Source organism: Lepisma saccharinum, chromosome 25, assembly GCF_977018435.1.
Source record: "Lepisma saccharinum chromosome 25, izLepSacc3.1, whole genome shotgun sequence".
In the NCBI taxonomy this organism is placed as follows: Eukaryota; Metazoa; Arthropoda; class Insecta; order Zygentoma; family Lepismatidae; genus Lepisma; species Lepisma saccharinum.
In genome coordinates, this window is record NC_139253.1 from 54,348,759 (window position 1) to 54,604,058 (window position 255,300).

General features: G+C 38.3%; 1 protein-coding gene across 2 annotated transcripts; it reads left to right on the forward strand.

Moving 5' to 3' along the window:
- The first annotated feature begins 12,697 nt into the window (after positions 1-12,697).
- On the forward strand, positions 12,698-238,121 carry sdt (MAGUK p55 family member stardust). 2 transcript variants are annotated; one of them, XM_083111502.1, is made up of 14 exons: positions 12,698-13,045; positions 76,075-76,211; positions 80,950-81,395; positions 116,884-117,319; positions 154,864-155,074; positions 190,130-190,344; positions 206,443-206,655; positions 209,762-210,007; positions 212,864-213,063; positions 214,487-214,626; positions 217,647-217,811; positions 223,059-223,372; positions 229,989-230,170; positions 235,859-238,121. In XM_083111502.1, exons 1-13 carry the CDS (start codon positions 13,036-13,038, stop codon positions 230,163-230,165), a joined length of 2,910 nt encoding a protein of 969 aa, XP_082967628.1. In that variant the 5' UTR covers positions 12,698-13,035; the 3' UTR covers positions 230,166-230,170; positions 235,859-238,121. The 2 variants fall into 2 exon arrangements, with proteins under 2 accessions (XP_082967628.1, XP_082967627.1); XM_083111501.1 differs by lacking the exon at positions 12,698-13,045 and adding an exon at positions 67,792-68,166.
- Positions 238,122-255,300: the final 17,179 nt, after the last annotated feature.

Genomic DNA, 255,300 nt, shown 5'->3' on the forward strand with positions numbered 1-255,300 from the left:
AGGCAGGGAATATTCCTTCCGCTGGTAAATTTCAGGTGTTTGAGATCAAAGTGCATCTCTTTCATTTTTGTAAACAAACCAAAAAAAATATTTAAGGAACTTTGTGGCGAAAGATACCTAGAAAAGGAAGTACAATTTGTATTTTTTGTTGACCTTGAGAAAGCATTTGATAGAATGAATTGGATGAAACTTACGGAGATACTGGAAAAAAGATTGGTGTAGATTTGAAAGTATAGAGACTCTTAAACAATCTCTACATGAAACAATGAGTTAAAATAAGAGTTGGTGAAGAAATGAAAAGAGGGAAGTGAAACAGGAAGAGGAGTACGGCAAGAATGTGACACGCACCTTCTGCCTTTAGGGTTTTATGTTAGTCTCGTTACAACCCTTTTATTGGACTTCTCAAGGGCTCCTTAGGGTTAGTAGGACCAAGCCCTTGTGTGGTCTGTGGTGCAGGATTTATTTTTAATTATCCTATTGCAAAGTTAAGCTTGGTTGGCCCACGTTGCCTAGCACACGACACACCGACTCGGTCCCCTCGAAAGACCAAGATCGGGCGTCACTGCCTACCAATTATCTTTCTGTTATAATATATGCCACGACTAATTCTCAGTTCCTGCGGGGTATGAGAGCCCGCATCCCAAAGTTCGGGTAAGGGTCTGCTTTTGAATGATAATAATAAAAATATTTGTTTACTTAACCAACAACCTTAACTCTAAGGTAGGTAACCTTCCTTACGCTTAAACTTCCATCGTGATCGCACCCGCATCCCACTGACCAGTGAGGATACGCATGCGAGTCGCGAGCGAAATCAGCATAACCTAAACTGACTTCTTATGGATTGAAAAAGCCTCCGCCTCACTGACCAGTGACGGCGGGACACCTCATCAAACCAAAAGGAGGTCAGTTAATTTGTACTTATAAACCAAATTTTACTATAAGGAAATACCCATTAACGATTACAAATTTATTTACGTCTCAAATTTCCAATAAACTTTCCAAAATTAACATGAGAGAAGGTTCTCCCTCTAAACCTTAATCAACTTATTCACAAATTCAAACATAGTTAAGTTAAAAGAAAAATATACAAACTTCTGATCAAAAGGAAAACTACAACAATGCCGAGATAAAATTTAGATCATAACGACTTCCATAATATAGTCAAAACTTTCTATTGAGTAAACATAAAACCCAGAGAGCACTTTCTTATATAAAATGTCCATATCCCATCATAGAACTAACACAGCTGTAGCTTGGTTTCAATAAACAGGTGACAAATTATTAACTAAAGGATGACAAAATTTCTATTAACCAAAACCAAAGCAAACATTTGCATAACATCTTTCCGTAAATTTCTATTCGTGCTTCTGTCATATTTTCACATCTGCATTATGTTCTCTAGAACTCATGAGGTAAACTACCATCTTCAGGGTCAACCTCTAAAAACATTCGTAACAAAATATAAGGGGAGCCTTTCTCTACCCAATATCAAAGCCATATCTCGGCCACAAATTACAAATGTCCACGTGGAATTCCTTAACATAATAGGGGACTCTATGTCTACCCTTTTTGGTACTCACATTGCAAAAGCAAAACAATAGACTTTTACATTAAATGAATTTCTATAAAAACATATACTCGACCGGTCACCTATTATAGCTGTTTCAATATTACATCTAATATAAACCTAAATAAGAGAAACCAATAAACTTTCCTTAACGTTCCGGATACTCAGACTTTAAAACGGACATGAAAACTATATAAGCTGTGAGATTTAAAAGGCACCCTCTGACCAGAGGTATGCTCTCGGATTAAAGTAACAAGAAATAAACTTTTATTTAATTGAACCTCCTGACCAGGAGAATTCAGAATGATTTAGAATAAAAATTAACTTGACGAGAAGGATGTATATCTTTGATGAGCCTAATTTATTTAACTTGAATTTACATCGGAGCCACACTGACCAGTGACAACTCCTACAGAATTTATGAATCAAAATTTTAAATTATTAAGATTAAATATATATATATATATATATATATGAATTAATTATTTATAAGCCTGCCAAAATCCCCTTTAAGGATCATGCTGACCAGCACAAATCCTGAAAGGTGGCTTACGGAAAACCTCGGACATTGTGGAAGGGAGAGCTGACCAGCCACTCCCCACACAACACCCGTATTCTCCCAGCCCTAGACCTCGACAAGCGATTTAATCACCTAACGATTTCTGAGTACACTGATCAACTGCTTTTTTAGCCAGCGAAACGACTGGTATTTATACTCGCGGGATTGCGCAATTCTATTCCCTGAACAAAATGATTTAGACACATGGCAAGTTATTTTTAGCCTAAACAATTACCCCGTTGAAAAAGCATTCGAGAAACACAATGCAGCAAAATTTACTTACAGAACCGCGCAGCGCCGAACGAAAAAGAACCCATTGTTGATTAGAAAGTAAAAGAATGCAAGCTTCAACTTGCTTTGCGTTTTTTTTCGCTTGGCAAAAACTACGTTACAAATTTTAACAAGGATAAAATATACATTCAAAAAGATTAGACTACAAAAGAATTTATACGAGGGCTATCGAAAAGTAATTTGAATAATAAAGAAATTTACCAAAATTTATCAATCGTTACACTATATTTGTTAGGAATGAAAGATCATCCAGATCTCTTACTAGGATTTAGGAGATTTATTTGAACTTCCGACGATATACAAACACTTTTCAAAGAGACAATTCACCGATACAACTTGTAGGCCTAAACCTATTAGTTGTACAGTCATGGACACTGCCGGCTTGTAATGAATACATCGACTTTCAATGAAATCATTACAAGCCGGCGTCAGTAGGATTTTTTTCCAGGGAGGGGCAAGGAAGGTATTTTTTCCAGGGGGGGCAAACAAGGAACATTTTCCCCAAGGGCAATAATTAACACACATTATTGTGGCTGAAATTAAATTGTATGTAAAAAATATATAATTTTGGTTGAATTTCATTTTCCAGGGGGGCCATAGCCCCCTTGCCCCCCCTTCTGGACGCCCATGGATAAAATATACATTTTTTTCTTTATTTTTTACATTTAAGACTTTATCTTCCACATTTGGGTAATCATCTCTACTTGCACTCAACCACCGAGCAGCCAAGATGTATATTTAATTGTTCTTTATAAGCTACGTATCAAATTAACTCCCAACAAGTTATAGGGCCTCCTTAAGAGAAACATTGCTATAACGCGTCCGTTGACAAATAGAACGTCTCTGCATCTTGTAGGCTACGTAGATAATTTTATTGTCATAAGTTGGCAACACTGTTATGATACACGTGCTTTTGTTTACAGAAGGTCTTAAGTTCTATGATTCTCACTTTAGGTTTATAACCCTGGTCTTTTTGATGATGCAGGAGAACGCCTTATTCAGAGTTGGGTTTGTGGAATATCTGCCAAATGGAGCACAAGTACACCTGCCAATCCGAAGATTGAAGCAAAATATTACCCAACGTCTCCTGAACCATCAGCCTTTCGGCGACCAGGAGAATGTCCCCTTGGCTTACAAAAGTCTAGCTCTTTTATATCATAATTTTGTTTACAATTTACCATGGCTACTACATAGTTGTTTCATATTTCCATAGTTTCAGCATTTTTTCCTGATTTAAGTTAAACAATTCATTACCTATTGTAACATTAACAATAACATTTTTATGGAAAGAAATCTAACAATGTTTAGAGAAAAGACTCAACACTAATTCCTAACAACATAGATTTTTATAACATAGACTGAATAGTTTAGTGCTTAAAAGGCATGTATTGACAGGGGCGACACAAATGTTTCCGATCACCTACACTATTCAACATCTAATTAAAAGAATTACTAAAGAACTGTTTCCAGAATAAGGATTGATAATAGTAGGAGGAAGAAGAACAAAATGTATAAGATTTGCGGACGACATGACTTTGTTAGCAGAAGACAAGAAGACTGTGAATACTTAAATGTCCACTGTGAGAATTTGGGATGAAGATAAATGTGAACAAGACAAAGGCTATGGTTACAGGGAAGAAACCAAGTAAAATTAAAGCCAGACTTCAAGGCCAAAGTATGGAACAGCTTGAATGTCGACTTTGCTGTTAGGCTAGGGTAAAGAGGTTCACTCCTCACTGGCTCCAATATACACAGTCCGACAATTAAGTAATTAGACTGATTTTATATTGTCCCACGCGTGCATTCTAGCTGTGAAGTAACGCGTTCAGCATGTAGTGTGGTCCATAATCCACAACCTGGCAACATCTCATGAACTTGCTATGGGCATGCTGGGAATTATGCCGCCATTTCGTGAGGGAGGTGTAAGGGTGTCGTCACGTAATAGCTAGTGAGCAGCGAACGAACATCAAGTTTCATTAAATACATTCTGAAAACTGCTTGCGGGAATAAACATGTCTTGAATTATATTGTTGTGAATGACAAAACAGAGCATTTTCACTACGGTTCTTGTACGAACCGACAAATTGCTGAATGGAAGTAACTAAATTTACCAAGAGGCAAGAAATTGTAGCTCCAATAGACAAGAGTGAAGACAATGTTGTGTTTCTTAACGACAGCATTGGCACTATTCATCATGTAATTGTTCCAGAGGGTGAAAGTGTAATTGGTTGTTACTATCGTAGTGCCCTGAATGATTATGGAAGAGAACTGACAGTATCAGACCTCAGTATCCTGAACCGGGCAGTTGGTTCCTGCTCCACGATAATGCACGGTCCAGCACAGCAGTGGTTGTCTATGTATTCCTAGTCCAAACACAAGTGAGAGTGTTGAATCATCGTCTCTACTCCCTAGATTTATCCCCCTGTGATTATTTCCCGTTCCCGGAAGTGAAGCAGCTGCTGAAATTACGCAGTTTTGATGAACACAGGATCCAACAGGTTGCGACGTCCAAACTTCAAGTCATACCGCATGAAGACTTGAAGATGTCGTATCGATCGTTGGCCAACCGTGCGAATTGCTGTATTGATGCAGGAGGGATGTACTTTGAGTAAAAAACAGGCAATGTTAAAATATTTTGTTTCCTTCTCATCTGATAACGACTGTCTCATTACTTAATTGTCGGACTGAGTAGATGAGCTATGCCTCAAGTGAGGGAACCGAGATAGTCATTTTTGCCATAGTTATTGCATATTGAGTCTTTCAAACTATTATTAATGAATTTTCTCCTGCCGTTCAACTGTAAAATTCTACAGTGTACTGCATTAATATTTACAATGCAATGCTTTCCAGTAACCGTTATCTTTATCTTGTCAAGTCAGAAAAATTTCCTGCGGACTTCATCCCAAACGAGTGTGCCACTTTATTTGAACAGAAGTGTACAATGAGTACACTTCGTTGAAATTATCTTTCACTTCAGTCTCTGAAATTTCCCAGCTGAGGGAAAATTCCCACCTTTCAAAATATTTGTCGAAACGGTAATTTTCTTTTTGCTGAAAATTTTGTTTGGTGAGATATTTTTCCCGAGGCATTCGGCGAAACGGGAGTAAATCCCTACAAATATGTCTGTCGAGGAACGTAAACACAATATAGTCATAGCTGTCTGTTTAAAACATTTCCTTCTGGTCGTTGTATAGAGATTATTCAATGAAAGGTAGGAATAATGTAATGCTTGTTGCTTCATTAGTGGAAGCAGGAGTGTTTTCTTTTCTTTTTTTAAAAGGAGCTGGTTCAACATTTCTAAATTTGTTCCAACCGGAGAGAGGAAGTTTCCTTCCCTATGATAATGTATATACTATCATAGTTATATTTTTACTATTCATCAATACTTTTGTGTAATACAACTTATTTATAAGATGAGAAAGACGAAAATGAAAATTAGAAAGTGATTTGTACTACTGGCATAATATTTGTGAAAATAATGGAAGGGACCTTGTACAAAATTTTCAAAGTGATAATGCCCTCTTGTTTTAACATATATATAGCTGATTGCCCAGCGTTGCCCGGGTATTTATTTATCCCAATCTTCTATTAGACAGGAAATTATTAATTCTAACTATAGTGTAAAATGTCATTGGGAGTGTCACTATTCATCTCAGCGACCCCGAAAACTATGGATTCCACACTAATATCGGTCGTTTTCGATTATTTTTACATGTCACCCCCTTTCCACCCCCACCCATACGGGTGTCAAATGTGTATTGGAGTTGAACGGCATTGGGAGCGTCACTATTCATCTTAGAGACCCCGAAAACTATGGATTCCACACTAATATCGGTCGCTTTACATGTCACCCCCTTCCCACTCCCCACCCCCAGGGGTGGCTTGGAGTTGAACGGTATTGGGAGTGTCACAATTCATCTTAGCGACCCAGAAAACTACGGATTCCACACTAATATCGATCGTTTTCGGTTATTTTTACATGTCACCCCTTCCCACCCCCACCCCAAGGAGTGCCAGGGGTGTCTTACCCCCACAGCATTTCTTTCCAGGTTGCAAGTGATATGTGTACCAAGTTTGGTTGAAATCGCTCCAGGCGTTCGAGAGTTATGCCGGAACAAACATACATACACACACACACACAAACATACATCCATTTTTATACAGGGTGGCTCAAAAAGTCACTTATCACCCTCGGTACAAGGCCACTGCAGCTCGCAACATGGAAATGGTGATGACCAATCGTTGCCAGGCCAAGGAGGAACCACATTGACGCCACCCGCACGGTCGGCAGCCATCTTGATGTCCGCCATCTTGAATTCAACTTTAGAATTTTAAATGGGAAGGGGGTGATATGATATATCAAATCAGGCTAGAATTTCACGAGAAATGCAATGGTGAAGGTTTTTTCCATTTATCTTTAACCAGTAAAATGTTATGAATGAATTCTTGTACCAATTTGCTCCTTTTCGAGGTGTTACAAAAATGCCTTAAAATTTGTTTAGCGCGTCGGTAATGCATCGAGATCAAAGTCATGTCTATGGAGAGAAGTTCGCATGCCATTGCACACGATTTTAATCGGATACATCCACGAAGAGCTGCGCATTATGAATGGTTGTCGCGAACAATTACAGTATGACGCTTCCATTAAATGAAGTCCTTCAAAGTGACAAGGCTAATGTTTATGTTCATAAGGAAGTTCATAAACAGAATATTCGATGCTTTTTATCTGTTAACCCATTTTTTCGACAGATCAAAGCTGAATGGTTAGTGCTGGTAAGTTAATGGTGTGGCATGCTGTGTGGAACACGATTGGTTAGTCAATATTCCATCAACGGAACCTTAAATGCTTAGGGCTACTTGGATTTGTTAAATAAATAGATTTTTTTCATCCTTGCTTATGGAAGAAGGTACTTTTACAGAGTTTTTTTTTTTCAATAGGGAGGAACACCAGAACACTATGGGAACGTTGTGAAGCAGTTTCTGTCCAAAGTTAGTTATCAGATGACAAGGGTCGCATATTCTGTTTATCAAATTCCTTATGGACATAAACATTAGCCTTGTCACTGTGAAGGGGTTTTAATTCAATGGAAGCGTCACACTGTATATTGTTCGCGACAACCATTCATAATGCGCAGCTCTTCGTGGATGTATCCGATTAAAATCGTGTGCAATGGCCTGCGAACTTCTCTCCCTAGACAACACTTTGATCTCGATGCATTACCCATGCGCTAAACAAATTCTAAGTCATTTTTGTAACACCTCGAAAAGGAGCAAATTGGTACAAGAATTCAGTCATAACATTTTACTGGTTACAGATACGTCGAAAAAACCTTCACCATTGCATTTCTCGTGAAATTCTAGCCTGATTTGATATATCATATCACCCCCTTCCCATTTATAATTCTGAAGTTGAATTCAAGATGGCTGACATCGAAATGGCCACCGACCGTGCGGGTGGCGTCAATGTGGTTCCCCCTTGGTCTGATAACGATTGGTCATCACCATTTCCATGTTGCGCGCTGCAGTGGCCTGTACCGAGGGTGTTAAGTGACTTTTTGAGCCACCCTGTATATTAGAAGATATAGATAAAACTACACAAATCTAAATTGGCTCAAATTAACTGATCGGCGAAACATACACAGCTTTACCCTCCTCTATAGGGCAATCACTTCCAAAGAACCTGCTCATCTCTCGAGCAGATTTTCAGTGCTTTCTGCCTCCCATAGCCTCGACACCAGATCGCGCGAGAGATCTCAACTACTCATTCTCCTCCATAATTCCAATTTCTACTTAAAATCTTTCACCATTTCCACTTCGCGTCTTTAGAACTCCTTGCCCCCCGAAATCCGAAACGCGCCTTCAGTACATGTTTTCAAGACGCAAGCTATACAATTTTTATAGGCACAAACTGAATTAACTAAATTACAGAAAAGTGCTGAAACCCATAATTCAACACACCATTTCAAATTACATATTATTGTCAGGAATATGTGAGTGTGTGTGTGTGTGTCCGTTAGACCAGGGGTTTTCAAACTTTTTGCTGTCGCGGCTCCCCTGCTCTGCCAAAATCTGTGCGCGCATCCCTTCAATATATAAATACATGTGACAAATATGTTTATTTACGTTGGCATGTATACATATAGAAGTAATTAAAATATTAATACAGGTGATGTACATTTGGTAATATTTATGAGCTGGCGTCAATTCACTCAGCCATACGATATTCACGAGAGAAGGGGATACATGCAGACAGTAAGAAAACCTGGATAATGGAAGTTATTAACAGGCATATTAAAATGTTCAGCCATGTCAGTGGGATGTATGAGCTTGCTTGACGTCACACAGTTCATCGAATGTGGGTGTATATTTGGAAACTGTAAGACGTATTTCATTACTTGATTAGTATTTGGACTTGATCACCCCATGTCTAAAAATCCAGATTCACACAGATAAGTAGCCACAGAAGGAAACAGAATGTGCAAGGCTTTCTTACTTAACCCTGGATACTAATTCCTCATGGAGCTCCAAAATTTAGGTAGTGTTGCAAAAAGAAACACAGTCTTCACTGTTGATTTGATTTAGTTTATTTTACTTTCTTTTTCTGCCACTTTGGGAATCAGGAAGATGAGGATGAATCTTGATGAGATCTCCCCTGCAAAACTTTAGCGCCTCCCCAGGGAGACGCGCCTGACAGTTTGAATACAACTGGGTTACACTTCTATTTTTATTCTTATATGTAATTTTTTCTTTGTATTATTTATTCCTTTGTAATTTTTATATCGTTTTTCTTCTTTTTAATATTTCAATGTAGGACCCTAAATTCTTATTAAAAAATTGTGTAAACATGGTCAAGTGGAAGAAAAGGCTCCACGCCCTTAACTTCACCATGTAAAAGAAGACGAAATAAATAAACTAATATAAAAATATATAAGTGGCAGAAAAGCGACAATAAATAATGAGTATCGTGATTGAATTATTTAACATCGCTAATCAAGGCAATGTGGATGAAATGTTGCAGAGGATTATCCTGGTTGTGAGTACAGACGCCAGATTCTAGTTTTAGAAACAAAATAATTTTGCTCTATCAATATATAATGGCATTATCTGAAAATATGTCAATACCATACACATGTCGCACATTACCTTTTTAATTTTCGAGAAGATTTTATATCTCTGAGCTTCACAATGACAGTGAGAAGTGTGTGTTTGTATTATTTTTCTTTTTAGTGAACATAGATGCTAATGAAGGCTGATTTCCTTCTTACGGGGCGGGGCGTAGAGCTGTTAAGTATACTCAAAATTTTCTGTTCTTCTGTAAGGGGAGATTTCTAACATTTTATATTATCATGCACGGTGAACTGGCAGCTATGGCCAAGTATAATAGTCTGTGCATATGGAACTTGTTTATGTATGTCTTGTGTGTGTTTAAATGTAAATCGCCCTTGATAAGTTAAAATATATTTATTTGTGCAGTTCCACTCTTGACATGTGTATTTCTGTTATATAGTTTCCGCTCCAAGGAACATGAAGGGGCAGGTGTTGCTATTTTGAATCGCTCCGGGATGATGTGGTCAGCGTAAAGGAGCTTTCAGGTCGAAGCGACACATGTTTCTTGGAAACCAACCTACAGAAATAAATGCAATCTTTCGAATCAAAGCGACACTACAAGCTGCAGGTGTCGCTTGCCTCGGTCTGTTGTTCGTGAATGTGCGGTGAGTGTTCTCTTGTACGTACGCTGAAGAGGCCTGTGTCGTTTGTCGCTTCGGTTTGAAACTCCCTCACGCGTCGACTATCGAATCTCGCCACCGAAGTTCCAGGGTTCGAGTCCCGGCGTGGGTGTTCTTTGTGTATGTTCTTTCATTAATTTCCATCTAATCATCTCTCATCCTAATGGCAGAAAAGCGACGTAAAATAATAAAAATACAACGTGATTAAGCCAAGACCTATAAAAGAGACGCAAAATAACCGATATAGAAAAAAAAATGCAATAAGTATAAGAATGGGCAAAGTAGTGCATTAAACTGCTAACATTCACGGCGTTATGTGCGATTGTGTGTAAACGTCAATAACGCACAAATAAAGACAGCGGAAATGTTACGCCCTCATCAGTAGCGGTGATTGGGTTCCAAAACTAAGGGAGCAAGGACAGTTTACTTCCCCTTGTTAGCATGGGTGCCCACAGGGGGGGGGGGGGTCATGACTCGCCTACGTCATGGGAATTTAAGGGAAGGACAACATTTTATACCAATTCTATATATCTTCACACAAAAATGGGGAGATCGTATCGTTTGATTGACTTGTTATTGATTTCTAGTTTTAGTTATTATGTATAGTTTTTCTACCTACCTGTGGGTGATCTCGGCGATAGGGTTTAAATGAGACACCACCTGTTATGACTTTTGAATCGGTTTGGATGGAGGAGGGACGTGGTATTCGCATTAATACAAGGTTAGTCGAGCAGACAAACTGTGCAGAATGAGGTTGACTAACAATGGCAGTATCTAAAGTAAACATATATTGCTTAAATATATCTGTATTATACAGTGACGCAACCACAGGGGTGGCTCCCCGTATTATTATTTGCGCCTTATTAGGGGCAAATAGGGGGGCAAACATTGGGGCCTAGGGCACCTACAGGGGGCAGAGAGGAGCAATTACCCCCTTCGATTTCAAATTTTATGCAAATAAAAATACATTTTGTAAAATTTTCTTGCTTGCTTCGCTCGCATTGTCTGCTTTTCTTGTTTCCGTCAAGTTCAGAGCTTTAGCTAGGGGCGGCGGGAGTTCGGCCATAGGCGCCGAGTAATCTAAAAGAAGTTGTAAAAGAGAGAATGCCATGGCGTCCAGTGAAATTATTTGAGCTCTATTAAATCAATATTGCTTTCAATTGCAAAAATTGGATCTAAAAATTTCCGTGCTCGCTTCGCTCGCATTCTTCTACTTTTCTGTAATGTAATGTATTTATATATGTGTTGTATATTTGTATTGAATAAGCTTTCAATACGTACACAATTTAGTGTTAGCTTGTTGAATATGTATTTTCTATTTTATGTCACTCCACGTTGCATATGTGTAAAGCATATGTTGTACGTGAAAGTTACACATGTATCTTCGGAATGCATTTATCATTCATTTCTGCCATTCAAAAATACAGTTTGTTTACTTGTTTTCCATTATTAGCTAATGTGAAATTGACGGTTTTGAAAATGTTTCATATCGTTTGTTCCAAACAAATAGTGTTCCCCACGGTACGAGACGGGACAGGCTTTTAAAAATTCAAGACGAGACGAGATTGATCATGTGTCCCGAGACAAACGAATATTTTCGAGACGAGAGACGAGACAGGCCAAAGTCTCATCTCGTGGGCAACACTACAAACAAATGCTTTAGCACAGACTTCTACCCCCCTCTTTGCGTAATTTATGAGGATAATAACGTATTTGTTACTACTACTACTACTACTGGTAGTAGTAGTAGTAGTAGTAGTAGTAGTAATAATAATAACAAAGCCATTATTAATGTCATTATTATTATTGGTACGTTTATCCTGGTACTTGCCACCCCCCAGACAAAATTCGTAGTTGCACCTCTGGTATTATATTTTTTCGCAAATTTTGTGACAAAAATAATTTGAGTAATTAATTCCGCATAAACGGGCAGGGGGGGTGTTCTACCTTTTTTGGGGGAGTGCGTCATGGCCCTTGGGGGGGATGGGCACCCCTGCTTGTTAGATAAGATTTAACATAGAGGGGGGGCAGCAAAAGTGGCAAAAAGTGATGGGGCAACTGCCCCCCATGTCCCCTTAATCACCGCCACTGCCTCCTATAAAATATTCTTGTGTCACAACTGCAAACGTTTCTCATCAACCGGCCATCCATCGCCGCGATGGAAGGCTTTTTTTTTGCCGGTACTAGCCCGCATCACAGAAAGAAGTCAACTTTTTCTTTAACTGTTCCGCTGGAGTTTCTTGTAAGAAATTTTCATGCATGGACTACCCAGTCTGGAAACGCAATACCTTTCCGAAGAAGTTTGTTTCACAAATCAGTCTTGGCGGTGGGATTGAAGCTCCTCGTGGAAGCCATCGCCAGCGAGGGAATAATGAAAGAAAACAAAGGACCTTACGTACGCTTGCGTGGGAGTTATTTACCTCCTGTGCGCTGGAAATGTTGAAAATGGACTCGTCCAGCTGAATTGACATTCCAAGCGTGGTTTGCGAGTCGAGTACTCGGCCATTTTCGTGCTCCCTCGGGAATTCTCGTGAGAGACGAAGGGAGGGGTTAGTAGTTGACTGCGTGGTGCAAGGTGCCTGCCTGCCTACCTGCTATGTTGCCGAAGTGAAACAAGTGGTGTGCGTTGGATCGGAGTAACTTCCGACGAGTGTTTCGTAAATGTGAATCAAAGTCAGTGTTCTTCCAGTGTTGTGGTAGATTGGCCCGTTCGATCATAACGTAAACAAGTGTGAGTGTAACAGTCAGAAGCAGTGACAAGTGCAGATCTACCGCGTTCAGTTTATGTATGTGGTTTCCAGCGTGTGAATTCGTATTTCACAGGTGCCGACGGGAACTTGCGGGTAATGGAAAAGTAACCGGGATCACAGGGCAAGTGAATTAGAAGTTGCATGCACGTAGGTACGTAGCTTTTTCCCTATGTTTATGTTTAACATATTTATTACTACAGGTATTTTCTAGTTGGTTTTGAGAAAATGACTCGTTTGTTCTAAATTCACAGATCTGATACACATCTCTCTTGCCAACTTTCCCTTGGTTTCCCCCATGCTCGCATTCCATTCTTTTCAGCTTTTATTTCCGTTTTTCTCTCTTTTACGTTACAAATGTGAAACGAAGTAACTTTTAGAATTGTATATAAGTTCACGAAAGAGCAAGATTTGCAGAGTTTCAGAGTTTTAACCAGTCATAGAAAACTGCACACAAAATACTTCACTGTAGTGCAAGGCCTATGTCGAAATTGTTTTTATTTACTGTTGGATATGTACAAATCTTTATTTTTTGCACTTCACAATTCCTCACGTTCATGTTTTGTCTATGGCTGACACTTTACAAGGAACTATTTTCGAATCTTCCATTTTCAAGAAACAGTAACGTTGTTCAAGATTACAACAGTACAGGCATATTCTGTTTATTATAGACATAGTTATATATTGGAAAAGTTATGTTGTGTTGCATTTTTACTTGAAAAGATTCACGGCAGGGGCAAACACATGACGTGTCTCTCCTGTTTTACTCTTGAGAATTCCTTTGCCTGAGGCCCTGACTGGAACAAGTTGGTTGGCTGTCGTTGAAGGCCTTGCTCGATGGAGACTTGAGACCTTCCCGTCATTGCTGCCAACTGCAAAGAAAACTGTTTATTAACATCAAAATTTCACACGCAAATTAACGACTTTTCATAGAACCAATGACCATACAATTGAAATAGTGTGCGTCGTACACAGATTTCCACATCAAGCATTGCTGTCCGTCTTGTTATTATTTTGATATTTAGTAATGTGATTGTTGTGTATACGTAGTGATAATCGGCAAAATTGAAGTGAATACTGTCTCGAAGTGTAAATTAATTTGTAATAAGAAACGACTGGGATCAGCCTCCTAACGTCACTGCAAATTTTTTGGGATGCAAACTCCAATTGAAGACAATTTTTGTTTTCTAGTTGCTCTATCACTCATCTCCAGTGATTTATCCACGCACACAACAGCCCCCAAAATTTCCTCAGCATCCCTTAAAATTTTACACAAAGGCCTAACTTTTGACCATTTTCGCTCTAAATTTACCATTACACCCCCCCAGATGGAAAATTCTGGATAAACCCCTGCTCCTCCCCCTCTTCTAGTTTGGTAATTCATATACACAGTGTGTTTAAAAAAGAATAACACAATTTCAAATAATTATATTTAATAATGAACATGTGTTACAGGCACAGTGGAATCCATGAGTATTACCGTGCAAATTGTCCATGAGTATTTTCATTAATTTTTCTCTTGCAGCCTATGTGTTTTTAAGCGATGGATTTTTATTTATGCTGGTGCAGAAGTTGTCAACAGCTTGTTTTGAGTTTTCTTTGAATTCTTATAGGACTTATTGGGTCAAATAAAGTGCACAAACATGGTGATGGACAATTTGCACGGTAATACTCATGGATCCCACTGCACCTCATGCTTGTTATGATGGTGGTTCATTAGCAATTGTATGTGTTTATGTATGCACACAGTATGGTATATCAAAATTTCCTGGTGGGAGAAATTCCAGTAATTACTCTTGAAGTAAATATATACAAAGATATATTACGTATACATAGTAAGTATCCCCCTACTCACTGCCAAAAAACTAGAATGGGAAGTCCCCCTCATCCCCCTTCAAATACCACCCTGTGTGTGTATTTGTGTAGGATTGCACTGAACACACTATTTGCGTAGAGCAGGAAGAAAACTCAGAATTTTTTTCATCCTCCCTCCCTGCTTGTTGAAATGTTTTTTTAACGTCATGTTTTATTCAGTCTGAAACTGCTTCATATGCACATTAAATTCATATCACCTTCCACATGTCTTCTTGCTAATTGAGGCTATCGGTTTTTCTAAACGGGCCTTCCCGATTGCGTTGTGGTATCATCACCTTGTAATCAAGGGGTCCTGGGTTAGATGCTCGATGGAGGCACATAGTGGTTCCAGTCCCGATTAGCCTATCTGTGCATAAAGTTGACTTAAAATTTTAAAAAGTTATTCTAATCGAATACTCTTTCTTTGAATATGAGGTTAAAAATTAATTGGTATTTAATTGGGTTGCATAGATAATAGTGGAATTTCCTTGGATCAGTATATTATGTCATTGCACTTCTTTTTGTCATTTCAAATTACTTACGAGTATGTTGTTGAGACTTGACGAGGATGTAATAGTTAACCATTTTGCTTACCACAGCACGTGCGTGCTTTTCCCTGCAAAGTTGCATGTACACAAATTCTCCATTAGAATTCTTTAACGTTATGTTATGTAATGATGTTGAAACTCTGCAACAGCCCTTAAGTGCTCTATTGATCATCGCATTTCGTAATATAATGAACATGCTGTTGGGCATTTTAGGGTAAACATAACCTTTTAGGTAAATGCAAATTACTTGCCATTAAAATAAAAGACACAGGTCGTTTGGTTGGCAACCGTGACTACTTACAAGAGGCGCCACAAACGTTGGTTCAAGGAGAACGAATTCTTCCTTTCCCACCTTTGCAGTTGCTATATATACATCCATATATGAATGCAAGAACCACCTGTTCAATAATATCCTTTGACTAAACATGCGATTAGAAAAATGTCCTGGAGTTCATGTAACGGACTTCCACTATCCGAGGAAGGTTTGTTGAATTGTTGAGTTCTGCAGAGATAGATAAGATCAACTGTTTGTATGTGATTGTTGCCTGATTGTGTTCCAGGAATGATAATATTGCGAGCGTTTTTATTAAACGTTTTATGTCATATAAACATTTATGCTTTAGACTTTAAAAACTTTTGTGGCACATGCCATGATTCTCATTAATGTTTTTAGTCAGATTTAAGATATCATTTTGAATTATGTCCATTGCGAAATTTTTTGATCGCCAAATTTATAAAAGACGTATTTGAAATGGTTTTCCATGGAATTTAGTGCCCCGGGGGTGGAGGTTTCTGATTACAAGGTACCATGCTGGCCCTGTAAATCTATGTTTTATAACTGTGCTGATGCATAATTTAATTTTGACCACAAGTCTTCATCTTCTCCGAAATGCTGTAAACATTCATCAAGAATTTACAGTACAGAAATAAAACTTAATTTTAAGAGTGGAAACTGTGATTGTAGTGCTGGCTGATCATATCTTTTATGATACAGTTATAGTTCTGTAACTATAATTAATTACGAATAGCTTAGGTATTCTGTTGGGAAAAAAGTGGAGTACCATTTATTTTTAAAGATGAGGGTTCGCAACGTGATTTCGATATTTAGACGCAAAAGCTGACAATTTAGTCGCCAAAAATCTTATTCAATATTTTTTTTAAAAAAGATCAGATGTCAAAATTGGTGTAGAAGCAAATGAAATTGTGCATTATGCAATAATAGCCCACGGTCCTGCATGTATATGTAAAATATTCGAGATAACATGAAAATTGTTCATAATCTGTGTTTGGATCAAGTAGTTTGTTAGTCGTCAAACTAATTCTGTGGCGTCTCTTTTTTATTATTTTTCTTATCGTGGCAACAGGGGTCAATGATATTTTTCTTCTTTTATATCGATTTTCTACCTCTTCAGATTGACCATGGAGGAGAGGGTAAGTGATGATTACAAGAAATTGCAGTAGAAATGCATGCTTAAATTTGGACTCGACCACGGAACCTCTGGCACCTGGGCTTAAAGAGCAACGCATTCCCGCTAATATGCATCACTCCATGAGAACATGTGTAAAGGTCAGGTGCTTAAGCCGTTGCATATGTGCGCCGCTTGTTGCGAGGTTGGGTCATTTAGTGATATGTTAATTAAGAACTTGTTGTTACCTATAGTTTAGACGTCTCGAGTTAACTGTATATAAGAAAACTTCAAAAGAGCTGTTATTATCAGGATACCTGTGGTTCTGTGAGGGTTAGACACCCGCTGTGCTGTGCACAAGGGGGAAGGCTGTGAGGGTGATTGACCCTTCCAAGTCCCAACAACTCAGGGTGGCTGAAGTCATTGAGTAACCAACTCGTGATTTCTCCACTGAATGGGGGGGGGGCTGTATTTAGTAATAACAAAAAGTTTTATCCCCGGCAAAATATTATTCTTATTCCTGCCAGGGATGTTTTTATCCCCCTCAAATTAAATGGAATTGAAAGCACATGGTATATGCTAACTATGTGTAACAAACACAATTGAAAAAATCATTGCATCCATAAATGGTGCAGTCATCAAAGATTTCCCTGGGGAAAAGCATGCAGCCTTGTGGATTAAAAAAGGACACCATTCTGCAACTGAACAACCGACAGGCTCTTTTCCACGTTTACATGGGATAGTGGTGATATTTTCAGGTATATTTAAGTGTTCACAAGAAACTTGTAGGCAGGTTAGATGAACATTAAGCTTGAACTTGGAAATTGCAATTTGGTCAAGTTTTCGGTGTTACTAGTTCGATAGCCATAGGCGCCGACTCCATGGGGCTTGGGGGCTCGAGGCCCCCCAATGTTAATGATGAGGGGGCAGAGCCCCTCAAATAATTTTGCTTAAGAGGATCTAATGTATTATTTTGCTTCTCTTGTAAAGTTTACTCTGAATTGTGCAACATGAACTTAACTTTAAATATACATTTGAAATGTTCTAGACCATCAAATTTGGGAGGCTGAGACCGGTAAACCATCAACTTTGGGGGGGCTCCTATGAACGGAGACAGCAAAACACATGACTTATTACTATATACTAAGTATATGAGTATTGATAACATTTTTACTAAAAAGAGTTTCAAAATAACGAGGTGATATGACAATTATACCAGTATGTTGTTTAATGAATTCTGAACAATTTGAGGTCGTAAGCACGACTTTCAGGCAATATTGATATGTACGATATTTAGTTATCCTCCAAATCTCTTCCTCTAGTCCAAAGAATAAGGGGAAAATAATTCTAAAGTCATTGAGTTTATTTAACACTGGCTTGCAGTAAAGTACGCAAGGAAAGCTTATGAAAAGTCTGTATTGCGAATGCGGGAACGGCTATGATCAAAGGCATTATTGCTAAAGCACGGCGTGCTATGTGTTTATTTATTATTGCAAAATTAAATTTAAAAAGTAAAATATTGTAGCAAGAACAAAAAAGTAAAACTATTTGCCTGCGATTTGTGTTAGCATTTATGTAAATAATTAAATAAAACTGTTAAATATTGTAAATATTCACTATTTTTATGGGTACGTCAACACTAAGGTTCTTTGAACCCGTCACATGTCCTTTCTTTACAAGTCTGTTGCCGACATTAAAACACACCCATGCCCTCGCCGGGACTCGAACCCGAGACCTCAGGATCAAAGCGAGTTGAGCCGACCACCCAACACGCTCGGCTACCGAGGCCGGCATAAAACTGGTATGTTGGCCTCTTAATGTAAATACATAGCCTACTTTTAAATAAAAATGTTAATTGTTATATAAAAAACAAATGAGCAGATACACGTTTTTCATGTTACATTTCATTTTCATGAGGAATATAATAGCTGCTTAAAAACTGCTATACGAAGACGTAATTTTTATTTTTTAAAAAGGGAGGGAGTGAGTCATTCATTCAGAGGCCCCCCCCCCAATAATTTTGACAAGTCGGCGCCCCTGTCGATAGCTATTTTTGTGCATGAGTTACTAAATTATGTTTAAATGTTATTATAACATTTAATGGCCTAGCTTAGAACCAGTGTTCTAAGGTAATACGTATACAAATTTGCATACCCCCCAAAATCTACACCCCGAAATTATAATAATAAATACGCCACTGAGTGGGCACCCCACCAAAGTAAAAAGCTTAATTCGCACAGTGCACTAAAGATTCCGGCTTCGAACCAAGATTTCGGGATGAGTGCGTCTTTGTGTCTCTTGGGTTAGCAGTGTACAGTAAAGTTCAAAGATATGTAGACATACACGAGGCAGATTTGTATTTGTGGTTTTAGGCAGGGTAGGATAGTATCTACCTTGTTGACTGTTTTGATTCAATTCTAGAGCCTCATATCGAAAAAAATAGTTGATAAATGATGATGGATAATTTGAGTACACGTATCTTTTATTTTATATATATAGTGTAAACACAACGAATACACGAGAGTAAATCGCTTATAAAAGTGGACGCTACAGATTATTTGAACAACGTCAAATAATTCAGGCTTGAGATAAATATTTTCATCAAATGTAACTGCTACGACTTTCTGTGTACTAAATTTTTAATATAATTATTGACTTACTACAGGGCGCGAAATTTCCGGTCGCCAGGTCGCCATTGGCGACCAAAAGTTTTGAGCTGGCGACTAAGATTTCGTTGTTTCAAATGTGTGTCAAACACGCCTCAAGACTTCACCTCTTGAGAGAAACGGCAGAAGTTATAGAAGAAATTCTAAAACTGAGTGATATCCACACTATTAAGTGGTTAGCCAGCAAAGAACGTGCAAAAAGAGCTCTCTTGCTATCATGGAAAGCTGTTGTGACCCATCTTGAACAGGTGGCCCATAGAAAAGACAATGATGGCGCTAAAGCTACGGATTTGCTGAAAAGTTTGAAGCAATTTAAATTTGTTAAGCTTCTGTACTTCCTTTTGGATTTCTACGGGAAATCAAACCCTTTAAGCGTGGCACTACAAAATAAGATTCTTTTGATTTCATCTCTGAAAATAAGAATTGAACACTGTATTTCAGTTTTGGCTGACCTGGAATCTAATGTTGGACCAAGCGAACAAGATTTCTTGGACCATGTATCCATTTCAGGGAAGATCAGGGATGTGCAAGAGTTTCAGACTGTTAGAGGAAACTTAATTAACAATGCGAAGGTGTATATCACAGAAACATTGCCGTCTATGTCAACAGATGCGATTGCATCTCTGCATGTTTTCGACACCTTGGGTTGGCCTCCCAAAGAAAATATTCTTCAGTTTGGGATAGAAGAAATAAAGAAGATCTACATTACTTTAACCCGATCCTTTATAATGAGAAAATGGATGTTCTGTCAGCAGAGTGGACAGAATACAAACTTTTGTTTCCTTCTCCAGCTTTGAATCAGACGCTGGAGAAGATCCACAGTGCAGAGTGTTCAGCAAGATTCCCCAACTTGCTCCAGATTTTGACATTTTGTGCTGTTCTACCAGTGAGCACAGCCTCATGTGAGGGAGGTTTCAGCTGTCACAACAGACTCAACACTACTTACAGGAACTCTCTGAAGACTGAGACACTGGATGATTTGCTCAGAGTTTCCGTAAATGAACCCCCCGTCAGTGTTTGACCCAGTAGTTGCGATTGATAAGTGGTACTTCAGTGCAGAAAGACAGCGCTACACAAACATTAATTCCTAACTTTTAATAATTACTCATATTTTTATTATTTATCAATATAAAATAGTGGCGACCAAAGATTTTAGTCCGGCGACTGATTTCAAACTTGAAATTTCATGCCCTGACTTACTATATACTCCTTATATAAAACAGTGCTAATATATGTTGGAATTGGTGCTTGGTTCGTTGAGGTGCTGCATTAAAATTCGTCCATCGCAAGCGTCATTTCTGGATCCGCTCGTGGCGTTGTCTGTGGTCTCCCTCCTTGCTGTCGCCCAGTTTTAACGAGACACCATGCTTACTTCAACATTTTCCTTTTCTTCCCACGCTCGTTGTTCAATTAGTCGTATTTCCCAACCGTTACACCTCACCGTGAGCACGTGCGTTGATCTCGACTGTATATATGTATGTAGTTTTCTGGGATGTGTGAATCGCGATGGTCTTGCGTTGAGCCATCTCACTCTCATGGTCTACAAGGATTCTCCTCTACTGTGTACCCAGTCCGCACACTTCCCTGCCTCTGTCCCAGTTTCGTATCAAAAGGATGTCCAAACAATTTTAAGTAGGATTAAAGAAACACACCACTCGGGCGATCATTGCAGATAAAATAAAACTTAAGTTACAAAGCTCTCAGCAAGACTCACTCACGTCATACAGTCGGGTAGGTATGTTGTTTTCTTAAGAATTGTTCAGGAAATGTGAAGACTTTGCCTTTCAATTCCATCTCAGTAGGATGGGGACACCTAGGCCCAAGTGGTTTGTTTTCTAGTGCGTACCAGCCACATCAGTGACTGACACGAACTTGCCTCACAAGGTTCTGGTCGTGACCTGGGCATGATGTTTTTGACACTGTTCATTCATCAACCTACCTCTGCATTCTTAATCGAAGAAAAACAACATATGAAATACTGTTTCTTCTGATAACCTGTACACTCCTTCCCCCAACATTCAAACACAAGCCACAATGGTGTGTGTGTGTTGGGGGGGTTATAACTTGAGTTTGGCTCATATTCCTAAAAATAACCGACTTTAGGAACACAAGGAACTAAAATATAATACTGATACTAACTAACTCCCTAGCCTTCTTAAACCCAAAGGTTCATGGCTGCAGCAACACAGGCCTTCCATCTTTCCCTATCTTGAGCAAGTTCTATATACTCTTTTCCATCCCTACCGATTTCCCTTAGGTCCATCTCAACGTTGTCCCTCCATCTTCGCCTTGGCCTTCCTACAGGTCTCTTACCATCAGGTTTCCCAACAAGAATCCTGTAAACTCCTCTTTCCTCTCCCATTCGTGCCACATGGCCTGCCCATCTAAGTCTTCTTGATTTAATTATTCTAATAATATCTGGACATGAAAACAAATTATGTAGTTCTAAATTATGTAACCTTCTCCATTCACCTGTCTCCTCATCCCTTTTAGGTCCAAAGATTTTCCTAAGTACTGATACTACAATAAGTTATAATACTCTCCTTTCTGAAAGTCTTTCTGAAGCTAAAAGATAACTGAATTGTGAATGGCGTGAATCTCCAATAGACAAGCTGTCTTGTCCATGATGTTTGCTGGCTGTTCTTTGTCCACCAGTTCATGTAGCGGAATATTTATGGCGGTCATTTATACTCATAAGTAGAGAACGGATTTTTATGAAATTTCATATTCTCTATTTTTTACCGGACAGCGAAAAAACTTGAGATCTATACGTTCCGATAGGCATAGACTCTATTGCGCATGAATTTTTTTTTTTCATATTTCATAATATTTTGATAAGAGCTTCATATTTTACCAAATTCTTCATATTTTGTTTTTATTATAATCTGTTTTGTCAAAGTTGTCTTAATTATATTTCAAAAATCTTCGTGGAAATGCCGATAATATGTTTACGGTATATTTGTTCTTATTCCTGTTCTTTGGGGGGTTTTCCAAGCATTTCTGGAGCAAAATGCTGCGAAAACATGTTGCCTTAGGCCATAAATCTATATTTTATCTTCAGCGATTGCTGAGGATGTCTAGTTCTCAAACCCCTGGGGGCGTTTGGGAGGGAGGGGCTAGTGGATGTAATTTCTCTTTCCATCAGTTGCTGTGCGTCGTTGTTTATGACTTCTGGCTGTTTTGAGCAGGACGTGGAGAATTGTATGCTAGAAATAAGTGATACGAAGATGCCGAAAGCTGGAATTCGAGATTGTTGCTCTAAAGTGCTGAATGTCTTCTTTGGAAATTTGATTTATTAATTTTTGCAACTACAGATACAACTCAAGAGGTCATTTTACGTATTTTGAACAACGTGGAGAAACTTGTCGTTATTTAGTGCAATACATAGGAGTTCTGCGTATGATGTGCAGGATATACTGAGGAAGTAATTTTGTGACCAAAGTAGTTTATTCCATTTATATTTGAAACATGTAGAAATACTTCGAAATAAATTTTCATATTTCTTCATATTTTGGCATTTTCAATTTCATATTTTCCTAAAATTTTCTTCATAAAAATCCGTTCTTTACTCATAAGATACAGGAGTATCTTATATTATTTCAAAAGTATCTATCAATACACTGGAACCGTAGAACGGAAGGCCACCATCCTGTGGCCTCTCTGATTGTGTAGTGGTAACGCTGTCGCATTGTAATCAATGAGTTTTGGGTTCAATTCCACATTGCACAGTGGTTTGGATCCCACTTTAAACTGCAGGTTCATTCCCGACTAGCGTTTCGAGCATAAAGTGGACTTACACTTTGGATATATTTGGATTTGTGGGAGCTGTCTTACATTCCAATGCCTGGGAGAGATTGGGTTTATTTTTGCACCAACTCCCACATTAATAGGCTAATATTGTTTCATTTTTAAAATATTCTGGCCAGTCACCATTATTTTTAGGCAGTCGAAGAAATCATATATACTTTAATCCTGCTTTATTTCTTAAGAAACGTGAGATCTGATCTATATGAGGACTATATTACTTTGATTGATTGATTGAGTTGTTGTTTTAAGTCCACTTTATGCACAGGAAAGCTAATTGGGACTGGACCTACAGTTTAAAGTGGAATACGAACAATTTGTGCCCCCACCGGGTATCGAACCTGGAACCCCTTGATTACAAGGCAACGACGTAACTACGCTATCGGGAAGGCCCGACTATATTCGACTCTTCGGTAGTATACGAATTATAAAAGTAGTGAAACGCATTCTGACACCTACAATCCGGTTACAGCTGCAAGGCCCACAGAGCGAATTTCTGGGTACGTGACACCAAACCACGTGGTTCCTCTTGTTCCTTTCCCCAGACGTCTTACGCAAGTAGAGGGCGTGTCTCGATTGGACCAGGCAGCGGTCGCTCACCTCTTTTCCATGCAACCAGTTCTTTCTTTGCGCCTCATACGACGCGCGAGTGGCAGCATCGATAAAATTAGTAACCGTGGTTCGGAGATCGAGGTAACGAATCATGCAGTCTGCTATATTCCTGTATTTTGATGGCCATGTCCGGTCTGTCAGGCTGTAGGTTTATTGACTAGGTTTTTACTTCGCTTTTCTGCCCCTTTTGGCTAATCGCGAGGACTGATATGAGCAATGATATCATATTGATGAAGAGACGCAAAGAACATCCGTGCCCAGGTCGAGATTCGAACCCGAATTCCCTGGCAGTGGCGTTGTAGCGCGCTGTCATAACCACTCCACCACGGAGGTTGGTTCCTATCATTGATATAACAAACGACAAAATGGCACTAGAGCTGCGGGGGCTTCTTTTACCCCTTTACCCTCCTCGGGCACGTATATAGAACTAAATTTCGGGATATATCCGAACCAAGCGTCTCAATGATAAATAAATTTTATAATATGTCAAAATATTAATATTAAATAGGTAAATTAATAATAATAATTATTATTATTACATGAACAGGTAAAAAAAATATAAGAATCGAGATGTAACAGCATGTGTTCCATTACCTAGTTTATCTATAGTTAAGATCACTAAAAGTTCTATAAAATCAGCTGTCCTAGCAAAGAAAATAATGTAAATAAAATAAATGGATTATTTATTGAATATCAGAAACTCTTGTTACATCCAATAGATGAAAAATAAAGTATTCGATCAATATTTTTATGCGTATTATCATTAATAGTAGTACGTATACATTTCTGCAGGCATTGTTAACGCAAAGCTGTATAATCACAGTCTTATCCATACATAAATTCTGCGGATATAAATCAACTTCATATTGTACAACAGTAAACAAATATTTTGCCTATAGCATTTTGGGCTAGCTAAGTCTGTGTGGGAGGGTCTGGGCCCTCTGCCCCCTCCCTCTAAATACGTCCTTGCCCCTTTCTCACAGTAAACAGGGCTCGGCCGCTATTCGATGGATTTTCGCGCGTTTGAACAGAAACCTTCTTGTAACCTCCATTGTGTTTCCATTAGCCAACAAGAAGTCTGCAGTGCTTTTTATATATATTTTTTTATTTGCCTTGAATGTTTTAGTAGTACCGACTGAAAGGGAACCATAATTACGAGAGTTCATTATACTGATGAATTTATGCAACCCTCTTTACATGTCGTGTTAGTAGAGAGAGGCGTTGTGCTGTTCTGTTATAATTATGTCATGTAAGGCTTGTGTTGGGGAGGACGCTGACTTGCCCGAATTGATGATAAAAGTATAATGGAAGCGCGCGGAAATTTACAATTGTCAACGCCTACGCCCACGCGAGGGTCACAAACACAATCTGACGCGACGTTCCTGTTAAGCCTATATTCTCAAACACAAGGCAAGTCACAGAAAGGTCACGTCAGGTTCCAGTATACTTTGGAATCCAAAGGAACGGTCGAAATCAAATGATTCCGTTCACTTTATTTTTGCTAATAATGCTGCAAGAAATAAGAATATTAACGTTTATATATATATAAAAGGAATAATTTCAAAAACTTAGAACACACTAGCGTAAGTAATTGGATAACACTCCGCAACACAACAGTTGCGTATCAATATAATGACTTGCACCTTTTTCACTCGTCGCTATTATAGTTAAACGCGGCGTTTCTAAGATTTAGTCCTGTTGAAGGAAAAACAAGAAAGGAGGTTACCAGGAGCAAGACATATCCTGACTTATTATGCGATAATCTAATTAATCAGAGCAAAAGATTGTTCGCAGATAACTGGGGTAAAAACTTCTAATCAAACAAGTACAATTCAACTTCCTTTTAACAATCTCTTTAATTTCTGTTCTCAATAACTATTATAAAAAGGTCCATCAGGACTCTGGTTAACAATTCAGTCTCGCAAGGAGTAATTACGATCGTAACAAGTGCATTATAAATATACAAAAATATCAACAGCATTAAGAATGGTAACCTGTTTTATCAGTAATAGACTACAATTATTTTTCCTTTCTCTCTTTTTTTGTAATACAATTTTTATTGCATGGCCGTTGATGCTACCGTGTTGGTTATTTGGTGGTACTGGATTGAAATCGGAAAAATGCGGGGAGTGTTGTACGGTTTACCAAAAAAAAGGGGGGGGGGGGTTAAAGCAATTCAGGATAAACTCCCAATAGCTCTTCAACAACACTATTAACTATCCAAATGGTTCCTCAGTCACTTAACACGCGCTCAACCAAGAATAAAAAGAAAGTGGTTGCATTTAAGTGAGCCCTTTTTTTACTACTACCGTCGTTCGCTACGGGCAGCGTGCTCAAAACGAACACTTCACACTAGAAAGCATTTTGTAAGTTTTCGTTTGCGGCGATAATTAGGAGTAATAATCGTGCAGTCACTCAAATTCACAGTACTCGTTATTGCAACAACGAGACAAGTCTAAAACTGAAAGGAGGGATAACATACGTCGATCGCGTGTGCAAAAATTCAAAAAAAAGGGAACAGTTCCATAAGCAAGCAGACAACGGGAATATTCGATAGAAGTCCAATTTACCTTATGTGTATTCCTTCGGAGCTCTAGTCGTAAACCAAGTACACTCAACTGATCTGGTACCAAAAACTGCAGTTAAGTATTTCCACTTGAGACCGTAATTGCAGCTGCTACTAAACGTATTCCATTTTTGTGGTCTCAATAGGTTTCCGAAGGAAGTAAAGTTCAAGGCGAGCTTTCCCCGTGTCACTGCTGCTGGGCTGATAAGGCACAACGCGAAGTCTGAATGCGAACTGCTAACTAACTGTATTCCCGATCGTAATCGACGGGGAAGAAAAAAAAGGGGGGAGGGGGAGAAAAGGAGAGAGTAGTTTTTTGTTATGGCCAATAGACGGAGACACGAGGCAGACGACGAGAAACTACTGTCTATTGGGTTGGAGAGTTTATTTAACAAATGAACTCTATAATCGTACTCAATGGTACGTGTAATATTCACGGATGAGATGACGAGTACGTGAATATTACAAATTCCCGGGTCTTGGGGAAAAGAAAATCCACCTCTCAAAACAAAAAATAAGGAAAAGGCCTAAACGGCTAAGTAGCATCAATAGGCTTGACAACCTAAAACCTGAAACCTGTAAAGTAACAACCCAAAAAAAATTTAAGTAGAACAATTATATCAAGAATACCAAAATATAATGAGCATAATTATAGTACGTTATTCCAATAAAGATAAATACTCAAAAAAATCTCATGAAAAATCAGATACACAGAAATCGCTCTGAAGTGAGCCCCAAACTTGACAGATTAAACATCATATAAGATACGCAGAAAAAATACCACACAAATTACAAGAGCAGTTCATGAAATTGTATGCAAGGAATTAACCCAAAGCATATGTCCACCATACCATCACAAGGCAAAAATCAAGCACATGAAATGAGTAAACTAATACTAATGATATATATATATATATATATCCCTTGTAAGGAAAGATGAGCAGGATATAACATCACACCATACATATATGCATTCTTACTTGCAATCAGATAAAAAAATTGGAACCTAAAAGGTTCAAGACAAACATGCATACCAAATGACACACAACTCCATGTTGGCCATCCCGGCTCCAACATCTGAGGAGAGCAATTATACACACAAAAGTCATTATATGCGCACAACACACAAAACGTGGTACCAAGCCAAACATATAAGCGATATATAGTCAACTTATGCCGCACCATAAGCGTGCAATCTGACGAATGCGAAGCAGAAAAGGGGGGGGGGGTATATGCGTAGTGATGCACAGTAGATCCAATTTGTCGTAGGCGTTTAATGACATGCTCAATACCATGGTCCAAAAGGCATTGATGATGTAAGACTTCCTATGGCGTAACAGGAGCGCAGTAGTCTCGAGAAATATGAAACAAAAAAAAGGAAAGGAATCAACAAAAGAATAAGAAAGTAGGAAATTAGAAAGAGAGATAGAAAAGAGAAGACTATGAACTACAAAAGGAAGGAAGAGAAGGAAAGTAGCATCATTACAAGGCCGCATGCATCACAAATATGTTATTGATCAATAAAGATAGGTATATATATACCCGCACCACATACAAAAAACAATAAGAAAAAACATAGATTATATCACAATGAACTTACATATTGAATGACCAAATAATATACCTGTTTTAAATAAAAAATAACAGGAATATAACAATTACACTTATATCCTAGGCACCTTCATATCACTATAATATAACAATTTTACAATCAAAAAAAAATTCTCAGCCAGAAAAGGTTAGAAAAAACAGTCTACGTGTTAGCGTTTGGATTCTGTAAAGTATGCCCAACCTGGGTAGATCCCAAGTCCACAGGTGACACCGGAGGGTCTAAATTGCGAATGGTATATGGTTTAAGGTGGGTCACGTGAGCTTTTCGGAGCAACTGTTGGGTATCAGGGTCCACCACCAGGGTCAACTCCGGCTGGATTATTTGTTGAGCCAAGGCAAAAAATTCTCGAATAGTCTGAGGGCGAGGAAAATTTAAAATTAAAGCCCGTGCGGGGAAATTCACACCCTCAAGCAAGACCTCGAGTAACTGTTGTTCAGGCCATTCAACGGCCAACACCTGGCTAGCATCATAAGCATCGCGAAGAAAAGAATAAAGAGTTTCCGATGGTTTCTGAACACTGTGTAGGATAGATAGTCGAAACATTTGTAATTCGGAAGGAGGTATGAGTCTGAGCCAGACCATTGATAGAAACAAATGCCATGGTAACTTCTGGCGTAAGCCCTCCATCCAAATATCACGGAGAGGATTTAAAGTAAATGGTAACGCCATTAATAAAATGGATTCGATATCCAATATTTCCAAGGCAACAATCTTATGGATGAGACACAAAAATTTAAATAAAGATAAAGGATCCCCACCCGTAGCGGGTAACATGTCTTTCAAAAGAATGGATACCGTCTGAAAACGTATGGTCTCCCTTATCGGTGACGCATTTTGAGGGAGGATTACCCCTTGAAGAAAATCCAAAACGGAAGGGGAAGGGGGTGGTAGCGGTGATTGTCCGTAGGGAGGTTGCACATCAAAAGTCATTTTTAGGAATCGTGGACCCACACGGGTCAATCACAATCACTCCTTCCAAAAGAGGGGGGGAAAAAAGGGGGAAGGTTTTCCCGGTACGTCGCTGGTAATATAATGTAGGTGGAAAAAATTTAACCTGCTCGGCTTCCAAAACTTTGTACTGCCACTAAACTGGTAACTAATGTAGATCGAAAAAATTTAACCTGCTCTACTAGCAAAACTTTGTTATATAATGTAGGTGGAAAATTTAACCTGCTCTGCTGCCAAAACTTTGTAAGGCTTGTGTTGGGGAGGACGCTGACTTGCCCGAATTGATGATAAAAGTATAATGGAAGCGCGCGGAAATTTACAATTGTCAACGCCTACGCCCACGCGAGGGTCACAAACACAATCTGACGCGACGTTCCTGTTAAGCCTATATTCTCAAACACAAGGCAAGTCACAGAAAGGTCACGTCAGGTTCCAGTATACTTTGGAATCCAAAGGAACGGTCGAAATCAAATGATTCCGTTCACTTTATTTTTGCTAATAATGCTGCAAGAAATAAGAATATTAACGTTTATATATATATAAAAGGAATAATTTCAAAAACTTAGAACACACTAGCGTAAGTAATTGGATAACACTCCGCAACACAACAGTTGCGTATCAATATAATGACTTGCACCTTTTTCACTCGTCGCTATTATAGTTAAACGCGGCGTTTCTAAGATTTAGTCCTGTTGAAGGAAAAACAAGAAAGGAGGTTACCAGGAGCAAGACATATCCTGACTTATTATGCGATAATCTAATTAATCAGAGCAAAAGATTGTTCGCAGATAACTGGGGTAAAAACTTCTAATCAAACAAGTACAATTCAACTTCCTTTTAACAATCTCTTTAATTTCTGTTCTCAATAACTATTATAAAAAGGTCCATCAGGACTCTGGTTAACAATTCAGTCTCGCAAGGAGTAATTACGATCGTAACAAGTGCATTATAAATATACAAAAATATCAACAGCATTAAGAATGGTAACCTGTTTTATCAGTAATAGACTACAATTATTTTTCCTTTCTCTCTTTTTTTGTAATACAATTTTTATTGCATGGCCGTTGATGCTACCGTGTTGGTTATTTGGTGGTACTGGATTGAAATCGGAAAAATGCGGGGAGTGTTGTACGGTTTACCAAAAAAAAGGGGGGGGGGGGTTAAAGCAATTCAGGATAAACTCCCAATAGCTCTTCAACAACACTATTAACTATCCAAATGGTTCCTCAGTCACTTAACACGCGCTCAACCAAGAATAAAAAGAAAGTGGTTGCATTTAAGTGAGCCCTTTTTTTACTACTACCGTCGTTCGCTACGGGCAGCGTGCTCAAAACGAACACTTCACACTAGAAAGCATTTTGTAAGTTTTCGTTTGCGGCGATAATTAGGAGTAATAATCGTGCAGTCACTCAAATTCACAGTACTCGTTATTGCAACAACGAGACAAGTCTAAAACTGAAAGGAGGGATAACATACGTCGATCGCGTGTGCAAAAATTCAAAAAAAAGGGAACAGTTCCATAAGCAAGCAGACAACGGGAATATTCGATAGAAGTCCAATTTACCTTATGTGTATTCCTTCGGAGCTCTAGTCGTAAACCAAGTACACTCAACTGATCTGGTACCAAAAACTGCAGTTAAGTATTTCCACTTGAGACCGTAATTGCAGCTGCTACTAAACGTATTCCATTTTTGTGGTCTCAATAGGTTTCCGAAGGAAGTAAAGTTCAAGGCGAGCTTTCCCCGTGTCACTGCTGCTGGGCTGATAAGGCACAACGCGAAGTCTGAATGCGAACTGCTAACTAACTGTATTCCCGATCGTAATCGACGGGGAAGAAAAAAAAGGGGGGAGGGGGAGAAAAGGAGAGAGTAGTTTTTTGTTATGGCCAATAGACGGAGACACGAGGCAGACGACGAGAAACTACTGTCTATTGGGTTGGAGAGTTTATTTAACAAATGAACTCTATAATCGTACTCAATGGTACGTGTAATATTCACGGATGAGATGACGAGTACGTGAATATTACAGTCATAAAATGTATTTCTTTACGACTTCGATCACATGGCGAAATTAAGGCTATAATACTTTCTCTACCTTTAAATTAACTAGAGTAAGTGTAAAAAGTGTGTGGACACTGCAGTAGTTACGTTAATAATAGATTCTCTTAGCGTTCTGGATGATGGTATGTGAGCGGGATAAGAATGTAATGGTTCTACCTCAATTTATTTCTTTTTTGGCACAACAACGAAATAAAAATATCAAAACATATACAATCCATGAACAATTATAACAAAAATGCCACAAATTATGGGCTCAGAAAGTCTTTGGACACTTAGTAAAAAACATTAAAAAGGACCTCTGTGAAACACGATCAATAAACCTGGACTGCCATACATAGGGTTACCAGATCGCTATGAGGGAAATGTAGGACATTATGTTCCAAAATGTAGGACATTGAGTCAAAATGTAGGACACAAAACATTCACAATAAATAATACATATTTCTATAGAACACGTTAGAGAGTAATTTAAAATTGATACTTTTCAGTAAAAAAAAAGATTTCTTAATGAATTCTTTAATTCAAAATTTCCAAACTTGTAATTATACTAAACAATGCACCTGTTTTAACGGTACTTCTCAGAGGAGCCAATATTTCCCAAAATTTCAGTCAAAATATATTTATGAGAGACTGAACAGTCAAACTCTTTGATATTATATGGACCAGTACCAAACTTCTAACAGACTAGATGAAAAAAAAAAAAAAACATCTCTCGTGAGTCCGTTGTGCTGATGGTAATGAAAGTAGTCTTTGCATTATGACCTGTAATGGCAAACAAATATTCAGCAATTACCATAGAAATGGTTCCAGAAGTTTCATCTTGGGTAGTTTTTAGTTGAATAACAGGGTGTCTACCAAAATAACAAATCCAAAATTCTTGAGTTTTTCAGGATTTTTTTAACATTTATTTTTCGTTTTTGTTTACCTAAGTAGGGGTCGAATAAATAAAGGTTAAGTTTTAAATTAGCAATTAAGAAAATAATATTTAATAAGAAAATCCTACCAAAAGGCTGGTTAAAATGTAAACTGCAGCAGTATAAAACAAGAGATTTAGACCTATTTTATCTATTAATGCATGCTGGACTGCATTTTGCATACTAGCGAGGCTCTGGCGTTTGGACTCACAGCCAGTATAATCTTATGTGGGACTCGTGTTCTCGTCCCTATGTGTTTGTGATTGTCTCATCATCCATCTTATCTTATGGCCATTCAGCCTCATGTTTGCGACTAGCCAAAGGGGCAGAAAAGTTAAGTAAAATAAACTACATTCACTGATCAGTCATTTGGATAGCAAAAATTCTTGACCACAAGTATAATTTCTTGACATTTTATTGACGTCTTGATATACTTTCTTTATTTTTTCTTGATTTTCACGACTTTCTTGACTAGTAGACACCCTAAATAACTTCGTTCTCTAAACACCTGCTTTGCAATCAAGATAATGAATAAGAATGGGAAAAAAAACTTGTTTCATCAGTATAAACCCCAAGGCAAGAAATTACCCTCGGGCATTGAACGGTCGCATCATCAGAATGTGGCCCCAAAACTTTTGTTCATTGATAGCTTCAGTTTTTCCGTTTGTCCTCTAGCAGGACAATATTTTATTTTATTTTTCAGCAATGACTGAATCAAAATAAATGCCACTATTGAGTTTGAGAGTGAAGTCCATAGACATGTAACTTGCATGATTTCTCTTTGTTAAACTGAAACACGTATTTCCCTAATTTTATTATGTGACGCTCAAAATGTAGGACATTTATGACATTTTTCAAATTCCTCCCGGACACAAGGCTAAAATGTAGGACATGTCCGGAAAAATCCGGACGTCTGGTAACCCTAGCCATACACGTACTACTGACTAGGGATGGCCAGATCCGGATTCTCGCGGATCCGAAATCCGGATCCGGTTCCTAAAATTTTTCGGATCCGGATCCGTTTTGCCTTCCCATATGCGCTTCTTTGGAAAGTAAGTATGTGTTTATAACATATTGTTACCTGCTAATATACATATATATATAATATACATACATACACACATATATATATAGTGTGTATGCACGCGTGCGCGATTTGTAATTAAGTAATGCACCTACAAGGGAGGTCTAAGTCTCCCCCTCCGATTTCCATGAAATTTGGCAGGTGTATAGATGCCCCCGCCCCCTCAAATGTCAAGATGATGAGAAATTGAAGTGGGGATCTGACCACGAAACCACGTAAATATGGAGTAGGAAGAAACAGGGGGCATAGGGCCTCTCTCTACACCTGCCAAATTTCATGGAAATCGGAGGGGGACACAGGGGTCAGATGATCCCCACGTCAATTGGTCCTCATCTTGACATTTGAGGGTATTTTGCCCCCTAAAACAGTTTTTAGCTGAAACAAAAAAAACACGTATTTCTTTCTTTGGGCCCCTCTATACACCTGCGAAGTTTCATGGAAAAACTGAGGGGGACACAGGGGTTCAGATCCTTACTTCAATTTGTCCTCATCTTGACATTTGAGGGGATTTTGCCCCCTAAAACAGTTTTTAGCTGAAACAAAAAAAAACGCATTTCTTCCATTGGGCCCCACTATACACCTTCCAAGTTTCATGGAAATCGGAGGGGGACACTTAGATAACCTCCCTTGTTAGTCTTACACTTTGTAATTATGTAACACTGCATATATTATAATGTTTTATTTTAATTTGTAAAACTGTAACTGTAGAACAGTTGTATAATTTTTGTATAACATTTCTATCTTGTTATATGTGTTAAAGGTTTCATCCTGGAATGGAATGTCTCACATTTATGTGAGTTTTCATTTCCAATACATTCGAATGAATACATATTCGTTTCAGTGGCATTTACAAAATCACCTCTGACATTTTATGTTAAACAAGTAAGATTATTTTTGTTCACGAGTGTGTTAGCCGATGCGTGGCAAAGTATTTTAGGAACAACACTTGAAAAATATTCTTGTAGGACTAACTAATGAAAAACTTCTTTGTAATCGAAGATCATAATACCTTTTAAGGTGTGGTAATATTATAATTGGATTGAGATACGAAACTTTCGGATCCGGAACTTTCGGATCCGGATCCAGATCCGAAACTTTCGGACCCGGATCCGGAATTTTCGGACACGGATTTTTCGGATCCGGATCCGAGTGGCCATCCCTACTACTGACCCCTTCAACCTCTGGGCTCGCATCTGTCAGTTCACAAGTCTCAGTACCGGCAGTAGCTGTGCTTCATTGAACACGATAGTGCAACATGGGTCCCGAAAGGAGAGAGTTCACAGTTTTTGAACGTCGGCAGGTTATCTGGCTTCACAATCAGTGCCAATCATTGAGGGAAATATCACGCTTGTCCGGAATTCCTAAATCAACAGTGCATGTGATCATAGATCGCTTTGGCGAAAGAAAAACAGTAGAAAATAAGCCGAGGTGTGGACGACCAAGAGTGCTTTCTGTGCAAGACGAACGGTTCATTTTGCGAACTATCAAAAAGGACCCCAAAACGACGTTGGCTGCAAGCTTTCAAAACTGAGGTAAGCAAGTTTCCTCCAGTACAGTTCGTAATGTATGCCGACGAAATGCCTACCATGGACGAGTGGCAAGGAAGAAATTTTGGGTTAGTGCAATAAACTGAAAGAACCGCCTCGAACTTGCCCTATATCACTGCAATTACGATGCAGACTTCTGGAACAAGATCATTTTTTCGGACGGAAGCAAATATAACTTATTTGGGTCGGGTGGTAGGCATATAGTATGGCGGCAAAGAGTTGGAGCCGCGAAACATAATCCCAACTGTCAAACACGGTGGCAGTTGCATTTCATAGAGGGGACGATGGACCAGTAAATCCGACCTAAAATTAGTATTGCAGGAAGAATGGAACGCCATTTCACCTCAGATTACTGCAGATCTGGTTAAATCTGTATCAGACAAACTCCGGACAGTGATTCGTGCCAAAGGAAATCGAACAAATATTAAATGCTTTTATTTTTGCAGAAGAATGGCAAGTGTCCAAAAACTTTTTGTGTTCAAAATATGTGATATTTTCGTTATTATTGTTTATAGATGGTTTATTTTTTATGTTTTGTATTTTCCTGTTGTATCAGATAAGCAAGTATATGAGGTAGAATAATTTGGTTTTCATTCCATTCGCCTACCTGCACCCAAACCCTGAGCGGATCCCTTGTTTTACGTACCATCAGTGGTGTCCAAACACTTTTTACACTCACTGTAGTTGAAGACTATAAAATTTTAATAGAGAAATATATTTTTCGGATTTTTCAAATTTTATAGTATTCAAGTAGTTAATTTAATGGTTAAGTGGAAGAGAAGGCACTATAGCCTTAACTTCGCCATGTAATCAAAGTCGTAATTAAATAAACGTTATATAATTGAAGGGCTCGGGCTTAAAACCTGGTGACATTTTGTTCATTATTGAGTTACAAAGTAAAAGGAGCCATCTTCTATTTTCGCATGTAATTGCCATGTCGCAATTTGCATTGGACTCATTGAACGCTTCTGAAATTGGTAAAACAACACGAAAACAGTTCATCTACAGTACAGCTTCTAATAACCTTTTAGCTTAAACTCAATAATGGCCAAAATGTTACTTGCCATGCTTTACCCCCGAATCCTTCAATTGAAAACTACTTCTAGTAATAGTCAGAATTGTAACGTTAACATATATACAGGTACAATGCCCGTGAATTATTTTTGTAAAAATATACGACGCAAAATAGCTTTATCAAATCAGGGCTCCAAGTTAAGTCGAGAATTACAATTAAAGAATCTTGTTTGATACATGTCTTGAAATACTGTATAATGTCGCCAATTTTGGCGTTTGCAAATTCTTTATACAAAAGTATATGTTGAAATTCTTGCAAATTATTATGATTGTTTCAACACTAACTACGACCATATTTGTGTTGTGCTTTCTGCTCTTTTGTAACTTGAAATGAACGATACAAATTTCCAGAAGGGGGTCAACGAACCAATTCGACCCCACCTCCCAACGCCCATGCATTTGCAAATATTTGTTTTCTTACTGGTTTTGGTAGCTTTTCCATATTGAGGCCTAGGCGGCAAATTGCACCTAATTATCGCCATTCAGTTTCGCACCTTGTAACAAACCTCGAATGGGACTCGGATTGGGAACCTACCCCCCCTAGAACTACCTGTCGTTCAGAGTGAATGGGTTCCCCGAACCCTACCTGCGGAGGGTCTGTCCCGGAATGTGGAGCGTGCAGGTGGGAGGCATCAACAAGGGGCGCGCTTCCACTGCTTTATCCACGACATAACACAATACTCATCCAAGCGAAGGCAGGAAGTGAGTAACCGCCATGAATGGAAGGTGCAGGAAGAAGAAAAAGCTCTTCTGCTGGTGGTGGCTGGAAATGCGATTAGGAAAGATATGGTGAAGAACTTGAACCATATATGAGATCCTGAAGTACAGTCATGACCCTATGTAGGTGTTTCTTTCAGGGCGGTTGAGGGTATGGGGGTATTCCATTAATTTTATTTACTGTTTTGTAACTTCGTAATCTGTACTAACTATAGAACCTAACAGTAAATTGACACCTCAGCAGGTCCTCCCCGATGGTGTGGTGGTGGTAACGTTGTCACCGTGTAATCAAAGGGTTCCGAGTTCGACACCCGATGGAGGCACATAGTAATTAGAATCCCTCTAAACTGTAGATCCAGTCCAAATTATCCTATCTGTGCATAAAAGTGGACTTACATTTCCATGTCATTATTTAAAATGTAATTTGCATTGACTACAATAATATTGCAATTATTAAGGGAGATTTCAGACCTGTGCGACACGCGACACATACCGTTTGGGAACGAGCCAATCAGCAGGAACGTTTCACACCGTAGCGACATGACAGGCCGCACAAGTCTGCATTCGATTGGTGAAATTCTCAAGCGGCACGTGTCGCCTGTCGCTTCGGTCTGAAATATCCTTAACGGCTACATCCTTGAGTATACGTTTACGTCTTTGCTTTAGTTTTGTCTTGATTGTTGTTTGTCTGTCAGTCACGAACACTTCTGGGTTGTAATGGCTTAATTTACTTTCAATGGAATCGCTACAACGCAGAAGTGTCGGAGACTGTAAGTACACAGAGAAAAATGTTTGTTTGGATTAACCAAAAAAATGGTAGTGGTGAACAAATCGTTTGTTTAAATAGGCATCAACCAAACAATTGTTCACCAGTACCAAAAGATTTGGTCAAGTTCTATTTGTTTGTCGGAAACAATTTTTTGGTTACCAAAACCAAATATTATTTTGGTAAATCTAACAAAATGTAGCCCATTTGTTTAGGAAAACCAAATAATTTAGTCAAAATTACCAAACGATTTGTTAAATAATTTATTCATAATTACTTATGTTGTAACTTAGGTAGGGTGGATAGTTCGTAGAAAACAACTGATCCCAAAATACACATACAGAATAGAAAGTTCACGCGAATTAACAGATTTTGGAGCGTGTTTGTTTTTTCTGCGGCAGACTTACCTTCTACTTATATAGTCTAGAATCAAAAGGTTGCTCATGGGAGATTCACTGCAGTACATTTTCTTCTTTAATTTGTAGCTTTGATGTTCACATATCTTTCGAAGAGTGTTAAAGCACAATTTTTCACTATGATTACAATCAAACGTACCACTATTTGTTGTACAAATACTTATGTTTCTTGTACATATTTTGACAGAACCATCTAGCGGCCAATGTAGGAAACTCAGTATAAAGTAAGTATATTCTGAGCTTTTTTTCAGAATATTAGGTTACACAGCAACATAAAGACTCGCTTCGAGTAATTACCTATCTACATGAGTTTCAATTTTCGACAAGGGACTTTCATACTACATTCGACGAAACTGGACAATCGTTATTTCAAATTCGAAAGCACGCTCACGCACATATAGTAAATTTAACCAAACGTTTTGTTTCTCTTTACTTACATATGTATAATTTTGTTTACGAGTGCCATATTTTGTCTGACCAAATTTTTTGGTATTCTTAAACAAAATTATTTAGTAATTACAAGCAACATTTGGTTACCGGAAACAAAAAGCATAACCAAACAGCTCAACCAAACTTTTTTGCTAATTCCAAACAAACCATTTTTTTCTGTGTACGTTCTTAGCTGTGTCTAATTGCAAGGCTGAACTCCGCCTGTTAAATAAGGTATTATTAACGCGTATTATTGATTGACACTGTACACGCGAATCGTGAATTTATAGAACTAGCCACATCTCAGGCTATTGTGTGTGGCTGTGATTGGCTGCGATTAGCTCGCTGAACACCTGCTGAACATATATTCATGTGAATCATTAATGCGTTTGTCATGTTTGTGGATTCATTTCATTTACCTCAGGATCTTCTGCGCTGTGTGCTTCAAACCCAGATAACATGTACGGATGTCAATTAGTCGAGAAAATACGACAGATTTATCAAGTATCTGCGCAAGAGGTACAAGAAGAACAGGCTATGTGGACACCAGAATAAAGAAGCTGACGATTAAAAATTGCAACACCAGCCGCAGTCTGCTCACCATGCTTCCCCTTGCACAACTGTGATTGTTTTCTCCATTGCCAACGCAAACCGTTAATTAAGACGAACTTTCAGCTTTCAAAACACAATGGCTGCATTAACTAAATTCATTTAGCAGAAGCTTAAGTGCAGAGAAGGAAAGGAGGAGGGCGTCACTTAACACCAATTGGATTTTGCAGGAAGTCAGGCACATGCGTCTTCATGCTTCGAAAGTTAGTTTAAACTTCACTTCATGCAACTAGGTTACTTGAGGCTGCTAAGCCCGCATCACACGGAACTGGATTTCCAGTAGGTATGCTCTAGTTGGCGCTGGACTGGCTACCAATTTGCTAGTTTTCGCCTCACACGATACTTATCAGCGTACTTGTGGATAGACTTTTGTTCCCATACGAGGGAAGTTGTAATGGCGGCCGCTCGAGATGTAAACAATGTATCACTTCACATTTTTAAAAGCCGATAACTACTCAACCGAGAGGAATAACGTTTCGTATAAAACGTTATTAGGTACAAAACAATGGCGCTGCTTAAATACATACTTTACAACGTTTCCTATACAGTAATATTTTGGTTGTTTCAAATGTAAACACCGTGCACTCAGCATAGATGGTGTAACTCATGCTGTATACGTTATACATTGCTGGAGTAACACTCGGAAACCACAGACAAAAGCGCTCCTTTGCACACTCACAGATTATCTTCACATGGCGAAACTTTGCTCTGATTGGCTGTTCCACAGAATCCAGTCGAGGAAAGCAAGTAGCAATTAGAACATGTCATATTCCTCCAAACCAGTCAAGCAGTCAGCCAGGCGGCCATGATTGCTACCTAGAAAGTTAGTTCAACGCCAACTAGGGCATTCCTACTAGAAACCAGTTCCGTGTGATAAGGGCTTTATTTTCGAGTAGTTCGGGATAAGGAGCAAGTTGTTAAGTTGTTCTTAGTATGCCTTGAACACTAGTTGCCAACTACCGTAATTCATTTATAACACGCTGTTTGGCGAGTAATCCTACTCCTTCGTTGTCAAAATGTGCGACATTCTTCAACACATAGTCGTCACTTTTGTTCAGTGCCAAGTGTTTGTTTGCATCATCTTGGGAAAGCAGAGACGTCATATTCAACATTGTTGCAGGGGCGATTCCTCCATGTAGGAAGTGAGGAACTTCCTACAGTTTAATTATACTTTATTTCCAGTTCTCTACTTTTTAGGAGTTTAATGAGCGTTATAAAATTACGATCGCACAATGTAGGTTCGCTACTCAACTGTCAATAGTCAATATACTTTCACTCGCTCTCTCCAGACCGTCTGTCTTTTCCTGCCGCTGAAGGCTGAGGAAACTTTTTCGAAGGGTATGAGGCAGACCAAGGGATGGAGGGGGTTGCCCAGTTATATGTTCCGCGTGGAAGCTCCAGTGGTTTCCTCAATCAGTGATGCCAACCTTAGCATACTAGTTCCAAAACCTAGCAAAATTTGAACTTCGTTGGCACCTATCACTCTGTGTTTGGCATAATAGTAAAATGCATCATCTCAAAAACGAACGTCCCTGGAAAGCAGAGAAATTGAATTCTAATGAAGATATTGTGAGGAAATATATATATTTTTAAAATCTCCAGATCTTGTTTGTACTTCTCCAGCGGACTTGTTTCAAACATAACGAAGTATGGCGAGCAAGGGCCTGATCCATCCTGGAGCATAATTTTGTCGCATTTAGCATAATTTAAGAGTCGAAACAGCACTTTTTCTTATCAGGAGGTTTTTATTGGCAAAGCTGTCCTCAATCCACACACGATAGGCAGGGAGCTAACATTGTAAATGGCTATAATACAGTCAATGAAGTTAGTAATAAGTTGTGTTTTATACAGCGTATATTGATACAATTGTAGGTTGAATTGTATCTTCTGCAAATATGCTGTATAAAGAAGCAAACTGCAGGAGTACTAAGTGAGGTGAGTGTACAAGGTACAAGCGATACGTGCGATTGTAATTGAACGCATTTTCGAAAACTTTCCTCGGTCTGTTCACCATAACTTCCTACAAAAAAAAAAAAAAAAAAAAAAATCCACGAATCGCCACTGCATTGTTGAAGTTTTTGAGAACGAAGCAAGAGAGGGAAGTTGTCCATGGAGTGACTTGCCCAGGATTTTCGAAATTTTCGTATACTTTTTTAGTAGTTGTCAGTCTTCGTTTTGCCATCTTTTCCTACCTATGACGTGTTTTCTTTTTAGGGGTGGGAATTCTGGGCTAAAATTTCCGCGTGTTTGCCATCTCACATTTAGGTTTCGATAGCTGATGTTATTTCCGCAAATGCTTATTAGTTTTTACAGAGTCTAGAAAAAAATATTAACCTGTCTCTAATGGATTGCAGCGTGTCACGATGCCATAAGGCGCTGGGGAGGGTGGGGGGGGGGGGGGAGTAGGGCCCCACAAATTTGCGATCTCAACAACACTGGGATTGATGTCATCACCACTCTCCGGTTAAAAGTACGGTATTCAGTGCATTTAAAGAATATTTTATCGTTTGTATTTAACTTTTAATCGTCATTCTTACATGGAACTTTAAAATTGTATGAATTTTTACATAGTTTTGCATGTTTGCCAGACCAGTAGCCTGAATTTTTATTCTGGGAACTTCATCCATCAACATCAGCTGACATCTAAAGAATACGTGGAGGGGGGGAGTGAGGCCCTTAAGATGAATTTCTTATTATACAATATGTTTAATCGTGATAAGGAAGTCAAATTAATTATCACTATACACTATTTACATCGTAACATTTGTAGGATTTGGGGAAGGACTTCAGGCTCCTGAGCCCACCCCCTGACTACGTGCAAATATCAACCTCTTTGAAGTCAGTTATCAACTAAACCTGTACTTTTGTCAGAATCTAATCGAGTATCTTACGGCGGTTTTCTTTTATAGTTAACTTAATTTCGTAATCATGTTTGTTTTCAGTGAATAATAATTTTCAACTTGTAACGCACCTTGATTGAAGATAATGATAGTGTATATTTTCTGAAATAAATATCGGTAATGAAGTAAATTTTTCTTTACTTTCGAAAATTCCCTACTTGATTGCAACGCTTAGTTTAGGGCTTAATATTTCCGTCACGTTGCATGCTTTTGTGTATTGTATTTGAATTATTTTACACGCCTTTATTATTTATTTAGTTACTACAAAGACAAATTTCTTAATATGGATTTAAATGCAAGACAGGTCGATCTCCATGACGGGAGTGGTTAACACAGCGCGCTACTACGTTTGGGGTCCCGGGTTCGAATCCCGGATAAGACATGGATGTTTGTGTTGGTCCTCAATGATAAAACAGAAAAATTGAGCATAAAACCGAAAATTGTGAGAAACCGAGGAGAAGAGAAAAGACGGGATACTACCGCGCAGTGGTTCTTCTCCTGTTAATAATTTTATAGTAATAATAATAATAATAATGAAAAACAGCTCGCTACGTTCCCAGGCGTCCCGTGTGCGTATTTACAAACCCTATAGTACTGCAGAACCTCCAGCGATATTTGGCTACTGATTGGCTGCCATTCCGGAAGTTAATGCAGCGTCCCTTCAAGTTAACGCTAGATGGCAGGGTTTAAATTAACAGTGTAGATTTCAGATATCCATCCCAACAAGATAAGAAACCCATTTACAATATGGTTAATTTTTTAGCAAAATTATTTGAATTAATGTTTTAGAAGACAGAAATCAGAGCTCTTCTTGAAGTCACATCAGTGCAAACATTGTAACTACCAATGATTATTGAGAAAATTATATATATCCAATGCATAGCATTTTAAACATATTTTATTATATAAACGTATATTTCTTAACATAATTTCGACAATCTGTTTACAAACTTTATATACTATATAATCACAAGTCTAATTTTTCCATACTTTCGCTGTAAATGAAGAAGCAAGGAACAATGGACACGGAACATAAACACTTCCGGTTCACACAGCCAATAAGAAAGCTTTATATACCTCTGGTTCTGCAGCACTATAGGGTTTGTAAATAGGCGTCCCGGGTTAGAATCCCGGCCTACTCATGGGTGTTTTGTGAGTGGCCCTACATCACTTCATCATGCAATCACTCATCCTCATCGTCGCCATTAGCCAAAAGTGCCAGAAAATAAACAAAAATCATATCAAATGCAAGACTCCTGACCTCGCAACATCTACCATTAGGCGCGGTGACTGACTTTTCATGCCTTTTGTGTTTGTCTTTCCATTTATGGATAATCTGAGGGTGAAATACGTTGTTTGCACATTCCCGGCATTTAGGACAGCCACACCGAGGTCGATTCGTAAGGAAATACTTTTTTCTCCCTTGTCGGTTCGTTGCACGCGTTTGCGCTCGCAGGCTCACATGTTGGCAAGCGACCCGTTGAAGGTGGAAAGCTGCCAGAGGGGCGTTGGGCGAAATTGGAGATGCCTCATGGACGGTGGCCTTGACTTCGTGGAAAGCTTTGGCAACCGAATTCTCCAGAGAGTTTTGCGGTGTTTGCTTTTGGTGAAGCTGCACGCATCTTCCTCAGTTCGTTAGTCTGCTGAAATGCATCGAATAGGGAATGAGTACCTGTTGAGATTGTAACACGTACGCGTACAGGAAATGGCGTGAGGCATGTCGGCTGTGTTCGTGCTGTTCTCTTGTATGACCCTAATGAGAGAGAGAGAGAGGCCGCTGCAATCGACGTCTTCTTCACTTTCTGAAGACTTCATATTCCTTATTCCTTCCGCACACGATCAGCCACTCTTGTCTCTTCAACTAAGCTAATTGAATGATGGTTACTGGAAACTTGGGCGTGCCCAGGATTTTCGAAAGGGAGGGGTTACATATACTTCTTTTGGTAGTCAGCTCTCATTTTTGCAATATTTCCTGTCTTTGACGTTCTTTTTTGGGGGGGGGGGGAGGTACTTGGCCAAAAAGGGGGTATGACCTCAACCAACCCCCTTGGGCACACCACTGACTGAAAAAAATAATAATTATGAAATTTCTCATGTTATGTATTGCATTTTTCGAGTTTTTAAGTCCTCTTTATGCACAGATAAGCTAATCGAAACTTGACCTACAGTTTAAAATTCGATCCGAACAACTATGTGCCTCCCCTGGGAGCTCTTAATTACAAGGCAGGGACGTTACCACTACGCCATCTTTCCTACCTTTTTTTCTTTATAAGGGAAAACTCCTAATCGGCAGTTTTCCCCACCTCGACGTCCAACAAGTGTCAACTAAAATAACAAATCCAGAATTCTTGATTTTTCATGACACTGTCTTGACCTTTTTTTTCGTTCTTCTTAACCTTTATATTCGACCCCTATTGGAAATTATCAATTAAGAAAATAAATATATACTTAATGAAAACCCCCTACCAAAAGGCGATTTAAGATGAAAACTGAAGCTCTATTTGACAATAAAATTAGACTTGCTGTGTGTATTAATGTATCCTGGACTGCATTTGGCAGTCTAGCGAGGCTCTGCCGTCTGGACTCTGAGCCGGTATAATCTTACGTGGAGCTCGTGTTGTCCCTACATATTTATGATTGTCCATTCATCCATCTTTCTTACACCACAATTCATCCTCATCTTCGCGATTAGCCAAAGGGGCAGAAAAGTGAAGTACAATAAACTAAATCAATCGGTCATTGTGATAGCAAAAACACACGTAGGTGGTCAAAAATGACTTATTTTTGACTTCTTGACCTACTTGTTTATTTCTTTACTTTTTCTTGGCTTTCATGACTTTCTTCACTGGTAGACACCCTGTCTAATCAATTTAATTGAATTTCTTTACTTTTTCATTCAGGACTTCAGGACAGACAAACATTCATGTCTTAGCCGGGATTCAAATCCGAGACCCTGGCGTCGCAGCGCGCTGTGATAACCACTCCGTCGCGAAGGTCGACACATCTGGGAGGCTCGTATTCTGTAAAGCCTTTGTGTATCTTGCATGTATACACATTGTAAGCAATGGCATTTTGTGTCCCCTGATGTACACAGCTGAGTGTCAGAACATCGGAATGCCACGACATTGTAGTCGAGCAAATACTTATTTAAGCCTTATACATAATGCATAGTTTTCAGATTTACACGCAATTTTACAGCCGCTGTTCAGAGAGACTATGAAAATGTCCACACCTATTATTTAGGTTTTCCTTTCTTATCGTTCCATTCATTCCATTTTTTATTCCTTCCTCGAACTTAACACCGCATTTCATGAAAACTAAATCTATGTAGATATTTATAAGTAACGCAATGTCATTATTCGTTAAATAAGTCAGTTCCATCAGGGGTTAATACTCAAATGACAGGGTTAGAAATCCCAACTGGATAACGTCATCAGAGTTAATGTTTCTCAGCCTTGTTCCACTTTATGCCAAACTTTTATTCTGTCTACATTCAATTCGTGGCTATTACAGAACCCTTCAAAGCTCCATCACCAGAATTGATTTTCTTTTTGGGTCAGAAATTTCAAAGCATTATCGCTTTAATTCCATTATGACTTAATATTGTACAATAGTATATTTCGACTTCCATTCATTCAATAAAAATGATTTATTTAATTAGTCCATTTATTTTTTAAAAATGATAGGTTATATAACATATAACAAATTTAAAGTTAATTTGGAATAGATGATATGATTATCACCATGCAAACTCCACTCTCGATGTACGTTTCATTGGGTTAAAGTAGCGGTAAATGTGGAGAAATACGAGCCAGCCGATATCCACAAGAAAATAAAGGATCCTAAAGAATTCTGGTTGAGCTCTGTATGGAAAGTTGAAACGGTTGTGTACAAATTGCACATAATTGCTTCCACCACAAGGTTAGGGCAAAGGAAAAATCTGGTTTTGGAAATCAGTGTGCTCGCTTTGTGCTTTTCAGTCTCCAGAACTGGATTAATTACAACATTTTGCTTCAATCTATTTCTAAAGTTAATCAGATACATCCAACTCTTACACACTAATGTTATTGACATAGTCTGATATGGTCATTCCTACGACTGCACTTTTGTCAGCATAGGTTTCTGACTATAGGAAAGGGCTTCGGTGTCCGTGTGTGGCTTGACATTACGATCTTTTGATGGAAAGTTTCGGATTCGAGTTCCGGTCTAGGCTAGACTATTATTTCAATTCATTGTCATCACATTGTGTAATACAGACCGAATTAAAATGGTGGTGGACAATTCGCCTTCTGTTTCTTTCGCCGTTGGGTGTACAACTTTTATCCAGTACCGGCGCTGATCAACCTTCTCTCTCTCCCCGATTTTCAGTACGTTTGGCAACATGCTTTTTATCCAACGCTCATTTGTTTCGTCCCGCCAGCAACTTTCGGTGCCTTGTGACTCGAAAATGCCCGATGTCAGTCGAAGAGAATTCAAATGATCGCTGATTCGTTGTTTCCCAGCCGGTAGCTGGAAATGCCAGCGGTATAGAAGCGCTTGCAAGGACTCGCTACTCCAACACAGCAGCTTATGGAACTCGGAGTTACAGTAGAAAGTATAGTTCTCGAAGTGAATATTGTCAGAGGCAAAGTTTGAGAATCCAATTAAGATTAGATGAATACACCGTATTGTAAAATTTAACTGTAAGTAAACTAGGAGCGGCGAGTGAGTTAATAGTGTTTGGCGTTGGCATGCAAATCCAGCGACCCACACACACACGATTCATCTTTCGATTCTGAAACATGCATTTGTGACATTGTTTGTCCAGAGTTCATGACATCCACTGACTGTCGTTTGCTTGCCTTTCACATGCTCAGTCTCTCTCAGTGATTCCTGGATATGCGCATCAGAATTTATTACTCACATTCTGGTAGCGCATGAAGTTCCGTGAGGGATCCTTCAAATAAATGAACGGGATTATTCATTCCATGTGTTATGGTTAGGATGGGTGTCTACCACGCCGCTATTCTTAAATTGCTATATGAGGTGTGGTGTAACTCCATTTGAGACAGTGTTCAGAAAAAGGCACAGTTAGATAACTTTGTTTAGTTGTTGGAGCACAAACATACTGGCCCTCTATGAGCAAGAAGTTGAAACTTAGGAGATACTTACTTCTAGCAATGAAATGTTGATACTTCAATTCTTTTTTTAATGCAACTCAAACGTTCTTTTTTAACTAAGTTTTACATGTAACTCTGAACCCGTCATATCTCATATGTGTTGATTTGGTCTCTCTTACTTAGCTTTTTTGTTACTTTTGGCTAATTGCGAAGATGAGAATGAGTGATGATATGATTAAATTGATGAAGGAACATTCACAAACAACACCCGGAGTAACACTTTCAAATGGATCAGTAACTGGTGATTTAAAGCAGCTACACGAGGGAACTATAGACGTTCTCAATGCCCCATTCGGGATTCTTACCCGAGATCCCTGGAGTCGTGGCGCGCTGTGCTAACCACTCTACCACGAGAGTCAGCTAATATATGTGCTAATTAAAACAACAAAGTGAAATTGATGACCTCATCGACACTCCAAATAACTCAAAATGAACTTTTTACAAATTAAAAACTCCCATTTTAAGTATATTGCGGTCCTTCTCATGTTATCAGATGTTTTGAGTCCTTGCCCGGACTTCGTCGCTTTGTAATCAAGGGGTCCCGGGTTCGATAACCGGTGGAGGCACATTGGGGTTCGGATCTCACTTTATACTGTACGCTTAGTCCCGACTAACCTATCTGTGCATAAAGTCAACTTAAAAGAAACTAAGACTCTTTTGCTCAGACATGTGATATTCTGTATGAGTATCCATTCATCGCTTTGATATAATCATCACTCATCCGCATCGTCGCGATTTGCCAAAAGTGTCAGCTGAGCGGTGATTGTAAATAAATAAATTCAATTCCGGCCCGGGAGAGAAAATCGGCAATCGTAAACGGGTTCTGGACCATAAAGAACTTTTTTATCTTTATTGTATTTCAATTCGGTCTCTGTACCTCTGACAATCTGGGCTAAATAATGAAAATACTAAATAACAAAGAGAAGTGGGTTTAACTTGATCTGGTTGAAGTGAATTTAGACGCGAGGACATGAAACGATGGCACTGAATGATGCGCAACAGAAATCGCGTGATGTTTCCAAATGTTCATGTTTCCATTGTTGGTGAAAGCGGACCAGCCCGTGAATTGCATGATCCACTGTATGTGAAAGTTTCCGATGGAAGCAGAAGATGCAGTCGAGGCTTCTTTTTTTGGACACCGGAATCACGCAAGCTTCTATCTGTCCCTCACTAATGGCCGTCGCTGCCCAACACGAAAATCTGCGATTTGAATGACTGGTTTGAAGTGCCAGGAACCGCTCTCCTAAATACGCGCTATAAATTACCTTCCTAGAAAGTTTTTCGAGCATTGATATTTCGAAGTTAGATTGACAGAGATTCCAGCCTTCGAATTTCCTGCGTCCATAACGGGGTACATCGCACCACCGGTCCTTGAAAGTAGAATTTTCAGTCTAATGGCAAATTTTATGCATGTGGTTTGGCTTAGTTTCGTTAATTCTTAACAAGTTTTGCATTTTTCCAAACTCATGTTTATGTAATGCGAAATATCTGTGGTGTAAGTGATACCCATTCTGAAGATACCCAAGTGTCAATTGTCAACATTTCTTCCCCGCATACACCCTGGACTGCATTTTGCAGGCCAACGAGGCTCTCTCGTTTGGAATCACACAGCCAGTATAATCTTCTGTGGGGCTCGAGTTGTGCCCTGCCCATGTACGGTTATCACTTCACGCTACGACGCCAGGCCTGGCCATGGGTGTTATTTGTGAGTGTCCCTTCATCAATTTCATCACTCGTCCTCATCTTCACGATTAGCCAAAAGTTTCAGAAAAGCGAAGTAAAAATAAGTCAATGAAACAATCGTGAAATATCTATCAATAACTATAAACCCAAGCACTAAAGAACGTTTACCTTGGGTAGGATAAACCCACAGAGCTAGAAAAGTTGCATTACAACTGATAATGGTACAGGGTGTTTCTAAAGAAGGTAACAATATGGTTTGAGTGCTGAGTTTGTTACCTTTTTCAAACACCCTGTATGTTTGGTTGTTGCATTCTTATAGCACAAGCCAATGTCTATTATGGAAATGACCACCACTCGTTGGAGGAGGAGAAAGTGTCAACTTCCTTTCCTCCCGATCGAGCCATTGCTACCTGAAACCTCTTTTGAAAATAATACAGGGAATCTTAAATGCCCTGTGGTTTAAAAGGGAAAGGGGGTTCATGGAAATAATTGGGAGACGTTGAATAGGGAGAATCTAATTCAACTTTTGCCAGCTTTTCCTCACCTTTAAGTTATTCCTCCTTTTTAATCCCTTGCATCAACTTAAGTATTCCAGAGTCTGTCGTGTGGATTGAATTCCTCATCAGAATTCTATGAATGAACTTTGCTAATCTCTTCCTTCGCCTGCAACGTACCTCTCCTCCCTTCCAAAGCCTTCTCCTGATGCCGATTATGGATTTAACCATATCTTAGGATGCAAAGCCTTCAGGGGAGAAGTCCTCTTAGATTGATTTCCTTTAGAATATGAAAAGAATTCGGCATTTAAAAGAAAGAAAAAAAAATAGTTTAATTCTGACCACTCTACTCTTCCTACTCGAACCAAGACGAACGAATGAAAGTAATCTATAAGAATTGTAAAGATTGGCAGGGTAATATGGTATTATGAAGCCTGAACTTACTTATGAAAGTCCAAAGATATTTCTGAAAGAAATAAAGTCCCGAATTTACGAAAGAAGTATTTGTTTCTTAAGAAAATAGAAAAGTTGTGGAAAATTTCAGGAGGTAGGAAGTCAGTAATGTTGAATGAAGTACACGATACTGAAAAAAATTACTTTGAGCGCAACTTTTCTTAAACTTTGCGAAAACAGTTCTAAGTTAATTAGTTCTTACTGCAGATTTGTGTGTATCTTTTGTTTGGCGAATGTATTTCTTCACCTTCAAGAGGCGGGCTAATCAATACTGTAGCAGCAGGTCATCATCATATAAATGTGCTATATTTTAGTATATTATGGAAGTTGTACATTGTTCAGGGAACTGGTTTGGATGTGCCGGGAATTTCCCAGGGCTAAAGGGAAAATTGCACCTTTCCTTGGATTTTTAGTTTTTTAATTTTTATTTTATTTTTTCGTATCCAGTGTTTTGAAGAACAAATGTAGAGGAATTTTGCAGGATTCCATGTAAAACTGTCTATTCAGTTCAATCCAAATTTGTTCCTTTTGCTTGTGTGATTTGGTTTACTTCGCTTTTCTGCCAGTTTTGGCTAATCGCGAAGATGGGGATGATTGATAATATATTGCCCAGGCCGGGATTTGAACCCGGCACCCCCTGTTGTCATGGTGCGCTCTGATCACTCCTTGCGGCTGATCACGTAGGTGGGCGTTTCTGGTTTTTCATCGAGTAAGGATTTATAATTGTAGGATAAACATTAAAACTTTGATTTCTTAAAGATGTGGTAATTTTTAGATGATTATGTATGGTACAGCTGTCCGTCCCCATGTGTTTGCTTCATGTCATTTAATCTGCGAAACTCATATTGAAGATGACTTGGTTCTTCACTGCTGCGCTGATCCTTGAAGTATAGTGACTGTTGTCATTCACATAACATATACAATACATAACCAATATCTTTTGTCAAGTATAACGTTTCAGTCGTCATACTTGCAATATGATTAGATGAACCAAGAAATGCAAAGTAGCTTAAATAACTGAAGGTGAAGGCATTCAGCATCGCTATCTGTGCGAGTGGCGGAAGGCAATGCTATTGGTTGCTTTAACACAAAAGTAATGCGATTTCTCTCGCAAGCAATTGCCTCCTTACCTTTGTCAAAGAAGGAAGAAAATTAAAAAAGAGGCATTCCTTGCAGGAGGACGAAGGCAACATTAATGTCAGCCGAGCAGGAAGTGACGACAGCGCTCCTGCTTCGGGACAATTGTGCTCTTCCACCAGTACAAGGACGTGATGGGGAAAAATACAATGACAAGCAGTAATTCTGAAGCAGGCAATGTATGTCAAGCACTGGAATGAATAAAGTAATCCAAGAGTCGGGAAGGATTTGCGCCTTTGCATCCTTGTCTTGGCAAGAAACATCCTGCCTCTTCAACGGTCCGGAAAGTTATTTTCCTCTCGTTTCCGTGGATGGAAGGCGGCTTCTTTGACCTTCAGGATGGCACTGCGAGTGTGTGACGGAGGAAGGTGGCAACCATGTTTGATTATGAACACTCAAGGCCGTAACTACAAAACCAGCAGAATGGTTCTGCAAAGCTACGTACCTGGATTGAAACATCTAAGAATACCAGTTTCATCAACCGTCTCGTCTAAGATGACCACATTTTTAAAACAACAAAACGTGATATTTTAAATATTTTCCCCTGAAGGAAAATTTACACAGTTTAATATAAAAACTGTTTCGTCATAAATACTTATGTTTGAAAACTAATTAAATATATACTGTGTAAATGACTCGCATAATATTGTAATATGCACTGCACACCAATCAAGCAGTCCTTTAGAGGTAGAAGTCATTAAATTTTGCCGATGAATGGATCTTTTTCAGTCCAGCCTTCTTTTCAAACTACATTTTGTGGAAGTTTACACACGTGGGATTAACGTTCACCTTATTAATCAACATAGCTTTCAAAGTTTGTACTGAAAGAGCATCCTGGCCACTTGTCCACTTGCTATATGCAGGAAGAGTTGAATTTACAGAACTTTTATAAAGTGCTGTATTTGTAGTCTTTCTGTATATAGCACTGTAAATACTGTGTACGAAGTTATGTAGATATATGAAGATCTCTGCTTATAGATATGTAAATATCGTGGTTTGTATACAGATAAATGTTTACATTCCTAAGTATTGTATATACACTCCTCACAAAAGTTTGGAATGTTGTTATATTAGGCAATAGGTGATAGGCAAGATGTTGACATTCAACAACACATGGTATCTGTCTGCTGGACGTTCTCGTGCTTTCGCCTACACATGCCTCCCTGCCTATCATCTATCGCCTAATCGTCGTCACCTTGTAATGAAGGGGCCCCGGGTTCGATTCCCTGTGGAGGCATATAGTGTTCGGATCCCACTTTAAACTGCAGGTTCAGTTCCGATTAGCTTTACTGTGTATCAAGTAGACTTCAAACACCAATCAATCAAAACATATCTCCTAATATGACAATATTCCAAACTTTTGTGCTTAGTATGACAATATTCCAAACTTTTTTTGAGGAGTGTATTAACGTGACCTGTTTCAATAGTTTGCTTTTTATAGAATGTCTAGCTAATGTGTTGAATTTTCAAAGAAAAAAAAAGTTCGCCCCTCTTAGGAATCTACTAATATCGAAAGTACTGAGCTTCCGGTGAGCGTACGAGGGTGCACTTCGTGACTTCCGGACATTCGCTGGTCCATGAGGAGAGACCGAGAGAGCTGGAAAGCATGGCGTTCGGCATCAGAGAATATCCCGCTTTCCGCGTAGGAAACGTGCTGCAACAAATTGAGGAACTGTACATCACTCTGTGCCTTGCATGTATCATTAAGCGACAAGCATGGAAGTGAACCCAACTAATATGAGTTCTGTGTCAGAAGATACAACAAACGAGGTGGCTTCCACTGATTGGCATGATTTAATTCAAACGCGCCCGCTCATCAGTAGCCTATGCATTATTTCTCCACTGTAACAACTTATGGTCTGTCAAATGTCATCAGTAAGGCCCAGTTATTTAGGATTTCTATCTGAAAGCAAGAATTCGCAACATTGTTGACAGTGAAATGATGGCACGGCATGGCATGACATGCATCCATTCATTCATTCATTGTTTTCTGCTCAGGGGCAGGTCTTTCCTTGCCTCCATGCTGTTCGATCTTGAGTCCTTCGCTTTGTAGCAACGTAGGACCCATTTATTTTGACGTCGTCAGTCATTTGGTATCTTCTTCTTCGCCGGATTTTCTTTCCCTCGGCCATTCATTCCTTCAATAGCATCCCTTAGGACAGTGCTCGAAAGATTTTCTTCAAAGCTAGGCGCCAGGAGACTACCTACTAGCAAAAGCAAATACATTATTTTTTAAAAAAATATTGTTAATTTGCTGAAAACATCTGAGAATTGATTTTCAACAATATATACCAACGTAGAAATTTTCAGCGAAAAATGCAGGTTCGACCAGGACTCGAACACGGGGGTCTGATATACCGTGCCATTGCTCTAACCACTGAGCCGGCCTGGCCTCGCCTGATTTTTCGCTGTCGCTGTTTGACCTGCGTGGAATCTTCTCTGCCACTGCTACCGCAATGGAATCTGTATGGAGAAAACTGATAATTTTAAGCATTGAAAAATATATCAATGGATGAGACTTTATAATGCAGAAAATATCTCTTACGGTTTTCATGATATACATTTTCAAAGCTTGGGTTGTGCAACTTTTGAAACACGCTGTATAAGAAGCTGAGCATCGCGGTATTCAAAACATCACTAAATCATTCGAGGAAATGGGGTGTTGGGGGACAAAGAGTAAGAAATTATTACTGACTCTCTGGAATGTTCACAATGTTGATTTAAGAAAATAAATCATTTGCTAATTTACGCTGTACTGCAATTTGAACTTAGAATCATCAAAATTTCGTACATATTACAGCATGAGATCACAGTCGCCAGGCTGAAATTTTTAGTCGCCAGGATTTTTCGAGCCCTGCCTTAGGATCCAGTTTCTTCTCATCCAGTGGCCCAACAAATTTCTTTTTCTCTTCATGGTTATCTCCAGCATTGATCTCTTTTCCCCAACTCTTTCTATCACTGTTTCATTTCGTACCCGTTCCATTCGTCTCCATAATCACATTTCCAGAGCTTCCAGTCGCTTTTTCTCACTTGTTCTCAGTGTCCATGTTTCTGCACCATATAGAGCTACACTCCATATTTCATTAGTCCTTTCCTCAGTTCTTTGCTCATAGATCCACAGAAAAGATTTTTCTTTGTATTGAAGGCTTCCTTCGCCATTGAAATTCTTACTTTTATTTCTTGACTGCATTTCATGGCATTGCTTATGATGCAACCAAGATATTTAAAGCTGTCTACTAACAGTAATATGTATATAAAACAAAAGTAGAGGTAATAAGTACAGTATTTCCCTTCATGTAAGACGCATTTTTTCCCTTTGAAAATATGTCTCAAAAACAGGATGCGTCTTATACGCCGATACTAAAGTTACACCATCAGCAAGAAGGAAGAGGCGTAGCATTTCACAAGTTTCATGGGATACTGTCAAAACTAAGGCAGTGGTTAAATCATTTAAGAAATGTGGCGTTAGTAATGCACTGGATGGTACAGAGGACAATTTGTTGTAGGAGGACTCAGATTCTGATTTAGAAGAGGTTTCAAGCGACTTTATTTAGCTGAGTTTTAACGAAAAAGATTAAAATGTATTCTTTCCTAGTTAGATTAGTTAAGTTATTTGTTCAAAGTAGATCTACACATCACTTTATATTTGAAATTTTGTAAATTAATTATAATATTCAGTGATATAGCTTTTTTTCCAAAAATGTGTACAAATAAGGGGGCGCGTCTTATACAAATTCGTGCATTTTGCGTTAATTAGGAAATTGGTGAAATTCTGTGTCCATGGACTGTATGAAATAATGAAATGAGAAGGGATTATTCTTAAGGAAATCCTCTTTGTCATCATCAAAACAATGAGCACCAAAGTATTACACGTAGAAAAGAATAGTTGATTGGAAATTAAACGAAGAGCCATGTGCTGAACAAACTTACCATTATGACAGTGGCATATTAGAAATGTTTCGTTTAATTTAATGGCCACGGCGGTGGGAGCAAATGGGCTTTGGTTTCCGGGATGCGTATTTCACATGTGCACATTGAAATAAAGATTGGGAACATGGTTTCTAATGGAGAAATTTCTGGTTGGCTGGTGACTATTTTTTACTTTGTTGAGTATTTCTATGACGTGCCTTACAATTTAACTATAGTCTTGAACTTGTTGAAAGCTAAAAACCACTTATATTTTCCTTTCCCATCTATCATCTACTTCTAGTACATTGCTTTCATCTTTTTTACATATTTCTATTACAGCTTCACTTTCACTAAATCGATACTTATCCTCCAACGATTTATTTACATTCTATCACCTTGTGCTGCCATCTACATATCTTTATCGAAACTACTTTCTTTTCATTTTGTGTTGTTATATTGGTTTGTAACAACTCTTTTTAAAACAAATAGGCGCGCGCTTATACAGTCAAAATTAAGGTTTTGGCGCTAAACAAGGGTTTGATAATTTATTTAAGTAATAATTCAAAGTGTTTCTTGCTTGCATCTCACGAAAACCGGAAAATGACCCAATATATTTAGTAATTGTATAAGAATTTTCATCAAACGCAACATTTTTAAAATTATTACCTTTATTATTTCCAATAAGAAAGTCTATTCGCTTTCCGAGTATTGATTACTATTCGAGTGCGTTGTCTTTCCCGAGCAGATGGTTCTGCTTGTGCTGGGGTATAGTAGTCTGTGGTTTACAAAAAGTGTTCGGCCTTAGTCAATGAAAAAAATGCCATTTTCCTATCATATAATAGATTATCATTGAGACAGTCTGCTAGCCAATAGGGAACATTCATGCACAAACCCCCCCCCCCCCAATCTCTATTTCAATGTGCACATGTGAAATACGCTTCCGGGATACGTTTCACGTATCGCCTCTTTGGCCTGAAGAGCACTCAAAATGGGCGGCCGTACCAAGAAGAACGGAAAAATTCGTTCTTGGAGGGAATTCTGGAAAGAGACGAACCAGGAATTTTCTTTAGATGCAAGAATTATCCATCGAAAGAGCTTAATTAGTATTAAGACTCTTATCTTATGGCCCCTGAATGGGATTAAAGCGGGAAATTTAGTGGCTGGACATGGTGGAATGACATCAGCGCCACGTTACAATTATGGGAGAAAGTTCTTATCTCCAAGGGCCGGAGTTTGATGGCGTCATATTCTTTTCCTTATGTAGTATATGCATTGCTCTTAAGTATTAAAATCCCGAATATGAACCTCTGATTATAAAAACGTGAATTTTATTGTGCATTTTTCATATTTTCTATTTTTTAAGTTTTAGGTAATTTTGCAAGTTTTATGTCATTTTACGCGTTTTACTTATTTTTCTATTCTTTTTTTGGCCTAGTTGCAAAAAAGTAATGTAATTGCATTACGTTTCACTCACTCATTTTTAGCCAGGAACCGACATTCATCGCCTTGATGTCTGTAACAATGAAAACATAAATTGTATCGCCACGTAATTGTAGGAACAGACCAACATGCCGCTCCACATTACCTACTACAATAATTTTGAATAAGTTGAGATTTTTATACTTAAAATTCACATATGCCTTGAAATTTCAGTTCTAACGTAATAAATAAGAATTATACCCTGAAATAAAGACAACATTTTAAAGTCATTTTTAGGTCATTTTATAAATCATTTTTAGATATTTTTAGGTCATCAAAATCCGGGCCCTGGACTTATCACAGAACCCAAGTGCTCGACGTAGTTGGGTGGGAGGTAACATTGCAAATAAAGCTTCTGGACTAACAATTCGCACTTCAGATTCACAACGCAAATTCTGCCTCACCCTCAATTCATGATAACAGTGAAGTTATCATGCAAGAGGCACTGTTTGGAATAGCATATTGCTATTTTTTCAACACACAAATTGAAGCACCACGCTCCGGCTACCTTAGCCTAAGGTACCCATTGATTTGAGGCTGGGTGAGCCCCAGATGCGTTTTATGCGGGGACAAAGCCGGAAAAATTCCAATCTTAGGTCAGCCACCACAGGAATCGAACCCGGGTCTCCCGCGTGGCAGTTAGATGCATTACCAATTAGACCAATTTTTTTTCTTTTATTACGTACATATAATGCATAATTTTTTTTAAAAAATAGCGAATTTGCATAAGTGGAACTTCTAGGGTAGCACAAATGTCTGATAGCTCTCGTTAAATACACAACTGATATATATATATATATATATATATATATATATATATATATATATTACTTCGTGGCTGAGTGGTTATCACAATGCGCTACGGTACCAGGCGTCCCGGGTTCGAATCCCGGCCTGCGTGTTTTTGTGAGTACCTCTTGGATAAATTTCATCATATGATCACTTATCCTCATCGTTGCGATTAGATAAAAGTGGCAGAAAAGCGACGCTAGATATGAAAAGTCAAATCGAATCTCTTTCCAATAATTCCTTTACCTCACAGACACTATTGTAATGATTTGGGAAATCACCAAAATTCCCCCGCTCTCATTTTTTCAACTACCTCACTTTGTTTGGGGAGGTTCGTTTTGGAGGGGAACTGTGAAGAAGGAATCTGAGTTCCAGTTTCAGTAGTCTTATTGTTTGCTGCTTGGGCATCGACCTGGCATTATGAAAGTCGGAAGGAAAACGGCTTGGACTGCATTTGTTCGAGAATGCGCTTGAGTTGCACTTTCGTGACGCGTGCTCATTTTCTCGCCGTGAGCGTTCATTGACACCTGCATCTCCGTACGCGCATAACATTACCGAGAACGGGGTTATGGTTAGTTTGCAGGCGATAGATAGTGAGTATCGAGTGAAAGCAGGGGTTTCTTCAGCAGACGTGTTCCAGAAGAGGCTCCACCTCGTGAAAAGGAGGCCGACCGTTCAACTGTTTTTTCAGGCGCTGCCCCTGCCTGTTCGTCCGAACCGGATTCAATTGGGACGAGCTTCTTTCTCCTCAAGAAACCTCAGGGCTTTCATAGCACTCGTCTTAATTTTTTTCCACAGGTGTTATTAGTCCTGGTGGAATATGTCGGTCACGGACACTTGCAGCGCACGAAACTCTTGTTATGGATAATTCCTCGGTGCACTCACTGACTCGTAGCAATAGCGGTGAAAAAAAGGCGTTGTGAGAGATTACTGAGAAACACGCGGATATTTATACAAATTACCCCCTATCCTGAAAACAATTCATCGTGCATTGCGACTCTATCTTTACCATTACCTGACTTGTCTGCCGAAAAAAAAGGTAGACATTTTAGTGTGTTTTTAGCAGCGGCAAATGTATCTTGACCGTACGAGGATATTGGGTATCCTTCTAATATCAGTGCGATGGATAGTCTGTCCGGATATACAAACATATATATGAACGCAGGGTAAAGCCTCCCTGATGGTATAGCGGTAACGTCGTCGCCTTGTAATCAAGGGATCCGGGGTTTGATACCTGGTGGAGGCACATAGTGGTACGGATCCTGCTCATTCCCCGATTAACCCTACTGTGCATAAAGTGGACGTACAACCAAAACTAAAAAAAACATGGATACAGGGTTCCCATTACCATGTAGAATTAGGGAAATCAACTTAGGATTAAAAACCCTGAAGAAAGTCAAGAAAATAATAGGTATGCCTTTTCTTCTTGCCAAGATTGGAAACTGAAAACACATTTCACTCCTCCGCCCCAGTTTATCGTTCGGGAATATATCCTGTAAAACCTTTTGTTTTTGACACGCAAGAATAGGCCAAGTTGTTGTTGTTATTATTATTATGCTGGGGTCTCACTAACCCTTAATTATTCCTTAAGACATTTTTGCATCTCTCGGAATGAAATAGAAGCGGGCTGCTACAGGAGAATCTTGCATCACGTCGTTATACGCTTCACTTGTTTATTTTTGTAAAATAAAGTTGTTTTGTATATAACACTTCTCCTTGGTCGGACACTGAAGAAACAACTTTGGGTACAATAACCTCATGTCTTGAAGCCCACCGACTCGTCAGACGGCTTTCATTGTGTTACTAGTGTGCACCACTCGGGATCATTTTGTAGTTTTCCTACATATATAGGGAATAGCTTGCAGTAGTGGGCTAATCGTTAAGCTACATCGAGCCTAGTTTACTAAAGGTCTCGCAGTAAGTTGTGAGCCCCCAGTCGTATTTGTGTGTGTGTGTGCGCACGAGGTGACTCTGTAACTTTGTAACAAGTTAATAGTTTCGAAACTGGTAATAAGTTAAATTGCAACGTCACTTCACTAAGACGCCTGAACACTAGTAGAGGGTTGGTGATGTGGATGTAATATGTCCGTACAACACGTTTTACATCGAGTATAGGATATGAAGAGGAACAACTTTTCTTACTAATGTTTTGTTCGTTGAGGCATCTTTTTCTCTTCAGTATGTATGCAACTACGCGCCACACATTCACAGTAGCCACTTATACATTCAGTGACTATGCCCAATCCGTTTTTCTGCAGAAACGACATCACGTGGTACAATAGACAGTCGTTGCCACATTTTGTTCCTCTTTGTTATCTCAGTTAAGATGATAAACCCTTTTCCCGCCTCGTCGCTTATGGGAACAAAGGACACGTGTCAATCCGTGCCACACTCGTTCTGTCCCTCCTTGGATGCGAAAGAGGCTTGACAACTCCCCTTCTTTGTCGGTAGTCGCGGAAGCTCAAGATTTATAACTGTGGTCTCCGATGAAGAATGGGGGATGAAGATCGATCTATGGGCAATCCTTTGGAGTAACACGTGGTTGCATCCTTTGTTCTTTATTATATTTCATTTAAAGTTGGATTAGGTGTACGGTTAATCAAGTGTCCCATATGCGTGGTTCAAAACCTGGCCTATCTCACAGTAGTACTGTAATGTTCGAATGGACAAATAATGTGATGAGGATGGAGGAGTTTTGAAACAATGCCAAACAATTCCTTTTTCGACTTTAAAATTCACTGTTTTTCATCTGTTTACTCAACTGTTCCAAAAGCTGGTCTCTTCCTATTCAATCTGGAAACAAACTATGACAGCTGGACACACTGTTGATGGGGAGATGCACTTTTTTAAAAAATTTTTTAACAAGTTTCTTTTTCCCTTTCTTGCAATTTTTTTGCCTCCAAAAATTTCCCGTTACTTCGAAAAAAACAACACTGCTTTCAAGGTGAAGGTTAGCCGGGGGACTTGTGGTATTTCGCATATTCTTCAAGAAACCCAGACAGGTTGCCAACTCTTAAGAACCATCTTATTGAAATAAACAATTTTGAGTCCGTGTTGCTTGCGCCGAGGGTTCTTATCGGTTCATTTCCGCCGCGACATATGTCAATACCTTCTTTGATGGGTTTTCCCACAATCCGGAGTGTCATTACCGCCGCGCGCACGTATGTTTATGACGTTGCCCAGCTGCAGCTGTGTTTATGTTCGATTGAAAAGGAAGGTGAGTGGTAAATGAATGTAAGATGAAAGTATATATGAGGGATCTGCATACATTGGGAAAATAGTATTTATGTAAAACTGAGACTTGAGAGAGACAAGATGGCTGAAAATATGGAAATGATAGAAACAACGCGTGGAAAGATTTCAAATAACGTTTGTATTGTTGTTGTGCAAGTGTATCGAAATATTGTGTCTATATATATACGTAGCTATTAATTATATAATGTTTGCAAGAAATAACATTGTATTTATAATGTTTTTGACGATTTTATGTTGTGTATAATAATTAAGTGTAATAGACTGGCACATTTATGTTGCTTCCAAAGTGTACATTTACGTAGTACTTGTAGAATGCTTGCAATCTTTTAAGAATACTGTATTTACAATGTTTTTTTTTTTGACGATTAACGATAAATGATTAGTAGTTAAGAGGCTGATGCTGATTTATGTTTTTGTATTGTGGAATAAAATTGATACAAGTAATCCTGTGCAACGTCTTTTGAAATAAGCAAAGAAAAGTCATATTTGACTCTCTGGATAGGTTTAACATTTCAGTGTAAACACAGCTGTGCAACGTCATAAACACACGTTTGATTTTATGTTTTAAGTCCACTTTATGCACTATGCACCATGTGCCCATAAACACACGTGCGCGCGGCGGTGATGACACTCTGGATTGTGGGAAAACCAGTCAAGGAAGGTTTTGACATATGTCACGGCGGAAATGAACCGATAAGAACCCTCGGCGCAAACGACACGTTTCTCTAATCGGTGTTTCTTCTGTAATTTAGTCTCTGGCCCTCGGACTTCGCAGATAGCGTAGCTAACCAAGAATATACGCCCCTGGGTTAATCAAATTTGTGTGTGTTTGATGGTGTTTGTGTGTGTGTGCGTGCGTACTCTCTTTGATTATCTTTTATTCTGCATGAGATTTCCTATGCTCAAGCAGCACAGTCGAAGGATCACTTGTTTTGAAAAGTGTTGTTGGAATGGAGAATTTTTAAGACCTACGAGGGAGGATTTTCGTTTAGAATCGGGCTCCTGTAAAAAGAGGCAATTTAAATTGCCACGAGACCAGGTTTTATGAGGACAAGATACAGACAGAAGGATCTTTCAGGAACGACAAGGTTTAGACCGCCGATGTCGAACCAAACTAATTGATTTGGTTTATTTTACTTCGCTGTTCTGCTACTTTTGACTAATCGCAGAGATGAGGATGAGTGATATGGTGAAATTGATGAACGGGCACTCACAAAGAACAGCCATGCGAAGACCAGGATTCGAACCCGGGACCCCTGGCGTCGTAGCGTGCTGTGTTCACTACTCCGCCACAGAGGTAGGTAGAGCAATCTAATAAATACCGGGAATACAGAATAGCTTGCTTTTTTTTTTTTGAGTGATTCCAGTTTTCCCTTAAATGATGAACTGTACGAAGATAGAATATGACGTACCGAGAGAGTATCGTAGAGGATTCTGGAAAAAACACACAAAAAAACGCATTACTGGCACGCAGGGGTAGTTGAGTTATTTCTGTTCAATGATAGTGGCAAAGGTGCAGGTCATAGGTGGGCATTTTTGTAATTAAGAGTGAATGAAATGATTGATCGATTGAATTAAAATTGTGTTTGGTGCGTCGGCACATCAGGCCATTTTGCACCCTTCAATGAATGCGGGGAAGATCTTCTTATCTAAAACCCTTACCTCAAATAAAAAATATAAACAAAGGGGTGTAAGAAGTCCTTCAAGAAAGGTTAAAAATGCAGGTTGTAAATAGACCTGCATTGGACAAACACAACGCGTTAGAAAAGTTAAAACAAAGCTTAAAACTACCTCAGAAACAGTGGAGAGACCTGCTCTTCTCAAAAACCTAAAAACATTGGTTAAAACACTGACATTGGGAAGGTTAAAACTGCCTGATGTTATTAAAATCGGCACAACGGAGGGTCCAGTCCTAGCAGCAAATGGCGATGCGTTAGACGGCAGAGTCCGATTCGGAGCCGCGTTGAGGTCACTTCTCGGCGCGAGGGGCGAGACGAGGAACGCCAAGCACCAGTGACGGGCTTGATAGTACGATGCTTGTTTCCCCTTGTCTCATCCCACTCGACACGTTTGAAGAATGCAACAACGAAACACATTCTGAGGGTCCCTAGTTGGCAGAAGGTGTGATAGAAATGAATAATGTACCTGTGGAGCACTATGCAAAAACGGGATGTATTTAACCAGGTGATGCATTTGAATTAACGATGTACTCCGTACTTCTACCAGGAACTTCCTTTCAATATTTGTTTACTCTATATGGGGCTGATCCGATACCACTTTTCAAACGATGCAGATTCTCTTCCCGATTTCCACCCATACCAATGTTGAAAACTATAATTAACAGTCCCAATTGCTAGCATCAATTTAGCAGTGTTTTGCTTTTAAAAAATCAAAAACTACATCTGAATATTAAAATACCTATTATGCAATCACAAAAACAGATTTCTTAAACGTAATATTGGTGCAAAAATCAATGGAAATCTGAAAATTTGCATACCTTCCCAGGACAATTAGACTCGGCGAAAGTATCGCGCGGCATTTTTGCGGGCCGCGTGAGCGATCCAATGCCGGGAAAGTATCGGCCAGTATCGGTAAATATAACCCAACCGATACTTTCCGATACCGATACATCGGCGCCATACAAATTATAACAAAGTGGCAGAATATTGCACTGAATAATAAAATATTTATAGATGTATCGAATCGGTAATTTTACCGATAAACCGGATCACCGATAAGCCTACATCGGCCATCCTTAGCAAGCAGTAAAGCAGCAAACACATATTTTCTACTTTAGAGGGTCTCTTTGATGTCGCAGTGGTAGCGTAGTCGCCTTGTAATCAAGGGCTTCCGGATTCGATACCCGGTGGAGGTACATAGTGTTTCGGATCCCACTCTAAACTGTAGGTCCATTCCCGATTACACTTTCTGTGCATAAAAGTGCATTTAAGGCGAGTAGGGACAATTTCCCATAGGTCTTTCTCGCTGGGACAGCTGTTGATCGCTGTTGCCAACTTCGCTCTTTTGGAGCCAGATCTGGCTCTTTCGTGCACTCGTTACTGTAAACTGTGGCACCCGCCCTCTACCCCACCATGATGCCTCCACTGGCTCCGGCCCATAAGGACCAACCTTTGCCATGAGTGTACATTTTGCACGTGACGTGATATTCATATATAGGCTGCGTCACCCACCCCCTCTTTCCTCCCCAGGTATTTTTATATATAGAGCTGTGGCTTAAGGTGAAGATGTCAATATTATTATCCGGGAATCCTTTATTTTCGATTTCATATGAACATCATAAAATTATTGAGATAGGTAATGCCGCCAAATCTAGGCGGTGAAAACTAAGAATACATTTCCATCACTTTAAAGATAACGGTAATAGCAGCGCCCCCATCCCTCTGACACCTAAATTACCCTAGGAGACACTTTATGCAGCCTTCGTTAATCTAGATCCTCGAAAGTCATCTTTAGCTCTTGCTGAAATGTAACTCTTTTATGCACATCAGGTTTGGCAACACTGCCAGGATGTCTGTAGGAGGCAAGGAGAAATACATTACGCTTATAGGAGAATTATTTTAGTCGTTTTCTTGGAGATATCAAACGTCCGATGGCGGAAAAAAATATATGATCGGGTAAAGGATCCATTGAAGATGATATTTGCGCTAGAAATAGTCGAAACTCCCATTTGTTTAGCCGTAACTTCAATTTGAAGTTGTCTCTCCATAAGGAATACATGGGATTCTGTAAGTACGTATTCATCACATTTTTCAAACATGGTATCTAGCTTAATAATCAACTTTAAAAACCGCTTCCACTTGCAACATGGGGAGAAATTCATACTCTCAAATTATGCGTGGATTTTCTTTAGTAGCAGTGCCAATTCCGACGATATTTAAATAAATACATTCCTGGTGCGAAATGGTCCATCCTCACCTTAAAACAACAAATCAATATGAAATCTACTTTAGAGACCAGTGGAAAACAGTTAACCATAACGAATCCCCAGTTCTCTGGGTCGTTGTTAATCTAGAGCTAGAAATGTGTGACGTCAATTAATCAAAGTGAGCAACAACTTATTTGCTTTCATGTGCAACCATGTTCAGTGCGTGTAAGATAATTTTCCGAAACCGCGTTCTCTTCCTCGTCGCCAGAAGACGCCGCTAGGTCAGACGGCTTTCCATGCCTTGCAGCGACCGATGCACCAGATCTGGCGGCCAAGTCCGTTCATTGGTTCCTGCAACATATAACAGTAAACTTGAAACGCCAGGACAAAGAACAAGACGAAGAGAAACCAGAAAAATGTTTATTGGACATCGTTAGTTTGAACTAGGTCGCCCTTGGAAATATAGTTAGGTGAACAAGTTCGTAATTAGCATATTAACATTACACTCTTATTGAGACAAGCCTGACTTAAAGGAGCTTTATTACCTTTTCCTACTAAGAAACTTGTTACGTCTAAATATACGTATTTTATGGTCTAATTTCTCGACAAAATAAATCCCGGCCTGGGCATAGATGATCTTTTTTATCATCAATTTCATCATATCATCAATCATCCTCATCTTTGCGATTAGCCAAAAGTGGCAGCGAAATGAAATAAACAAAAGTGGACTTAACAATAAAAACTCAAACAAATAGCTCAAAACATGGTGCGAAATCATTGAAGATTGGTGGGGGGAGGAAGATCTAAATCTACACACACACACATACACAAATATATAAATAATTATACATATAATACATATTTATAATAATAATTATTAAGTATATACATATACTTTTATATATATATATCAGATATTTAAAAGTAACAAACTAATTCCTTTACTGACTGGTTAAAGATGTCAATAAATGACAGAATAGTTGAAATATTTGTATATTGTTTTAAGTTTTTGTTTAGTTTTTGCTTTTTATTAGTATAAATCAATCAGATTTCATAGTTATTTTTGTAGTGCATTGTTATTTTACCTTTATTATGAATATATTATATCAATATAACAGTCTTTATTGGTGTAAGATCTGTAAGTGGTCTCTTTAATGAGAGAGAGAGAAAAAGTATGCAAAACTCACAAACATACGATACTATCCTTAGTAAAATATATTTGAAGTAAAAAATAATTGCTCGCCTTTTGTTTTTATAACAAACACTCTCCTCCCGGAAATTTTTGCTGGGGGAAATTTTTGCTTGGCTTTGAAGCCAAGATTGTTGGTGGGGGGATACCCCCCCTCCCTGGCTCAAAATATTTGACCTTAACTGGTATCGACCCTATAGACGGGTTTCATGTGACGTTAGGATGCGCACAGCCGCCATGTTTGCCACCAATTTTATTTGTAGTTTGCAAGGAAATAAATCACGAATGTCTGCGTTAGTATTTCCCGCCCGCCCGCCCGCTTGAATTCTGTATGCTTACAAGAACTGGCCTCAATCATGGCTGCTCGAAGCCATAATGCAACGGTTTGTGACGCAGGGCAAACACACTGTAGATGATTTTAGTAATTACCATAACTATGTAGTGTGCGATATCAAACTAAGCCATATTTCATCTATGCTGTTTCCCCCCTTGATTTTTCAATTTCCATTGCAGAACAAGGCATTAGCTGTTTTGCAGCCAATTGAATAGTGTTTTGTATTATATTAAATCGGGCCAAACATGACCTGACAATAGGTTTAGTGTGGCAAAACCACAATAGCAGTTGTCATTCATGAGCTACGATTAACCTTTCATGTGATTTTCATGAGATGCATTAAAAACTACATTTCAAAGGAGTTCCTTGCTCTGTAGCTGTATAATTGATGATTCGAACGTCATTTTACTTCAAAGAAAGTTCCCAAAGATCAGTTTTCCTCAGACAACCACAAGTCACATCCACGTGGAGCCCAGTATATCCTCCCGTCAAACCTCTCCCACCGATAGCCTTTTTTAAGGAACTGACTGTACTTGTCGAGTCCACGTGGAGTAAATGAGATGTTGCCAATTCAGTTTCTTTGGAGATTTCATAACGTGAGGTTGCGGTTATCTTTTCTAAGTTGTGTTGTGCTATTTTTTTTTATCCAATGTGTATACCTTGGGAGTATAACGTCGTTGCAGTTCGTGTTGGATGTCTAAACACTACAGGTAAAAGTGACAACAGAGCTTCTCAGGTACCGAAATGGCGTTCGAATCAGGACTTCAACAATACACTTAGCCCTGTCCAATTTATGTCAGCTTATTTCATCATCAAGTTTTTCCCTTGAAAAGTCTGATTTTTTCTAAGGTCTTAATATGTGCATCCAAGAAATCAATTGAAATAAAAAAAATATAAATATTGGTCTAATGCAAGTATTAGATGTGGCAAAATATTCTCCCACCCCATTAAAGTTTTGGAATATCGTTTAAGGCTGACACACGTCGTTGCTTATAATTTTACTGTAGAAGCAAGGTACTGGGAGAACGGAAATAGGACGTTGAGCTCTCGCCTCGAGCAGTTTGTAGGCAGCGAACGCAATGCTTTTCTGCGAGCACAAAACACAGATTACAGTTAGATTTTTTGTTGCAAAAGATGTACATGCAAATGAACTGTAAATGCCAGCATGGATTTTTTTTTTTTTTTTTTTTTTTGTAATCACAAGGAAGTCATTATGCCTTCTTGGCAGTGACGGCGCGAGAGGGTTGCAGATAGACAGAAACCTCCAGGAAGACCATACCGCCCCCAGCAAACAAGAAAAACTAGGCAAATAAATATTATTTTAGCTCAGGTATGCTTGCTTGATTTTTAAATTTTAGTTCGCTTTTCTGGCACTTTTGGGTTATCGCAAGGATGGGGATGGATGATAAGGACAATCACAAACTCATAATATGGACAGGATTTAACACAAGCCGACTGCGAGTACAAACGCTAGATTTTGAGTCTTTAACTTCAGTTTATGCACAGAAAGGCTAATCGGGTCTGGACCTACAGTTTAAAGTGGGATCCGAACCATTATGTGCCTCTCTACTGGGATCTCCAAACACGAGAGCCTCGTTAGTCCGCAAGAATGAAATCCAGAGTGTACTACGTGAAAGAGATGACCTCAAATATACATCCTGCTCAACTCGGACAATTAAATTGACAGGGGCGTGCCCAGGATTTTCTAAACAAAAGGTTTATTAAATTTTTTTACTAGTCCGCCATCTTTTCCTGACTGACTTTTTTTAGGAATGCTGGGCCAAAGGGAATGGAGTTATTACCATCATCAGCCGTGCTTGGGCACGCCGCTATACAATGCTATAGAATCAGGCTCGTAGCCAGAATTTATCTCCGGCAGGTCATGGGTTATGTGGTTTCTTAAAAACCATGTCCTGTTTCAATATATGAAGGTAAACTATGTGTGTGTGTGTATGGCGGGGGAGTCATTAAATTAATATAGGACACAGAAAATCTAGAAATATCGTTCAAATACATAACAGTTTATTTTCAATATCTTATTTGCAATATCTTCCCTCTCAAACCTGAAGCCGAGAGAAAATATTCTAATTACTTCCTCCTACTTTGACTTCGGGTCGTAAATCAGATGAACGAATCTTTAGCTGTTCTTTGCATTCTGTGAATGTAACCTTCATCAAGTTTGGAGCAAAATAATATCCGCTGTCTACATTTTCACTCGTCACTGCAAACTCAGTTTACAAAGTAGTTTTACCAAATTTCAGAGGGGCTCTAAGCCACCCTGGTCCCTACCTGGTTACGGCCCTGCATAGAATTCGATTTGAATTTCGTAAGTACAAATTCCCACTATTTTAAGGAATCGTCAGTTTAAAGTAGGGTGAGAGACATATGACAGGCATTCAGCGATTTGGCGGATGTTTAGAAAGAGGGAAAATAATATTGTTATCCATTCTTGCTGGTGCCTTTCTTCCCTCTCTGCCATGGAGACCTAGCGTGTGCTATTTTTAAACCCCGGTCCCCTACTTGGATTCCTTCCCACATGCCTCGGTCCTCGGCCACTCTGCGGTTAGAGTTGTTTCTTCAACCGTGGAGGGAGTGGAGCTCTACAAAGCATCGTGAACGGTGTAATGAATTTTTTGTGTTCTTGCGCCACGAAGGACAGTTCTCCGGTGAGCTCCATCCCCAGTGCTAACACGCCCGTCGCGAGAAGGAAGTTTTCGAAAGGCGTGTCGCAACATGCGAAGGGGACGGAGGTTTGTGGAACTTGTGAAACTGAAGTGTTATCGGAAAGCGTCGTGAAGAAGAACCGCGCGCCTTCGCCCAGGAGTCGTTCGCTCAATCGGAAAGCATTAATAAGTGATGCAAGTCATTCTTCCGCTGCAACTCCAGGTACCGCCACAGTCGCCACGCAGACGTACAAGGGTCGAAAGGCGAGTGCATCACGCAAAACAAAAGTGGATATGGCCACATCGACGGAAGGTAATACATAAATGACAATAAGAAAATCCGTGAACCCAGTTCAGTCCAGTGTAACTAACGAGCCAAACTTCTTGTTCGCTATTCTACATTTCCCTTGCACAGCAAGAGATTTTCCTCCCGTAGTTACGATATTGGTAAGGAATGGGTTTGACGCGTCATGGACCTAGGTATTTATGTATTAAAAGGAACACAATAGTGTAACAAATATTGGCATTAGGGCTGAGCCGCATCCTTGAAAATTGCAATAATAAAAAATTGTTCGAAATTTTGATCAATATTTCCAATTATATGCATCAATTCACCAATAAATTTGGTTTATTCAAGAATTGCATCAGAATATGAAAATAGATATTACGTAATCACAAAATAGTTTTTCGTGCAAACTTGGTACAAAATGAAAATAAATGCTTGAATTTTGCATAATTTTCAGGATAATTAGACTTCGCGGAAGTGTCGTGCGGTATTTATGCGGACCCTGTGAAAGACCGAAAAAGTATCGGCTGGTATCGGTAGATGAATTCCAACTGGTATTTTCCGATGCTGATACCACTGGTATCGGCCGATACCGATACAACCCTAATTGGCATGCATTGTTAATTGGACATTGTCTATTGTCTAGTGCTTTAAACTATACTATGTATAATGTTCAATAAACATTGCATGCTAATGTAGCACCATTGTCATTAACGTTAAGAGAATGAACAAGTATTGCCTGCAAATCTTTGTGAGTACAAAATAATTCCTAGAAATGGTTTGGCTTGGAGCGGGTTTTTTTTTTTCCGGAGGAAGGGTTATAGCACAGATATGGATATATAAGCAGATCTTCATTAAAGGCAGGGAAACCGCTGCACGGACTTCCCGCTGGGATCGGTCCCGTCGCAAAAAGCTTCGAAATAATACGCTGGGAGGCGCCGAAAGTCACCACTCGAAATCTTGCTTCCACAAAAAGACAAGAGATGGCATTGCTAACGCTCGCGTGCTAAGATTGGCGTTATCGAATTCCGAGACAAATTCACTTGCGAAGCCCTTACTGTGGTTATAGTGAACGATGGCAGTTCGAATTTTTATATCTCAGTAGAACCGAAATTGCTTTACAATGCAACTTATCCAGACGTATCTAATTAGTTTCAAATTGTAATATTTTTCATTTTTTGTAATTCAATGCTGTTATTAGATGTGACTAGAGCCCGGATTTTTAGGCACTGAACATGTGGGAAATAGGCACTGAAAATAAAAATGGCATGTAATAGGCCTCAAATTGAGATTTTCTCATCCGAAATTTTATGCTCCCAAAGCATACTAATGGCTGTAATTTCACAATGCAAGCAGAGTATTTTATAGTAATTGTATATTTTTATTTAACGAAAACAGTGCCATATATTTATACATTAATTATTCATTTTCAAAAGATTTTTTTAAAAAAGTTATCTGTTTTGTGCTCAAATAATAGAAAAGTGACGGCATGCACTAAGGAACAGCAGTCGTGCTCAGATCGGAATTCGAACCTGGAATTTCTGTTTCTTGATTTTGAGCACACGGGCGGCTATAAGGAAAATTGTCCCACTTTCATTGTTAGACTAAATAAATGTCTTCGTTTTTAGGTTAGGCATATTAGTTTCATTTCTCTTGGCATATATTTTTTGTCAAGCCCCGAAAAACTGCAGTGTATTGATGCTAAGAGAACTAAATCTATATTCCTTTCCCGGATTCTCTGGAGTAAGAGAACGCGAACGCGTTCTGTGCGCATGTGGAAGGGTGTGCGCCTCGTCCAATGAACGCGCGAAGGGGAGGGGCATCCACGGGAGGGGGCTCATTCGCGGTCCAGTATTCCGTAGTACACATGTCAGCTCGCAAGTCTAGGGGAACTCTACATTCAGGAGAGCGCCTCATAGTGTTGAATGTGTTCGAGAACAACTTGTTTGAAAAGTTTAAAACACGTGGCTTTGTTTTTTTTACAAATGTTTAAAACAAAGTGTTTGAAACATGTTTTTCATACTTGTTTAAAACTCATTTTGATACACGATGTTTCATAGTTTGTGGTTATTTGCATGTTTTTTGAAAATGTATGTTTTAATTTGTTTTAATTTTTTTTCTGTTCTTGGTAGCATCAAAAGACAAATAAACGTGCAATATTATTTGTTATTTGTGTAAAACAATACACTGGCCATTGTTAAGAATAAAAGAAGAAATTGGCATCAGAAAGCGTTTTGCTTTACGGCCGTTACACCGCGCAGCACTTCGTTGCTTTCATCCCGCACCCTTCTCCACCTAGTCTGGCCCCGCCCACAAGCTTTCCCCTCTGCGCGTCGCTACTCCAGAGAATCCGGAAAAGCAGTATACCAGATCTAACCTAATATCGAAGGTATTCAGAAGGCGAAGGGCGGGGAGGTTGGTTGAGATTTGTGCTATAAGTGAAACCTATAAGGGCGAAAACATAGTGATGAACGGGCTTCATCTTCAGTCGCTGTCATGTACTATGCACATAATGTTGACGTGAAGGGGACGGTCACTCTTTATTTTCATGTTTATTGAATATTAATTGTGAGTTCCACTCGCCAAAAAAAGGGAGAGCACCTTCCTGTGCTCCCTCGATTCCCCTGGGGGGAAATCTGGTGATCTGTTTGAGATGTCAGAAAAGTAAACCATCGTGTACAATAGGTTAATGTACGTATCTCTGAGCAGTTTGTTGTAATATATGCAGAAAGGATGTAACTTTTGAGTGGATGCAGGTTTACAGACTTCAGCCATGTGGTTGTAGGCTACTATATAACACTCGAAAATTTCACATCCCATACGATACATTGTGCGCTGTTGTAGCGTGACCACTATCATTATCTACCACGAACGCTAGCGCCACGCGGCTGAAGCCTGCAAACGTGCACTCACTCAAAACTCACATCCTTTCTGCATATATTACAAAAAACTGCTCAGAGATACGTACATTAATCTATTGTACACAACGGTTTACTAATCTGACATCTCAAACGGATCACCCGATATACTCTATCTCGGGAATCTCTGGAGCAAGGTCGCGCATAACGGCAGAGAAGGGGAGAAAGCTAGTCGGAGGAGCAAAGCAGTACACGCTGCTGCAAAGACTGGTTACTCCACTCACCCCCGTTCCCTCGCACTTGTTCATTGGTCGAGCCCTCTCGAGTCCTACTTGCTTTCGTTTGCTTGCTCCAGAGATTACCGGGACAAAGTATAAAGAAAAAACCCACCAAAACGCACTTTTCGCAGTTGAAACGTTATTTTGCCCCGATTTTGAAGCATTTTAGGTACTAATAACCTAAAAATGCATTAACAGTCGAGACAGGCAATTGTATATGCTACAGAACTAACGTACACTCACGTCAATTAGAACTCCGGCAGTTTGTTTCTTTATATAGCATATTTGTAGGAGATATAATTTAATCTACACGTGTATAAAAATATATGCTGTAAAAACACAACTTCTTACTAACTTCGTTGACCCTGTACAATTATTGTTTTCCTGAAATCTACTTTTGTACTGAAAGTATAAGAATCTGATCAGAAAAACAAAGTAGGCATGTAGGGCTGGCTCTACTTTTTTTTATGAGTTTTGGTATATTTGAAGTAATTGGAGAGCGGTAGGATTATCCATTCCAGCCTCCCAGGGTCACGGTTATTTTTGTTATGTTAACCTTCACTTATGTATTTTTTTTTTTTTTTTTGCAGAAAACTTATTTTTTAAACAATTCTTATGATATCTGTTAATACATGAATATTTCTGAAACCACAGTAATGTTTTATTCTATCACAAAAATAACTCAAGGAAAAATATTACTGTGGATTAGAGTTGGAAAAGGTCGGGAAAAAACCTGCTTTTTTGGTTGGGCTTTTTTCGGCTTTTTTCACAAAAGTGTCTCAAATCAATGAAAATAGAGAGTTGGCTGTATTTTTCCTGTTCCATGGTTTTCGTTTATTTCCCTACTGTAAAATAGACACTAATTTCTAAATATAAAATATAATTTACAATATGAAATTCATAGCTAGACATAAACAAGGCTTTCAAAAGAGCTGGCTTTTTTGAATGGGCTGTTCTTTCCGAGTGCTATCTTAATATTTCAGAAGGCTTGTTAGATATATCTATGTAGTATAAACATATTCACATAACTAGAGTAGTTTTGTATGTGTTTTTAAAATAACCTAATAGTATGATATGATTTTCAATGTTTGAATTTGTTATACGAACATGTACATCAAGCAAAAATGAAAATGCTGCTCTACCTTTTGAAAATGTAGTATCAAATCTCTTTACATTAAACTTTGTGTTCAGTAAAATATATATTCGTATTCTGGCTTTCCAGTAGGTCATGTATAATTTGGTTAAATGGCTGCTAAACCTGGTCATGGAGCAACTAGTTATGTACGTATTTTGGCTGCTTGGTGCAGTGGTTCTCAACCTTTGTGAGACCACAGCCCAGTAAATTTTGTTTCTTACAAGTCAATGCCCTGATCCCAACTATTTCACTCATAAATCCATTTCTGATGTTTAAACTTTATATGCAAATTAATATTAATATATCAAGTATTGCATAATCATAGTTCAATTATGTATTAACTTGCTGTTAAATATAGAATTAGATAGAAAAACATAGTCCTCAAACCCTGGGTGCAACGGACTTTTTGCGCCACAGCAGATGAAAACACCCGCACTAAAACTGAAGTATAGAATCAAATAAGACTGGCCGCAAATCTGGACTGGACCTACGGTTTGAAATGAGATCCAAAGCACTCTGTGGAGGATTTAACCTCGGACCTCTTCTTATTACAAGGCAACAGCATTACTTTATTCCACTCCAGAGGGTCATTCATGATTATAAAAGGAACCTTCTATCAAAAAGCCGGCATTTTCCCATAAACAGTACTTGCAATTTATTCTCTGCGATTTACAGGCTAAATGAAATCTTAATCTGTGATGAAGTAGCTAACAATCTTGTTAAGTATAGAGAATATTCAGACCGAAGCAACACGTGACAGGGGGAGGGGGGTCCACATTGAAGTGACAAGTGACATTGGACCCCTTCAGTCTGTAAGCATGCACAAAGACCGAGGCTACATGATGCGCGCCAATGAAGGAGCTTTCAGACTGAAGTCACAGATGACAAGCGACACAGTCTCCTTCAGTATAAAGCAAAACGTTCACCGTGCATGCAAGAACAACAGACCGAAGCGGCACGATGTACGCTATTGAGAAAACAGTGTAGTCCGTGCAACATGCAAGTGACATGTTTAGCTCATTGTCGCATTTCGGTTCAAAAGGTTGAATGAATTGCTGAGGGTCTGCTTCCATGTGACACATGTCACTTGTTGCTTCGATCTGAAAGTTCCCTGAGAAAACTGTACAGGCCAAGTGACAAGCGCCACTTGCAGCTCAGCTTATGTTGCTTCGGTTCGAAAGGTTGAATTTACTTCTAAGGATTGATTTCCGAGAGCAATGTGTCGCTATCATCTCAAAGCTCTGTTAAACAGGATATGTACACAAATTCACATAATACCTATACTTCTGCATGTGTGTTGTGAACAGTAAAAATTTTCAATTGTCCCGAAACATCGAATATTTTGATATTATCATTTGTTTCATATTTTATGACATCAACATTTAAATTGAGACACAAACATGTAAAAGCTTGTTTTAAGTCCATTTCATGGTCAGACGTGCTCATCAGGACTACATGTTTAGTTTTTACCCTAGCTTACCCATGCCATACGAGGCAGCTCAAAAGCCCATACTTTTTTAATCACTAAAATTCAAGAAAACATTTTATTGAATCACTGCTTCCTTTGCTGATCATGTGCAGTTATTTATGAATTAAAATAATTACAAAAATTACTATCATTAATGAAAAATAATAACCAATTATTTCATGAGTCTCTCACATATATTTTATCATTCACTAAAACTCGCAAAATTCATAATATTTTTTATTAATGCTTTATAGTTTGTAAATGAGCAGTTGTTTATTAAATATAATAATTACAATCATTACCAATTATTTGTACACTGTCACTGGTATGAGTGTATCCAATGAGACACATTCAAAGATGGCGCATGATATGCCCACCAAGTGCATTTTGCCTCCTAATTACATTACATTACATTTGTTTTTATAAACAAAAGTAATAAATAAATATTGGGAACATCCTAGGACACAATGTAATTTATTTTTCAAACAGTTGAAAAATCTAAAAAATAGAGGTGGTGGGCCTGCAAGCCCCCTCTCGGTAAGCTAGGGTTAAAATTGTATCTGAACCATTATGCAATATGCGTTCACTGGGATTGGCCAATATCTGTCTCTTGGCTGCTACATCATGTACATTTCTTTTAGCTAGTTGTAAAATATGTCACTACAAACCATGGCCGTAGGCAGGAAAAAATTTCGGGGGGGGGGGTTCATTCATGATTGTTCCCAGGGCGTCGCCAGAAATTTGAATAATAGAAATAATAATAATAATTAAAATTTCATAATAATAAAACAATTTTATTCCATAATAATAATACTAATAATAATTATTATTATATTATTGTTATATCCTTGAGGGGGCTTACTCAATCCAGCAGATGAGTGAATATCCAGCATAAGTTTATTTTTGTTTTTTTTACGTTTCATACAGTGTGTACTGAAATGCACAATTATTTTACTTCGTCATTAAGCTTTAGATACCTTCAAGAAAAAACTTTAAAACTTAGATGGAAATTTTAGTCATAAAGTTTTCGTTGTTTGACTTTAAAATTAAATTTTTGGAATTTTGAAAAGTGTGGAACCAGTTATTCTCTTTAAAAGCTTAGCCTGGTGCATGGATTGTAACCTCAATCGCGAACGTAATGCGCTACGAAACTGGAGGCACTAGGTTTGAACTCCTATCAAGGGGGATTTATTTTCGACTTTATCGGACGGGGAATTTAAAAGCTGGAAAGGGAATTTTGGGACAATCATAAGGGAACCTTCAGTCTATATTCCTTGTGACGCAGGAACAACACTGGAAAGATGACAGCAGAAGTGATAATGGAGGGGCCGCGGGTGGGCTGCGATTCCGAGAATAAATCCTGTTTCACTCAACTTTCAGAATTCCAAATGTATGAAAATTCTAGCTCGATCGTTTCAACATTGTCTCCTTGTACTTTTGTGATGCTTCGAAAAAAAAAATTGAAAATTTGTTACAGATTTTGATTTCTGAACATCCATTAATCCAACATGTCAGAAGTTTCGGGGGGGGTTGAACCCTAGAAACCCCCCTCTAAATACGGCCATGCTACAAATCTGTAAACTCATAACAGTAGCTTCAAGTGAAATAGGTTAGCTCTAATTGGTAAAAAGCCAAAAAAGCCAAAATTCCCGGTTTTTTTCCAAAAAAAGCCGGCTTTTTATCGAAAAAACCCCGTCTATTCAAAAAAGCCGGCTTTTTTGCAAATCTACTGTGGATTCATTAATATTCACAATGCAGCTTCCAGTTACCTTCTATACATTGAAGCCACATACTCACATGAAACATGATGTACTGTAGCACAGTGCTGTGCCACAGCCTTCCAAATCCCATTGACACTGCTATAAATTGGCAACACTATATTCTTTAGTGCTGTGTGCACATTCCTTGCAACAAGTTTCTTGTGCCTGGATCATAAAATTGGATTTTTTGCGGCTACAACTTTCCTAAGTACATTTTGATGACCTTGAAGGATGCCGCATTAGGTGAATGCACCCCACGGGGATGCTGACAGCCATTCATACACATTGGGCGACTGGCCCAATACAGAGTTCCACATGGGTGGGAGAACTAAAGCTTAATTTTCCAAAATATTACTTTTGTGCATATGTAGATGTCGCTTGATCCTTGTAGAAGTCTTATTTCCATTGTGTTATAATAAAATTTCCTTGCTTGCAGCCCTGGACCTTGCGCAAAACAGCAACGTGCAAGATGCCTTTGTTATCGCTGTGGAGCAGCAGGCTCGTGAACGACTCGAGCGTTTGTCAGCTCTCAAGAGGATCAAGCCTGTTGATATGACGAAATTATCGCAACAGGTAAGTTATTGCGATCTGTCATTAATGATAATTGTAGACAAACCTGCAAAATGTTATTTTAACAGCATGCGTATGATGAGAGGATGGTATACCATTAAATCAGACCAATGACCACCATTTACTTCAGAGGATCTGTGTGCCACCGCCATTTTCATGGTACAGTATTATTCGCCTCCAGGTGCGATGTGAAATCCTCCGTAACATAAGATGTCAGATCTGGATTTCAGATGGCAATTTTAAGAGAATACCTCAATGATGTGTGTGTTCAGAGAAAAATGGATTGGACGAGGATCGCCAAATTTACCAGCACCTCTAAAATGGCCACCTCCAAAATCCAAATATGACATCTTGTGATAATGCGCTATGGGGACACATCAAACAGAAAGTCGCCCATAATCGTTATCAGACAACTGGGGAACTTCAAGAAGCTGTTCGCACCTGGAGGCGAATAATACTGTGCCATGAAAATGGCGGTGTGCACACAGATCCTCTGCAGTAAATGGTGGTCATTGGTCTGATTTAATGGTATACCATCCTCTCATCATACGCATGCTGTTAAAATAACATTTTGCAGGTTTGTCTACAATTCAAAGGGTGGGTAATGGGACTTTTGGTACACCCTGTACATGCTACAATTCAAAAGTTCGAGGACTCGCCTCATAGTTCCTCACCATGATGACTTCAAAACAACGATGCACAAACGCCTTCAAAGTAATCCCCTTTGGGAATTTTACACTTTGCCAGCGCTGGTAAAGCTGCTGGAAGCCATGTTTTTCAATCTCCTGTAACTACACTCCTGCCATGCTGCTTTCACCTCATTTTCTGACGCGAAACAACACCCCTATAGATGGATTTTCATGTGGAGGAAAAGGTAGAAGTTGCTGGAAGATAAGTCCAGTGAATATGCAGGATGTTCCAGCACAGACGTCCCATGTTTGGCCACAAACTGGGACGAGTCTAGACCTATGAGCAGGCCGCTTACGGCGGATGACTCCCGCAAAAGACGTAAGTAAAACTTCCACATAGAGCTCCTTGTTTACTGGTCTGACCTCTGGAATGAATTCTGAATTGACAATTCCTTGAGAATGAAAGAAAACCATATAATTCGAGAACCGAAAATCCGGTAGGATCGATGCAGAGGGAAAGTCATGCTCGTGGTTTAGTTCATGGTATAACCTTTGAACGTCTGTGCTGGAACATCCCGCCTCTTCATTGGACTTCTCTCCCTGCAGCTTCTAACTTTTTTCCCACATAAAAATCATCTACAGGGGCGTTTATCGTGTCAGAAAATTAGGTGAAAGCTGCATCGCAGGTGTTCTTACAGCAGGTTGGAATACATAGCTTCTAGAGCTGCTTCCAGCAGCTTTACCAGCTGGTAAAAGTGCATATTTGCCCAAGGGGGGTTACTTTGAAGGTGGTTGTGGATCGGTGTTTTGAAGTCCTCGTGGTAAGGAACTATTAGCCGAGTCTTCGGACTTTTGGATTGTACCACATATTAATCACTTCTTGCACTTGCTACCTGAATAACATTTTTACTACATTGTTTAACGTTATGCATCTGCTTAGAATATTATGACTTCCAAGAATGACCAAAATTCAAGTAGGCCTATCGCCGTTCCTAGATCAGTGTGAAAATTCCACCGCATCCATACTATGGACATTTTGCAGATTGTGGATGTGTTATCATATCAGGAACACACCCACAATTTTAACCTCTGCTACCCTAAGGAGCACCTAAGAAAAATGTATCGACGCTTCTGAATGTATGTGTATGTGTGTGTTGGGGGGGGGGGAGAGAAACAGGTGGGTGGGTCGATTGGTTGGTTCTGTAGAACGCTTGCTGCTTCCCATACCGAGAGCGGAAATATTCACAGGATATTGAAAAGGAAAAAACACGTTTCGTTTATTGCCCAAACAATTTGCAGTAGTTGTTGCTCATGTGCAGAGATTGTATTGATTTCAAAATGTGCAACTTCTATTTCCTCTGTATTATAGCGTACGTACTACAAAGCATCACACTCATATTCTCAGTCTGTACTCTGTCCCGGGTGTCTCTGGAGCAGGCGAACGAAAACAAGTCTCTGCGCAAGTAGTGACGCGAGACTGCTCTGCCAATGAACACGGAGAGGGAACGGGAGGGCGATTGCAGTTAAAGTCCACGTGTTTACTTCGTTAATGTAGAAGAACGGAAGAAAGCCGCCACCATGAACGTGGATGGGGATAAACAGCGGGCGAGTTGTTTTCGTCTAATCACACTGAACCTTCAGCCAATGGACGCAGCTGTCATTCTGCTCGTCTAATCCACGTGGAGTCTGTCACATGACTGCGGATACGCTGTTGCCGTACTTTGCAACTTCAATGTGGAGACCGTGGGAAGGTACTTGTGCGCGGAGGGACAAGGTGGCGTAGAGTAGATGTGTGGCAAACACTGTGCGTTGAATGTGATTGTTGCAGCTGGTGGGCGCGCTCCGTGAACTTCAAAGCCAGCCGGTCGTTAACGTAGCCAGCGCGTCGACTTTTTTTTAATACCAGCCTTCGCAGCAGCGTGTACTGCTTTGCCCTGCCCCCTCGATCCCCCCTTCTCTGCCGCTACGCAGGGTCTTGCTTTACATATTCCGGGGATAGAGTATAAACCGCCGTGAAGAAAATGATAGTGAGGGCAAAACAAACAGCCCCGTAGCCAGACGCCCCTGTTCGACAACACATCTTACGGCGTCCATGATTGTGTACCAAAACGGAAGATAATAGGAATTTTATAACTTCCTTTAATGATTCCATAACAGCTGCAGTTTTAGTATCAGTGATTTAAGTTAATCATTAGAATATGATTACTTCAAACTGAATGAGTGATTTTTAAGGAGGCAACATTATTATGGTAGAAAATATGCCTCGTTTACCCCCCTCGAAAAAATTACCTTGCTTGCCCCTCCCTGGAAAATATCCTGCTTATGTATACTGTGCACCATTACGTTTTATCAGCATTTTTTATTTATGTATTTTTACATTGTAGTGTTGTATAATTTTCTCTATGTGGGTCTAAAAGATTAAATGAATATTTATATACTTTTATCTAGTTATTAGTTTCACATAGTTTTTGATACTTATTCTTTTTCAATTTCTTCATCCTTTCTCCGACCCTTCAAAATTGTTAATGAAGTGTGTTTCTCCATCTAAACTTCCTCCATACATATTTTGTGCAGGTTATTATTTATTGTGTGCCTCTTCACCTGATGTCTAACTCCAACTATAGTGGGGAGACAATGTTTAATTTATAACAATGATAACTATTCTGTACCTTTATTCCTGACTACCATGCTAAATGTCCCGGGTTCTATCCTCGGCCGGTTCAAATCCGGGAAGTTTTCTAACGTTGGAAGCAGCCCTGGCGCCCACCCAGCGTCGAATGACATGGGTACCTGGGGGAAACCCTGGGGGGTAAAGGTGGTCAGAGGCGTAATGCTGATCACATCACCCCCACTCAGGACGGGATCAAGAAAGTGTGGGGCATTACCCCCACACCCCCATACACCTTCATGGCGTGGTGCTAGGCACAGGGGAGCATTTTACCTTTTTTTTACCTTTATTAGCCACAAAGTCTCCTTTCAATCTCCTTTTCGGAAACAAGGATGTTATGGTTGATATTTGTAATGTATGTAGTTATTAATTACCACTTGGCACATAATAGTAATAAAAAATGCTAATTAAAAACTATTTTGAAAAATCATCATAACATAGTCTGTGATGTATGTATTAGGGATGGACAGATATGAAATTTTTGCCAATACTATTAAAATAACAAAACTGGTAACCAATAGTCTATCAAATCGATATAAAATTGCAACTATTCTTGAAGAACCGTATTGGTTTTTCACCTCCTTAATTAATGTGTATCACCAGGTGTGTGTAATGAGTTTTGATTTGGAAATTCATGTGCTTACAACCCTGAGTATATACTTTTATATTCAGAAAAACACTAACAATATGGCAGAAGTGCCATGGATAATATGGTACAGGGTATACAACTATATATAGAAATATCTGATCAGTACAGTTAACTGTAGATAAATCGATACATGAATATTCCCATATCAGCTGATACTCGAAGAGTGCCAATTAATTTGCCCCATCCCAAATATATAGGTATAAGTAGTTAAGTATAGGTATATCCAGGGGTAGGCGATAGGGATATCAATTTCCCTTATGGAAGTTTCTTTTACATTTTTTTAAAAATAATTAGTAAAGTATATGTTTTTCTTGTATCACGTGTATCATTAAATTGGAATAATAAACATACCATGATGAATTTTTGCAATGTTTTCTAGCCGAATTGTACAACTTGCAGTGATATGGTAGAGTTGAATGTGTTGCATAATTATTTATACTGTTAGAGCCTTCTTTAGGAATGCCATTCCGGTCAAATTATTAATTACTTGTAATCCATCTTGTATTAATTAATAAATTAAATGTGTTAAGGACACATTTCAAAATATGTAGCTTTAACTTAATTGTTGCTTAATTTAGCTTAATTCGTGGCTTTCTTACCCTGTATTTGCAATAATAATAATAATAATAATAATAATATACTGGCTCCTGAAGAAAAGGTCTGGCACCTGAATTATTTTTAGTTTATCTACCTCTGTGTATATAGCTATGTATGGAGAATCTAAATTAAATTGCATTGTTATTTTCAGATAAATTTCCTTACAATTATAAACTGACTTTTATATCCTTCTTACAGCTGAACCAGACACCTGCAACAGAGAATTCAGAGCTCAATGGCTTCATTGAAAGCAGTCCCATCTATGTGACTTCAGTTCCTGAACTAGGGAATTCTCATAGTGGGAAACAGGCTGTGCAGCAGGACCAGCAGCAAGATACCATAGGAAGTGCAGTGGAAAGAGTAGCAGAAGGTGCAGCTAATGCTAGAACAGGCTCCAAGCTGGAATTGGCCAACGGGCAAAGCACCGAGGAACTAGACTCCCGTGCAGAGGAAATTGAACTGAAACAAGATCTAAGTAGTGATAGTGTTCATCAACAAGTGCGACCAACTCCAACTCGTAGAACAACAAGTCCATTCCAGAACGGTCGGACAGAAGTTCTAATTGGCCAAGATGGTGAACAAACTAAAGTGCGAACTACTGCAATAGTAGAGACCAAAAAGGGTGAATGTGAGGATAAGTTGAGGTAAGATAAAAAAAAAGTCTTAACCAGTGCATTAAGATGTTTAATAAATCATATTAGTGAAATTGTGATGCGTTTAGTGCAGTTTGGTGGCCATTTGTTTGTGTTCAGCAAATCAGTGAACTATGTTTTAAAAGTTCTTAGTGACGAAAGGTTTTATTGCTTTATCTTCTATCAAATTATTATTTGATTAGAAGCAACTGATTGGTAAGTACATACTTTAAAAAATTTAATTAGTGAAGTTATGATAATTGTTTTAACAAATTTCTCCTCTGCTACATTTATATGAAATTATTACACATTATTTGCAAACACACATTTTAAAGTAATTACTTCATATATATATATATATATTTCATATCTTTCAACTTCTTACTATAATGAACTTTAAAAAGATCTATGATCAATTACTTACGTGTGTGAGTACGATTTGTCGATCGATCAAAACAATGTTTCAGAGGTCAAGACTGCCTCCTTCTTCAGGTTAATGCATATTCTTAGGCACCAAATGAAATGGACTGAAAACAAAAAAGTGTTAGTTGAGGATACAGGTTAAAGGTTATGGTAAAAAACACTTGCTGAAGAACCTGCATTGTAGCTATAAAACAGTCATTCTGTCCACACACAAATCTAAAACCACGATTATTATCATTATTTAGCTGTGAGTAATACGCACATCACAATATGTTACAACTTCTTAGTATGTGACAGCACATGAAATCGATTGGTGCATTTTTGTTATGCCATACATAATTGTTTACTAGTCTTAAAGTTTTTTTAAAAAAAATCTAATTATTCTGTAAAGTGTGAATTCTTGAGATACAACTTTGGAGTCTGACATTCCAAGATTAATTTTGTTGAGAGCTGGATGAGTGCATTCAGTTCGATTGGCACTCTTGTTTACCTTCTCCAACTTTCCCTATTGCTCGCATTGCTGGGTAAACACTAAAAGTCTGAAAATCTGATTCTTCATCAAAGATCAAACTTGAAATCGCTCGCACATTAAACTCCCTTTCTATGTGACCAATTGCTGGGGAATTTGCAGTGTATTTCATAATGTACATGCGATTCTGTTGGATATTTTACTTGCAATGGAAAGGTTATGTTTAGAAGTTGCTAGTGACATCAAATAAATGGTTTGAACTACCCAGAAAATGAATGCATATACATTAATATAAACTTTGATGCTATTTTTTACATTACAATATGAATGCTTAGTTTAGTGGAGTTTGTTTGTTGTATTTCTTGCACAAATATGTTGGGCATATTTTTCAACTTCCAGTAAGCTTCAAAATTAATGGCAGAGTAGATACAAAAATGAGAAAGAACACGAAAATGGTACATGCTTCCCAATGCCACTTTTCTACACAGTTGCCACCTGTGTTCAGACACTTGTCATAATGGAACATAATTTTTGTATCTCCTCATCCAAAAAATTTGCCACCTGGCTGTGCCGAGTGTTACATAATGGAACATCATTGACATGACAACACTGCACATGGGAAGTAGGGTTTAGAGCAGTCTCATATTAGTGAAAACCATTGTATTCCACACCTGTGCAAGAATAGTGTCTGGAAGTTTCAAGGAGGACAAACATGATGATGAGTTTGTTTTTAAATTCACAGAAAGTTAATTCGGATGGGACCAACAGTTTAAAGTTGGATCTGAAACACCATATGTATCCACCAGGAATCGAACCAGGTATCAAACCTAGGATCCCTTGATTACAAGGTGACGATGTAATCACAATGTGATTGTTGAGGTCTGCCAGTGTCGATGATGAGGGAGGTTGCAATAAGAGGGGCATGCGTTATGACAGATGTGGTTGAATAAGTGAAAAATGAACCGAAAATATCATAGGTGTTGCTAGTAGGTTTGCCAACCCTCCTGGAATCGAACCCACTCTCTCGGACAAGCTGTGTTATCTCTCAAAATGACGAGATTCATAGCATAATTTATTGCAAGCGAAGTGAGCAAGAAATATTTTAGATCTACACTCGGCCCCGTGAATCTCGGGGGCAAACGAACAAAAGCAAATCTCGATGCAAGTAATGACTTGAGAGCGCTTGACCAATGAAAGTGTGAGAAGGAAAGGTGGGGCATGAAGGGGGCAGAGTGCACTGGTTAGCTCTGATCACTTGCTTTCTCCTCTTCTACACTGTTATGCATAGCTTTTCTTCTTTGATTCCTGAAACAGAGTATGTTTCTCTAAAAACTGAGAACAACATAACTTGATAGTACACCAATACTGTCAATGGTCACCAAGACCTCTACTGTTTTCCAAATTTTGACATTTTCTTCATTCTGTACAAAGTGTAACCAGCTCCTGCTCCCCCTAGGTATGGCTCTGCACTTGAGTGCACTTTCAAGAACCCATGTTTTGTAACTAACAGATATTTATATTTACATGCCATGGAATAATGAAGTAATAAATGCTTCAGTTTGCCTTCCCCTCCCCTGTCATGCCCTTGACCTCTCTGTGGGTGCCCAGGGCTACTTGACTCATCTCATTGTAAGAATTATTGCCTACCAGCAAATGTTCTTAGCTAGTCTAAAGTTGAGATAGAAGAGTTAGCTTTGATTTAAGAGTTGGACAGGAATATGCACCCCCCCATTTCAACGATGCCCATAGAGAGTAGTACTGTCTCTTCACATTTTCTGAGCTGTCTGTTAATTACTGGTACAGATTCAGGGGTTTGGCTGAGAATTGTCAACCAGGATTTCACACCATCTGAATTCCATCTTTTCAGGAAAGTGGAGAAACAGCAGTTCATGACTAATGATCAGTTGTAAACCAGTATGCACGAATGAATGTATACCCAGGTGGCATTCATTTTTTTATGCAGAGGGGATACAAAATTTTGTGTTCCATTACATATACTTGAATGTGATTGGTGAATACAGTCTTAGCATAGCGATGCATTCACCTTTTTGCATATCTTCACTGTTTTGTGGTTATGTTATTAATTGATTGATTAAATTAAAATTTATTGGGTGCATCGGCACTTTAGGCCATTTTGCACCCTTTCGTGGAAATATCCCTTATCTAAAATTCTTACTTCAAAATTTAAACCCTTGGGAAAAAATAGAAGTGCAAGGTTGAAAAGGGACCTGCACAAGACAAACACAGTATGAATAAATGAAAAGCTTTCTCACAAACAATGGAATAGTCCGGCTCTTAGCAAACAGCTAAAACATTTGATAAAATTTGGTTGTCATCCCCCAACAGGGATGATAAACAGTTCGGAAGATTAAAAAATTCTGTCTGAGGAGAGCAAATTCGGCATATTGGTTAAGAAATAACACTAGTACATCAAAAGTGAGGTGTTCATCAACTAATGATCATTCAGTGCCTGTGTTGAATCACTTGTATGCACTAAACTTGAACCTGTAGGAATCCCTTAACATGGGCTGAGACATTTCAGCAACCAAGTGTGCTCATGCCATGCTTCTCTAAAAGTATTCCCTACTTTCACTACTCAGTGACCTCATATGAATGGTGCCTTACACCACATTGGATTCTTTACAGTTTTTCTTATCACTTAATTTGGTTATTTGAAAAACAGAAATGAGAATACTGTATCAACAGTTCATACAGTGAAGCTTCCGATGAAGAATGCTAACTGAATCTAAAAGAAATAATGAGATTTTGTTCAAAGGTAATTTTTGTGTAGGGTAAAACTGATGGAATTATTCAGGGGCAGTGCCAGGGGGATATGAAGGCATGCTTGTGCAGCCCTTAATTTTCTTCTGCACTCCCCTTTTTCGTATCCTATATTAACCAAAAACACTAACTCTTACAGTGTCATATTATGTAAAGCCATCACATTGAGCACTGGATGTTAAGTATTGAAGTAAGACCACTGTTCTCGCCTCTCCCTGAAAAGAATCCTCGGTCGTCCATGTACGCCATTGGCCTCCCTTAAACAAGCTGTTCCTTTGAAATTTGTAAACATATCGCCGTGTGCTAAAATCAAGCAAAAATGAAGCAAGTCACTAGTATTCTTCAATTTCATTGGCATATTATCATAGATGCCTACTTGAAGTTGATTAGTATTTAATTTAATGGCTAAAACATGCATACATGTTTCATTTTTCTTAATTTTCAAACATCCCCCTAATTTTCATTCTGCACCCCCTCAGCACCCGTAGATGATAATCCTACCCCTGCCGCTGGAATTGTTGCAGATTTCAGTGATACAGGATGAACATTTAAAATCCAGTAGTGCTAGCACCTCAATAGAGAAAGTGACCAGTATTGTGACACAGATAGATAGTGATACTTTTTTGTAGTTACATTAAGATCATTGAAACTGAGTGAAATATGCAGGCTTAAACAAGACTGAAGTCAGTGTTGATCTAATGAGTCAGCCTCAGTTTTTGTTTCTGTGGAAACAGGGTTAAGATGAAGCAGACACCATAAGCAGATGTTTTACAATTACATGTAAATTTTCTAAATTATAATCGGGATTTTTTTTAAACATTTCAAGTTCACTTACGGAAATTATGTTTCTTTTTTTTTTAATGACCTACAGTATGTATTTTTTAATGTTATGCATTTTTTGTATCACACACGTCATTAAATCAGAATAATAAACATGCCATTATAAATGTTTGGCACTGTTGCTAGCTGAAATTTAAAATCCACAGTGATATGGTAGAAAGAGGACTATAAATTAGAATGTAATTGCATAGTTATTCATGCTGTTACCAGTTGAGTCTTCTTTAGGAAGGCCACCCTGGTGCAAGAATTAATTACTTTTAATTCAATCTTGTATTATTGAATAAATTAAATGTTTTAAGATCACATTTCATAGCTTAGCTTAGTTGGATTCAAGGCTTTCTTAGTCCATATTTGATTCAACGCTTTCTTAGTCCATATTTGCAAACACACACTCACACACCTACAAAGAGATAGTGACTCCTGAGAAAAAGGGGCTGGCACTTGCATTTTTTTTTAGTTTTCTCTACTCCTGGTTATAATGAAAAATATTCATGCAATAAATTCAGACACCACAGTGTAGGCAAAGAAGACATTGCAGTGTGTGCATCAATCTAGCCTAAATGGTTTGCTACAAGGTTTTTTGTGTGTGTACAGCAATATCTGTGATTTCCAGCTAAACTATGGAGAATGAAGAGAGAGAAAGAAGTGAATTCCCTATTGCTTCATAAAAATTCCAAAGGACAAAGAATGGGAATATCCCTATTCTATGTCTTTTGGAATTTTTCTCTAAAAATGTGTGGTCTTTATTGAATTTTGGACCATTCCCTCATTGTCAGGGGCATCAAAGTTCTCCATGGAACAGAAAGTATTGCAATTCTAGTAATTAAATGCCATCAGTTTTCACAAGTCATGCCTAACATTATATCGTGTTTTTCATAAATACTTGAGGGGTTACAAATATGTATTGCAAGTAAAGTATTGAACTTATTTTAATGAAACCAGACCAGAACGAACGAGGAAGTCAAACAGTAATTTTTAACATCTACAAATGTTCAATGTATGCATCACGGGTGACACGACACACATCAACACAATAGTCTACTTCTTGCAATACTTGCATCAACATGGTCCTGTCAGTAGTGTCTAATGCTGCGATGACGCTCACGCACACATCATCGGTAAGATGAATAACCTGTCTTAGATGAAAGCCCACAAATAGAAGTCACATGGTGTAAAGGTCCCATGATCTTGAGGACCAAAACATTGCACAAAACACTGTGAGTGATGTAGGTGATTTGAGTGTCACCTAGTGGCAGGACTATGAACTCTTAGCTTAACCAAACATTCACTCACAAAATGTTTGCATTTCTATGGTGTTGATGCAATGCATGCCATGTCACCCATGGTGCATACGTTGAACATTTGTAGGTGTTAAAGAAAAACTGTTTGACTTCCTGGTTCATTCTGGACTGAATTCATTAACAAAAGTTCCATAGTTTACTTGCAATAAATGTTTGTAACCCCTCAATTATTTATAAAACACCTGGTATTCTTGTCAATCTCAACCCACAATAGGGATATATGTTTGTGAAGTCTCAGCATCCATCCTGTAACAAGAAAAATTACACTATCCATTACAAACACATCAACCTGTAATGTGGCCAGTGCCTGTAACCCTTGTATGCCAACAGGTCCCTTTTGAGACCATCAACACATGGTTCTTAGTATCTTATTATTTCTCTGGAACAGCTGATATTTCAAAGTTTTCTTCCTTTTTTTATATGCATATGAAAGCATGACATATCTGAATTTAAATGCAATGTGAGTATTGTCTCTTTTTGAAAAGCACTTTTTAAATTTAATGTTAATTTTTTAAAAGAAATTAATTTGAATTTGAAAACAGACTTTTCAAATATGAGGATATATACAGAGTGTCCGAAAAGTCACGCAACCCAGTGTTTACGACCGTATAACGGAATAGCGAAACTGAATGAGAAGAAACGCTTTCTGCCAAGAGAATGCCCTGTATATTGGGAAAATTTAGAGAGACAAACATATGTAAGAACATGCATGTTTTAATAACAAATAAGCAAAGTGTTGCCAAAGGCGGAAAAAAAATATTTGCAAATCGTGTATATTGATGCACAGAACTCACTGAGGTAAATTATTGCAACATTTCACAATACCAACGAACAATTTGGATGGCCATCTAATGAATTTGACAGAAAAAGAACTTTGACGAAGTTTCAAAATCATTGCAGAAGAGAATAAATGGGCTGTTCCAAAAATCGATGTTTTCACAATGTTACGAGGGACACTGGCAACACTGTTGGTGTGACGTGTCACTAACAGATGTGTTTCACCTCAGGCTATCACACTAGGGCACTTTTAACGACAAAGGAGAAAGTTGGTTATTCTCGAACATATGCAATAAATTACATACACCTTGCAACCCTGAAATGTTGGTACAGAAGAAGGTGTATCAATTGCTGTTTTCTGTGCCTTAGGAGGTGGTTGCTGTTTGCCGCGAACGGCATTCCAGATTGTGTCTACTTATGCTGACGTCCTGTGTGTGTTTTTAAAATGCCATATTCTACACAGGAAAGAGTGTTCATTGTTGAAGAATATATCCGAACATCTTCATATTCTTGTGTAAGAGAAGCATTTAGGGATACCCACATTTCAGGGTTGCAAGGTGTATGCAATTTATTGCATATGTTCGAGAATAACCAACTTTCTCCTTTGTCGTTAAAAGTGCCCTAGTGCGATAGCCTGAGGTGAAACACATCTGTTTGTGACACGTGACACCAACAGTGTTGCCAGTGTCCCTCGTAATATTGTGAAAACATCGATTTTTGGAACAGCCCATTTATTCTCTTCTGCAATGTTTTTGAAACTTCGTCAAAGTTCTTTTTCTGTCAAATTCATTAGATGGCCATCCAAATTGTTCGTTGGTATTGTGAAATGTTGCAATAATTTACCTCAGTGAGTTCTGTGCATCAATATACACGATTTGCAAATATTTTTTTTCCGCCTTTGGCAACACTTTGCTTATTTGTTATTAAAACATGCATGTTCTTACATATGTTTGTCTCTCTAAATTTTCCCATTATACAGGGCATTCTCTTGGCAGAAAGCGTTTCTTCTCATTCAGTTTCGCTATTCAGTTATACGGTCGTAAACACCGGGTTGCGTGACTTTTCGGACACTCTGTATTATGAAATCATAGAATGGGAACTATTTGTAGCAGAGACTTGATGAGAGAAATAACTAGACCTTATTTGTAAATTCTAATACTTACCTCAATTAATGTAAAATTTATTGACACATGCATCAAGATTGTGCAGCAATTGTATACAACAGGGGACATACTTTCTTTTACCAATACTGTAACATAACACCTTCACACAAAATAGTCTGCTAAGAGCAGTACATTTACTCTGCCTTAGTAATGGCAACACTTCTAATTACTAAGATATTTAAGCAAAACCGTGTAGCCCAATTCATATTGAATTGAATGAGGTTTCATCCACAACCATAGTGTCATTAGTTTCCAAGATTTTATTTAGAGTAGTTCATAATTTCAAATTTATCACTGCAAATAAAGGGTCCCTGTCGAAATCTTACACCTGCGATTTATCAGGTGATTTTTTTTTTAATGAAGATTGTGCTGCTAATTGGGAATGATAAAATAAGTATTTACGACGTTTGAAGTTGAGATGTAGCCTTTTGAAGTTGCAAGGTGGTTGCGGTGTTCAAATTTCCCACCGAATCCAGGCTCCACCCCTGGGGTAATTAACTTACCGCCTCCTACTGCTACCGCAGCCCCGCCTTTCTATATAGAGTCCCTTTTGAAGGTATGTTAGAAACTGGCCAGAGCCACCTGCCCCCAATACTATTTTCACACTGACACATTTAAGTACCAAAGAAGTAAGGCTGAAATTAAACCTCAAAAGGTAACTTACCTCTTTATCCCAAGTGCAGGCTGAATTGCAGGTCAAAGTTAATTTGAAAGTCCAAAAGAGAAGGAAGTCGTATGTCAAAAGTCTTTGTTGTCCTTTTCCACAGAATACTACCCTCCCCTTTCTGTACCATCATACAAATAAGAAGTTGCAAATTAACCCATCCCACAAGTCATTCAGAAAATACAACCCTCCCCTTTTCTGGCCCACAGTTGCAAAGAGAAATGTGCACGATGTTCCACAAGATAATGTCACACAAATCAATTCCAATGTCTGAAATCTCCAACCCGCCAATACGTCATACAAATAACATATCACAAATTATGCCATTGCACAGTCAATCATAACAAGAGATAGAAAATGTGTAGACGTGTGCCTGTGACATGAATCCATTATGAAAGCCCTGAAAAGCAGTATAGATGCTACATATGTAAGGAAGTTCAGTATCAAAAAAACCTAAGTTTCGTAGCCATAGAGGTAAAAAAAAACAAAAAAAACAACACTTCCGCACTATTTAGAAACACCCTTTGTTACAAGAAACTTATTTATTTGACAAAAATATTTGAAATGTTGCGAAATCCAGGGTGTAAAATATTGTCACGGAGCCCAAATAAACTGGGCATCAATGCTTTACACCTTGGAAAACAGCCTGGGTGCCTAAGGGTTAAGTTGGTTGCAATGAAGTCTTGTAGCAATAAATCTACAGAATAGCACTTATTGGATTATTGTAATGAACACAGACGCCTGCAGGATTTTTTTCTCGGGGGACCGAATAAGATTTCATTAACTTTTATTATAATTATTTAACAAGGCATAAAATTGAACTTGAATTGAAAATACTTTTGGTTTGTTGACAAGTTTAGACTTGAGTCCACTATTTAAATAGAATAGAAACTGGATTTGTCTCGCTTCCTTTCTACAAACATTTATCACTTTGTTGATGATTAGTTCTTTGTCTTTTTGCACTTTTCATGATGCATGTATATGATGGCACATGAATTCTCAGATCCCGGCTTTGGGAAATTATTTCCCAATTTTTCGGGATACCGAACCATTGCGAATCTCCAAATGATCGTATTTAAAAGTGGTTAACTCTTGGTCAGAAGTTCAAAATGAATCTCTTGACGGGAAAAATGTGTGGAATTCAAGATTATCACTGCATTGGGATATTTTTTCCTATCTGGTTGGAAAATGGCAATTTTTTTCACCCCCCTCCTTCCCAATGCCATCCTGACTACAAATATTTTCATCCCACACACCCCTAGTTATGGCAGTTCTAATGTTCTAATGTCTATGGTGAAAACATTATCTCGTTATTTTGTTGGACATTGCAGTTAATTGCTGTAACTTATAGCCTGGAAATCAAAGATAACAATAGCCTGTGAGTGCCAGGCCATACCTACCATCTGCTGGCCTCAGTCCTCCCTACTGAGGTGGCAGTTCATCCAAACAGTTACAGGGTGATGTGTAGTCGAACCCCCGGTCATTGTTGTAGGTTTTCGTGACGGGGTTACTCTACTAATTCATAGCTGCTCAATTTCCCATAATGGTGGGTCCCATACACAGGCTGAAATATCAGGAGAAAAGTTGTTACGCTTCCCCCAACCCCCTGGAGACTCGAACCAGCATGTGTCTTGTAGCCAGAGCCCAAAGTATGACGACTTAGACTGCCGATGTGCAGGACCTGTAAATCAAAGAAAACAATGTTATTTGTAATACAGTATCACTACAATTTCACAATTCAATTTACTGTACGTGAACTTTTTCCAGATATCTCAGGAGGCAAAGTTCTCCCTCTAGCTTCCTTCGTGCAACCACCCTCAGTAATGAATCTCCAGGAAGCACCTGACATTTGCTTCACAACTTCCAGAAATGAGTATTTTTGTATTGTTTATATTAATATATTTCACCTTGATCGTCATTTAGTATTATTGTATCTTCTCTTTCTTGACTCGCACCGTAATCAACGTTATATGGAGGATCACAAACAGTTATGTCTGCCATCTTATTGTCTAATACCGCTTTATATGAGTCAACTGCACAGCTATCACCACAATAGATTCTATGACCACCTAAAATCCATAGATCACCTGGTTTTGACACTACTGATTTTGTATCAACTAGCTCTGAAATTTTTTCCCCTTTTTCCCCTCTTTCTTCCTCTCCATCAAGATCATCGAGAAATCATTGAATTCTTTCCAATTCAAATCCAGTCATTTTAAAGTCAAACTCCAAATCTTCTAATTCTTGAATTTCCACTTTCAAAGGATCATCATCCCACCTCGCCCAGTTAGCAGATTGTTTAGCCAGTAACCGAAAAGCTTTGGTGTGCACATCGTTTAAATTATCACTCAGAACCACAGGGACACTTTCCATACCAAGTTTTCTTGATGCTTTAAGGCGTAAATGACCATCAACCACAGTACCATTGCTTTTTGCAAACTATTGGAATACGAAAGCCAAATTCTCGGATAGAGGCACACATTCTGTTCACCACATTGTCATTTTTACGAGGGTCGCATTCGTATTCGGTGAGGCTGTTAATAGGATGCTAATCTATTACTAAATTCATGAACTAAATCTATTAATAAATTTACAAACTTATTACTGCTTTATTAAATTGTTAGGTATAGATTCTTAACAACTTGTTAAAAAGTTAATAATTAAAATTAGTCTGATGCTAGAGATGGATCGAGGAATATGAGGAGAGTCATATTGTGCACTAGCAACAAAGCATCAAAGTCCCAATGTAACATCTTCAACCTTATAATCAACTACTACTCATCTTCTAAAAAGGTACCGTGGTACTTCATACATGGTTTTAAGTCTTCTGCTTCTATGCGCAGTCTAAATGTTATTGTGTATAACATTGGTATCAAACTGTATTTTTATGTTCAAAAGAGAAAACAACATGAAAATTGCTACAAAAATTCAACTACAAGTATTTTGATTTCAATAGGACTATTATTCCAAACACAATGCTACATACCAGATTTTAACTGCTGCACAACTCTTGAGAATAACTGCACACATTTTTTAGGGTGAGTGAACTCCATAGACTCCTCCCCCTTAAATAAGCTACTCACTCGGACAATGAAGTCATGCAGTTACTGGGGAATGCAGAGGGGGGCTGAATTTTATATCTAGCAAAATCACATTACACTATTGCTAATATCAATCCTACATTATGCATGGGGACCTCCCAATGGCGTAGTGATTTGGATTACATTTTAAACTGTAGGTCCATTCCCAATTAGTTTTTGTGTGTTTTGAAGACTTAAAACAAACCTAGTGCATGACTATATGGCTAATCTGCAAAGACATTAAACAGGTTTTTACACAGGATGTTAGTCTTCTACTTCCTCCCTCGTAAAAGAAGGTAATAAAAAGTAACAACTTACTTTACATAAGTACTTGTAGATTTGCTCCAAACCATCCCCTGTTTTGCAAAGTAATGCATAAGCAGGGCTCGAAAAATCCCTGTCGCCATGGCAACTAAAAATTTCAGCCTGGCGACTGTGATCTATAGCTGTAATATGTACGAAATTTTGATGATTCTAAGTTCAAATTGCAGTACAGCGTAAGTTAGGATTTTTTTTTATCAATGTTGTGAACATTCCATAGAGTTAGTAACAATTTCTTATCCTTTGTCCCCCAACACCCCATTTCTTGCTTTCTCAAATAATTTAGCGATGTTTTGAATATCGTGATGCTCAACATCTTATACAGAGTGTTACAAAAGTTGCACAACCCAAACTTTGGAAATATATATCATGAAAACTGTAAGAGATATTTACACCAGGTTTTCGCATTATAAAGCCTCATCCATTGAGATATTTTTCAAAGCTTAAAATTATCAGTTCACTCTGTACAGAAAATTATATATATTAATAACTGATGGAAATCAGAATTCAATTTTTTTCAGAAATTAACTTCTGAGTAAGAAAAATATGTAAGAAATTGTCGAAGGGTCATAATTAGACATTTGATGACTGATGCCATGTCAGTCTGTCATTTGTGACCAATATTGGTCATGTGCAACATTTGATGAATTTTTGACTGGCGATTTTATGGGTTGAGTGAAAAGTGCCATTTGTGAGACATATCTCTGTATGTGGCAACACTAGCAGGTCGAAATATTGCCAGCAGTCACATACAACATGTGTCTAAGGCTGTGTCCAAAAGGTACAAAGTACATACTTGAAGTACAGTCTTGACGGAAGTGACGTCACCTAGTGCAGTTCGAAAGTGCCAAGCAAACGAGTGTACAAGACCAGAGGACGCAGAGCACGAGCGGTGCACACTTGCGATCTGTGCTTGCTTTTCATTTGTTAAAAAAATGGACGTCTGAAGTCAATCAGCTGGTAGTTGTAGTTCTTCCATTGTGTGGAAATGTAAGTAAACAAGTTTTTAAAATATTATGTAATTTTATTTATTGGTTTTATTCATATATGCGTGGTTTCTTTCTTCTATAGTGAGAAGGTGTTTAAAAGTGAGAAAACAATTTCTTTTCCCGCGACCGTAAACCATGTTGCGGAATGTGTGAAAATTAATTTGAAGGAGCAAATTTCTTTCATATTTCTATAATTAATAACGTGCTATGTTATATAAACTGCACGCCGAGTCATGTGTGTGTTGTTCACGTAAAACAAGAGTGGCACATACAGTCGATGTTTGATAATTTTAGTTTCGAAGCAACTTTTGTTGCATTCCTCACTTGTGTTGGCGCTGCAGTAGAAGTGCAGTTCGAAAGCTTTCCGCTTCCAGGCTTCAAGACCGCACTGCGAGTATGCTCTCGAAGTATGCTCGCTTCAAGTATGGTCTTGCAGCTTTCGGACACAGCCTAAGTATTGGGTATACATTTACGTAAAAAATCAAGATTTTGTGCAGAAATTGGACTCTTGAGAGAATCCTAGGCTGCCCTTGTTAACTTGTTCTCTTCGCTCACTTTTGCTGCTACTGTGTCTGTTTTTTTTTTTTTTTTAATTGATTCAGCATGGCGTATTCATTGGAGCAGTGCATGTGCATTGCTGAAGAGTATTTTACTACTCATTCTTACACTCATGTGCAAGAGGTTTTCCAATAAAAATGCCCTGCTTCTGCTGTACCTCACAAAGCAACGGTTTTACAACCAGTCAAACACAAACAAATGATCCCACAAATTGTTTAAGAGTTGGTATTTATTGTTGAAAATCAGTTCTCAGATGTTTTCAGCCAATTAACAATGTATTTGAAAATAATGTAATTGCTCTTATTTAGATAGATGCTAACATAAATTTATGAACCCAGTGATAGCCTGCAGGATTAGTTTAGTTTAGTAAATATCTCTTACGATTTTCATGATATACATTTTCCAAGTTTGGATTACACAACTTTTGAAACATACTGTAGTATGCACAATTGATAGTAGGTGGTTTAATGGCACCTGATTTTCAGAGCTGGCACCTAGCTTTGAAGAAAATTTTTCGAGCACTGTGCATAAGGCAATATAGGATTTCAAATTTTCAGTAAAATGTTTTCATCATACTGTTAATGTAAAGAGCATCTGCTCTCTCTCTATTGATGCTTCACTACTGCACCTTCACTATTCCTTCCTTCCTTCCTTCTATGCAACTAACTTTGCAGTTATCATATCTAATGATCCAGTTTCACCTAATAAGTAGTGACAAATAGGTCCATATCTCTATTTGTATGAATTTGATAGGTTATTCGTTCGTTATATAATGTTTCACTATGCTATTACATCAGAACAAATTTGATAGTTCTGCTCAAGAACATATTACTTTCTGTGCTTCTAAATCTGCATCCGATATCTTTTGAAGTTGTTGTGTTATACATATGTTGTGGATTTTAATTGAAGTCCTGGAGTATATATTTTTGTTGTATACTTTCTTCTTGTGCTACATGTGTAGACATTCTCTATCTCTCCCTCCCCACTTCACATACTTCATATATGAGGGTGGATCAAATGAAAACAAAACAGTGGATGTATTGGGTTATATTTAAGTATGTGTGTGGTGACAACCCTATTTAGAGGTAGAGCGGGAGGTAAGGAAGGAAACCCCTACTGCATAATGGACTGGCCCTAGATAGTCATACGTGATATGCGTAGACGGTCAGGCAGCAATCAAGGCCAAACGGCTAAGCCTGTCGTCCTCGGGAGTGGTTTTGCTGCATGACAACGCATGGCCACATACATCACCTGTTACAAAGAACACGTTGGCGATGTTTGGGTGGACAGTGTTGGAACACTCACCATATATCCCTGATATATCACCATGCAACTTCCATATCTTTGGTTCGTTGAAAAGGGCATTGAAGGATCGCCGCTTCCACTCGGACAATGAAGTCATAGACAATGTTTACAACTCATTCCAATCTCAGCCAAAGGGGTTCTACGAGCAGGGTATTCACTGCTTGGTGAAACAGTGGGGCAAGTGCTTGTGTAACTTTGGAGATTATGTTTGAAATAAACCTTGTTGATTTCATTCCGTGGCCCCTGTTCAATTTTCATTTGACCACCCTAATGTAATAGCCGTGTTCTCATAAGTGTGCACATCAGCTGACCTACAGTCAAGGTTTTCTGTGCATTGTTATTTAGCATACAAGAATTTTTTTAAAAAAACAACCTAGTCAGCAGAATTTTAAAAGTTGATTATAGTGTAAGTTGTCAGGCTAATTTAGTTGACAAGTTGCAACCTCAATTGCCATTTTTTAATGGCAAGTAACACCCACTTGAAATGTTTACATGGCATTCTTTAAATGTATGTTTCATCATACCACGCTAGCCCCTTTTCAGGCATATTATTTTTATACATATGTGCACCTACGTACAGTAGTACAGATTGTTAATGAACACAAACTGGACAGTTTGTTATGTCACCTGATGTGCAGAATGTTTCATGCAAATTGCTCTGAGAAGGGATGGGAATGCAGGAGGATGACATTCCCCAGCTAGGATAACTTACCATAAAGCACCCCCCCCCCCTTTCCTGTGTCAGATTTTGGTGTTAAATATAGGAGCATTCCCTCCCTACAGCTACCTTCACATCTGAATCAAACATCTTCTACCAAATTATTTGTACTTTGACTGCTGGTCTTAGGTTTGAATTGTGAGTAAGGTTTGGATGTGTCATTTCCTTTGTGACATAATCTTTTCATCAGTCCATAAATTTCATCATTGTGATTAACTATGAGAAATAGATAAGCTATTTATTTCCTCTCATTCTATGTATCCCATCATCATTGTTGAATTCTTACCTTTGTATCTTGGAATTTGTTCACCTGTCAGAGATAAGAGAAAATGAAGAGCATGAACTGTGGGGGATGGGATTGATTACTATTTACTATTTCAAGTTTGAATCTTTACTTTTTATCATACTAGAATCTTACGCAATTTCTATTCTTGACAATTTCTCTAAAAATCATTTTACATTTATTATCTCATGGATGAATCTGTAGTCCTGCACCGTGGTATGCAGTCTAAGGGCATGAGCTCAGGACACAGGAAGCACGCTGTTTCAAATCTCGTGGGGTGGGATGTAACAACTTTTCTCCTGAAATTTTCTCCAGTGTGTGAATTAGTACGAATTAGTATCATAACCTGGTCATAATCTACAACAATGACTGGGATTTTATTGTGCTGACCACACATCACCCCGTTGGATGAATGCCCACCTCTGCTGAGGCATGTGGGTAGGTAGGCCCTGGCTGGCCCTCATGAGGTGTTGTACCACAGATTATTGTGATGAATCTGTAGCTCTCATTTTTAGGATCAAATGACATGTCATGTAAATGTTCCTAGTTAGACTATCTTAACTATTTGCCTTCAAATATTTAAATATTAAAAAGAAAAAGAACAAAATCTCTGAATGTAAATGTGTGAATTTTACATTACATGAAAACATGTGAAATTATACATGTACCTCATATATTAGATATTTTTATAGATAATACAAACATTTATTTTATCCTACTTTAAAAAGCAAGGTATAATTGTTAGAAATTCCAAGTATAATAGATAACACAGAAAACAAAAATCAAATGGCCAATGCTAAAAATTAAATATTTTGGAAGCATGTACCATGCACTAAGAATAATTAATTATTTTCTGGCCTTGCCTCATTGTCAACAGATAATATTTGACAAGTGCAACCACACTGTAACTTATTTTCTTTCCTTAGAACTTGGTAAGTGCTAATATTTGCAAGTTCTTGCAGTTCTTTTTGTTATTTTAGTTTTTCATGTACATGTAAATAGACATTGTTCAGTAATACAGTAGAATTCCATTTTTGGTGAGTAAATGGTATTCTGGCAATCTTATTTTCCAAAAGCTTCATGTTCTTACGGCAATTTGTTATGGCCTCTACCAAAATTTTTGGTAAAGGACATCACGTTTCAGTTCTTAAACATGTTATGCAGTAGCAACAGTTTCAGTAAATGCTTTATGTTTCTGATTGTTATATCTATAGCTGAAGAAAAATAATATATGACATTATTTTTTTTAAAATGATTATGCAGTTATTTTGATACATGGTCAAAATGGTATTTGTAGAGAGGGGGGATAAGGGAAAATTTCTCCCCCTTGTTCCAATTTTTTTTAACTCAGGGGTGTGTTTTTAATAATTCTGTATAGTCCAAAAGGACTCACTAAATTTTTCAAATACCACACTGGTTATTGCGAGCACTTGTGCATGCACACACACAAACACACGTTTTCGCAGACTAGCAAATCTCTGGCGCCTGGATTTATGGCCAGTATAATCCTCCATGTGGAGCTTGGCTGGTGTTGTTGTTGTTTTGACCTTGTATGTTTGTGGTTGTCCCTTCATTCATCTCATCTTATCGCCATTCATCCTCATTCATGTTGCAGAAAAGCAAAATAATATAAACTAAATCAATCAATCAACACACACACACACACAAACAAACAAAAAATTAGAGGTTTCCCACCTCTTAGGCAGATCCAAATGGCATGGCACTTGAAAGGAATCTTAGAGGCACAGCTTCACATAAGGTACACACTTTCTGCTGAAATGCGCTAGAAAATTCTGAACAGAGCCGCTGATGTATGCATATTCTAGATATGTACTTCTCACATATGAGTTGCAAGCAGTTTTTTTTTATATTTGATTATTAAGGGAAATGAAGGCTATTGAAAATAACAATAGCTGTGTTTAGACTCTCATGTATTTGTCATGGATAATGCAAATGTCCCCTGCTTACTTAGTTTCTTTGTTCACCCAGCTGGAAAATTTTCCAATTGGTTCCAATAGCCAATATGAGTTTTTAGACACACTATCGGAACCAATTGGTCTATCAGAACCCATTGCTCTATCGGAACCAATTGGTCAATTGTAATGAATTGGTTTCTATTGTAAGGTATTTTATTTTTTTCAATATATTGCTTATGAAAAATTCTTATCTAAACAACTGTAAATGCAGTGGAGGAATGATATAAAACAACTAAAATAAATCTCTGGTAAAGCATGTGGAATTTGTCACTTAGAAAAACTTTTTCAAATATATGAACACATTTTTAACCCTGTAGCTTCATTGTGATTAACACACTTATAGAAAATCGAAAAATATGCTGATTCAGTCATAAATTGACATCATGTTCTTCCTTTATACATGCAAAAACAGAAACAAATTAGGTTAAATATAGAATTTGTCCCACAACACTTGAAAAAGTTATAAACAAACAAAACACTGTCGAGGTTGAGTTAGTTGATCAAAAGATTGCTCATTTTCCCAATTGCATTACATACACATAAGAATAACCATGGAAATTTCATATTGCAAAAACAAGAACTAATATGAACATTTATTCCAACTACTAGCTCCTTTAAGGTCGAGTTGGTTCTCAAGAAAGAGTTCTTGTTAGGTATTTATTAAGATAAATCTGACTTCAGTAGTATGCATGAGAATTCAGAACAAATTCAGTTCAAGTGTGCTGTTTTTCCAAAGAACTTTTAAATCACAGGAAATGTGGTGTCAAGAATCGAAGTACCTATGCTTTGAGTCAATAAATGAATTTATAACACACTCATTGTACAACATATACAAACTTACAATTAGATACAATTCACCAATTGGAAATTGTCTTGATTTTCCAATTGGTTTCAGTTGAGATTCCGATTGAAACCAATACATTCTGATAGAATCCGATTCATTCCAATTGAAACTGATAGAATCAGATTCATTCCAATTGAAACCAAGTGAAATTTCAATTGCAACCAGTAGAAAATTCCAGCTGAGCAAAGCCACATTTTGGCATTTGTGGACATATTTTTTTCGACCATTTCCCCTTCTGGAACAGGTGCTTTGTGCAGCTATATTAACATATTCCTAGAGTAAATAAAAGGGAAATACTTCATAATTTCCTATGCAAAATTCTAGTATCTGTCCAGAGAGAAGTAACATTCTGCATGTGTTGCTTCTCACTTTGGTGTCACTCTGATTGTGCCATTTGGAAACGTAAAGTATGTACACATCATATCACCTGGGTCTGTCGCACATGCATGATGAATGCTTTTTCTGGACTGGAGGTAGCAGTGGCTAGTCAGATATGTGCAGTTTGTAAAGGCATGTCAATTGTCTTCTCCTCTCTTGCCACTTCAATCCTGTATCACTTGTTGCTTCAATGTGAAACGTCTGTGACAGTACAGACCGTCATTGAAATTCATCCATGACTATTAGTAACATAGAATATTTTCTTGTGCATTCACTATACTTACATCTCATAAAATTTCTAGTACTTGGAGACATAACTTTATCGGTATTGAAGATGGTTATTATCTTTTGAGTGTCTCCCATTTCCACTCCAGCCCATACACACTATTGTTGTGGGTCTGCAATGGGGACATTTCACGAAAAGTGGTCCAACTCCATGTTAATAACGAAATGAATTAATATGGAAATTATTATTGTTTTTATTTGCATTAAGGTGTAGATGTTTGTGAATGCATACAATTTACACATTTCACCAAGAAAAGTAGCTAGCATCTGCAGTTTACGTGCTTCACAGACAAATGAATCAAATTTTTTTACATTTTTAAAGCGTCACACGACATGTAACACACTTTTGTTAATGCTTTTCATGCATTCAGCCTCTGCCACCAAATCCATGAAATCAGTTCATTATGAATATTTTAATCCAATCTCATGTCTAGAACCTTAAATTTTGTGTGTGAAATGTCACACACATAATGCTGGAATGTCCCAATAAATTATATCGCAAGATATAGCTGCATGCTTGTGCTGTCAGCTGTTGAAGAAAGTTTAGGTATCATTCTTAAATTATTTTGCTTTTGAACTTTTGGATACCACTGTTACTCTTTATATTCTTTCTGCCACAGTCATACACATTTTACAGTCTGCTTTTGATTCAGTAAATACCACCATGCTTTTATTGTTGCATGGATCATTTATTACATTGTCTCCTTTTAAAACTGGATTGATAACTAACTAAGTAGCATATTTGTAAGGAAAATTTTGCAAGATATCTACTGACTGGAAATTTCTAGAATCGAATTTGAATATGTCTGTATTTTGTTCATGAATGTGAAAAATTAGCTATATTGAGAATTCATGCTAATAAGGTGTAACTTTTTTCATACATATGGAAATTGCTGGAAAATTTGAAGCTGTCGGACTTCTGTATTTGTTTTACTTGCATGCCTTCATTGGTGTCTTTTTTATATTATGTATAATTAATATATAATAAATATAGACAATAAATAAGAATTGTTACGCTAAAGCAGGTCAAATTTTCAGAAGACGCCACTGAATGCTATGATTATTTGAGTTGAATATAATCTAAAGCAACGTCCAACACCAGGGAAGCCCACAGAGGGTGGAAAGTTGAGTATTTCATTCATATAAAGATCTCTTTGGAGATATGATTTTTCTTTTCATAATGGAAAAGTCTTGTTTGAATGAGAAATGTGTCCGTAGGATTGGAAATGAACTAGGATGGACACCCCTAGGTAACAGTGTAACCATTAACAGCTGGACTAATTTTGTTAAGCACCTCCCGGACAAGTCAACAGTCTCAATAGAAAACTAACATAACCTGTGGCAAAACAGCTCTTGAGCGCCAAGGCCTACTACCGACTGGCGGCCTCACTTCCACATGCCTCGGCAGAAGTGGGCGACCATCCAACGGGATGATGTGTGGTCAGCACGACGAACCCCCAGTCGTTGTTGTATGTTTTCCATGATCGGGTTACACTACTCATTCGTAGCTCTCCAGTTTCCTCACGGCGATGGTTGGCCACTGGTCCCATACACTGACCGAAATCTCAGGAGAAAAGTAATTAGGCGTTCCCCCAGGAGACGTGAACCAACGCGCGACCCGTGACCTGAACCCAAAGTCTGGCATGTTAGACCGCTCAGCCACGGTGCGGCACCAATAGAAAACTAGTAGTTTTCAACATATTCCGAACTACCGTAAAGCATCTAACTCGGGAACATGTTTGGATTCTCGATAGAGGCGCATTGCACAGTGCTTTATATTCCACTTTAAACTTTAGGTCTAGACTCGATTAGCCTATCCGAGCATAAAGGAAACCTTGAACTTGTGACAAAGTGTAGGTGATCTTGGCTGACTGCTCATTGCTTGGATTATTTCCAAGGTTTTAAATCCAATAATTTGTTGGGCAGCCCGCGTATTTGTGAAAGAGCGCTCTCGTATTCACCTGCTGTGTGTAGAGCGAGAGGTGTACTCTCAAGGCAAGCGGCTCCCCCGTTCCGCTGGCCTTGAGGTGCAGTGTGCAAGACTGAAGGTGTTTTGAGCGCTCTCTACCTTCCACAAGCGGATGCGTGTTGCTCATGCTTGTTCCAGAGATCTCATGCCACTGGCGTACGCGGGAGCCTTTTAGGGAGGAGCTGGAATTATAAAGGTGTATAGTACATAGCTGCTTTCTAGGGAAAACTTTTTACTCTCAAAAATGGCAATCGGGGGTCATTTTAAAGGATTTTGCATTTAGTTCACTTGTTTTTCCCGAGTTCTTCACTGCTTTTATTAGAAAATGCTATTTTTTTTCAGTATTTCGGAGGGGGGCTGCAGCTCCATCAGCGTACGCCAGTGTCTCGTGTTGCATAATATGCTTGTCTTGTTCTATAGAGCGACCACAAGGAAAAAAAAACCTTTGACGAAAAGTCCCCGCGCAGCTTTCCCTTCTTCCTTTCAGCTCCGGCCATAAGGAAGCATGGTCCACTCTCCCCCTCCTCTCCTCGCGGGAGTACGGTGCACAGGAGTCTGAGGGTCTGCGCAGGTTTTTATGCTTGTGGTTCCACTATAGACAGCCAAGCCTCGCTCTTGTTTTGAGTTCCGAAATAAGAAATATATATATATATATATATATATATAAAAAGGTCAAATTTGTGTACAGTCACGGGCAATAATAATGGGACAAGTATATTCTGAAATACTAGCTTCCCTGCAAGATGTTGTGTTGCCTAGCTCTACGACGGTGTTAGAAGCTTGAAAATTTGCTATTTCCTAAAAGGGGTTCTAAATAAGAGATACGTGCATTTAATGTTATGTAGCAAAAAAAAAAAAGCCTTAATGTCTTTATTCTCACCCCACGAGTTGTATCACTAAACAAAATAAAATTCTGGACGGTTACATAAAAATACTTACTTTGCCATCACCCAGAAGTTCATTTAAGTTTGAAACATTGTGCAAAGTAAAAGCATTAGTATAATCTTCGTTTGAATCAGAGTTGCAGACGTGAAGAATTCCACACAGTGCTTGAATCGGTATGCAGATGGGCTACCCAACCGACTGTCCAATCCTTTGTTAGCCGTATTATTTTTAATGCGAATTTGTCTCTCGGTGGGATTCGATGGAAATGAGTATATAAGTACATAATGTTTCTTCATTATCTAAATATGCAAACAACATATGTCGTCACATCTGTCGTCCGTGGCGACGGGGTTAACACACCCTGCTACGACGATAGGGGTCCCGGTTCGAATCCCGGCCTGTGCATGGGTATTCTTTGTGAGTGTCCCTTAATCAATTTCATCATATCATTACTCATCGTGACGATTAGTCAAAAGTGGCAGAAGGCGACGCTAAATAGGAAAGATCAAATCAAATCGTTTTCCCACGTGTATTTTGCTGAAAAACAGCAAGTTTAGTGAGCATGCAGCTGAAGCCTTCAGATATGTAAGCATCGGGTAAATAGTCCCTATACAGTATATTTTGACACTAAAAGAATAAATTATGTACGATGCAAAATAATGTGATGTCATTATGCCATGAAAAATGCGTAATGAAAAACTGAACTGGCAGGGCCGGTTATTATCTCACCCTTATTGTCTTTGATCATTTTTAGTTGCCTGTGGTCTTCTTGTAGTTGGAACTCTCCTCCTCTTTTCCCTTTCATCAAAACTGCCGGCTTGGTAACCACAGCTGTGCATAACTTGCGTTTCCCAAAGCGAAGACAGCCTCTTAGAAAACCAGTCTTTCACCGTTGTCATAGCAACGCCGTTCTAGATCGTGAAGGAAGTCTTCCTAGATGACTGGGTAAGCAGATTCGGCGAGAACTAGTGGCAGGTAGAGGGAGATTATTTCCATAACATATTTGACTGTTATGCATTTGAAGCTTCGGAACAAGTCACGACTCTCGAAGCAGCCAATGAACGAAGCGAGGCGCTGACGTCATCTCAACCCGGAACCTTTCGCTAAGACCCCTGCTCAGGCTCTACACGCCCACTAGGCTCGCTAGACAGACTCGCGTAGTCCGCTGGAGATGTTCCGAAAGTAATTCGACTCTATCACCATACTTCTTATTAAACAGTTTGAAGCACATTCCCTAATTCTTTCTTTTCCCTCTATAATTTAGTTCCTGGCCATAACTTCGCATATGGCGTAGCCATACCTTGTCATGCCGTGATGTCACATAGGAGTTAATGTAGGATGCTGCACATTCTCAGTCTCGGCTATATTGGAGGTGGTGTGGCGGTGGTACTGATCACATCACCTCCACATCACCTCCACACCACCTTATGCAGTACATTGTGCGAAAATTTTCAACCTGAGATCGAGAATCGACTGGGCCACCGCGGCTCTTTATATACCCCCCCCCCCCCACACACACACAACAGTGGAATCCTCCGATTTTACATTCCCGGTTTTTACATTAAATTTTTATGGTCCCAATCAGTAGCATACGCAGGATTTCATCAAGGGGGAGGGGTTATTTCTAAAACTTTCTCCAAATTCACATTACCATTGTTTTATTATACTTTAATTAATTTGTTTAATTAGTACTAATAATACTACTACTAATGCAGCTGCTGTTACTACTAATATCACTACTATTATTAAGTAGTAGAGAACTACATAAATATATTTATGAAAACAATACTTTCTAGTCATTCGATTGTTAACAAATTCTTTGTTTCTTTGTTAGGAAATAATTGTCCAGTCAACGGTTATTTGTATATGATATGTGAGACATTTTAAGTGTGAAGAAAATAAATCCATGAAAGAAGCGAATATATTAAATTAATTGAAATAATCAAAATATGAAACTCATCCAAGGAGCCGCGGTGGTCTAGTCTGACAACCTCGTGGGAGATCCGGGTTCGATTCCCGGAATTGGTTGGAATTTATCCAGCCTTGTCCACGCACCCAGCCTCATATCAATGGGTACCTGAGAGCAACCGTGGGGGGATAAAGGCTTCCGGAGCATGGTGCTGATCACATCACCCGAAAAAAAAATGGCAGAGATCGAGAATGTGTGGGGGCCACACCACATAACTACATGTGCCTTCATGGTACGGTGCTATATGCACGGAGAAATTTACGTTACCTTTACCTATGGAACTCACCCAGGATGATGATGAGCCGCGATAATACATGTTGCTAAATTCCACTGAGTCTATGTTTTCGTTCAAATTAAGTTTATAGACATTCCAACACATTTATCACTTCTAGGTGATTCACTTCTTCAACATTATTTATTGATGTGGATGTAGACTCAGCACGCAAGGGGATGCAAAATCAGTACCGGGAAGAACGTTTCGTTTGCAATAACGTCGACACACGGCGACGAAGCAAGGAATTTTCACAATTCTTGCGAGAGTCACTGTACGCCTTTTTGCAAATGAATTGCAAAATTGAACTTTGCGGCCGCTTAGATTGTTTAGACATATCGACGGATTCTAAACTGCACTTAAGATTTACCAAATCGCGCCAATACGGATCTCAAAATCTACTATGCTCGGACGTTCTTACCAACAAAACATTTCACAATAGTTAAACTTATTCTTAGTTCGAATTCAGAAATTCAAACGTACCGTATAAACAAGGCGGACTGGTGATTGTGTATTCTTGTAGGCCTAGTATTTGTCTACATTAGCAGCTTACAACGAACCAAGAACTTTATTTTGTTAAAGCTCATTGCTCACAGAAAAAAAAATACATGTTCGTTGAACATTGTTGCAGCTGATGTACAAAACAACTTTTTTTTTCTTTTAAATCGGTAGCCGGACAATTGAGATGAACACAGAAGTGAAAGGGCGGATGGACAATTGCGATGACATTTTAAACCTTCTATCAAATTGAAGGGCGACTTAACACCCCGTACAATACCTCTTACAAGGGAATTATGTGACATATTGATATTTTAGGCTGGGAATTTGGTTCAACCAAGTTTTTGAACATGGGCTAGAGCCAGCAGACCACCTTCTGAAGTTACCAGTTTCCTCATATGTGCGAATACACTTCCCAACTCTCTCGTCGATTTTAAGTTCACACTTCTTCATTTTCTGACCTTCTAGATTAAGTTCCATCCGCATGTTGGTGCCTTCTGATTGGCTCTTGAGGCAGGCCAGAGCATCATGGATTGGGTCATTCCATGTCAAGTGAACCAAATTTTGGTCAATTTTGAACGTGACCATCTCCGATTTTATTCATACTTAGTTGTTATGAAGTTCCACCTAAGGTAGGAAAAATTGCATATTCATATCTGTTGTAGTTCTTCAGTTAGAACCCTCTGAAATATGGAAAAAAGCACAATTTTCGGCACACATGCAATCACAAAAAACTCATAAATCAAGTTAGAATTGACGTAGAAGGTTGGGATAAGAACCAAATTGTTGCTTTTGCTATGAGCATTAATCAGATATATCACATGAGTACTTTTCAATTTTTTTTTCATGTCAAGGTCATTCAAACTTTTTTGAAAATCGAATTTTTCAAAAACCTATATTTTGAAAATTTAAAAAAAAATACACATAGAAACATAGATATTTCAACATCAAGTCTTAGAAGTTTTGTTATGGGATTGCAATGAGGTCATAGTTTTTGACATTTATTTGTTAAAAATTTGTCCCTCCCCCAAAAAAAGCGAGACCCTAAGTTACGCCCTTTTCCTACATACCCATTATTTCACTATTTGGCCAATTTGGTAAACAACATAGTCCCTTTACAAAGGAATGGAATTTACATTGCAATATTCCCGTGTCACATGGTCTTACCTAGTGTATAGTATTTGTTTATACATGTCAAAAACTATGATCCCATTGCGATCCCATAACAAAACTTCTAAGACTTGATGTTGAAATATCTATGTTTCTATGTGCAGTTTTTGAAAAATTCGATTTTCAAAAAGGTTTGAATGACCTTGACATGAAAAAAAAATTGAAACGTAGTCATGTGATATATCTAATTAATGCTCATAACAAAAGCAACAATTTGGTTCTTATCTCAACCTTCTACGTCAATTCTAGCTTGATTTATGAGTTTTTTTGTGATTTCATGTGTGCCGAAAATTGTGCTTTTTCCATATTTCAGAGCGTTTTAACTGGAGAACTACAACAGATACAAATCTGCAATTTTGCAGTTTTTTCTACCTTAGGTGGTACTTCATAACAACTAAGTATGAATAAAATGAGAGATGGGCAGGTGTTTTTGATTGGTTCACTTGACATGGAATGACCCTATTTTTGGATGTGGTCTTCCAAGCCACCTATCTATTTTGTTGTTCCAACCTTCTACAGCATTATTAGTTCTGTGGCGCCTTTGGTTAGGTTAGGTCCTGATCGTCGGAATTTGTCCTACAATTAATTTGTAAAATGACCATCACCGTCAAAATCATCGCAATTGTCCGTGATTTTGGCTTTATCGCAATTGTCTATTGTCCTAGATTCTTTAAATCATAGTTGCGCTCATATTTAATTTTCAAGGATTCGTGTTTATTTTCAAAGCATTCACTATTAAAGACGCTTGTGCCCGTGTGTTTGGAATGTGTTTTTCTCCATGCTGCATGGGAATAATAGTTCAAATTATTAGTAGTAGTATTGTTGTTGTTATTATTAATATTATTACTGTCGCCGATCTTTGACTGTGATAAATTAGCCATTTTAAAGATTTTTCTATAGCATTTTCCATAATATTTCAAGAGCTCAAGGGGGGGTAAACCCGGTAACTCCCCTTTCGTACGCCACTAGTCCCAATCAGCTGCACAACACTGTTAAATCATATATACTTTAATAAATTTAGGAACATTTAAAATTGAAGGGACCAATGCAATAGTGGTCTAAATCTTATCAACAGCAAATTCTTACTCTTTATTTGACATTTATGCAGGTGAAATTAAAGTTTTTCATAAATATTTTAATATTGAGTTGATTAACTTGTATAATTATTTTGCTGGACCCCTTTATCTTGCATTTGCGCTGTTTGGAGCAGGTTGGTCAAATGTAAGGTTCTTCATCACCGCCGTAGTCTTTGTGTGTCCAACAACATTTTGAACTCGGCCCATTTCTTCCTCCTGGTGTCTTAAAAAATCCAGTGCAAATTAAACACTCTGCATCATCATTTCCTCCATATTCCGAGTCACTAGAATCGATTAATTCTATTTCAATATCGGATTATTCATTGCTGGAATGGTTGCTTAAATCACATTTAATAGAATAAAAATACGTTCACTTAGGTCTACATCAGGAGAAAATTAACAATTACATTGAAGGGTTTTTTTTCATGAAAATGGAGCATGAATCGAAAAAATGCACGGAAGTTATTACCCGAGAACACTTGTTCGAATCACGTCATCAGGAAAGCTACAATTCCTAGTTATTACCTAAGCTTTTTGTTAGATATATAACGAAAATAAGGTTCTAAGAAAGAGAGAGTATCTCTTACCCCTAGCTATGTCTTATTAGGGAACGCAATAAATAAAACTAAAATGACTGCCTCAGATCAAAATTGTAATCTATCCTATTATAAGTAACATTTTGTTAGCAATTTGGTAGAATTAGTAATACTTGTGTAATAATTATAAACAAAAAGGAGCAAAAAGAAAACGGGGGAACCGTATAACCTTTCGCGGAACTGACGCATTAGATTTAAATATTCAGGCACCAGGACATAAGCGCATACCCCTGAATGTATGCGTGGAGGCTGGGCATATTCAGGGGTTCCTCCCTTTTTTAATACTTCGGCGGTTCCCCATTTAAAGAAATACATTTGTTGCAGATTACCTTAACTGATGTTCTTTTCCTCAATAAAAACCACTACAAAAATTAAAATTGTGCAAATAACTCTGCCTGCTCTCAGCTTCGTTTCTCACTTTCAACTGACGTCAAAGACGCCTTCGAAGCACAAGCATTGAGTTCCCATAGTAGCCGACAAAATAGCAGACTGTACTTGAGACGTTAAGCAAGTGTCCCTTATTAGGGACCTGTCTCTTATTTGCGTACTTTACCTTGTATGTGTAATGTGATATTTGCAAAGAAAAAAAAAGAGGGGAGGTACAGTAACCAGTAGGGGAATTTTCCCTCGTACCCCTTCATGTGTATGTGAGAGAATGAAGTTTGAAAGTTCCTATCGATAACATTCCATGCCCGTATCAGTCAGCCTAATCCCCAATTGTAATATACACTATATGAGTAGTATATCAGGTATTTGATAACTCTTTATCTTATCACATGTGACCGTTTGCACTTGATATAGCATAGGATAGAGGAAATATGAGCAAATAGCAGTAGGAAAAGATCATTGATAAGGACTAATCATATCAGATATATTGTTTCTTCATCTTTTTTTATTTCGTTCACACATCTGATCAGTTTCTCATCCAAGGTCATTCACGACAGAAGCAATGAAGGGGCGCGAGATTTATTAGTTCAAGTTTCGGCCTGGGTTCTTTGCGAGTGTCCCTTTCATTAATTTCATTTAATCACTAGTCATCTCCATCGTCGCGATTAGCCTAAAGAAGCAGAAAGCCGACGTAAAATAATATAAAAATCATTCGATATTATGGATTTCGTATAAGCCGTATTTTGATTGTCTTCAGCAGACTTGAAAACTAGAACTGAGTACGTTTAAATCAGTGATGAATCCAGGTGGTGGCCCGGGGGAAAATTCCCCCTTGAAAATTTAAGTAACCTTACAGTGAATTCGACAATGGCTAAGAAATTTGGCAACCATGTTCATTTTGGCTTTCGTTCATTCCTTTTATTCAACATAAAACGTGTTTTTTTTCCTTCATAGTAATAACTACGGCTCGGAAGTTGAGGAAAAATCTTTTTTTTTCTCCTAGTGTCCGAAGACGAGGCCAAACATAATATATGTTCATTTTGGGTCATTGTAGGCCAGAAAAAGGTGGGTTTTATTTGTCCTTTTTCGGCATTTTTTGGCTTATTGGTCCTTTTTAAGGTCTTAACGGCTTTTTTTTTTGCAACTTTACCTTTTTTCGACTTCGTTTTTACTGCCCATTCTCAATTCGATTCATCATCAGTTCATCACCTCTTAAACATCCTTTCTGTAGTAAAGAAATAAAAAAAAAGCGAGAAATAAATATATTTGAACCGATCCCTGAAACTAGAGAAAAAAACATTTTTGGACGACTGAAGCAGGTACGGTACAAGATCCTTTAACCGTAACTTGTCTGGAAGGTCGCTCTGTAAGTGGCAACTTTCTCTTGTTTTGAAGCTTTCAGCACGGTGTATACGACCAGACAGCACACGCCTGCAAAGATCTCAAGGTGCCGCGCAGAGGAAGGGGCTGGGGAGGTTAAAACTGAAGTTATTAATTAATTTGGATCACATTTATATGTCATTTTTTCCGTTTTTACGTCCTTTATATATACACAGATCTTTTTTTGGCAATTTATAGGTCTTCAACTTCCAAGCCCTAGTAATAACTAATAAGCAATCAAAATAATGAACGAATTTAAATTATAGTCCGTTCGGATGGATCAGGATACGCTTCAAGCTTGTGTGAAGGTAAAAGAGAGAGAGGGAGAGGTAGGTAGGAAGGTGTCAGCTGGGGGAAGAACCCACAGAAAGTTTCATTGACGATGTCATCCACAGATATGCTGTAGAAAGTCTAGACGCCATATATAACTTTACTGAAAATGTAAATTATTGTTTGATTGATTGATTTGCTTTGTTTTACTTCGCTTTTTGTGCCACTTTTGGGTAAGTTGCGAACATGGGGATGAGTGATAATGTGATGAAATTGATGAATGGACACTCACAAACATCCATGCCTAAGCCAGAATTCGAACCCGGGACCCCTGGCGTCGTAGTGCGTTGTGTTAACCACACCGCCACGGGGCCCGGCTAATGTGTAAATTATTACATGCTATAATATTATTTTACAGATTCTCATAATTTCATTCTTAAAATGATCGTTAATTATACCTAATTATACTTATTTTAATTACATATCAGAAGCAAGGGGAAATATAAAAATATTAGTACTGTTTTATTGGTAATGTAATTTGATGCCTATGATATCTCCCCGTGAAGTGGCTGGAATCAACACTGGTCTAAACACGTTGACCGTGTAACTGAACATACTTTGTACTTTGGGGTAGCACAAAGAATATCTCAGTTTTCCAAGGATCACACTGTTCGTGTTACAGGTATGATGGTATTGTTATAATTTACAAGAATTTCAACGTATTTTGATCAGGAGAGGCAATGACAAGCCCGTTCTTCGATGCCTCTTTCAACCTCCCAGCACACAGAAATACTAGTCCAGACTCCAGCCCAGGAATGATATTTAAAAGAGTTAGGGTGAAAGTAAAGGCTAAAACAGCAAAAGAACTACACCCCTAAGGACACAGATTAAGACATCTTTCACACGGAAGTGACAAACGACACTCGACAGGGCGACCAGTCGACCAACCATGAAAATTGGCATTGTTCACTTCAATTTTACAAAAGAAGTTGATAAGACTTAAGGTTCAGTAAATTAGTATTCTAACAGTATAACCAAAGTAAAAACTAGAGAAATTAGTGGAAAATGTAGGAATCAGGTTCAAACATCATATTTTCGTATTGTTCCACTTAATCCATTGGTGCGGCCTCCGTGGCGGAGTGGTTAGCACATCGCGCTACGACGCCGGGGGTCTCGGGTTCGATTCCCGGCCTGGGCATGGATGTTTGTGAGTGTCCATTCATCATATTATCATGTCTCATCCCCGTCTTCGCAAATTAGTCAAAAGTGGCACAAAACGCGAAGTAAAATAAAACAAATCTATCAATTAATTAAGCCATTGGAGTTCAAAATTCAATAAATGATACTTCTATTTAAGGGGGTTAATCAACAAAATGTTTTTGGCCGAAATTTTCCTCTAAAATTCAAAGATTATTCTTAAACGATGTCTATAAAAGTTAATAACAAATTAGAATAACTATTTATTTCAGTATATTAACTTATGGAATGCAAGAAAACAAAGAAAATCATTTGGATGGATGATCACTCATCTGGTGGATTGAGTAGAAATCTCCCAACAACAATAATAAATAGATAATAGAAATAATATTCGTTTATAAGATAACAGTAATTGTTATATTTTCTGAGATTCGGTTTTGTCGAAAGCCTTAACCCCTCTCCTAAAATATTTTGTGGCGATGTCCATGGTGAAACATGTTACTTGGAAGCATACCTTCAGAAATAAATGCAACCTTTCGTACCTAAGCGACACGACAAGCTACATGTGTCGCTCGGACTTGGCAGTTTTCTAGCGTGCGTCGTGCCACATCGATCTGTTGATCGCGCAGTGTCTGATTTTTTTTTTTTTTTTTTTTTTTTTTACATCTGGAGGCGCCCGTGTCGCTTGTCACTTCAGTGTGAAAGCTTCCTAAGAGAGATTCGCAACCAAAGGAAAACTCCATACAAAAAAGAAGCAGAGATCCATATTTGCAGTTAGGGCAGTCACGCTTGGAGACACTTCCCAGTGGAAACGCATGCGTTTTCATTCATAATTACTAGGGCAAGGATTTTCATGACTTAGCATATTTATTTTGATAAGGGTGATGTGTTCCCTAAATATGTAGAAATTCATATTATGAAGAAACTAATTAAATTAAGGTGCTTCTTAAGGGCATATTTTGCCATTTCTGCACGATAGAGCATATTTTGATGGAATTTCGGTCAGCATATTTTCGCTTTTTCAAGACATATGCAGTCATTTTGGAAGTGGATTCGTTCTTACTCCTAGGTTCACACTTTTTTTGTTTTTACTGCAGAAAAATGTTTTTCATTTTCATTTGAAAATTTACAGAAAGGATTCATTGTGGATTGCAACTTAGGGCCTATAAAGTGAACTAAAAATAGTACGAATGTGAAAATATCTCGGCATTTAGATATTGATGTTTGAAACAGCCCAGTTATAAGTGCATATTTTTCAAATTGTAGTGCATATTTTGTACTATTTTAGGTCATGAGCATATTTTATTTTGCATATTTTGGTGATTTGTAGGTCATAAAAATTACCTTAAGAAACCTGCTCAGGCACGTATATTTATATTCAACTCTCGCTCTCTATCTCTCTCTCTCTCTCTCTCGCGTCCTTTCCTCACTACACCCCTCCTTCTTAAGTAAAGTGTGTGTAAAAGAGACGGGACATGATGAAACTGAGGTATAGGGAAGATAATAAATAGTTGCAAGAGATTTAATCATGGACCATGTCCATGATGTCCATGACACAGGATGTCATTACAAAATTACATAACCCTGAAGAGACGGGTAGGTTTATGACTTGATGATGACGTTCAGTAGATGACGACCTTTTCAAAGCAACCATTCCTGCAGTCGTCGAGGGATGCAGAATGTCCCTCCACGACTGCAGGAATGGTTGCTTAGAAAATATCATCAGCGAAGTAAAATAAAATCAATCAATGGAATGGGGGAGGGCAGTGGCGTGACCATGAGAGTCTATACCATTTACGTTATTTTATGTCATTCAATTTACATTTACGTCACTCTTCTACCTCTTGAATTAATCGCGACGATACCATGATTCTCGTAAGGGTAGTAGTTAGTCGAGAATTTGACTCTCGCCTTCTCTGGAGAGAAAGTCGAATTGAGTCTCGGTTTCTCGATTAGCTCATTAGAGAATAAGTCTGCATACTCCACAATTGTTTCAGTTGCACCCCCAAATCAGCCATTTAACTCCCACCCTCATCCCCACAGTCGACTTTGGTCACAATGGTACTTTAATTAAATCACCACACGGATGCCCTGTGCCAAATGTCATGATAGTATTCAAATGTAAACCGTCAGTACACTAAGAGCAGGCACTTTTATTTTATTGCAAGAGCATAGAACAACGGTAATCATATTCAAGAAGCTTTCCAGCATCGGGGCCTCCACGATGGGTAGTAGTAATGTCGTTGCCTTGTAATCAAGGGGTCCTGGGTTCGATATCCGGTGGAGACAGATGGTGGTGCTTCGGAGACCACTTTAAACTGTAGGTCCAGTCCCGATTAGTCTATATCTGGGGGACACAAAGTGGACTTTAAACAAATATGCAAAGCTTTCCAGCAAGACTGGGAATCCCCCTTACATTTCACTTGACAGTGAAATGTTCGACCTCCAGCCGGCCCATGGACGTTCCATTGTTTTACGTTTATTTCATCGTACCACCAGTCATCCTCATCGCCCCGATTAAGCTAAGAGATGGTAAAGCTATGTTAAGTAACTGATGTACTATCGCAAGTAAACGTTTTTGCTTCTGATGGTCTAATGTAAAGTCCACATTTCCGCCGCACATTCGTAAACACTCGCCTGAAACTATTCACTGTAATATGTAATTGCTTCGAAACTTTCTGTCTTAAAGAGTAACCTCTAGCTACAAAGTAAGGCGAAAAACCTCAAGACGATTTCACACATTAATCAAACTTGCAAGTGTAGAGAATAAATATTAAAACAGCTACGTCACTCAACTCTTATATCTACCCTTTTCATTATGAAGTCAAAATTCTGAGTGTAAATTGACTTACCTGTTAATCAAGGGGCCGCTGGAACATTGCATAGTAGTTTGGATTCCACATTAAACTGTAGGTTCAATCTCGATTATCCTATCTGAACATATATTGGACTGAAAATGAATAAAACTAATTTATTGGTTTTATTATTGTTGTAGGAAATATAGAGCGGTGTATGTATATTTAAAATGACACTATTGCTTTAAATTAAATATAGAGTTGACTTCCTATATTATTCACTCAAATAATATAAATATTAAAATTAATTTGAAACGTCCCAGGAGTAAGAATGCTGATGTACAAGCGAAACATGGATAGACGAAACAAAATACACAATGTACATTGTGATGCATAAGTACTACGAAGCAAATTGTCCATCACCATGTTTATTTCCCTTGTTTTACACAATTAGAACTTCAAGAATTGAAACAAATTGCCAAACTAGCTGCTGACAACCTGTGCACCAGCATGCTTCAAAATCTATTTCTTAAAAACACACAGGATTTAAGAGAAAAATTAATGAAAAACAGCAATGAACAGTTTGCAGAGCAATACTTGTGCATCCCAGTGTACATAAAACACAAAACGTGGTTTAATAATCCTTCAAGATTTGTACAACATGGCGTCCAAACATTAATTCAATTCTATCGCAATAAACATGTAGTGAACATGTTTGTTGTTCTTCCTCGCAGCTTGATTATGTTATGTCTCATAATAATTCACCTAAACACAGCATAATTATAATAATTACAAAATATAAATCTCATGAACATAAAACGAAGTTTCTCAGTGAATCGCAGTGTCATAACCACATTCAAAGTGTGAAGTTTTTATAGAGGCACAAACAAATGCCAATCATGTCAGTCAATACGAAATATGATATTGCAAGTTGCAGTGCGATAATTTGAACCACCTGTGACGTACCAGTTCGGATTTCCTTTTTGTTTGATTTTCAAGAAGTGTTGTCTGTGTTGCATATTAGTTTCGGGGAGGCGTCTAAGGGGGGTGTGTCCTCTTGTATATCAGCTGGCCAGAGCGACGATGGTTTACGTTGGTTCCGAAGGAAACCAGATGTTCAGTCTCTCTCACTTCTAACCTACATTCTTGCGTTGTGCATGTTTTCTGCCTCTGAAACGACTTGTTTTCGATAAATTGTTATTCTTCTCTGGGCTACCTTTTTTCAGGAAAAGAAAAATTGCCTTGTAGATTAGACAGGTACATATGATAAGTGGGGCAACGAATAATGCCAAGTATTCCGGCGTTGCCACATCTCCCCGTGCAATTATCTGGCTGCACTGCGAGTATGCAGACAGAAGCCCCGTCTCACGCGAGGCGGTAAATTGGCAACATCAGCCAAGCGTAAAGCTTAGAAGACTTTCAGTTGGAACCTCCCCTCGTTTCTTATCACATGACTAAACGGGAGTTAAGGCAGAACGTGCACTGTTGTTCAGCTGACTGTATTGTTATCGCCGGGTGTCGTCATGAGAGAGATCGTAAAGGATTACACAAGCAGCCTTGGCTGTTAACACGTAGCTGGCGCATCCTAGGAGCAGCACCTGAATTAATGACGGGTTCTTTTCTGTGAAGTGCTGTTCGTTTCTGCAGTGCGTGTACACAAGTCGAAAGGAAACGATGTCGCTCAGGATTACTCTAGTCGGTGGTGTTTTTAGTTTGCAGTGTTGTGGTGTTCCGTACTGAAGTAAAATGCAGCGAAAAAAAGCTATAATCGACAGACACATCCAGCGTACCTTTATTTTGAATACCGTTGAATGTCTTGGCGTATGACCATGTGTGCTTCGGTGGGAGTTATGTTCAATGCGTGTTGTTTCCATCCTTGCAGGAGGCGCAGTTTTGGGGAGGCGGTGCAACAGGAGGACCTGGTGGCCAGCCAGCCGTCCGCGGATTCGGGCGAGGGCTATGCAAGTATGATGAGCATGGTGGAACTGGAGAACGGACCCCACCGGGAGATGGCCGTGGACGTGCCCGAGTCCTTCGTCGGCCGAACCAAAACGCCCCCCCGGTACCCGCCCCCGAAGTCTGCCGCCAGGGGGGGCTACACGCCGACCGCGAAGAAGGGGGCGCCGGCCAACGGCTCCGTGAGCAAGCCGGTCCCGCCGCCTAGGGACCACCTCAAGATCGAGAAGGACGGTCGACTCGTGAACCGGGCCCAGCCGCCGCAGGTGCCTACGCGGAAGACCAGCGCCGTGACGCCGCCGCGATCTGTGGACGAGGCGACGCCCACCAAGGAACAGCTCGATAGGATAAGGAAATACCAGGTAAGTGCCTTGCTTGCTTTTGCCTTGTTCTTTCTTCCGGAAGCGTTGCTTGCTTTTCATCTGATAACTGTGGTTCGGCACACTTTGCAGTGTTGTTTTTCTCTTGGAAAGAGCATGTTTAGAAATTCCACTAAGTGTACAGGTAGGAGACAAGAGTGTCGTTGCAAAATGGTTGAAATTTCATTTGAAATGTGTATTCAAACACGAGCGGCTAGCACCTTAGAAGTTGTATGCTAACTGCACCAAACCTGACCTTCCTAACCTATCCACGTTGGCATATAATAGCAGAAATAACCATGCAAATAGGTTAGGCAGTTTATTTTTTTATATTTAAGCTGTTATATGCATATGTGGATAGGTTAGGCAGGTCCGGTTTGGTGCTGGTAGCATGTATTTCCAAGTTGGTAAGGCTGTCTCTAGCCGCTCGTTTTGAAACCCCTCTAGTTGCTAATTTTTTACTGTCAAGGAGGCTTTGTGTATAATTTACATACTATATCGATGCTTCAAGAATAGTTACTGGATTTTAGGGGGCAGTTCCCCTCCCCACTTTTTGCCATTTCCCCCCTACACTGTGGCCTTGTTTACAAAGAGAAAGTTAACTGCCCTCCTCAGTTTTAGCAGCCAATCGCCGCTACTGTACACACTCATATTGAACACGGGATAAGGTTTGCATCTGCACTGTGCATTGTGTAGTTAATCTCAATGACGTTACTGTTATAAGATATTGATTATAATATGCAGTTGGCAGACGATTTCATCTAAACAATTAGTAAACCCAGTGCTTATTTATTATTGTTGCATGTACTCTTGTACCGTTAGTTTAAATCCATAGTAATATTTTCTAGATTTTTCTTTGTCATTATGGTGTGTAAATGTATAGTTTTTCTATTTGCCCTACTTCTCCCCATTGAAAAAAAATCAAACTGTACCATTGATTTGGAGTTTTATCTCAGACAAAAAGATAACTTACATTGTGTACTATATACAAAGAAGTGAGAGAACAATGTGTGTTAATCTTACTGGCCGATACAATTATTATTGCAATTGATATTACTTTTGTGTGTTTCTCAATGTTTGTCTGATAACTCCATACCAGTCCAATGGTCCCGGGGTCGAATCCCGCTCGGGCATGGTTGTTTGTGAATGTCCATTCATCAATTTCATCATTCATCCCCATCTTCGCAAATTAGTCAAGAGGCCCAAAACGCGAAGTAAAATAAAATAAATCAAATCATCAAATCCACACCAGTGTGGTCACCTTACGATTGGGATGAAGCGACAGGTTCTTTACTCGAAAGAGGCTCTTTTTCAGTTAGTTACCCAAGAGACCTAGGTCTTTCTAAAAATTTGACAATAATTTGTAGCAAGTGAGCAGCGTTGCCTGTTTTATCTTGACAGAATTTTCCCCAAGTGCGCCTAATTGTCAGACTCTCCATCCAGTCTTCGAAGGTACAGCGCTCGAGAATCAGACGTGACATTGTTGTCCTATCATATCATCATCATTATTCATCCCCATCCTCATTCCGTGGACGAGTGCTTTGGGCAGGGATGCCCATCCCTCCCCAAGGTCAATGGCGCGTTCCCACCCAGATCATGCCATAATCCTCATAAAGTATTTAATTACGACAGCGTGTCTATTACTGTCCTATTTACTGAACACTTACCTGATTTCCCCCTTAAATTATTCTTTTTGTTCATCACACGGATTAAATATGGCGCAGCTAGTGGCAAAAGTGACTTTGAACCAGCTAAAGAAAATGAATTACTAAGGAAATATATCCTGATTCCCCCTTTCGTCCACCTTATCGCACATTTTGCAACATGGTGTAAACTTTTTAAAATGTATTTTAGAAAAATATATACATGTTGAATTTTATATTATTTTAAGGACCCCAATTTTGATGGAGAAATCTTCATCGTCACAAGAAATTAACCTAAGAGAGAGAAAATCGGTGTTAAATTACCATAATTCAATAATACCAAAGTCCCCCCCCCCCGAAAATTACGATTCCAACTAACTACTCTTAAGGTCACTGGCGTAGACAAGAAATTCTTATATTTTAGATAGAAACTATTTTCTACCACGACGGGAATGAAAATTGAGATATAATAAAATAGATGGGGCACATGCCTTACCCAGGATTCGAATATGGGTCCCTGAATCTGTTAGGTGGGGTGATGCTTGTTGAGCATTGGGGCTCAACTTAGGGACAATGAGACAGGTGGTGGGTATATGTTTTGAGCATATTTCCTAGCCGGGGGATTCCATCCTCGCGCCCCCTCCACTTGGAGCTGTTTCCACGTTAAAACGATGCTGTATCGATAATCGTATTAGCTGATAATCCCTTACACCACGTGCTCCTTAGGCCGAGTAAAAATAATTAGTTATGACAGATAAAATTAACACGAGTTTCGATATATTAACACACAAATAAGAGTAGAACTGATATGAATTTGTCAGAGGCGGAAAACTCAAAATTTTTAATTCTGAAATTTGTTGAAGCATCGTTCTCCACGAAACTGACACGTTCTTTTCTCGATCAAGCCTCGATCTGTGGAGTTTACCTAGCCTTGAAATCTACCTAGCAACGAAGGGATAATTATCTTTCGTTTAGATACATTCCATGCATACATGAAAGTCACAAATGTTATAACGGTATTTTCATTGAAAACAATTGAATTTATAAAATCTTGCGCACGTTTTTTTATTATTTTTTTTATTAATTTGCAACTTTTTAACTTTTTGATCTGGGTACTCAAAAATGGGGTAAGGATGGCTAATCGACCCTTCCTAATACAAATATGTATGATACGTCGTTGGAAAGGGTATGAATCAAGGGTTCCAGAAATGTAGGATTTATGTTGAGGAAACAATCGGAAGTGGAAAAAATAACATAGTTTTAAGTGTGAGGACCCTACATTAAAAATGAAACATAATGCGCCTAATTTGCGTGAAGATGTAAGTTAAATGCCTAATTTGTTACGTAAGGGTTGTTACGTTTAGTTAGCTGAACATAAATAATACATTTACAGTGTATTTATGCTAAGAGAACCAAATCTAACTGACCTAACCTAACAACGTAGGCATTCCTCGAGAAACGTCACAACGCAAGGTTGTCCTCATGTGCGATAAGAAAGACAAGTGAAGTCAGGCTCTCCCTTACCGCACAACGATCAGACAACTTTGAACAATAAAATAACCAAAAACCATATATTTCCCAAACAAATTGAAGAAAACAATTTAAAATCACGAACATAATTTACAGCTATTAAAAAATAGAAACTTCTATATCCAAAAGTAAAATGAAAATCATAAATACGGATGAAAACACGAAATAAGGAAAGTTGAATCTTAGTGGAAATTAGCATCTATATCCACGTTAAAAAACAAAGTTTGATCTGGCAATAGTGTATGTTTAGAACATGAATGTGGATACAGGAAAGAAGCTATGGTAAGTAATGTAGAGCCCGCTTTAGACAAAAGCATTTCGTTGAACATTTTTGCTAGCATAAAATGCTACGAAAGTGCTTCCAAAAATCTTATAGCAGATTGTACTTTACAAGGAAGAATTTCATATAAAAGTTCGGCAAGTTTATGCGATTACAATGTATAACATATACAGCACGAAAGACACGTCTAGTTACAGCATCTATGCTGAGTGCAGGGTGTTTACAATTGAAACAACTAAAATATTATTCCATATGTGCACAGTAAATGTTGTAAAGTATATATTTATGGAACGCCATTGTTTTGTACCTAATATTGTTTTATATGAAACGTTATTCCTCTCGGTTGAATAGTTATCGGCTTTTAAAAATGTGAAGTGATACATTGTTTACATCTCGCGCGTCCGCCATTACACCTGCACTCGTGACCTAGAAGTTGCTTCTGATTGGTTATGCTACGAAAAATGCTACGGAAATGGGATCGATCCTATCCTTGAGAAATGCCATGAAATATGCCATGGCATCTGAAATGCCATAAAATTTGTCGCTTTACACGGTAGCATTTTGGTCGTGGCGTAAATGTTAAGAAAAATTCTAAGCTAAAGGCTTTCGTCTAAAGCGGGCTTAAGAAAGTTTGTATTATTTCACAGAACAGGAACATCTAATTGAAAAATGCACAGTGCCAAATCGAAGCTCGAATTAAGTACTACGAGTGAACATATATATATTTTTTTATGCCGAAATGGTAAAACACAAGGGTCGATTGTGCAATATAGCCAAAAAGGGCACCTTAAAGGAGGAAGTATTTTCAAATGATTAACAAACCCTCTTCAAGTTTCCCGTGACAACTGTCGTACCTTCGTTTTTAAAAATGGAAGCAAGCTACACAAATGTGCAAATTAAGTAGATATCTTACAGAACCAACTAAACCTTCACTTCTGCAGCTGGTGGAACTTGATTCCTTTGGGTTTATTTTATATCGATTCAAATCTATTAGCTTTACTGCCCCAGGAGCTTTCGTTTAATTGATGGCTTATTTTTTTTTTAATTTTGGAAAGAACATTTCAATCTGAAAGGATTAGAGCATATACCACAGTCCAACGTATGGGTGGAAAATCTTTCAGAGAATTGTATCCAAGGAAAGTCCCTGTGGTCTGATGAAAATCTCATCTGGGAAATTACGTTGCAGTGCTCCCACAAAAGTAATGTAGAATAGATTCACGGCGTGTTTTCGTTAATTACATTTACATTTTCGGAATAGTTTTCATTATGGCTGAGTCGATGCCGATGTATCGGTATCGGTAAGAGTATCTGCATCGGTTCAAAGTAGTATTTACTCAACTCTAGTTTTTATATTAATTTATATGTAATATTAATTTAATGGGGTATGAATACTTTCTTAGGATCCCCAGATATTTAGTATTTTCCAGCTTCTCTTTTGGCACGATCGCGGTCGAAAATGTGTGGATACCCGTATCGCTAAATACAGTCTTCAAATGTAATGTTCGAAATCTCTCTTCACTACAGAAATCCCTTGACAATCTAAGATTGAACACTTTATCAAGAGCTTCCTATCTACCCCTTTAAATTTCATACTCAATCCTACCACCAAAAGTTCCATGCCAATTTTAGACTTACTGTTGATATTTAAGAGTGGATATTGCCTACTGTTGATATTGAAGAGTGGATATTGCCTTCTTCAAAAAAATAATTCTCAGTCTCCACACCAGAATTTCCGCAACAGTCTAAGACATTAGTAATACACAAGAATTCGATACCCCCTCAATTTAATGCTCAATCTCCCTCTAACTAAAATACCCGACATAATCTAAGCCTGGAGTTGTCCCCCCCAATTCTTAATTCAGACCCCCCCCAGAACTCACGTGCCAATTAATGCCTAATATGCAAGAATTTGATATTTCTTCCCGGATACCCCCCTTCGATAATACTCTTAATCACTATCTTTTCATCATCTAATCTGATTAAATATGGTGCATTAAGGTGTAAATTTTTTACATATAGGTATTTTGGAAACTATATAAATGTTGAATTTTATATTATTTGAAGGGGAAAAATTTCCCCCCAAAAATCTCGATGGCACAGGGTGCGCCATAATTCCCCCCTGTGGGCACCCCTGCTTATATATATTACATTAAACGATTACACACAAAAAAAGAGTGAGTTGATGCATTGTTTACGAAGGTTCATATGTAAAACTGGAGTTTAAGGCGTTCACTCGTCTTGAGATCGTTCGCTGCGGGACGGCGTAGGTTCGAATCCGGCTCTGGTCGGAATTTATTCGGCCTACGTATAGGGCCGGTGGCAACCCACCATCGTGAGGAAATTGGGGAGATCCGAGTGAGTGAGCGTAATCCGGTCACGGAGACCTACTATAACGGCTGGGGATACGTCGGGCTGACCCCCCGACTATTCCAATACTGGTTGAAGATCTCCACGCTTAGAGGTGACGAAGGAAAGCGTGGGAGGGAGACCGGCAGTCGGTAGGTATGCCTAGGCCCTCCATGGGCTGTTGCGCGACGGATTATTATTATTATTATATAAACAGTCAACTATTTTTTTTTTTTTTTTTTTTTTTTTTTTGTGAAACAAGACTTATAGACTAAGAAGTTTTGCAATATGCATTAATAGATAACCGAGTTTCAATAGAATCAACAGTGGAGCAGAGAAAGAGATCAGTGACAGAAAATTGATTTATTTATATATTTAATGAAATTTTCAGTGCATCAGAAGTCAATTTCAACCTGGAAACAATAATAAAAACAGTAGACCAAATAGTGTTAAACAAAGCAAAATAATGCCAAGATTAAAATGAAGCTCAGTTTCACAATAGCATTGAATATGCACAATTTTTTGTAAGTTGGTGATATTAGTAAGAGTTGAAGATATCTTGGTTTGAGATGATGTTAAACTGTTGTATGAGTGAGAGTCTGGGAATTTCAGTTATCTTAATGTCTTTTTCATCTTTGTTAGTAATAATAATACTACTTTGCTAGTAATAATAATAATGTGCATTTTCATTTCCAAAAAGAGGGCCCATTCCCCCTTCAAAAACAACAACAAACAAAAAATCAATTCGCACACTAATTGACCACGTGTTTTTAATTATGCCTGCATGCTGTATAAACATTCGTATAATATTTCCATAGTACAATTTCCTGTTCGTGCATTTCGTTGCTGCCACAGTCGTGCTGACTGCACCATTGAAGTATCCTTTCGTGTCGTCTTATCAATGAATGACACGTAATATATCTGCAATGTGGTCGTAATGTTGATAACGCTAGTGACCTTGCTTGTGGCGTTCTGACGTCATTGTGTCTTCACAGCAAGTATTGCAAAATGTTTGTTGCAAAGAACCGTGTTTTGTTACCTACAAGCATGTGTTTGTGCCTGTGAGAAGTAGCATGCACATGTTTGTTAAGAATGCAAGCCGGGTTGGAGAGGATCGATGAAATTTATATTGGGTATGGGCGGATGCGAATGTTTGAGGATTTTGATATCTGATCTTAATGAATATGATAATGAAGATTCAGATTTTCCGGTTTTACAGGCCAAGAGCAAGGATTTTCCAAGCCAAATCATTAGGGCAATTAGTGTACAAGAACATGTCTGTTAGAAGGTCACTACATTTTACCTAAAAACACACACATAGAATCCCAGTTAACAGAGTTTTAGAATATTATCTTCACATGTCAAGATAATAAAATAAAGAGAAACTGAACAGTAATTGACTGCCGGGTAGGGGGAGGAAGCAAGTAACTATGGTCAGCTTCTATGAAATACTTGAAATGAATCGACTAACGATTCCCCCCCCCAAAATCATAATAATTATAGTAAAATTTAACTTCAGATAACTATCTACCAGACATTCCCATAAATTATAACAAGAAACTGGTAAATACCAATAGTATTGTAGTAGAAAAAAAGTAAAAATCCAATAAAATCTGCGAATTTTCTGAAAAAATGACCAATAATTCGAATAATGCTTTAATTTTTTGTGATAGACTGACGTGGTGCCATCCAAATTCTGGACGAGTAGGTACAGAAATGCTGTTTGTAACACCAGAGCTTAAGGTCCCCAGTTATCCAGAGTATCGCCAAAATGGGACAAAGATTGGGACGCCCTCCATGCGTGCCACGTCCCTTTGGCTGTGCCAGAGGCGTCTGGAGGAGAAGCAGCGTAATGACTGAAGATAGCAACCCGTAACACACGAATCATTCCATTTTTAATATTTTTTTCTGCTGGTTTTGGTCCACTCCTTCGTTCCTTTTGAAACACATAACTTACTCGATACGGCGAACCTAGGGCACCGAAGGCGAAGTCTGCGTGAACCGCTACCCTCTTAATCGTCATTATTGTTGGCATTTCTGGTTTGTGCCAACAGAAGGTGTTATCTGAGCAACCCGTAACACACGAATCATCATAGGTGTGTTTCTGTACACACACTTCTTAGTTTGCCTCTAATTTTGCGCCAACATTCTCAATTTACTGAATACAGTACGGTGTTACGATAACGTAAATGTTCCCTTTGAGGACGAAGCATGTGGCAACAAGGCTATGTCAGTTCTCATTGAGGCTCGTACCAGCGTACAGGCATCAACGGTGCATATGCTACGTTGAAAATTCAAGCACATTTAAAACCTCATATTTCCAACAACTTCCCCTCTTTCCATTTTTCTCCATCTGCACTAATAACGCAGTTATCCTATGGTGTCAGACTTTTGAAACACCCTGTATATATACAGATTTTCAAAACTTGAACTATTATTATTTCATGGACTTAGTCTGACACTATATTGGATGCTACCTTTGAGTTCTGGAACCTCCAAAACGTAAGGTTTGATTCCAAACATGATCACATAGCTGAAAGGGTTATTTTTAGACTTTTCGCGGCCAATGCTATATCTAATGGTATTTGATAAAGTATGTCTTTTTAATTTCTTATTATCATGATTCAGTTATAAACTGCAAATTAGGTGGAAATAAGATGCCATGAATGATAAATAACTGCAATGAACGAACAGGCTTCAGGAATGGAAACTTCGTCATGACCGCCATTTTGATGACGCCATTACAGACAAACTAGGACTTAAAAACTTGAACTTGGGGTCTGGGGCGTTTTAGGTTTGGGAATTAATGTAGCATCCGCCCCGCAAAGTGAAATATTTTCCGGCGATCCGACAACACTACAATGTTCACTCAACCGAGTTTACTATATCCAGAGTTGATTCTACCCTGTCACGCTGTACTTTGTGTCTTTCTGTACTTTATAAACATTATAATTAGGGAAAGGATTTTAAGGTGCAAAATTATTGTCGGGAAATGAAAGAAAAAGGCTCTGAAAATGATTCAAAAAAGGTGCAAGAAAAGGGACTCTATTTATAATGCGCGCGGACCGCAGAGAGAACTGTGGTTCTACCGAATAGGTTTTGTTGAAGATTGTGTTTTCTCTTACGGGTTTTGCTACATTATCTTGGGAACTATTGGGGCTGCAATGATTATAGTATACCATTTTATAGCTCTCGTTCTGCTCTACAAAATGAGACTACAGAGTTTTCTTTAGCTGCTCAAGAAGAGTGGAAAATCATTTATTTTTCTGTCCATTTTTTTAAATAACAAAACATGACAGAAAAGGAACTACTGTAAAAGGTGCTGAAGCTTCAAGGAAGTGGTAAAAATGGAATATATGTGCTAATCTCACGAATAGGTGCTGCACCTTAAAATCCGTTCCCTAATCATAACGCAACGTACAATCGACATTGTAATTGAGAGGATCCCGCCTTGTTTTCCTTGAATTTATCCACTCTGATGTTTCTCTGATTTCATAGTCAATCATCTGTGTCCGTTACTTCGAATGAAGCCAATAATTTTGTTTCTACAGCTTATTTCGAGACTTCCCCTTTTGTGTGGGTGACTTATTCCATTTTCGATCTCCGACCTGGCAATGTGCCCATTAGTGTCTCATTAACAGTCATCCTTTGATTGATTGAAATGAAAATTGTGGGTACATCAGCACTTAGGCTATTTCACCCGTCACATTATACGGGACCCAGCTCAAAACCGCAGGTAAAATCAACATATCTCGATATATCTCTTGAGAACTAAAATCTCCTTACTCGTGTTAAAAGCTGAGGCTGTATGGACAAAACACAGGGCAATACACAATCCTACAGAAGATTATGCTGGTTTTAGGTCCAAATGTCATAACATCGTTGGCCTACGACACTTCAGTTACCGGGGAGTACCACGGCCAGCTCCATTACAGGCCGGAATCATGAAATGCGGCAACACTGTCTCGCCGGCCTAAACTTCAAGCCACATAACATGGGCGCGAATAGCAAAATTGATGTTGACTCTTAAAGAAACAAGGAAATCTGCGCCAAATGTTTTTCTTTTTCCAAATCTGGACAGTAGATTGACATTACGATGTAAGTGGAAAACATACATTAACAATAGAAATATAAATTGGCCGTTAAATAACTGGAAATAAGCAGAAAACGCAAGGCCAACTGCGCATTTCATACGCAGCATGGAACTCTCCAGTAATGTGTAGTTTGCCCTTATTTTATTTGCTACATTTCGGAATGACATTCGAACCTCTTTAACAACTAAATATTTAAATGGCCTAACTAACAAACTGGCCTTCAAGTTCTAAAAGTAAGACGTACAAAGTAATTGTGGAAACATATAGCCCATGTATGTACAAGGCTAAAATAATGCCGAGTGCTGGTGACTATGTACTCCCTGCGAGAAAGTTGATAATTTTGTTAAATATTCAATATTAATGACATCAATATTGGATATTTATTATATTTTATGATTCACCACGTGTGAAACGAACGGAATGCTCCGTGAAATTCTGGTATACGGCTCAAAAAATGTAATGTATATTTTTAACAACTTAATAACATACTGCTTTACTTAGGGAAAATAACGTTGAATACACCAGCGAATACAATTGAGGGAATGAAGTGATTACGGGATGAATAGGCTACATAAAATTATTACTTTTTTACGTCTGTAAGTTCATTCTCTGTTTTTTTCCGAGTAACATCGGCCATCTGATGTCACGGTTTACAGGGTTGCCAAATTGATTCTCCTGCCTGTAATGGAGCTGGCTGTGGGTGTACCGTCCTATTTCCGTAGCATTTTTCGTAGCATAACAAATCAGAAGCGACCTCTAGGTCACGAGTGCAGTTGTAATGGCGACCGCGTGACATGTAAACAATGTATCACTTCACATTTTTATAAGCCAATAACTAATCAACCGAGAGTAATAACATTTCGTGTATAACGTTATTAGGTATAAAACAATGGCACTGCTGAAATACATACTTTATAACGGTTACTGTACACGTATGGAAGAATATTTTAGTTGTTTCAAATGTAAACACCATGCACTCAACATAGATGGTGTAACTCGACGTGCCTTTCGTGCTGTATATGTTATACATTGTAATCGCAAAAGCTAGCCGAAAAGTTACAAGGAATGCTTGCGTGTAAAGCAAATCTGCTATAAGATTTTTGGAAGCTTTTACAAAGCATTTATGCTAGCAAAAATGCTAAAGGAAATTCTTTCGTCTAAAGCCGGCCTAAGAATCATCCTCACCGACGCGATTAAAGGAAACGTGGCAGAAAAGCGACGCCAAATAACAATAATATTTAAAATTGGTCACTGAGAATAACCTCGTGATGTGAAACAGGCTTTGCGTATCCTACTCTAGCCTCGTAGCTGCTGTAGCATGCCTAATGGCAATGCTTTGATTCTTAACGTGAATTTTCACCAAAACTAAATCATGGTTCGGAAGTTGGCCACAGAGGCGAGTTTGTTTTCCGCATCCATGTTGTCTTCTGTCAGCAAACGGTGCATGAAGAGCCCTCGTTCTACTCCCAATGTGCGTTATTGTCCCAACTGCCAAATTCCAACCGAGTTGAACGATGGGATCGGCGTCGTTGATTCGTGGGAAATTTGCGTGCAGCGATATGCATCTTGGATGTCGTCATAGCTGCCATTCCAGGAGAATCAAGTTCAGCTGGAGAATTCCATTCGTGTTTGTGGAAATTAGCTGGAGGCTTCTGCAAGTGTTGCGTAACGCTTCCATGCTCCTTGCCTGTCAGTCCTGTGTCGTCGACGAGCTCAAGAATTGCAGGAAGGAATTTCGGTTGATAAGGCCGAAGGCGACCACTATTGTTCATTAGTTAGCACAAAGCTAAACCTAGGATCATGTGTTCGAATCCTGGAATAAGAGTGAAAACTTGAGTGTAATTGTCAGGGAGAAATTTTCCGTTGTTAAGGAACTATTAAACAGGCCCTAAAAATCATATTTGTATTCATTTTTGGCAGACAAACCACATAATGGTAAAAATCAAGAGCCAATGCACGATGCCATGTTATTTTTCAGAATGGGAAGGGATTTATATAGAATTTTTCATGGGGGTGGGGTAAGGTCATTTTTAGGGAGTAAATTGAATACCAAAATGGCTATAAATTGGGCCTTTATGGAGAATTTTAGAGGGTGTTAAGGTGTGTAGACAAATCATTGAAGATGGAGATCACGGATTCAAGGTGGGGGGGGGGGGGGTTGCTGTAGCTCAGGTATTTCTTCTGAAATGGGAAAAGGTTTGATTAGTTCATTTCTTTGCCTTAATTTTACTTCGCTTTTTGACTAATCGCAAAGATGAGGGCGAGGGCGATAATATGCAATATTATGCAATTGATGAAAGGATAACCACAAACACACATGGACAGGACACAAGTTCCACAGACACCAGAGCCTCGTTAGTCTACAATATGTAGTCTAGTGCATGCTATGTGGAAGATACATTTGCGTGTCTTCAGAAAAGGTCAGCCCTTATACCCTCCATTAAAAAGGGCAACAACATGAACAAGATATTTGAAATGTGGTAGGACTATTAGAAATACCTAACCATTTGACATAACTTGGCCTTACAATTATTACTAAATTTGTACCAGTTGTCAATAGATAGGTTACCAGATCGCTGTAAGGGAAATGTAGGACATTAAGTCAAAATGTAGGACACAAGAGATTCTCAATAAATAATACGTATTTCTACGGAACACGTTAGAAAGTAGTTGTAAAATGACACTTTTCAGTTTTAAAAACATGAATTCTTATTCTCAGAGAAGACATTTTTTTTATCAAAATTTCATGTTTAGTCAAACTATATGTATATTAGAGTGGACAGTCGAACTCTTTGAAATTATAGGGGCCAGTACCAAACATTTTACATACTTTATGAAAAAAATAATTTCTCTCGTGAGTCTGTTGTGTTGATTGTAATGAAAGAACTCTCTCAACATTTGAATTATGACCTGTAATGGCAAACAAATATTCAGCAATTACCGTAATTTAAAATGGTTCCAGAAGTTTCATCTTGGGTAGTTTTTAGATCAATAACAGGGTGTCTACCAAAATAACACACCCAGAATTCTGAACTTTTCTAGACCTTTTTTTCCGTTTTTCTTAACTTTTATTTATTCGACCCCTACTTAGGTAAAGTTGGAAATTAATAATTAAAATATTTATTTAATCAAAACCCCTACCAAAGGGCCAGTTAAGATAAAAACTGAAGCTGAATTTAAGAAGAGAATTAGATCTGCTTTCTCGTATTAATGTAGCCCTGACCTGTGTTTGGCAGCAAGCGAGGCTTTGGCGTCTGGACTCACAGCCAGTATAATCTTATGTGGGGCTTGTATCGGTGATTATCCCTTTATCCATCTTATCGTAAAACCATTCATCCTCATCTTCGCGATTAGCCAAAGAGACAGAAAAAGTGGACCACAAGAATAATTTGTTGCCTTTTTATTGACTTTCTTGACCTACTTGTTGATTTCTTTACTTTTTCTTGACTTCCATGACTTTCTTGACTGGCAGACACCCTGAATAACTTTGTTCTCTATACCCCTGCTTTACAATCAAATTATATTGAATATTTAATAAGAATGGGCAACACCTTGTTCCATCAGTTTAAACCCTAAGACAAGAAATTCTGTTCAGGCATTGAACAGTGACGTTATCAGAAAGTGGTCCCAAAACTTTGTTCATTAATTACTTCCGTTTTCCCGTTTGTTTAACAGCAGGACAAACTTTTTCTTTCTTTTTGGGCAATGACTGAATCAAAATAAATTTCACTATTGAGTTTGGAAGCGCAGTCCATAGACTTGTAACTTGCATGATTTTTTTCTGTTACGTATTTTCCTAATAAATATTATGTGACGCTCAAAATGGAGGACATTTATGATATTTTTTCAAATTCGTCCAGGACGCCGGACATCAGGCTAAAATGTAGGACATGTCCGGGAAAGACCGTACGTCTGGTAACCCTATCAATAGAAGATTCGACTACTATAGGGTGTAGGAATTTCAACGTGTTTTTCATTATACCAGTAATAGATGCAATTTTCTCGTATTTATAATTCATATTCATCGTCGCGATTAATCTACAGACGTGATTAATGTAGAGAATGCACGTAAAATAACTAAAAATACAATGCAGTACGTTTTGTAAATTCGTTCAGAAACTGAACACAAATGATTGATTGATTGATTTGGGGATTTAAGTCTACTTTTTGCATAGTAAATTTGAAAGTAAGATCCGTAGAAAAATATTTGGGCCTAAAAGTGATGAGGAGACAGGTGAGTGGGGAAGGTTACATAATTTTGAAGTACATACTTTGTATTCATGTCCAGATAGTAAAATGATTAAATCAAGAACACTTAGGTGGGCAGGCCATGTGGCACGAATGTGAGAGGAAAGAAGAGTTTACAGATTCTTGTTGGGAAACCTGATGGTAAGAGACCAGTAGGAAAACCAAGACAAAGATGGAGGGATAATGTTGAGATGGACCTAAAGGAAATTGGTAGGGATGGAAAAGAGTATATAGATCTTTCTCAAGATAGGGACAGATGGAAGGCCTGTGTTGCTGCAACCATGAACCTTCGGGTTCAAGAAGGCTAGAGAGTTAGTTAGTTTATGCACAGTAAGGCTAATCGGGACTGGACCTACAATTTGAAGTGGGATCCGAATCACTATGTGCTTCCCCCTTTGATTACAAGACAACGACGCTATTGCTGCGCTATCTGGGAGGCCCAGGAACACAAATAATGGGGATGCAGTGTTATAATATCAATTTAATTCAATATGGTGTCTCATTGGGGGAGGGGGGTATAGGCCGAGGCTTCCGGTTAACCAACCCACCCCTTACGTCCCTTTCAAAAGCATGTGAAACACAAACTAGATGAAAAATTACCTTTTAGCTGAAATATTTAGTTTATATGAAATCTTTGTCAGTGCATTAAATAATTAATTGCGGTAAATTTATTTTCTGTCTACCGAACTTAAAATTCTTTGTGTGAAACCTACTTTGAGGTTTCCTTACTGTCCACTATTATCAGTTTAATCTGTGGTTTTAAAGTAAAATTAGTCACAACATTAAAAAGAATGTAACCTCATGTACGCGAAACACAAGTGTATTTTGTTGTTGACAGACTACGGAATCGTGCATGGCTCACTCTGAAAGGAGGTGGATGGCATACAGAAACACCTTCTAAAGTATTTTATGTAATCTTGAAGTAAAAATAAAGATGTAGTTTAAACCACCAAAATTTCACTTTCATTTCAAGATCGAAAATAATTTTTAGGTCATTTTTGAAATTTTAGATCATTTTTTAGTAATTTTAGGTTATTTTAAAATAATTTAAAGGTCATTTTATAGATTTTTTTTTTTAGATTTACTAAGTCATCAACTTCCGAGTTCTAGATGACATTTGGAAGCAAGGTGGCGCCGAATGAGGTGCAGGGATGCCAATTCTATTCTTTCCCCGGGGCGTAGAAATCTTTATCTCTGTCTGGGGAGCGTATTCGGGGCCTATATTTCTCGGAAGGAATGCTTCTAAAACTTTCTATGCAGCAGTAGCCAAAGACAAAGGGATAAAGCATGGAGAAACAAAACCCTTTGTGAACGTTGACCTTTGTGATCTCACTGCTTGGAAGGAATTTTTCGGGGAAACCGAGAAAGTTGCCAGGGGTGTGTTGAAATGGCACATATACTGTACCTGTAAGATAGGCGGCAGAGTCTCTACTAGATAAAATCCGTCCGCCTATTCGCGATTAAAGCTATCTTATATGCGATCTGTCGGAAGATTTTGGATCTATTCTTTCGGAGGATGCTTGTTGAGCCATGTGGACGTAAAATGGAGAAAACAGGAAAAGTACATTGATTATTGATGGAGTATTTTTGTCTAGAGAGGCTTAAAACCAATGACAACCACCCAATGGCTTCTCGGTCACATTTTCATATCATTCATATGTTGTCCTTGCAGAATGTTTGAAAAAAAAACATTGCAAGACAAAAATGCATTTAGAAATATAACATTCGGCGTTGCATTTTGCAATAAACATTTCCCGATTTTAATCCATTAAGGCGACGTAAAATAACCTAACCAGTCTGAGAAGAGCGGTGATTGTACTGGATGTGCTGACTATGCGGGACACGATGATAAGTTGCTTAGCCATCAAAACACGCTGACATCCATACAATTGAAACACCCCATCCTGAAAAACAACCGTCCATCTATGATCTTTACCATTACCTGAATTGTCTGCCATAAAGGAATGTAAAATATAGAGATTTGAGGGTGTCTTAGTGATTCCATAAGAACGGAAATTTTCTCTTAACTGAACTTTGTATGTTGGGAGCTGCAATTTTGAGCAACTGATGTGAGGTACGTAATTGTACATTTTTTAACACCCGCTTCAATGCTATTAGCTGTCCTCGAAGTACCCCTCAGCTAGCAAAATTTTCCCATAGCATCCCCCAGCAGTCTCATTGTCATCATGCTAAACCATAGGAGCATCTCCCCATCTAACTCTTACCCCTAGCTCACATTTTCCACTTCAATCGCTGGCTTTGACACTAGTTTTCAAATATATTATAGCAGCTTGTAACTCACACGTGCAAATCAATGTCAGTAAATGTCGCTACCCATTGTATATCAGCAGTGTCACTACTTGTCTATACTAGGGATGTCCAAAAAAAAATCAGGATTTCGGAGCGAGAAGAATTACGGAGGCAAGACAGGTTCTGGAAAGATAACGGATTACAGAAGGAAAGCGAATTTTGGAGGGAAAACTGATTTCGATCCATATTTTCAATAATTGTCTTATGAATTTAACAATATATTCTAATCTACCGTCCCAATGTCAGACTGTCTTCCACTTAGTCTGGACTGCATTTGGCAGACTAACGAGACTATGGCGTCTGGACTCGCAGCCAGTACAATCCTACGTGGAGCTTTTTGTGGTTTTGTGATCTGCCCATGTGTGTTTGTCATTGATTGTCTTTTCGTCTGCTTCATCTTATCACAATTCATCCTCATCTTCGCGATTAGCCAAAAGTGGAAGAAAAGCGAAGTTAAATACAACAAATAAATCAAATCAATTAATGTAATATGTCGTTCAACTAATAAAGTATAGGTAATGATTAGTGTTGCCCACGGGACGAGACGGGACAGGCTTTTAAAAATTCGAGACGAGACGAGATTGATCATGTGTCCCGAGACAAACGAATATTTTCGAGACGAGACAGCATTTCCACCAGACTTCCACGAGACGAGACAGGCCAAAGTCTCGTCTCGTGGGCAACACTAGTAATGATAAATTTCTTATTAATTTAAAGGGATAAGATAAAATATTCCCTGTACGTACAAAGCTAATTACAAACTGAGCAATTGAAGGGCATCCTGGAAGGGACACATAAATGAGAGAAGTAGGGAGGCCATATCAAGATTCGCACAGGGAAGATAGATTGTTTGAGTTGGTGTTTAAGTCCACTTTATGCAGAGTAAGGCTAATCGGGATTGACCCTACAGTTTAAAGTGGGATCCGACAGGAAATATAGGAATGATAGCCAAGAGGCTTTACAATAGGTGACGACATCGGTTACTTTCGCTACTTTTTTGTAGACTGAAGGGGATAGAGAGAATTTTAATCAGAAGATTTGGTGAACGGATTACCCGTGCACGCAGATGTGTCTTTTAAAACACAGACAGAGGGGGAGGGGGTAATACAAGCAGAGAAAAATGGTGGAAGGGAAAAATAAGACGTAAAAAAGCAATGAGAAAAGGTGAAAGAAATACAAAGGAATTCTGGAGAAGGAGATGGAATATCTCTGTGTGAAACTCAAACTTATATCTGTCAACCATATCAGTATTTGGCGCCTGCCCACCCGCTCAAAATTTTCTGGCGCCGCGCATGAAAGAAGCCGACTGCGATTAGTAATATAGTAGATTTCCCTTCATAGTAGATTTCCCTTCATTTATGAAATTATTACACTATTTTGTTTTCATTTGACCATAAAATAATTGGTACAGGTTAACAAAAAGTTGGTACATGAAATCAGTTCCGTAACAATCAGATGTAATCTGAAATATTTTTTGTACGTATAATACGAGGGCAGCGGTGGCGCCAGTATTAATCATGTAGGTATGCTGAGGGGCCGCGGAATGAAATTTTGGGGGCGTGATGTTGAAAATAAAGAAAACATGCATTCTTTAGCCATTACTTCAAATACAAATGAACATTTAATAGGCTTTTATGAAAATATGCCAATGAAACTGAAGACTACTAGCGATTTTTTTCAGTTTTGTTTGTTTTGGCCACTACAAGCACACGTTTTGTAATTTTAAGTGAACAAAGCTTGTTTATGCAGGCCAATGACAATAATGGTGGAAGAAACACAACAGCCACTAATAATTGTAGAGACTTCCCAAGCAAATGCGAGTTCTCTTTCAGATTAGGATCAATGACGGCTGTGCTACTCCAATGTGACAAAGTTTTAGGTAAGTCATACATAACGTAACATGGCAGATGCGGACGAAAATTAAGGGTTGCTGAAAAACCCCTTCGCACCTTCTTCCACGCGCCACCCATGCATGATAGCAAGAAAAGTTTGGTCGAAAGCAGAAAGAAATATATGACATTTTGTGTTGTATACGATTTCATTGTTTGAGCTCCGAAGTATGTAATCTCAGGAAGCAGATGAAAATGATTATATTCTTTCGGCGTCAGAAAGTGCTTGCGCATTAAACTGAAGCGCGAACTTATCCAATCTATCAAAATATCGCTCTTGTGCAACTGCTACGACAGATAAAGGAGCAATCGAGCAATGTGGGCATGCTTTACTGAAACAAAGAACTGTTTTACAATACTACTGCAACAACATTGATCACATTGCTTTTCAGTTAGCCAACTATTCCTCTTTCTCAGTTTGGGATTATGCAAACATATTGGGATATGCAAACATATTCAGTAGACTTAGTTACGTGCTACGTATTTAAACTTTTAAATATTTAAAAGAGGTGTGAGCCAGGATAGATCGAATTCGAAAAAAAATCCGGATTTGTCCATCCCTAGTCCATACATGTCACTTATGTGTCATTCCTATGCAAGTGCGGCTTTAGGGCCGGGTGCCACCCTGGGAGGACGCGCCAAACCGGTGTGTCTTCCTTGAGTAGCGCCAAAACCGTAATTTTGATTGTATAAGGGGCTATTTGTTTTAAAGAGAATTCTTGTTACAAGCCAGATATTTCATAAAGGAAACAATAACACGAGATGGAAAAGAGTTTCAGAAATGAAGAATAGATGGCAGCACAAGGTGAAAGTATATAAATAAATTATTGGAGTATAGGTACCGATTTAGTGAAAGTATAATACGATAGAAAGATGTAGAAAATATGAAAGCAATATATAAAAAATAGATAATAGATGGAAAGGAAAATAGAAGTGGTTTTAATAGTTCAACAGGTTCAAACATCTAGTTAATTTGTTGTTTAGCACACATAAGGAAGTATTGATGGACGTAAGAATTTAGGGACTCTAGAAAACTCGAAATTGAATCTACTACTGCATAATACTTACGTTGTTAAATCAAGTAGCAATTTAAGCTAAGACATTGTTATTTTGATATCAAATATATTTATACCTGCAATAAACGCAATCTTTAACAGTACGTAATACTTAAAGTATTTGAAAATACGACTATCATTTTTCTTACTTAAATCCGTAAATTTGGTCAAGATTTTTATTGGGAGTGGAAACTGCAATCAAACCAGGGTGGGATGTGTGGGCTGGACGCCAAAAATTCACCTCGCTGGGTGAAAATTTGTCTTGAGCCACTTCTGTTCCTATAGACGTAAGCGTCCCACATGTTTTAGCCCATATTTCGTTACGCTGGCTTCTCCAACCAGTTTGCCTAACGACAACTGTTCAGTGGTGCATCACCCTTTTCCTGTTACCTTATGCACGATTTTACTGAATCATCCTGTATACTTTTTCACGTATCGAAAACTTGCATGTCATAAAGACATACGAAGCCTGCTGGATCATATTTGGCTTATCAAGCATGTCCACAAGGAAAGTGAAACCAGTAGTAGTAATAATTGATCAGGAGTTCTTTGGCGTTCAATACTTGTTTTTCTAGTTGATTGATTTTTCCCCCTCGAGAAGTATTCTCAACTGAAGCTCTTTCTTGCTTTTTTCTTCGAAACCTGCGCCTGGAAGCCAGGATGTTACGCAAGCTCCTCTGTGCAAGAGGATTCCGCTCGCTCCATGAACATCGCTCGTTCGTTGCTCAACCTTCAGCAACCATGCCTACTGGGATTTGCAATAGCGACACGATTTCCGGCCTATAAACCGATGGGAGGATCATTATGACCTTCAAGTTGCAATGATTTCAGGCGACCACTCCCCACCATCAAAGAGCACATCTGAATTAACAATATCCCTTCACGTCGAGACATAAACCCAATCTGTCAGTGGCAACAATTATTTATGGCGAGTATATTCATATTTTTAACGCGATGAGGTGTGGGGGGAGTCGAAATGGTTGGTCAACCTCTTTGGAAATTCGTATTGCTAAAATCGGAAGAAAGAAAAAGGGTTATTAATTTTATGGTCGAAAGCAGAAATAAAGTTAAGTTGATGGTATTGGCACACAACAACCAATTTATTAGATTCTGGGTGAGCCCCAGAGCTCCCCGAAAAAGTACGACCTTAGATCACCCACTCCGGGAATCGAACCCGGATAGCCCGCGTGGCAGCCAGACACCCTACCGAACAGACCAGGCTCCCACACTCAGGTTAAAATTTCGTTTTTTTTAGGAGTCGTAGCGTTAAAATGATGGATAACAAAAATGTTCGGAATAGTTGTTTGCCTTAATTAACTCTAGAGGCTGTGAAAGTTTCTGCAGCGATATGCATACGTTGTTTATCCTATATATCTCGAGTGGTCTCCAAGATGGCGCAGTGGTAGCGTCGCCGCCTTGTAATCAAGGGGTCCCGGGTTCGATACCCGGTGGAGGCACATAGTGGTTTGGATCCCACTTTAAACTGTAGGTCCAGTCCCGATTAACCTTACTGTGCATAAGGTGGACTTAAAACATCAAGTCAGTCAATCAACTCAATCAAATCTATATAATCTCGAGACATGAGAAAGGTACAGGCATTTACAACGCGAGACTGACGGAGGCCGCCAAATCTCGTATTATCACTCTCCACCCCAAAGGGTTCCAGAAACATTGGACACTCATCAAGCTTAGAAGATGATCGATTTCAAAGAATATGAAATAGAGAGTTTTAAAGGAAATACCAAAACCATAAATACACTCAAGCTTCACGCACATAAATGTTTGTAAAAATAAAAACAGTCAATGGTAACCAAACAATTCTTACAATATTTTGCTTGCTTGACCACCAAACGATTGAGTCAGAATTACAAAATTTAGTGATGCTACACTGCATTTTTCTTTATGGTTATGGAATACTTCAACCAAACATGCTTCGAACAGAATCGGTGCAGCTTGAATGAGGTTAGTAGGGCCTCCGGGATGACGTAGTTGTAATGACGTCACCTTGTAAAAGGATCCCGGGTTCGATTCCCGGTGGAGCCGACCTCCGTGGTGGAGTGTTACCATAGCAGGCTATGACGCGAGGGGTCCCGGGTTCGAATCCTGGCCTGAGTATGAGTGTTATTTGTGAGTGCCTCTTCATCGATTTCATCATATCATCCTCATCAGCGCGATTAGCCAAAAGCGACAGAAAAACTACCTAAATAACAAAAATCAAATCAAACCCCACTTTAAACTATACCGATTACCCTTTATGTGCATGAAGTTGACTTAAAAACAAACCCTGAACAAAACAAATAATGTTAGTTTACATGTGCTTTGTAAGCACCGCTAGTTGAACTAACGCTACTCATATGCACATACACGCACGCACGTATGGGTACGTTGAAGTTTCTGAAAAGGATTTACTGTTGCCTCTGGAGTCTAAAACCTAAATTCTCTCGCATATCTTGATTGGTTGATTTAGTGTTTTAAGTCCTCATTATGCACAGTAAGGCTAATCGGGAGTGGACCTACAGTTTAAAGTAAGATTTGATTTGATTTTTGTTATTTGGGTCGTTTTTCTGTCGCTTTTGGCTATTCGTGCAATGTGTCTCCACCGAGTATCGAACCCAGGACCCCTTGATAACAAGGCGGCGACAACACCACTGCCCCATCGTCCCGCATATCTTGAATCTGACTTCGCTTTGAGCTTATCCGAGAGACACCATCAAACCAGATTCGAGAGAACCGGTTGGGGGACACGATCCGAATAATTATTCCGTGCATTGAGTGTGCATCGCAGGAGATGGCCTTGTCCTCCGGGATTCCCATCTGCTGAATGGACCGTCCACTTTTTCCTCGCATCTCGAGAGCGCTGGACCGAATCCTCAGCGTTTATGGAAAGGAAGATGTGGGCATTTTAATGCATGGGCAGAATGCAGAGCGTCTTACCATTGTAGGGGAAGTGTTTTGTTACGATTTTATCAGATGTTGATGAGTAGGGTGCGGATTTTTATCAATTCACCTTTTTATTCCATTGTAGTAAAACATAGGCTTTAATGTGTTAAGTTCATTTCATGATGATATTAGTCCGAAACAGAATTTTTATAGTGCCTATAAATGCCTATTTTGATGGTTAGTGCTTATTTAGCTTAATCGTGCCTAACAATGCCTGTTCTGCAATTTTTGCTTGCTTCAGCTTTTCTTTATGGACATTTGGCTGTCCCTGCATTGAAGAAGGTAAGCTTCTCATGTGTTGAACTGGCTGAAACCTGGTATTCGCCAGAATGGAAGGTCGCAAGGGATGTCAGATCTTGGGAAATTTCAAATTTCGGTGAATGAGAATAAGCAAGATAGGAAACTGGTAGGTGAACAAAACGACGACAACCCACTCATTTTTTTTCCAGCTGACATACAACATACAAAAGAGAGTTTTTAAAACTGATCGATTGATTTGTTGTTTTAAGTCCACTTTATGCACAGGAAGGCTAATCGGGACTGGACCTACAGTTTAAAGTGGGATCCGAACCACTGTGCCATGTGCCTCCACCGGGTATCGAACCCGGGACTCCTTGATTACAAGGCGGCGACATTACCACTACGCCATCGGGGAGGCCTTTTAAAGACTGATTGTACTGCAATTTTTTTTGAGGATGCCTTTTTAAGTGCCTTTATTATTTTATCATGCCCTTTTCAGTGCCTAGTTTAATTTTTGTTGCCTATTTGAAAGATTTTTAGTGTCTATAAATTCGCACCCTACTGATGAGATTGTGGCTTTTCCTTCATATCGTGCTGGATTGATTTGTTTTACAAGATTCGCCCATAAAAAGAACCGGACTTTTTTATAGGACTTTTAACACCTTCAAAATAATCACCAGAGGAGGCAATACACTCTGAACAGCGTTTCTATAGGTCTTGGAAACACTGTTGATAGTCATCGATAGTAAGTGTTCGCAAAATACGCGTAACATTTCATAACTATCTTAAGCTTGGGAAAAGGGAAAAAAATCAGCCGGCGATAAGTCCGGAGAATATGGAGGGTGATTGATCACTGTCACTGAATGCTTAGCAAGGTGTTTTTGAACAGACAATGCGGTATGAGGCCGAGCATTATCGTGTAACAGAAACCATTGGCCAGAATCACAGAGGTCCTTCCTAACCCGCTTCATCCTGTTTCTGAGTCGAGCAAGCACTTTATGCTCTAACGTTGTTCCATCTTGGTGCGCGTATTTTGTACGCCGCCTGCACACGGGCTGCATCTGACACACGCTTGCCTCGGTATCAAATGCCTGTAGCAGGTTGAAACATGCACGGACGGGAAGTTTAGATATAGGCCAAAATACGGTCCATTTTTGTTATTTTTTTAAAAAAAGTTTTGGCAGTTCGGTTTCTTTATGGGCGGACCTTGTATTTTACTTCGGTTTTCTACCAGTTTTGGTCAATCGCAAATATGAAGATAAATGCGGATAAGATGAGATGGGTGAAGGGCCAATTACGAACATATATGGACGACACAGCACGAGCCCCACAGAGGATTATACTGGCTGAGTCCAGGCGCCAGAGCGTCGCTAGTCGACAAAATGCTGTCCAGGGTGTACTACGTGATAAACGTGCTTGATAACGCTATCAATAACTATAAATTCACCCATAGTGTGACACATATTCTGCACTGGAGTTAGTTTTTGATGTGCGAATATATGTGAATCCGAACAATGTAAGCTAAAGCTTAAGATAGTAGTAATTTCCGCAGTGAAAATATACATAAATCATCAGGTAGCTATCAGGTTTTTTTTACTAAAGAAAACGCACAAAGTAAATTTGATGTAGGTAAAATTTTCAAATCTCTCGTCTCTAAGGGTATGTGATCTTGTTCTCATCTCGATTTTTTTAGGTCGTCTCGGTACTAATCGCTAGGGAGGGTTTGTGGGGTCGACAACTCTCCCTATCTTTTTCTGGACCAGCATTCCTTTTAAAAAAAAGGTATGTCAAATGCTGGAAAACACGACAAAACTACACAGACTTGTAAAACGAAAATCCTAGTGACGTCGCTGCTTGTTACAGTACTATTTTCATAGAATTTATTGTTCCTGTTACATACAGATGTGTAGAATCAACACTTAGAGAATTTACGTAAATCATTATTTCATGTTGGGAGTCTGTAATTATTCATTGCATGAACAATACTGAATATATCGCAGATGAGTCTCACTCCAAAGGGGGGGGGGGAGTGTACCAATGGCGTATTTACGTCTTTTTTCATCTCTTCTCATCAGTAACCTCTTTCCACATCACTTTAGTTGTCTTCTTGGTAAAATTTCCCTTAATGTATGTGTTAGTATAGTATCGCATTTCTTAACAATATAGTTCGGTGAATGTGAATTTTTGGCGTGTACTTCATTACAGGGTGGCTACTCACCGGGAATTCCTTGAATTCCGGGAATTATGCGTGAATTCTACCTGATTTTTTCTCCGTAGACGTGAAAAATTTCTGTTATTAATCCAAATTCCATTGAATTTTACATATTTACAAATGCTCTGAGGCAAGTTTTTCACATTTTAGATTTTATTTTTATTGAGGGGAAATAAAACAGAATTCTCTCAATCCGTTCACTTTGTTAGTGTCCTTTGCAGAACAATCTCTCCGACACACGGAAGATTATTGCGATATAAGATATCTTGAAGTTGAGGTAAATTTAAATTTGAAAGTCTTATACAATTAACAATTTTTCGTAGATTAGTAACATTTGTGACGTGTGTTTGTAGATGTATTTCGAGTCTAAGTATGTGAAATGGCAAATGTAAACTCCTCATCTTAAATTAAATATTATATACACAATTTCATTAAATTGAATTAGAATTTTTGGATACATTAGAATCACACAAACCCTTTATATTGTTATTATTGTAATATTGTTGCAATATATTTGTGGATGTTTGTGTGTGTGGGTGCTGAGAGGCGGTAATACCTAAGTTTGAAATAGAGGAAACTTCTATTTCTACCCTTGAATTTTATCAAGGTCCTAGAGTGGCCACCCTATTATAGCTGATAAGCTTATATTGCTATCGTGATATTAGTTCACAACAAGAAGTACAATGAAACGGCGATACAATATAGGTATTATTATCTAGTCTTATCATGTGTGGTGCGGGTTTTAACTTGTATATCTTTATTTATGATGCTATTGGTGCAAGATATGAATTTGCCACGTTCAAGTCGTAAGAAACCAGGATAAAATAATATCTTTAAAATTCAAGTACATAGTGATACACAACCAATGAGTGGCATTCTTACAAATTTCTGAAGAACCTTGTCATGTATCGAACTTTGTAGCTTTTTAACCAAAGCTCGGCAAATTGCAAGGCTATAGATTGAAACTCCACTTCCACGCTGTGGATGGTGGTTTTTGATTATAAAGGCTTAAATTCGGATCTACGTGAAAGCGAGCAGGAGCATTTGTCAATTCTGTGCATTTTTGTGGTGCTGATTCTTGTTACAAAGTGACGTTAATCGCAATAGAATGCATATGCGTACTTGAGCCCAACATGTGTTTAATACCAACGAATGGTGATATCGATCTGACCATAGGTGCCGACTTTCGGGGGCAAGACACATTTTGCCCCCAAAATTCACGTAGATTGACAGATACTATATATTTGTATACATAAAATATTGTTTATGCAAACCTTACCCCCTCAACATTTAAGTTGCCCCCTTTGATCTTCATAATATCGGTATTATCGATATTCCAAAAATATATATTCCCTATCGATATTTTGAAATATCGCACAGCCTTACTTATTATATTGTGGAAACAAATTAACTGCATTTCTTGTACGAACTTCAACTTGCAGTAAAGGGGTCCGGGGTTCGATACCAGGTGGAGGTACATAGTGGTTCAGATCCCACTTTAAACTGTAGGTCCAGTCCCGATTAGCCTTTCTGTGCATAAAGTGGACTTAAAACAAGAATTCAAAGAAGCAAGCAGTGCGGCGTTTGTGTAGTCTGATTGCTTTCGGAACATCTAGCTAACGATCCTAACAACAACGTAGAACGTGGTCAAGGAGGATAGCGATTGGTTCCAAGTTGAGATGACGTCAGCGGCTCGGGACCTGTAACTCTCCCAAGCTACAAATGAGGAACAACAAGAGATGTTACGAAAATGATGTCAGTGTGAAACTATATCAGACACAGCCAACTCGTTTGACGCATTTCGCTCACTTTATCTCGTGAAGGACATTGTCCCTGTGGGTTACGTAAGGACGACATTCAGGAAATTCCTTCCTTTCCGACAATCACATTCGGCACGCTTCAATACACAAGAAATTCTCCGCTCTTAGTTATATAAGCGTAGCTCGTACTTCTGTTTCTATTTTTTTCTGTTTTGAAAATTCTGCTTCTATCAATACCAAAAATGCATTTTTTCTAATTTACGACGATACTGTATTTGTCGTCCCTCCCACCCCCTTGCAGAACGTAAAAAGGGGTTCTATGTACCCAAATCGAGTTTTTTCACCTTTTCCTGTAGTTTCCAGTACGTAAGGTTTCTACGTGTGTAAAATACAATAACGCAACAAATCAGTAAAAAAGTTAATATTTAAAAAAATCGAATAAATGCATAATAATATAGTTAACATCTTACCTACACTGCTGAAACATTGTTCTCTGACTCTACTGGGACCTTTGGGATGGAGTAATGGTAACTTCGTCGTCTTGTAATCAAGGTGTCCCTGGTTCGATACCCGATGGAGGCATATTATATTGGTTCGGATTCCACTCGAACTTTAGGCTCAGATCTTATTAGCCTATCTGTGCATGAAGTCTTAAACAAACAACAATAATAATAGTAGTAATAATAAATATGTAGATAGAAATATATTTTATATTTCACAGTGACACTTGAATCATTTTCAATTCCGCTTCATCAGTTTTCTTTGTATTTTCCCAACTAACAGTTTACCATGCCGGCGATTTGTAATAGACCAGTTGAAACTAGAATTATGAATGGCCAGGTAAGGATCCTGAAACATCCTGCTACCTGATTCCCGATTTTTTGGTTATTTTCGAAACCAGGTAACCGCGGAATCCTAAATATTTTTGCCATCTCTATATTGAATGTAATGTCTAAAGATAAATTACGCTTTACAAAAATTTGGTGACGTTGTTTCCAAATCTTCAGTGAGTTCACCTTGTTTATTTAATGATTTAAGCCGAAGTCCCGGTTCCCGCGCTAGCTGATCGCTGGCTTTTCTCCGTGCTGGGGAAAGTCAAAGCCAGGCAGCCAATTAAAATACGCAACGTAGCAACAGCAACAGCAACTTCTGGCTTCCATTCGCTCCTCGCTGCCCAGCAGACGATTTTTTCCTCGTTTCTCATTGGCACCGAAACTGTCGAGCGATCCCTAGCGCGGGAAAAGGGACAGGTTCTAACAAACGCGGTATAGTTATGTAATTGTAATTGGCAAGAAATCTCAACGTGCTATTCAATGCTCGAAGTTTAGATTCCTAGCTGAGGTCGAGTTTGTGGTAGAGGAGAGAGGATACTTGTATGGATTAACATGGGGACAATGTTGGATGGGGGATGCTTATGTAAATTATCCTAGCTGGACATTTTTCTTGACTGGGAAAATAGCACCCCCTCCGTGTTCCTTCCTACCGTGCGTCCATTTCGATCTGCAGCCGAGAGATCGGGAGAAGCGTGGCGGGCGGCACTGACGGAGATGCCGACATTTGCGGCCTGAAATGCCCGCTTATTTTTATGGACATATGCAGACATTTATATAAATATTGCAAAACGAGCACTATAGATCCACCAAGCTTTCTGAAACCTCGGAAAATATGCGAACTAACCGGCCTCCCCCACCCCCTTCTTTCACCCCCGGTGTTTGCTCTGGCGCTGGTCAGGCAAGGACCTTCCCACTTCCGCTGACACAGTGTTGCTCATTTTACTCTCTTCAAGAATTCGAGGAGTGTTGTTGATGTGCGTAGACGTGTTTTTGAGTAGGCTAAGTGTAAAGTGTCGAAAGTTGTGCACAGCAGTGAGCGAAATTTGCTACTACGAATCATCGAGAAGGGTGGAATTATCCTCGCGATCAATCCCTAAAGAGAGCAGTATATCTAACTGGGCGCTACGACGCCAAGGGTCCCGGGTTCGAATCTCGTTCGGGCTTGGTTGTTTGTGAATGTCCTTTCATCAATTTCATCATTTCATCACTCATCCCCATCTTCGCAAATTAGCCAAGAGGCACAAAACGTGAAGTAAAATAAACTAAATCAAATCAAATCAAAATATCTAACGGGACGGTTGGAGTCATTGCTTAAAAAACTGAAAAGAGAGAAAAAAGATTTACAAACCCCTGACAAGAAATTGTCCATGAAATGTACCTAGTGAAAAGAGAAGTTCCTACAATATTGAAACTTTTAGTTATTGCTAAGGAAGAAATTAATTATCAGGGAGGGGCGAGAAACATTACGGAAAATTATGAAACAAATCGGCTTTAAATTTAAAAAATGTAGAAACTCTCGCTTAGATCTGGTTGAACGAAGCAACATTGTGGTTTGGAGAGCAAGATCAATAGATCCGCAATGAAGGGAGGCCTGTTGTTTACATTGATGAAACTTGGATTCATGCTTTTTTCTTTTTACATATTTTTTTTTATAGTTTACATAATTTGAATATTAATCTTGTGTGTTTAAATTGTTGATATCCTTCTGCGAGACAGCAGGCGTTTTTAACTTTAGTGTCCCCCTCCCTCCTCTCTCTTATGCTATATTATTTGAATTACCACGTCTAGAAACGAAACTTAATATTCGGCCTGCATATTTGTTTACTTGCAAACCTTTCACGGCACACGCCCACTTCTAGATTTGGCAACACAGGGGGAAAACACGTGTTTCTGCCATCCCTTCCCTTGCCCCAGAGTTCCCGAGCTCCCCTCCTACACATTCGACACTAGCGCCACTTGTTTCTGGCCAGGGTTTCAAATAAGTTGGTGGATCTATAACCTGTGTTATAAGAGTATGGTTTTAATTTTAGTAGCTTAGTGACTGTATGTGCCGATGATTTTGACACGCCCACCTCTTGTGAAACACGGCGTAGAGGTTTGTTTGGAGAACGTTCTAACGCTGCACCAATATCATAGAGTTTTGCTTCGGTTAGAATCCGTCGTTTTTGCTTAGGTGTTTTAAAATTTAACGATACAGTTTCTCGTAATTTAAGGACAAGATATCTAACCGTATCTCTGTGTGGAGTTGAAACGCATGGGAATTTCTGTACAAATTACCTACACACGTCTCTACACGAGTTTGTTTTCACGTAGGTACGTGTCATACATAAAAAAATCTTTGTTCTAACGTGAATCTTGCGGCTGGCATTCCAATCGTCTCACTGACACGTCACACATACACACTACAATAACACAAACAAGTAACTGCAAGTAACCAAGAATAACACTCTTGCGCACAGTACGAAATTAACACGCTCTTGGTTTACATTGCTCGCCACTATATTTACAACTCTGTCTTCATCTAGTCGCGAAGGAACAAAAAACTCGAGTTCGGATATTTCGGATTGCGAGGAAGCTCACGAAAACCATTCACTTTTATCGGTTTCGTCTGCAGTGTAATCCTGATACAGTGTTGCATTCGAAACCTCCAAACGATTCACATGGCCACAAAACTCTTTCAAGGATATAAACTTAAGCAGGACGTTACTGATCAAAACCATGATTAAAATGCTTTTTTATGTGTGGCTCTTAACATCGTTTCTATAGCGTATTTATTTGTGTATATAAGAGCAGAACTTGGATGAATTACAGAAGAAGTTTTGCGTGTTATAACACAGGTTAGTGATCGTTTTGCAATATTTATATAAATGTCTGCATATGTCTATAAAAATAAGCGGGCATTACAGGCCGCAAATGTCGGCTTCTCCGTCAGCGCCGCCCGCCACGCTTCTCCCGATCTCTCGGCTGCAGATCGAAATGGACGCACGGTATTTCGACCACTTGTGCTACCGCTCTAAGCGGAGGTAGATGATTTTTTTGGTACAAACTCTGCGCTTGACTCGTCACGTTAGCCACTAGGTTACGGAGACTGACACAAGACTATTAAGTTAAGCCACTAAGCGACCCTATTTCCCGAAGTTCATCCTCAAATAACAATGCATTATTAAATGAACTTGTGATCAGTTGAAGGTCTTCAGGGGACATAGTGGAGGCTACGTGACCGAAGGTGCCAAAATTTCACAAAATTCTTAACACCATTTTGTTGTGCACGTGAATGACCGCGGTGTCGTGACCCTGAATATGCGAACCAAGTTCTGAGGAAATTGTTGGTAAATTCCGTTGTGGAGTTGCGGAACTTGGATTATAATCAAAGCGTGAAGCGAAACCGAGATCGTGAGAGTATTATCTGGCATTCGTGATATAAATGCCAAGCATTACGTAGTCTTTGAACGGTGACCAACGCATAGAAATAAGTCATAAATTTTACACTGTAAAAATGGAAAAAAAGCCTGATTTCGGTGGATTTTATTTGGAAAATGCCTTATTTCGGTGCATTTTATTTTGGAAAAGGCCGATTTCGGTGCCTTTTATTTGCTAGTGTGTGTGTGTGTTTACACATACATACATGTTTATCCATGCCAGTCTACTTTTATATCAGGGACAAACTAACTAATTTTGTCATCAGAAGAGTTTCATTTCCATTAAAAGTCCCGCTTCCGCCCACATTGCTTGACAACATCTGAAATAACAAAATGGCGTCCAATTATTTTGCTCTCAAATATTCAAAACGGAGCCTCCTAGGACCACAGATATTTTCGCTAAATTACTCATAGTATCAGCTAAAATTTTTCCAATGTGACTTAGTCCATGTCTTGCGCACATTATCCATTCACTGCAGTTAACACTTTTGCAAATTGACACTGTCAGAAGCAGTGTTTCTAGTAGCCACGAAGGAAAATCTTGGACAAAAATGGACTGTCACCTTCCTTACCACCTAAATATGAGCAATTAACGCTTCCAGATAAATCTGAAACTAACAAAATAATTTCAATGTACGAAGTGGTAATTCGATTGATTTGAATTGAATTACTCATGATATATAGGTGGGATTCAACCGTTACACACGCACACACACACACACGTTGCATCAAGAGGAAAACTAATTTTGGCGCTCACTACGTACGGAACATAATCCAAGTTGTTGGCCACCTGGGAAGGAAGTTGAACTTCAATTAGGTAGATGTAGGTTAATGGGCGCATAAAATATTACTGAAATAAACATCCCGAGATTTCAAGTGTCTGTGTTGAGTAGTATGAGAGATCTGGTCGAAAAACTAGTGATGCATAATATCCAACATGGTTGACGTTTTTCAAGATGGCGGATTATTCTGATGAGGGGAAAGCTTGGGCATTTTCACTTGTCAAATACCCCCAGAAGTTTTTCTTTTGTTATTTTTATCCAGATTTAGCCTAAAATATGTCCAAATGCTCCCCGGATTGTTAAACGTTTAGTTCAAAAGTCTCTGCGGATAATCTCAAACTTGTTTGATTTCGCAGAGGTCTGTATCGTGTTCGATTTTTTTTTCTCGATAAGCCTCGTAGTAATCAGTTCTCGTCTCGATTTTTGAACGGTGGCTTTCGGCCTCTGAAAATTTACAAAAAGAAACCGGATGTTCGTTGGTTTTTAGAGCTGCTTCACTTTCTGTACTCTTTAAGATTTACATTATTTTAAATGCCTCTATTACTCTGTTTATTAGGTGATGAATTAAAAATGAGAGGTCATTGAAATAAATGCTAATTATGCAGCCATTGAATAAATGAGATGCGCAGTTTCTCCGGTTCGCTTCGTCTGCCCTCCTCCTCTCCCTCCGAAAAGTTTTCCACAGGAGAATGTTTGCAAATCAACAGCAGCGTGTGTGTATTGCGATGTGTGTTGGCACAATGTGAACTTCCGTCCGAGCGATGCTCTGGTTCAGAGCCACCGGATGGTTTCCGCGGCTCACAATGGAGCGGAATTAGAGAGGAAGCGATTGTGGCGTGGCCCAATGAAAGCTGTGTCTCCCTTTTGTGGGGGCTTTCAGTCGGATGTGCGATTGCTCGGTGCTGTTATGGTGTCCAATACCGTCCCTTGGCGGAAGCTACACGAGGTAATCAGTCATTAAGTGTCTCTGCAATTGTAGAAATATTATGCGTGCTGGGGTCCAAGGATACTTGTGAAAGTATCGCGTGGTGGAAATTCTTAAGATAGTTGTGCAAGTTGAAGTATTCAATTCTGCTGGTAAGAGTGCGTTCAGTTCCATTGTTGAGAGGCGTTTCGATGGGTTAGTACTGGTTTGACTTTTGTACTTTCGTTCGACAGACGAGTGTAGAGGATCATCGCAAGTGAGAAAACCGTGTGAAATTTAGTGTTCAATGAAAGTGAAGGAAGGCCAGTTTACAGCTCTACAGGTGTGTATAGAGATAGTGTATTATTGTTACTTGAACAAGATTCATTTAAGACATCGATTTTTGGCTTTAGATACAATGTCCTTTCCTTCCTAAATATTGCTAAATGGACAATCGTTTCGCTTCATGGTATTCTCACGAAAGCAGAATAACCTTGTTAAATTTTGTTAGTGAAGAATTGTGCGCAAACCCAACGGTGACAATGTCCAGGCTTTGATTTCCAGTGGAGCCACGCAGTTTCAGATGTGACTTGAACCCATCTTCAGCCCATATTAGCCTAGTTGAGCCAAAAATTGACTTAATTTTGCCAGAATTTCTTTTGTTGTCAGTGGTGACAATAGATCTTGCAGTATTTGCTGGAATTGCACAGTTTGGTAGAAAAATTCCAGAATGGAAGCACACTCGCATCAGTAGTGCAGCATTTTGCTCTGTTATACAGCATTTTCGGCCAAGGAGCAGTTCAATCGACATTATTCGATGGCTTTTAAAGATAATTTTCTACCAGCCTTTAATTCTTTATAGTGAAGGTGAAAAATTGTCTAAATAATGATACTAAATGGTAAAATGAACTCATCAAAATTTATGCTCTATACAAATTACACAGCACTGCTAAATTCGTTCAGGGTGTATTTGGGAAGAGTTATCAGTAAATGATTAGGGGAGAAAATTCTTTCACTATTTAATCGCAACAATGGGAATAAATATATTAGAGCGAACACAATAAACCTCGAATACACACATTTAATTTCCAGATCGTGGTAGTATATTTAAAGATCCCTTCGTCAAAATTAATATCACAAAGGAATATATATTAGTCGCTTGTTGCAGTTATCGAAGACATTTCGAGCTAGAGTTGAAAGAGCCATATTTCTTGCAGTGATTCAAGTGATAACTGCTCACAGTCCGAAATTCGTCGGCGAAACTCCTATACGGTGATAGTACTGTACCTACCATTTTTAATATGGTAGTAATGTAGACTGAAGGAAGGCGTAGTCCTAGAAACTAAATACGTTTTTTCGCAGATAGACAACCCGTTGTTTGTATGTGCTGAAGTCCCGTTATGTCCTTTTGCAAGTAATATTAATTTTTAGAGCCTATAAATTTGCGCCGTTACTTTAATCGTCTGGCATAAACCGAAGAATGAATAGAGTATGAGAGCCGGTAGGAGAACGGGACAAGTTTTGCAGTGGCCTGGTATTCAACTGCAAAGGTCTTTGGCACCCACTCTTGAAACTTCTTATTTCAATAGTTGTGGAATTCGAGTAATGACAAATTTTTGTTGGTACTAGTTGTTACTAGTTAATTAAATTTCTATTTCACTATGTAAATAAAAACGAAACTTAATTCTATTTGTGAAAATCGTAAATCTATTTCAGCATGCAAGTTTGTATTCTGACAATATCAATTTAGAATGCACACCAAAGTGTGTCGAAGCTGTATTGATCCAACGTTGTTCTTTGATAATACAAATTTGAAAGGCAACTTTCCTAAATAGCAGTAGTTAATGCATTTAAATGCATTCAGCCAATACTTGCTCTTTCGTATTACACACACGCACAAACATAATGTAGCATAATACATCGACACGGTTCGACAACTCCAAGAACTCTTTAAGTGAGCCATTAACGCTGTTCTTTGAGGAATTTGGTCTTTCGCCATGACTGAAAATTTGCGTAATACATTTATTCTGCTGATATTATGACTATTGATATACACCTTGTTTTATTATTTTGAGTGAGATGTGCGAGTGAGCGATATCAAATTATGAAGTCAACGTATGAAATATCCATACTTCAAGAAAATAATCCAGATACTTTTGCACAGGCAAGCTGTATTTTCCTAGTCACGCGCTAACTTGATAGAAATGGCGGAAGTTCGAAATTCATAAAAGACAGACTGAATACCTTCAATTTGAATCGTCTCTAAGCCCCGCGACAGGTTAAGTTTGCAGCAACTTTTTGCATATATAGACCCAAACGTTCACGCAGAATATAGTTCCGCTGCAATACTGACGATTTTCTCACTGTTTGCGATATGAACAGCTCCGTGGTTGAGGCAAGACTGGCACGGGAGATGCAGAGCGTCGTTCTCACGCGGATTAATAAATAAAACCTGCTGCAAACTTAACCTGTCGCGGGGCTTAGTTCAAAAATCTTTTAAAATGCCGAGGAGTGTGTGTAATGTGTGTTGAGTCATGCATCTCGACATGCAGGTTTAAATTTGTGTTCCCTGCAATTAGTTCCGTTTGTGTAAATTATGGAGGGAAGGAGAAACGTGAAGAATACCTCATTCGTGACCTAGCGATACACAGACTCTCTACGACAAGCAGGTGTGCATCGTCGTTTGGGAAGTTGGCAACATTTCATTTCCGCTCGCTCAGAATCAAATTCCGATCAATTGTGATTTGAGATTTTGATTTTGCGAATTGACAATGCACTCGCGTTTATTAACTTCCAAGTAAGAAACTGCGGAAAATACAGAAACGTGTATCGCATACGCGCACACGTGCTCACACAAAGCGTTACACGCTACGAAGGTTCGAACTATGGTTAAAGCATCATAAGTTTCATCAGTTCATACATTCTCTTTGTCGCGATTAACCCGAAAGATAGGAAAGTAACTACAAATATCCAAAATAGAAAGACCCACACACTTAAGATAAAAACTGAATTTAAAAATTTGCACACTTTGACATCAACAAAAGCAATTGACTCAAAAATAGAATAATGTAGCATGAAAACACAATACGTATATTTTTGCATTGGCTATTTTACTTATCTCTGTACTTATAAGTTAATCGCGACGACGCTGATGAATGATAAGTTGATGAAATTGGTGGAGACAAATGAAATGTTCCTGTCATGCCTTACCCAGAATTCGAACCAAGTTGCTCTTGTTTGGCAGTGTGCTACGCTAACGACTACGACAAGGAGAGTGGTTACAATATTCTTCTCTGGCATATTTGTTTGTTGCCTTTGTACACAGACAGCCCAAATTATGTCAATTGACACAAATATGTTGACCCCAGTAACACATTAAAGTACATAAACTGCTGATGATTCACTTCTGGTGCATCAAAATACATACAGGAATGCATCAAAGGGTACTTCTATCAACTGCTAGCCCATGTAGTGCACGAAAAGTGCATCATTTGAGAAGATCAGACACGTTCATTTCAGAGAATCAAAGGTACCCATTTAAATTGATGCATCAAAAATGCATCTAAAGGCCGAATCACACGGAACTGGATTTTAGGTAGGAATGTCCTAGTTGGCGCTGGACTGTCTACTTGGCTGGGAATGATGGCTTCCAGGCTGACTGCTATACTGGTTTTGCGAAGTAGACTTTTTTCTAATTGCAACTGGCTTTCCCAGCTATATTCTGTGGAACAGCCAATCAGAGCAAAAGTTTGGCTATGTGAAGATAATCTGTGATGTTGGCAAGGGAAGTTCTTTTTGTCTGTGGTTTCAGAGTGTTGGTTGTTTCTGTTTGCTGCTCGACGAAAGAAAAAGTAACAGAGATGGGGATAATGATAAATCCTTCTTGTTACCAGCGTATTAAAGGTTTCACATTTTTAGTTGAAAACAATATTTTTTTATCAATGAATCTTGAAAATCTCGTGTATGAATATACATACCCGATCTTATTAAAAGGCTTGTTGAGTATACATTGATTACCATATTTTATTTCGAGCCAATTCCTATCCGATACCTTTATTTTAATTACTGTATTTTAATTTTTAATAACTGCAGTAGCTATTCTACAACGTTCTTCAAATCGCTCATCCATCTCCTTAGCTTGTCTGCTCCGCGCAATGCCTTATGGGTACACCAACAAGTACGGTGACATGTATTAAAACTATGAGATGAGGCAGTATCACACAACTACTGTCGGATTAAAAAATATAGATACTCGAATGTGGACTCCAATTAAAAATTAACCAGTAGACCTACATAAGAACGAGTTGCATCGAAATTTAGCTTAATCAATTTTGCGTTAATCTATGATAACAATTTTTTTAGTATGCCTTCTATTTTTTAACATTGTGAGAACAAGAAAAAGTGCCTTTTTAATTTATTTATTTTTGAAGTTTTGCAAACGTTCGCTCTCTTTGAAATTCTATAATCACATGATTGTTATGACATTTTAGTACTCTGCAGGTAGAAAGGTTTTAAACACAATTCTTAATTTTCAGATTTTAAAAAATTAAACCTTTTTTTTATCAATTTTGCAAAAAAAAATATATTTTTTTTTGGTATTGGGTAGTCCTACAAATACAATATTGGCTTTGTTTTGAAGCTCTTTCCATCTCTTTTTAAAACCCATTATCGTTGTCAATCCACAATGTGAAACCGATTTTATACAAAAAGATGTACGTGGAATGTGGCAACACTCGCAGTGACATCGGACCCAACGGACATCGCTGTGTGCAGATTAACGAGGAATTAAATAAGCTAAATTTTGATGTACCGTAACTCGTTTTTATGTAGTTCTGCTGGTTAATTTTTCATTGGAGTCCAAACTCGAGTATCCATATGTAGTCCAAGTCCAACTTGAAAGTCCAGCTGGAAATCTAGCCTCATGTGATTCAAGCATAACTTAATTTGAAGCATTTAGAGTTTTGGTTAATAAAAAACCTTAATAAAACTTGTTAGTGTATGTTTGTGTCTTTGCTTTATGTAAGATACGTAGCTAAACAAACTCATGCCGCTTTCTTTCCAGGAGGACCTCCGAAAGCGAAAAGAACAAGAGGACCGCCTGGCGCAAGAGGAGGAGTTCCTCCGCTCGTCCCTCCGAGGGTCCCGCAAACTCCAAGCGCTCGAAAGCCACCCTCCCCGGGAGCTGCCCACCGGCGTCGTCAACTATGGGTACATGCTGGAGGATGCCGAGCACGATGAAAGTAGTCTTCCTGAAAATCTCCACAAAGTCGTCAGTGAGTATTCACATCTATATCTATATCAGTGAGTGTGCATTTATTTCAGTATCGTCAGAATGGGCAGTGCTACTAAAAATAACTCCGACTATACAAAATTGCAAAAATAAAATCTTCAACGTGCCCTCTTTCCGTTCACGTGCTTTTGTACGCTTTTGTACAGGGTAGGTGGTGTAAAATTATTTTAATAAACATACATGCACCAACGGAAAATAAAGGTAATTTTTATGCAGAGTTAGAACAGATCTTTGATAAAGTTTCCCAATATGATATGAAAATTCTGTTAAGTGACTGAATCCATAATTGTTCCTGTGTTTAAAAAGGTGATAAAATTAACTGCAATAATTACCGTGGAATTTCTCTACTCTCAACAACATATAAAATATTATCTAACATTCTTTTAACAAGACTAACCCCATATGCTAATGAAATTATAGGTGATTATCAATGTGGATTTACACGTAACAGATCAACTACAGATCAAATTTTTCTCATCAGACAGCCACTTGGGAAAAAGTGGGAATATAATCAAAATGTCAATCAGCTATTCATTGATTTAAAAAAAAGCATATGATTCAGTTAAAAAAGATAAATTATATAATATATTAGTAGAGTTTGGATTACCCAAGAAGCTTGTTAATATGATAAAAGTATGCACCAGTGAAACAGAAAGTAAAATTCGTGTGAGTATGAAGTTGTCTGACAAATTTACAATTCATGATGGGTTAAAACAAGGAGATGCATTATCTCCATTGCTCTTTAATTTTGCCTTAGAATACGCTGTTAGGAAGGTAAAAGAAACTAACCAAGGACTAAAATTAAATGGAATTACACTGAAAAAAAAAAAGGTGTGGAAACTCACCTTTTGGGGTGAGTTTGGCTTGTCACAAATAGACGTCCCCAAAAGGTGAGTTTCCACACCCCATATTGGGGTGAGTTTTTCTCACCCTAGTATAGAGTGTGTTTTTCCTCCCATGGGGTGAGTTTTCTCACCCTAGTATAGAGTGTGTTTATCGTCCCATAGGGTGAGTTTTCTCACCCTAGTATAGAGTGTGTTTTTCGTCCCATAGGGTGAGTTTTCTCACCCTACTATAGAGTGTGTTTTTCGTCCCATGGGGTGAGTTTTCTCACCCTAGTATAGAGTGTGTTTTTCCTCCCATGGGGTGAGTTTTCTCACCCTAGTATAGTGTGTGTTTTTCCTCCCATAAGGGTGAGTTTTTCCTCCCATGAAGTGAGTTTTCTCACCCTAGTATAGAGTGTGTTTTTCCTCCCATAGGGTGAGTTTTCTCACCCTAGTATAGAGTGTGTTTTTCCTCCCATGGGGTGAGTTTTCTCACCCTAGTATAGAGTGTGTTTTTCCTCCCATAGGGTGAGTTTTCTCACCCTAGTATAGAGTGTGTTTTTCCTCCCATGGAGTGAGTTTTCTCACCCTAGTATAGAGTGTGTTTTTCCTCCCATAGGGTGAGTTTTCTCACCCTAGTATAGAGTGTGTTTTTTCCTCCCATGGGGTGAGTTTTCTCACCCTAGTATAGAGTGTGTTTTTCCTCCCATAGGGTGAGTTTTCTCACCCTAGTATAGTGTTTTTCCTCCCATGGGGTGAGTCTTTTTCACCCTAGTATAGTGTGTTTTTCCTCCCACATGGTGAGTTTTCTCACCCTAGTATAGAGAGTGTCTTTCCTCCCATAGGGTGAGTTTGAGGGGTTCGTGAGGAAGAGGTAAATGATCTTCAACTAGTATAATAATGCTTACCTTTAACCTTGAAGATCAGATCAGATCTTTTCTATCTTATAAAATATGAATGCAGAATGAGATAGAACAATCATAACTTCATTGTAATTTCTTCCCAGATAGCAAATTTATCAAAGTAGAGAATTGTGTAATATACGACATCACAGGGAAACAGTGTTTCTTCATTTAATGTGTTCAGATTTTAATGTGATTAATTGTCTTCTTTATAAAAAGAATATCATTCAATTTAGCATTAAATTTTGACAAAGCTTAAAAATCTTAGAGGAAACTAGATACGGCACGCTCACCAAGGTATTCATGTAGAAGAACAAGCCATCCATAAATTACATGTAGCTTGCAAGTAATATTATGTATCGATTTCTAAATCATACAAAAAAGTCGCAACTTTTAATGTACATACATTTTGTCCAATAAGTCTTTTTTGAGACTTCCACTTGATGCTTAGAAGCCAATTGGGACTGGATATATGTACAGTCACACACACTGCTGGGTTGTAATGATTTAATTGAAATTCAATGGTGCTGTTACAACCCAGAAGTGTCCTTGACTGTACAATATAACATGAAGGAGATTGATCTTCAGAAGTTACACCCGTTAATTACAAAATATCAACTTTTTTCTGTACTGTTTGGAAAGCAACTCATGCTCACACATACAATCATACATTGCTAGGATATAAATGACATACTTAACACAACAAAATACTGTATACTTGTATATGCGTAGATAAATTTTATGTACGATACATGGGATGCAAGTATTTACATACATGGTAAGAGGATAACCTCTGACACATACTACCTTGCCACTAAATGCATACACATTAAGCAATAATTCAACCTTACCTTTCCTTTGCTGCTGGTTCTGCACACTCAGTTCAATGCCACAATCATTACAATGTGAGTGATTTTTGGTGCTTTTAGAACCTATTTCAGTACTTTAATAAATTAATTATAAAGGAAAATGTACATTCTTAAGAAGGCAGAGCAAATTTAGTAAAAGTTATAAATATGTTCATATGCATAATTTTTAACCACTCTATTTCAAATACCGAGCTTAATTTTTTCACCCCAAAGATTAGATTGAAGAAATAAAGTCACCAGTTAGCAAAAATTTCAACTTTATTTACAATATACGTACATTTCATCTTGTAATAATTCAACATAGTTCTCACAATTTTATCCAAAAAAGAGGAATTATTATTCAGTACCAATTTTACTTAATTGATAAATATATGCATGCTGTATTCCTTTAAAATGTCTGTATGGAAAGGCGTCCATGATCTGAAAGGAGAAAAAAATGTAAGAGTAAATAAGAATATAACCAACAATGCATTTAGGTCAGAGTGTGATAGTTCAGAATGTACTTATAACATTTATGAGTCTTAATATATACCCAAAGAGTATACTAGTGATGTGTGCATACAAAGTGATTCAAGCTTGAGTAGCCAGCCTTCGTGGATGAGTGGTTACGAAAGCATGCTACAAGGCCAGGGGTGATGAGTTCGAATCCCAGCCTGAGCACAGGTGTTCTTTGTGAGTGTCCATTCATCCATTCCATCATATCAACACTCATCCTCATCTTTTCAATTAGCCCAAAAGTGACAGAGATGCGAAGAAAAATAAACAAAATCAATCAGTCAAGCTGTTCAATTGATAGATTGAGTTGGTTTTTTAAGTCCACTTTATGCACAGTATGGATAATCGAGACTGGACCTGTGGTTCAAAGTGGTATCCGAACCACTATGTCCTCCACAAGGTATCGAACCCGGGACCCCTTGATTTCAAGGCAACGACGCTACCACTGCGCCACCGGGGAGGCCCCCAAGCTGATCAGTTTCTACATTGAATGCAGTAACGCTAAATTGGCAATTTATTTTACACAGCATTTCCCATAGTATTTAAAGCTCGGGGGGGGGGGTTAAACCCAGTAACCCCCCTTGCGTACGCCACTGATTGAATGAACAGGTAGAGAGACTAAGATTATGTCACCCTATTCTGCAAAGGTAATATAAACATGCATGCTTTTATTTCGTAAGCAAGGGCCTATAAAAGCAGGGTGATGATGGGGCTGTAAACAGGCAGGAAAAAATAGCGAAATGAGGGCTGACTACTGGGCATGCCACAGCATATAACTGGAAATGGCACACTATCTTCAAAAGTAAGAAATTACTTTAGGATAATATTTTGTGCTGAAACATCGGTGTCGGGAGAGGGGGGTGGAACCGATCCATTGACCCCCCACCCCCTGGAAATGCCATCGGCCATTTCAAGTCACAAAAAGCAGAAGTTGTTATAACATAAATAATGTTTAGAAAGCTTTTATTGAAAAGTTAACACTTGAAAACAAAATAGAATAACTGTGCATTTCAGTACACTAACTGTGTAAAATGTAAAAAAAAAAAGAGAGAGAGAGAGAGAATAAGGAAAAGTTGTACTTGATATTCACTCACCTAGTAGAACGAATAGAAGTGTCCTCCCAGAGGATTTAATAATAGTAATAATAATAATATAATTTTATTTTTTGTTTATAATAGTTATTACTGTAAAATTATTATCATAACCATGATTCTTATTGTTAATATTTGTTCTACCATTAAGTTAAGTCAATGGGTTGCCTCCCACTACACACACACAAACACCTTTCTGGTGACGCCGAAGAGCTCAAACACTACCATTCAATCTTGGTGTGAAAAATATTTTTTTTACTAATTTTAGTAATTGCCCAACTGGATCTGCAGAAACTGAGTGTTTAGTTTTAGCTTTCTTGTGTTTCAGTTAGTTCTGCAGGGTGCGAACAATCTTGGCCTCAAACCCCCCCCCACCAAAAATTTCCGGGGGGGAAGATGTTTTGTTATAACAAATGAAAGATAAGCAATTACTTTTAATTTAAAATATACTGTACTAAGAATAATATCGGAAACACATACAAATTAGTGTAGTTCTGAGTATTGAATGCTTTCTCTCTCAAGAGATCATTAACAAATCTACACCAATGCGCACAATTAAAGTAAAACAAGAATGCAAGCAAATTAACTATGAAATGTAATTGATTTATAATAAAGCACAAACAAAACAAAAACTTACTCATAATAAAAGCACTTCAACTATTTCATAGTTTATTAACATCTTTAACCAGTTACTAAAGGAATTAATTATCTGCCTTGCAATATGTGATATGTATAAAAGTAACAAATTAATTTGCTTTATTTAATTAATAATACTAGTAATAATAATAATATATTTTTAATTGAGTAATTTATTTTTACTTTTAATAATACACATATGTGGGGGAAGGGGGATTGTAGATTAAGAACTTTCTTTCCCCCCACCAGTTTTCAATGATTTCGCACCCTGTAGTTCAGTCCTGTCAATGTGTATGTGTAAACATCATTTAGCGAAAAGGCAAAAAGATTTTATTTATTCTGTACATTATACCAGCATGTAACAGGGTCAGTGCCAGAGGGAGAAGTGAGTGGATGCCTCATTCCATCCCTTCACCCAGCAGACAAGAGACACATACCCTTGACAATTTTAGAAATATTTTCTATAGAAACAAGACATAGCTCCAAGACAACCCTCCAAAAATAAAAGCATGGATATGATTCTGTTTTCAAGTAGCAGAAATAAAGTTCTGTTGAAAGTTTAGTAGGCTACGAAAGAAATACATAAAGATTATAATTTGTATATTAGAGAGAACATGCTAAAGTGCATTTTGGGAATGCATATCCAAAGATTATTAATTACAAAATGAAAGGTGTGTATGTATGGCACACGCAGCATTATATTTTACGTTCCTAGTTCTATTTATGTGATTCTGACATTTTCAGATTACATACAGGTTAATTGATTTATTTACTTACCTTTCCATTTACAAAATCAGGATCATCAGAGTTGCTTATTTTAGTCAAACAGCATTCAATGTCTGAAATAAGGAATAAATTTAAATTAGATTAATCTTGAAAGTAGCAAAAATTTAACTTCTTCAATACGACAGTTTATTGTACAACTACATTTGTTAATAGATGGTAGACTATTTGAGGCGTTCATGAAGATTTAACATATAAAAGTTAATTATCATGCAAAGTTAGTATCATTTGGATCCCCCCAGAAATTTTAATTTTCCTAAGGAATGTCTATACATACAGTGGAAGATTGAGTGAAAGAAACCCAGAATGATTAAAGTTTAGATACTTTTCAAATAAGAATTAATTTCTTTATTTGTGTGTTTTCTCCTACATAACTTCTCAAAATGAATTTGTATTTCCAAAGACAAAATTTGTATGTAGGCTTTTACAGGGTAACTGATAGCCAATATATGTAGCATCACAGACCCTCTGCAAGTTGAAAAGGGAAAACAAATAAAATGTAGGAATCACTTACTTCATCCCACATCCACAAGAACACTAAATTGTACACAAGCAGCAATCGATTCTCAGAACTTAAAGATGCTGACACAGAAGTATATTTACTGTGTGGTCTAGTCAACCAAATTTTTTTTCACTGATCCTCCATGAAATTAATTGTGTAACAAAGATATTAGGAAAGGTATGTAAAGAGTGAGATGCATAAATATTTCCAGGAAAAGTTCAATGCAGTTCAATTCCTTAAATACACATAGGACGTCAAAAAATATTGAAAATTATGAACAACTTGCCTGGTAATATTTTAACATCTCGCTGTACACATTGTGTAATTAGTATGCCATATCAATTTCAAAATACTTCTGAAGACAGTCACAACAAAGTTTTACACTCCAGCCTACACTGTGTATAACTATTAGTACTGTCCTTCCCAGTGGCGAACACTCCCTTTGAAACAGAAATAACCGAAGCTATGAGACACCCACCACCCTTTCCTATTTCCAGATTTGTTGTTTGAATTTGTTTTTAAGTCCACTTTATGCACAGAAAGGCTAATCGGGGCTGGACCTAAAGTTCAAAGTGAAATCTGAACCACTACCGAGTATGGAACCTCGGACTCCTTGATACATGTATTTAAGTATGCATGTACTTTTGACACTTTAATTTTCTTTTCACACTAACTATGATGACTAAATGTTCAATACTAGCTGACCACCTCTAGCGTGCGCTACACCTAGGTACGTATAGTGGTCGCCATTGGCCCTCCCATCTCAACATATAAGCTTACTTCCTAAGAGACCTCCGTCATTTCAAGTTCCTACATCTTAAAACTTATGAAAATAATGAATAATAAATTCCCTTGAAAAGAGAACAAAATTAGATTTGAACTACTCTACTTACATTGCATATCTGTGTAAACCCAACCCATGCAGGATCCTTGAAAAACTGCTATCAGTGATGAGTGGCGTAATGTTCAGTGTAGATTGGAACTAAGGCAAGTGTGTTTGTGGGTATTATCCGTATTCACTCCTCTCTATGCATGGCACATTCCTGAAAAGGAGTTGAAAATTAAAATAATACTTAAAATTTTATGTTACACAACCATATTTATGTGTAAAAGAAATCTAAGACAACACTCTAAAAGAAATTCTAGCTGCTGCTTGAAATTGTAAGTTTTCTTAACTTAAATTGTTAATGTTTAGAATCCCCCAAGGACCGAAAATTTGAAGATACTATGGACGCACACTACAGAAAACCTCACGAATATCAGCGTCTAAATGTGGGAAGGCGATCATTGCTCCCGAAAATTAATGTCAAGGTATATTTAACTTTCACGCCCTTGTTTACAATGTGTCTTTTTTCCTTTAAAAAATTGTGAATTAGATGCAATCGACTACAACGAATGAATGGAGTTTAAGCAGCAGCTTACAAATCTTATAAACTCTTACAGAAGCCTGTTTTGTAAATAATATTTCCCATGCAAATTAACTTTACGTCCCACAATATCCCTCTGCATTATTTTGGCCTCTTTACTTAAAAATCAATTACAAATCCCTCTGGGGTACGTTCCGACAGCCAATAACGAAAGATTATGAATTATGAAAGGGCGTGATGCTGATCACATCACCCCCACTCACGACCGGATCAAGAAAGTGTGGGGCGTTACCCCCACACCCCCTATACGCCTTCATGGCGTGGTGCTATGCACAGGGGAGCACTTTACTTTTTTTTACTTTATGAATTATGAAAAACGGAGAAAGAAATAAAGATGATAGAGAATACTAGTAGCAGTGATAATTGTAGTACGGTCAACCTTTGTGACGTTGTTCCCCCAAACATCCACACATTCTGTTTAAAGTATGTCATAAGATTATCCTTCGTTTGTACCGGATTGTATCGCATTTACTTTCGTTTGCAACATTACAGAGTTCGAGTATTCACAAATTGAACTTGGGGGGGGGGGGGGACTTCAGGTAGCCCGTACAGTTTTATCCCAGCGCATTTTTTCGATTGTACCGTAACGATTTGAGAGTAAATTAAATTAATATTTGAAGTTCCCTCGCCCCCAATTTTAAAATGAAGGACAAAATCATTACGTTTGTACCATTGTAATAACTAAACTAAACAACTAAAAGCTCCCCATCATGGAGGAAGAAAAAATCAAGCAACTTCTTGGATAGAATTTCGTTTGTGCACTTGAAATTTTATTTTTTATCGTTATAGTTTTCCAGTTATTTCTCTCCAAAAATGGGAGTAGGAAGGACGGAAACGAACTTAAACCATGATTTCTCAGTCTCCGTAACCATAGGCGTAAATTATCGGGGACAAGGACCCCCAAAATTTTCACATTTGTTAAAATCTTCAAGTTAGGCGACCTGAGGAGCAAAGTAATAAAGAGTAATATTTGTGATTTCGCTAGTTATTTAAATGTCTTAGCACGTCGAGCTGCGACGCCAGGGGTCCCGGGTTCGAATCCCGCTTGGGCATGGTTGTTTGTAAATGTCCATTCATCAATTTCATCACTCATCCCCATCTTCTCAAAATTAGCCAAGAGGCACAAACCGCGAAGTAAAATAAAACGAATCAATCAAATCAAATCAAACCATGATGAATGCCAATCTTCGGACGAGAACTATTGAAAGGACTCACACTGCATGCTAAACAGTGCCCTCTCACCGCGTACTGTCATTATTTCGAAATGTGAAACACATTTTGGTCTAAGCATTTCGGATAGGACAATCTGAGCATATATAAAGAAAACTTACAGTGTAAAAATATTGAAAACGTTATTGAACTTACTTACCTTCGAATCCTGCTTTCTTATCTTCACTTTCAAATACCCACTCAGCAGACAAACTATTCTGGCCCACGGCACAGACGACCTCACACAATGTCAACGGCAAGTCTATTCTGGGATGACGTCCTTCGATTGGTCCCCACGAAAAGCGCGCGGTATACGACGCGTGACTCGCAACAAAAGACACTGGAAGTGAATGTCCTTTAAACAAAGCAACGATCTTTGGGGGTGGGGGTGGTTTAGACAACTTTTGTGGCAAGCGGATCCACTGGGAGGGCGATGGGAGCGATCTCCCTTCCCAACTGCCAGTGCTTGGATATGATATTATACCTGATATTTTTGAGACTCAGATGTTCCGCCTTTTATCCCCAAATTTAAAAGGCTCGAGAATATTTATAAAATAAGTCAACTTTATGATCAAGATAAGTTAATCGAAACTGACACTACAGTTTAAATTTGTATTGAATCACTGTGCAATATGCTTCAAATTAAATCGAACTGAGACCCCTTGAGGGAATAGGCTTTCGTGTTCTCTGCGTATTCACTATATTTCTCATATCTGCTCATTCAGTTTACATTGTGGCAATAGGAGGTCAAGAGGAATTATGATACAATAATAACCACCTATTCCACTCCTCGACCTCTATTTTTGCAAAGGAATTCTCTATCTTCTAGAACACAAAAAACAGCTTCGTTCCTGTTTACAGTATAATATGTTGTTTATATATAGCAGTGCAAGTGTATGTTACAATTGAGGTTCGGTGAGGTGAGGCATTCGAATGAAATTCGCCCCTCCCAGCTGTAACTTCTGGATCCGCCACTGGTTTGTGGCAATTTGAAAGCGCTCTGTGGATACCAAAGTCCTAAGAAAATAAAGGACAGAATTTCTCTCCTCCACAAATTGATTAAGCTAGTTTATTTTATTTCGCTTTTGTGTCACTTTTGGCTAATCGCGAAGATGAGGATGAATTGATGATATGATTAAATTCATGAAGGGACACTCACAAAGAAAACACATCCCCAGGCCTGGATTCGCTGCGCTACCCACTCCGCCATGGAGACCGGCTTTCCTTCACAGAGATAAGTACTTCATAATAATATTAATGTAGAATATAATATTGTAATTCTCATCCAGGAACAGCCCTATAGTAGGGAGGTGGGAGGATAAGGGCAGTTGATTCACGTTCCGCAACAAACAACTTCAAACTTCCCCAGAACTTATTAGTTAATAGTTGACATTGATACTTTCTAATAGGACATGATTAGTTGACCAAAAATCTAGATTTCTACCCCCTAAAAAACTAATTTGAACATGAGAATGTTTTTTTGTCGCTTTTATATAAAGAAAACTTCAAACTGCGTTTATGCTGGTTATTATCAGTTCGTTACAATAATCTGTAATGAAAATTTTATAATAATAAATGAGTATTTAATGTCTTATTGTTGAAAATATTGTCTTTGCATTTACTGTAGTGTCCTAATATACTGATTGGAACAAAGAACTCCAGAAAATATAACTTATATGGTGGTCGTTACCAAAGATAATGTACTCTTCCTGCGGGATTTGTAAGCAATAAGTTCTTCTCAATAAGGGGACCCCCATGGACAGGGTGCAGAGCTGTGGTGCAACGCTCTCGTCACTTGGTGTCCAGGTTCGAGCCTGGGTGAGTGACTGTTGAAATAGCCATTTCCATAAGATAAATTATTTTCCTGTATTTGTACATATTGCCAATGTACAGTGGGATCCATGAGTATTGACGTGCAAATTGTCCATGACTATTTTCATTAATTTTTCTCTTACATCCTACGTGCTTTTAAGAGATGGATTTTTTATGTATGCTGGTGCAGAAGTTGTCAACATCTTGTTTTGAGTTTTCCTTTAATTCTTGAAGCTCTTATTGGGTCAAATAAAGTGCATGAACATGGTGATGGACAATTTGCGCGGTAATACTCATGGATCCCACTGTACATGAGAACTTACGAAAAATAACATTTTTTTAAAAAAATCCAGATAGTTAATAACAAGCGTTAACGTGAAGATATGAAGGACGTATCATCCAAAATACAATAAGTAACGTTGAATGCAAGGACTTGCACTACTAATAAAACTGTATCTTAGATAGTGGTAAGCAGGTATAATGCTGTTTTTTTTCTTTCTCACTGGCAGGCAGACACGTCATTCGAGGTATTACATATATCGATTGTCTTCGACTGTTGACTAGAACAATAGAATTAAAGCATGGGCGTCGCCAGAAATTTTTAAAGGAAGAATGGCCGTTGGTATAAAATTTATTATTATTGTGATTATTTTGATTGATTGATTTGATTTATTCTACTTTACTTTTGTGCCACTTTGGCTGAAACCCAGCACAATTTAAAATGAAGACAAGACCGAGAGTGACAGCCGTCTGTATAATCGAGACTCATACTGTCCGAAAGCCTTGTATTGTTCAAGGGTTTGGTAAATCGTAGTGTAAATTATTTTTAGAATTCGTTAAAATCAAAATTTCTTTAATATGCAAATTGATTTACTTTTTATTTAAAGATGTTTAATTTTCTAAAATGTTCGTTTTTAAGTCCTATTACTAAATGTCTTTAAACATTTCTTATATATTTATTATTGAGATAATCTAAACGAGACCGAGGCTTTTCCTTCGGGAAAGAAAGAGCAACGAGAACGAGTCTGCTTACAGCGACGTCTGGCGAAGAACGAAAGGTTCCTTCATTCACGACTCTCGTCTCAGTTTGTAACCTAAATTCATTTTGCACTTTTATTAATTTTTGTAAAAGTAATCCTATGTTCAATGGCATTGATTCACTTCAGTTGACCATATTTTGAGAAATCTTACATGCCAGTATAATGCAAACTGTCTGAAATAAATGTAATAAGTTAGCCGTGACCGAGCACGTTGAATAGTAGACTCAAGGATTTTGCTACCGAATGCTTGACGGTCAATTAGTTGGCTTATGAAAAGATCCACGTATATATCCAAACCAATAATAATAATAATATCTTGATTTAGTAGGTGACGTGAGCGTGGATTACAAGGAAGCAGAATTCTTTATAGGGGTGGTCAGGCCAACAATAAAATTTAAACAGTAATATTAATAATAATAATTATCATGCTTATGATTATTATTGTTATAAACTAATTGAAATAAACCAATTTTATTTCAAATGTATTATCATTACTACTATTATTATTATTATTATTATTATTATATCTTCCTTGGAGAGAATTTTCTTCTCGATCCACTTGATAAATGAATTTCCAGCGCAACAGTAACTTGACTGAGATGCTTATAGTCATTAAATTTTGTTATTAACTTCTATAATAATAATACCCGTGGCTCTACAGCCCTCGAAGGGCCTTGACCTATCTCCCGGCTGCCAGGCTCCATCCCACAATCCTACCTAGAGGTGTGGAGATCTTCAACCAGTAATGGGGTGACGTGGGATCAGCACGTTAAACCCCTAGCCGTTATAGAAAATATCCGTGACCGGGTTACACTACTCACTCGTAGCTCGCCAATTTCCTCACGATGGTGGGTTGCCACCGGTCCTATGCACAGGCCGAGAACCCAGAGACTGAACCCAGGCGGACTCGAACCCATGCCGTCGGAGCCCAAAGCACAGCGCCTTAGACCGCACTGCCACGGACGAGGACAATTAACTTTTGTACAGTTTGTTCAAGAAAAAGCTTTCAAAGCTAGTTAGAAATTTTAATCACAGCATTTATCAGAGGAATATAATCGTGTACCCGAAATAAAACATTGCTTCGACTTGTAATGTCATTCCCAGGGAAGACTTCAGGTTTGGTGCATTGACGCGTGACGCTCACAGCAAGGGGTTGCTCGTTACAAAGGAAAAGGAGAGAAAGTCCAGAAACGGAACTTTGGAGGATATTCACGTATGGTATTCAACACGTCGTTGCAAAATTTATTTGTTGCCACATCTATTTGAAGACAGTGGCTCAGAAAGGGAACCAGTTTGCCTCATTAAATGTAGCGTATATTTGGAAATGAAACAAGAATAACAAATTGGAACTGCGTTTATGGTATTATGTGCTCATTGAAATTAATTAGCTTAACCAAAATTTCTTTTGAATACTTAGATAAGCGGACCTATTTAGAAGCTTTTATGATTTTTGTTTGTGCTGCTCTAAAGATTTCAAAAATATGGATAAGCATTTTAGGTTGTACATTGACTGTGATGTAGGGGTGGGGGAAAAGTAATGAAAGTTGAATGTCTTCTGGAGTTGCGGTCCCTTGCAAGGATAAAACGCAAAGTGGGATGAAACATTTTCTACTAGACTGTTCGTTGTTTGCGTTACCGCACTTAGGCATACCTTTTGAATAATTGCAAGAGATAGTCGTTGGTGTAGTAAACTACGAAGCAGAGGGTTCTAGGTTCAAATTTTGGGTAAAGTTTGAATATGTCCTTTTCTTTGTCTCATCAGTGTTATCCTCATCGTTACAATTAAGCCATTCGTCAAATTGCAAATTGAAGTATTCGTCACATGTCATATTGGTGGCGTACGTAAGTTGTTTGGCAGAGAACTTTAAAAAAATAATTTCAAATGCAGGAAGGATGGGAATTCTAGGAACATGACTATAACACAGGCCCGTTTATTTCGGGGGGGGACTCATCCTTATCACCACAGGCGTCGCCAGAAATATTTGCAGAAGGGGACAGGCCATTGATTGGTAGAAAGAATAATGACAATAATAATTATTACCAGTTTACCACGGTTATAATTATCATTTTACGATAACAACTATTATAAGTTATTGAAAATAAACCAATTTTAATCCAAATTATTTGTTATTGTTATTATTATTGTGTAAATGGAGAGAGACTGCTACTCGATCCACTGTATGAGTGTATATCCAACACATTGTCCATTGTTTTTACATTTTGTACAGTTAGTGTACTGAAATTCATAGTTATTGTATTTTGTTATTATCCTTTACACATTCCGTCAGTAAAAGGCTTTAAAAGTTTTGCCCAAATTTTACTCATAAAGTTTATATAAATTAGTATGACTTGTCACAAAGAAAACTATAAATTTTGAGAGTTGGTGGATCCATTTATTCTTTGGATTAAATGGTAGAATATAAAAATATAAACTGGTTCCTCTATTATACACTAAACTTTTTTCGATCTAATGTTTAATCCTGCTAAGAAAGTAAAATTAATTACCTCTACGTACTATTTAAATTAGATATTTGTAAGATTTCGGGGCTTCAGCCCCCTTAGCCCTCCCCCTGGCTACGTGCCTCATAACAAGAAGGCATAGCCCTTCTCTTATGGTCATAATCCTTTACGATAATCCCAGTGACTTCGGAAATATTAAATTTTTAATTGTGGTGGGGTCACATTTTAAACATTAAGTTTATTTTACATCTCAGCACAGAGAATTGTCTTGACGCCTCTCGTTAAATTTACTGTAAAATAGTAAGGTTAAACAAATTATTTAAACGTTAAAAAATAATTCCAATTACATTGAGTACTCAGGATGTGGACTCATGGTGTTATATCTGTAATCTGTGTTTTGCATAAGAGCTTCCTCCTAGCCGAAAAAAGTAATGAAATAAGAATAGCAAAAGTGTAATGCAGCCCGACAGATAAGCGTTATGAATGAACACTAGAAATACCGACTCCAAGTAACAAAATTTACTTCTCCAAGATAACATTGATAATGAAGGCACATTCTATTTTCATGATAAAATAACTACAAAGATACAGTCATACAGGTTCGAACAACATGAAAGAAGAAATATTGTAAACTAAAAAACACAGTTTTTTATGCCTTAATTTGTATGCACTTGCACGATTGCATATGTCACACGTTCTTTCAGGCTATAAACATGTATTTCCTTTGTTTAAGTGCAGTAAGAAATGTAACAGCAAATCTAAACCTCAATATGAAATGTGAGAGGAAAAATCATATTTTTCTTTCGGCTTAAATTTTGTTAATTACTGACGTAAAGCAGTGAAATTGTACTTGAAAATAAGAAATGACTATTCAAATAGATTATTCCTGAAATTTACATGTAACATACAGGTATTTATTTCGTTCACTTTCTAGTTATTAAAATATCACAGGGATCTCAAAACTGATAGGTTTATTCCAAGGTCCGTCGACCGCTAGTTTTCGACCTATTTTGAAAGTATTTCACGATTTAGTCACTCGAACCAGCGCCACTTGCAGTACAGCGCCTCTGCTGAATATTTAGAGAACTGCTACAGGGTGGTAATTTGTTGGGAAAAGGGTTCAGCAGGTAGACAAATTGCCTCGGAGAGCCTGGCAGGGGGTCCAGGACGACAAACGTTGTCATGTCGGCAAAATTCTTTCGCTATGACAAGGCCTGTGAGTGGATTTTCAGTGGGAAAGTTTGTACATGTGGCATCACGGTGCAGCCGAAACTCACCCAAAGGGGTGTATAGGGAAGGTTTTCACGACAGATCTGCACTCACCCTAGGGTAGGGAGGAGAAACTCACTCAAAAGGGTGAGGATTCCGAGTATTCTGACCTTCGAAGCCTCCAAAGAGCGAAACTCACCCCAAACACACCTTTTTTTTTTGCAGTGTACTCAGTTGTTAGCATATGCAGATGATGTAGACTTATTAGGGGATGATATAGATGCAATTCAGAATAATGCTAAAATATTTTTCAGAACAGCTAAAGAGATAGGTTTGGAAGTTAACAAAGAGAAAACTATATATATGCTTACAGGCCGAAACCAAGTGTTAGGTAATAATCAAAATCTAATTATTGATAACAACTCGTTTGAACCAGTTTCCAAATTCAAATACTTAGGAGTAATACAAACAAATGAAAATGATATTAAAGAGGAAATAAAAAGCAGGTTTAATTCAGGAAATGCATGTTACTTTTCTCTTCATAAACTTTTGTCTTCTCGTTTAATATCTAAGAAACTAAAAGTGAAAATATACAAAACAGTAATTTTGCCTGTAGTATTATATGGATGTGAAACTTGGTCCCTTACATTGAAAGAGGAACATAAATTGAGAGTATTTGAAAATAAGATCCTTAGAATAATATTTGGACCTAAAAGGGATGAGGAGACAGGTGAATGGAGAAGGTTATTTAATTTAGAACTACATAATTTGTATTCATGTCCAGATATTATTAGAATGATTAAATCAAGAAGAGTTAGGTGGGCAGGCCATGTGTCACGAATGGGAGAGGAAAGAGGAGTTCACAAGATTCTGGTTGGGAAACCTGATGGTAAGAGACCTATAGGAAGGCCAAGACGAAGATGGAGGGACAACGTTGAGATGGACCTAAAGGAAATCGGTAGGGATGGAAAAGAGTATACAGATCTTGCTCAAGATAAGGACAGGTGGAAGGCCTGTGTTGCTGCAGCCATAACCTTCGGGTTTAAGAAGGCTAGAGAGTTAGTTAGTTAGTGTACGATATGTATTTTTAGTGTAGCATAAATGCCAAAAGAAATGCTTGTTTTCATCGTGGATCTTGTTACATAGCGATTGGAGATTAATAATAATAAAACCCTTCATGTATTGTTTTCTGATGACTTGTCGGCTCTTTTTTCCCCTGGTAGGGACTCTTATCTAGGACCATTGGATTTTATGTACGTTGCAATATTGAAGATCGCATGTACAATGTCGATGGGGTCGGAGAGGGGGGGGGACGCCAAATTATAATCCTGCCGTAGTGGTAACGTCGTCGCCTTGTCGTCAAGGGGTCCCTGGTTCGATACTCGGTCGAGTCTCATGGTGGGTTGGATCCCACTTTAAACTGCAGGCCCAGTTCCGATTAGCCTATCTGTGCATGTATTGAATTCAACTGTTGTTTTAAGTCCACTTTGTGCAAAGAATGGCTAATCGGGACTGGACCTACAGTTTAAAGTAGAATCCGAACCACTATGTGCCTCCACCAGGTATCGAAACCGGGAACCCTCGATTACAAGGCGATGACGCTACCACTGTGCCATCAGGAAGGTCCTATCTGTGCATGTAGTAGACTATACTCTGCAAACCTATTTTTATGGCAGTTTTTAGAAACCATATCTTTGCTTCTTTGTTTGATCACAAGCGGGAGAATCACATTGTCCAAATTATAATTCTCGTATGACATCATCATGATGCATTTGGTTTGGCGAGGACTTGCAAATATCCGGTGGATGAATAAGTTGTTTTGCCCCCCTCCCCCTTACAGATATCACACAGCCTTCAGTTTCGCTCGTTTCGATTACACGTTTTTCACAGGTAAGATTCTCTGTCCCAATAGAATGCGGGACTTGTACCGTTTCTCGACTCCGTCACGATGTCCTTTGGGCAGGAGATGCGTTATTTCCTGTAGCTCCGTTGTCCTCGCACGAAACACTGTAGATGTGCGTTGTTGCAGTACGTTGTGCAGTGGTACCCTTATCTCAGTTTTAATAGCCAAGGTCGCGTATGATGTTTTCTTGTGGATTCCATCACAGATTATTAGTCATACACAAGCAGTATGTTCGTAATCGCATGAAAACGTTTATATTCACAAGCTGGGAGCTTCTGTTCGTTATTATCAAGTTCATGAATGGTGATGATTCGCTTGGAAGGAAACACTTCGTGAGTATTTGTGGCATATTCTTACTTTAATCAAAATCAAAACACCGCCTCACCTTGGAGTGAAACTTAGCGGTAGACCACGGGAGTCGGTGAAAGTTAGTTTTTAGTGCATGCAGCATATCTAATGTGCAACGGGCGTCTGTAACAGTAGGCAAATTGTTCATCGCTATTTCTGTCATTTCCCCCCTCTGCATTGTGTTTTTTTAAGGAATTGAATTTTGCTGAAGCTGTCCTTTGCTTATTGACGTTTTTATTTCAATTGGTCTACATCAGCAGCGAGCTGATTTACCGTATTTGCCGGCGTATAAGACCTTTTTGTATAAATTTTTAAGGAAAAAGCTTTATCACTGAACTTATAATTAATTTATGGTATTCCAATTATAAAGTAATATGTAGGTCTACTTTCAACAAATAACAAAATATGATTGAAGTTGATTAGGTAAATTTGAATTTTTTTTAGTTAACAATTTCTCGTAGATTTCGATCTGCAGCCGAAAGATCGGGAGAAACGTGGCGGGCGGCGCTGAGGGAGATGCCGACATTTGAGGCCTGTAATGCCCGCTTATTTTTGTGGACATCTTGCAAAACTAGCACTAACCTGTGTTATAACACGCAAAAGTTCTTCTGTAATTCTTCCAAGTTCCACCCTTATATACACAAATAAATACGCTTTAGAAATTATATTAAGAGCCACAGATAAAACATTTTAATCATAGTTTTGACCAGTAACGTCCTGCTTAAGTTTATATCCTTGAAAGATTTTTGTGTCGATGGGGATCGTTTGGAGGTTTCGAATGTGCAACACTGTATCAAGATTACGCTGCAGACGAACCGTTAAAAGCTAATGGTGTTCGTGAGCTTCCTTGCAATCCGAAATCTCCTAGCTCAAGTTTTTTGTTCCTTCGCGACTACAGAGCTGTGAATATCGTGGCAGGCAGATGTAAACCAAGAGCGTGTTAATTTCGTACTGTGCGTAAGAGTGTTATTCTTGGTTACTTGCCGTTACTTGTTTGTGTTATTGCAGTGTGTATGTGTGTTGTGTCAGTCAGACGATTGGAATGCCAGCCGCAAGGTTCACGTTAGAACAAAGAATTTTTATGTATGACACTTACGTGAAAACAGACTCGTGTCGAGACGTGTGTAGGCAATTTGTACAGAAATTCCCAGGCGTTTCACCTCCACATAGAGATACGGTTAGACGTCTTGTCCTTAAATTACGAGAAACTGGATCGTTAAATTTTAAAACACCTAAGCAAAACGACGGATTCTAACCGAAGCAAAACTCGATGAAATTGGTGCAGCGTTAGAACGTTCTCCAAACAAACCTCTACGCCGTGTTTCACAGGAGATGGGCGTGTCAAAATCATCAGCACATACAGCCACTAAGCTACTAAAATTAAAACCGTACAGAGTTTCTATAGTGCAAGAATTACGGCCCCCTGACAACGTAAGTAGAGTAAATTTCTGTAATTGGGTTTTGCAGAATATTGTAGATGGTATTGTTTATCCACAGTTAATAATTTTTTCGGATGAGGCATGGTTTCACTTGCGTGGTCATGTTTGTTCACAGAACAATAGGTACTGGAGCACTGAAAATCCCCGAATAATACACGAAGTTCCGTTACACGATGCAAAAATTGGTGTGTGGTGTGCTGTAAGTGCCAAAAGAATAATAGGGCCTATATTTTTTGAAGACACAATAAATTCAGAGAGGTACCGCACACAAATACTCGCGCCGTTTTTTCAGTTGTTATCAGACAATGAGAGACAATATGGGTATTTTCAACAAGATTCGGCCACAGCCCATACCGCCGCTGATTCTTTGGACGCTATAAGGGAGGTGTTTGATGACAGAATAATTTCAAGAGGTTTATGGCCTTCACGTTCGCCAGATCTTACCGTATGTGACTATTATTTGTGGGGAACCTTGAAAAATAGAGTCTACCGAAATAACCCTCATAGCATCGACGAACTAAAAGACAATATAAGGGCAGAATTAGGAAGAATTACGGAAGAAGAACTTTTGCGTGTGAATCAAAATTTCATCAAACGATGCCAGGAATGTGTGAATGTAGGTGGACATCACTTTGAACAACTCTTATAACACAGGTTAGTGCTAGTTTTGCAATATTTATATAAATGTCTGCATATGTCCATAAAAATATGCGGGCATTACAGGCCGCAAATGTCGGCACCTCCGTCAGCGCCGCCCGCCACGTTTCTCCCGATCTCTCGGCTACAGATCGAAATGGTCGCACGGTATATCCCGTAACATTTGTGACTTGTGTTTGTCTGAGTATGTCTGTTGGTTTCTGTGAATAGACAGTGTCTTTAACGAAACCCCAGACGAAGAAGTCTGGAGGGGTTAAATCTGGGGATTTGGGAGTCCAAGCAATTGGTCCCCCACGGCCACGAATCAGTTCAAACTTCATTGTAGCCAACACACTACAGCAAAACTCCCATGTGTCACGCACGAAAATACCAACACGAAAATTTTCCTACTATCACATTTACGTTTCTATTAATGTTTTATTTTACCCATACCCAAATGGATAACCCTGTATTTGTGTGTGTGTGTGTGGATAGTGAGAGGCGGTAATAAGTAAGGTTGAAATTGAGAAAATATCTGCTTGCACCCTTGAATTTTAGGAAAGTTCTTGAAAACCGGGAATTATAATTGAATTTTATCATGGTCCTAGACTAGTCACCCTGTACTCATCAGATTGCGGTAATCACTTAATGGAACAAGCCATTGCAGTTCCATTAACGTAAAAGAAACGCTTTGATCCTTGCAAGCTGACGTAATGCATATACAAATAACTGCAACTGCAAATATTTACATGAAACTTGTAAATGTGTGGAATGAAGCCTTTGAAAATTTCTCCTGTGTCACGTGTTATCTTTCGATAATCTAGTTTCGCAAAAGTTAATTACGTGCTTCAGGATAGCAAACCATAATTAACAGATTAATTTGGATCATGTTTATTGCTTGCCGTCAGCATTTACTTTGTCAGGAAGTCGTCTTTCGGACGAATTGTATGCAGACTCCCCGTATTTTGATTGATTGTAATTTGAAACTCCCATGTTCCTGCCAAATATCATGCTCTCTTTTGATAATTGATTTTGATTACGTGGAGCCTGCTGGCGTAAATTATAAAAGAGTATCGTGACGGAAATTTACGTTCGGCAATTTCCCTTTGTGCTGGAACTTCATGGGACGGAGTTATGGCGGCTTCCACAAACTCCGCATCCTCCACCTCGCCTCGCGAAGGAGGAGATGGCCAATAAAATGGCACGTGATAAGGAAGGGGAGGATTTCACGAGGTATCTGTTGGGGGCTGTGATTGACCTGTGTATAGATGTTTTCTCACTGCTCCCAAGATGTAACGTTGTTTAACGTGCCAAGAATTGAAAGCAGTGGCGTCACGCGGGGAATATCGCTGGGTGTTCACATCCTCTGAATGTTGGTGACAGTGGCTCTAAATTAGCATGCAATGTTAATGGGACATTATCAATTGTATAGTACTCTTAAACTATACTATTCCTACACTACGTTTTGAGCAGCAATGCCGGATCTACAAATCTTGCCCCCCCCCGCCAAATATTACCAAAGGCCCCCCTACCTTTACACCCCCCCACACACACATACACATACATTATAATGTATGTGTGTAATTCTTGATCTCTAAGTTGACAAGGTCACATAAGGGCCTAAAGGGTGATTCAAAAGTCCCTTAACACCCCTATAGAAAGTAAGGGAGTTAGGCTGGGTACAATTGTTCATGATTGAAACAGGTTAGGCTGGAAATTGAATCAAAATCAATTTTTTAAAATTGGAAGGGGGTGATGTGATATATATGGCACTGTTTTCTCACGCCTGGAAATTGATACATTTGTTACAATCATGCAGTCATAACTTTTTCCTGATTAAAGATAGGTTGAAGAAACCTTCACCACTGGAGTTCTCGTGAAATTCTGGCGTGATTTGGTTCTAGTCTGACTGCCACACGGAAAACCCAGAGTGGGTGTTCTTAAGTCGGAATTTTTCCGGCTTTGTTCCCGCATAAAGCGGCTCTAAGGCCCACCCAGCCTGAAATTAAATGGTACCCGGGATGGGGGGGATTAAAGGTGGCCGCAGCGTGGTGCTGATCACATCACCTCCAAGATTGCCGATATCGAAAATATGTGTGACCCCACCCCCACATACCCTAAATGTACCTGCATGGCACGATGCTATATGCACAGGGAACTTTAACTTTGCCTTTACCTGTATATGTTGTCTTAGTTTCTGTACCCCTGAGTAACGACGTTTATATTTTACATTCCCGAATCCTATACTATGCCAATGGCTGAGGGCCCCCTAAAGGCTTACTTGTGCTCTCTCGAAACGTAGGGTTAGGTTTGTATAGTTTAAAAGCAGTGTACAATGTACAATGCTACATTGCATGCTAATGTTCACATTCTGCTTGAGAAACCAGTGGAGAAACTGATCCAAGATAGGTTTCTCTGTTTGATATCTATTTCAGTGTTGTCAAATAAATTTGCAGGCAAAACAAGTTTTTAGTCCTAATTATGATTACAATATATCGTGAGAATACATGGCTAATACTGTTAACGCTGTTTCCATACACGAGTACATTCTAGATCAGCAATGTCTACAACGTCCACATTTTATTCCACCAAAACGGCACTGCCAGACATTTCATATCAGTTAACAATAATGATGATCTGTATGCATCTCTTTCTGTTTGAGTCAACCACTGTGACGGAGTGGTTAGCAAAGCGCGCTCGACGCCAGAGGTCACGGGATCGAATTCCGGCTTGGACATCGGTAATCTTTGCGAGTTTATCTTTATCAATTTTATCATGTCATTAATCATACTAATGCTTTATAAAAGCAAACATCCCCAAGTGAACGAATTCCTTGATGTTGACCATGAAAAGCAGGGCTGCATAACTTTTAATACCTTCTCCACACGCAAACAAATTACAAAGTGTAAACCATTTCACTGTTGCACCTTCACAACTTTATTTTGACAGATGCTACCATCTGTTCGTAGTTCCGCAACATCTACGTTTCACGAATTTAACGGATTTACAATTATTGAACATTTCTGCCTACTACTTTCCGGGACTTTCCCTACCTGAAATGCATGCAACATGCAGTGTTTAGTCGTTCACATGGCAATCTGTTCTGTCTCCTTTTTTTCTCCTTGGAAAGGTTTCACAGAAATGAAAGAGAAGAACATGAAATGTGAAACGCCATGTATGTGAAGAGACTCTTTATATATACACACCGTGTTTGTGTGTGATATACTATAGCTCGACCACAAGGAAAACACCTTCCGTCAAAAGCGTTCGCGCATCTTCCCTGCCGTTATCGGTTCTCGGTGCAGTGTTGCCAGGTTAGACTTGAAAAAATCTGGAGATTGTTCCTTGGGAAACCAGAAGATCTGCTACAAAATCCGATGATCTAATAGTAGCGGATGAACAACGTTCTCGGGGGTGGGGGCGGCATACGCGTCCGCACTGGGGGCAAGGGGACGTCCACAGATTTTTTCAGCGAGGGGGAAACAATGTATTTTTATCAGGCAGGTAAACGAGGCAAATTACCCCGTAATAATGTTGCCCTCTCAGAAAACACCACTTGAGTTTGAAATTATCACGTTCCTACATCCCTATTATAATAATGGATGTTAATTACTGTGACTGAAGTCAACTCATACGTCTGAAATAATAGGTACTTTTATGTCAACATTCATTTTCCACAATCTTTCAAGTCGAATGCTAACAATAACAAATTAATTTGCCTTCTGCTGGTGTTCGGTCTACAGCTATCGTTAGGGGTGAGCGAGCACGCGTCCTGCACCATAGTGAGAAAATGCATTACGTATGTGAAATATATTTGGTGAATTAGACAGCATGTCTTCCTCAATAATTCAAGATAGCAATGCTTATGCTAGGGTGCCACCTATCCTCCCCATCTGCTAGAAACACCACACACATGTATAAAATAATTTGCCCACGCTACGAAGTCAGTGTTTCTACCTAGTAAGGCAAGGACGTTTCGCTGTGTTTGTGTCACTTCATCCATTTCATCAGTTTTTCATTCATCCATATTGTCGTACTTACCCGTAGAGGCACAAAAGCGACGTAAAATAACTAAAATAGAAATAGATTTTCGGGTGGGATAAAATGCAACCATCTAAAAATAGTAATGTAGTAATAAGATAATAATAATGTCCTAGCACAATTGAGTATCGTTTGGCATAAATTTCACAGTTCAAACATCACCTTTCATGGCTGAGTGGAGTTCCACTCTATTTCTCCCCTCCATGTTCAAGTTAGATGAGCAGAAAACGTGTTTGTGAACAGGCCGTTGGACGTTCCATAGAAATAGTTTATTAAGGAATTCTCCCGATAAATCTATAGGTCTGGCAACACTGACGTGAGCCGCAGTGAAGGCTCCTTCCCCTGTCCTTTCCCCCACCCGCCAGCGCGATGACGTTCTGCGCAGGTTTCTTTCCTTGTTGTTCCACTATATATATGGTATTTTATTGTACGACCTAAGGCTAAAGTATATCTGCGTGTTCGAACGAAATGGAGTTCCCATGTTCCTATGTACCGTATTAGCCGACACCTCTGGTTACAACTAGTTCACTAACAGTTAATTGACTCTACGTCATTATCTTTCCTTTAATATTCATATTTCGTAGCTTAGATGACAATAATGTTCTTATTTCTGGTAATTCGATCACATAAATTTCTTCCTGATCTTTAAATGCATGAATGCATCATGACATTCAAGCCTGGACCAGAATCGGTTTTGGTAAAGTCGCAATTTCTTCAGACTTGTTTCACACTTTTTCCAAATGTTGTGTGACAGTTGGTTGTTGCGACGAGTCGAACGAAGCCTTTCCTTAGTCAATTGTATCAACCTGGAAAGAATTTCAAATAGAAAACTGCAAAGTAGCTGTCAAGGTGTGGATTTTCATGTAAAATTTCCTGGCGAAGTTTCACAAGTTCTAATGCAAGATCCCCCCGCTCACAGGCTGAAATCCGCTTAACGCGTAAGGGGGGAATGGGTAGGTGCCTCTTACGGGAAAGGGAGAAATGCTTTTAAATTGAAAAGTTTTGCTGGACTTTTGAGTTTTAATGAATATCCTTGAAAGCGAAATGGGCAGTCTTGTGGTATTAGTTGTTGTGGAGCTGCCTTTCAACATATAGTATTATATCGAAGCAACTGCATCTCTTGTGTATCATGGAAATATATTGAAACTCTCTAGCCTTCTTAGCAGCCGTCAGGGCGATTTTTTTCAAATTTTCTTCTTCATTCGAAAAACCGCTGATATATTCCAAAATATGAAAAATTACATATGCTTAGATTTCCTTCTAGAGCATTGACGTGACTTTTCGTGTAGTTTCCTTTCATTGTTATCTAGATATTATCAATAATTTAATAGACTTACGTAATCGCAAAACTTTTGAGAATATATCGATAACAGCGAAAGCAAACTACAGGAAATGTCACGTCAATGCTCTAGATGGAAATCTAAGCATATGTAATTTTTCATATTTTGGAATATAAGGTAAAGTTCTCCCCTGTGGTTAGCACCACGCCATAAAGGCGTATAGGGGGTGTGGGGGTAACGCCCACACTTTCTTGATCCGGTCATGAGTGGGGGTGATGTGATCAGCATCACGCCCCTGACCGCCTTTACCCCCCAGGGTTTCCCCCAGGTACTCATGTCATTCGACTCTGGGTGGGCGCCGGGGCCGCTTCCGACGTTAGAAAAGTTCCCGGATTTGAACCGGCCGGGGATCGAACCCGGGACATATTTTGGAATATATCAGCGGTTTTTCGAATGAAGAGGAAAATTTGAAAAAAATCGCCAAGGGTCCAGTCGAGTCATGTCTGCAGCAACAGAAGCTTTACATCTATCGCTATCCTGGGCAAGATCAACCCAATCTTTTCCATCTTTACCGATTTCCTTCAGGTCCATCTCGACGTTATCCCTCCATCTTAGTCTTGACCTTCCTGCAGGTATCTTCCCATCAGGTTTCCCAACAAGAATCCTGTAAACTCTTCTTTCCTTCCCCATTCGAATCGAACCTATAGAAATAGTTTAAAGCCATAAGTTTACAGAGATACCAGCGGGAATGCAGAATTCAATAAACACATCAATTATTGCTTGTATATTTCATACAGGCATGTTTATCAATTTCCTGCTTGTGTATTGAATTCAGCCAAGATTGTGGCCTTCACCTTGGAACTTCCCCAAGATAGAATCGATCTCTTGGAACATGGCCTAATGCAGTTCTTTCTTTGCGTTGTATATGAACATTGTGTGCGTGTGTGTGTGTGTACGTGCGCATAAATACTAGTTTTTGTTTAACGGGGAGTGCCAGAGGCAGTCCGAGCGTGGTGCTGATCACGTCACATGCACCCTGGTAACTGCAGTCTTGCTGGTCAACAAGGCTCTGGCGTTCAGTATAATCCTTTGGGGTACGCAGGCTGAATGCCCCTTTATAGCCTAAGTTTTTAATCTAGGTATAGACAATTTTTCGGAAACAGTATAGTTTTAGTTATTGGTAACGAGTGCAAGTGTTAGAGCGCGCTAACTATTCCACCGTGCGCAGAATTTTATTCTGGGGGAGAGTGAACCTGAAACCTAATATATATCGACAGGGTGATTCAGAATTCCTATTACACACTTCTAGGGGGTGTAGAGAGGACTTAGTGGATCAAGTTGTGATAAGGAACCCATGTCCGGAAACGTACAGTTTTGGTGCTACACAGATGACAAGATCACTTAATTTCACATCTCCCGCTCTGCATACAGACGTTGCACAGCTCTACCATTACGTCCAGCTTCTCCGTAAATTAACAACATGTCCGTGTTCTCGGCAAATGTATATTCAACCATACTGTACTGTCTTCCGCAACGACTGAGTAGCAACTGACGTGAAGGTCGAAGCACACCGGATTTTAAACAGAGGACTTTGGAAGCAGCACACATGGCATCAGGTGACTAAAGACGTCGCCCTCCGTCAATGTGGGTTGCCTACCGTGAAGCGGGAGATGTGAAATTATGTGATCTTGTCATCTGTGTAGTACCACAACGGTACGTTTCCGGACATGAGTTCCTTATCAAAACTTGATCTTCTAAGTCCCATCTACAACCCCTAGAAGTGTGTAATAGGAATTCTGAATCACCCTGTATAGGAAAGCAAAATTTTTTCAAGAACAAATGAATTTACCCAGTCACCCTAGAATGCTAGATATCAGAGGTTATAATGGGTGTCCCAAAACTATGGGACATTTTGAAAGTGAGAGAAGGGAATAAATAGTTGCAAAAGATTTATTCATGGAAATTAATAGTGTGGAGGATGCGATTGCCATTACATACTTACCGCTGAAGAAATGAGTAGATTTTGCATAGCTCGACAGGAATCTGGGCGATGTCCTCACAGATCCTTTCTACTCGACCTGCTACAAATGAAGAATCGCCCCGATTCGTGCGGACATGTTACGTCGAGCTATGCAGGATGTCCTCCGACTGGAGGAATGGTTGCTTAGAAAAGGTCGTCATGAAGTCAAAAATCTACCCATCTCTTCAGCGGTATGTATGTATCCATTGGCATCGTCCGCACTATTCATTTCCATGATTAAATCTCTTTCAACTATTTATTCCCTTCTCTATAGCTCCGATTCAAAATATCCAGTATTTTCCAGACACCCTTTACAGCACTGTACGAAGATAAGGAAAGTATTAAAATCCCGCCTTTCTGACGAATAGCGCGATTATCTTCTAACAAAATTAATTTAATAGTGAATACTGTTCAAGTTCATTTTGTGATTTTATTTTGAATATATATATATATATATATATATACACACAGGGTGTTTCTAAAGGTCGTTTACAACGCTTGGGAGGTGATTCCTCACACGAAAACAAGCAAAAAGTGTGAGTTCCATTTTTACGACTGAGGCCTCGTTTCCGAGATAGGAGACTCGCAAAAGGTGACAAAGTGAACGTCACACCTAACTGGGACGAATACTATCACAGATAGAGAGGCGGTTCCAAGGGAATCATAAAGGAATCGTATGTGCTCAGTCCGGAAGTCACTATGAAAAGTTCACTGCACGCATGCGCAATGGAGTCCTCAAAGGAATTGGGGATTTCCAGCAAGAACAATGCATGGAAAGGGTATGTAACGCAGCAAGATGGACCGTGACAATGAGAAATGCGTTAAAGACAACACATCCCGACCTCAAACATCAAAACATGAGCACGGAACACAAAATCCGAAAAGTTGAGCACGGTTGCATACCCCAGTTACACGCGAGGAATGAACGAATCATGTCATGTGGCATACGAGACACCTATTACTCCACCAGGAGGAGGGAAAGAAAAACACAATATCAGATGATTGCGACAACGTGTATTTTTACACGCGACAAATACGTAATATCACCCCCCCCCCCACACACACAACAAACAATACATGCTACAATGTCTTACGCACATACAGTGCGTGTCACTGTACAACAACTGAAGATGTCACTTTCACCACACAAAGGGGGTGGGGAGCAATACCAAGAGTGTTCGCACCCGATCATTGTGACGTAAAAGAGACCAGTTTTGGAAGTGTTCCGCAGGCAAGTCTGGCTCTCGTAGTCTACGTTTGACCTTCATGACTGCTGTATCCGCGAGAGGAGCTCGAAGGGTTGGTTCTCTCCATCAGTCGTCCCAGTCGTGTTGCAGGTGCTGGGATATGATCAGCAGTTCGCTCTAGGTTGTCACACGCATTGAAGAGTACTAGTATGTTGTATTAAAAGAAGTTGACGTGGTGGAGTGGGCAAGTCAAGTATCGCAACAATTGGTCTGTGGTGTTCGTACGGTGATACGGCCAATTTGTGCAGTGTGCTAGTGTTAAACAAAAACGATACTTTGCAGTTCCAGCTCCCTATTACACAGATGGCTGCGTATACGACCCAGCAGCTAGCAGACATGCATCTCATGTATGGGGAGGCACGTGGTAATAGCCGTGAGGCAAGGCGTCTTTATGGAGAACGCTTTCCACATAGACGTTTACCGTCTCACGCCTTCCTTCAGGTAGTGGACAGTCGACTGCGTGAAACAGGGTCAGTGTTACCACCGCGGCAAGAAGTTGAAAGACCCCAAAGTGTACGCACACATCAGTTTGCAGAAGATGTGTTAACAGCGGTCGCAGAACGTCCTGGCACCAGTACGCGAGTGCTCGCTCGGGCACGAAACACGTCTCATGTGAATGTTTGGCGAGTGTTGTCAGATGAAGGAATGCACCCTTTTAAACTGCAGAAAGTACAAGAACTGTTACCTCGTGACTTTCGCCCTCGTATGGAGTTTTGCCAATGGTTGTTGCATCAGCTGAACACAAACCCTCACTTCGGGGCAAAGGTATTGTGGACAGATGAAGCCATTTTCACCAGGATGTCCTCAATAGTAGAAACAGTCATGTCTGGGACTTTGACAACGCATATGCACTTTTGTGGCCCATCACCAGCACAGGTTTTCAGTGAATGTGTGGTGCGGGATAGTACATGATCATTTAATTGGACCATACATTCTCCCTGCTCGCCTGAATGGTCGCACGTAACATGCATTTCTTAGTGAGGTTCTGCCTGAACTGTTGGAGACCGTACCTTTGGCACTGCGGCAAGAAATGTGGTACCAATACGATGGGGCACCAGCTCATTTCGATCGTAATGTACGACATTTCCTGCATGACGTGTTTCGCAATAGGTTCATTGGTAGGGATGAGCCTGTGCCTTGGCCACCGAGGTCGCCAGATCCACACCCTCTCGATTTTTTTATTCTGGGGAGAAATGAAAACACTCGTATACGACACACCTGTCACATCAGCTCGCATCAACGTCGCCGACGCGACGGTAGCAGATACACCTGGCTTGTTTGCTCGTACTCGACAATTCTTGATTCGTCGCTGTCATCTCTGCGAAGAAGTGAACGGCAGACATTTTGAAAACCGTCTGTGATTATTGCCCTCGGCAAATCCTAGTGAAAACACTCTTGGTATTTCTCCCCACCCCCTTTGTGTGGTGAAAGTGACATCTTCAGTTGTTGTACAGTGACACGCACTGTATGTGCGTAAGACATTGTAGCATGTATTGTTTGTTGTGTGTGTGTGTGTGGGGGGGGTGATATTACGTAGTTGTCGCGTGTAAAAATACACGTTGTCGCAATCATCTGATATTGTGTTTTTCTTTCCCTCCTCATGGTGGAGTAATAGGTGTCTCGTATGCCACATGACATGATTCGTTCATTCCTCGCGTGTAACTGGGGTATGCAACCGTGCTCAACTTTTCGGATTTTGTGTTCCGTGCTCATGTTTTGATGTTTGAGGTCGGGATGTGTTGTCTTAACGCATTTCTCATTGTCACGGTCCTTCTTGCTGCGTTACATACCCTTTCCATGCATTGTTCTTGCTGGAAATCCCCAATTCCTTTGAGGACTCCATTGCGCATGCGTGCAGTGAACTTTTCATAGTGACTTCCGGACTGAGCACATACGATTCCTTTATGATTCCCTTGGAACCGCCTCTCTATCTGTGATAGTATTCGTCCCAGTTAGGTGTGACGTTCACTTTGTCACCTTTTGCGAGTCTCCTATCTCGGAAACGAAGCCTCAGTCGTAAAAATGGAACTCACACTTTTTGCTTGTTTTCGTGTGAGGAATCACCTCCCAAGCGTTGTAAACGACCTTTAGAAACACCCTGTATATACATATATATATATATATTTATATATATATCAGGGTGTCTACTGACCTGGGAAACCTGGAAGAAGCCTGGAATTTAACCACAAACCTGTATTTTCCTCAAAATTACCTTCTTTACTATATATGTCCACTTCACTTAGGGGCTTATGTTTTGTGAGTTCGTGAATGGCGACCAAGGGGATACCTGAGCAGGGTCTGTCACTGCCTCCACTTGAATTTCGGGGGGAATGCTGCGATTCAAGGGATTTATTCGTTAATTTTGAGAAAGTTGGTGAAAGCTTGATCCTGGGTATGACCAAGTATGTATGAGTAAATTTTGTACAATTAAAGTAACTGGCCATTCCCCATCCAAGAAGAATATGCAGTAACATGTAATTATATAAATTAACATATGCTTAGAATTTAAATTAATAATTTTTAGAACTTTTGTACTAAAGACAAAATGTAAAAAAAATATACTACTACCAAGGGATATGAATTACACGGCAGTTAAAAGACGAGAACTCGGCTTGCTTTTGTTATTTACTGCATTTTTTTCTCAACTGGCCTTCTGGTAGGGGTTATTAACAATAACAACTTTTATTTGTTTAAAAAAGTGTACACCTGGAAAATAATATAAATAGACTTGGACAAACCTGGAAAAAACCTGGAATTTAAAAACAGACATTTAGTAGACACCCTGTATATATATATATATATATATATATATATATATATATATATATATATATATATATATATATATATATATATACACAACTATCATACAAAATAACGCAGGAGTACTTAATATAATAATATAACAATATTTTAGTTATAATATTTTATAATGTTTCCTGGTAGAACACTTCCGTCTCTTAGTTTCTTGATTTTCGCCCCTTCTTGTGAGTTCGTCAAAAATAAAATATGAAAAGAGTTTTAACTACCGCTAAACAACCGCCTTCGTAAATGATGGAGATTATAGATCCAACTACTTTCATGTTAATTGGTCGGATTATTTGGGGATCGTTAAGTTCCTTTAATTACCAAACTTTTATTTTCTGTGTGTGTGTGGGGGGGGGGGGGGGAGGAGGACTCTACAGTGTCGGCGATTTGGTAGCAAAACTCGATTTCCTACACGAAGTATAGTACAATTCTCTTCAATAGCTTGTTTAAGTAAGGGATAATTGTTGTGTTTCTATCATCTTGCACAAACGGAAATGATCTTTTCCCGTTCGACTGCGCCATCTGAAACACGAAAACGCAACCAGTAGAAAGAAAAATAAAAATCTTCGTGCTTCATAAACGTGTTAAAACAGGAACTCGAAGCTAGCTACTTATCACAGCTTCCAATCAAAGTGAATTCTCTCTCCAATCGTAACGAACAAAGCACGTTTTGCAATCCTCATACCTTCAGCCGGTTTTATGTCGACTTCCAATTGGTTCTATATGAAGTGTAACTTTATTTCCCAATCTCTTCGCACTGTAATGCCAATGCGTTGTGGCTCCTTAGACTTAACAGCACTGACTTACTTATTCCTGTAGATTAGGGATGGCCATTTTCGGAAAAAAAGAAAAAAAAAATGTTTTTCGAAAAAGTGACCATCCCTAATGTAGATCTTCAGTAGTCAAGTGAATGTGGAAAGTATATAATTAATTTTATTCACTAGCCAAAACAAAATAGATTTCTCTTACATACATATTCTGTACTGCACTACGATACATTTACCTCTTTCCTCACTTAATTTCGGATAAAAATAAACACAAAAGAACATTTCGTACACATATATTTAAAACAAAACTACATCATAGCACAACTGTATATTTTAATTGTCAGTTAGCGCAAGTGTATATTTTAGTTGTCAGTTCATAAGATAGAAGGTACCTGGTGGAGGCACATAGTGGTTCGGATTCCCTTTAAACTGTAGGTCCAGTCCCGATTATCCTTACTGTGCATAAAGTGGACTTAAAACAGCAAATCAATTAATCAATAAGATAGAAGGTCATAAATTAATTAGGGGCCTCCCCGATGGCGCAGTGGTTGCCTCGTCGCCTTGTAATCAAGGGATCCCGGGTTCGATACCCGGTGGAGGTACACAGTGGTTCGGACTCCACTCTAAACTGTAGGTCCAGTCCCGATTAGCCTTAGTGTGCATAAAGTGGACGTAAAACACCAAATCAAGCAACTAACCATAAATAAATAAATTGATTGATTGATTAAAATTAAAGTTGTGGGTGCGTCAGCAGCACTTAAGCTACTTGCACCCGTCACATTATACGGGGTCCAGCTCCTTACCGTAGCTAAAGGCAATATTTATCTCTGAGGACTAAGATCTCCTAGTTAAAATCACGCATGGACAACACACAGCCTTGAAGAGGATTATATATACTTTCCTTAGGTCCAGACGCCAGTCTCTCGTTGACCTGCAAGACTGCAGTTAGCGGGATGTATTACGTGGAAGTGAGTTTCTCAAAACATCACCTTTTATACCCCCAGAAGACCGTAAATAATTCGTCGTTGGAACAGTCTCGTGTGTGAGGTCTGATTAGTTTTAAGCCTCGTTCTCAAGTCTGGAAATTAATGCATTTTTCAATGTGAAACAGCCTTTCTTTAGGGCGCGAGCTACCGTTTTCTTAACCAAAGGGGAGGAATATGTCGCCATGAGAGAACCAGAAAAGCGTAACTGCAAAATGCTGTTTGGTTGGTTTAACGTATCTCTTCTGAAGAGCTGTGTTTGGAGCGAGGTCGATGTATATCCATCTGTAATCCTTAGCGTTAAAGTGGATTTACAATTTTCTGACTTTTTTTTAGCCATGTTTTAAGTCCGCTTCACACATATATAGGCTAATCGGAACTCGATCTTCAGTTTAAAGGGAGCTCCGATTTGCCCAGGACCTTGATTACAAAGCGAGAGCGTTTCCAGAGTCCCTACTCTTGGACCATGCTGATATAACTGCACATAGCACTTGAACGGAAAGGAAACAGGTTGAAGAAAATAATGTCAGAGTTGCTAATACGACGTATGTGGATTTGAATAGCGCGTTAAGTTAGAGAATGGGTGTTTCATTCCTCAAAATAACTACACAATAGTTGAGACACTTGTTGTTACTTTAATAGCTTTTATCTAGATCAATAATCGACGTATACAACTGCTTGCATCTCATCTGCCACATCAGGAGAAATGCACAACAGTACATCGGAGACTTTATTTTTTCTACCCAATATTCAAGCCTATTTCGACAAAATTGAAATGGATGTGCAACTTATGCAAAACTGTCTTTTTTTTCGGTTCGATGTCTCGTTCTGACGATACGAACTTTCGAGAAACTGAAATTTATCCTTAATGTATGCAACCACGGTGCACAGGTTCACAGTTACCGTTGATGGATTAATTTCGCAATAACTATGAACGACCTGCTTATAAATGATGATGTAAATATTCCCCTTGTATGTCTGAATAACTCGCGTAATAAGTTCGTTGAATGAAAAAAAAATCGTATGTCGTACATTTCTCAAACGAGACCGACATTCCGCAGTTTTGGTACGATACAGAGATTTTTTTTCTGGGTTTCATCCCTGATCCTGGAAATCCGAATAGTCTCGATATCCGGATCATCCGTAAATTGGATAAATGCAATTACGATATCAGAATCTTTGAAAAGCGGAATATTAATTATCCAGCCTTTCATATCCTGGACATACGGAACCAATTGAACCTTAAAAGGGATAAGGATATATTGTTGGGGAAACATCATAAATTTGTCCCTTCTCGAATCTTGATGGGGGTAACAGAGAATTTGAAGGTGCTCAGAAAGACTAGTTATGAATCGGGACTTGTTTATGAAGAAACACACACATTCATGGAATCGTCCTTGGGAAGAACATAAATTTAAAAAGTAAAGTGCTTCCCTGTGCTTTGCACCACGTCATGAAGGCGTATATGGGGTGTGGAGTTAGGACCCCACACTTTCTTGATCTCGGCCGAAGGCGGGGTGATGTGATCAGCACCACGCCCCGGGCCGCCTTTACCCCCCCCCAGAATTTCCACCAGGTACCCACTTTATACGACGCTGGGTGGGCGCCGGCCGGAGCCGCTTCCCCGCCAGGGAAGAACACAACTACGCGAATTTGAAGCGCTATCCAGTTATTCAATAATATTTAAAAAATATACATGATAATTGTTTGAAAAAAAAGTCAAAGTTTCTTTTATGTCCATATAATGCACAGATAGGCAAGTCGGGACCGGACCTACAGTTTCAAGTGAAATCCGAATCAGTATGTGCCCCCACCAGGTATCGAACTCGGGACCCTTTGATTACAAAGGCGACGATGCTACCATTACACCATCGTAGAGGCATTGAAAAAAGAAATGATGGTGGTTGTGAACTTAGTGCACGTGGGAGCACTGTTAGAAGATACGACATTCACTGAGAAAAGACGCCATTGAAGCGTACGTTCTGAACAACGATCTTTTAGATCGCAAAACTACTACTTACATTCGAAGATTCTTGATATTAAGATGCTTGGCATTCAGTATTGTTTATTATTACCTGTGACAGAACCACAGCAGAGCGTAAATGGTTTTCTATAAGTTCAATGAAGTGAGAAAATTTCACATAACAGTTGGTACCTGTGAAATTTCATGTTTCAAATTGTGAGTGACCATGTAAGTTCTGGCTGTTTGTCAGCTTAAAATTCAAGTGACGTATGCGTTGGATGTGTGAGTGTATGCGAGTAGCGCCCGTGTCTCCACCTACAATTGTTTTGTTTCTTGTGTTCCAGGTTTCAGTGATTTGCTGAAGGCCTTACAGCGACTTCAGGTGCAGCTGAAGAAGAATGGACACAATTTCGATAACGAGATAGCCACAGTCCAGACGGTGCTGCTTAGTCCTCAGTTCAATCACGCGTTAGGAATCCATAATAAGGTACAGGAAGTGTGGGGCGTTCAACCACTGTCCAATCCTGTCTGCGGCGATGCACAGCTACTCGTCAGAGACGTAAGTACCTTTATTTTCTTCTAGCTCCAGTTTTTGTGTTGTAACACTATGTGAGTGGCTGGTGCAAGAACTGTCCTCGGGGGATATGCCTCATTTTGGTATTGGAAGAGTTCTGAGATCTATTTGTACACTTCTAATATTATAGGCCTCCCAAACTTGGCGACGAGCAGTGGTGGGAGCATAATCATTATCAATCATTTGTGCCAAAGGGGCAAGTGAAAGTGTCCCTGAATCTCAATGTTTAAAATTAAATGCAATTCTGTAACCTTATCCTATCTTGTGAGTGAACAATTTAAAAAATGTATTTTGGATAAAAATTTCACGTATTATACATAATTGTTAGAAGGTATAGTCACGGACACATCTGGATTGTAACAACTCCATTGATTTTCAATGGGATCATTACAACCCAGAAGTGTCCGTGACTGTACAAGGCATTTTACATATTGTTAGTTTATTTTAACTTTTTGATTTACTTATATTTTGTATTGTGTCCCACGCGTAACACCAAAAGAAAAAAACACTAGAATATTCAAAGGTCAATTACCTTATTTCTTTATCTTAAATAATTAAGTTTTCATCATTTGACAATTTACAGAAATGAAAATAAATTTATTGTTAAGTAAGGAGGCACCCGTGACACAAAATTGTTTACTTGTAGCTATATATCTGAGAAAGTATTTTAATGGTAGTTATTTGTTAATATTTCATTGCACAGAAACCGTAAGCAAAATGTTGCTTAACTATCAGTAGAATAGGTACTATTTAAAATGTGGTCAGCGTGTCCCACCCGTGGCAATGGAATGTCCCCGAAAAGTGATAAATTTGTTCGTAAACATTATTTGATAGAATAACTGGTTTATCAACTTGATATCTTTGGCTCAGTGAGATTCAGTTAATTGTTTCAAATCAAGGCTGTTGGCTAAAATGTACATATTCTTACTTAGTAATGTATTGGAATCATACGCATAGAAAAGTATATGCACCAACTGAAAAGAAAATGCATAAAGTCGATGGCTCGACCTAATGCTTAAGTTCATCATCAAGAAAGACTCATGAAAGCTCATCAAAAAACGCACCAATTAATGCGTTAACATAACTGCTTGACGTAGAAAGAAATGCTTGCATCACTTTCGCGTTACCTTTACAAATGATGTACGCAAATGCATCAAACTAAACCTGTTTCTTGGCAAAGACAAAAAAAAACCACACTTTAGTGCATCAATCCATGCGTTTATGGTGCATCATATAGATTTGATGCATTTCATTTTCTGTGTGTATTTTCAGTGTAAGTATTTCGAAAATACAACTACGATGATCCGTGGATTGGATACATACGAGAAACCAACTTTAAAAGACAGTGCCACTAATTCAGTTATTTCGCTTAGTTTTCTAATTGGGCATGATGGAAGCACAAATATACCGATTTTTTTTCCTCAAATAAATCTCAGATAAGCAACTGCTCGATATGGTATAGTTTTCGGAATCAAGAATTTTGAGTCCCAATACTTTAAAAAATATCGTAGTGAGGAGTGTGAATACACTGTAATTTTCGATTCGATATTTGTCTCATTTCACGATATTGTTACATTAAAAAGAAAAAGAAAATATTTCCAGCACGGTGAAGACAAACAACTGATGAAAATTCATAGGAAACTACGTAGTTACGGGAGCCAAGAAAATGACCCGACAGCAGCTGAATTTTAACTTCGTTCCCCTTGCAGTGTTTGATTTCCAAGTGTGCAAGCACACGCAAGTGAGCTCCTTTGTGCAAGTTAGCAGCAAAGCAAGATCGGCGCCCGGGTGTGGCAGTGTTTGCATTATTCATTGGACAACAGAAGGGGTATTCTTGGGCTTAATTACTGCACGAACTGCAGTTTCTGAGTCTCGAGACGTAACAGTTGATGAACTTTCAACGCCTCCTAATTTTATGGGAACTTCTTACCACACACACACCATGTGTTATACAATGAAGACTGTTGTCGTTGCCTCAAGAGATGGGTGAAGAATCTCACTGCGATCTTCCGTACGAGTGAGCTGCTTCCATCAAACGACTTCTGGTTAGCTATTTCCTTACTTGTAAGGCTGCTGACTCTTCACATGTATAGCGATGGATAGTTTGTTTCTTTGGTGGTGTTTTGACGAGTTTCAAGTTAGAATTAAACAACGGAATGAAAATACGGCATACTGTGATGTATATTTTACTGCAGAATCACGGAAGACAAAATACTATTTTCATATCGACGGGGACTACGACTCATATTCACAATCTCGGCAATTTGTGTAGGTGATGTGATCAGCACAACCCTCTGGCAACCTTTGCCCCGGGTGCCCATGTATTATATATAGGTTGAGTGAACCTCAGAGCATCTCTGTGCAAGGATTTAAAAGTTCGAACCTGAAATCACCCATCCGGGCTCTTTAAATTATGTATACATACACACAATTACACACACGCACACACACACACACACACACACACACTGAGTGGTTCACTAAAAGCGGGAGAAAGAAAACAACTGTAAATATGCAACAGCCACTGAATAGTTGGTTGGAGAAGTCAGCGTAACGAGATATGTGCTGAAACATATGAAGCGGTGGCGCGTACCGTCATTCATAGGAATGGCAAATAAGTGACATGTATGGACAGGTAGTGACACTGCTGACTTGCACGGAGTAGCGACATTTATGTCATTGATGTACGTGTATGAATCACATGCTTGTACACTTTGAAATTAGTGTCATAGCATTGGCAAACCTGTGTTAACAACGTACAATTAGGTACCTCTCAACAGTTTTTTTTCTTTCAAAATGACGGTCGCCAACCACAATGCAAGTAGAACAGCAGCGTACGAGATTTCTGACGCACGCTTTTAAACATCGCTGGCATGTTGCGACTCTCATCACAATAGGCGACAATCCTGACAACTAATCCCATGTCCGTGTCTACTGCAGTCTCGTAAATAAGTGATTTGAGCTATTCCCAGACAATAAAATCGAGTGGATTCAGGTCGGGTAGCCTCGCAGGCCAGGGAATAAAACATCGCCGTCCAATCCAGCGAGCAGAAAAAGTAACATCAAGATGGATGCGGACGTCCACACTGAAGTGAGGTAGTAATCCATCCCATTGTATTCTTCGACCCTTTGTTCCCTATCGCCAACTGTTCTGTGCTGCATCAGCTATTTTCTGCTTTCTTTTTATACGCTTTTACTGAATCACCCTGTGTATATATAATGTCGCTTATGTCAAACTTGCCTCCCACATTATTTGATTTGACGTCATTGTTCCTGTCCTTCGACAGTGTCACACCCAGTACGTGCTATAAGGGGGTGGAGTGTTTAGTTCATTGACTTGAACACCAACAACAACAAACAGGAGTACATAACTCTGCAATATATTGATCATCAAAGGCACACACGCACACACAAACAAACTTTTCAAAACAGGCCTGTTTGTTGCGAGAAAACTAAACATTCATCCTCGCCATAAGATGAAACAGCCTTCAGAAATCATTCATGAACTATGGACAGTATTTGAATAACGAAAACAATGCAGGGTAATCAAAAATAACTTTATACTTGTGCAGCTCTCGCACGTGACGTTATTTTTTATAATTTTATTTTTATAAATCACAGGTACTTTTTATGTTTCATATAAATGTAAAAGTATTAAATGTTTCCTGAAGACTTAGTCTCTCGACGAATATTAAATGTAAGGTTTGTTTTAGGGAGAAATACATCCATGATTGAGGAAGGGGTATAGATCTGGTCGAAACAAAGTATTTTGTTAATGGAGGGAGCAAGTTTTGCAGTGTAATTTTCTCGTGATCGCTTTTTTCAGCAAATAATAATTTGTCAAATTTCAATAAGGTGTAAACCCTTTCACCCTCTTACATCACACAAAAACACATTTGACTCTTTCAGACTTCACTTTCAATTCGAAATTTCCATGTGCCATCGGGTAGGCAACCCGCGCAACACATGGCGTTTTTCTGTGATTCTACGCATAGCCTGATGTGTGTATGGTTGATCTTCTGCAAACTATTAATTGGACAAATTAATATTTCTGCCTAAGAAATAGTATGACAGGACTGCCACCAATGTCGATAGAAAATTAGGAACTTAACTCGAGTTAGCACTCCGATGCTAGTAGTTTCCCAAAATGGATGGGGTGGGGGGGGGGGGATCGATGCACACATTTTTCAGTGCATAATTTTATTAAATATTCTACAAGAGGTATCTTAATGTATTGGAATTCTGCATGTGTCTCTTACATGTTTAAATCAATATTTCGCTTTACTGTAAAGTTAGTTAAGCACAATCTTCATTTATGTTACCAAGTGCATTTTAGTGAATAAAAAAAATACGAGTAAAGTATTGAAAGTAATGCAAAGGTTGATAAAGTTGTAATATTTTCCATAGTAATGCTTTAATGGCATGATCATCTAATTACGCCATCACCAAATGTATAGAGAAGCATAAATTTACATCTAAAACAGGAATGGAGGTTCGAATTCAACTGCACGCTAGGTTCAGTCCCTAATTGCCTGCCTGAGCATAAAGTGGATCCGTAACAAGTTTGCCAAACTTTTTAATACTTTGTTTGGCTTCGATTCACGTTCTCGGCACGTAAGTTCTGCATTCGAGTCCCGGGTGTCGCTTCATTAGTTTTATCTAATCATTCGCCCTCATCGCTGCGATTAAAAAAAAAAAGACTCAAAAGAAGGAAAAAATAAGAAAGAAAGAAAATGTAGCCTGGCTAGGTAAAAGTACCCGTCCTGACATTTGGGCAAGATGAAAGGATGAGGCACTCAGAATGATTAGCAAATGTGTCGATGTTTACGTTTATTCAGAACTTATAATTTTGCTACAGATCTATTTTTGTCGTACCAGACATTTATTTCATTATATACAGTGACGGAAGTTCTGTTACAACGATACCGTCAATACAATCAATACAATCCAAAAGTGTCCGTAATTGTATGAGGTACTAAGTATACTGTATTTTACGTAACGCAACTTTCAACGCAATGGATCACATGGAAATCGTGCGTCGATGTTAGTTAACACATATGCTGTGAGAGTAGGGCTCTTCTTTCCGTTATAATTATGTAATTATGTGCGACATAAAAATTTGTTCGCCTGTGTCTCGCTGGGAGCCGTGTGAATATGTTTAATTTAGTGCCTGTCTACCCATTCATTTCCCCTCCCCCTCCCTCCGTCGCTGCGATGTATTAACGCCCGACAATGAACAGGATATAGTTGCGAAGCATGACGTGCGTGACACAGTGTTAGGCACCGTCTGGTTAAGAACAATGTTGTTGTTTTCCCAGTTGTTGGAGGTTACAATTCGTCATCAGAAACTCAGTTTATGAGAACGTTTCTCCGCGGAGAGGTCGTTCGGCAGCTTCTTTGTTGTGGTTTGTGCCGCAGAACACTGCTAATTCGCGAGCTAACGCATTGGCAGTTCGTATTATAATGACTGATATTGTGCAGTTGGTGGTCCCAGGTTTTGATCGTGTGAGCGCATGGAGGGTGCTGGATATTGTGTATCCTCGTGGATTCAGCAAGGTAAGTTCTGTTGACAATCTTGCCAGCTGCGTCGTTACGTGAACTTTGACGGCCTTGGGTTGCCGAAGGATTGTGGGAACAGTGGGGAAGGACTTTTTCCTCACGGGTTTCAACTTTTGAAACGCACGATTTCTTTGTATTTGCAACGACAACATATAAAGTTAGCGTAAAAAGATGGAAACACTACACGAATAATGTTTGTTAGTAGCCTGTGAGCTAACAGTTTTCGTATCTTTAGTATTAAGGGGGGAAAGCTCAAACTGGCGAGAAGTTAGCCATAATGTAAGGAGAAGGGCCAAACAAAACGTATAGAAGAAGAAGCCAATAGTCTGTGAATCTCCCACTTCTATTCAGCGTATGGAATCGATACGCACTTGTATAATCCTTTCACTCTGGGTGTGCTTATTAAACGTTCTTTTAACAGAACTGGGGCTTTCATTGTATCATTAATCCAAATGGAATAATCGAACAACATGATTTTCACGAACTCTTGGAATTTTCGACAAAAGTTCAAGCTAAAAAACTCACTTCCGTGTACTTTTTCACTTTCTTTTAGGACACTAATAAGAGAAAACGTGGAGGAAGTTCCGTTATGCAATGGCCGTGTCTGACTATCCATCCGTGTTTACCTTTCCTTTCTCAGCAGGAATCAGAAGGAGATTAAATGCTTTCACTAAGATACTCGATATTGTGTCAGTATGTCACCAACACTGTCAACATGCATATGCAATAAAGGACTAAGATCTCCCGACTTGACCTATGTTTCAATTTCGTGTGCATTCCACGGCGACAACAAATGTAACAACGTATAATACCATTGAACTAATACAGTCAATTCTGGATGTAGTGAACTCGGTTGTAGTTGACAGTCGGCTACAGTGAATCTAAATTATCAGTCCCGACACAAATACATAACACGTTGTCAGGCCCGTAGCCAGGTTTTATTTTCGGGAGGAGCTCATCCCTTATCAGCACAGGCATCCCCAGAAATATTAGTAGATAAAACTTGATTAGTAGAAATAATAATGATAATTATTACCATTTTACAATATTAACTATTATAAGTCATTAATAATAAACCAATTTTAATCCAAATACTATTATTAGATACAAATGGGGAGACTTTGCTAACTCGATCCACCGTATGAATGAATATCCAACACAACTGTTGACCCTTTTTCTTACATTTTGTACAGTTAGTGTACTGAAATTCATACTTATTGTATTTTGTTATTAACTTTTACACATTCCGTTAAAAAGAGGCTTTAAAAGTTAGGGGTAAATTTTACTCATGAAGTTTATATTGTGTGATCTCTCACGAAGAAAATTATACATTTGAGAGCTGTGGATCCATTTATTCTTTGGATTAAATGGTAGAATAAAAAATATAGCCTGGTTCCTCTATTATACACTAAACGTTTTCGATCTAATTTCTAATCCTGCTAAGGAAGTAAAATTAATTACCACTATACACGATTTAAATTAGATATTTGTAGGATTTCGGGGAGGGGCTTCAGCCTCCTTAGCCCTCCCTCTGGCTACGTGCCTGCACGTTGTTTATAGTGAACCTTCAACTTCGGCTTTAGTGAACCAGAAAATGAAAAGTCCATTAAAAATTGTCGTTGTTAGCGTCATAAGTACAGTACAGTATAAAATAAGCCTTCTTATTTTAACTTGAAAACTTGAAAAAAGGAGTTATCTGCCTGTTTTTGTTTTGATAACTCGTAGAGCGGCTGAAATAGAAATTGGGGGAGGGAGCGAGTGGTGGGTAATGCGTGTCAGTTAACAATATCAGTACAGCCGGCAGCCGACGAGAAGATCGCTGAATGAAGGGAGACGGGGCACAGAGGGAAAGGGAGGGTCAGGTTCATTTGCAGAATTTAGGGGTGGTTGAGGGTGGTCGGGGAGAAGGAAGTCTTGTTTTCTTCTTGGCGGGTCATTGTCAAGCTGACGAGAATGTTCTGGCGGAAGAGCACCTCCCCCACGCGAAACAGTGGAGTCGCCTGGCAGTACGTCACACCTCTTCTGCCAGCGCTCTTCTCGTCGGCTGCCAGCTGTACTATTTTGATATTTTGTTTCATTAATAGATCTCTGTCCAGTGGCGTAAATAACACCCCCGGGGGGGGGGGGCGCACGAGCTTTGGGTGGAGCAGTAAGAAGGATAAATTAAGAAAAACCGATAGTTCACTAAAGTTTTCTTTTCGGCGTTAGAATATATTTCCAATCAGGCATATTATTTTTTTATGCCCCTACAGCCGCAGACAGAAAATGTTAATCACTAGAAAAGTAGAAAGTGGATTAACAGATTAAAGGAAAACCTTAGCTGAAGAGTTCAAGTCATTGATTACGTTGCTAATGTGTAGACGACAGGCAGGAAAATGCGTTCTTTCTCGACCCATTTCCTACCATGCTTTTGATGTTTTATTAATTTCTTGGAGAAATATGAGATGTACAGAAATTATTTGTTTCCGGAATCTAGTGTCAACTGAAATCAAATGAAGAAACATAACATCAGCGAAGTTTCAGAATTCCTCTTGATAGAAAACAAAATTCTGTCTAGTATCATTCCTGACGTATGCATTGCTCATTTGCTGTATTTGACCTACCTGTTGCGTCTTCATTCACAACTGAGAGGTTGTTTTCCAAGCTAAAGTTGATAAAAAATTACTTGAACACAATGACAAGAGTGAGATTTAGTGGACTGAAACTGTTAATCGGAAGCGATCGGGCTCGATAACGGGACTTTCAAACTAGCACAAGAATTTGCTTGTATCGAGAAAAGGCAGAGGACTGGTACTGGACATTTAACAATATCGGCATTTTTGTAGTAACAGTGCATTTTCATATATAATTATAGAATATAATTTTTAACAGTTTGTCTGTTGTCTTAACTTTTCGTGACAGTTTTTCGATTGATTCAGATTACATGCAAGTGTTTTCATATTTGTAGATACCTAATGTAGGCAAATGTAGACGTGAATTAATATTTTAGAAGATAAAGTATATAAAAAAAAACGACTAGGGACGCACACTGAAAGTTGTGGGGGGGGGGCGCAGAACGTGTTAGTTACGCTACTGTCTCTGCCATGCAAACTACTTCTTCCTAAGGCTTCTTATTTCCTCTTGTCACTACTAACCGCAATTCAGGTTAATGGAAGACATTTCGGTTTTAGTGAATTTCGGATATAGTGAAGCAATTGTCCGAATGCGTAGGGGTTCATTATAAGCCATTGATTGTATTCGTATTTGTTACGTATTTTATTTATTTTGTATTTTCAGTCTGAATTGCAGGTTTATTTAAAAAAGTACATCTTCGAGGCCGAAACACTCTCACTCTTAATAACATTATTATTTTCCTACTTTGAAATATTAGAACGTATTCAGAGTGATGGCTTCCTGGAAAATAAATTCTGCTTGAAAACTGTTGACATTCTAAACATCGACATTTCAGACTTTAGCTCATTGTTAATAAACACTACCGTTGGTTGTAGAGTAACAACAACAATAAAATAAATAAATAAATACAAGCAAGCATTGTCAAGTATTTTCCTTCGTCATACAGATATCAATTCTTTTGGTGCGGGTACCATATTGAACAGTTGAAAACCGCTCAATTTAAAAATCGTTTGCCTGAAAACTGTTCGGACCACACCCTTCCCCCAACCTGGCACACCACGAGTGTCTTTGACCGTGAATTTCGTTAATCCACGAGTAACGTCTCGTGTGTTTGGTGAAATTTCACTGTTAAGTTATGCTCATTCATTGACATCCATTCGTCGGCCCCCGTGGCGGAGTGGTTATCACATCGCGCTACGATGCCAGGGGTCCCGGGTTCGAATCTCTGGCATGGATGTTTGTGAGTGTCCATTCATCAATTTAAGCATATCATCACTCATCCCCATCTTCGCAAATTAGCGAAAAGTGGCACAAAAAGCGAAGTAAAATAAAGGAAATCAATCATATCAATAAATTGACATTCATTCACATCATCTGTATGTGTGTCAACATTCAAATTTCAGTGGAGAATTTAACGGGGGGAGGGCAGGTGTTTTGAAAAGTGATGATATGGTTATATCTAAGCAAACAGAGTTCGAGCAATATAAAATAGAATCCTTCAATAATATCCTTGTCCAGATTGCCACAGAATGCAAAGAAAAAGTTGAGCACAAATAGAATAAACGTTACTAGCAGTGGCGACGATTAGGGGAAGCAGCTGCCCCCCACACTTTTCGCCACTTTTGCCCCCCCTCACTATGCTAAACCTTATTTACAAAGGAAAATAAACTGTCTTTGCCCCCCCCCTTCCGGTTTTGGAACTCAATCGCCGCCACTGGATACTAGATCTCTTTGAAACTCAAATTTGCCACAACTGAAAATCGAATCCAGGATATCTTGATCAAAGGTCGAAAATGTTAATACTTTGATAATGGTGTTAATACACACCAGCAAAAGCTGTAGCGACAATACAGGTTTTAGGGGCTCCTGCAGAAGTGAATAAGAGGCCCTGTATAAGTGAAAGTTCCATAACTTCTTCCTGTAGTTTCCGATATGCTCGATTTCTACACACAAAAAATCTGACGAGAATCCAACACCATTAATATGCAACACGAACCGAATAAATGAAATAGTTGATAATAATAATATGATTATTTGTGATGAATACAATAGAAACCATAAGGCTGATTTTTTTTGTTCTTCGCTAAAACATGGATCTCGAAGTCTACCTCTGATCCTACTTGCTGTAATGGGAGACTCTTGCACCACTATAGGCATGGTTTGGTTACATAAATAATTTAGCAAACTATTATGAGCATTGCTAGAATTGTATTATTATTTTATTGGTCAGAAACCTTTGACAACCGGTAAACAAATAGCAACCACTTGATAAATGAATGATTTTTTTTTCTATTACAGAATGTTTAATATTAATTTTCACATTACGGAACATGAATTCGTTAATGACGAAACGAACTCTGAAGGGACACTATCCCTCCACCCACAGGGCTCTTCTTATTGCATACCTACAGCTTGCAAAATGTCCTATGTTGAGTATTCGTAGCATCGAAATGAACAAGAAAGAAACCTTTTTCGTCTTCATGTTTTCTACACCCCTTGAAAAATTATCATTGATATACGATGACTTCCTGTAGACACGGGCGGGCTTGCAGTTGCACGGAACACATGCATTCCCCACATCACACATATTAGATATGCCTCCCCCCTCCCTGAGGAAAATAATCTGGATTTCATCGATACAACTACAGATGCACATATACAAATAATATCTTAAGTGACTACAATAAAAGAAACAACATACAATGCCTTCATTAGGTTCTTGTGTCGATTAAATGCATTCCTGTGTAGCGGCAGGAACCACGCTGCTTGCCGACGAAATCAGATCATGTACTTTTACCACATATAATGTTCGAAATGTTTTTCTTGTGCTGCCACACACGTGTCACATATTTTCAGAAGTTTCATGAACTCTGCATGAGTTCATTTTCACATCAGAATGGTATTTTTTTTTTGTTCTAAAGCGTAATTATGTTGCGGCATTATAACAGCACTAATAATACTTACCAAATGAAGGCAACACTTATCTGTTTATCACTACACAGAAGGGAATATAAATCTTTCTTCAACACGACAACACAGCCAGTATGAAATCTAATATTTACATTCAGGGCAGACAGAGAGGTGCCACATTCCGACAACATGGATCTGATCTGTTCTTGATAACATATTGTTGAAGAGTTGGCTCTGTTGCAGTGTTTCACTGTGTGATTATCGAAGAGAAACGTAACGAAACTTCTTGGGAAAGTCACCTAATTGGCTGTTCGCTTGGGTTGAGGGGATATGCACATCCCATTTAGCTGGCAAGCGGTGGGATTCCTGCCGCTACACGGATACACATTTGAGCTGCACAAATACCAAATGAAGGCTATTTGTTTATATACAGGGTGTTACTAAAGTTCGTTTCCAACGCTTAGGAGGTGATTCTACAAGTGAAAATAAACACAAAAGTTCATGTGACGAAATGCCGAAAACGGCACCCATTCAGAGTTATTGAAGTGGGAAAAAGTGGGAAAATTATGTTTACAAGGAAATAGTGGCACAACGGCCAACCATATGACTGCGGCGAAGGTCGTTCCACAAAGAAATGCAGCATGCTCTACTCAAAAAAAGCACATGGCAGATGTGTGAAGTTGATGCGCAAGGGATTCCCCAAAGGAAGCGAATGGGTCTGTTGAAGTCATGGGGGTAGGGAAGGGTTTAGCGAGATGTGTTATCCACGGAAAGTGATATGTGGAGACTGATAACTAAGAAGAAAGTGAATATCCGTAGTGGACATCACCATTATGTAAAAAAACAAAGATGGTGGTGGTGCTGTGCTAGGTTGCATATGTGTCGACATGTTCACTGTGTGCAGAGTGGAGGTGCCGAGGGAACCACATCACAGACTATGTTCAAATTGTCTGCCATTAACTTCCACGCAGAGATGACAACGTGGAATCAACGATTGTCTAGTGCGAGCAAACAACCCTGCAGTGTCTGCTATCATCGCTGCGGCAACATTAATGCGTGCAACGAGATCTTCCGCCGACATAGGTGTTTCATATATGAGGCGTTTCATCTCTCCCCATAGAAAGAAGTCCAGGGGAGTGATGTCCGGCGTTCTTGCTGGCCACAGCACAGGCCCACTTCTACCAATACAACGATTGTGAAACAAGAAATTGAGGAAGTGACACACATTTTGGTCAAAATATGGTGGTGCACCATCGTGTTGGAACCATAGTTCTTGCCTCAGTGCCAAGGGCACGTCCTCCAACAGTTCAGGCAAAACATCACGAAGAAATGCATGATATGTACCACCACACAGGCGAACAGGGAAAATGTAAGGCCCAATCAAATGGTCATGCACTATCCCTCACCACACATTAACCGCAAACCTGTGCTGATGGTGTGCCACGAGAATTGAATGTGGATCTGCAAAATCCCAAACGTAACTGTTTTTACTATTCAACATGCCCGTTTTGGTGAACATTGCTTCATCGGTCCACAACACCCTGTTCACAAAATTTGGGATAGTTTCCATGTGATGCAAAAACCATTGGCAAAACACCACACGTGGGTCAAAGTCCTGAGGTAAAAGATCGTGTACCTTTTGGAGTTTGAAAGGGCACATTCCCCTCTTCAGATAGGATGCATCACACATTAACATGGGAGGTGTTGTGGGCACTGGCTATAGCACGCGTACTGGTGTCAGGACGATCCGTGACAGCATTTAACACTGCAACTTCACATATCTGCCATGTGCTTTTTTGAAAGAGCGTGCCGCATTTCTTTGTGGAACGCCCTTCACCAGCAAGATCACCGGACTTCTTTCTATGGGGAGAGATGAAACGCCTCGCATACGAAACACCTGTCATGTCAGCCGAGGATCTTGTTGCATGCATTAATGTCATTACAGCGATGATAGCAGACACCACGGGATTGTTTACTCACATTAGACAATCGTTGATTCGACGTTGTCATCTCTGCGTGGAAGTTAATGGCAGACAGTTTGAACATCGTCTGTGATGTTGTTCCCTCGGCACCTCCACTCTGCACACAGTGAACATGTCGACACATATGCAACCTAGCACAGCACCACCACCATCTTTGTTTTTCTTCATAATGGTGATGTCCACTACGGATATTCACTTTCTTCTTAGTTGTCAGTCTCCACATATCACTTTCCGTGGATAACACATCTCACTAAACCCTTCCCTACCCCATGACTTCAACAGACCCATTCGCTTCCTTTGGGGAATCCCTTGCGCATCAACTTCACACATCTGCCATGTGCTTCTTTGTAGAACGCTCTACGCCGCAGTCATATGGTTGGCCATTGTGCCACTGTTTCCTTGTAAACATAATTTTCCCACTTCAATAACTCCGAATGGGTGCCATTTTCGGCATTTCGTCACATGAACTTTTATGTTTATTTTCACTTGTAGAATCACCTCCTAAGCGTTGGAAATGAACTTTAGTAACACCCTGTGGGTGTGTGTGTGTGTGTGTGTGTGTGTATATATATATATATATATATATATATATATATATATATATATATATATATATATACGAGGGTGGTGTGAAAAGTTCTCGGAATGGAATAGAAAGAAACGACTTACAACAGTGATTTTTTTTTATTTTTCAATGTAATCTCCCTGTACACTAATGCACTTGGTCCAGCGATGTTCCAATGCCTTGATCCCATCTCGAAAATTAGATTCCTCCAGGCCTGTGAAATACGTGTCAACTTCGGCTATTAGTTCTTCCTTTGAAGAGAATCTCCGTCCACCGAGGAAACTTTTGAGTTTGGGAAAAAGATGGAAGTCTGAGGGACCAAATCAGGCGAATAAGGCGGATGTGGCAACAATTCGTAACCAAGTTCATGAATTTTTGCCATGGCAACGACACTTGTGTGAAGGCGCGCATTGTCCTGATGCAAGATGATTTTCTTTCTTGCCAAACCTGGCCTTTTTTCCCGTATCTTATGCTTTAGTTGGTCGAGGAGATTAGCGTAGTATTGTCCCGTAATTGTTTGACCAGTGGGAAGATAATCGATCAACAGAATCCCTTTTGCATCCCAAAACACTGACGCCATTACCTTTCCGGCCGACCGTATTGCCTTTGCTTTCTTTGGTGGTGGTGAATCAACATGTTTCCACTGCTTTGACTGTTGTTTTGTCTCTGGGGTATAGTAGTGGACCCACGTTTCATCTGTCGTCACAAACCGGCGCAAAAAATCTGTTTGGTTTCTCTTAAAACGAGTCAAACATTGTTCGGAAATGTCCACTCTGATGCGTTTATGGTCCTGTGTTAAAAGTCACGGCACCCATCTTGCAGATAATTTTCTCATATCCAATTCAACTGTTAAAATGTGATACGCCCGTTCGGATGATATTCCTATAGCTTCAGCAATTTCACACACTTTCAGTCGGCGATCCTCCATGACCAATTTATGCACTTTTTCTCAATAATTTCTGGGGTAGTAGCACATTTTGGGCGACCACTACGTGGATCATCTTCTAAGCTGTCCCGACCAAATTTAAACTCGTTTGTCCACTTTGCAACAGTTGAATATGAAGGAGCAGAGTCCCCCAGTGTGTTCAGAAAATCGGCATGAATTTCCTTTGCTTTCATACCTTTCTTTACAAAGTACTTAATCACCGCTCGAATCTCGATTTTTTCCATCTTCACAAAGCACTGCACGGGAACAACTACAAAGTGACGTCCGCACCACAGATCTCTACCCAGAACACTGACGCGCCACGTGTTTATTAATAAAGGATGGCCTATTACTATGCGGGAACCTCGTTGTCCTAGTACTGACATCTGGTGGTGATTCCGAGAACTTTTCAAACCACCCTCGTAATATTGGGCTATAATATCTTATGAATAAGAGGAGAAGTCTACCATTATCCAAAGGGTTTGTTGAGACAATTCTTGTATCAAAATTCTGACAGCAATTGCATGCCGGGGAGTTTGCTTGAATGTATGCATGATAATCAATGGAATGCCCAAGGGTGATTTCGTGGGTTGTACGGCGAACTGAGGCACTCACCCAAAGCCACATTCTAGTCTACTCAAATATTATAGTGCAATTAGAACGTTAGATTTCTAATATAAGTTATGCAAAAAAAAATAATTAAAAGCTGGAACTGTTTTTACAAACCTAAAAATATCAGAGGTTACTGAAGTCGTACTTAGTACAATGCAACTAAAATGTGTTGTAAACACTTCACTATAAATTAAAAATAGTTAATATGGAAACATATTATGAAAAATTGAAGTTTAGATAAAAATGCATTTATTCAAGCATCATCTTATGTAAAATTGGCTGGCCAGCAATCATATGAGAATGCAATAGATGCGCTAATATATAATTAGAAATTGCCACTTTCATTTCTATTGACACTAGTATCGCTTTTGGAATTAAATATAAATTGTGTTAACATTGGTATGTATGCTAGGAATGGACAGAAACAAAATAATTTTGAAATTCTATAGATTTGGCCTCCTTTAGTTTGTCATTTTTGGAGATTTCTGATAACTTCAGCACTTTCAGCTAATTGTTTACATGCAATGATATGCAAAATATAAAGCTCTATATAGTATATTAATTATTATACTGTTTATTCTGTTAAAAATAAGTGTACCTCACACTAAGAAACAAGCATCTCTATTTTTCAGACCTATAAAATTCAACTTAGAAACGTTGGTTAAAAATTAGGAATCGCAACCACATACAGTTAAATCTTCTACCTTTCGTTTGTGCAATTCCTGAGCATTGCATTGGAGTGAGTCAATTTGTGTGTGTGTGTGTATAGCAAATATTAACAAAAGGAACTTTGATTAAATCTAAGGAATTGAAATATGGATTGAACAAACATTTCTAATGATAATGATGCTGTGAAGTAATGTGCAAAAAAATATTTTGTAATAAACCATTTTAAAGTAATTGATCTCTCTTTCCAGTGCTTACAATCGCTTCATGCTTGCTCGTTACCTGATGCAGCAGAGTTAGCAGATCTTTTGACACGCTATGAAGTAGATGGTCTTCTGCATGCTCATGATGCAATAGCTTCTCGAGAAGTTGCACCCATGGAAACTTACGATGATGTTAACAGAGATAACCATGTAGAAGGAAACATCAAAATTGTTGAAATAGAGAAGACAAATGAACCGTTGGTAAGTAATGCTATTTATGGGCACTATATTATGTAAATTAGATTTTGTAGTAAAACCATTTTACATGGCGTAGAACTTCGTTATGGTGAAGTGTTGATTATACATTTTTTGGGGACCGAGATGAAATATATTTAGGAAAATGTAAAATCTCTGAACACACAGCTTGATCAGAAATAAAATATTTCGAAATGAAGAATGTGTATGGTTTTATATCAATAATGAAAAATGTTTCCCGTACAAACACAACAGGTGCTGTGCACACAGCACAACACAGAACAATAAGCATATACCATATTTGCTGACATATAAGATGCCTTTTTTGTATGTATTTTTGAGGGAAAAGCATTATCACTGAATATTATAATTAATTTTAAGTATTTCAAATAGAAAATAATACGTAGGTCTACTTTCAACAAATAGCTTGCGGAATCTAACTAGGAAAGGAAAAATTAATCTTCTTTTTCAAAACCCACATATTCATCTCTAGAACTAAATGAAGAGTAATTTGAAACCTCATCTAAATCGGAATTGAAGGTACGGGTAATCAAAAGCTCGGTATCTGCATATAAAACACACCCTGTTTTTCACACCTATTTTGAATCACAAAAGTGCATCTTATATGCAAATATGGTATGTTCCATGTTAGTCTTCCTACACATTGGTTAATGTGCAAGCACAGAATAAATGCCTATCAATCTTATACACTTCTCGTAACTGATGACACAACTGCACATGATATGAAAAAGCACCCAATTCATAGACAAGTGTCTGCACAGACCTTATTTTCGTATCCAGTTCTTTAGCAGTACATCCCTGACCTGCCCTTGGTGATGGCAGAATCTTCTCCAGCACCATTCATGCTGCATGCTCATTGTCCATGGCTTTTCTTCCAGAGGAATTTCGGCGTCGACACAACACCGATCCCATTTGACGGAATTTTGCCAGTAGCAACAATACAGTTTTCTGCAACTCTTACTCAAACAAATTCTGTGCATGTTTCACACTAGGCCTGCCACAACAGCCACTTTGTATGACTGGAAATAATGCTAGACAACAAGTGCCTTCCCTTGAATACTAAAGGCCATTCTTTAAAATCGCAGTCCCACTGTATCTATTTCTTTAACTAAAGTGAAGGAAAGATTTAGGAAGAATAATAATGCAGAAGCAGGACCAGATGAACTAAGTATAAGTAACAAACTAGTTGTATGAGCTAAACATATGTGATGCAGATTGTGAAAGTAAACAAAACACTTGTTCACACTTATGCAAACTAATAACATGCTCATAGAGTGTGTATTTTCAAAATCAGTATTAGGCATTATTCGAACTGAGGGAGATGTGCGGGGTGGACATCCTTCAGTTAGCAATTTTTTTTCGCGAGACCCCCTCCCCCAAGCTGTTTCATTGTCACTATAGGAGCCCCCTTTCCCTCAGCTAACCCCATGGCTCGACCAACCATCCCCCCAGCTAACATTCTTCACTTCAAGCACTGGTCTTAAGAATTCTGAAACTGGAGATCGATTGTAATTGGTCAAGTAATTGCATGCGTGTTTGCCAGGACATTTGTCCGGGTTCGATACCCGGTGGAGGCACGTAGTGGTTCGGATCCCACTTTAAACTGTAGGTCCAGTCCCGATTAGCCTTACTGTGCATAAAGTGGACTCAAAACACCAAATCAATCAATGCCAGGACATTTGCTGAAAGAAATCACATTCCATAGACACCAGTGAAGATGGCAAGAATGTGAAGGTACTCTTATGAACATTTTCTAATTCACACAAATATGGTTTTGTGTATTTTGTGACTTTGTGAAGTTTCCTAAACTCCCTTTCCTGCAATGTGTATGGTCATATTATTATTATTTTTTTTGTAAGTGTTTCTTGGTTTCTATCGATAATGATATAACATAGGATTATATTTCAATTCATAAATTGGTCAAGTCTTTTGGATTATTTAGACATGTAGTACAATCATAGTATTTTTTTTAATAATAACATATGGAAAGTAAATATGTTTGATGGCCACTTTCTTTGTGGATTATTTGTTTTACAATAAAAAGGAAGTATTGAAATGATGAAACTTGTACAATGCCTGAAATACAGGAATCCTGTGTAAAGGAATAACTGTGTTTAGATTAACTATTATACAGAGTTTTAGTGCATTTCAGACTTTATATTTGAACTTGAATAACTGTAATTGTAATTACTGTAACCAAAGAAAATGTTTTTCTTGTGAAAACTGGATCACTTGAACATTTGAAGTTATGATCATTATAAAAGTATTTGTGTATTCACAGTAAAATACATAAACTTATTTGATTTATTTGGTCACCTAAGATCTAATGATGAAATTTCATTGAGAAGTTTTTGTATTCTGCGGTTCAGAGTAGTTGTGTTTTCTTCCTGTGTTTCTTCCACATAGCCTTTTATTGCTGTTTCTAGCATTCCTTCCTTCCTCTCTCAAAACATGCCCATCCGTTTCCTTCTATCGATCATTTTTAAAATTTGATTTGTCTTATTTTGTTTGAAGCACCTGTTCATTTCACACCCTATCAATCCTACTCTGCTTCTCCATTATCCTAATTTCGGATCCATACAATAAACCTCATAAAAGCACTTCAGAAGCATCTTCCTCAATTCCAGACCTATTTTAGAACATAATAATCCTAATAAACATTAATTGCATCATGGCTCTTCTACTTCTGATCTTGTATGTTTTCAAATGTGCATCACAGTACTCCAAACTAAAATCTTTAATTTGTTCTATTCTTTCTATCCTTTGTTTATGGATTACAACTACCTTTGTGGTTCCTTTCTATCGTTAGCTATTGCAATTACATTTGAAATAATAACACAACAGTTTCTAAATTTACAAATTTCACTGCTGCAAATGTTCCTTTTTTTTCTTATTTTGTATGATAACTTATAGAGTAAAAATTTCAATCTGTCTAGTTTTATTTTCCTAGTTACTATTTGTGTGTGTGTGTGTGTGTGTGTGTGTGCAGCTTTAGTTATGACCATACTGTGTACCTTCTGAGAGTATTTTTTTTTATGTAGTAATAAAGCATTGGACGTAAGTTAGTAAGTTTGTATATAATATTTTTCAGGGAGCTACTGTCCGAAACGATGGACAGTCTGTAATAATTGGCCGCATTGTGAAAGGTGGGGCAGCTGAACGAAGCGGTCTCCTGCATGAAGGTGACGAAGTGTTAGAGGTGAATGGGATAGAGATGCGAGGGAAGTCTGTGAATGATGTCTGTGATATCCTGTCTGGCATGACGGGCACACTCACCTTCCTCATTGTCCCATGCTCTGAGCAGATGAAGCAGCCACCACAAACAAGGGACACAGTTGTAAGTATCTTTTCCAATGCATTTTAAAATAGAATTAAATATAACCTCTAATATTAACAGTGGGCATTGATAGAAACTTGCTATTTGTTCTAAGAAAACCAAACCTGTGCTTTTCTTAGCAGAATTTTTCATTTTCTACATTGTGGTGTTTCACAAATGTTCAGTAAGTATTAATTTTTTTGTTATCAAATAATTTCTCCACACTTGGTATTGAAATTTGTACAGATATATTCAGTGGAACCTGAATGATATGTTTCACAGGGAACTATGGTCAAGGAACTTATGCAGAAAAGTTTATAATCCTGGAAAATGTTATAACTTCTTCCTTATATATAGTGGGGAGCTGTAAAATCAGGGCTCATCTGTATTTAAGCCAATACATATTCTGAGATTCTTTTCATTGAAGTAAGTTTAATTCCAACTGGATGATCATTTTGCATATGTTCCAGGGTTCTAACAACTACATTAACTTCCATTAAGATTGTTACAATGCAAGTGTGCCCATGCATGTGCATAAAATGCACTCCAACATAAAATGCACTCCATATTTTCAAATTATCTCATAAGTTCATTGCACATCAGTTCCATGCACTTTTAATATTGATATAAATTAGAAGTTTCAGTTTTTCTATCACCTGTTTTAAGTACACTGCCATAAGAAATATCCAAATTCAAGAATGTGAACTGATGTTTTGACCCCCATTCCTTTTTCATTATCTTTCCTTAATCATTCTCCACAATTTCTAAGCTGCCTCCTACCTCTTTCTTGATTAAACTTTCAGTATTTAAATGTTGGAACTTGCCCCATGTAATCCTTATATATCCATGTAAGACAGTTGCTTGTAATTGATTCACTATCAATTGTAGTGGTCGTGTCTGGGATATCTTCTACAGTTCTGTTCTTGCATACTTCTTGCGCATAATATTAACATATCCTACTATCTTTTTGTGCTCTTGATTCTTGTATGATTGAGCCATGCCAGTACTCTGCACTGGTGTCAGAAATAAATGAGTTGGGAGGTAGAGACTGGGAGAAATATTGTCTGGAAGGGGGAGTCACATTTAGTGTACATCTAAATGCCCAAAAATACATATCTGAGCCCTCTGCCTCCTCCTCTGGTGCTGTCACTGGGCAACTCATTAGCCTGATGGCATAGTGATAACCTTGCCGCCTTGTAATCAAGGTGTTTTGGGTTCAATACCTGGTGGAGGCACATAGTTATTTGGATCCCACTTTAAACTGTAGGTCCATTCTCAATTATCCTTACTGTGCATAAAGTGAACTTAAAACACAAACTGAAACGTGTTGAATGGACCAATACAGTGGTTGTTTAAAATTAAGATCAGACGTTTCCATCTTAAAACATAATTGCATTTCTTTGTGATTTTATGTAACACAATCATTTAAGTGTATTACTATAATTACAAGTCATAGTTGATGGATTTAAGTAATGCTCTAAAATGGTACACCGTACTGGCATCTTTTTCATCATAAATGAGAATGAAAATCAATAATTATTAATTTGCTCACTTTTGTAGAACCCCTGCTTTTGAGAATATTATGCCATTGTAATAACAAAGGGCTCCCACATAGCTAAATGCTAAATGGTTAGTGCTCTTATCTTCAGTGTAAATGGTCTCAGTTCAAATCCAGGAGAGTTACTTTTAAAAAGCATCAAGATTCACAATTTCCCAGTTCAAGCATTGATAAATAGGGCTCGATTGTTGCCTTTTAAATATATATTTTTTTAGGTTTCTTTGTGCTCCTTCCCTGTTTTTTCATGAATTTTGCATAAATTACATATTTTAATTTCATAACATGGTATTTTTAGCAAGTATGCCATTAATTGATAATATGGTTAATGTAGAAGCACAATGTTATTTTTAACTGAAATCTTTGGCAATGGATTAATTGTGGTAAATTTATTTTTCCTGCACTAAACTTAAACTACTTTGCTTGAAGCCTAATTTGAGTTCCCTTTCAGGCCACTATTATCGCTTTAATCTGTGCTTATAAAATAAAATTAATTTCAACATTTAAAAATTATGATCTGCTGCATGCAAAACACAACTATATTTTTAGATGCTGACAGACTATACTGTATCATGTAAGGCCAAACTGAATGGAGGTGAATCACTTATCCATAAAAACCTTCTGGTGTATTTTATGTAACCTTGAAGTAAAATAAAACTGAAGTAGCACTTATTATTGCTTTTCCTTTGCTTCGGTAGTTTAAAACACCAAACAATGTGTTTCATCGAATTATTCAACTACCCTTGTAATTTATGAAAAAATAGAAACTTTCAGTTTGAGCAAAAAATATTTTAGGGCATTTAAAAAAAAGTCATTTTTAAATATTTTTAAGGTCATTCTATAGGTCATTTTTTGAGATTATTCAGCTTATCAACTTCCAAGCCCTACTGATAAACAAAAACCGAAATTGAAACAAATGTGTAACACATTCTGACAATAATACATTGGAACACTGATTTTGCATTTTTTTCAGGGGACTAAGTTGTAACACTTAAAATATGTGAAAATGTAAAATCTAAGAAAATTTTGTAACATGTGATTTATTTTATTGGAACCATGAAGATTGAATGTATAAAGTGGGAAAATTAATATATGTGGATGCATAATCGGTATTCCACTCTATTGACTAATTCTTTGCTTCAAACATAGAGTATGACAATGTGCAAAATTGCAACTTCATTGCAGAAAATATATATGAATTAAAGCAGGTGTTAGTATAAAGGTAATGATAAATGAAACAACCACTTTGTGTCTAGTTTATTTTTGCAGAATTAAGTAAATTATAAAGATTTTTAGATTATATGTTCTGTTAATTATTTCAGATGCACGTGAAAGCCCATTTTGACTATGATCCAGAGGATGACTTGTACATTCCATGCAGGGAGTTGGGCATTAGCTTCCAGAAGGGTGACGTGCTGCACGTCATTTCCCAGGATGATGCAAATTGGTGGCAGGCATACAGGGAGGGAGAAGACGAACAGACACTCGCTGGCCTTATTCCCAGCAAATCTTTCCAGCACCAGTAAGTGCAATCAGAATCTTGCTTCGTTAATTTGAAGAATGAGGATGTAATAGATTTGGCAAATTATTATTAAACACTTGTGTAAATAATGTCAAGAACAAAGAATGATTAAAATATGTAACAATGCATTAGAAATTGCAAAGCGATGAGGTTATACTAATGAAGGTTCCATGACAAATGAATGCTTTGTTTTCTTATCCTGTTGTTGAAGATATGATTTTTAATATTAATAGTATTAGTGTATTTCTTAATCAGTCAACAGTCTTCTTCATGAAGTATCTCTTCAGAAACTCTCCATCTGTATGAAATGCATTAGAATTTTTATGAACATCACTATTGTGATATGTGGCCGCGGTGGCTCAGTCGGTAACGCGTCTGACTACCATGCTCAAGGTCCCGGGTTCGATCCCCGGCCGGTTCAAATCCGGGAACTTTTCTAACGGTGAAAGCGGCCCCGGCGCCCACCCAGCGTCGAATAACATGGGTACCTGGGGGAAACCCTGGGGGGTAAAGGCGGTCAGGGGCGTGATGCTGATCACATCACCCCCACTCACGACCGGATCAAGAAAGTGTGGGGCGTTACCCCCACACCCCCTATACGCCTTCATGGCGTGGTGCTATGCACAGGGGAACACTTTACCTTTACCTTTTACCTTTTACTATTGTGATATAGGATGATCTTGCTTATTTCAAAAGTTTTTTCCCCTCATGTTAGAATGTAATGCAGCAAAATATGCACGTAAAAATAAGTGTTTATTTTTTTCTTAATGCAATACAATTGAGCACATGTCTGGGTAGAAGGATTGAATATTGAGAAATAGCAACATTAAATTTATGCACAAAATAATCTTTACGAAAATTTGAATATTTTATGTCGAACTGATTCATATTGATATGATCAAGGGATAAACAACTATTGATGAATAAGGGTATATTCTATTCATGCTTCAAATTATCTTGCAAACCCTGTAACTCTGTGATCTTTCTACTTCCCCTGTGAACTCCTTAACTTGACCCACTGAAAACATTGTATATGATCCCCCTCAAATGTATCTGCAACTATGTTCATGTATCATTGTTAATCATGTTCCTGATGGATAACATAGAACCACAGTTATTGTATTAAATAATGTTACGCAGGTCTTGGATGTGTAGGTATATTCATTCACTTTTCACTGTCTCATTTATTTTTTTATGTCAAGTATGGTGTAGCTTGATGAACAAACCTTTCGAAAGAATGTTTGTGTGCATAAAATGAATGTTGGAAAAATTATTTTTTGTAAATTCATCCTTCTTCCCAACAGGTTCTCATATGGTATCCAGAGACTGGAAATGATGAATGATGATGACCTCTTTAGAAATCCATGCTTTTCAATACAAACAAATTACTTGAAGTACATTAATGTTTTTTCCCCCTTTGCAGACGAGAATCTATGAAACAAAGCATTGTGGGAGACAAAACTGCCAAAGAAAAAACGAAGAAGGGAGGTACTTTGTTATGTGCCAAAAAGAATCCAAAGAAGAAGAAAAAGAAAGTACCTTACAATGCTTCATATAGTGATGGTAAGTTCAAATCTGCATCTTCATTGTCTTACTGAAGTGCATAAAATAAAACAAAAAAACTGTGTGATGCTATTGAAAATTGTTACAAGCTCAGGCTTGGTCCAAATATGTTTTCATTTGTTTTAGTTGTAAGGGCAGCTATACTGTGAAGGAAGTATATAAATCATTCTTAATTATTACATAAAAAGTTAGTGCTCCAAGCAATTCTCTATCCTATACTATATTTCTTAACTACCTACCTAGTCTTACCATAAATACTGTCACAAAGTTTTAAGTAAATTGACACAAAATGCTGAGAGATATTTTAATATCCTAATAACATTACTGAAATGGATGCATGACAAATCAAAATCACAAATCATTATTCAAAATGGCCACCCTTAGCACGCACACATTCCGTAAGTCTTTGTGGGCATGCATCAATTGAATTACGGAACACATCGACTGGAAAATGAACAACTGTCTTCAGAAGAGAACGACCACTTTAAACTTTCAATATTTGGATGTCTCTTCTTGCAAGCCATCTCCTGAAGCTTGGACCACAATTTGTAGTCCAAGGGGTATAGGTCCGGACTTGCAGAAGGCCAATCTGAAGTGGAAATGAAGTCTGGAACATTTGCTATGAGGGCACGCTCCATTTCTGTGAAAAAGGGGTAAAAACATCAGCCAAAGTGTACCAGCAGACAGTGCTTGAGAGACTAGTCAAGAATGTCAACAACACCCTCTTCCATGGTCAGAACTGGAGCTTCCAGCAGGATTCAGCCCCAACATATGGGGCCCGAACAACACAGCAGTGGCTGGAGGCAAATGTACCAGACTTAATTTCCACTTCGGATTGGCCTTCTGCAAGTAAGGACCTATACCCTTTGGACTACAAATTGTAGTCCAAGCTTCAGGAGATGGCTTGCAAGAAGAGACATCCCAATATTGAAAGTTTAAAGTGGTCTCTTCTGAAGGCAGTTGCTCATTTTCCAGTCGATGTGTTGCGTAATTCAATTGATGCGTGGCCACAAAGACTTACGGAATGTGTGCGTGCTAAGCGTGGCCATTTTGAATAATGATTTGTGATTTTAATTTGTCATGCATCCATTTCAGTAATGTTATTAGGATATTACAATATCTCTCAGCATTTTGTGTCAATTTACTTAAAACTTTGTGACAGTATTTATGGTAAGACTAGGTAGTTGTGACAAGTGTTGCTTCTTTTAACCATGTTCTTGCATAAAACGCTGCATATGAGTCTCAACCTGGGTATTAGTGTGTATTCATCAATTTTGTATGTATGTATTTTTGTTATGTAGCATCATTTTTCTTCCTCTTTTTGCCAATCGCAAAGGTGTGGATGATTACATGAAATCGATGAAGGGATGCAAGAACACCCATGCCCTAGCTGGGAATCGAACCCGGAAACTTCTGAGGAGAGGATGTAGGTCAACTTCTTAATGCACTCAGCCACCGAGGCAGGTGTAGGTATAGTGGTAGGCAATGGCATAATGGTAACATCGCTGTATTTTAATCAAGGGGTTCTATACCTGGTGGAACCACATTGCATGGTGCTTCGGATCCCTCTTTAAACTGCAGGTCCAGTCCCGATTAGCCTATCTATGCATAAAGTGGACTTAAATCAACAAATCAATAAACCAAGGCAGGTGTTTATAAATTTCACCTCATCTCACATAACCTAAAGCAGCAGAAAAATAATGTAATATATAAAAAACAACACACCCAATTTTTTCTTACTTTATAGTTCTTTTCCAGCTGGCCCCCAGGGGTCCCGGGTTCAAATCCTGGCCTGGGCTTGGATGTTTGTGAGTGTCCATTCATCAATTTCATCACATCATCCATCACCCATCCCCATCTTCGCAAATTAGCCAAATGTGGTACAAAAAGCGAAGTAAAATAATGAAATCAATCAATTAATCAATATAATTCTTTTTCCATTGTAAATATGCTGGAAATAACTTCCACAGGCACATAATCCATTCGGCAGTAATATTAGGCCCACAAATGAAGACTTGCGTGAACTCACTAATGTTGGTACTCATGTTACTGTTGCAGCTGACACATCACATAATGGTTTCGTACTGGTCTGGCCCTACATCATGTGCCACGTGCCTCTGTGGGACAGAGGGGGGTCTAATTTCTTGAAAGCAGACCAAGCTGTCCACGGAACCAGAGGAATATTATTTTTTGGAATGAGCTATCAAAAGAGTAGGATGAAAAAAATTGAAAATTGGATTGACTGGATTGTATCTTTTTGAATGATTATACCTCCAGACATACCACATGGATGATTTTTTGATGAAAACTTTTCCCAATGGTAAAATTTTGTTATTATAAATAAAATTCTAATTTGTAGATCTATCCCACCAGTGAATGAATTTATTTCATTGTTAGAGGCACATATTTTTGGTAATTAAAAAAGCAAACTTTCGGTACAAAAACAGAGTCGATTTCGGGTTCAAAAGCGGTAAATAAAATGAAATTTCGGTGTTATAGCGGTGAATAATCACATGAAAAGTGCTATATAAAATGACATTTTGGTTTTAAAATTGTGAATATAATCCTAAGTTTGATTTAAAAACTGCACTTATTACACAAAATAAACTTATCCCTTCTAATAGCACATTTATGAAGTTACCAGAGTATTAAGTTTATTCCTGTGTAAAGGGGTTTATTTTTGCTTCTCAAATATTTACAGCAGAATTAATCAATTTTCCGTGAATTGCATAACTCACAGGATACTTCAGACTTCAGAAAGTGTCGCGTCGGTATATAAACGGTAAATTTCGTGTTTGAGAGTTAATTTCGCTTTTTGCAGTTCATTTCGCATTATTTCGTGACAAAACATGATCACAAAATGCATCTCTCACGTTTCAAAAACGTGAAAAATTAACACTACAATGTGTTTTTTCACATTTCATTTTTTCGTCAAAAACGAAATATGCATGCCCCTATTCATTGTGTATGCAATTGCATGGTATGTTTCTAATATCTAATTATGTAATTTTTATCCACAGAATATGATGCGGATGAAATTCTCACTTATGAAGAAGTATCTCTCTATTACCCACGAGCAAATCATAAGCGACCAATTGTTCTTATTGGACCTCCAAACATAGGCCGGCATGAACTTCGACAAAGGCTCATGGAAGATTCAGATCGTTTCGCAGCTGCAATACCCCGTAAGTTATTTCTTTCTCTTTTTCTGTGCATTCATATTTTTTTCACGAGCTGAAATGTGCTTGGAAAACCTTTTTTTGTCCATAGTGAAATCAAAAGATGATATAAAAAATAGCATATGGGTAATTCCATGCCAGTTCACCAGTAGGGCCTCAGTCTTTAATTTTGATAAAATGTGCTGAAGTTATGTCAAAGGATTTGGACATATATGCATTTTTGTCAATTTTTTTGGTGAAGGATTTGATTTTGTATATTTTCCTTACAAGGGTATTTTCAAAGTGTCTTATCTCGGTGACCGAATAAGGTAGAAGAATACACCATGTCTCATGTGAAAGTACACAAGATTTACAATTAAAGGCAAGACTTGCTTTGAAGTTTGAATGATAATTGTTCAAATTACCCCATCATAGATTAGTGCTATTTAGACATTTGTGTGCAAACCTTTCTCTTTTGATGTGCAGAATTTGGCAAAGATAATTTTTTAAATAAGTGAGACAGGTGACAAGCCTGCCATCAGAAGGCGAGTTATAGTACACATGTATGATCACCGTGGACGTGATCATACATCTTTACGTGCTGTAAAGCTTAAGGGCATGAGAGAGGGTTTCTGCAAGGCACTCCTCTCTATGGCGACTGGGAGCACCTGTTGCCAACTTAGCTCTTTTGGAGCCAGATCTGGCTCTTTTGTACACTTGTTTGGCTTTGAACTGGGGCATCCACCCCCTACCCAACTATGGTGCCATCACTGGCTCTGGCCCACACAGATCAACTTTTGCCATAAATATACATTTTGCACGTGATTTTATTATATTCGCTGCATTGCTCCACCCCCTCTTAAGTTTTACCACCCCAGCTACTGTTTTGTACTGCCATGTTTGATGCTGTAACAACCGCCATGTTAGGCAAATTTCAGTCGTATATTGGCATTTATCTTATTCGTATACTTTCAAGTTAAGAACTTGTATTAAATTATTTACACTTAATTGTTTTCATAATTCATGCATATATTTGTTTTTATCTTGTTATTATATTATTCACATATTTTTGCAACATTTATTCAGATTTTATAGGCTAATAATTATCCTAAACAATATATGCAATGTTTTCATTACTTTTTTAAATCCAAGATGGCTAGGATTATTTCTATCTTTCACAAAGTTGTTGTTTAAGCACAAGTTAAATACATTTATTCTCAATATCGATTTTTGTCAACAATGTACAAGATCAAAGTAATTTAGTCTTCGTTATAACTCCATAAACTACATTTTTATTTAATCATTTTATGTGCAAGGGCAAATATGAATTACTTTATAAAATCAGTTTCGTTATTTGTTTTCCTAGTTTAATATTATAGTTTTTCTTGTATGTACGCATTGCTTGCATTGTAGAATTATTTTCCTGTAGTTTACGGTTATTACAAGCATAAGAAAACCATTTTTTGTTGTGATGTTTCAGGAGAACAGACGCTTCCTTCATCAGACATTTATTTTCATTTTGACTAAAGATACAGTTATAACAATGGTTAGCAATTTTTTAAACAAAAACAATCCGTTATATAATGGATGTTTGTCAATGTTACATTGTTGTAATATAGCAACTTAACTGTGAAAAGAAGCAGTCTGTTTTATATTTATGCCAGATAAAAAAAATTTGATCACATCACATCACTTTATTTTTATTTTTATGAATCCCAAATATCATCAGGTAATTCAAAGTCGTCATTGTTTTCACAAAGTCTCTTGATGTTTTCTGTTACATTAAATTTTAAAGATGGTGGCTTACTCCATTTGTGAAAAAGAAAACTCCATACTGGATCTATGTTACCATTTTCATTATTTAATTTATTCCAGTGTTCTTCTTCAATGAACGAAGCTTCCCAGACATTCAACTCTGTTTCCCGTCAATCTTTTTAAAACCCTTCTCTTTTTAATCAAATGCTTCTCTTCCATGATGTGAGCTTACAAACCTGTTCTTGGGTTCAGATTTATAATGTTCAAATCGTGTTCGTGCCATCTTATTGCCATTTTCCTTGCTGTTTGTCCTATATAATCCTTTGAACATGAACAACTTATATTATATGTTTATATAAAATAAATAATATAAGTATAAGGGAGCGTGTTTTCTCCTGAAACGTCACAACGAAAAACTGTTTTCTTAATATTATAATATTATAGAAAAATATTTCTCCCTCACTTTCAATAAAATAACATTTTCCTATTGGCTGTTTATGTTAGGAGTGGGGAATGACGTTTCGTGTATTTGGCGATATCAAAAGTTCCACGTTGGCATTCTCAATTGTTGCCAGCCACAATTAAGCTTACTATCGCTAATTAGCATTGATCTGTCATATAAATTATCAGTTTTTCTTGTGTTGTTTTTATGTTAGGAGTTGCTAGCATTGTAAGAAAAAATCTGTTAAGCGATGCCTCGTGCTTGAGGTTAAGCAGTTGAGGTCTTGCTGTTAATGGTGATTCTGTCGTGATAAATGAGTTACTCATAACTGCCTACAAGCAAGCAGGACCCAACACATTACATTTTTAACTTGTGCAAGAATGTATGCAACGTGCGCGATCCTTGATTAAAGTTTTTGGACTTTTTAATTTTACAATATTTGATTTTATTTGCGGCGACGTGTTGCAATTCGGTGGTTACCTTTCTGGATCCTGATCCCTGGGTGAGAACTCGTGCTTTCTACTGACTAGCCAGAGCAAGGATCAGTGTGTTGCTAATTCGTGGTTCCCTACCCTGGAGTTGCGATTGTGGTGACACTTTGCAACGCGACTTAATATTGTTATCCGGAAATACTTTATTTACGATTTCATACAACCATTGGTGGATTATTGAGATGAGCGATGCTTCTAGATCTTGATGGTGAAACCTAAGAATAAGTTGTCGTCATTTTAAAGTTAACGGTAATAGCAGCATCCCCCCAAATTAGGAAAATTAGGAAGGAAATCAGTCAAGAATGGTAAAGGACTTTGTAGTATTTTTATTTATTATTACACTCTTCGTGTGGTATTTTATATTTAAAGCACTGAAACTAAATAATATTAGATTTAATTGCAATGAATCTTCATAAGAGTCAGAAAATAATTTGCATTAGATATAGAATATAAGAGGTAAGTGGCTAAAAAATTAGGTTGAAACGTATAAACCACAGCACACCAGGAAGTCGTGGGTAGCGATGGTGACCACATATGGCATGAGGTTACTTTTTTTTTTTTTTTTTTTTTGGATGGATGTCGATAGTCAGATTATGTCGTGTGTTTCTCATAAGGCTTTTGTGTGTTGGTATTTTGATTGCCATAAATATACTACATAAAGAAACAGTTCAATCCAAACTAAAAACAGTGAAAGATATAGGATTGTTGCCTGTAAAATCTGACATTACGAGTTCTTTTTTTATATAGAAAAAAAAAGTTGAGGTTCTACTTTGAATACTTTGAAGGGATACTGATGCATGCCAATGCTGCAAAAATTTAAAGTAGTTAAAAATATTTGTGTGTAAATTAATTATTCCATTGAAACTATGCTGTACCAATCTACCAGTTTTGCTTGAAGATGTTCACAAGAGGTAATCAGAATAGTAATTAAATTTAATTTCAAAATTCAAATTTGCCACAGTGCACAGTTAACTGAAAATTATGCATTTTGCAGTATTTCCAGAAAATTTTGCATTTTGCATACCCCAAAGGATATCGAAACTCTAGAAAAAGTATCGGCTGGTACTGGTGACTACTTGAACTGATGCTTTTTGATACTGAAAACTGATACGTCAATATCAGCTCAGCCCAGATTTTATGTTTTTGAAACTATTGTCTAGATCCCAGCAAATAACAATAGGATAGTGACCTCCCTGATGGGATAGTGGTAAAGTTGTCACCTTATAATCAAGGAGTCCTTGGGTTCAATATGCAGTAGAGGAAGAACATAGTGGTTGAGATCCTATAAACTGTAGGTCCAGTCTTGGTTAACTTATCTGTGCATAAAAGTAGACTTAAACAAACAATAGGATAGATACCCACATACTATCATAAAAAGTTGTACAGGCTCAAAAATTATGCAAACTTTACATAAACATTTAAGATTTGTTAATAATATTTATTGCAAACACTAGAAAATTTAAACTTAAAGAGTCTGTGATCTGAGCAAGTTACAAACAAAAATGTTTTCATGATGGATGTGATAAACATGGTTTAGCTATTATGTATGTGAAGTTTCATGTTTCCGCGTTGTACAATTGGATAGCTTTTGCAGATTTTATTTTTTTATGTCCGCTCCAGATGCTGTACCCTTAGTGAATGAAGGCAGAAATTAATCGGGGAAAAAACTATCCAGTTGTGCAACGCGGAAACATGAAACTTCACGTAAAAATGTTTTGTTAACATTTAGTCAAGAATTGTACTTTCATACCTATGTAAATAATATCCATAAAAAGGTATAAAAGGTACAATGAAAAACATTTTCTGTATACACAACATTCGAATAAAATTGCATCTTGAAATGAGGACAATGAGCTTGTATAAATTGTAAAAAAAATACTTCTTTTTTTGTGAATACAGGGTGGCTCAATAAGTCACTTAACACCCTCAGTACAAGGCCACTGCAGCATGGAATTTGAAATTGGCGATGACCAGCGTCACACTGTAAATTGTTCGCGACAACCATTCATAATGCACAGCTCTTCATGGATGTATCCGATTAAAATAATGTGCAATGGCATGCGAACGTCTCTCCATAGACGTCACTTTGATCTCGATGCATTACCGAAGCGCTAAACAAATTTTAAGTCATTTTTCTAACACCTCGAAAAGGAGCAAATTGGTACAAGAATTCAGTCATAACTTTTTACTGGTTAAAGATACGTCGAAAAAACCTTCACCATTGCATTTCTCGTGAAATTCTAGCCCATTTTGATATGTCGCACGACCCCCTTCCCATTTAAAATTCTGAAGTTGAATTCAAGATGGCGGACATCAAGATGGCCCCCTTGGCCAGATAACGATTGGTTATCGCCAATTTCAAATTCCATGCTGCAGTGGCCTTCTACTGAGGGTGTTAAGTGACTTATTGAGCCACCCTGTACATTACTACATATCATTATTGCTGCTGTTGTTTTTAGACTAAGTTAGTCTAAGCCTGTGTGTATTTAATGACTGAAAATACTTCCACAAAAAATTAAATTTATTTGATTATGTGTGTGTGTAGGTGTTCATAACCTAATATTTGTCTATTATCTTTGTCTACAGACACTAGCAGGCCTAGGAAAGATGGAGAAGTAGATGGCCAAGACTATCATTTCATTTCTCGTGCTCAGTTTGAAGCAGACATTTTATCTCGGAAGTTTGTGGAGCATGGTGAATATGAAAAAGCTTATTATGGTACAAGTTTAGATGCAATTCGGACTGTAGTGAATTCTGGTAAAATATGTGTTCTTAACCTCCATCCACAGTCTCTGAAAATATTGAGGAACTCTGATTTAAAACCATATGTAGTGTTTGTAGCACCTCCATCGTTAGAAAAGTTGCGGCAGAAGAAATTAAGGAATGCGGAAACATTTAAGGTGAGAAATTGTTCTTTATTGTTAAGATAATTTTGCTATCAATGTAGTTTTTTTTTTTTAACTTATGGTAATTTAACTGTTAAAACAAAGATCACATTTATGTTTCTTTATGTTGTAAATATCTTCATAGTTTTGCAATGTTTCAATGCCCTACATACTGTAAATCAGTACAGGTAAATCATAGGAATAAAGTACCAGACAAATAAAACATGATTCATGGTATAGGTGCATCTTTGTAGCAGCAGAATGACTTTTCATTTTGATTGTTACCTAAGCTTTTTCAGTCTCATTTTGGGATGTAAGGGTTGACTCTTCCACGTAATACACCCAAATGTAACCTCACTTCCACATATTACACCCTAGACTACATTTTGCAGAGTAGCGAGGCTCTAGCATCTGGACCTAAGACCAGTTAATCCTCTATAGGGGTGTGTGTGGGTGTGTTGTCCTGTGTTTTGACCCTGTGTGTGCTGAGTGCATATTTACAGCCTCAGCTTTTAACCCAGGTAAGAATATTTTAGTCCTCCAACATTAAAGTTATGTTATATTAGTTATATTTTATTTATGGTAAGGGGCTGGACCCCGCATAATGTGACAGGTGCAAATTAGCCTAAGTGCTGACGCACCCACAATTTCAAATTCAATGAATCAATCGGTCTCATTTCACCAAAAAGTCAAGCAGCAACAGACCATTTCAACACTGCCATACGAAGCTCACGTTTTGACATGCATGGATTGTGTAAACACAGAACAGTTAGTGAATTTTCACACCCATGTGGTAACAATAACACAACATTATTACACAAATGTGGTGGGGCACAGCAAGTAGAATATTGAATTAATTGTGTTGATTTAGTTTATACAAAGTTATATTTCTTCCACTTTTGGTTAATTGCGACGATGGGGATGAATGATGACGAGATGAAATGGATGAAGGGACAATCACAAATGCGTATAGGCAACACGAGCCACAAAGAGGATTATACTGCCTGCGAGTCCAGGCAACAAAGCTTCGTTGGCCTGCAACATTGAAAGTACCAGGGTGTACTACATGGAAGTGAGGTTATCCTTTAGTTCCCTTCAGTGAACTTTTTCATCCCAAGTAGAATATTGAATAAAATATTTTACATTGTTGTGGCAACATTATGCAGTGGAACCCCGATTTTACGTTCCTCGGTTTTACATTTTCCCGTATTATACATTCAATATTCACGGTCCCGATAGAGCAAAATGATATAAAATTTTCCTAGATTTTACATTTTCCCGCATTTTAAGTTTTTTTTCAGCTTGGTCCCCTGAAAAACGTAAAATTGAGGTACCACTGTAGATCTTAAAACGAAATTGATTTATGAGTAAGAGTTGGGCTCCAACAACAAGACCTCTAGTTCTGAGACAGGCATCATGAACCTCATGAAGCGCTGGAATAAATACCTGAACTGGGGAGGAGACTATGTTGAGAAGTAGTGTATGAAGTATCCTTTCACATGAGCCAGTTTGTATTCATCTAATAAATACCTACTGGAATTTACAGGCTTTGTATTGTTTGTTTCCGATCATCCCTTGTATAATTCATATTCATATTCTTTATTTCCGTTGACCTATGTCCATAGGTATGGAAATCGTCATATAACAATACATACAGTAATAAAATATTAATACAATTTTAGACAAGGATTACAGTAATGATTTTAAGAACTACTACATGAAGAAAAACCAAATACACTAATAAAATATTAATACAATTATAGACAAGAATTACAGCAATGATTTGAAAAACTTCTGCATGAAGGAAATCTAAATAGAGGAAGAATACACTATTGGAGTGAAATTACATACAATATTTAAGGCCAGCACAATAATAAGCAAAGTTTTTTTTTTTTTTAGTGTAAAAATAAGATGTAAAAGTAACTATGTGACTTATACAACATGGAAGAATGCAATATATATATACAGATCATTTAGGCACAATAATAGCATATAGTGAATACTTCATACATGATAATATAAATAGTATAATTCCATTTTCTGTACAACCGAACCCTCTTTGTTGGCAATTTATGTAATTTAATATTTACAAATTTAGAAATTCATTTATTGAATAAAAACAATGTCGTAATAAGAATTTTGTTAATTCCCTCTTAAATTGGGTAGTTGATTCCATTGTTTTCATGTGATCAGGTAATTTATTATACAGGTGGATACCCACGAATTTAGGACCTTTTTCAAGGAGAGTGGTATTATGAGTTTGTATAACCAGATTGTGATTTTTTCTTGTGTTGTATTTTTGTACTTCCTTGATACGTTTGGAGAAACTAGACATATCTTGTTTTACATAGCACAGTAAATGTAATATATATAGGCAAGGTAATGGTAGAATGCCAAGATCCCTGAAAATTTTCCTACATGGTTCATTTATTCTCTTTCCTGCCATAATTCGTACTACTCTCTTCTGCAAAATAAAAATTTTTGCACTGTTTCTAGCATTCCCCCAAAATACAATTCCATATGTTAGTTGTGACTGGAAAAGACTGAAATATGTTATTCTTATTGTCTCCCTATTTATTATGGTTCTTAGGGTTCGTATACCATATATGGTTTTGCTTAATTTCCCTGCTAGGTGCTCTATATGTATGTCCCAGTTGAGATTTTCCTGTATCCAAATACCCAGGAATTTTATGGAATTTGTATATTTGACGTGTTCATTTTCTATTTTTATTACTGGTTCTTCATTGTTCTTATTTCTTGAATGATGGAATTTTATTGCTAAAGTTTTGTTTTTATTTATCGTCAACTTATTTGTGGGAAACCATTTGCAGAGTTCGTTTGAGGTGTTTTTTATATTTGAATTTAGAATTTGTTCATTTTTGCCAGTTATCACAATGCTCGTGTCATCTGCATATAAGGTAGTTTTAACTGAGGGTAAGTTTGAAGGCAGGTCATTTATGTATATGGTAAATAGTACTGGCCCTAGAATAGAGCCTTGCGGAACACCACATGTCACTTCTTCTAGCCTAGAGATATGGGAAGATGCATTGGTATTTGTCCCTTCTACATGTAAGATCTCTACAGCTTGACTGCGATTTTGCAGGTAAGATCTAAACCAGGTGTTTACTATACCCCTTATTCCATAGTGATTTAATTTTTTCAGAAGTTGGTCATGCGATACTGTGTCGAAAGCTTTTGATAAATCAAGAAAAAGACCTACACACTGTTCCCTATTGTCCAGGAGTTGTCTGACATGTTCGACGTATTCAAATATTGCTGTAGTTGTTGATTTGCCTTTACGGAAACCATGTTGTGATTTAGATATTATGTTGTTTTTATTTAAGAAAGTTGTAATTTGTATATTCATTGCAATTTCCATGATTTTTGAGAAGGGTGAAAGCAGAGCTATGGGCCTGTAATTATCTACACTACGCTTATCCCCTTTTTAATGCACAGGTTTGATTTTTGCTTGTTTTAGTTTATCTGGGAACACACCAGTAACAAAGGATAGGTTCACTAGATAACATAGTGGGTGTAGGATATGGGTGTGACATTTCTTTATAATTGAGGATGGAATTTCATCCAAGCCAGTTGACCATTTGCTCTTCATTTTTAAGATGATGTCTGTCAGTTCCTCAACAGAGACTGGGCGTAGAAACATTGATGCACTATGTGTATTCATTTTAACCTTACCAGAGTTTTGATTGGTTTTGACTTTATCCTTATTTACATTGATTAGGTATTTATTAAAAAAGTTTGCCACTACCAAAGGATCACTTACATTTGTGTCATTTTGATAAAGTGTGATGTTTTCTAGTTTTTTGCAATTTCCCTGCAGTTCTTTTTTTATTATGCTCCACATTGCTTTGGATTTATTTGAAGAGTCTGAAATTAGTTTCCCATTATGCCCTTTCTTTGCAGCTTGTAACACACGTTTATATGTTGACTTGTATTTCTTGAAGTATTCTTCAAAATCAATTGTTACAGCTGTGCTTTTCCTAGCCCTGTTTAGGAATCTCATTCTATCACTAGCTATCTTTATTCCTTTTGTGATCCAAGGTTTCTCTTTCTGTGTTACCCCTTTAACTTCCTTCTTTGGGAAGGCTACATCAAAATAGTAAGAAAATATGCAATGAAATTTGTCGAAAGCATCATTTACTGTGCTACACTCATATATATGTTTCCAATCTTCATTGCTGAGTAAGTGATTGAAGTAAGTTGTATTTTCATCATTAAAAACTCTTTTGGTGGTATAATCATTTATTTGTTTAACATTGCTATTGCTTTGTGAAAATGGTGTTGAAAGTGAGAAAGACTGTGCAAAGTGATCTGAAAATCCAGTGTCAAAAACCTCTACTGTGCATTGGTCGACTAGTGTGTTCAATAGAATTTGGTCCAGAGCACTTTTTGTATTTTTTGTTACTCTGGTAGGTACTTTAACCATTGCTTCTAGGTTGAACATGTTAAGAAGCATGTTTAATTCATGATTTACATTCTTTTTTAGAAAATCAACATTTAGATCACCTATCACTGCTACCTTTTTGTTGGACTGTTGAAAGTGATTTAGAATAACTTCCATGTTACTGACAAATATATTCAAATCACTATCTGGCGTTCTGTATACACATATGATTATATATTTTAGTTCTGGTAATTCGATAATGCATGATTCAAAATGTTTTTCAATGTTGAGGTGAGCAAACTTTTTGCATTCCTCTACTGCGATATCAATTTTACTATATATGCATGCACCACCTCTCCTGAATTTACTTCTTGAAAAGTTTGAAGTTAAAATGAAGTTTGGAAAATTTACACAACATATTTCATCATGTTTCAGCCAATGCTCAGTGAAACAGATAATGTTTTTATCTGCTAACTTATCAGCTAGGAGTGTTTCTACCATTAGTTTCTTTTCGGTGTTTAGTCCTTGGATGTTTTGATGGAATATATTCAGAGATATTGATCCTCTACCATTTCTTGCCGAATTACAGTTTCTCTTAAGATTCCTCGTACGCATTATTTTCTTATCTACATTTGAATTTACAACTTGAAGGTTTTGGTGAGAATTATTTAAGGTTTCTGACTTCCTATAACTTACCATAGTATCCATATAGCCCACTGATCCAATTACATTCCCCATAAAAAATTACTGTCATGCATTAACGGTACTTTCCTTTCCCTTGTAGATTTCCGACGGGTATCTTCAATACTTCTATTTGCACTTTCACTAGTCAAACTTTCCTTTGATTCACTATCATCTTGATTGTTTTTAGCATTTTGCTTGATGTGGTTACCACTATTTACTATTTCCTGATTTACTTCTGTGATATCTTGAAGTAAGGGTTGTGCCAAGGGTAAATTCTTATTCTTCTCAGTAGGATTTGGAGCCGGAAGAACTATGGCATTTTTTCCGTTTTGGGGGGGAGGTGTACTGTTTACCAATAGGGAGAGTTCGTCACACAGCAAATCTTTCCCTCTTCTGTTTAAGTGTTGGCCGTGGGTGGTATGACCATCTCTTCCGATTTCATTTGCACTTAACATTTGCACTTTTGGGAAAACTTTGCAAACTTTGGAAAATTTGGAGTTTGCCTTGTTTACTTCCACATTTACACATGATGATTGCATTAGGTCGTATCGTAGTGGGATGGTACTAACAATAACGTTTGTGTTTTTTACTGTTTCAAGGCAAGTTTTGAGGGCTACAATTGCTGATTTTGTATCGTTCCTTGCTACATCATTAGATCCACCCATTACGATGACGAAGTCGTCGCTTCCATAGTCCTTGCACTTGAAAGCCACTGAATTAACTACCTCACTTAATGGTGCCCCGGGTTTGGTAAATCCAGTTACGTCATAGTCCGCATGTCTCTCTGTTACTCTCGTCGCAATGCCCCGACTATGGCTATCCCCCAAGATCAAAATCTTCCCTTTGCGCCCTTTGTTTTTTACAGCGTTATCGTCTTGGTTCTTCATGTATGGGCGATTTTTTGTCTTATTAATAACCCTCTTTTTACTGTCACTATTCGCACAATTTCCCGCATTTCTCCCAGTTGAGCAGTCAAGCCTTGTTGCCATGGGGCTAACTTCTTCACTGTTTAGCACCTCGAATCGATTATGGTGTATAAATTTGTATCGTGCATTTTGATTTTGTCCATTTGTGTTGGAACTTGAATTTATCACAGATTTCTTATTTACGTTGCGATTTACAACCTCCGACCACATGTTTGAGTTTTTCACAACATTTAGTCCTCTTTTCTTGTTCAATAGTTCTAGTTTGTCCGCTTCAAGAACCTTAATGATTTCATTCTTGGATGAGAGCTCGAGATACAGTCTTTCTATCTCTCGTTTAGTTCTGTCGCACTCACAACAAACCGGCATTTTGTGACTTTTCACTTACTTTACCTATTTTCCGAGCAAATACAGTTGTCTTGTAGCTTTCGCAATGTCTGGGCACTTACGAACAGCTTCTTTACAGTCTTTTACCTTTTAGTTAACGATTTTTCCAGGAGCTCTTCTACATGCACTACTATGACCGGCGGCCTTTTTTTTTTTTTTTTAAAAGTTATACATTTTGTACACATGAGCAAGTAACATGAGTGCTTTTCCTAATCAGAATATTTTTTTAATGCAGGAAGAAGAGCTCAAGGATATAATAGAAAAGGCGAGAGAGATGGAAGATAAATATGGCCACTACTTTGATATGATTATCATCAACAACGATACAGAAAGAGCGTACCAACAACTACTTAATGATATCAACATATTGGAGCGAGAACCTCAGTGGGTTCCAGTGGCATGGATTAAATAGTTGTGGTAAGTTTAAAAAATGTCATTTTTACTTGTGTATGTGTAGGGGAAAAATTGTAAGAGAGGTTGAGCTGACACCACTTTGAACAGATGCTTGAAAATTGTAACACTTCAAAACAGTTGTTCAGAGTATTTATAAATGTTAAGTTTTCCATTAGAACTGTACCATATCAATCAGTCACTGTTGATTTAAAATATTCATAATTTCACATAAGTAATCAGAAAATTCATTTCTCTCTACAGTGGTGTTGCAAAAATAATGCAAATTATACATTTTGCTAATTTCCAGACTCCAGAAAGTATCAAGCAGGTGTAGGCTATTAAATTTCAACTGATAGGGATACCACTGCTATCAGCTCAGCACTAATTGTAAGTTGCTTATAGAGTAAGGGGATTGTGTGTTTTGAAATGGAGGTTTATACATAAATTTGTGTATCAATTAGGGTGGCCATTATATTTTGACCCAAACATCCAAATAATGTCAGCCCCCCCCCCCATCCTTTCTGAAAAATCTGTTAGAGATAATTATAAAATTATTGTTATTAATGTATGGGTCACATAAATGATACATCATAAACAATAAGTGAAATATGATTTGCTGTTGTCAAAAGGTATTAATTATTATAATCTCGGTGTGACTTACATAGTGTTTTTGGTCCCTTCTGATCAACTTTCGACGTTAGTCCTATTCTGAAGTTGAGGAAGTATTTATCAGAAGAACCAATCTTCTTGAGAACAACTTTATTCTTCACCAACCGTTCATAAAATTCCCCACATATCTTGACGCACAATGTAAGATTTTCTTTTCAGTTTGTCAAGATGCAGGAATTTAAATTATTTTCATAATTGGGAAAAGAGAGACGCAGTAGTATACAAATACTGAGAAACTAGTACTCACTACACGTGTACACGTGGAATTACACGTGCGCTTCTTGGCCAAGCCTAATCATTGCTCTACAAATATCGGAACACACACAAAGCATTAGAACTGTCTTTTCGAGCATTCTCGACGAGAATGGAACATTTTGATCCTGACGTGATTCAAACAGTAGAGCCATTTTGCCACGGTGTATCCATGACACTAGTTTAAAAATTCCATCAACATTTTTTTAAGCATGAAATGTCTGAAATCTAGCTAACTCCTAGACTTTTGTGAAACAGGACAAATAGTAACGGGACTGTCCCAATCAGAACGGGATGTATGGTCACCCTAGTATCAATTAAAATATGGATGGAGCTTAGGCTGATCTTACTATACGAGGGTGGTTCAGCATGCTCCGCCCCTGACATAGAAGGAACCCTCGTAGGAAAACCAAATCACTGTCACTTTTCAACATAGTCCCCTGCAACATTAACACACTTTTCCAATCGGCCTTCCAGTGCTTCAATATCAGCAGAAAAAAATTCTTTTGGTTGGTCCTGCAACCAAGCATTCACAACATCCATAACCTTGGAATCACTGGCAAAATGTTTTCCACAAAGGTGTTTCTTCATGTTCGGGAACAGGTGGAAGTCACTGGGGGCCAGATCTGGAGAAAAGGGGCATGAGGGACAATTTCAAACCCTGCTGCATGAATTGCAGCCACCGCAACTTGGGAGGTGTGGGCGGGAGCATTGTCACAATGGAACACACCACGGGCAAACATTCCGCGGCATTTCTCCTTGATGGCAGTACGTAATTCTTCAATTAGGGTTGCAAAATAAACACCTGTGATTGTCTTTCCCTGTTGGAGATAATCTATCAAAAGGATTCCTTCTGCATCCCAGAACACAGATGCCATCACTCTGCCCTTTGATGGTTGAACCTTGAATTTCTTTGGGGGTGTTTCCATTGCATGCTTTGGCGTTTACTTTCGGGATCGAAGTGGTGAACCCATGTTTCATCGATTGTAACAAATCTCTTCAGAAACTTTGGCTTGTCAGCCTTTATTGTCCGCAACAGGTTCTGACTTGTCACACGACGTGTCCTCTTTTGGTTGACCGTCAGCATTCTCAGGACCCAATGTGCAGAGATTTTTTCCATTAACAAATGATGATGAAAAATTGAATGCACACTGCCAGTTGAGATGCCACATATGTGTGCTATATGGCGGACAGTCACTCGCCGGTCTGCCAAAATCATGTCATGCACTTTTGTAATCATTTCTGCTGTGGTCACCGTTGCAGATGAGCCACCACCATGCTCATCTTCACAGGTCTGCCGACCACATTTAAATTCACGGCACCATCTCTTCACTGGATCATATGAGTTGCTAGAGTCTCCAAGAGTTCCCACCATATCTGCATGGATGTCTTGCGGTGTTAGATTTTTCTTGAGTAAATATTTTATCACTGCTCGGACCTCAGATTTTTCCATTGTATCACATGTGGCTACATTTCTTACTGATCATCAACGTGTAACAAAGAGAGAAATTGTTGTAAATTCTTGAAACTTTGTGGATATTAGTCTAAAGAATGAACAATGTTACATATAAAATTACAGGTCTCTACTATCAATGGAAATGGGTCAGGGGCGGAGCATGCTGAACCACCCTCGTAGATCCACCAAGCTTTCTGAAACCTCAGAAAATATGCAAAGTACAGGCTTCTCCGTAACTTAGGCTAGCAACACTAGCGCCATTGCATCGACGCCAGGGTTTCAAATGTCTTGATGGATCTATAGGGTAGTTCAAGGTTGGCTGGGACTTTTATTTCTAGATAAAAAATTAGTCCTACAAGCACCAAACTAGGCCAGTTTTTCAAAGTATTCCTCCTGGTCATCCAGGCACTGCTGCCATCATTGTGGCAGTTCCCTGAACTCTGTCATAGAAGGAAGTTAACTGCTGCCATAGCCACTGCAGGACCTTTTTTTTTTTTTTTTTTTTTGTTAGTGTTTATTATTTACTCCCTCTGTCCCATAATTATAGTCCGGTATGCCAAAACGGTAACTTTTTATTTATGTTCTTTTGGATACTTGATCGGCCAATTTGTACTGATCCTTGAGTAATAACGTTGTATGACTCATTCCCGTGTTTCATTTTCTTCTTCTGGATACACCAATGTCACAGTTTGAATATCGGACAAGTATTATGGGACAACAAACAAAAGTGTACCGGACAATAATTATGGGACAGAGGGAGGAGTATTTTCAATGTTTTTCCTCTCATGTGCTCTTCAAGGAGCTCAAATAAATCTGAGAATCACTGAGGGCTAAGTCTGGACTATTAAGGACATGGAACAAAACCTCCCAAAAATGACATTTTCAGACAATATTCCTGGTCTTGCAAATGGCATTATGTTAGGCAACCTTCATTGATGTGCAGTAATACTAGACATTAATTCTGATATTTTCTCCAAAAAAGTCACATAAGTAACACCTTATATGTCCAAATTGGACAAATAGCTCTATGAAGTTCATTCGTTACCAACTATCGTTCTTCGCCAAACTGTTGACAACATTCGTACATTTTGCCTGTGACATCATTTGTTTTCCATACTGTGCTTGCTATATTTTCAAAATTGCAGCTGGATTAGCCTTCTCTTTCACAAGGAATTTGATTATACATTGCTGTGCCACTGCCGCCATTTTTGCTAACACTACAGTGTATGCACCAACTACATCGGAGCCAACATGCAATACTTATGAGGATGCAGTATATTCTCAAGCTGTTTTCCAGCTATTCACCACTTTTTTTGTGCACAAATGTCCCAGTAAACAGAAGTGATTACGTGCTCTTTTTTTATGGATTCTTTATCACTGGAACTCGGGTGCAATCCCACTAGAGCATTGTTTCTCAAACTGTGGGGCACGACCCACTGCTGGGTCCCGAGATGGCATTAGGTGGGTCATGAAGTCGAGCTAAAAATTTATTTACTGTGTTTTAAAAATCTATTACATTTAAATTACGATGATATATCATTTTAATAATTTAAATTCAACCCGTTATGTACATAATCTAAACTCTACATTTCTGTTATTCGCTTTCTACAATTGCTCTTTACTGGCATATCTCAGATGTTTAAGTTAAGGGAATCGGGTATCTGTCATTTTTGTTTTGGTTGCAGCAATGAGACTAGCAATGCATGTTGTCTTAAGGTGTTGCTTGATATTTCTGACTGTCATTCGGATGAGGCATTAATGTTGCTCATGCTGTTCTCCACCTCATATTTGTGTGAAAAGAGATTTTCATCTCTGATTCAAGTCAAAAGCAAGTAGAGAAATAGACTTGACACGCACTCATATTTATGACTTGATTTAACCACCATTGAACCCCTACCCCAGCTTTGCTGAAAGGCAGCCCCAACATCACACGAGTTCAGTCCTGGAAAAATAAATAAATAAATAAATATATATATATAAATAAATAAATAAATTCAATTTCAGCATGTGTGTTTAGTTAGATGTTAGTTAGACTTGGGTAAATTTGTCTTTCAAATTACATATTTACTTGTTTAGAATGAAGTACGTGTTATTTGTTTAAGCAAACATAAAAGAGAGCTTCTTAAAGAACTCTATGTTAGCAAAAAAATTTGATTATGAACTGTGTGCAAAAGTAATTCTGCCGGCACCCATGGTTATGGGTCCCATGAAGTGTAATATCCTTCAAGGTGGGTGCCGGACTGAAAAAAGTTGAGAACTACTGCTCAAGAGGCATACTTGATTCAGATCCCATTTTATAACTTAAGTGAACAGATTCATTTCAATGAAATTTGCAGGGTTGCATGTTAATTTGCAGTTAAAATCTATTTTACAGTAGAATCTCAAATTTTGTTTCCCCCATTTTTTAAATTTTTGAATCTTGGTTCTGCATAAAATTTCCAGTGTATTGTGATATAATAACTAGCAAGTTAAAATTAAAGGCTTTGTGACCTGGACAATATGCATTCTGCACATACATAAAATTTTAACACATTTCAAAAAGTTCAATATGTTCTCAGTTTGTGGCAGTTGCAATAACCAGTTTCTTATCGTGAAATTTCCATCAATTCAAGTTTTATTTTTGCATTGATATCCTTTATTTTGTTGCATTCCATTATCAACTTTGGCACTTACCTCTTGGATAGTATTTTCCTGCTTGTTGTTCCATCATGATCAGGTGAGATTTGGTAATCTATTACCCAATACTCATATACTTGGTGTTTTAAGTTCAACAGTGACATACATACATAAAAATGGACTTTGTGGATTTGCAAAATGTTTGGAAGAACACATGGCAAGAACTTGAATACTGATTGGTTACTGCATGTGCAACAAATAGAGTGCATGTTGAATTGCTTTGAAGCATTCAAAAAGTTTTGTGCTTATCCCCAAAATGAAACCTGTTTCAGTTGCTCTGTGTATTGGTGTGCAAGTTATACATTTTGTTCACTATTGAGAGTACTTTGAATATCCAGACTTCCATGCAGAAGATATGGCTTCGATTCTCAGGGTGGGAGATTTCAGGTGTTAGTTTTTGCAAGAATATACCTACCTCTATTGGAGCTATGAGATCACCTAGCCTCTAATCAATTAGTACCTCAGGCAACCAGAGCATGGTGCTGATCGTATCACTCCCAGTATAGCAGAAATTGAGAATGTGTTGTGGCTCTACCTCTACACTCCTATGCACCTTCATGGCATCGGGCAATGCACAGGGGAGATTTTCCCCCCTATTGTTTAGATTTGCTGCAAATCACATGACTTAACTTACCTAAGATGTGCCTTTTTATCCCCAGATACAAGAAGTGAAGCGGAGTTTTGCCATCACATTATCTAGAGACAGCAGCTGTGAAAAGCAAATATGTAAATTTTTGTTACATAAAGATTTTTTTGCGTGCGAACTAGGTTCGGTTCTTCACTTCCGTAAGAAAAACAATTCTAAATTTTGTTGGACATGGAATTTTGAACCAAAAGAATGCATATTGGAGTGAGTGTGCATACATCAAGACATCAAGAATCTTCTTCCATCTCCCTCTCATGCTGGCCACGTTCATCCAACACGCAGAGGATTTTTTTGAGTGTGCAACTTCGGTGGACTTCAGTGACAAAATTATGCAAATGGGGCTTGTGAACATAAAGTGACTTTAATATTTTTGTTCATGTTTAGTAAATGTTATTACAATCTTACACTTATTATTGAATCATAAATAAACTTTCATGTTGACCTTTTGTTACATTTTGAGAGAGAGAGAGAGAGAGAGAGGTACTTGAAAAAGCTTTTAAAGTGTGCCATCTGGTAATGCTTGTAGAGTACATGCGTCTTCCTTTCATTTTTATAAATGATTTTTCTTTAAGGAGAAAACCTTCTGTGAAGACTTTGTGAAGGATAGAAATTGGTTCCATCTAAAAATCCATAATTGAACTATAAAAAAATGTACAAAAGTACCTTTGCGAGTTTTACATATCATCACACTATCTTTACCAATCAAAATATGTGCAGAGAGCATAAAACGAAACAGGGAAAGCACAGTTACCATGCTTTTCATAAGATGTAATGTACATCGGTGCCGAGATATGTAAATTTTTATCTTTGTTTTGACATCCAAACACAAACACCATAATTCAAAGACAATGGATGAATTAAAGAAAGAAAATATGTCTGTTGTAATCAAAATTAGCCATTTCTTACAAACCAGTAACATCAAGCATTGTGTAGAAGTCATTGTTAATGTGTTTCAAATCTGACTCCTAATGTGAAAGCTGTGTGTTTTTTACTATTTTATTTTAATATAACAATTCCAGGTAGATTATTTCTACCTTCATCACATGGTTTCTTTTTGTATACAGTTATATTGTTACAGGTACAAGTAGTGACACATTTTTATATTTTCCCCATTGCAATATGCATTGGGTTTTCCTCCAATCAACTTCTGAAACATCAATTAAGTGGAATAGTTATCAAAATGGTACAAAAATATTCATTAGGTTTTGAAAACCTGATTTTACTACTGTATGCATTCATATTTTATTTTGCATTATAAAACATTATTCTCCTTATATTTTTTAAATTAAAAAAATTGATCATGAATTATTGTATTAGATTTTGGAAATTTATTACACGATATAAGTTCATATTTACAAGTCAAAACAGAGTGTTAATTTGTGTAGAAAATAATAACTTTTATTTAAAAAGTGAGAACTCTTTTTGCTGTGTGTTGCAAGCCATTAGAAAGAGTATTAAACGTGCAATATAGTAATTTGTAAGGATCAAGATGACTGCATGAAGGTGTTTTTTACTGGTATGCTGATGAGGTCAAAACATTATACAAAGAAAATAACTTTTTACATTTCTTTTGATATAACAATGTCTAGTTTCCATTACCATGAGAAACAATATGAAAAATTTTTATAAAATAATTTTTGGGAAATAGAAAAAAATGAATATCAGTTCTGTATCATGCAAACTGTTATTTTGTGTCAGTTTTAAAAATTCCATTCTAGGTACAAAGCAATGCCCAGCTTTGCATTAGGTAGAACATTAATAACTTTTAATACCATCTTTTTCGTGGCAGTTTCTGAACGTTATATATGACTAGTGAATTTATAGGACAGCAATAGTTTTTGTTGACTATTTCACATTTCAATTTTATTAATTCTATCATTTGAATAGAAGTCACTGTGTGTGTGTGTGTGCGTGTGTGTGAAGATTCAGTTCAAAGAAGATTCAAATGAAAGAATAGAACCTTACCCCAAGAACTGTCGTGCAGTACAGACCAAGCTTTCAAAGCTCTGACATTGTTTTACAAAGTATATTAGAAATTGTGTACAGTTATTTTTATTAATAGCTTTCACAGATATATTGTTGTTATTAATTAATACAAGGGTGTCTTCATGAAATAAATCCTGCTCAAGAATAGTAATGAAGCTTGTACAAGAATCATGTATTTTGAACTATGTACATAGTCACTGTTTATATAAAATACAAGTGTACCATTAAGAGATCCTCTCTGTGTACTAAAATTGTATATTTCTGTTGTGTATTATTAGTAAATGGTACAGATTTAATAGTTGATTTTTTTTCCGCTAAATAAATTCAAGCATACCTTTTTAAAGGGAAAAAAATATTAATTGAAAGAGAAGGGGAAGGCATGCTCAAAAAAAGAACATTGCTTTAATTTGAAGTTATTATGTTTCTGCAGCAACGTACACCAGCCTCATAATAATTCACATAAATTACTGTGACTGGTGTGAAAGTGTATGTGTGAAATAGAGAATTGAGACCGACATTCATTTTTTATGGGAGAGGTTGTGAGCTGGAATGCACCGGACTCCACTCTGGCAAATCAGTTTGGTGTCGGAACTCAGTTCGTAATAACCACATTGGACATCCATTTTATTTTATTTTATACACTATATACACTTTGTTACATTAATTCTTGTAACCAATATATGAAGAGGAAAAGAGAAAGTTCTTGCATTAAATCTGTGGGCGGTCTGAAAATTTAGAAAAAAAATTATATATTTTGGTAATCGTTTAGGATAAAAGAGAACATAATTTTCTGAAATGACACACATGATAGATCTTGTGTTTATATATTACTTTGCATGCAATAATAATAATAAACACCATTGTTATTTTTATGAGAACGTTAGTTCTCATAAAATTTTCGTTAGCAGTAGTAGCAGCAGCAGCAGCATCCTGCATTGTGGCTGTGCCCCCTAAGGCACCAGGCTTTGGGCTCCAGCTATGGGACGTGTGGAGATTAAGAGTCTCCTGGGGGAAGCATAATAACTAGGACTTGGAAGTTTATGACAAGTTATCTTTTTTTCTGAGGCTTAAACAATGCTAAACCAGATATCAGTCCATGTCCTTTCAGTTAGAACCAGAAAACATTATTTATATTTAGCATTTTTTTGGCTTATTTTTTTAGTAATATTTGCAGTTTTTATTGCATTTTCCTGCATTTTTGAGCTTTTTTTCTCCTCCATTGTAGTTTCATGAACTTTAAATGCATTTGCTAGCATAACTTATACGTACATTTAATTTTCCTGCCATGGTCCTTTTAGCAAGTTCGCCATTAACCCTAAAACACTACAGTGTTCCAATATTACAGTGTAACTACCGCTACGTAAATTTTACGTACATGAAGGAATCTATTTTTAAAACAACCGCTACATCATGAAAACAAATTTCTATTCATTGTGAACATTATTTTGTTTATTTTCCTTATATTGTAAACATAGAATATTTTAAGAGAAGGTCTTGCTTGACAAGCCCGTTCGTACATTAAGAATGAAGGCGAGAAGTTCGAACAATGAAAAGTAAACAATAATAATATTCATAACGCTGTAAATATGGAAATGTAATGTAATTTTAAAGTCTTACAAGAAAATAGTGCATGCTTCTAAACTTTTGTTTTCAAAATCTAAGTATCCAAATCAAATTTACAAATGTCAAAATTACGTGAAAGATATTTCTCATTTTACACAGCTACGTAAAATTGACGTACAGTGCACAACATAACAAACGAAATCAAGACGATCCGCGCTTGCACCCTCCTTACCACAATGCTGCCTTATGTCTGACAGACAATTTGAGGCACTGCTAGGCAGAGGGGTGAGTGGGTACAAGGTGGGAGGTAGGGGAGGGATTTGAGCGCAAAGCATACTTAAGGTAGTGTTCCACAAATTGGCTTCCCACAGGAGCAGTACGTAGTTGTCATCCTCCTTTTCTTGTAGTTGCAGAAACTGCAATACTTTCCATTCCCTTGTGACGTGGCTGCTACTGTACTTGTCTCTTCCTTCCCCAGTACCTTCAAAATTGACTTAACTCCTGTGACAGTCCTGGATTTATTAGCCAGATGTTGGTCAAGTTCTCATGGAGGTGAAGCATGAACTGAATTCTTAAGAATGGGCTCTTTTCTGAGTTGCCCTGATTGTTGTAGAAGTTGCGAGTGTGAATAATGTATTCATTGATCGCTGCGATGTTGATCATATTCTAGAAAAAGGAGATATTATAGAAAAATTCATGCAAATCTTACGTGAATACAAATGGCGTTATTACTACATGCACGTCAAAATTAGGTGCACGATTTTTCTTCTGTTACTATCGCTACATATTATTGACGTACAGAGTCCCACATAACGCACAAACTAAAGGCGTTCACTGCTTCCAGCCTCCTTACCACAGTGCTGCCACATGCCTGACAGAATGCCCGAGGAATACCATAGGCGGAGGGGTAGGTGTGTGCGATGTGGGAGGTAAGGAAGGGAATTGAATGCGAAGCATACGCAAATTTTACATACGGTAGCGTTCTACGGTTAATCGAAAATACTGTCAATGGAAAAGAACAATATTATTTTAACTGAAATGTTTGGTAATGCATTAAATGATTTATTGTGGTAAATTTATTATTCCTCGAGCAAACTTAAAATACTTTTTGTGAAGCCTACTTTGAGGTTTCCTTGGTGGCCTCTATTATTGCTTTAATCTGTGGTTTTAGTCATAATATTTTTTTAAGAATATAATCTGATGTACGCGAAATACCGTATTTTAAGATGCTGGGACACTACGGTAGTGGAGGGTCCACTTTGAAAGAATATCAATGACTCGTACAGAAAAACCTTGCGGAGTAATTTATGTAACCTTCAAGTAAAAATAAAGAAAACTACATTAGCAATTAATTGCTTTTATTGCTTTGCTTCAGTAGTTTAAACCACCAAACAACTGGTTTTATCGAATTATTCAACTACTGTCGAGTAATTTATGAAAAAAATAGTTTTCATTTTCAAAGCCAATTTTTTTTTAGGTCATTTTTAAAGAATGTTAAGGTCATTCTATGGGTCATATTTTGACATTTTTGAGGTCATCAAATTTCGAGCCCTACTAGTAACTTTTCTCCTGAGATTTCGGCCTGTGTATGGGACTGGTGGCCACCCATAATCATGAGGAAATTGGGGAGCTACGAATGAGTAACGTAACCCAGTCACGGAAACAACAACTGGACGAATCATGTCACCCCGTAACTGGTTGGATAATCTCTCACCTCAGCAGGTGGGAGCGAGGCTGGCAGTCTGTACGTAGGCCTTGGCCCTCGCAGGCTGTTGCGCTACTGGTTCTTAGTAGTAGTAGTAGCAGCAGCAGTAGTTGTGTATATTTACTTGTGTTCTGCGTTCCGACTATTGACCATTGTAAGCACTGGTTGAGACTCCCATTTATGCTCCCTTCCTGATACCCATGCTATTATGAATTAGTCATTTCGGGCCTCCCCGATGGCGCAGTGGTAGCGTCTTCGCCTTGTAATCAAGGGGTCCCGGGTTCGATACCCGGTGGAGGCACAAGTGGTTTGGATCCCACTTTAAACTGTAGGTCCAGTCCCAATTAGCCTTACTGTGCATAAAGTGGACTTAAACACCAAATCAATCAATCAATCAATCAATTAGTCATTTCATACACTGTCCACTGCTCATAATTTTGTTTGCAATTATAGTCGGAAAACAAACTTTCGAGTAGTGAACTGTAAGTAGTTTATCCACAATTCTTACCTCTCTCTCAATATCTTTAACTCTCTTGTCAGTTGTACATTTTCCTACTAACACCTTGTAGCTATATACCGGATGATTCAGAAATAATTGAGGGGTTACACAAATTTATTGCAAGTAAAGTATTGAACTTAATGAAACCAGTCCAGAACGAACAGTTTTTTTTGTTTTTTTACATCTACAAATGTTCAATGTTTGCACCACGGGTGACACTGTACACATCAACACGATAGGCTAGTTCTTGTCCCACACGCATCACCATGGGCCAGTCGATAGTGTCTTATCGCTGCGATGATACACTCACTTAGGTCTGCAATATCATGCAGCATCATTGGGATAAATACCAGGGTTTCGGAGCGGAGCGGATCAACGCTCCGACTGTTGCCCATGCTCCGGAGCGAGGAGCGAGATTCTAAGAAATGGTTCGCTTCGCTCCGGAGCGGAGCGATGTCTTAGCCCGCTCCGCTCCGGAGCGGAGCAGCGGGAATCGGAAAATTTCTCGCTCCGCTCCGGAGCGAGGAGCGAAGTTTTAGAAAATGGTTCACTCCGCTCCGGATCGGAGCACTACCTTGACACGCTCCGCTCCCGATCGGAGCAGAGGAAGTTGGAAAATTTCTCGCTCCGCTCCGGAGCGAGGAGCGAAATTTTAGGAAACTGTTCACTCCGCTCTGGAGCGGAGCGATGCCTTGTGACGCTCCGCTCCGGAGCGAGGAGCGATATTCTAAGAACTTGCCCACTCCGCTCCGGAGCGCTCCGACGTTGGATAATACGAGTGTATACAGAAAACTAACGATCAAAGGTTCCGAGTACATTAGTAATTTTGTTTGTGGAATTTGTACGGCATTTGAAAATCGCCCGTTATTGTAGTTATAAAACTGATTATTACTAAAGCTAACGCCACGGAAACAGTCCAGAAAATATTACGTCACTCACCTACAGTGTTGCCAATAAGCAAGGAATAATCCTTACACAATACACCAGGGAAGGCACATTCAACCACATACGTACAGTCAGAACACTGCCGGTGTTCATGCAAAACACTCGCTGGTGCATGATTGCCATATCTTAATTTCTTTTACGCTGGTTATGTATGATACTTTGAATGTAGGGAAAGGGAAAAGTTTAAAGTAATTGGAAATTCAGGTTGCTAATTTTAACTTTTCGATTTTTGAATGTATGAAGTTGAAAATCAGAATCATGCTTATTAATGTTACCGTCGGCCAATAAGGAAACGTTTTAATTTGAAATAGCTACAGAGTTTTCATATCTAACTTTTTAAAAATCCTGACACTAGAAAGTTGAAAACCGGCTTAACCAAAAATGTAAGTTGACACATTTGGTTTACTTTTATGAAGGTATAAAATCGAAAATCGGAATGCTGTTTTTATACAGCCGAACCGGGGAATTTAAATAGTATGAAATACAGGGTTGTCATATCGATTCTTTTTCCCAATTTTAAAGGCAGGAAGTTGAAATAGGTATTTAATGGTTACATACGAATACTACTGCAAAAATTACAAAATGTCTGATTGCCATATCTAACATTTCAAGTTTGTAAGCAGTAACCTGGAAATAGGCATGGTGGTTATAAGAAAATTGCAAAAATTTTGGAAAACGACGAATGGAATGTTGCTATATTTAACTTTCTGAGTCTAGAAAGCCAGAAAACGTATACGTATAAAATTAATATTTTTTGTATTGAGTACGTTGTACACAGCAAACTGAAAGCAAGTTTTCAGTAATGAACAATGTGTAGTCAGCAGATAAGTCGAAACAAGATGTATAAACCTTAATAACCGTGATAAACACAAAATGTAATATTATCTACTTGGATAGGGTCATGTCCTGAATTTTATGGTTTCATTTTGAAAAACAGGGCTGCGAGCAATACATGCCTTCCTCACTGATGGCATTTTATTTTATTTTTGTTACTTAGCTTTGAATTTTGGCTAATCGCGACGATGATAATGAGAGAATTGATAAATGTGTACTGAAAAAAAAGTAGCGCGCTGTATCCTGACAACATAGTGGTAACAACGTCGCCTTGTAATGAAGGGGCACTGGGATCGATACCCGGTGGAGGGACATAGTGGCTCGAATCCCACATTAGGTAGGATTTAAACTGTAGGTCTATTCTCGATAGCGTATTGTTGAATCTTAAATCCACCAAATGTCCATAACACAAGGCATTGTTTCAACGTATGTTGAATGTATAATTGCAATGTATATTGTGATAAATTAATCCTTAAGAAAATATACATTTATAATTCTGTTTAACAATAAGATACTTCACTTTCCTTTACATCTATTCACAAGAGCATAAAAATACAACTTGGAAATTAATTTCCAAATGAACAACCTTTTATTCATATCTTTTACGTATGTGTGTGTGTGTGTGTTTTCTGAAATCTGGCAAAGTCCTAATAAAGTATCCACTTCTTTTTGTGAAAGTGAAGAGAAGAACAACACGCGCAAGTAATACTTTTAAAAGAGAACAATCTAGCCAGAATTGGTGTAGCATAATTCTAATACAACTGGCAACACCGGATCTGTCTGGCAAAGGCGATGTCTCTACCATGTACGGATAAGTCGAACGCAACGTACAGCGCAGCGAACGAAGTTCTCAACCCCGAAAGCACACACAAACACCCTCCTCCCCTCTTGAAACGGGCACAAGACCAAAGCGCTAGCCGATTGCACTGAGTCACCTGCAAGGAACACGGAATGCGGTACAAAACGAAGCTGTCTGTTGTATGGGAGAGGTGGGTCGGACAAATCCGCAAAGCAGAAAAACTGATTGCTTGAAATTATTCGTAACCCATTCAACACATAACAGTCAAACTCTTATATCTAGGAGTCACAATACAAAATAGTTCATCTCAATACAGAAATACTATTTACGTACTTCATATTTCAACTTATATCAAATGAACAATTTACGTACTATAGCTCTCGCGCTCTCTCTCTCTCTCTCTCTCTCTCTCTTGAGCCAAAACAACATTCTTGTATTGTTTTACCAATGTTTAATGTGCATGATTGATTGATTGATTTAGTTCATTTTGCTTCTCTTCTTTGTCACTTTTGGCTAATCGCGAAGATGGAGATGATTGATGTTATGATTAAATTGATTAACGATACACACAAAGATTGTACACTCGCCTCACTTAGTACTCTGGCAGTTTGTTTCTTTATACAGCATATTTGTAGAAGATACAATTCAACATACAAGTGTATAAAACAAACTTATTACTAACTTCGTTGACCCTGTACAAGCCCATGCCGGGTTTTGAACCACCCCACGGATCCCTGACGTCATAGGGTGCTGTGCTGTAGAGCGAACACAAACAAAAATGCTTCGGCCAAAAGTCCCCGCGCACCTCCCCCTTCACCCGTTCGACTAGGGCCATAAGGAAGCATGATCCACTCTGTCCCTCCCCTCTAAGCGGGGGCGATCATGCAGACCAACAACTAGAGTACGTGGAAACAGGACTGCAGGCTCTTTTCCATGTGGTTCCACTATAACCACTCCGTCACGGAAGTCGGCTTTAATGCGCACATTCCATTATTCATAGTTGCATTACAGCATTCGTGTAAAAAAACAACTCCTAACCGGATCGGAGCGTGCTGTCAAAACCACCACGCTCCGCTCCGGATCGGAGCGTGCGTCTAAAAAATCTAAACCACTCCGCTCCGGAGCGGAGTACTGCTGTATCACGCTCCGCTCCGGATCGGAGCGTACGTCTCAAAAAGCTGAACCACTCCGCTCCGGAGCGGAGTGCTGTTATATCACGCTCCGCTCCGGATCGGAGCGTGCGACTCGAAAAGTCGAACCACTCCGCTCCGGAGCGGAGCGTGTCTCTCAAGAAATCGAACCACTCCGCTCCGGATCGGAGTGCTGTCGTACCACGCTCCGCTCTGGAGCGAGGAGCGGAGTAGAAATGACGCTTCGAAGTCGCTCCGGAGCGCTCCTTTAGTACGCTCCGCACTCCGCTCCGAAACCCTGATAAATACCCTCTCTTTGATGAAACTATGGCCGTAGGCAGGAAAAATTTTCGGGGGGGGGAGTTCATTCATAATTGTTCTCATGGGCGTCGCCAGAAATGTGAATAATAGAAATAATGACTAATTATATAATAATTAAAATATCATAATTATATACCAATTTAATTCCAAAATAATAATAATATAATTTATTATTATTGCTGTTGTTTTTTCCTTGAGGAGACTTATTCAGTAGGGGGTATCGAAAAAAGCAAATTTTTTATGATGCTTTTGGGGTAGAGCGGAAAAGTTGCCTCTATACATAAGTAACTTCTGTTCAAAATTTCACCACCCTAGGATAATGTCTTCTGTTCTGGCAAGGGACGTGAAATTTCAAAAAATTAGTAAAATCGGCAATTTTTTTTTTTTTTTTTTTGAAATTTTTTTCAAATTTCACAGCACTTTGCGGTAGTGTGCAAAAGTTGCACCTATGTATGGTTAATTACAGTGCAAAATTTGGCGCCCCACGGACAATATGTTCTGTTCTGGCAAGGAGCCTGAAATTACCCAAAAATCGACAAATACACTGTTTTTTCATTATTTAACTAACATTTATTAAACATAAACCAGAATTGTCATACACTCGCATACTATTAGATATAAGAATTAAGAAATAAGTATTCAAAATTAAAAGTATGAAAAATGTGTGTTTTGTAGGTAATAATAATGTAAAATATGTGTCTTTAGGTTTTGTACTGTCTCTTGCACCTAAATTCAGGCATGGCCTTTCTCGATTTCAGAGTGCAGCGAATAAATCCATCCCGTTTTTTATGACCACACACTTTCTTTGAGGCCTCCGTAACCAATTTTACTGTTCTTTCCACAGCTTGTGTGTGGCATGGGAACTTTGTAAAAGTCCAGTCAATTGGTATTGGTTCTTTCAGCATACTTTTCAAATCTTCTGTAGTCACATCATTGAGTATTGGTGGTGGAGTTACTTTGCTGGACGACCAGTCAATTAGTTCGATATAGTCGTTTGCTTCGAAGTTTATTTTTGGAATATCGAACTTTCTAATCCCAACGTGTCCAACCGTCTCACAAGATTCTCGTGCTTTTATGACTCTTCGAATGCCAAGGGCTCTGATATGTGTTCCCTTATCAGTCAGCATCGCGAGCAGAATGTTTTCTGGAGATGCGAAGTAAGCATTCCGAGAAATCACTGGGTCGATGACGTTGCGGTTAACTTGATCCAAGTATCTGGATGACTGAATGAAATGGTAAAGATGCCGAGCTCCATCCTTAATTGAATGATGGATTTTGATGCGGAACCAAGATGGCACATACACCCTGATAACGAACTCTACTATGGTACGTAAGTTGTCTGATGGTTCCGTGGTGGAAACATACAGTCTTAATATCCTGTTGGCTGTTGTCAACCAGCGGGACATGTTTAGGGGACCTGGATCGCGCTTAGCAAGACCTGGAGGACACATGCCTGAACTAACGGCGAGAGCAATATCCCTCAGATACTTCTGGTCCTTACTCAAAGTGGATATATCATCTGATGGCAAGGTGCAGTTAACTGGCTCAAATGTTACCACTGGAAGCAGCTCACACGCCTTCAAAGATTTTCCAATGCAACCAGTGTAGGAATTGGGTCCGGAGGTGGGACCATCGAGGGACTCGAACAAGTGGCACAGAGGCAATTCGTTGAAATGTAGTTGGCAAACAGCCCATTGCACAGCTCTCCCGATCTTCAGTTCAAGACGACGCAGTACCCCATTGTGAACTCCAGTATTTACGATCGTTCCATCACACCCTAGAACAAGAATATGGTTTAAACCTCTGGGCACTTCTGCTGTGATATAGTCGTAAATACTTTCAGCAATGGCCAGACTTGATCCTGAAGCTGGTGTAACATGACCAACGTAGCTAGATCCTGGTTGTTTCACCAAGGAATAGTGTTCCTCTACAATTGTTCTTTGGTAGTATTTATCATCCTCCTTTTCTGTTGACAATGTTTTGTCACGTCGGCCATCGAAGTAAAGACCTGTTAAATGATCATTGTCAATGTCCGAACTCTCACTTTTAAGCTGTTGCATGGTTCGATACCTTTCTCTAGCAATTTTGTTCTTATCAATCACTAAAGATGTATCCGATTCAGAGACTAGGCCTACGTCGTGCAGAACGCTAGAAGCTATGGCAACCGTGGCTTGAAGCGATACCCCAAATCTTTGGCTTATTAAGGCGGTATTTGAAAGTTTCTTTCGCATTTGCGAAGAGGATGAAGTCGACGGTCCGGGATTGTAGTCGTAGTCATCAGGTTCAGGTTCCTTATCCTCATCCATTGCCTCATCATCTTCTAATAACGTTGATGTTGATGAGAGCTCATCACCATCAGGCTGCGATGAGCAGGACGCAGTAGATTTAGAACTACGAAGGAATTTTTTTGTCTTCCTTTCAGCACGTGCTTGGAGCTTGGAGATTTTGCCATATTTTGTTGCTCACTGCTAGCTCAGTTCACGACCTGTAACAAAAAAAAGATTAATAATTAATAATCATTAATTAGTGGTTAATGATAATCTGGAAAATCTGCTGCTAACATAATTGTTAATAAATCATATTTATATCTAAAAGTATAATGAAAAAACAGTGTATTTGTCGATTTTTGGGTAATTTCAGGCTCCTTGCCAGAACAGAACATATTGTCCATGGGGCGCCAAATTTTGCACTGTAATTAACCTTACATAGGTGCAACTTTTGCACACTACCGCAAAGTGCTGTGAAATTCAAAAAAAAAAAATTGCCGATTTTACTAAATTTTTGAAATTTCACGTCCCTTGCCAGAACAGAAGACATTATCCTAGGGTGGTGAAATTTTGAACAGAAGTTACTTATGTATAGAGGCAACTTTTCCGCTCTACCCCAAAAGCATCATAAAAAATTTGCTTTTTTCGATCCCCCCTATTATTCAGTCCAGCAAAAGTTTTTTAAATTTTTTTTTACGTTTCATACAGCATACAGTGTGTACTGAAATGCACAATTATTATACTTTGTTATTAAATTTTAAACAACTTCAAGAAAAAGCTTTAAAAGTTAGATGGACATTTTAGTCAAAGTTTTTGTTGTTTGACCTTAAAACTTAATTTTTGGAATTTTGAAAACTATGTAACTAGTTATTCTTTTTAAAAACCGCCTGGTGCATGTATTGTAATCGCAATCGCAAACATAACACACTACAAAACTGGGGATCCGAGGTTTCAACTCCTATCAAGGGGGATTTTCAACTTTATTGGATAGGGGATTTAAAAGTTGGAAAGGAATTTTGCAACAATCATAAGGTAATTTTCAGTCTGACCCAGCCAGGAATAATACTGGAAGGAGGACAGCACAAATGAAATTGGAGGGGTCATGTGAAAAAAATACTGTTTCACTCAACTTTCAGAATTCCAAATGTATGAAAATTCTAGACAGATCGTTTCAACATTGTCTCCTTGTTGTATTTCTTTAAATCTTCGAATAAATTTTTGAAAATGAGTTACAGATTTTGGTTTCTGAACTTCATTAGTCCAACGTGTGAGAATTTGGGGGGGGGGGGTTTGAACCCTAGAAACCCCCCCTCTAAATACGGCCATGAATGAAACCCCACAAAAAGAAGTCCCATGGTGTAAGGTCCAGTAATCTTGGGAGAGAGAGCATTGCAAGCTACTGCTGAACAAAACACACACACTCGAACTATTTTTGAGTTTATCATTGATCCTGGACTGGTTTTATTAATGTAAGTTCAATGGTTTACTTGCAATAAAATTTTGAAAAGCCTCAATTATTTTTGAAACACCTGGTATTTAAAGATATAGTACATGACATGTTGCTTTATTAGGCTTCTTCAATTAAATGGAATCCAACAAGAACTGTTATAAATACATGTAATTCACAAACCACCTCCGAAGATCAGAAGCCTACTACGCAACCCCAAGGACGAGTTAGAACTCAAAACACCAGGAGTCTACTGTATTATCTGCAAATGCGGGAAAGCATACATTGGGCAGACGGCTAGGGCAATAGAACAGCGCTGTAAAGAACAACAAAGCTACATCAAGTATTTCCATCCTGAAAAGTCGGGACATAGACCAGATTTCAGCAACACAGAAATCAAACTTCAAACTACTGGGACTGCATCATCAAGGAAGCAATAGCCGTTCATGAAGAAAATGATAATGTTAATCGCGACACGGGGCTCGAACTGGACTCAGCTTGGTTAGCATTAGTTAACCAGAAGCGCGCACGCAGCAGACATGCCAGCTGATTGGTCCGCCATCTTCACTGGGATCCCCCCTGCACGAACGTATATACAACGGGTTGACGCTCAGAACTGCACTTCTGCCTTGAAGATGAGAGTGACATTTGCTCTCGAAAGCTTGGAATCATTTCCACAACTAGCCCGGTCGATAGCCTGAGAGAATCTTTTCGTCATTCGTCGCCAGGAAAGCTTAAAGTCTTACTTGTAGTTTAGTTTTGGTGTCGATTTCCCTTTTTCCAAAAATGGTCTGTTTAGTTGGTAGTATGCATTGTTAGATTTCCTTACTCTATTCATCGCTTCCTCTTCTATTCTTCCTGTCTGGGTTATGATTGTTCCCAGGTACTTGTATCTTTCTGTCTGCTCCAGTTCTATTCCATCGCATATTATCTGTATTTTTTCTATTACCTCTTCCGTTCTTCCTATTTGCATCACTTTGCTCTTATTTGTGTTTTTTAGCCTTTAGCACTTCTGCCCATTCTGTAACTGCCTCCTGTAGCTAGTTCTCTGTATCTGCTATTAGTATTATGTCATCTGCATATACTAATGCTTGGCAGTGTATCGGCCTCATATTCCAATTACCCACTTTTGTTCTTGCTGTTCTTCTTTTGCATATCTTTAGAACTTCATCCATAAATACTATAAAGAGTAGCGGGCTCGAGCTATCTCCCTGTTTCACTCCTTTCTCCCATCTTAAATGTGTGACATCTTTCCATCCAATCTTACTATTCCTTCTACTCTTTTATATGTTGATTTTATTAGTTGAATGAGTTTTCCTGGGATTTTTGTTTTCTCTAATATTGTCCATATTTCTTGTGTACAGTGTCAAAAGCAGCCTTTACATCTAAAAATGCTAAGTTCATCTTTTTTCCTTTTTCTAAGTATTTATCACATATTGTTCGGATGGAATATACGTGATCTTGTGTGTGTCTCCCAGAACGAAAAGCAGCCTGTTCTTCTTCCATATCCTTTTCTATCTCTTTTCCCAGCCTTACTTCCAGTATTCTTGACTACACTCTAACTGCCACGGTGGACAGACATATTGCACGATAGTTCTCACAGTTGGTTGAGTCTACTTTCTTATACAGTGGTATAATAATGTTATTTTCCCATTCTACTGGAAATTTCTCTTCTCTCCAGATCTTCTGACAGCTTAGTCATTGTCTCGAAGAGTGTATTTCCTCCATATTTTATATATTCTGGAGCTATTTCATCTATTCCTGCTGCCTTTCCATTTCTTACTCTTTTCACCGCTTCATATACTTCTATTTCAATTTCCTTTACTAGCTCTCCTATCTCATTCCCATCCTCTTCTTGTATTCTTCTTCTACTTCTTCCTGTTTTTTGTCTATTATGTTTTCCAATCCTCCCATCTGCTGTTACTGTCTTCCTTTTCAAATTTACTTTCAAAGTATTCTTTCCATGTTTTCAACATATTTTCAATTCCCCTTGGTAGAGAGACGTGTGAGTCAAATACGCTTCACAAAGCCCACTGCTTAAAACTAGCATGAGTTAAATACAACTCTTATGGCAGTTAACGTGTTAAAAATTTAGTGGTTTTAAAGACCTACTTTTTACTAATTTACTGGAAAATATGATTTTTGAGAACTTGAAGGCATCTAGTCATTGATTCTTAGACACTTATCTTGTGCGAGAATTGGTACTCTTGTGATCTCCTGGAAGACCTTGACCGTCATCACTTGAATGCTTCCACTCACTAAGAGGAGAGCTGGAGACAACACAAGCTTTGTTTTCTGCCACCAAGAACTCTCTGTTCACTTTAGGAGAGGAATTTGAACACTTGGGTGCCACAATCGCAGCAAAGGAGAAAGGAAGGCAACTGACACACAAAAGGAAGGTATGTGGGGTGACTGAAAAGTTTTGAGCCTAACAGAAAATGGGTAGCTAAGCAAACCAAATTATATTTTTGATACTGTACCACTCTTCATTAGCATCATGTCCCATGCCATGGCCATCTTTAATCCGAGGGAGGCAGAGCCTTCAATTTGGCAACCTTGTAAACCGTGACATCAGCTGACCGATTACTCTGAAGAAACATTAACGAATGAACTTGGACATAAAAAAGTAATAATTTTATGTAGAATATTCATCCAGTAATCACTTCTCAAATTGTATTCGCTAGTGTATTCAATGTTATTTTTCATAAGTAAAGCAGTATCTTATGAAGTTGTTAAAAATATACATTACATTTTTTGAGCCGCATACTAGCATTTCACTGGAGCATTCCATATGTTTCACATGTGGTGAATCATCAAATATAATAAATATCCAATATTGATGTCATTAATATTCTTAACTATCATGTGCAAAATAAATTAGCGACTTCAATGAGCTATAACCAAGACCTTAAAACATGTTTGCGCAAAAAGCAAATTCCACGCTGAGAAAAGTTGTGTGCATGAGGCACCACATGCTAAGCTTTTACTTGTATTAAGTACAAGGGTTAAACTACAACATTCAAATAAGAATTCGGGAAACAAGACAAACTCAAACAAACCTCTAAGAGCATAAAACTGCCTAACCTAACAAAAAAACCAATTCCTTCACTCCGTAAGAGAAAAACAACGAAAATGTAACACCTTCTAATTTGTAAACCACGCAAAATTAACAACTTTCTCGTGGGGAGTACATAGTCACCAGCACTCGACATTATTTTAGCCTTGTACATACATGGGCTATATGTTTCTATCCACAATTACTTTGTACGTGTTACACAGGGACGGCGCCAGAAATTTTCGACCGGGTGGGCAGAAGCTCCTTATTGATAGATTAGGGTGGGCAGTATAAATGTAAGACCATGTATGTGTACGTATGTATCCCCCTCTCTCTTACACTCCCGATTTTCCTCTTACTTCTTTTTTCCTTGTGTTCCTCTTTATTCTTTTCTAATCTATTCTCGCATCTTGTTCCATTTTCTTTCGTTTTGTCTCTGATGGACACAAGGAAGTGTTTACACAGGCGCAGCCATACCCCAGCCATACATTCTAATGTATGCATGTTAATACAGTGAAATAAATTTGAATTGGATTTAAGCTTGTGTTGCAAATACAAGGCACATACTTGATTTTATGTATTCGGCGACAATGATAGAAAGTGCGATGGTAGACAATCGTGCAGTTTCTCGTAATTTAAATGCATGTTCCTGAGCATAGTATTTTCATCGTATGAGTTTTTAACTGAAAGAGTTTTCTTACTCCTTGGGGGTCACTTTTCTTAGCTTACAAGGTTTGTACAATTGAGAAATCTATCTGAATGTTTGTAGTAGCGGCGATTGGGTGCCAACATTTGAGGGGCAAGGACAATATACTCTTTCTTGGTAGAAAAGGCTTAGCATAAAAAGGCGATAGTGCAGGGGCAAAAAGTGGCAAAATTTGGCGAGGGAACCGCATCCCCCACTTTCCGGTTCTTCTAATCGCCGCCACTGAATGTTTGGATTAAAATGAACGTCTTATTAGGAATGATTTAAACCACACACGGAAATCAAATTCTTTGTTCATTGTCCATGAAGTATTCCTAGGCTAATTATAGGCTATTTTGACAGAATATCACTCACAAACAAGTAAGATCGAAAAATCTGTTCAGAATTGAAGAGATTATTAGCTAAGTTGTTATTCATTTTCTGAACTGTCATGTTACTAATGCGGGAGAAGCAATACACGTATGGTTGGTTACATGAACATATTTTTTGAGGTAAAAAATTATTTAGGACACAAGGAATTCATCGAAGTTGATCACCGTGCCAGTAATAATTCATCTATTTTTCATAATGACTTGGGTTGCATGGCATGACCATTTCAAACACACTAGAATGTCAACCTCTATCCTGTGCAGCACACCCTGGAAACTTGGTTTTTCAGGCAACGAGTCCCTGGTGCTTGGAACCACTGTCAAAGTAATAATTTATGAGGGTTTGTATTTTGAGTGTCAGCTTGTGTTTGTTTTCGCCCCTTCGTAACTTTAATCTAATCACCATTGAACCTTATCGTCGTCATTATCAAAATTAGCAGAAAAATGACTTAACCTTTAAACAGCCAATGGGTCATATATGACCCATGGTACGGATTACAATATTCACGTGATTTTAGGACCTTCATACTTGCATGTGAGGTTGTAAACGCTGACAGATGTTGAGACAAGACATTGAAATGTCATGTGGAAGAAAACCCACCCCCTCCCCCTTTCTCTAATATGCAAATTAGCTATTTTTAGCCAAAATGCAAATTGTACATATTGCATCATATTTCAGCTTGTATGAGAACTAGAACTTGAAACAAGTTTCGCTGTGTTGAAAAAGGTCTACTCTTTGAAAACAATGCAAATGTTTGCGCCCTTTTTCCAAAATAACGGGAGAAGAGGGTGCGAACGCCAGATTTTTTTTCATTGAAATTTTGGGACTTGGCCCCTCCCAACCCAGTTTTTCTCACTTGGGCTTTCTGAATTGTACACGGTCGCGTGCTCTGATGTCTTTGCTTTCAAACAAAAGTTATCCGAAGTAGTTTGCTCAAATAGTATCCGAGATATAACGTTTTTCTGAAATAAGTGTAAAAATTTAAAAATCGCGTGCAAAGGCCGCGGCGAGAGAGGGGTTACTTTCGAAAACCGGCTCGGCTGTTTAAAGGTTAAATATAACAAATCAACCACAACTTACTGTCCCAAAAATGGAGTTGCATTAGTTCATACCTCTTAGAAAGTTGAGATGGTAGTTTCAATTGCACAGCGTTTCATTAGTGGATCAATTCAAGGCAGCTAATTCCGTGAACAATGATGTTGTTTTCCCAAAGTCTCAAATATTTGCCTCAGGCAATCACCCTCCTAAAATGGACGCACCTTCTGTGGTGATAAAATGCCACGTTTGGTGCGAGTTCTTTCTGTATATTTTCCCCCAAAGGTTAACGCTGTCGCATTATAATGAAGACGTCCTGTGTTCGACTCCCCCCTCCTCTGGTGGAAGCACAATGCACACTGGTTCCACGTTAAACTGTAGGTTTAGTCCCGATTAGCCTATCTGAGCATAAAAGTGGATTTAAAAACAAACTAATAAAATCGTCTTTTGGATACTTCGTGACATAACTTTTTTCCTTTACTTCAGCTGCATCTACAGATTCTGTTGCCATTTTTGGCTGATTCATGTGGCAAAATTTATGTATTGAACGAGGATTTCTAAATAGGATAAGCCACTCATTAGCAGTTGAATAATTCTGTAGCTTTTTCCATACATAACTGGTTTATTAAAATTTATTCACTGAGTATTGTGATTATTGTGATTCCTTCTTATTAGTAAAATGAATATAAAGTTGATATTTCGCATACCATATTGATATTTGAAGATAAGAAGTATATAAAAATTGTAATGAAATAAAAAGTGACACTTCTGGAATTTTAATGCAGAGCTAATTA

Coding starts and splice junctions, on each gene's coding strand:
- sdt (XM_083111501.1), top strand. CDS start 67,815: ATGAATTTTTTGTGTTCTTGCGCCACGAAGGACAGTTCTCCGGTGAGC. Junction 117,320..154,863: donor ATAGGATAAGGAAATACCAG/GTAAGTGCCTTG, acceptor CTTTCTTTCCAG/GAGGACCTCCGAAAGCGAAA. Junction 155,075..190,129: donor AAATCTCCACAAAGTCGTCA/GTGAGTATTCAC, acceptor CTTGTGTTCCAG/GTTTCAGTGATTTGCTGAAG.